At 44.4% G+C, this 244,417-nt stretch overlaps 4 protein-coding genes across 5 annotated transcripts; all 4 read left to right on the top strand.

Annotated features, from left to right (window-relative positions):
- The first annotated feature begins 15,973 nt into the window (after positions 1 to 15,973).
- Positions 15,974 to 43,135, top strand: TSPAN15 (tetraspanin 15). Its single transcript, XM_088477041.1, has 8 exons — positions 15,974 to 16,710; positions 30,300 to 30,485; positions 30,591 to 30,665; positions 31,059 to 31,154; positions 32,505 to 32,621; positions 38,898 to 38,945; positions 39,958 to 40,074; positions 40,177 to 43,135. Exons 1-8 carry the CDS (start codon positions 16,624 to 16,626, stop codon positions 40,345 to 40,347), a joined length of 897 nt encoding a protein of 298 aa, XP_088333167.1. The 5' UTR covers positions 15,974 to 16,623; the 3' UTR covers positions 40,348 to 43,135.
- Positions 43,136 to 54,697: 11,562 nt separating this feature from the next.
- On the top strand, positions 54,698 to 62,223 carry EIF3K (eukaryotic translation initiation factor 3 subunit K). The gene is made up of 8 exons (XM_088477173.1): positions 54,698 to 54,805; positions 56,078 to 56,176; positions 56,661 to 56,781; positions 58,222 to 58,296; positions 58,822 to 58,888; positions 59,137 to 59,214; positions 60,034 to 60,159; positions 62,114 to 62,223. The coding sequence occupies exons 1-8, from the start codon at positions 54,747 to 54,749 to the stop codon at positions 62,143 to 62,145; spliced, it is 657 nt and encodes a 218-aa protein (XP_088333299.1). The 5' UTR covers positions 54,698 to 54,746; the 3' UTR covers positions 62,146 to 62,223.
- Positions 62,224 to 71,515: 9,292 nt separating this feature from the next.
- LOC148518721 (CAP-Gly domain-containing linker protein 3) lies at positions 71,516 to 172,719 on the top strand. Of its 2 annotated transcripts, none has more exons than XM_088477040.1 (14): positions 71,516 to 71,708; positions 151,562 to 151,701; positions 151,846 to 151,985; positions 155,496 to 155,589; positions 157,338 to 157,499; positions 157,795 to 157,913; positions 158,184 to 158,420; positions 158,621 to 158,756; positions 160,412 to 160,540; positions 160,765 to 160,899; positions 163,853 to 163,976; positions 164,295 to 164,359; positions 167,544 to 167,616; positions 171,990 to 172,719. In XM_088477040.1, the coding sequence occupies exons 2-14, from the start codon at positions 151,566 to 151,568 to the stop codon at positions 172,042 to 172,044; spliced, it is 1,605 nt and encodes a 534-aa protein (XP_088333166.1). In that variant the 5' UTR covers positions 71,516 to 71,708; positions 151,562 to 151,565; the 3' UTR covers positions 172,045 to 172,719. The 2 variants fall into 2 exon arrangements, with proteins under 2 accessions (XP_088333166.1, XP_088333165.1); XM_088477039.1 differs by having other exon boundaries at positions 160,762 to 160,899.
- A 48,008-nt stretch (positions 172,720 to 220,727) lies between these two features.
- Positions 220,728 to 233,546, top strand: LOC148518720 (putative RNA/DNA demethylase ALKBH6). The gene is made up of 6 exons (XM_088477172.1): positions 220,728 to 220,831; positions 228,627 to 228,695; positions 230,426 to 230,486; positions 231,605 to 231,756; positions 232,276 to 232,392; positions 232,868 to 233,546. Exons 1-6 carry the CDS (start codon positions 220,781 to 220,783, stop codon positions 233,132 to 233,134), a joined length of 717 nt encoding a protein of 238 aa, XP_088333298.1. The 5' UTR covers positions 220,728 to 220,780; the 3' UTR covers positions 233,135 to 233,546.
- Positions 233,547 to 244,417: the final 10,871 nt, after the last annotated feature.

Genomic DNA, 244,417 nt, shown 5'->3' with positions numbered 1-244,417 from the left:
TATCGTTCAGTGTGGGCTCAATGTCCACTGCACTATATAATGAACGATAACGATATTGTTCAATTGTTCATTATATCGTGTAGTGGATAAGTGGCATTACACAGAGATTGGATAAGAGGATTCTTAGATACAGTAGTTTATACAAGTATAATTGTGAAAAAATTACCTTTGGGAGAATTAGATCCAATTAGGAGCGAATTACTTGCAGCATGAGTCACAGTACCGCCGGACTCGCACATTTTTGTTTGCAGACCCATAGGGTTGCGAGGAAAAATGTGCGAATTCTGTGCGAGATCGGGCCGCGAGGGGGGAAAATTGAGTTGTGTTCGCCGGCATTTCTTTGCTGTTGCAATGGCAACTCACCCCCTTTGCACCTATTGGTCGAGCCCCTAATGTCTTAATTAATATTGGTTCCTGAATCCAGTCTTCTGTTTCACAGATAAGGGTTTAGAAAAGTGTCCTAGTAATAGATCAGTCATTATTATCTTTTATTAATTACAGTAAATCTAAGGTAATAGTAGATACAGTTTATGTAAAGGGTTGGAGATTGTTACAGTAGAAGAAGCCTCTGTTTATAAGGGGTTGGGAATCAATTGGGTTTAGCCTAAAAAGTAATTTGGGATGAACTATTTCTGGTGGAGTTTTTGTGGGTAGTAAAGGATTGTTTATTAGGGTGGGCCAAAAAAGAGTGAAGGGAAATGTGGACTAGTGACATTTCTGTGTGGGAAACAGAACATAAATAGTTTAGGACACAGGTTCTCAAACTCGGTCCTCAGGACCCCCAAACAGTGCATGTTTTGCAGGTCTCCTCACATAATTACTAGTGAAATAATTAGCTACACCTGTTGATCTTTTAAAACATGTCAGTGAGCAATGAATACACCTGTGCACCTTCTGGGTGACCTGGAAAAAGTGAACTGTGTGGGGTCCTGAGGACCGAGTTTGAGAACCACTGGTTTAGGAGAAGAACATCCTTATAGGAAATTATCAAGGTACACGTAATCCAATAATATAAGGGTCCATTCATTATGTTAATTATCAGGGGCTAGGTGGCAGCGGTGGATACAAAGGGGTCTAGTCACTAAAGGCCCCCATACACCAGCAATCGATTGTGGCAATTCTGCAATTTGCAGATGATTGTGTATAAAAATCTGCAATGTATGGACTTCACAGATCGCAGATTGCAACCAAAAAGTGATTGGAATTGTTTAATCAGGTCATTCAACATGTTGGATTTAACAGATTGATTTGGGGCTGTAGATTGCTAGTGTATGGAGATGATCAGCAGATTTGCAGACCGTTACTAGTAAAATGATGGAGCCTTTCAAGATTGGTAGATCTGTGTTTGCTGAAAATGATCTGCATATCACTGAAATAATCTGTAATGTACACAGATCTGCCAATCTTGAAAGGCTCCATCATTTTACTAGTAACAGTCTGCAAATCTGCTGATCATGTCCATACACTAGCAATCTACAGCCCCAATCCATCTGTGACATCCAACATGTTGGACAATCTGATTTAACAATTCCAATCACTTTTTGGTTGCAATCTGCGATCTGTGAAGCCCATACATTGCAGATTTTTATACACAATCATCTGCAAATTGCAGAATTGCCACCATCGATTGCTGATGTATGGGGGCCTTAAAGCCTTGGATGGAGGTAAAAAGGATGGAGATAACTTACCAACCAATCAGTTGCTAACTGTCACCTACAGGATGTGTTTGAAAAATGATAGTTAGGAGCTAATTCGTTGGTACTTTATATCCGTCCACTTTATCTCTCTCTAAAGCTTAGTACAAAATCACTGGAGCAATCAACTGCACTACGCCCCCCTGCAGCTCCCAGCTGGCTGTCCCCAACCGAAGGGGCCAGCCCGCATGTCGGCAGGTCTGCATAGGTTCAGTTAAGGACTAAGCTCGTGCTGCTAACGCTGTATAAATTTTCAGATGACTCTTGGAGTTTAGGTTTTAAAGCTGCCTGTTTCCTAGTAATGTAAAAAAATGAGTGTCATTAAAATAATTAATTACTGCATACGTCCTGAATTCTGACAGTAAATTATCTGCTCTTTTTTTCATATTAAAATTAGAGTGACCTAATTAGAAATAGGGGTGGCATTTGTGCCTCAGGGTGTGCCCTGTATGTATCAGCGGGTGTGGTCTAATTTGTTCAGAGTTTCCATATAGGAATGATGTTAGGTTTTCTAGTGTATGGAACAGATGAAGCGAAGTACTGTAGAACCCCCCTTCAGTATTCTTTTTATGCAGGATAACGAATGGATATTCCAGGGTCTTATCCAAAAACACTTGTCTGTAGTGCAAGATGAACGTGTGCGTAGTTACTACTATAGCACTGGTGGCGCTAAAGGTCCAAAGGGAAAATTCAAAGACCGTAGAAAAAAAAAGAAGAATTGGGGTTTTGGGGTGCAAACTTGCGGAAACCCCCCTAAACCCTTTTTACACCCCCTTGACGCTAATTGCATCAAAAAACGCTAAAACCCCCCACAAAAGACACCAAAAATAGCACAAAAAGTGGGCGAAAAAATAAATAGAAGTGGGGGTACAAAATAAAAAACTAGCAAAATAGCCTTTGGGGGGGTCTGGAAGTATGGGGGAGGTGTATTTTGGATTGCAGGTGTTTGCTGAAGGTGCGTTTTTGGCGCTTTTTAAAGCTTTACTTTAGCAACTTAAAAATATGCTTGCACCCATTATCATGTACCCCAAATTTGATGGGACTACTTATTTTCCCCAAAAAAACATGCTAAATGCTATTCTTCACCCCTGTCCCAAAGACGCTAAATAGCGCCTATTGAGACCATTCAAAGACCCCAAATACCTTCAGCAGGGCTAATCGGGGGTACCCATAGTGAATCCCCATGTCAGAGCATCTTTTGGGGGGTGTCAGGCTGATTTCCCCAAAAACAACAGCAATTTTCGCCTGTTTGCGTTTCGCCGGGTCCTGTTTTTGCCGATTTGGATTTGAATGCGGGGATACACAGGGATGCGCGCGATAAGTTTTCGCCGGCAAAACCTCCGATGACGGCGAAAAGTCCGGCAATAGACTTTTCACTTGTAATCGAATACAGGCCTGAGTAGCACACAGATGCGTCCGAGGGTGTGCTAATGCGGCGGCCGATTTCCACACAACTGAGCTGCTGACTTGCAGTTTCCTGAGGCGGTGTATTTCCCGCTCTGTGGGCCTGATTTAGAGGCGGACGCTGCTGCGCCTGCCCATCTGTTGTCAAAGTTGTGGGTGCAATAATATGCAAATGCTGGTATCAGCCTTCCACTTCTGCAGTAATGTGCACCTGAATGTGCCAGCCCTGAGACGCCTACTTTCAGTGCCCGTACACGCTGTAACCACCTCCCATTCACCGCCCAGTAACACCCATCGTTTTGCCTCTCGATTACTGATACCATCGGTCCCGTATGCAATAACTCCTTTGTTGCATACACGCAGGATAGCGCATGTGCCGTAGGTATTATCAGAATATTTTGCACATACGCAGTAGCAAATAATCGCTCAACTATATGAACATCCGCATTGCGCGTGGTTTGCGTGCGCCTCTAAATTAGGCCCATCAGTGCACCATTATGACAGTAGCAGTTTTTCCACTTTAAAATGGCCTCCTGTGTGAGCAGCTGTGCGTCACTTTACCACTTTCCGCAACAAGCCCAAGTTGGCTGCGCCACACACTGTTACCTCCCAGGAAGGCCTACGAAAATTCGCAGACCCTTTGTTCAATTTTTGGCAGTATTTGGAGAGGGGATGCAATCTTGGGGCAGTGGGCCTGATTCAGACCCACTCGCTAAGCTGCGGACGCACACTTTGGGCAATTGTCGCCCGTATGCGTCATAATATGCATGCGCGAACCAGTCATTGCGTCCCTCACTCGTGCACTCATGGTACACAGACTGGACGCTGCTTTGAGTGTCAGATAGCGCCATTTGTGGGTGGAAACGGGAAGGTGCTTGTGAATGGGGTAGTGGTGCTGCGAACACAGGCGTGTCTGGCCTTCAAACGGCGTCTTATGGGTGTGCATAATTAGCAAAGTAGCGTCAGTGTACACGTCACTTGCTTGTATTTCAGCCCGGAGTGATCGCAGTGCTTGCGGCAGAGTATAGTCAACCTCAAGCGCTTCGATCTCATCCGATGGTGCTCGATGTACCAATGATTTCATGTACTTACTGGAGATGACGTGCGCAAGTGGGCGCCTTATGAATGGCTGGTGGGCGTCTGCATACACAAAGTGATCGCACGCCAAGACATAGTGGGTGTGCTGATGCCTTGCCGTGCGATTTCCTGCCTCGCTGGGTGTGCGCTGAATCTGCATAGGCAGGGTGCGAGCGAACGCATCTAGCGATTGGGTCTGAATGAGCTCCAGTATTTGAAGAAGAGAGATGGTGGAGCAGTATTTGGAGATTGGAGCAGTGTTGAGACAGTGGGCCATATTTAAAACCGCTCGCTAGATGCGATCGCTCGCACGATGTGTAGGCAGTGCTATCCCACAGCAATGCATTAGCACGCCCAGTATTTCTTAGAGAGCGATCACCCACCAGCCTGTTTTAAGACGCCCACTTGTGCACGTCATGTCCAGGAAATGTACGCAACCATCGGTGCTTCGGGTAACATCGGATGCTATCGCAGCGCTTGAGGGTGACCATACCCTGCCGCAAGCACTGTGAGCACTTCAGTGTAAAAACAAGCCAGATGACGTGTACTATGATGCTGTGTTTTAATTATGCACACCTCTAACACGCCATAGAGATGCTCAGGCACGCCTGCATTTGCACCTCCTCTCCCCCGTTTTTAATGGCCAGCCCCTGTTACCACCTACAAACAGCTTCCCCTGTCACTCACTCTGCTTGGCTGTCTATGCGCAGCGAGCAAATGCATTGTGAACTTTCACTAAGGTATGCGCACGCGCACCGCGATGCATGCGCACAATGCATACACACTGCATACCATAGGCAGCAGCGAGAGTATACATCTTAGCGAGCGGGTCTGAATGAAGCCCTGTATGTGAAGCGGGAGCAGTGTTGTGGCAGTATTTGGAGGAGAGAGCAGTGTTGGGGCAGTATTTGGAGATAGTGTTGGGGCAGTTTGTGGAGTGGTAGCAATGTAGGGACAGTGGGCCTGATGCAGAGCCGGACGCTCTAAACGAGCGCTCGCTCTGAATCAGGGCATTTTATTTTTGGTTCGGCCTCCTGGCCGCTCACATAGCTGTGGGTGACCCTCCATTTACTGCTCCAACATTGCTCCCCCTCCAATTACTGCTCCAGCAGTAATTGGAGGGGGAGCAATGTTGGAGCAGTAAATGGAGGGGGAGCAATGTTGGAGCAGTAAATGGAGGGGGAGAAATGTTGGAGCAGTAATTGGAGGGGGAGCAATGTTGGAGCAGTAAATGGAGGGGGAGCAATGTTGCAGCAGTAAATGGAGGGAGAGCAATGTTGGTGCAGTAAATGGATGGGGAGCAATGTTGGAGCAGTAATTGGAGGGGGTGCAATGTTGGAGCAGTAAATGGAGGGGGAGCAATGTTGGAACAGTAAATGGAGAATGGGAGCAATGTTGGAGCAGTAAATGGAGAGGGGGAGCAATGTTGGAGCAGTAAATGGAGAGGGGGAGCAATGTTGGAGCAGTAATTGGAGGGGGAGCAATGTTGGAGCAGTAAATGAAGGGGGAGCAATGTTGGAGCAGTAAATGGAGGGGGAGCAATGTTGGAGCAGTAAATGGAGGGGGAGCAATGTTGCAGCAGTAAATGGAGGGGGAGCAATGTTGGAGCAGTAAATGGAGGGGGGGCAATGTTGGAGCAGTAAATGGAGGGGGAGCAATGTTGGAGCAGTAAATGGAGGGGGAGCAATGTTGGAGCAGTAAATGGAGGAGGAGCAATGTTGGAGCAGTAAATGGAGGGGGAGCAATGTTGGAGAAGTAAATGGAGAGGGGAGCAATGTTGGAGCAGTAAATGGAGGGGAGCACTGTTGGAGCAGTAAATGGAGGGGGAGAAATGTTGGAGCAGTAAATGGAGAGGGGGAGCAATGTTGGAGCAGTAAATGGAGAGGGGGAGCAATGTTGGAACAGTAAATGGAGAGGGGGAGCAATGTTGGAGCAGTAAATGGAGGGGGAGCAATGTTGCAGCAGTAAATGGAGGGAGAGCAATGTTGGTGCAGTAAATGGATGGGGAGCAATGTTGGAGCAGTAATTGGAGGGGGAGCAATGTTGGAGCAGTAAATGGAGGGGGAGCAATGTTGGAACAGTAAATGGAGAATGGGAGCAATGTTGGAGCAGTAAATGGAGAGGGGGAGCAATGTTGGAGCAGTAAATGGAGAGGGGGAGCAATGTTGGAGCAGTAATTGGAGGGGGAGCAATGTTGGAGCAGTAAATGAAGGGGGAGCAATGTTGGAGCAGTAAATGGAGGGGGAGCAATGTTGGAGCAGTAAATGGAGGGGGAGCAATGTTGCAGCAGTAAATGGAGGGGGAGCAATGTTGGAGCAGTAAATGGAGGGGGGGCAATGTTGGAGCAGTAAATGGAGGGGGAGCAATGTTGGAGCAGTAAATGGAGGGGGAGCAATGTTGGAGCAGTAAATGGAGGAGGAGCAATGTTGGAGCAGTAAATGGAGGGGGAGCAATGTTGGAGAAGTAAATGGAGAGGGGAGCAATGTTGGAGCAGTAAATGGAGGGGAGCAATGTTGGAGCAGTAAATGGAGGGGGAGAAATGTTGGAGCAGTAAATGGAGAGGGGGAGCAATGTTGGAGCAGTAAATGGAGAGGGGGAGCAATGTTGGAACAGTAAATGGAGAGGGGGAGCAATGTTGGAGCAGTAAATGGAGGGGGAGCAATGTTGCAGCAGTAAATGGAGGGAGAGCAATGTTGGTGCAGTAAATGGATGGGGAGCAATGTTGGAGCAGTAATTGGAGGGGGAGCAATGTTGGAGCAGTAAATGGAGGGGGAGCAATGTTGGAACAGTAAATGGAGAATGGGAGCAATGTTGGAGCAGTAAATGGAGAGGGGGAGCAATGTTGGAGCAGTAAATGGAGAGGGGGAGCAATGTTGGAGCAGTAATTGGAGGGGGAGCAATGTTGGAGCAGTAAATGAAGGGGGAGCAATGTTGGAGCAGTAAATGGAGGGGGAGCAATGTTGGAGCAGTAAATGGAGGGGGAGCAATGTTGCAGCAGTAAATGGAGGGGGAGCAATGTTGGAGCAGTAAATGGAGGGGGAGCAATGTTGGAGCAGTAAATGGAGGGGGAGCAATGTTGGAGCAATAATTGGAGGGAGCAATGTTGGAGCAGTAAATGGAGGGGGAGCAATGTTGGAGCAGTAAATGGAGGAGCAATGTTGGAGCAGTAAATGGAGAGGGGGAGCAATGTTGGAGCAGTAAATGAAGGGGGTGCAATGTTGGAGCAGTAAATGGAGGGGGAGAAATGTTGGAGGAGTAAATGGAGAGGGGGAGCAATGTTGGAACAGTAAATGGAGAGGGGGAGCAATGTTGGAGCAGTAAATGGAGAGGGGGAGCAATGTTGGAGCAGTAATTGGAGGGGGAGCAATGTTGGAGCAGTAAATGAAGGGGGAACAATGTTGGAGCAGTAAATGGAGGGGGAGCAATGTTGGAGCAGTAAATGGAGGGGGAGAAATGTTGGAGCAGTAATTGGAGAGGGGGAGCAATGTTGGAGCAGTAAATGGAGGGGGAGCAATGTTGGAGCAGTAAATGGAGGGGGAGCAATGTTGGAGCAGTAAATGGAGAGGGGGAGCAATGATGAAGCAGTAAATGGAGGGGAAGCAATGTTGGAGCAGTAAATGGAGAGGGGGAGCAATGTTGGAGCAGTAAATGGAGAGGGGGAGCAATGTTGGAGCAGTAAATGGAGAGGGGGAGCAATGTTGGAGCAGTAAATGGAGAGGGGGAGCAATGTTGGAGCAGTAATTGGAGGGGGAGCAATGTTGGAGCAGTAAATGGAGAGGGGGAGCAATGTTGGAGCAGTAAATGGGGGAGCAATGTTGGAGCAGTAAATGGAGAGAGGGAGCAATGTTGGAGCAGTAAATGGAGGGGGAGCAATGTTGGAGCAGTAAATGGAGAGGGGGAGCAATGTTGGAGCAGTAAATGGAGAGGGGGAGCAATGTTGAAGCAGTAAATGGAGGGGGAGCAATGTTGGAGCAGTAAATGGAGAGAGGGAGCAATGTTGAAGCAGGAAATGGAGGGGGAGCAATGTTGGAGCAGTAAATGGATGGGGGAGCAATGCTGGTGCAGTAATTGGAGGGGGAGCAATGTTGGAGCAGTAATTGGAGGGGGAGCAATGTTGAAGCAGTAAATGGAGGGGGAGCAATGTTGGAGCAGTAATTGGAGGGGGAGCAATGTTGGAGCAGTAAATGGAGGGGGAGAAATGTTGGAGCAGTAATTGGAGAGGGGGAGCAATGTTGGAGCAGTAATTGGAGGGGGAGCAATGTTGGAGCAGTAAATGGAGAGGGGGAGCAATGTTGGAGCAGTAAATGGAGGAGCAATGTTGGAGCAGTAAATGGAGAGGGGGAGCAATGTTGGAGCAGTAAATGAAGGGGGTGCAATGTTGGAGCAGTAAATGGAGGGGGAGAAATGTTGGAGCAGTAATTGGAGAGGGGGAGCAATGTTGGAGCAGCAAATTGAGAAGGAGCAATGTTGCAGCAGTAAATGGAGGGGGAGCAATGTTGGAGCAGTAAATGGAGGGGGAGCAATGTTGGAGCAGTAAATGGAGAGGGGGAGCAATGTTGGAGCAGTAAATGGAGAGGGGGAGCAATGTTGGAGCAGTAAATGGAGAGGGGGAGCAATGTTGGAGCAGTAATTGGAGGGGGAGCAATGTTGGAGCAGTAAATGGAGAGGGGGAGCAATGTTGGAGCAGTAAATGGGGGAGCAATGTTGGAGCAGTAAATGGAGAGAGGGAGCAATGTTGGAGCAGTAAATGGAGGGGGAGCAATGTTGGAGCAGTAAATGGAGAGGGGGAGCAATGTTGGAGCAGTAAATGGAGAGGGGGAGCAATGTTGAAGCAGTAAATGGAGGGGGAGCAATGTTGGAGCAGTAAATGGAGAGAGGGAGCAATGTTGAAGCAGGAAATGGAGGGGGAGCAATGTTGGAGCAGTAAATGGAGAGGGGGAGCAATGTTGGAGCAGTAAATGGATGGGGGAGCAATGCTGGTGCAGTAATTGGAGGGGGAGCAATGTTGGAGCAGTAAATGGAGAGGGGGAGCAATGTTGGAGCAGTAAATGGAGAGGGGGAGCAATGTTGGAGCAGTAAATGGAGAGGGGGAGCAATGTTGGAGCAGTAAATGGAGAGGGGGAGCAATGTTGGAGCAGTAATTGGAGGGGGAGCAATGTTGGAGCAGTAAATGGAGAGGGGGAGCAATGTTGGAGCAGTAAATGGGGGAGCAATGTTGGAGCAGTAAATGGAGAGAGGGAGCAATGTTGGAGCAGTAAATGGAGGGGGAGCAATGTTGGAGCAGTAAATGGAGAGGGGGAGCAATGTTGGAGCAGTAAATGGAGAGGGGGAGCAATGTTGAAGCAGTAAATGGAGGGGGAGCAATGTTGGAGCAGTAAATGGAGAGAGGGAGCAATGTTGAAGCAGGAAATGGAGGGGGAGCAATGTTGGAGCAGTAAATGGATGGGGGAGCAATGCTGGTGCAGTAATTGGAGGGGGAGCAATGTTGGAGCAGTAATTGGAGGGGGAGCAATGTTGAAGCAGTAAATGGAGGGGGAGCAATGTTGGAGCAGTAATTGGAGGGGGAGCAATGTTGGAGCAGTAAATGGAGGGGGAGAAATGTTGGAGCAGTAATTGGAGAGGGGGAGCAATGTTGGAGCAGTAATTGGAGGGGGAGCAATGTTGGAGCAGTAAATGGAGAGGGGGAGCAATGTTGGAGCAGTAAATGGAGGAGCAATGTTGGAGCAGTAAATGGAGAGGGGGAGCAATGTTGGAGCAGTAAATGAAGGGGGTGCAATGTTGGAGCAGTAAATGGAGGGGGAGAAATGTTGGAGCAGTAATTGGAGAGGGGGAGCAATGTTGGAGCAGCAAATTGAGAAGGAGCAATGTTGCAGCAGTAAATGGAGGGGGAGCAATGTTGGAGCAGTAAATGGAGGGGGAGCAATGTTGGAGCAGTAAATGGAGAGGGGGAGCAATGTTGGAGCAGTAAATGGAGAGGGGGAGCAATGTTGGAGCAGTAAATGGAGAGGGGGAGCAATGTTGGAGCAGTAATTGGAGGGGGAGCAATGTTGGAGCAGTAAATGGAGAGGGGGAGCAATGTTGGAGCAGTAAATGGGGGAGCAATGTTGGAGCAGTAAATGGAGAGAGGGAGCAATGTTGGAGCAGTAAATGGAGGGGGAGCAATGTTGGAGCAGTAAATGGAGAGGGGGAGCAATGTTGGAGCAGTAAATGGAGAGGGGGAGCAATGTTGAAGCAGTAAATGGAGGGGGAGCAATGTTGGAGCAGTAAATGGAGAGAGGGAGCAATGTTGAAGCAGGAAATGGAGGGGGAGCAATGTTGGAGCAGTAAATGGAGAGGGGGAGCAATGTTGGAGCAGTAAATGGATGGGGGAGCAATGCTGGTGCAGTAATTGGAGGGGGAGCAATGTTGGAGCAGTAATTGGAGGGGGAGCAATGTTGGAGCAGTAATTGGAGGGGGAGCAATGTTGGAGCAGTAAATGGAGGGGGAGCAATGTTGGAGCAGTAAATGGAGGGGGAGCAAAGTTGGAGAAGTAATTGGAGGAGGAGCAATGTTGGAGCAGTAAATGGAGGGGGAGCAATGTTGGAGCAGTAATTGGAGGGGGAGCAATGTTGGAGCAGTAAATGGAGGGGGAGCAATGTTGGAGCAGTAAATGGAGGGTGAGCAATGTTGGAGCAGTAAATGGACGGGGAGCAATGTTGGAGCAGTAATTGGAGGGGGAGCAATGTTGGAGCAGTAAATGGAGGGGAAGTAGTAACTTGGGACAGTATTTGGAGATTGGAGCAATGTTGGGACAGTAGGCCTGATTCAGAGCTGGACGCTCTGACCAGAGCGCTCGCTCTGAATCAGGACCCTCCTACCTAAAAATGGAGCGGCCTCCTGGCCGCTCACATAGCTGTGGGTGACCACCCACAGCTTATGCGAGCGGCCAAAAAGATGGTCGCGATGGTCAAGACCATCGCGACCATCGGGCTTGCAACGAGACCCTGCGGTAGGGTCTCGCTGCCGCAATCCCAGGAGTGCTTTTGGCTCTATCAGTGGGGCCGGCTCCAGACGGAAGGCGTTCCCATGGGAACGCCTCCCTCTGGGCAGCAACGCCCCCGGCACACCCACCAAAGGGGGCGTGCTGTCACTCACCATCGACAGCACGCCCCCTTTGGTGCGAGACCCATAGCAACAGCTTGGCTGTCGCTATGCGGGTCTCGCGCATGCGAACGACGGAGCTCCCTCTGTCGTGCGCATGCGCATTAGGGCACCATCGACCCGCTGCGCTCGCGAGCGGGTCTGAATCAGGCCCAGTATTTGGAGATTGGAGCAGTGTTGGGACAGTAGTTGGATGGGGTCAGAGTGGTAGGGCAGTAGGTAGAGGGGGTGAAGTATTATGGCAGTATTTCGAGGGGCGAACAATGTTGGAACAGTAATTGGAGGAGGAGCACTGTGGGGACAGTATTTACAGATTGGAGCAGTGTTGGGACAGTATGTGAAGTGGGTGAAGTGTTAGGGCAGAATTTGGTGGTGGGAGCAATTTCTGATAGCAAGCCTGGGTACACAAATTCAATACAATAAAATGCGACAGAGGACTGAGGGCCTGATTCACTACCGATCGCAGTTGCTAATTTGCACGCAAACAACCGATTGTTGCGTACTGTGCATGCGTATGCATCACAGTGCGTGCGCGCGACCTGGCCACTGCAACCTGGAACAATCTGGCTATGGAGACCCTTCGCAGAGTGATTGACAGAATGTGCCATTTGTGGCTGGTGACGGGGGGTAATCGGTCGAACACAGGCGTGCCAGTGCATAAATTAGCCAGTGCGATACCAGACGCGGCCTGGGGCCTCATAGCGTGTGCAGAAGTTAGCAATTCCCGAGTGAGGTCTGACCTGCAGTCTTGCACAAAAGTATATAATCAGTAGCGGCTCCAGGCACGGGCAAGCCGCTCCGTCGCCCGGAGCGCTACTGTTTCCGGAGGGCGCAGGAAACGCCCACCTCCCTCCCAGCGCTATAATACATATCTAAGCTCAGGGGGAGGGAGTGGAGGAGGGAAGGGGCGGCAACACAGGACGGCGCTGTGCGCAGCACAGCCTAGCGCCGGCCCTGTATATAATATTTATTATTTATATTCAGGGTTGTGCAGTCCAGGAATCTTTCCTATATACTCCATTTAATGTGCTTTATTGCACATATGAGGGAAAGGAGACGCCCTCAGTCTGGATTAGCACCCTTCCTTATTGTATTATTCCTTAAACCTTATTGGTTTAAAAGCATGGAGTCTGGTAATGTATATGCACACTGGTATTGGGCACAAATCTAGGTAAGTCCTACAGGTTATATATTGTAGTGCAACTTTGGTTAATTTTTGGGGTGTGGGTCCCCCTGGATTGCTTTGGTTGATCTGTTTCAGGGCACCACAATATAACACATTTTTCTTTTATAACACCTTTTTATTTTCATTCTTTATATGTGGCAGTGGCTGCTCTTAACTATCTCTTTTACACTGCACTTTTCTTACTATGGCGGTGCCCTGGGACAGCTTAGCTGGGCCTGTTTGGGGGAGTCCTGCGCTCTGGATTTGAACCTATTATGTTAGCAACCTACCCTAAAGAGGTTACCTGGATATGGTGGGTAGGCCCATAACCTTGGTCATGATTATGCTAAAAACCTCTATTGATTGCAAAATTTTATTGCATTTATATTTTATCAATAATTTGGAGTTGTGCACCTGAGATTTGTCTGTTTCTGTGCCTGCAATGAGTCTCATCAGGTAGCACCTCCCAGTATATATATAGTCAGGTTGTGCAGTCCAGAAATCTTTCCCAGATTTGCTACAAACACTGCACCCCAATTTTTGGTCATCCTGCCAGGGAACAATTCTGGTGGTCTATTTTAAACTGTGAAAAAAATGAAAACTCATGGCCAAACCATTGCAGTTGGTGCCTCCTTGCTGGTGGCCAGAGCACAAGCTCTACCTGCTCTGCTCTAATCATGCTACATCCCTGATGACAGAAGCATGTCATACCCTGGCTAGAACAGTGTGGTCGTACTTAACATGCATGTGGCTGGTGGCCATGCACGTGCATGTCTACAGACTGCAGGAGTACCAAATACCTAGGGTTGTACCAGTTTAGGGGGCAATGTGGCATCTACCGATCTCTCCTGTGCATCCTCATCTCTTGTCTAATTCCCATGTCTCTCTTCTGATAAACCCCTTGTCTGTCTCTTATCTTGCTTGTCTCTTGACCGTATCCCCCATAACACCTAACATACCTCAAATCTGTATGTTCTTGGGACTGCAGGTGGTGTCTCAATACTTCATGGAAGTATCCTATATGTTTAACACCAAAGCAGGATATATATGCAACAGGGCCAAGGATGGCTGCCTGTTTCAGGAGAGGGCAGCCAGCTCGGCACAGGGGTGGGGGGGGAGGGGGCATGACACAATTTTGTGGGCGGGACAGGGGGCATGGTCGTGCGATTGTGTCATCACGGCCCCACCCTCGCTACACAATGCGAAGATTACCGGCATTGTGTAGCCAGGGGCGGGGCCACGATTAAGCGATACAGCTCCCCCGAGCAGCCACTTAAACAGGGGGTGAGCGGATGTCGGTGGGCAGGTTGCGCTGGCCGGGAGACTTGCCCGCTCTCTCGGGGGCGGGCGGAAGCGACACCCGATTTTTGGGGGGCTCCGGACCACTTCGGGAGGGTAGACACGTATGGGACAAGGACAACCCTAGCACCTTATGAATTAAGGAAAAAACATCTAACCAGTAAGTACGTAAAAGGGGGAATGGCCAAATAACATGATAAACATGGCCCACCTCACCACAATTATGTTAGCAATACTTGGAGCATGAAGGCCAATAAGAATACAGCCCATCAGGTGTAAGGTGGTTCAGGCAGCGTGACATTCGTAAATAGGTAGAATAAACCAGCTCCCATTCAGAATCAGAGATGGAATGCCCCAGATCCCTCTCTCACCTCAACAGTGATTTATCAGAGGGGCATAACCCTATTAGAAATGTATTGCAGGTTTATTTGTGGACATGCTCTAGGGGCGTGCAGGTGCACGCTAAGAATGATGACTTGTTGGAAATTAGCCACATATATGCAGTCTATGCAATAACTCCTGTGTATCTTGTGGACAGAAATGTGGTTGCTATTTATTTATGGTAGTGTTCATTCTAGCACCCTGCACCTGTCACAACACCTGCAGTTCCTCTTTCCTACCTAGGGTGTCACTCTCTGCTCTGGTGCTTCTTAATGCAACAAACTGAATCTCAAAAGAGTGTGTTAGAAGCACCAGTGCAGAGGGCGACACCCCAGGCAGGGAAGAGGAACTGCACAGGTTGTGTCAGGTGCAGGGTGCTAGAATGAATACTATTATATTTATTTATTTATTTTACGAGAATGTTATATACTTCCATTTTACTTTTAACTCTCCATCGGTCCCCGTGTGTAAAATGGAGAGGTGCTACTGTGTGCACTTCCACCTAGGTAAGAGGGAATCATGTAACATGGATTTCCCTGAAAGATAGAAGGATTATCTTAAATGAATTGCTGAAAAGGTGGGTACACACTAGGCAATATATTGCTCGATCATGCCATCCATAACCGATCGCAATGACCATCTATAGTGTGTATTCCCAAATCTACCCAATTGGGTAATGGGCTAATGGGTGGTCGTATTGTCCCAAATGATTTTTTGCAAATCACATGGGACGATGCCATGGATGATGCAGTGTTGTTGCATTAAGCATGTATCAATATATTTAATCGCCGTGCGGCGGCTGGTGTAGTGTGCATGGCGATGTGATAAATCGTTGTATCGCCCCATTGTTCAGGGGTGTACCCATCTTAACTAGGGATGTGCAGGCTCGGATTAGTTCGGATTTTCCCGCCAAATTCTGATTTTTCCCGCCAACAGTCGGATCTCAGAAAGAGGCAAAACGGCATCTTTCAGGAACAAACATCATCTTTCATGGACTTGATGTTTGTCTATGAAAGATGACGTTTATCCGGAGCGAGAGTTTCTCTCTCGCCCCGGGGCTTGCGCAGTGCGGCTGCTGCACGTGCGCAGGGCCACCCATCGACCCGGTTGCGAGCACATCGATGCTTGCGACCGGGTCTGAAAGACCCCCTTAGTCACCGCAGCTTACGCCATTCGAAGATGGTGTAATCCGCTGTAGCCTATGGGTTACACATTGCAATACTAGACATCCATAGGAACCTTCTCCAGGCAATGGCCACCGCGCATGTGTGGTTCGTAATTTCACTCCCAGCACTTTGCAGGGACGGGTTCCTTTAGTACATTCGGGTGCTATGATCGTATCCTGCAATGTGATCATGGGCGCTAATATCGCTGCCAGATGGCATTGCAAATGCGATCATTAATAAATGGGCCCCTTGGAGAGAGATCAAGTCTAGAGAGATAAAGTACCAACCAATCAGCTCCTAACTGTAATTTTTCAAAACACAGCCGGTAAAGTGACAGTTATGAGCTGATTGGTTGGTACTTTATCGCTCTCCAAAGCTTGATACCCCTATGCCAGGTGTGTGAAAGTAGCAATGGGTACAATTTACAATTTGTTTTAATTAAAAATATTCCCATATTTCCCTATCTAAAGGCCATAAAATAAAATGTGTATTACGGTTATTATACAACCAAATAAAAGCCCTATTTCTTTTTCTTTTTGCCACAAAACTTAGGTTCTTTCCGTGAAGTTGATGCAAACTCTCTGCGGTCACCGAGGGGTTAAGCTAAATCTCCAGGATAAGATAGGAGTCAGCAGCAGTGAGAGGCTGTGGGTTATTATGTGGTGACACACACAGGGAGGAGGCCCAGTCACCAGCCCAATCACATGCCACTGCCAGCCCACCAGCTCCAGGGCAGCAAGACCCTCACTGACCCAGAGAAATATCACCCATTGCACTGAGCTGATGGGGAACTGGTTTTACTGGTTCCAAAACCTACAAGATCCTACACACACACACATATATAATATATATATAATCACAGAACACCCAGCTGATCCTCACACACTGGATAAATAACAACCACAGCTCCTGTCCTGTTGCTTCCACATGAATAACAACGCCAGCTTCCTGTGACACCACAGCTGCCCCTCGCTGCAAGTCACACTACACCATGTCATATTACACAGCATCCACCCACTGCTAAACACTGGGTATAGCTAAATAAACAGCCTGGCTCCACCTCCCTCTAAGCAATCCAGCACACCCTTGTTAATGCTATCTCTCCTACACGCACGCTGTAGTATGTTCTAGTGTACAAAGTGCTGTACACAAGAATGTTGGACAGAGGAACTTACCTGTGCTGAACAGAGGCTCCGCACTCACCTGTTTGCACGGATGCTCTGCGCTCACCTGTGCTGCACTAAGGCTCCGCGCTGACCTCACCTGTGCTACAAGAAGGTCGCACCTATCCGTTGTCATGGCTTCCGAAGAGGTTCGATACTGTTCCAGATTTCCATATCTGTGCTTGAAATTTACGCTCATCGCATACAGCACCATATTCTGGGTAAGATGCCCCTCTGGGGACCTGGGTGGGGTTGGTTGATGCTGGTGGTGTTTACATTTTGGGAGTAATTTCCATTGATGTGAGTAGTGGATTCACATCCTCACATTAAATGATGGCTGGGCTTCCGCCATGGAAACTTTGGATGCGATGGTAACTAGCCACCACATTAAAAGTATAAAAAAAAAAAACATGTTTGCCCGTATGCAATAGTGGCCATCGGCCGTTCTCAAAAAACAGCAGAATTCAGCTGCATTTAAAGATTAGATGACCAGCGCTTCCACACCAATCGATGGCGACTGCCATCGGAAAGCTGCCATCAAATGGTAAAAATACTACCATCACACAGCGATGTCTATCCCTATTTTAAAGATCCTGCCATTTCCTACACTAGACTGACCGGCTGTGTAAATGTAAATCCTGTATGCTTCATTGTGGGATAGCATTGGACCTTATAAAGTGACCGGTTACTCTGTTTATTCTGGAATCTGCCATGTCATGTGTAAGGGGGAAGGTTATTACTTTATAGGATTATATATGTCATACATACTGTACTACAGGTTAACCGCAAACAAAAAAAAATTGATGAAACCAGACAGACCAGTTCAGGGGGATCCCATAGGTGGCTGTGTGATTACTAGAGGAAAGGTGTGTTTCACCTTAGACAGTTTGTATACTGTACATGAAATCTGATATTTGTGTAAATCTCGCTGTAGAATATTTATAACAAAGACTTCCTCCTCTTCTGAGACACCGTTCTACCAACTGACTACTCCTTTAATGAATGGGAAACTGTCCTGGCACTCTTCCTATTCCTGCCGTGCTCCAGAATATTACTTTTTGACCCTCCCTTATCACTGCCTGTCCCAGCAAGGTGTGTCTTATTATCAGCTACTGCTTAATTACACACAACACACCTACAGGAAAATGGTCTATAACTTGTCTCATGCTCTCAGACACACAACAATGATAGATTTTCATATACTGCTATTTTGTGACCAGGGCAGTTACTGCTATAATGCACTAGACCAGTGGTTCTCAAATTCGGTCCTCAGTATCCCACACAGGTCACGTTTTCCAGGTCACCCAGCAGGTGCACAGGTGCATTCATTACACACTAACACATTTTAAAAGATCGCCTGGTGGAGCTAATTATTTCAGTTGTGATTTCTGTGAGGAGACCTGGAAAACATGCACTGTTAGGGGTCCTGGAGACCGATTTTGAGAACCTGTTCACTAGACCAGAGGTTCCCAAAGTCCACCATTACAGTCCAGGTTTTAAGGAAATCCATGCTTGAGCACAGGTGATTAGTACCTCAGTTAATTTCATTGAACAATCTGGACTCACACATTGATATCCTTAAAACCTGGACTGTAATGGCGGAATTTGGGAAACTCTGCACTAGACCATGTTTCCCAAATATAATTATCAGGGCACCCTAACATAGGCTTACCATCAGTGGCGTAACTAGGGCAGGGCAAGCGGGGTGCGTGCCCTGGGCGCCGTTGGACCGGCGGCACGGGGGGGGCGCCGCCGGCCACGGTACCGGCCCGCCCTAGTTAGCCAGTGTAGCGCCGACCGCAATGAGTGCAGTCAGCGCTACACATTTACACAGGACCAGCGCTAGGCTTCCAGCGCCGGTCCTGTGCTGCACGCCTGAGCCCGTTCCCTCCCCCTGAGCGCTTGCCCAATAGCGCCAGGAGGCGGGCTCAGGCTGTGCATAACACACGCATCGCCGCCAGCGCTGGCGGCGATGCGTGTGTTAAACAGCAGCCAATGAGAGTGAGATAGACTCTCATTGACTGCTGCAGCACCCACTGGCTACTACTGGGGGGACCTCTACTGGGGGAGGGGTGGCTACTACTGGGGGGACCTCTACTGGGGGAGGGGTGGCTACTACTGGGGGCACCTCTACTGGGGGAGGGGTGGCTACTACTGGGGGCGTCATTGGGAGGACCTACTCTACTGGGGACTACTACTTGGGGGGGAACTACCACTGGGGGCATTATAAAAGGGGCCTACTACTAGAGGCACTGCACTCGGGGGACCACTACTGGGGGCAATAATAGGAAGGGCCACTACAAGGGGCACTGGATAGGGGGGATCACTACAGGGTGCCTGCATAAGGGGACCACTACTGGGAAAACTGCATGGGGGGGGACTACTGCTGGGGGCACTATATAAAGGGCACTGCATGGGGGGGGACTACTACTGGGGGCACCATATAAAGGGCACTGCATAAGGGGATACCGCTACTGGGCGCACTGCATTGTGGGGACTGCTACTGGGGGCACTGCATAAGGGGGAACACTACGTGGGGCACTGCATTTGGGGGGCCACTACTGGGGGTACTGAGTAAGGGCAACTAATTGGGGGCTGTATAAGGGGGACCACTACTGGGGATACTGTATAAGGGACACTACTATGGACCTGCATAAGAGGGACCACAACTGCATACTGGGGGTACTGTATAAGGGGTACTACTGGGGTTAAGGTGCATATGGATAGGAATGTTCAGCATGAAAATAAAGGGGTGTGTCATGTTGACACGCCCCATTTTTAAGTGACCCTGTCCATTTTTTTCCGCGCAGATCTTAGGATGTTGGTGGGGGGGGGGCTCCATTTTCAAATTTGCCCTGGGCTCCAAATACCCTAGTTACACCACTGCTTACCATACTATCCTTTTAAAGCAGGACACTCCTGAATTACTCAGGTTCTGTGGCTGATTAAAAACAGGTGAAATGCAGATTTGAAGTCAGCCAGCCACAAAACCTGTGTAATTCATGAGTGTCCCAGTTTAAAGGGACAGTATGGTAAGCCTACCCTAACAGTACATGTTTTCCAAGTCTCCTTACATAATTGCAAGTGAAATGAGTACCACCTGTATGTCACCTAAACTGTGTCAGATAATAATATATACACCTGTGCTCGAGCACGGAGATATTGAAGACATATACTGTTAGGGGTCCCTGAGGGCTGAATTTAGGAAACGCTACGCCAGACTTAATACGACCTGTGGCTGTTCAGCTGTTGTGGAACAACAAGTCCCAGCATAACCTGTCAGTTTGAGATGCCGAGGCATGTTTAGATGTGTGGTTCCACAACAGCTAGACAGCTATCGGTTGCCTAAGCGACGTACCTCTTGTAGTACAGCTTCTGATGGAACTAGCCAAGGCGTCATGTGATTTTATACAGCAGTGTTTCCCAACAACAGCCCTCAGGGACCCCTAACGGTGCATGTTTTCCAGTTGGGGCACATTTATTATTGGCTGACACATTTTTAAATATCTACAGGTGGTGCAAATTTTTTTTTTTTACTGAGGATATCTGTAAAACATGCACTGTTAAGCTTCCCTGAGGACTGAAGTTGAGAAACACTGATATACAGGCATGAGGTGACTTCTAGTATGGGGTGTGTGTGTGTGTGTTACTCCTTATATTGCATAAGAATAATTCCTAAAGAACAATGACACCAGAACTTGACAATTATGAGCAAGATATTACAATACACAATGTGCATTATGCAAATGATATTGCATGTGTATTATATCAGTATATTCTATAGATGTAACACGTCTCGTTACGTGTTTGGGCACGACACAGGTACATATGTTTTTTCTATAGAACAGAGTTGGGGGCAGGGGTTTAGTCAGGTCTAGGCTTGTACAGGTCTAGCTGACATTCTTTCACATAATGATATAGAATGCAGATATAGCGTTATACTGCATTACAGTCACATACAGTGTATTTTTTCTGTTATTGATTCTCTATGTAAAGTTTAAAAACATTTATTTACATTTAATACGTATTCTGCAGCGATTTACAGAGAATATTTGGTAAATGACATCAGTACCTGCCCCAGTGGAGCTTACAATCTGTGGGCCTGATTCAGAGCTGAACGCTCTGACCAGAGCGCTCGCTCTGAATCAGGGCCCTCCTACCTTTTTTTGGAGCGTCCTCATGGACGCTCGCATAGCTGTGGGTTAACACCCACAGCTATAGCGAGCGTCCAAGATGATGGTCTTGACCATCGCGACCATCGGGCTTGCGACGGAGACCCTGCGGTAGGGTCTCGCTGCCGCAAGCCCTGGAGTGATTTTGGCTCTATCAGAGCCAAAATCACTCTCACTGACATCACTAGTGATGTCAGTGGGGCCGGCTTGAGACGGTAGGCGTTCCCATGGAAACGCCTCCATCTGGCAGGCACGCCCCCAGCACGCCCACCAAAGGGGACGTGCTGTCAATCAACATCGACAGCACGCCCCCTTTGGTGCAAGACCCGGAGCGATGGAGAGCCCGTCGCTCGCCAGGTCTCGCGCATGCGCACAACGGAGCTCCCTCCGTCGTGCGCATGCGCAGTGGGGGAACATCGATCCACTTGCGAGCGTACTGCCGCTCACGAGCGGGTTTGAATGACCCCCTGTATTCCCTACCACATACTCGCACACACACTAGGGTTAGCTTTGTTGGGAGCCAATTAGCCTGCCAGTATATTTATTGATTGTGGGAGAAAATCCAGGCAATCACAGGGAAAACATACAAACTCCACACCGGGCCGTGGGGGGGATCGAAGAACCTCGGTGGTCTGAGACAGTAATGCTAACCATTACACCAACCTTGCTGCTAACATTTTAAATAGCTTCCTGGGGCACTTTGCTGTTGATGGTTTATGCACATCCCGCACATTCTGGTCTTGGAGGACCATACAACACTACAATTGATTCTAATTTACATTTTGCTCTTTACATAATCTTCAGTGTCTATTAACTTATACATTTCAAAATATGACTGAGGGGCCTATTCATCATTACTAAAAATTCTCTGGAGGTAATTAGGTTTAGAACTCGCATGGAGTTCTCCGATAATTAGGTAGGAATTCATTATTCCTCCTCTCCATAAGTATCTATTCCGAAGAGCTGTCTCCCAGCTCCTTCAACTCTGCCCCCCAGCGGCGTGTCCTGTTCCCACCCCCGCTGCCCGCTCCATCCACTCGCCTGCGTGAACACCCCCGGGTGGTTCTGCCCAGCTGTTATTTACTGTGCCCCAGCCGCTTGCGTGGACCCCGGGGACTGTCACTTGCGGTTAATTGAAGAGGTACCTACAAGTGTCACCGGGGAACAGAGGGGAGACGCTTCCCAGCAGCAGCATGCAGCAGGGTGAACACACAGCCGGCGGAGGGAGCGACGAAGGGAGCCGGAGGAAGACCTGCAGGTAAGTATAACTATATGCTGCTGCTACACAAGCTGCCGTATAAGTGGCTGCTTGTGAAGCCTTACAGGGGCTGTACGCCATCTGAAGATGGCGTACAATAACACCATCAAATTCCGAAAATACATAGCAGAGCAGAGAGTGAAACCCCGGGCAGGAAAGAGGAACTGCATGGATTGGGACAAGGGCAGGGTGCTGGAATAAACACTATGATATTAAATGGCAAAAATTTTATCTAACACGCACTGGAAAAGGGAAATGCTATTGAACAGGTGGTCAAAATTGGAAAATGGGGACGTTTCCAAGGACAATTTTTTTTCTTATAAAAAGGCTCCTACACACTAGACGATTTTGTTAACAACAATTTGTCCGATTCCGAAACATCAGAACGACAAATCGTTGAAATCGTCCAGTGTGCAATGCATGCACTACATCGTGTAGTGCGCGCTACCGTGTGGTTATCAGCCTGATCTTTTGTACTTACAGTCCAATCATGCGATGCGGCCGACGATCCCATGCAGCGCTATTCCTAGTGTGTATGGACCTCCGATATGTCGGCCCGTCGGCAGGAAGGGTCGTGCGTCGCATCGCTGGGTACACACGTCATTTAGTGGGTTCCCAGCTAAAATCTGGAACTGTACCTAAATAACATAAGGGGCATTTCTCAATTTTGTATATCGCTTATGGCCTGAATTTATTTGCATGTTCCTTTTTTATTAATAGTGGGGCACTGCCTGGAGCATGCTTAGGCGGGCGTGTGCTCGGAGCTTCCAAAGGACACTCCAGGCAGCAGCTCTACCAACTGCAGGCTGTCATTTCAGGCCGGCCCCAGGACCTTGCTCTCTGGACGACGGTTCCGCTTGCACACCAGTGCGGTCAAACAGAGGCGCCACCCCATAGAGAGCCAACCCCCTTCCAACATCCCGATTTCAGCGGGACAGCACTGTCCTGCTGTTCCACTCGTGGGCTGAAGTGTCTCGCGGTTGGTCAAATTGGGAGGGTGAGCATCCCCACCCCTGCAGCTGTGCGGCGGTGCTGAACCCCGGAGTAGCTGAATGGATGCTGCGTGCATGCGCGCGTCATCCATTCAGTGCCAGGAGAGGGCTGGGGGAAGCCCAGCTAGTGATGGAGTGCTGGGCTCTCCCCCAGCCTGACGCTACATGGGAGGCGTGCCATGAGGGCACGCCCACAAATAACGTCACTTAGGGGGCGTGGCCTATGGTAATTAGGCCACGTCCCCATAAGCGCTTTACACCGAGCAGGCACAGGGTGCGGCTACCCCTGGAGCTGGCCCTATCATAACTACATTCCCGCTGAACATATACATGGGCTAAATTCAATGGGAACATATTTAAATATTGTGAATGAGCATGTCTGTGAAGCATGGAGACATATGGTCATATGGTAAAATTATTGCAATGCCGTTAAGTTCTCTAGCTACACTTTAGTTGTTACTACAGAGTGTGAGTGAATCACATACTGATGACAACTTATTAGTGTATGGTATAAGATATGATGGAGGTATGGTAGTTGAATCGATGCCCAGAGCATGAGCAGTCACAGAAATCCCCCAAAATGTATTTATAGAGTAAATAGTCCGTGACCAGCACTCACATCACCTGTTAGATCACATCAGTATAAAGTCCACAAAGTGCAAATTACAAAAGATGGTAGCAGCAGCGTCTTAATGCAGGGATGTAACTGGGTATTGTAAAGTCCCATAGCTAAGGTTTGTAAGGGCCCCTATATACCACCCAATGGGGAAAAATGTATATAACACATAACTTTGATTAGGAAGATGGGCCCCCCTCAGCTCTGGGCCCCATAGTAGCTTCACCCCTTGCACCTATGGTAGTTATGCCCATGTCTTGATGCAATATGCAACCAGTAACAGATTAATCTATAAAATTCAAGTTAACGCATCAGTCCTACATAGGTTTTTCGTTTTATTTGAATAGCTCATTAAGTATATTTTTAAGCATGCATTTGATAGCTAAGAAGAATTACTATCTTCCTACAAATCATTATCTCCTTTTCAAAATCGCTCTGGAAGGAAAACTAGTATGGCCGCCGGACACATGATCGCTGCTCTATGGATGTCAGGTGATGAGGGGGGAGAAGGGAAACTATGTTGCAGTGATAACAGAAATCTGAGGGGAATTCCAACTTGCTACAGTATATATCACTATCAGTATGCATCACTGTGATTGCCATGGTAACCGCATAACTTTGGACAGTTTGCAGAATTACCAAACATTAATAGCTGTCTGAAGAAACAAACTAAGGAAAACCCCTATTCTTTTCCATGGGAATGCTGCTTTTTTTTAATAAAAAAACAAACAAACAAGGGAGCGCTTATGATGGTGTAGTATTAAGAGCCACAAGTGTCTGTGATAAAGTAAAAGCAAAATAAAACTGCATGCTTGTTCAAGTAGAGTAAAGGCTAATCTATAATCTGCTAATGCCAATGCTAACGTGTCACTGAGGGTTTCCCTGGGGATGAACCAGTTCGTGGGAGTAATCCATCCAGCATATAATATCCTAGGATACAAAAAAAGGCCAGACAGGCCATCTGTTTTCAGTATTTAAATGACAGTTACTTAAAACAGGGGTAGATTTACTAAGCCTCAGAGAGAGAGAAAATGGAGAAAGATAAGTCCCAGCCAATCAGCTCCTAACTGTCAGTTTACAGGCTGTGTTTGAAACCAATCAGCTCCTAGTCCTAACTGTCATCTTTCAAACACAGACTGTAAACTGACAGTTAGGAGCTGATTGGTTGGCACTTTGGCCCAGATTTATCAACGAGTGATATTCTTGTTATCACTCATTACTAATCTTAAATGGTGGTCCAGCAAATCGGCGCCTGACTGTCATATTTCAATGACATGACAGTTAGGATCTGGTTGGAGCACCATTTAACATTAGTAATGAGTGATAACAAGAATATCACTCGTTGATAAATCTGGTCCTTTGAGGGTTTCTTTACTAAGCCTTGGATGGAGATGAAGTGAATGGAGAGAAAGTCCCAACCAATCGGCTCCTGTCATTTTATCAAACACAGCCTGTGACATGGCAGTTAGGGAGCTGATTGGTTGGGACCAGGGGTGGATTGGCATGGAACACCAGCCTCGGATATTTCTGGAAGCGTCTCTAATGGGGGCAAGTGTGTTGAGGGGGTCGGTCTGTGGAGGGGGGGCCTGGAGGGGCTTTTGTAAGACACTGAGGAGGGCAGGGCTGGCAACAGAAATCTTGGTGAATAATACTTTTTCTGCCCCCCAATCCCTCTGCAATAGGTACTGGCCAGTCAGTTTGAAAGTCTATTCTTAACTACATGGTGGTTTCTTTGCAACAGGGAACCTCTGAAGAATTTGAGCCTCACGGGGCAGCGTCTTCAACCGGTATTCACTATTCAAGAACACATTGTCTAGAAGATGCCTGTTTATGTAGAAATATAACTAATGTCATCATCATAACCTATAGTAGCAGAAGTTTTTGTGTAGGGCAAAATTAATTTCCCTGATCAAACAATTTCTTTGTCTCCAGATGCCCTACATCTCTCCATTCCCAGGCTCCCCTGTGGTTCTCCAGCCTCCCTCTGTCTCTCCATATCCAGGACCCCTTGTCTCTCTCCAAAACCCAGTATGTCTCTCCAGGACCCCCTGTGTCTCTCCATCCCCAGGACCCCCTGTGTCTCTCCATCCCCAGGACCCCCAGTGTCTCTCCATCCCCAGGACCCCAGCCCCAGTGTGTCTCAGCCTCATTCCCCCATCCTCAGTGTGTCTCTCTGTCCCATTCTTCCCAGCCCCAGTGTGTCTCTCTGTCCCATTCTTCCCAGCCCCAGTGTGTGTCTCTGTCCCATTCTTCCCAGCCCCAGTGTGTCTCTCTGTCCCATTCCCCCAGCGCCAGTGTGTATCTCTCAGAGCTGTAACAATGGCTCGCGCCACCCTGTGCAGGCCACGGAACTATGAATACCGAGTATTACAGCAATGCCGGAACGGCGGGTGTTAGGGTAGGCAATGTGCATGGTGAAGCACCTTAGGGATGCTCCAGGCAGCACTGCTGTATAGATTCTGGCTGTAGGGTGCCATTCCAGACACCCTGCTAGCCAGATACAGTGAGCGGCGGTGCCGTCCACAGGGCTCTACACTCAGTGGTGACTGATAGGCTCATAGGCTCTACAAAGGCTTGTGGGAGGAGCTGCTGCGGCTGGTCATGCGCAGCAGCTCCCCCATCTGCCTTTTTTTTTTTTTTTTTACCATTAGTAAGTTATACTACTACTAGACTACACTACTACTGTAAAGCTGCCCGATTGGAACTGAGCTCTGATCGAAGCAGCGGGTGGGTAAGTGGAGGGCGGCGCCGGCCATAGTAGGGACCGGCCAAGCGGGAACTGGCCCAGCATCCTGGTGGCCCAATCTGCCCCTGGTTGGGACTTTATCCCCGTTCACTTTATCACCATCCAAGGCGTAGTAAATAGACCCCATAGATCTGAGAGGGGCATGTCCAAACTGAAATCTATGTAGATTGCTGTGCAGAATTAAATTTGTGGGCTACATGCAAAAGCAGCCAGTATTTACCCTGCATGCAAAATAATAAATGTATATGCACCCCTTGCAACATGGTTTGTCCAGGTGCAAAGTTACTTGCTTTTCTTATGCTGGGAACACACTGGCAGATATATTAGCCGATCAACAGATCTGCCAATATATTGCGTGCCCATTGGCCAGTGTGTACCAGCGATATGTCTGTGAACGATGTTGTTCACGGACATATCTCATCGGATGTGTACACCTGTAGCCGCAGGGGAGGGATTGTGACACACCCATGGCCAGCAGGACCCGCACCCCTCCAACACACACAACACAGGTGATGGTTGTTCAGTGTGTATAAACATCCATCACCTGCAGATATATCTGCTAGGTGTGTACAGGGCTGTAGAGAGAGCCGCCAGGTAAAGAGGGGGCGTGGCTTAATCACGGGAGGCGTGGCCACACCCCCTTGAAAAAAAAATACTGTTGCAGCGCCACTCTGAGCCCCTCAGCCCGGCGCAAAGGTAGGAGGGGGAGCGATCAGTGTGATCGCTCCCCCCCTCAGGCATAGGCATAGGAGATTGCTGTGGCTGCTGCTTAGTAGCCGCGAGCAATCTCCCATTGCATCCAGGCACACGCTGTGTGCTGGGCTGCTGCACAGGGAGGGGGGGCGGCGCCGGGCCCCTCTGGAAGCCCGGGCCCGGGTAAACTGCACCTGCCCCCCCCCCTCTCGGCGCCCCTGGGTGTGTACCCAGCACTGAGTTTTGCCTAGACAATTGAAGTCTTTGCACCATCAGAGTACAGAGATCACCGATGAACAGCTATCACTGAGCCCCGAACTAGGCTTGTAATCGTAGATTATTTTACTTTTGCTACATTAGTGACGTGTATCCTCTATTTGGTTTGGTGTGATTAACAGCTCCTGGGCAATATATATTCAGATTTAAATTCCCTATAGTCTCAGTTAGTTTTAATGGTTCATTAATTTTTAGAATTGTATGTTTTTTGTTTTTTTATGAATTATGTTAAATTGCTGATTAATGATCAGTTACGGAATAAATATTTGTTTAAATGAAATCGATTATCTGATTATTCTGCCAGAGTGATTTGTTTTGATCACTTTATGATATTTATTTTTGTGGATAGAATTGTTCTCCGGTCTATCGCTGGTCTCTTATTGATCTGTTTCTGCTTCTTTAGCGGGTTTAGCAATTCTTCCCTCACTGACCAGCCCGGCTCTGGTTACTACCCTGTATCTTGTTTACAGTACAGCAGTGTATGTATAGCATCTAAGGGGCTTTCTTTTTCTAATACACAAATCGCACTGCACCGGAAAACTTGTTTAAAGTGTGACTCCATAACTTCCTCAATACACAATCTTTTAGTTTGTGCTGCAATTCAGTCTGCATTTAATCACATTAGGTGCTTGAGTTGTAGAGGGTTCGCTGTCACATAGGTTTAAGTGTGGCACAGTCACGTGGGATACAAAGAGGAGATTGCTCACGACCCCAGGGCTTAGCACGTATTGATATGTGGATATGTATACAATAAGTTGGGTACACACTAGGTCGACGGGTCTGCCATTTGGCCAACCCGCCGACCTATCTGATGATTGGTAATGCAGACATACTTGCCAATCATCTGTCTGATGTGTCGAGCCTGACGTCACAACTGGGCAGGCATTTCGGTTTGCCCGCCCAGTTGAGCTGTCACTCACCGACTGGTCCCTGCATGTGTACGTGCGAATGGCAGGTCCATCACTATTTCATTGCTACATTATAATTCATTTATAATAATCCCATAAACAACTTATATTTAACTTCTAATTCTTCGCTCTCTCTCGCTCTCTTGCTCTCTTTCGCTCTCACTCGTTCTCTTAAGATGTGAAAGACCTAAAATATTATTTTTCTAACTTTCATATAATTCATTAATACTTCTTAATATATATTTAGCCTCAATGTATGTTTTTGTATATTAAATATTATAATTCTATAATTTCTTTATAGCTGCTGGTTTCAAGAACTATATAGATAATGAATGTGTAATTAAATATAATTGTTCTTAATGCATAGATATAATAAAAATAACCTTCTAGATGCAGACACTTATTTCAGCTTTATCAGTGCTTAGAGCAGTGGTTACCAAATGTTTTTGAATCACGACGCCCTTGTGTAACAGCATTGTCTTTACGGCACCCCTAAGCCAAAAGTTTGTTATTGAGAAATTCAGAATAAAATGTAGTAAAGTGAAGTAAATTGTGCTTACCTTAGGGTCAGTTATGTGGTGGTGGACTAGTTTGTGCTTCTGTTTGTCCACATATTTACATTACTGTACATTGACCATAAATAATTTTATTCGGTACTTGACCACCAACCTGAGGCACCCCTGCAAGTATCCCAAGGCACCCCAGGGAGCCACAGCGCACAGTTTAAGTACCACTGGCTTAGAGCTTGACATAATGTTTTTCCCATTATCAATTGAAACAAAGTTAGTCATTATATTTATAATAAACCTGCTGTTTACATGGCTGAACTTTTAAAAATATGACTAGAATTGCAGAAAATCTGGTGCTTTAAAACAAGCACTAATGAAATGGTCAGTGTAACAATGTTAATGAAACGCGTCTGTCTTCTCAGTATGGTATCAACTGCTGTTTGTTTAATTGTGCTCACATGCTGTGTTCTGTTCTGTACACTCCCTGGTAATCTGTCAGCGGTGATACAAAAGTCCCAAAGGTACAGTAGCTTCTGAAGACTCCAGTAGCGGGGGAGTGGAAGACCAGCAGTCTAGATGCTCATCTGCAGGTATGTCAGAGCCTTGCAGGAACTGAGGAGTGGTTACATGTGAGAAAAACAATGTCCTTCAGAGGATATTACCAAGGTTTCTGAAGCATTTGTATTACGCCCAGCTCTGAGATATAACATTAGTATACGAAACATCGCTACAATCAAACAGCAGTTGTTTCCATACTGAGAAGTCTGACACATTTTGTTAACAATGTTTTAGGGACATATGTATCAAAGCTTGATTTGAGATATAGATCACCAACCAATCGGCTTTAAACTATCATTTCTTAAACACAGCCTGCAAAATGTAAGTTAGAAGCTGATTGGTTGGTGATATATATCTTACCATTTTATCTCACATCAAGCTTTGATACATATGCCCCTTAGCTACAGTACATTTGTTACACTAACCGTTAGTAGCTTCTTCTCTCCAGACTTTAGGCGGAATACTGTTATTGATATTTTTATTATTTTTTTATTCTCTTTCATTGAATCTGTCAGCTGGAATTGTTATTTATCATATGCACATTTGTTTTTCTTTATTGTATTAACTCCTTTGCCAATATAAACTTTCAATTTTTCAAGAGTTTATGTAGTCATTAAACACTCCATTTGCGCTCCCTTCTTGTACTGTTTTATACATCGGGCTACCTGCACCCCAATATTGGGTAGCAGCATTTGGTTTTGTCTAAATCTGTTATTTTGTTTTAGACGCATCTGTTTTATTCCTTACTTCCGATTAAAGCTGTCCTATGTGGTGTGTTGAGACTTCTGGGTTTATGACCCGGGAGTCCTTCTGCACATGTGGGGGACCTTTGGAAAGATCCTATTGGATCCCTCTTGTGGAAGTGCGACGCTATCTATAGATGCTGCTGCCTATCGCGTCCAAGCTCTGGAAAGTTTTGCGTACCGGAGCTTGGTGCATATGAGGAATGAGGCCAAACCTCCAAAAACTGCAATTTCGGCAGTTGCCCCCATATTTAGTGTTGCAACCCACCCTCAGTGTATACACTGTGTGTAGCCAGAAGGTGTCTGTCTGCTCCAACATCTTCCTTCTCTCCTACCCAGCTGATCGGTGCTATTGTCTTGACTGTTGGGATATATGCTGAAGTGGAGAGGCAGAAATACAAGACTCTACATGGTGCCTTCCTCGCTCCTGCCATCATCCTCATCCTCCTGGGAGTGATCATGTTTGTAGTGTCCTTCATTGGAGTCCTGGCCTCGCTCCGAGATAATCTGTGCCTGCTGCAGGTGGTAAGTGTCTCTACTTTCTGACCATGCTTCCCACAGTTACTTGTTGTTCTAGGTTCCGGCTGCTGTGCTGTTCTTTCATCTCACCTTCTTGTTGTATTTCTGCAGTTCATGTACACACTGGGAGTCTGCCTTTTACTGGAACTCACAGGCGGGATAATCGCTCTGATTTTTAGAAACCAGGTGAGACCTTTGTAATCCCTTCCAATGCCATGTAACATGGAGTTTCTGCATGGCTGGCCAATGGTCTCTTCTAGCACCTTGCCAGCTGTGCCTACTGGTCTAGCGACTGTGCCAGATGGCCATCCGATCATGCCAGCTGTGCCTGCTGGCCAGCCAACCTTGCAGCTGTGTGTGCTGTCTAGACTTATATATTATTTTTAAATAAGATCCTTATATTTATGACTTGACGGTTATGGTAGCGCTGGGCTCATTCACTTGGCTTAAGTTTTCCGCTGACAACTTGTGGTCCCCCCCCTCCCCCGATATGCTCTCTGTATGTAAAAAGATGGATAAGCCCTAATACCCTCATCCATCCTGCTGATCAATTATAACGCCTGTCTCTTCCATTACTAGACCATGGATTTCCTGAACAACAATATTCGCCGTGGAATAAAGAATTATTATGATGATCTCGACTTCAAAAATATCATGGATTTTGTGCAGAAACAGGTGAAAGCTGGCAAATGATACTGCGTTACTATGATGTCTGGTAGCACTGACGTACTGTACCTGCACTTACATGTCTTAAGGATAGAATACTAGTGTGATACAATGTGAAGCATCTACCGTTTGGTAACGTTCCCAAATACACAGAGCAACCTCTCCATACAATAATAGCAATTCAATATGATAATAGACTTGTTCCTTCTGAATTCTAGGAAGCCTACTAACATAATATAACAAAGTGCTTTTCCACAAAAACCCTGACTATCCGACATATCTTAAATTGGGACAATGTGCAGCATATAGACACTTGTGAATATATTATAGTTAGGATTTATTATGTTTTTTTTGTTTGTTTTCATGGAATTTTGTTTTTTTGCACTTTGTTATTAAAGTTTAAAGGGCAAAGTCTATCAATAAAAAAAGAAAAATTAAAGTGGTGGTTCCGTTTTCGGAATGCTTTAATGTATTGGCCTGTACAAGCTTACTGGCAACTTTAAATAAAATGCTCTGCTTTACATTTCTACCGCGTTGCGTTTAGCAAAGTTTATATACATTTACACAAAGTTAGTAATTTTTCTTGCCTTGTTATAAAACATAAAGCTGCTCTATGAATAACAGAGCATTCAGGGGGCGATTCAAACCCGGACGCTAGGCTGCGTTCATTCATAGTTGGGCGATTTTTGCTTTCTGCGTATGCATGGCATTGGGCGTGCGATCGGGAGGCGATTGCTCTCTTGCGTACTTCCAGAGCGCTAGTTTGAGTGACAGAACGGGGCGTCTGTGGGTGGTGGCTGGGGCAGGTCTGTGTAAACGGGGTGTGCTTGCACTAGCGCAGGCGTGCCTGGGCATTTTTGCACCAATTTAAGGGCGTGCTTAATTAACTCGCAGCGTTAGCAGTCAGCATATACGTCACTGAGCTGTTTCACACACAGTGGTGATCGCAGTGCTTGCAGCAGCCTAGGGTCTACCTCAAGCACTGCCTGCTGCTTCGATGTCGTTCGATGGTACCAATGTTTTTCATTCACTTCCTGGAGATGACGTCTGAAAGTGGGCGTCCTTACTCCAGGCTGGTGGGTGTCTAACTTCATCTGGTGAAAGCTCATAAAGACATAGGAGGCATCCTAATGTCTAAGCGTGCGATCGCCGCATTTGCATTTATTCTTTCCTTAAGCCTAGCGTCCGGGTCTGCATCGGGCCCTCAATGCGAAGCTCTTGGGCGGTATGTCCTATCTTAGGGCAATGGAAGTGAACAGCCTTGCTTAGTCATTTTAATACATGTATAAAAAGCACACAATGATCCTAATAACAACTTGCATTGGTCGCCTACTGATATGAAATGTGTTTTGCTTTCAGTTCAAGTGCTGTGGGGGAGCAGAGTACATGGACTGGGAAGAGAACGTGTATCACTCTTGCACGGCCCCCGGGCCACTGGCATGCGGCGTTCCCTACACCTGCTGTATGAGCAACAAGGTAATAGCACCATAGTCTGTGTAACGTCATGTGCACTCTGGGCAGGGGTTTTATCTAGGGATCCAAGCGCCCCTGGCAATGTAATGTACTGGCGCCCCCTACCCCCCTTATGCAGTGCCCCCAGTAGTAATCCCCCAGTAGTAATTCCCCCTATACTGCATTACCTCCAGTAATAGCCCCCCCTATACAGTGCCCCCAGTAGTAATCCCCCCTATGCTGCATTGCCCCCAGTAGTAGTCCTCCCTATACAGTGCCCCCAGTAGTAGCCCCCCTATACAGTGCCCCTAGTAGTAATCCCCCCTATGCTGCATTGCCCCCAGTAGTAGTCCCCCCTATACAGTGCCTCCAGTAGTAGTCCCCCCTATACAGTGCCCCCAGTAATAGTACCCAGTAGTAGTCCCCCCTATACAGTTCCCCCAGTAATAGTACCCAGTAGTAGTTCCCCCTATACAGTGCCCCCAGTAATAGTACCCAGTATTAGTCCCCCCTATACAGTGCCCCCAGTAGTAGTCACCCCTGTACAGTGCCCCCAGTAATAGTACCCGGTAGTAGTGCCCCCCTATACATTGCCCCCAGTAGTAGCCCCCCCTATACAGTGACCCCAATAGTAGTCCCCTATACAGTGCCCCCAGTTGTAGACCCCCCAATACAGTGCCCCCAGTAGTGGCCACCCCCCCCACCTAAATTGCTCCCAGTAGTGGCCACCCCTATACAGTGCTCCCAGTAGTGGCCACCCCCATAAATTGCCTACAGTAGCGCCCCCCCCCATAAAGTGCCCCCAGTAGCGGACACCCCCTATTTCAGTGCGCCCCGCCCCCCCCCCCCCCTCCTGTGCCAGGCTTGCACACACACAAAGCACAAAAAAAAAATTCAGCTTACCTGGTCCCCGCTCCTGACGCGACCGCCGCAGTCCGAGTCCCGGCCCGCTCTTCTCCTGCATGGGAGAGACGTCATGACGTATGACGTCTCTCCCATCACATGCTGCGGGGGGAGCCGGTACACGGAGCTCATTAGTGAGCTCCAGCCGGCTCCCTCCGCGGACGACGCAGCAGCAAATGAGAGTCTGTCTGACTCTCATTAGCTGGCTGCTATTACTAACACACAGCTGCCGCTGGCGGCTGTCTGTTTGTAAACTGTGTAGGCATACCTCCCAACATTTGACACCATGAAGGAGGGACAAGTCCTTCGGCGTGCGCCCGAAAAGGGGAAAAAGGGGGCGTGGTTTATGGGAAAAGGGGTGGCGCCTATGTAAAATGGGGCGGAGCCTTTCAGGTTCCCAAATTTTCGTCACTTTGGGGGCGTGCCCAGCACTCTCCTTACAGCAGTCCGTACACATGAGAACAGATGCCGTGCGCATGCGCACGGCATCTGTTCTCCTGTACACCCGCTGCAGCGGTTTGTGCTCTCCCCAACTTCCCCCCCCACCGTAGGACACTGCTGCCCGCGGGTGGAACAGCGGAACAGTCCCAGAAAAACGGGACTGTCCCGCTGGATGCGGGACAGTTGAGAGGTATGATATATATAAACATGAACATCCTTCATCTATATTTTTATTAATTTCCAATAGCCTCTTCCTTTTAAATATATGGCTTTACCCTTTTACACTAACAATTATTTAGCCAGATCTGTAATAAAAACTAAAACTAGTAATACCTGCAATCTCTATCTAAAATGCCAGGTGAGCCCGGGAGGTTACTGCATGGTATTTACAGCCAGCCCCAGGAAAGCAGAGAAGAAAACTCTGCCACTTGCAGTCAGGGAACAGTTGGGGGGTGTGGCCGAGCAGAGCGTCTCCTGCATTGATAGGTCCCCCACAGTGTTCCCTCCAATTGACATCACAGCTCTGCTGCTTGCTGACTGTGGTTGGGAGGGCGGGTGTGGCCCAGCGGAATGCCCCTGCGTCATCATGCTGATGGGCGTGCCCAGCCCTGTCGGAGCTGCCAGACTGCCACAGCATGATCTAATGCAGCCGAGTGTGGTGCGCGCACAGCGCAGCAAACTCACCGCTGTGTGCGCTGATAAGCACAGCAGCGGTGATAGATCTCCCTCCAGCCAGCCCTCAGGAAAGCAGAGAAGAAAACTCTGCCACTTTCAGTCAGGCAACGATTGGGGGGCGTGGTAAAGCGGAGCGTCTCCTGCAGGTCCCGCACAGTGTTCACCCCCCTCTGATTGACATCACAACTCTGCTGTGTGCTGTCAGTGGTTGGGAGGGTGGGCGTGCCCTAGTGGAATGTCCCTGCTTCATCACGCTGATGGGCGTGCCCAGCCCTTTCGGAGCTGCCAGACCGCCCACAGCATCTAATGCAGCCGGGTGTGGTGTGCGCACAGTGCGGCAAACTCACCGCTGTGTGGGCTGATAAGCACAGCAGCGGTGACAGAAATCTCCCTCCCGACCTCCCCCCGCCTGTGGGACACTGCAGCCCGCGGGTGGGACAGCAGGACAGCTCCCAAAAAACGGGACTGTCCCGCGAAAATCGGGACAGTTGGGAGGTATGTGTAGGGCAGACCGCTCTCACTACGATCTGCCCTACACTTGTGGGGCCCGGGGGACTTGTGCACCCCTTGGCTACTGGTGGCACTACCAGGCGGCGCCCCCACTTTGGTCGGCGCCCCTGGTGAGTGCCATCCTGGCCAATGGGTAGATACGCCCCTGACTCTGGGGCTGATCTGTTTTATGAACAGATCTTGCACCTGTAACCCTGGTTAAGGGTTAAATAACATACTATATTAAAAAGTACATATATGAGTTAAATATATATGTACTGCAGTCACAGTTCTTGAGGTAAAATGTATGTGTGTGTCATGTATTTATAATGGAGTATTGTAGTTCATGATATGTATATATATATATACATATTTAATGTATTTGCATATAACTTTATGTGGTACTTTTTTCTATCTCTGTGGTGAGGATGTGCACAGTGTATGAGATGCACATGCACAGGAGAAGTGGGCGGAGTGATATGGCTGGGAGTGGTTAGGTTCCTGTCAGGAAAAGAGGGGCAGGGACAGAGAAACATATAAAAGGAACTGACAGCAGAGTGGGAGTCAGTCTGCTGATCCCTCCCTCCAGTGCCTGCGCTCCTGTGACCCGGGCAGCCAGTGAGCGGCTATATGCTGCCGGGCGCAGGGGGGCAGAGCCGGAGATGGAGCCCAGCCGGAGCTGGGGAAGAAGGTGGGACAGTGGCACCCACCCTGTCTACCTGATGATGCCAGAGAGGCGGTGTCACGGGAGGTGGACCTGGCAGCGTGAGTGGAAGTGGCTAGGAGCCGTGCAGGAAGTCCCGGCGTCAGCCACCACGTCAGCGGGGAGGCAGATCCGGAAGTTCCGGCTACTGTCCAGTGACAGGAGGGCTGCCTGCTTGGTGGCAGGTTATGACAGAGCCTGCCACCAAGGGGAGAGAGAGACAAAGCAGCAGCGGTGGTCCCGGCAGCAGAGCAGTGCAGAGGGCCCGTTGGTGAGCAGAGGCTGTAAGTGGGCGAAGCTGCAGCACATCCCCATAGCTTAGAGGCTGTATCCCAGGAGGAGGGGTGCATCTACAGTGGGGGAGGTGGAGCGGCAATGGCTGTATCCGGTGGTCAGCGGTAGTTCCCTGCAGGACAGCCCAGCAGCAGTAATACAGTGGTGGGCTGCAGTTAGCAGAAAGAGGCCAGGGGTTTCTCTGCAGATGGGAAGGTCACTGAGTGACAAGTTAGCAGTGGCAGCAGCGCCCTGGCTAACAGTGAGTACATATATGCTCTGCACTCACCTAGTATCTAGCTGACCGGCCCTCAAGAGAAGGTGGGTAGTTGCCTTATAAGGAAAGTGCTGGGGGAGAAAGTAGACTTTACTGTTACCGTCTGACAGGGCTGTGGACATTCCCTATTGTAGCCCTACTTTAACTACCCCACTGCAGAACATTACAAAGCCAACACTAGAAGTGGCTGAAGTGTGAACGATCCCCACATTAGCCAGACTAGTCCTCTACTATTCTGACTGAGGTTACCCTGCGTTCACAGTGAAAGCAGTGGGCAGTTGCAGCTTAATGTATGATGAACTGATAGGAGACAGGATACCCCACATCCAGCATCTTCTCCAGCCTCTCCCACAACAGTGCACCCTGTCATGCATACATGGTGACTGCTTACTCTGGTAACCTGTGATCTAGAGTAATAAAACAGCAGTGGTACTGTGAACTATTTTTTCAGCAATTCTTTATTCACACATACAGTGAAGTACTGTGTATTGGAGACCTGTTAACCTCTTTAGGGTTAATCTGCATATACATAACATATTACAAATGCAGCCAGCCATCATCAGACTGTGAGCTACATCTGGCCCCTGCACTAAGGGCTATTGAATAGACTAGCTCAAGGAGGATACATAACAACAGAGAGGCTCATAGAGCTATGGAAACATTACAGGGGAATATTACTAGCTCAACTGAAGACTTATATGTAACGTTATTTATATTCTATAATATAGGTTTAAATGGTATAGGTTTTATTCACACGTGAAGCTATGCGACAATAATATGGGATTGATATAGGACAGGGTCAGGATATTTAATGTCTAATGGAGTGAGTTTAATTTAACAGAACTTTAGATTAGATTTTAGGAGTTCATCACTTTGGGATTGGTATACTTCCTCTTCTGATGCAATATCGGTTTTAACAAGAAGTAAAACATATGTGTTGGTGATGGGTATTAATTGTAAGTGCCAAGTAATGTGACTCTATATGCTCCTTTTAAGTATCTGTTAAAGTATGTGACATTAGTAGTGTATTAATAGTTACTGTGATGCTTATCTGTGTAAAATGTTTATGGGATTACACTATTATAATTGTGTTATGTGAAGAAATATTTAAAACAATTGTACATGCTATTATTTCATAAAAATGAGTTAACACTGTTACATTTGTGTAGTTACTTACCTGAAGATTTGACACAAGGATCCAAGAAGAAGAAAAACAGGTCTACCTAAGTTTTACACTGTGATATCCTGTGACATATAATATGGTTTGAATAGCTCCCTATTAAACCATGGATATTAGTTATAACATTTAAGGGGGTTTCTCAAGTAGGCCCATAATGACTATTAATACTTGGGCGGAGGCACTGACAATGTGGATATACACCACTTAGAGGAATGCTAAGGGTGGATACATTAGGAGTAACAAAGGTGTTAGTAACCTGGTGTCCCTTTATAGAGGTAAAGGGGGGTTACACACCTTTAGCACTGCACATGTTCCACAGCTGGGCGCACACATCCCCGGGTGAGTCCTGCGCAATTCGGTCTCTTCTTCACTTGCAGATCAACCTGGATAACTGGGAGGCAACAGGGCATCCACATGTAGACGTATACAGAGATCCGTCTGTTTTCAGGTGGATCTCCCGCACGAAGGATAGAGCTGGTCCATCAGGGTATACAGTCGGGAAGCCGGCGGACCTAATCCTGACAGATGGCGTCCCGACTGCTTAATCCCAGCGATGGTTAAATGACAGGCATCTAGATCTAGATGCCTGTCATTTTACCGAGCGCGGAGAGCCGCTGGGGGGGGGGGGGGAGGGTTAGGTTAGGGGCTCCCAGGGGGGACTTAGGGTTAAGCACCCCCTGGGAGGTTAGGGTTAGGCTAGGGTGAGGGAGGGTTAGGCACCCCCGGGGGACTTATGTTTAGGCGGCGTGGGAGGGGCGAATAGGGTTAGGCACTGGGGGGGAAGGTTAGGGTTAGGCACCCCTAAGGGAGGGTTAGGGGGTAGAATAGGTTAGTGAATACTTACCTGGGGACGATCTGGATTTTCATCCTTCTCGGGCTGCCGCTGTCGGGATTTGAACACCGGGCATGGGTCCGGTGGTAAACCATACTGATTCTGTCCATGAGTGCACAGATACCAGGACGGTGGTGTGATATGATACAGTACATTACATTACATTACAATTCTACGAGTCACAATCCTTTTTGATGTCATTATTTCTAATTGGGTTAAATTCCAGCTCCTTTATACGACATTATGCTGCAATATGAAATATACATTTTGCCTCTTGGGTGTTTTGAGATTCATGCAAAGTACAAATATTAACAACCCAACAAATGCCCACACATTAGGCCTCCATATCGGTCCATTTTATCCTAACTTTGGGCAGACTGGAGCAAATATAGGCTGTAAGTTTTATTTGACCTCAGGCTTTTTATGCTGCTTATTGTCTATTTGTGCAGGTGTTTTCCATCTTATTATTTTCATAGGTTAAAAACAAAACATGTATTCTAAAAATCCTGAATCTTTGTGTTTTGCAGACTGATGTGATGAACACGCTCTGTGGATACCAAGCCATGAAGTATGATGTATGTATTTGATGGAGACCTTCATCTGCTCTATAAGGCCAATTATTAGCTGTGGCATCTCTGTAGTAGTATCACTTGTATAAACTTTATTGACAACTTTTCCTCAGAAAAATTAAACTGGAGTTCTAATATACTGCAACCAAGTACTTTATGGATACAGATTTCTGTATATTGGATATTATGCAGATTATCTGTTTTTTGTGTGTATGTCATTCTGAGTGTCCCATGTGTGTGATATGGGTCAGGTGATTGACACAGAGCCATATACAAAGACACTTTGGGCTAAATGTATTAGCCAGCGAGCCGACACCGCTTGGGGGAATACATAGGAGTATGCCCATATTTTTAAAGCAGCAAGCATGTTAAAGGCTAAACCAGCTTAGTTTAGCCTTTAACATGCTTACCGTTTTAAAAATACGGGCATACTCTCATGTATTCCCGCAGTGGGGCCGGCTTGATGGCTATTACATTTAGCCCTTTATGTTTGTAGTACTAGTAAATGGACCCAGCATATGTTGGGTCACGTCTGTCCTCTCCTGCAGGATGTCTGTCCCGTCCCTGTCACCAGTAATAAAGGCCATTGGGGAGGTGGAGCGCACGTGCATGTTGGACATGACAGCCATCCAGAATTATTTTACAGATTTTATTAAATTGTGTTAAAAAAAAAAAAAAATTAAAGCTAAAAGATATGTAACCTTAACAAGTTACCTAAAACTTTAGGGGACTAGGTGGTCCCCGGCCATTCAGTTACATTTACCATACTGCTACTTCTAAGTTTCAACTTCAACTGCTGGCTGCTATAATGATATTACCCATGAATTAGACAGGTTTTGTTTGCTTCTAGGGAGAGATATGAAAGCTTTCTTTTGTTTATCTCTCATTGTTTGAGTGAATAATTTTTTCTGTCACTGTCTTCTCTCGCTTTCTCTCTGTGACACATCGCTCTGTTTTGTCTTGGACACTGCTGTCTCTTTATCGCTCTGAAAAACTGATCTCCCTCTTCTGTCCCCAGAGGGTTGCCGCTCAGAAGTTTATCCATGTCCGAGGCTGTACAAATGCGGTGATTATATGGTTCTTGGATAATTACACCATCATGGCTGTTGCACTACTGGGAATCCTCCTCCCTCAGGTGAGACTTGAGATGGATCTTGTAAAATTAACCGATATTATACCACTACACTGTATGTGTTTTATGTTGTGATTCATTGGTTTGTCTTCCTTTTCCTGCTAGTTCCTTGGTGTTCTCCTCTCTCTTCTCTACGTCTCCCGAGTAGAAGACGTCATCAGTGAGTGGAAGAGTTCAGCTGATGTCCTCTTGGAGGGAGAGACCACCAGACCCGAGATAGAGTTTTCTTCTGTGGGCTGCTGTAGGTGCTACCCAGGGGAGGAATCGTCAGCCTGAAGGCCATCACATCAAGTGACACACTAACCACCACTAAGCATTAACTGTGGAGCTTGTCTGGGATATTTCATACGGTTTCGAGTCATACAGGTCTAGGTTGACTTTCTGAACAGGTCATGGAGTTGCGAGGTTTTCGCATGTCTAAAAATGACATTTCCCAGGATGTGTCTTGTGGGTGACCGGCGATAATCGGAGAACTGTATTGTGCCTGGTGACTGTTCCACATGGAACATCACTGTATTGGTTCTCGGAGACGCTGTAAAATAATTAGTCCAATGGGCATCGGAACACAGGATTTATTTTTTAACTGGACTTCAAAGCAAATTCATCTCAGTTGTGTAAGGCAAGGAAACACTTTTGTGAATATGCTGAACCTACTAATATGGTTTCAGGGAGACTGTCCCCAGATCATGTGGTAGTGTCATGTTGTACTCATCATAAACCACTATCTGCAATAATCTTCTGGTTTTGGAAAAAGGAGATCGTCGATACTTGAATACAGGCAAAGCCAGATCTCTTGCTAACGGCAAGCATGCACTGACAAAATGGAGGCTTAACTCATTTTTATAACCACTCTCCAAACCGCAGCTACAGGACCTGCATCACCAATCAGACCTTCTGAGACTGAGCATGTGTGTTTTATTCATGCAACACTTTCTATTTATATCCTGAATTCCCAGCACTAAATAATAAGACATGACTTGATCCAGGGAAAGAGGCATGTATGTTAGCCGGTCCTCAAGTAGCATATAGACCTATTGTGTGAGAAGCTTGTACGCTGGTACTGGAACCACAGATCTCTTCATGAATCTTGTTGTAGGTAGAAGGAACCTCGTTGTATTTTGCCTCACTTGCATGGAACAGGTTTACATAAGCGGCCACAGAGACCTCCTATATAACTTTGTGACTAGATTAGCTGGTCTGTACTCAGGTGTAAAGTGCCAATAACCGTTTTGTAATGAGCACCCTGCCACAGGATTAAGGTGACCATTTTGTGGGCTGAGCCAATATATACATGCTATTTATCAATTTACGAAGAACTAGTGACATTACTAGTACGTATTGTTCCCGGTGTATTGGTAGGACTGCAGTTTCACTGAAGATTGGTACAGCCCTCAAGAAGACTGTCTCAGCTATGGCAGCAGTCCCTAATGCACAAATGAGTTCCACACTTATGAATGCAAGCCCACAAAATGGCTACCACCACTGTCCAGTGTATATATGTGCTCTTTAAGTAGAGAGGCTGTCCTCTCCATTTGTGTGTAACTGTAAACCATTATTTTTCTCTTTATTGTGCCTTTTAGTGTTTACCCACTTTAACCACGACTAGTGTTTAAAATGAAACCAAAAACAAACTACAGCTTCATACTGCATTATGTGACAGGAGTGCTAAAAAGTCTCCTTCCTGAATGAGAGTTGTTCTGTGACTTTGTTTTAAGCGTCAAAGTCACTGCAAACAAGGTTTAGTTCAGATGGTTTGAGATACTAAACAAACCCAGTTCTAGTAATGGAACCTGTGTCTGCAATAAGTAACACAATGCAGGAGGGGTGGGCAACAACGCGAGCTATAGTGACTTCACTGTAGTGAAATTCCTCACAGAAGAGTACACTGTGTTTATGGATAAATCTAGCACTGAACATCTTCTGTTTAAACTGCACCTGTCAGCTACACATGAAGGCAGCCATTTTGTTGTCTATCAATTTACTAGGAGGCAGAAATAAGTCATGGCCATGAAACAAGATACTAGTTTCTAGTGACTTGATAAGGGTGCACCAGTGCCGGAGGAGGGCGGTTTTGTATCCTGTGACAGGCCCCCGACCACAAAACATGTGACGTCACATCGAGGGGCTGGGCCACTGGCACCAGGAAGTACAGCACTGCCTGGAGTGTCCTTAGAATGCTACCACCGACTGTACAGGCTGCAGGGTGCATGCCCGGTGAGTCCTTTGGACGGCCAGCAGCTCTATAGCAGCGCTGCAGGCTGCTGCTCCAGGCACCCGGCAAACCAACTGCAGATGCCATGGGGCAGTAATGGGCCGCCCCTGTGGCCGTCCACTCCTGGTGACTACACAGCTAGTACACCCCTAGTTACGGCCCTGGGGAGCACTCTGGGGAATACAGTTTGAGCCCACAAAATGAAGCCAGGCACTGTGGGTAGGGGGCAGGTGTACTTTACCACTGCATCTTGGCTTTAAAAGCTAAACTGTGTGTAGAAAGGCCTTTGTTACTGGCACTCTGCAAGGGTTATATATTTGAAGCAATAGATACCAGATTTTTTATGCGCTAATGAAAATGGGTCAGAAAAAAACTCCCAAAATACTTGTTTGAAGTTGCGCTGATGTGTGGAATAATCACCCCAATGTAAAGTAAGAAGGGAACGTCTGCATGACTGCACAACACTCTGAGATACTGGCATTTTACTAAGCACCTCTGCATCCTATTGTACCCCACGCATACCGAATGGGGAAAAGCGGGTGTCTTATGTTACCTCTAGCAGGATATAATAGGGTGACATTGCACATTCCTGGGGAATACTTACTGGCCTGTAGTACAGGGAAGGGTGATGCTGGGGATGTCTGTTGCCATGGTATTGCTTCCTATCCCAGTCCACCATCTCATGTACAGTTTTTGCACTAAACTAGACCAGTGACTCTGCAACTGGAAAAATATATTTTGTTTTTGTAAATAAAGTTTAATGAGCTTTAACATTGATGGATATATTTTGACTATAAACAAAACTGTTTGGATTGTGATTCCTATTAATAAATCTTATGTATGGCCTACTAATACTGACTGGTTTAATGTGTTATGTCAAAGCAATAGATGGCTTAAATGTAATTTTTTTTTAAACAGCATAGATACAGTATATCACAGTAAAAGAGAAGATAGGCTTGTAACAATTAAACTGGTTGTTTAAACTTTTAGGTTTACACTCCAATGCTGGGTACACACTAGAATGATGGATCGGTCAGCGATTTGGTAAGCTATACACATTTACCAATCGGCCGCTCGATGTGTCTGGGCGACATCACAACTGGGCGGGCATTTAAATTTGCCCGCCAAGTTGTCATGTCAGTGTCGGTGGTCCCTACAGCCAATGTACGGGTGGTTGGCCGGTACACACAGCCAGATGCACCGATATATCATTCAGAAATATCTGCATTAGCTGTCCTCCAGGGCCGACCTGATATGTCTGTGAATGACACCCGCCGATGATCAGGGCCGGCTCCAGGGCTCGGAGCACCCTGTGCCGGCTCTTTACAGTGCACCCCAACAGCGATCGAAAATAGGGATGTGACCTAATTACCATAGGCCACGCCCCCTATGTGACATTATTTGGAGCACGCCTCCAAATAACGTCAGGCTGGGGGGAGCCTCACTAGCTACGCTTTCCCCAGCCCTCTCCCGTCACTGAATGGATGCCGCATGTGTGCAGCATCCATTCAGACTCCGGGGTCCGGTGGTGGGAGTCTCCTACCTCCCAATTTGACCACCCACGGGACACTTCGGTCCACAGGTGGAACAGCGGGACAGAAATCGGGATGTTGGGGAGGGGTGCGCTCTATAAGGGTGGCGCCCCTGTTCTACCACACTGGTCGAACACCCCTAGAGCCGGCCCTGACGATAATGAGCGGTATAAATTGCAATGCAATTGACCGATATATCGACAACTGCGTACCCAGCTTTAAACAGATTAGGGACTAGCTGCCAATTACCTACATTAGATTAAACTGTAGCAGGGCAGTTCTCTGTATACATTGATTTTTCAGCTACATAATGATGGGAATAAAAATATTTAATTGTAAACACCCAGTGAATTCCTTTCACTGTGCGCCATAGTTATGGTTGTCGCAGGCTTCGATATCAGTACGCTGATTTTATGATCACCAATGGTAAAATAAACTATGTATAAACTTCCTGGAAGCAAATGTTTCTATTTAGCCATGGGAGTCCCCAAATGTAATCACCCACATCAAGTTACAGAGTGATGAACACAGTATATGGTATGTCAATTATAAGGTAACACAGTGAATAGTAGGGATGGCCATCAACCATTGATTAGTTCAAAACATTGATGGTGACCACCTGATGTTAACTATTTTTGCCATCGATGGCTTAGTGGGAGCCGGTATTTTTTTTTTCTTCCTTGACAAGTTGGTGCTAAGCCCTGGCCCCAATTTGATTGGCCCATGTCCCACCATGCTCCCAGCAGCGGTGACCATCGAGGGGGTGCAAACCATCGATGGTTCGCCATAGATGGTTTTTGTGACATTGGTGAGGCCCATCACCAATGGGCCCGTCGATGGACACCCCACCAATGGCCATCTCTAGTGAATAGGGCTTGTGTCTGTGCTGATATTAGAATTTGTACCCTAAGGGTGCACTGGCAGTATAAAAATGTTGGTTATCATAAAATCAATATTCGGATACCAAAGCCTGCTTTTACAGGATACTGCTGTTATGTTATTACTATACTTTATACAGGCTGAGTCTCCCATATCCAAATATTCAAAAATACAGATTTTTTTTTTAGCATGACTGAGATAACAAAACCTTTGCTTTTTGATGGTTCAATGCACACAAACTTTGTTTAAGGCACAAAATTATTATAAACATTGTATAAAATAACCTTCAGGCTTTGTGTATAAGGTGTATATGAAACATAAATGAATTTCATGTATGTACAAAAACTTTGTTTGAGCCACATGATTGAAAATATTGTATAAAACTACCTGCAGGCTGTGTGTATAAGGTGTATATTATACATGAATGCATTCTGTGTTTAGATCTGGGTCCCATTCCCAAGATGTCTCATTATGGTATGCAAATATTCCAAATTCCTCAATATTCCGATATCCAAAATACCCCTGGTCCCAAGCAATTTAGATATGGGAGTTCCAACCTGTAACAGATCAGATATATAAAGGCAATCAAGATCACATCGCACACAGCCTACAACCTACATTGGTATACAGTAATTTGAGTATTTTTATCCAAGTTTCTTACTTTTGAACACTTTCCCTAGTTAATTTGACCTTTTTGCTGGTTTTAGTGATGTAGTATGTAAAAGATGCATGTTATTGTCTCCAATTACTCTATTTCCTAGTATACTACATATAGACAAATTTGATAACATCCAGCTTACAGCCCTTTTGTTGTATTACGGAGTTGGTCTTCTGCATGTATGGGATCCCCTTGTCTTGGGGGGAGCTGATCTCTCCTTGAGCAATGATAAGTCTTTATACAGGGCATGTTACTGCTCAGTTACTGTAAGATTAGCTTTAGGGGCCCATTTATCAAAGTGCATTTGAGGTAAATTCCCCGAAAACACCTGTTTTCGGGGGTTTACCTCAAATACTAACTATCCCCCGAATGTATGAAGGAGGGACCGCAGCAGGTATCGGAGATACCTGCTACGATCCCTCCATTGCCGCCGCCAGCCCAGTTTCTATGGGGGATGCGATGCTGCCAAATGTATCAATATCGGGAATGCGAAGCATTCCCGATATTGACCCCAGCAGCTAACGCTATCTGAAGATAGCGTTAGCCACTGTGTCCTATGGGCACTCACCGCATTTCAGCCGGCGGAGGGATCTTCCAGATCCCTCCGCCGGCAATGGGCGCCGCTCATGTGCAGTCCTCGGGACTGCACATGCGCAGCAGCCCGAAATGCGCTCCGGCCACATCGCAGGGAAGGGTTCTTTTCAGAGCCCGTCTCCCTGCATGTGCCGGGTCATACATTCGACTGGTATGATCGCATTTTGCAATGCGATCATGGGCGGTACTGCATGCCCTGATCGCATTGCAAAATGCGATCCTTAATAAATGGGCCCCTTAGAGTCAATGAACAAACCTGATGGTTTGTGTACATCTCTGGCGGGGGGGGGGGGGGGGGCTGCGCATGTGCCAAACAGGTCCTGTTAGATCTCTTGCAGTGCTTCCAAAGCAGCAGTGTGACTGACAGGTTCCGCCTGTTTGTGGGCAAGGATGGGGCGGCTACGGGACGTGTTGCTCCCGTTTTGTAGGCACGCCAGGCCCAGAGTCTTCCAACGCAGGTTTCATGGCCCTAAATGAGTAGTTCCATTGCCCATTCTGAGTGAGCTTCCTCAGATGGGCGATGACTGCTGCAGTCATCACGACAGGCGATCTCATGCTGCGACTTTGGCCGACGGTGGTGAATAAAGCAATTTAAGGTACAAGATGAACTGGATTTCTTCCTTAGCCATTTCTGGCATGATGGGAAGCTGTGGTGATGGGGAGTCTGACAGAAATTTGAGTCTGGTAAGTATGCAGCCACCTTATTTTGAATTCACAATAAATTAAAAATATTAATAATCATTTTATTTAAATAGCCCTTTTCTCCAGTAATACTCAATACTCTTTACATATGCATAAAATACAGAAACCATGAACATAATGCAAAAGTTTAGATTTGCAGAAAATACACAAATCATGATGAACATCATTACGAGATGAAGTAGCCCAGGCAAGGCAGCCATCTTAGGTGCACTACAGACAGGGGCGGATTGGGAATTGAAAGTGGCCCTGGAAAATTCCGAAAAAGAGGCCCCACGTGCGCGCGCCACCGGCACGCGCCAAAATATGGGTGTGGCCTCACGGAAAGGGGTGTGGCCTCACATGATATGCCATGCCCGCAAGCCACTCCCTGCCATTTTCGTCATGCTGGGGGCATACTCACCGCTCGAGGAGCTGATGTGCATGCCCACAGCCCCTCTTTCAAGTGAATAAACACAGCAGGTGAATGAGCATTTTCTTACCTATATGATTTCTCTGCAATGGGGAACCTCTGAAGAAATTGATCCTGGACAGGCCGTGTCTTAAGTCGGTAGTCACTATTCATGCAGGAGATCACATGGTCTGGAAACCACCTGTTTGTGGAGCAATAAAGCCAATGTCACCATCATGCAACAGTAGTTCAACTAGATAATACTTAAGGGCCTATTCATCATCACTTAATTTCTACAAAAGCAAGTGAAAATTAACATGTTCACCTGCAATTGTAGAAATTAAGTTATCAGGCCATTCATCAAGAAGGTACAGCAGGAGATATCAGGCCATCCTCTTGCGGAATGGCCCGCTGACCCCATACAATAGTATGGCGACAGAATTTATCAAGCTCCGAAAATGCAATCATTTCGGAGCTTGACTGCAGGGAAACAGGTCCGGGTTGTGAAGAGGGGTCCTTTTGGATCCCTCCCCCCCCTGTCCGGCTCCTTCTGCCGGATGTCAGGGCTCTTGTGCGCACGCGTGACATGTAGGTCACTCATGTGCACTTGTCTCACTGCTCCGAAAGGAGCAGTGAAACACTTCGGGGAGACAGCTGATTTTTGGATCAGCTGTCTCCGTGCCGGAGCAATGATGAATTGCTCTGGCGCTCGCAGCGAGATGGAATGTTAATTATCCGGGTCCATTCGGACCCTGATAATTAACATAATGAATAGGCCCCGTAGTAACAGAAGTTTTTGGGCAGGACAAATGTGAGTTTCCCTTTCAAACAAATTAATATTAATAAAATACATTTGTTAATTTGGTACCATTTGCATCAGTGATATGGTTTCATTTGAATTGTTGTCTTACTGAAGATTACTGTCCGTCCCTCAGTCTTTTCTTCTAATAATACCAGCAGTCCTATCGTCCTCTGTGTGTCTCCTGCACAATCGCCTTGGTGTCTCCAGCCACATCCCCCCTGTGTGTCTCTAGTCTATAGTGTCAGCCTCCCTCCCCCTCTGTGTGTTTCTAGTCTATAGCGTCAGCCCTCCCCTCTGTGTGTTTCTAGTTTATAGTGTCAGCCCCCCCCTCTGTGTGTTTCTAGTCTATAGCGTCAGCCCTCCCCTCTGTGTGTTTCTAGTTTATAGTGTCAGCTCGCCATCTGTGGATCTCCATAATCTCAGCCCATCCCTCCCTGTGTGTTTTCCTCACTTACCTGAATTTTCTCTTCCTCCTAATGGTGGTTGAAGGCTCCTCACTGACAGCCTCTCTAATTAAGCGCGCTCAGCGCTGACGTCACACGTGCAGAGTAGGGGAATAACATGATCCCAGTCCCTGCCCTCCCAGGTAGCAGCCCCCTTACACAGTGTCCCCAAGTAGCAGCCCCCTTATACAGTGTCCCCAAGTAGCAGCCCCTTATACAGTGTCCCCAGGTAGCAGCCCCCTTTATACAGTGCCCCCAGGTAGCAGCTGACAGGCAGCAGCACACAATAAGTGGGCGGGACTTTTGGAAATTGGGCATGTGTGTATGGGGGCGGGGGGGGTGATCGCCCTTATCGCCCCCCCCTTTGGATCCACCGTTACTGACGCCGCTGTCACCCGCAGCCCCATTGCCCGCCCCTGCTGCAGCTACAAAGATTGTCTCCTCTCCGCTCTGCACTCTCTCCCCAGGCTGTGAAATTAAACTTTACACTTCACAGCCTGGGGAGGAAAGAGTGGAGAAGAGACGATCAGGCTAACAGATTGCCTGCGCGGCCCCCCCACCTCCGCTGCAGCTTACCGGCTCCCTCCCTTGATGTCCCGCCACTGGTCGTGGGTCCACGCCACCTTCCTCCTCTCTTGTATCTTCCGCGGCGTGTGACGCCGACAGTTGGGCGGGTTAATAGGGTGCCGCTGGCCTCTCTTCTCGCGCGAGGCAGGGGCCAGACAAAGCTGACAGGCAGCTGGGAGCCTGTGAAAGCCCGGCGGCGGGTGACATAAATAAGGGGGCGGGGCCTCACAGAAAAGCGGCCCCGCAACCATTCGGCCCACCGGGATTCTTCCTGCCAAAAATACCTGCCAATCCGCCCCCGACTACAGAGAATTAATTATACTGGATGGGATTGGCAATGCCTGGAAGAGATGAACCATAATATGGGGGGGGGGGGGGTCTTTCACAAGACTCTGGCTGTTCTCTAGCCCCAGAATACTTTTCTGCAGTTCCACAAGTGGACCAGGGGCCACTTACATGACCATCTCCAATTTTGATAAAATGGAGAGATATGGAAAGCAGATAGTGCATTGAGATAGACGTACTGTACTAACATGAGTGAGGATAAATAATAGAATTATAGACAATGTTATGCAACAATTGGTAGAATTATAAGATGAAGTTGCAGGAGGGTGGAATGGAGGAGCAGTAACGTAGAGGGGATGTAGTGTTTGAGAGGTTATAGATTGGTCCAAAAACAGTCCCCAGTTCAAAATGCAGTTTCAACTCTTCATCCTTTAAATGAGGTGTAAAATGCAGTTTCAACTCTTCATCCTTTAAATGAGGTGTAAAATGCAGGCTTCAAAATTGCAGGCCAAAGCCAGGGTAAAAAATTGAAGGAGAATAGTGGCCAATAGAATCAAAAGCTGCAGAAAGGCCAAAATAGGAGGGAATTTGTTACACAATCCTTAGCATACGCGCACGCAGGGGGGGTTTCTGAGTACCTAGAAAACCCCCCTGCCTATTGCTCCATCTACCTGCACCCCCCCCCCTTCCAACTGCCGCCGGAGGCTCCATTTGCCGGGCGCCCACTGAGATTTTGTTACCAGCGGGCACCCGGCTCCTTACCCGCAGCATCAGCAGGAGGCTGGAGCTCACTCCTCACTCAGTGAGCACTATTGGACAGATGTCATGATGTCTCTCCCATAGATCCGAGGAGCGGTCGCAGGAGCGGGGCTTAAGGTAAGTATTGTGTTTGTATTTTTATTTTTTATAGGGGCACTACCACTGGGAGCATTACTAATGGGGGCATTACTACTATAGGGTACAATACTACTGGGGGCATTAATAATGGGGGCATTACTAATGGGGGCATTACTACTATAGGGTACAATACTACTGGGGGCATTAATAATGGGGGCATTACTACTATAGGGTACAATACTATTGGGGGCACTACTATAGGGTACATTACTACTGGGGGCACTACTAATGGGGCATTACCACTCTGGGTACTACTAATGGGGGCATTACTACAGGGGGCACTACTAATGGGTGCATTACTACTGGGGTCATTACTATTGGGGCACTACTACAGGGTGCATTACTAATGGGGACATTACTACTTGGGGCACTACTAATGGGTGCATTGCATAGTGGGCACTGATACAGTGAGCACTGCATAGGGGGCACCACTACCGGGGGTATTGTGTAAGGGGCACAACTGGCACTGCTGTGAGCATTGTATAAGGGGCACTACTACTGTGGGCATTGTATAAGGGGCACTTCTACTGTGGGCATTGTGTGTAAGGGGCACTAATGTGGGCATTGTTAAAAAGGGCACTACTGTGTGTCATAACATGAATAAGGGACTACTGTGTGGCGTAAATTGCACTGGTAGTTTACATTTTCTTCATACATACTGTTACACATTGTGCAAAGCGGTTTTATGCCCAGATGCCTTGTTATATTATTTATTGTTATTTATATTAAAACACTAGAAGTACACAATAAAGTGTATGTTGCAGGCTTATTCTGGTTAGACTTTTTTGTCATTGTTTCAGTAACCAATTATTTGGAAACCCCCTTTCAAAATCCTGCGTTCGCCACTGCTTAGGTTTAGCAGAGATACTTAAGATGGGAATCCACTATACAATTTTCTGTCAGATATCTGTCCAATCTGGCTGGTTGGAACGAAAACCTGGTAATGTATGGGAGGAAATGACAATCGTCCATTTGCTCACAAACACTGGAAAATAGCCAAAAATGGTCGTTCAGACAAATTGGTGAAACTGAAAACACAAATTTAACCAATTTGAACAATTTTTTTGTCCTTTTTTCAGAATTTAAAACCACATGATCGACTGTCATTTGCTCCCATACTACCAGGTTTTCATTTCAACCAGCCAGATTGGACAGATATCTGACAGAAAATTGTATAGTGGATGCCCAGCTTTATTACAATCCAGTTTGTCTACAATAGGCTTCTGTGAAAATGGGTTGAAATATGCTGAAGCATTGGGTATCAACAAATTGTTCCAGCCATTTAATGGTTATAGGCTGATAAGAGGCAGGGCGAAAACTCTTCAAACAAAATGGGTCAAGGCCCTATTAAGGCTCGGTGCAATCAATGAATTCTAGAAAAAAAGAGGCAACAACACTAGTAGTTGTGGAACAAATAGTTGGGGAAAGGAGCAGGGGCTAGATTTACTAATTGGTAGCTTGCTCCATGGCATGTTTCACCTCACAACTTAAAGTGCCACTAATATTAAGTGCAAAGAACTGAGTGTTTTGCATTTAAGACCAGTGGCGCTTTAGATCAGAAATGGGAGAAGTTTGTATTCGTAACTGTATGTAACACTGTGTAAAATATCTGTTTTGCAGATTAAAATAAAATGTCATAAATTGGAGGAAGTAGATTGTGTTTGTGGCTTCCTCCACGGTTCCCTAACAGGACTGGCGGTAAGCCATAGTTGGGGAATGATCCAGAGGGAGCAACAAAATTATAAATGGTTGAAGAAACAAGAAACAACCCTCCATAATAGGATCAGAAGAAGGATCTAGCTGAGAGATTAGCTTGTATTTTTCACTACATTATTAATCAACGGTTTCACACACTTTTGTTAACTTATTAGAGTCATCATGACCTATGAATTCATGACATTTTACATGGTTTGATTTTGATCCCTCCCACACATGCTCGTCTACTCTCATGGAATGTCTGGGAGACTCCCAATTTCAGGGAGCTCTCCCAGTAGAGTATATCAACCACATCGGAACCCGCTCCTATTTCTAGTAATGTGGGCATGATCCATGAATTATTATTATTATAAAGGATAATGACTGTTACAGACAAGTTACGTGAAGTATTATCAAAGATATATTAGGATTAAGGGGTCTATGTACTAAGCAGTGATAAGTGACAGAGTGAAAAGTGATAAGTGCCAGCCAATCAGCTCCCAACTGTAATTTTTCAAACACAGCCTGTGAGATGACAGTTGGAAGCTGATTGGCTGGCACTTACCACAGACTTATCACTTTTCACTCTGTCACTTATCACTGCTTAGTACATAGACCCCTAAGGGTATTTGGTCATAGAACAACCGTCACGATTTCTGTGTTCCGACCTGCCCAAGAGTTTGGAGACATGACCCATTTAGGCTGCTTTGTATAACAGAACAGCGGCCAATGGGTGCCACAAGTACCTGCCACTCATGTATGTGGCATAAAAGGGGTGATAGGAAGGGGACAAGAGGGAGGGCGGTGGCTGTGGCCATGCCCCCTATCTGACACAGATACTCCCCCACTGCTATATGGCCACTCCCCAAGTCCCGATCAGCTTCCCTAACAATGTTGGCAGGAATTAATTTAGTATGTATCATTACAGCTTTGTTCTACCTTTATAGTCTATCTGACATGCAGACCAGTAGCCGGGAGCAGTGGTCCAGAACATCTCACTACCCGCATGTGAGGTGTCACTCATTGCATCACACAACAATCTCTGGGGGAGCAGCTAGGTGGGTCCCTCCTCTTTGCAAGTTGTTGCTGGAGCTTTTGATGCTTTGCATATTGACCATTCGTGAATATTGCCACAAGCGGCGCAATCTCTCCAATTAACCACATATGTGGGTGTCCAAATTTGACTGATCTTGGAAAACCCAATGGATTATTGGTCATTGCCTGAACATGATTAGAGTGATTTTTCCAGGATTAGTGCAGTTACTGTCAGTCTAAGGGGCATATGTACTACAAATTGTGGAAGTGCCTCCATTTTTTCCAGCGTACACAGCAGTGGAATTTTTTTTTACATCATTATCCCCGCTATGTACTAAATGTAACTTGCAGGGACAGTGGTAGCGATAACCGATGTTCCTGCGCATTACATCCCTGGGGTATTGGAGGAGTCTTTCACTTTTTTGAAAGACTCCTACTGGGAAAGGAAACTGACACTGCGCATGCATACAGTGTCAGTAATACCCCTTTTCCACTAGTATGCTGGGTCGCACCCAGGATGATGTTAATGCGCCCATCCCAGGAGCGACCCGGCTGAGACCCGTCAGACAGGTGGCCCGTCCTGGCACTAATGCCGGGTTGATGACGCCATCGGCATCACGTGATGAGCCGGCACTTTGAGATGATCTTGTCAATCCGGGTTACCCGTTCACACTGCTTCACGAGCGGGGTTGAACCTGCGTCCAACCCTGCTCGTGACCAGTGTTGAAATGCAGGGTCACTCAACCCGGCTTATTTCAACCCTGACCTTTCATAAAGCAAAATGACCTGGGTTGCTGCGCGCTCACATGTAAATAAAACGGGTTATTGCTGGCAGTGGTAAAGAGGTATTACTGGAGAGGGATCCATAGACATAAAGTGGTTTACACCATCTGAGGAACCAAATGAGTTGGGTACATAGGGGGTCAGACCATAGTCCCCATTCTTTAATAATAATACTGTGGTCAACAGTGGTTGTTAGCCTGTTGCAGGGGATTTGCTGCTGTTACATAGCCAGGATACATAACATTATGCAGAAACTGCAGTTTATTTATAATCTTATGAAAACCCTGGTTGATAATTAGGCTCCTAAAACTGTAAAATCACATTGATAGAAGTAATTGTATAGGAGCGTACACACTAGACGATATGCTCCCTGAGCGATATCGTCTAGTGTGTCCCTGGCAGGTTGGCCTGCATGTTATCGTCAGGTTGGCCTGCATGTTTGCTCGATGAACGACAATGACGAACGACCTGCGGGAACGCGCATCGTCGTTATCGTTCATCGTTTTGGTGTTAAAAAATGGACGATATAGTGAACGACTGAACGATAACGATATCGTTCAGTCGTCCACTTTATCGCCCAGTGTGTACGCACCTTATGGAGCATACACAGTCAGATTTGTCAGATGAACGATTGAACGATCTGAATGATTTGATGAACAATTTGACCAACGATTTGAACTATGAACGATTTTTGACTGCATTAAAATGAATGTAATCGTCCAAATCTGACAGCAAACACATCAGATGTCAGATATCGTTATCTGACCATTGGGAACGCGCATCGTTCAGACATGTCAGATTTTCCTTCAGATATGAACGATTTTTTTTAATCGTTATTGTTCAGATCTGAATAAAAATGTGACCGTGTATATGCACCATAACTATTAACCCTTATAAGGCCAAGGAACAGATCATACACGGCCCCCTTATTTGCAGATGTCGCTGCTAACAGACTTAAATGATCAGTGATGGGAAATTTATTCCCGTCATATTAGTGCACTCATCATATTGTTCGGATTTTAGAGAAATAATAATTTAAAAAAAAAAAAACCATGAAGATGCGCATGCGCAATGATTTGCTGCCGCACACGTGACTGCAGTGTGGGCGGAAGAGGCCATCTCCAGCGCTGGGAAGCCGGGCACGGGAACAGGAAGTCACTGCCCGGTTCCTGATCCGCTCTTTCTCTCCTATCCGTAAGCAACATGGCCTCGTTTGAGCAGATGAGAGCAAATGTGGGGACGTTACTTCGGGGTATAGACAGGTGAGGGCCCTCTATATGGCGCTGTGTGTATATTCATAGTACACAGTAGGTGCTCAGAACGTGATGGGGGTCAGCTTTATAGCCAAGTCCTGATAATCACATTATCTTTACTCTTCAGTTCCCCACTGCCCTCCCTGCAGCCCCCACTGCCCTCCCTGCAGCCCCCACTGTCCTCCCTTCAGCCCCTACCAGACTTATTTCCCACATTTTCCAGAAATCATACTAACCCATATGTCCTCCATATCATTTCTCTCCTAATTTCCCCCCATCCAGCTCCTCCTTATTATCCTCCCTCTCCTCAGGATCTCCCTATCCTCCCTCTCCCCAGGATCTCCCTATCCTCCCTGCGTTGCCGTCCCTACTAACCCCCCACCATCCCTGCGTATAAAGCTCCACTTTATGGTACTGACCCAATTCACCAGTTCCCTGGCCAAACATACACACACTGTAGTCACACACCACTAATCCTGTCGTCTCTGTGCTTTATATCTGATATTGTCCTCTGCGGCTGAGTAGCAGATTCTCACCGCCACCCATACTGTCCTATATAATCTGTTCTCCCAGTTTCATGTAGGCAGTGGCACATCTGCTTAGACCAGCGTGGCACGGCTTCGATATATGGGTGTATGTATCGGAAGAGATATGTGTTTCATCACTAACTGTTAACATAGGCAATAAGCCCCCCCCCCCCTCCCCCAGCTGTTGTAGAACTACACATTCCAACATTCCCTGCCACAGGTTTGCTATTTGGCCTGGCTAAGACTGTTAGCATGGTGGGATTTGTAGTCAAACATCAGCTGAAGGGCTGTTTATTGTCCACCCAAATGTGTCATCCAAAAAAGCATCATGCTGTCTCCATTGTGCTTTGACAGTATTATGTAATCTTTCAGACAGCCATAGTGTTTAATAGTCTTGTGATGCAGGATTTGTTTTTTTGATAGTCTGTCACTATTTTATTATACACTACTAACATGTAAGCAGGGCCCTCTCTTGCCCTGTTATATTGTCCCATCCGTCTCTTCCACCGGGTCTTCTGAATTCCCTGTATGATGCATGTTTGTTACTGTTTGCATCTTATGTACAGTATTGTGCTTTATTTCTTGCTATTCTTGCATTATGCTTCTGTTATGAATTTTGCCTGTTGGTTTCCTGTGTCTTTCTATGCTCTATTTCCCCAATGTACAGAGTTACGGACTGTGCTGGCACAATATAAATAAACATTATTAATAATTATGTGGGTAGCCGTTATTAATCGACTTCTTTCTTCGATAGGTACAATCCCGAAAATTTGGCAACTCTAGAACGCTACGTGGAGACCCAGGCTAAGGAAAACGCTTATGATCTGGAAGCCAATCTGGCTGTGCTAAAACTGTACGTGTCTTTTACAGGTCGCAAACTGTTTCACAGTGTTCTAAAATGTTTTTTTATTTACAAAAGCCAAGAAATGTCAGTTTTCCTCAGTGTTCATATAGAAATACACAAAAATAAGATTTTATTATTTCTTATGAAACAGTTTAAAACAAACGAGAAAGTATTGTACATTTGTACCAGAGCCCTTCACAGAATTACTTGGTTATAAAATCAGGTTTATAAGAGAAGGCGGCAACCAACGTTGTTTGGTGTTGGGCCACAAAGCAGATACTAGAAGGGCAGACTGGGATTTGTAGTGCTGCAACACTTGTAAAGCAATAGGTTTCCTATCCTTTTTTTATAGTTGTGAGATTATGTGCCTTTAAAAGGTGTGTCCAGCCTTGCTTAGCAATAGGAGTTGGTTTCCCAGTGGTGGGGATGTATTTCTGTATGAAAGTACTGTAATGTGGAAAGGAATTCTGTGTGACTCTGGCTTTGCTTGCAGCTATCAGTTCAACCCAGCCTTCTTCCAGACTACAGTCACCGCCCAGATCCTCCTCAAAGCCTTGACCAACCTGCCGCACACAGATTTCACGCTCTGCAAGTGTATGATTGACCAGACTCATGTATCCTTTCATTATCGCCACACATGGGATGTATGGTCCACTGGTTATTAACCCACTTTTTCCCTTCATAACCAGACTCATTTCAGGCATCTTGCTGTGTGTTTGTTAAACCCAGAATAACATTTTTTGTTTTGTGGGGTTTCATATAACATATAGATAGTATCTGTAAATAAATCACCTTTTTATTTTATTAAGGTTATATAGCAAAATACAAAATCATACTCTTTAAGTTAGCACCATGATGATTTCTCCTTACAATTTGTGACCTAGAACATAACATTTTGCAGAGTTGGCAGTTACTTGCAGGATAATCCAGACAGTCAGTCCCAGTGTGATAAACCCCCACCAGACCTTTTAGTTACAGGATAATCTAGACAGTCAGCCCGGGTGTGATAAGCCCCACGAGACCTGTAAATTGCAGGATAATCCAGACAGTCCGCCTGTGTGATAAATCCTGCGAGACCTGTAAATTGCAGGATAATCCAGACAGTCAACCCGTGTGATAAACCCCACGAGACCTGTTAGTTACAGAATAATCCAGACAGTGAACCCGTGTGATAAACCCCACGAGACCTGTTAGTTGCAGGATAATCCAGACAGCCCGTGTGATAAACCCCATGAGACCTGTTAGTTACAGAATAATCCAGACAGTGAACCCGTGTGATAAACCCCACGAGACCTGTTAGTTGCAGGATAATCCAGACAGTCAACCTGGGTGTGATAAACCCCATGAGACCTGTTAGTTGCAGGATAATCCATACAGTCAGCCCGTGTGATAAGGCCCCACCAGACCTTTTAGTTGCAGGATAATCCAGACAGTCAACCTGGGTGTGATAAACCCCACGAGACCTGTTAGTTGCAGGATAATCCATACAGTCAGCCTGGGGGTGATAAACCCCACGAGACCTGTTAGTTGCAGGATAATCCATACAGTCAGCCTGGGGGTGATAAACCCCACAAGACCTGTTAGTTGCAGGGTAATCCAGACAGTCAGCCCGGGTGTGATAAACCCCCACGAGACCTGTTAGTTTGACCTGACCACCGAGTACATTAGCAGCCCTTTCTCACGGAGGGATTCACTTTTCTGTGTCTTCCAATAGTGAACTCCACTTTAAGAACCCGATCATGGTGCTAGTTGTGGGTCTTAATATAAAAATATTTCACTGATTTGACGTTTTTCGTTAGTGACAGGAAGTCTGTTGTCCAATGGAAAATTCCCCTACAGTCTCCGCTTTATCGCTCTGACCTTTGGAACATATCATCTATGTGTGTGTAATTATCAGCTCTCTTATAACTGAATGAAGAATGGCCAAGCTAGAAATGTTCCTCTGCGGTGATGCTTGGAACAGATATTTAGAACTGGTTGTGCTGCTGCTGCTGTATCTCTGGTGCATCTGGACTTTTTCCTCCCCTATGTTTCCTTAACGTCTTCACTGTCAGCAAGAGGAGCGTCCAATAAGACAGATCCTGTATCTGGGGGACCTCCTGGAGACCTGTCACTTCCAGTCCTTCTGGGTAAGTGTCCTCCTTAGATACAGTTCATGAGATTCCCGTACACTGGTCGGAGCAGACTGGACATGGCGTGCATGAAACCCCTCCTGTGAGAACAAGTTATTTAATGCTAGGTTCTCTGTACCCTGAGAATTGCAGAGAACAAAGCTGAAAGCTTGATGGGCTGACTATGCGGTCCTAGCCACTTATGTTTTAATAAATGTATATTTGTAGACGACAAAACATGAACTTTTAGGGGTCAGTTCAATTACATGTGAATTAAGATTGCATGTTCCAGAGTGAGGTGCAATGCGCTCATCTCCTGTACAGACCATAGCCTAACATCTGTAGTGTGGGATTTACATACTGTCCCAATGATGCATCGTCCTTACATTGCATCTAATTAAGTTGCCCCTTTAGAGTGAAATACAGTTGATGCCTGAAAGCTGATGAGATGATTTCCGTCCAATCTTTTATCTCAATCTCCCCCTCGCTCCGACATTGTAATAACCCTTCACTCCCATCATGTTTTTTTTCCTTTCTTACCAGCAAGCACTGGATGAGAATCTAGATCTACTTGATGGTATTGCCGGCTTTGAGGACTCTGTCAGGAAATGTAAGTATGCTATTTGGACTTGGCCAACCCAGGGGATTCCTGTTTGAGATGCTGTAGTTTCATGTACAATATGTGCATACTGACTGCAGTGCTTACTGTAATACTGTAAGGTTTCACTTGGCAATTTCTGCAGTTGGGAAATCAAACTCTCGGGACTTTGATACTCTTGTGGAGAGACGGCCGTTACCTACACTGGCTCTAGAATCCTGCTAGTGTCCAATGAGTGTCTGATTCTGTCTCCATTCCAGTTATCTGCCATGTCGTAGGAATCACCTACCAGCACATAGACCGGTGGCTTTTGGCTGAGATGCTTGGAGACCTGTCTGGTACGTAGATAAAAAGTGTCCATAATTGAGCTAAAATGCTAACTGATTTGAATGAAAGAGAAGGGATTTGAAATGTGTGCTGCCTCTCCTGACGTGGTTCTGTCTGTCCATTGATGGGATATATTGCATTGGGGACATAAGGTATTGGATATTTATGTTCTCTGCAGTTATGAGGTAGTTTAGTGACCAATCATAATGCCTTTTATCTACTCCTTCAACTTTAAACAGGTATATAATATAGATGTTTATTTCAGAATGCCGTATAGCCTTTACATTTAGTGACTGCTGGTGTGGTGATTTCTTATTTAGGGTCTACTATGGGCTCTGTTTACTAAGCCACGGAGACAAAGTACCAACCAATCAGCTCCTTTCAGTTTACAAGCTGTGTTTCAAAAATGTCAAGAAGTGATTGGTTGGTACTTTTATCTCCGTGGACGTTATCTCTCTCCAAGGCTTAGTACATAGGCGCCTCAGTGTAGGAGAGGAAGAGATCTGATTTCCTCTAACACAATTAGGTTGTGTAACCTTGATCTGAGAGCAGCTCGTGTTTATTAAGATGCACCTAATATATTCCCTGTGAAATAGACACATTGCCAGAATGTGAAAGTTCATCTCGTCATGGCGGTGGGAGGAGCCATCTAACCATGAAATGCTAACCATGATTTTAGTTAATTTTTCCAGTTCATCTTCAGCAGTGCATTTTATATCTGTACGTAGCAGGGTACGATGGTTCTTGTATAAGCCATAGAAATGTCCAGACATGAACCTCCCGTACACTGCTAGTTACCTAATGTCTGTGTATCATTCCCTCTCTCCCAGAACCCCAGCTCAGGGTCTGGTTGAGCAAATATGGCTGGACGGAAGCTGATAATGGCAAGATCTTCATCTGTAACCAGGAGGAGAACATCAAACCCAAAAACATTGTGGAAAAGATTGACTTTGACAGTGAGTTCAGTAGGATCAGCCACAGACTACGTTTCCTATTTATTTTGAAGGCTAAATATTGATTTTATTCCTTTTTTTTTTTTTCCTCCTCTGGGTTTAGCCCATAGGTTAGATACACTCTACTGCAGTGTGTATCTAAGAAGTACAAAATGGATCGTAGATTCTCAGCCCTGTATTGTCAGTTGGACAACATCAACTGTGCGAACTAAAGCAAATAGATTATCTAGCCAATGGTTAGGCTTACAATAGAGGCTATATTTGCACATTTAAACCTCCTCCTCCTAAAAAGTCCACAGGGGTGTGCCTACTCTTTATGTACACATACTATAATAACCGGAAAGGGCACCAGAACAAAGACCTAGCTTTCCATTCTGATGATACCGCAGTGCCAGCAGTGTGTTCGGTAGAGGAGGGAGAAGACTGTTTGTACTCTGTGTTTGGGCCTGTATAATATCTGCTACATTTTGTAAATGGGTTTTGATTTCAATTCCTGAGGTTCCACTGCTTATGGCCTGCTAAATTATTTTAGCCTTTATTTATAAAGTGCTGACATAATACACAGTGCTGTACATTGAGGGGATCATAATACAAATTGCATAAAAGACCAGGTATAGATGGTCCTGGCCATATGGGCTTACAATCTAACAGATGTGATGTACACTTGCTGCAATGTTAGACTTCACTTAATAGACATGCTTAAACTGAAAGGTAAACATCCTGTACGTCTAGGTCATGGTCACCTGGGGCGCTCGGGTTAGGATCCCCCCCCACTGTCATTGCTTCTGTCATAAATTAAAGCACAAGTGCAAACCGCATCTGAAAGCATGTGTATAAATGTGAGTCCATTAAGTGCTTGATGTGTGGTTCTCCTCAGCTGTCATGTACAGTACTGGCTGCATTCACATACATGTTCCTATTCGTCCAAATCAGGGTTGCATAAAATTGTATTTAAAAAAAAATCAAAAACGGATTTATTTGATTTAAATAGGATTTTTTATTTAAATTTTTTTTATGTAAATGTTTTAAAATTGAAAACGTTTACTTAGGATTTTTTTATATAAATTTTTTTTTTAAGTAAACGTTTTCAATTTTAAAACATTTACATAAAAAATAATTGAAATAAAAAATCCTATTTAAATCAAATCTTTTTTTTTTTTTTAAATCCGATTTTTATGCAACCCTGGACTCCAAAATGTAAGCATTACAGAACTTTTCCTGTTTCTCTCAACAGTCCATTTTTACAATGGGGTTTTCAGCATGTGCACTACATGTAGAAGCTCCATTTAAAAAGAATAGGAAAGTTATGGGAATTAATACAAAAAATAAAATAAAAAATGGCATTTTATAGGAAATGTAACCAATAACACATGAGACAGAAAGCTCCATAAAGAATGATTTGAACTGATTGGGACATCACGGGTGCCATTCACAGGAAGCACTATGGATTGGTTGACCTCCCTGCTTTGTCTGCACATTAATGGAGATTCATTTGAATATGTAATTAATAATGCTGTGATGTTCCATTCCTGCCAATGGCCTATTGATTAAAGCTTGGTTTCTAGAAGTAGAGAATAATCCATTGAAATGAATGGGAAAATACAGCATTAAATTGTGTAATCGCCTTGTGAGTTGGTAAACGATGCTGTCCCATAGAGAGAAATGGACATTTTCAATACAACACAGAAGGGTTCAAAGCCGTATGAATCCCAATTTATTTTCACCTGCGGTTGCCTGATTTTCATGTGCGTCAAAAAGACAGTGTTTAAATGCCAGTTGGATATTATCTCATGCAGTGGGTGCGTAATAATGTTTGTGCTCTAGAAATGATAAAGTATGGTACCACTCTGATGTTCTGTCTGACTATATATTCTGTGCTTGTTGATATGAAAGTAAAAGCAGATATCTTGCACACCCCCAGAGGCTCTACTTATACATTTATCTCCCCTTTCCCCAGGTGTCTCTGGAATTATGGCAACTTCCCAATGACTCTCTACCGGAACAAAATAAACTTTATTTTATGTACAGAAGTGACGCTACAGCTGACTAATAAATGTAGTAAATGGGTCCAGACTTGTGTGTTTCTTTTTAAACCTGCATGGAGATCATTTCACAGCTCAAGTTGATGGGTGTAAGACCTTCTAACATAAAACCAATATTCTCTGCATAACCGCACTTGCTATAGGGAAAAGCATATACTGTTTTTATTTTTGTTGTCTATCATACTGGCAATGAGCGATGCAGACCAGCTGAACGAATGGGGCGTGAGATTCTCCCTGTCGCATGTGCAGCGCCATTTTCTAGGATCTGTAGATGTGCACCCTATGACATAGCTCCCCAGTCGGTTGTGATGTGATCGGAATGTTCACGCATGAGAATAGTGATACAATGTGCTTGGAGGTGAGATGAGAGGATTATGGCACAAGCAAATGCACTCTAGCCAAGCTAAACTCTGCAGCCACACTTAGGGGCCTATTTATCAAATAATTGCAAGTTATTCCCCGAAAACAGATGTTTTTTTTTTAGTTGCTTCCTGCAAATATTAAATATCCCCTGAATGTACCATGGAGAGATCGCAGCATATGTATCCGATATCTGCTTCGGCCCCGGTTTCCGTCAGCAGCCACTATGGTTTCTATGGGGGCTGCAAAGCTGTCACATTCTGAAGAATGGCCCCACTAGGATAACGCTGTCTCCAGATGGTGTTGTCCTATAGTAGCTATGGGTGACTAATGCACAAATTTTTAAGGAGTGGGTGCCACCGGCTTCCCGTCTGTCGCCCTGCTGGTGACGCATTCCCCGGGGACTTGAACCAGAAATCAGTGTTGATATGTTACACTATGAGACTGCTTCCCGCTCTGGCTCTTGTGGGGATTCCGTCTCCTGGCGAGAGATTGTTGGTAAACTTGCGTGAAGATATTAATTTTCACTTTGCGAATTTACGGGGGAAATTTTCACATCTGTAATGAAAATGCAGATTGTGATAAATATGCCGTTTATAAACCGGAAACAGTCCTGCAACATATAGATATTGTAAAATCCGCTTAATTACATTACGTCCTGTTTATATTGTTCATCTGCTCCCTTTATCACAGCTGTTATCAGAGGTGCAATACAAAACTAGAAGATACACTGTATAGATTGGGGTATCTTGTATGTGCGCTGAGATGTCCATCTCTGAGTGCTCTATCTGCACAGCAAGGAGAATCAGGACATGGGGCAGATGTATTATCGTGCCGGTATAACTCTTCCTGTTTCGTCTCTTTACCGAGCAGGAAGCACTAACAATGAGATGTAAGAACATCTCATCTGCCGGAGTGGGGGAGTAAAAACTCCCCCGATCCCCGGCTGAGCACACAGCGCATCAGTCTGGGCAAGCACGAGATTCCGCATGCAGTCCCAGAGCCGGCAGCCGCCACCGCAGCAAGGACAGTGCTGTCCCTGCTGTGTGGTAGAGCAACGCCAGCTGTCGATAGCTGCCGCTGACGGAACTGTCAGGCGAACTTGCTGTTCATACATAGTGCCACTGTCACTTACCACTCAGCCCCCCAATAATACATTCGGGAGAAGCGGTATCCGCGCACCGCTGCGGCGGTTCGTACATCTACCTTACTATGCCGCCTTTATTATCCCTGCTTTTCTGCTTCTGTAAGTCATGAGTAGATTCCATAGTGAATGAAGTTTAAAGGTGGTATGATATATTACTCAAGGATAGATTTACTAAAGCTTCTGAATATGAAAATTAGAGGTGTTGCCGATAGCAACCAATCAAATTTTTAGCTATGATTTCTCTATTGCATCCGAGAAAATGATGGCACATCTGATTGGCTGGTGTGAGCAACTCCTCCCTCGTCTGTTTTAGAAGCTTTAGTAAATCTACTCCATAGGACAGAGGTTCCCAAACACGGTCCTCAAGGCACCCTAAGGTTTTAGAGATATCCATGGTTGAGCACAGGTGGTTAAATTAAATTGACTGAGGCCCTGATTCAGAGCCGGATGCTCTGAAAGAGCGCTCGCTCTGAATCAGGGCGTTTTTATTTTTGGTGACCACCCACAGCTATTGCGAGCGGCCTTGTGTTAGGGTCTCGTGGCCGCAAGCCCCAGAGAGATTTCGGCTCTAACAGAGCCGGAATCTCTCCACTGACATCACTTGTGATGTCAGTGGGGCCGCCCCCAAACGACAGGCATTCTCATGGGAACGCCTCCGTTTGGGCAGCCACCCCCCCCCCCCCCCGGCCCGCCCACCAAAGGGGGCATGCTGTCACTCAACATCGACAGCTCGCCCCCTTTGTTGCGAGACACGGAGTGCCCGTCGCTATCTGGGTCGTGCGCATGTGCTCTGGGCCACCATCGACCCGGTTGCGATCGCTCAGAGCTTGCGAACGGGTCTGAATCAGGCACTAATTACGTCACCTGTGCAAAAACAAGGGATATCTCTAAAACCTGAACTGTTGGGGTGCCTTGAGGGCCGTGTTTGGGAACCTCTGCCATAGACTGATTAATGCCCCCAAATCTGAAATAGCTTAACATAAGCTTTGTTTGGGTGAACAATAACTTTTGAATCAAGAAATCTATCGATAGGCTACACACTTACAGGGTGCTCCTTGCTTTACTTTGAGGACATTTTGATAGTATTTTTTTTCGCTTTCGATCATCATATAATAATATAACACAAAGACGTGGCCCACAACCCCCAGAGGTAGTATAGAAGCGTCGCGCAAATAAGGTACCGAAAAGATAGGTTGTCGGAGAGTCAATCCAAGTGTTACAAACATGGGCCGTGTATCAGGGACTCCAGTGTGTAAGTGGCAGAAAATATAAAAAAATGAGTTTTACCTAAATGTGTTAAGAAGGGTGTAGAGGGGGAGGGAAACCGGCTGAGACCAGGACCCCCACCACTTCGCTTATTGGAAGGCAAGAAACGCGTGCAACCAACAGCTAATACGGACTCGTTCTAGTTAGGATCTTGGTGTTACAGATTTACATGCTCTAATGTGAATGGTGGCTATTTACACTGGGCTGAAGGATAATTTGCTAAAACAAAGGCTTTGTACTGTATGTTAGTTCCATCTAAATGTTTAACATCTACTTATGAATGATTTTGCTCAAAACGCTTAAATACGTAGTAAACTTATATTAAGAAAACAGTATAAGACAAAGATAGCAAATACAAGAATATTTTTTTTAAATATCTGTATCAAGCTATATTACAGTTTTCATGCCATCTTATTTGGCAAAAGTCTGGAAATGTAATTTTGTGAATTAATGACAGGTTGTTGCAGATTTGAATAAATTCACTGAGTAAATGATGCTCATTGAAGAATGGGACCAATGGCAGGTCTTGAAAAGAAAGTAAACTGGGCTTACAGGCCATAGGACAGTCACTGCGTCAGCATTGTGCTTGGGGAAATCGCCTCTGTACGCTACTGGGACCACAGGGAAACCATCGATGATTTCACACACAGATGGGCAGCCCTGTTCTAGTAGTTCCTGGGCAATTAGCCAATCAGATTAGGGAATGGGGCTTTGCAGATCACACCGAGGGCAGAGTTATGCCCAAGCGCCACAGATTATATGAAAAACAAAAAAACATTGTGGGCCATCGATGGTGGTTGACCTCTATTAACCTTGCGGTTCCTACCATAGTCTTCAATGGTGCTTTCCCTCCATTGAAGTCTATGGGGGAAAGTGTGAGACAGACTGACCGCTCACAGCCAATCAGCGGGCAGCTCCTACGGAGGCGCCCATCAATTGGCTGGGGGCTCCACCAGTGACAGGACTCACATGGTTCCCGGTTATTCGCGCGGAGAAAGGGTATGTGTAAACACCCTTTCTCCTGTCCAACCTGGTTTCGGGTGCCGTTTTTTTGTTTTTAATACCGTGGATGCCTACTTGGACCGAAGAGGATGTGATGTACGCTAGGAATAGGTGAGTATTGATTTTTTTTTTCTTTTTTACAGGTGTCGTGGATTCTACTGGACAAGGTGAAAAGAATGGCTACAAGGATTATAGGTGAGTATGCATGAATGTGAGTGTGCATGTATGCTTTAATAAAACTTTACATTTACGGTGTTTGTGTTGTTATTTTAATATTTATTTTGCAGGTGAACTACAGGTACCAGCGGGCCCTTAATGCACCGCATGCTGGTACTTGTGGTCCTCCAAGTACCAGCATGCGGGGGAGGCTTGCAGAGACCTCTAGTTCTCCAGCAAAAGACAATATAATTAAATCTATTTTTGCACACACTTTTATACACAATCGACCCGGCACCCTCAGGCCAGGGGTGCCGGGGATAGCTCTGGGCTATCAGTTCAGGCCTGGAGAAGATGACCCTCTTTATTGGGGGGACCCCACCTCCCCACTGACTAGCCGTCAGGTGTAATGCTTTGGCCGGGGGACCTGGTGAAAGGGTCCCCCGGGTGTGGCATTACACCCCGCTAAAAATAGTCCGGTAATGGTTATGGAAGATACAGGGGACCCCTACTCATTTTGTCCCCCGGAATTTCCACAACCAGGACCGGCTCAGCAGAGCCTTGTACTGGTTCTTAAAATAAAGGGGAACCCTACGCATTTTGTCCCCTGCATTTTAAGAACCAGGACAGGCTCAACAGAGCCCGGGGTGAGTTAAACACTCGCACTCTATTACATTGCCTGACGTATGCTCACAATGGCAAAACATCTGGATGCGTGTTTTGCCATTGTAAGTTGTGGGGGTGTGAGAAACGTGAGTTTGCATGTTCTCACACCCTATTACATAGTGTGAGTTCTGAAAATGTGCAGGTATAGCTCTATACTCGCTCATTTTCCAAACTTGCACCCGATTCCATCTCGCCCAATATGTCCATAAGTCTCGATTATGAAGCACACAGGATATGCATTGCAAAACTCCTTGGTTTTCTGCCTGCGAGCCTAGTGTACATTAACGTGCACACCTACTGTCTGCTCTTACAGACCCCTCCACTAAGTAGAAATGTGCTGAATAGAGGTCTGAAGAGGCGACCTGCAGTGAGTAGCACCACATGAAAGTCCAGCCAACTCCTGCTATATCTCCAGCCCTTTATAAAAATAAAATAATTTTACTCCTAAAAAACCCAGCAGTCTATTAAAAGTACAGAATGAGACCTAATCCCCAGCAGTCCAGAGCTAATGCATAAATGAAATCCTTTTATTGAGTCATAATGGCAACTTACCCTTCCCCCAGTTCCCCTACCCTCGTTCATCAAAGAACTTTAAAAATTTGCACTCAAAATTAAATTTAACTACTGCTTTAATAGTGCTGTGTCTATTCTGTAAATTCCATGGAATAGTTTAAAAACACCTATTTTGTAATGCAAACTTCTGCTCCTCTGCGAAAGTGGCCATTTTGCTATGCAAGTCTATATGTTACGGGCGGGCAGGAACCAAGGAGCACTTACTCAGCACCACGGTAGAACATTTTGTGCTGTTGCTTGTCTAATTGTGCATTATACAGATTATGGAAAGGGTGTTTGGACGTTTGCTTAGCGTAACACATTTCAATTTGTACTGCGAATGTCCAGAGATAAAAGTACGCGTCTACCTGTGGGGAGATATGGTACTTGCACCTCCTGCTTGGAGAGACCTAATGCAGTAAGAGACCTAATGCAGTAAGGGTGTGTTTGCGTCATTGTGAACTGAGGGGGTGATTCAGCTGCGGACGTATTTGCTATTACAGCTGCGATAGCACCTATATGGTAATGCAGCAGAAGGCGTCCTGCCTCCTGCATGCCCCATCAGCCGACTAAGTGACCATAGGGGGGGGGGTCATACAGGCCGACTACCATGGATGAGTAAAAGAGGCCATCGGTATGTAATACTGGCTGTCTGCATGCCTGCTGTCAGAATACCTACAGTGGCATCCTGATGGTTGGTATCCCGACAGGGGTTAGGTAAGTATACCTACCCCCTAACCCTCCCTTCTTGTAGCCTAACCCTCCCTGTTAGTGCCTAAACCTAACCCCCTCCTTAGTGCCTAACCCCCCCCCCAGTGGTGCCTAACCCTGTCACTGCGTCCACAGCTGCATCACTCCCTGAGACACACCCACAAGTAGACGCATATATATGCCTGATAACAGTTATATCGCAAGTGCCTGAGGGTTGGTGCAAATACACACTGATAACCATAATGTCGGTCGCCAGGGCTAGATAGTCGTTATTGATTGTCGATGATCTCTGCAGTGATTGGTGCTTTCTTCATTCCATTCATTATTACACCAGAAGAAAGATTACGGGGTATATTTACTAAAGTGCGGGTTTTTAGAAGTGGAGGTGTTGTCCATAGCAATCAATCAGATTCTACTTAACATTTATCTAGCACCTTGTAGAAGATAATAGCTAGAATCTGATTGGTTGCTGTGGGCAACAGCTCCGCTTCTAAAAACCCGCACTATACCCTTATGATTAATTTGTAATCGGTTGTGATTTGCTGGTCCCAGCGTGATTTTGGCAAGATACACTGTCTTCAAGGCACCCTAACAGTCCAGGTTTAAGGGATATCCATGGTTGAACACATACAGTTAAATCAATTGACTGAGGTACTAATTAAGGGCGAGATTCGGAGTTGTACGCTGTCAGCACTGCAGCTGCCTCTTTGTACGCAGCGGCTGCGCTATAATATGCTAATGCCGTAGACGCCTCCTGATGGCTTCTGTGATCTGCTGCTGTGTCTGAGGACACGGCATCGGATTACTCTGCGTGAACATCGGTCAACAAGTAAACCTCCAGGTGTGCCAGTGGCTGATCGTCCCTTTTGAGCTACATGTTACTTGCTCCGCTATGCTCTGCATATAGGGGAGGGAAGGAGGATGGGAGTGAACACTATTGGGGCATATATGTATAATGGGGTTGGTGAGATAAAGTTTTATTATATAAATATATTGATCTATTTCCAAGGAGGTTGAAATTGATAATAACTAAAGAATCTGATCTGATAAACCCGTCCCCAGAGTGCTGCTAAACTCTCCCATGGTGGAATTTTTCTTAATAAAATACTTTTAAATATATTTTTAAAACAATGGCCCTCATTCAGAGCCGTACGCTCTGAGCAGAGCGCACGCTCTGAATGAGGGCCGGGCTCCATTTTCATGGAGCGTCCTCCTGGACGCTCGTATAGCTGTGGGTCACCACCCACAGGCTATACGAGCGTGCTTTGTGATGGCCGCGATGGTCGAGACCATCGCGACCATCGAATTTGCGAGCCGGAGCCTGCGGTTGAGGTTTTCAACCGCAAGCTCCGGAGTGATTTTGGCTCTATCAGAGCCAAAATCACTCCCACTGACATCACTAGTGATGTCAGTGGGCCAGCTTCTGACGGGAGGCGTTCCCGTGGGAACGCCCCCGTCAGGGAGGCACGCCCCCGGCACGCCCACCAAAGGGGGCGTGCTGTCAATCAACATTGACAGCACGCCCCCTTTGATCGGACACAACGAGCGAAGGACTTTCCTTCGCTCGTCGCGTCTGGCGCATGCGCACGACGGAGCTCCCTCCGTCGTGCGCATGCTCAGTGCATAACATCGACCCACTTGCGAGCGGACAGCCGCTCGCGAGTGGGTCTGAATCAGGCCCAATGTTTTTAGGTAAATTCTTTCATGAAAATTTTTTTTACAATTTCTGATGAATTTTTGGAGTGGTTAAATACAAAGATCCTCCTTATGTCTTCCTCTATAAGAAAATAAAAATAAATTGGGAATCTGCTTTTCTTACGCAGACCGAATGCAACTATTAATTACATATGGCAAGTAGCAGCAGCCACCCTATAGTAATCCTAATATCAGTGGGAGGTATCATACTCAGCCAATCAAAAGTGGCTGTCAGTCGTCATTATCACCGCCATCAGTGCGCATTTTGCATCAGGGGTTGAGCACCAGCAAGATATAAACTCCTGACACATAAGTGGCTCTTTTGTGGTCTGCATGAGCTGCACTTGCATGAACGCACCCTTACGGTAGTCAGCCTACGCTGCCACGCTCCATTACGCCTTTCTGAGCGTTGAGTCATAAACTCAATCTGCTTAAGAATGTTTGAACCCGAGTTCAAAGTTTGATACTTATACTTAGGGATGGCCATCGAACATCGATGGTTTGCCTTTTGTAGCTGAGAACCGATGGTTTAGAGCAGGGATGGGGAACCTCAGTCCCGGGGGCCATATAAGGCCCGCGGAGTCATTGATCTGGCTCTCTGATCTCTTCTCTGTTAGCCTCATCTGGCTAGCAGGGTGCCTAGAATGGCACCCTGCAGCCAGAATCTATGCAGCAGTGCCACCTGGAGCGTCCTTAGGACGCTTCAGATGGTCACACCGCTGCCCTTACAGCTCCCTGGAGCATCCTCAAGATGCTTCGGGCATTGCTGTAATCACCAGCGATTTTGGCCCCGTCCTGTGTGACGTCACATGGAGGGAGCGTGGCCTGCATCGGGCCCGCAAATAATGTTATACATATCAAAATGGCCCTCGGCAGAAAAAAGGTTCCCCACCCCTGGTTTAAATGCAGCATTTTTTTATATTATTTTTTACTTGGAGCATGGAATGAAGCTTAACGCAACTCGCTTATTGCCATCCCTTCTTATATCCAGCCTGGACTTGGTGCAAATGATGCTACAGGAAACAGGTAAATGTATGCTTCTGTACAACAACCCTGCAGAATCGCCAGATGCGTCAGCTCTCGTACTGACCTTTGCCTGTGTGAGAACGCGCCATTTCACCAATTCAGTCACAAGTGTAGATGCAACTGAAATGCATACTGTGCTACATCACTCATACTTAATGTACATCACTCATACTTAATGTACATCACTCATAATAATGTACATTTGGAATACGGAGCGTGTGCAGTGCGTAAACGCAAAATCCACTCCACGAACAGGCATATGTATAACTCTGACCCTCCCCTATGTCTTGATGGGGGGAGATGCACTAATTACAGTCAGGAGCTGACTGGTTGGTACTTTATGTCTCTCCAAGGCTTAGTACATCTACTCCACTATGTGCAAACTCAGATTTGAAAGAGGTTGTGCTTTCTTTCTCTCTCTGCCTCACGCAGGTCTCTAGTGACGGCTATAAGTATCTCTTGCTCTCTCTTATCCCTTCTCGTTTTTATGTTAATGTCAATCTCTTCTCTCTTTATTGTAGGAATGTATTACTTAGTATTGTATTCACACCTCTCATTATGCAGATGTCTTTAAGATCTCTTTATGCTTTATGTAGGTGTCTCTATTGCTTGCTGTCTCCTAGCTGTCCACTCTCCTGCTTCTGTTTCCCCCTGCACCCTCCTCCCATGTCTGCCTCCCTCTCTCCACCCTCCCTTCTCTCCTCCCTCTCATTATCTGCACAGTTCCTCAGCATCCCAGTGACGCAGGAATGAAAGGAGAAAACATCACACGAGAAGGAGCAGCATCAGGACCCTAATCCGGCCACAACGATCAGAGAATAGAGGACCCAGCATCAGGACACGAAGCCTCTCTCACAGAGCATTATCTGGGGAGCTGCATCAGGTGAATCAGGACCAAGGACAGCATCCTTTATCAGACCAAGGCCTGGGTGAGTCTGCTTCCTACCTGCTGGAGACTATCCAGGATATGAATCCTGTGCACATACACAGGTCTACAGCAATCTTTATATGTAGGGTATACTGCATACATACTATGATATATCTATCTATCTATCTATCTATCTATCTATCTATCTATCTATCTATCATCTCACTATCTCTATAGATATGTCTATCTATCTATCTATCTATCTATCTATCTATCTATTATCTATCTATCTATTATCTCACTATCTATCTATCTATCTATCTATCTATCTATCTATCTATCTATCTACTGTCTGTCTGTCTATCTATTATCTATCTATCTATCTATATATCTATTAGCTCACTATCTATCTATTATCTATCTATCTATCTATCTATCTATCTATCTATCTATCTATCTATCTATCATCTCACTATCTATCTCTATAGATATGTCTATCTATCTATCTATCTATCTATTATCTCACTATCTATCTATCTATCTATCTATCTATCTATCTATCTATTTGTCTGTCTGTCTATCTATTATCTGTCTATCTATCTATATATCTATTAGCTCACTATCTATTATCTATCTATCTATCTATCTATCTATCTATCTATCATCTCACTATCTATCTATCTATCTATCTATCTATCTATCTATCTATCTATCTATCTATCTATCTATCTATCCACATCACATATTTATCAGAGGTGTGCATGTTTATATAAAGATAGATGTATACATTGTCAGACAGGGATATTAATATCACACACACATGTATATGTACACACACGCACACACTCACCGTAATAGAGTAAAAGGTATAGACGGTTATGCAGACAGATGAGATGCACAGAGATTTATAGACCTAAATGATTACAGAGGGGAATAGAGAGGGGCACTTATACACAGGGTTAGGTATATATTGTAGTAACCACAGATAGGAAGCTATACACCGAGATGACTATGTATGCTGAGGGGTAGGTACACAGAGGGAAAGACATATGTAGGTATACACTGGCAAGGACAGGTAAGTATGTATTATTGTATTATGTTTACAGAGAGGGAATATAGATAGTCAGGTATGAAGGGGTATATTACAGAGGGGTCTATATAGATAGGTGGTATACAAGGGTATTATATCTAGGGGAAATTTAGATGGGTATGTAGGTGTATTATATAGACAAGGGGGGATATAGATAGTCAGGTATGCAGGGATATATTACAGAGGGGGTATATCTAGGGGAAATATAGATGGGTATGTCGGTGTATTATATAGAGAGGGGGGATGTATATAGATAGGTGGTATACAAGGTTATTATATCTATGGGAAATATAGATCGGTATGTAGGTGTATTATATAGAGAGGGGGGATATAGATAGTCAGGTATGCAGGGGTATATAGATAGGTGGTATACAAGGGTATTATATCTAGGGGAAATATAGATGGGTATGTCAGTGTATTATATAGAAAGGGAGGATATAGATAGTCAGGTATGCAGGGGTATATTACAGAGGGGGGTATATAGATCGGTGGTATACAAGGGTATTATATCTAGGGGAAAAAAAGATGGGTATGTAGGTGTATTATATAGAGAGGGGGAAATATAGATAGGTATATAGGTGTATTATATAGAGAGGGGGATATAGTCAGGTATAAAGGGGTATATTACAGGAGGGGGTATATAGATAGGTGGTATACAAGGGTATTGAATCTAGGGAATTTATAGTGGGTATGTAGGTGTATTATATAGAGAGGGAATATAGATAGTCAGGTATGCAGGGGTATTATACAGAGAGGGGTATAGATTGGTAGATATGCAGGGATATTATACAGAAGGGGAATATAGATTGGTAGATATGCAGGGGTATTATACAGAAGGGGAATGTAGATTGGTAGATATGCAGGGGTATTATACAGAAGGGGAATGTAGATTGGTAGATATGCAGGGATATACAGAGGGGGAATATAGATAGGTAGATGTGTAGGGGAATAATATAGAGGGGGAATACAGATAGGTATGCAGGGGAAGTATTCAAAGGGCAATATAGATAGACATACAAGGAATATTATATAGAAGGGGAATATAGATAGGTAGATATCCAAAGGTATTATACAGAAGGGGAATATAGATATTATACAAAAGGGGAATATAGATTGGTAGATGTGCAGGGGTATTATACTGAGAAGGAATATAGATAGGCAGATATGCAGGGGTATTATACAGAGGGGGAATATAGATAGGTAGAAGTGCAGGGATATACAGAGGGGGAATATAGATAGGTAGATGTGTAGGGGAATAATATAGAGGGGGAATACAGATAGGTATGCAGGGGAAGTATACAAAGGGCAATATAGATAGACATACAAGGAATATTATATAGAAGGGGAATATAGATAGGTAGATATGCAGGGGTATTATACAGAGGGGGTATAGATTGTTAGATATGCAGGGATATTATACAGAAGGAGAATATAGATAGGTAGATATGCAGGGGTATTATACAGAGGGGGTATAGATTGGTAGATATGCAGGGATATTATACAGAAGGGGAATATAGATAGGTAGATATGCAGGGGTATTATATAGAGGGGGGTATAGATTAGTAGATATGCAGGGATATTATACAGAAGGGGAATATAGATAGGTAGATATGCAGGGGTATTATATAGAGGGGGTATAGATTGGTAGATATGCAGGGATATTATGCAGAAGGGGAATATAGATAGGTAGATATGCAGGGATATTATACAGATGGGAAATATAGATAGTTAGATATGCAGTGGTATTATATAGAGGGGGGTATAGATTAGTAGATATGCAGGGGTATTATACAGGGGGAATATAGCTAGGTAGATATGCAGGGGTATTATACAGGGGGGAATATAGATAGGTAGATATGCATGGGTATTATATAGAGGGGGGTATAGATTAGTAGATATGCAGGGGTATTATACAGGGGGGAATATAGATAGGTAGATGTGCAGGGATATTATACAGAGGGAGAATATAGCTAGGTAGATATGCAGGGGTATTATATAGGGGAGAATATAGATAGGTAGATATTCAGGGCTATTATACAGGGGGGAATATAGATAGGTAGATATGCAGGGGTATTATACAGAGGGGAATATAGATAGGTAGATGTGCAGGGATATTATACAGAAGGGGAATATAGATAGGTAGATGTGCAGGTGTATTATACAGAGGGGGAATATAGATAGGTAGATGTGCAGGGGTATTATACAGAGGGGGGTATAGATTGGTAGATGTGCAGGGGTATTATACGGAGGGGGTATAGATTGGTAGATATCCAGGGGTATTATACAGAGGGAGAATATAGATAGGTAGATGTGCAGGGATATTATACAGATGGGGAATATACATAGGTAGATATGCAGGGGTATTATACAGGGGGGAATATAGATAGGTAGATGTGCAGGGGGTATTATACAGAGGGAGAATATAGCTAGGTAGATATGCAGGGGTATTATAAAGGGGAGCATATAGATAGGTAGATATGCAGTGGTATTATACAGAGGGGGTATAGATTGGTAGATATGCAGGGATATTATACAGATGGGGAATATAGATAGGTAGATATGCAGGGGTATTATACAGGGGGGAATATAGATAGGTAGATGTGCAGGGATATTATACAGAGGGAGAATATAGCTAGGTAGATATGCAGGGGTATTATATAGGGGAGAATATAGATAGGTAGATATGCAGCGGTATTATACAGAGGGGGGTATAGATTGGTAGATATGCAGGGATATTATACAGATGAGGAATATAGATAGGTAGATATGCAGGGCTATTATACAGGGCGGAATATAGATAGGTAGATATGCAGGGATATTATACAGATGGGGAATATAGATAGGTAGATATGCAGGGGTATTATACAGGGGGGAATATAGATAGGTAGATGTGCAGGGATATTATACAGAGGGAGAATATAGCTAGGTAGATATGCAGGGGTATTATATAGGGGAGAATCTAGATAGGTAGATATGCAGTGGTATTATACAGAGGGGGGTATAGATTGGTAGATATGCAGGGATATTATACAGATGGGGAATATAGATAGGTAGATATGCAGGGCTATTATACAGGGCGGAATATAGATAGGTAGATATGCAGGGATATTATACAGAAGGGGAATATAGACAGGTAGATATGCAGGGGTATTATACAGAGGGTGGTATAGATTGGTAGATATGCAGGGATATTATACAGATGGGGAATATAGATAGGTAGATATACAGGGCGGAATATAGATAGGTAGATATGCAGGGGTATTATACAGAGGGGGAATATAGATAGGTAGATGTGCAGAGATATTATACAGAGGGGGAATATAGATAGGTAGATGTGTAGGGGAATAATATAGAGGGGGAATACAGATAGGTATGCAGGGGAAATATATAAAAGGGGATATAGATAGACATACAAGCGATATTATATAGAAGGGAAATATAGATATGCATGGGAATTATACAGAGGGGGTATAGATTAGTAGATATGCAGGGGTATTATACAGAGGGGGAATATAGATAGGTAGATATGCAAGGGTATTATACAGAGGGGTGTATAGATTGGTAGATATGCAGGGATATTATGCAGAAGGGGAATATAGATAGGTAGATTATACAGGGGGGAATATAGATAGGTAGATATGCAGGGGTATTATATAGAGGGGGGAATAGATTGGTAGATATGCAGGGATATTATACAGAAGGGGAATATAGATAGGTAGATATGCATGAGTATTATATAGAGGGGGTATAGATTGGTAGATATGCAGGGATATTATGCAGAAGGGGAATATAGATAGGTAGATATGCAGGGATATTATACAATTGGGGAATATAGATAGGTAGATATGCAGGGGTATTATACAGGGGGGAATATAGATAGGTAGATGTGCAGGGGTATTAAACAGAGGGGGAATATAGATAGGTAGATGTGCAGGGATATTATACAGATGGGGAATATAGATAGGTAGATATGCAGGGGTATTATACAGGGGGGAATATAGATGGGTAGATGTGCAGGGATATTATACAGAGGGAGAATATAGCTAGGTAGATATGCAGGGGTATTATATAGGGGAGAATATAGATAGGTAGATATGCAGCGGTATTATACAGAGGGGGGTATAGATTGGTAGATATGCAGGGATATTATACAGATGGGGAATATAGATAGGTAGATATTCAGGGCTATTAAACAGGGGGGAATATAGATAGGTAGATATGCAGGGGTATTATACAGAGGGGAATATAGATAGGTAGATGTGCAGGGATATTATACAGAAGGGGAATATAGATAGGTAGATGTGCAGGTGTATTATACAGAGGGGGAATATAGATAGGTAGATGTGCAGGGGTATTATACAGAGGGGGGTATAGATTGGTAGATGTGCAGGGGTATTATACGGAGGGGGTATAGATTGGTAGATATCCAGGGGTATTATACAGAGGGAGAATATAGATAGGTAGATGTGCAGGGATATTATACAGATGGGGAATATACATAGGTAGATATGCAGGGGTATTATACAGGGGGGAATATAGATTGGTAGATGTGCAGGGGGTATTATACAGAGGGAGAATATAGCTAGGTAGATATGCAGGGGTATTATATAGAGGAGCATATAGATAGGTAGATATGCAGTGGTATTATACAGAGGGGGTACAGATTGGTAGATATGCAGGGATATTATACAGATGGGGAATATAGATAGGTAGATATGCAGGGGTATTATACAGGGGGGAATATAGATAGGTAGATGTGCAGGGATATTATACAGAGGGAGAATATAGCTAGGTAGATATGCAGGGGTATTATATAGGGGAGAATATAGATAGGTAGATATGCAGCGGTATTATACAGAGGGGGGTATAGATTGGTAGATATGCAGGGATATTATACAGATGAGGAATATAGATAGGTAGATATGCAGGGCTATTATACATGGCGGAATATAGATAGGTAGATATGCAGGGATATTATACAGATGGGGAATATAGATAGGTAGATATGCAGGGGTATTATACAGGGGGGAATATAGATAGGTAGATGTGCAGGGATATTATACAGAGGGAGAATATAGCTAGGTAGATATGCAGGGGTATTATATAGGGGAGAATCTAGATAGGTAGATATGCAGTGGTATTATACAGAGGGGGGTATAGATTGGTAGATATGCAGGGATATTATACAGATGGGGAATATAGATAGGTAGATATGCAGGGCTATTATACAGGGCGGAATATAGATAGGTAGATATGCAGGGATATTATACAGAAGGGGAATATAGACAGGTAGATATGCAGGGGTATTATACAGAGGGTGGTATAAATTGGTAGATATGCAGGGATATTATACAGAGGGGGAATATAGATAGGTAGATATACAGGGCGGAATATAGATAGGTAGATATGCAGGGGTATTATACAGAGGGGGAATATAGATAGGTAGATGTGCAGAGATATTATACAGAGGGGGAATATAGATAGGTAGATGTGTAGGGGAATAATATAGAGGGGGAATACAGATAGGTATGCAGGGGAAATATATAAAAGGGGATATAGATAGACATACAAGCGATATTATATAGAAGGGAAATATAGATATGCAAGGGTATTATACAGAGGGGGGTATAGATTGGTAGATATGCAGGGATATTATGCAGAAGGGGAATATAGATAGGTAGATTATACAGGGGGGAATATAGATAGGTAGATATGCAGGGGTATTATACAGAGGGGGTATAGATTGTTAGATATGCAGGGATATTATACAGAAGGGGAATATAGATAGGTAGATATGCAGGGGTATTATACAGAGGGGGTATAGATTGGTAGATATGCAGGGATATTATACAGAAGGGGAATATAGATAGGTAGATATGCAGGGGTATTATATAGAGGGGGGTATAGATTGGTAGATATGCAGGGATAATATACAGAAGGGGAATATAGATAGGTAGATATGCATGAGTATTATATAGAAGGGGTATAGATTGGTAGATATGCAGGGATATTATGCAGAAGGGGAATATAGATAGGTAGATATGCAGGGATATTATACAATTGGGGAATATAGATGGTAGATATGCAGGGGTATTAAACAGGGGGGAATATAGATAGGTAGATGTGCAGGGGTATTAAACAGAGGGCAATATAGATAGGTAGATGTGCAGGGATATTATACAGATGGGGAATATAGATAGGTAGATATGCAGGGGTATTATACAGGGGGGAATATAGCTAGGTAGATATGCAGAGGTATTATACAGAGGGAGAATATAGATAGGTAGATATGCAGCTGTATTATACAGAGGGGGGTATAGATTGGTAGATATGCAGGGATATTATACAGATGGGGAATATAGATAGGTAGATATGCAGGGCTATTATACAGGGGGGGATATAGATAGGTAGATATGCAGGGGTATTGTACAGAGGGGGAATATAGATAGTTAGATGTGCAGGGATATTATACAGAGGGGGGTATAGATTGATAGATATGCACGGATATTATACAGATAGGGGATATAGATAGGTAGATATACAGGGGTATTATACAGAGGGGGAATATAGATAAGTAGATATGCAGGGGTATTATACAGAGGGGGAATATAGATAGGTAGATGTGTAGGGGAATAATATATAGGGGGAATACAGATAGGTATGCAGGGGTAATATATAAAGGTGGATATAGATAGACATACAAGCGATATTATATAGAAGGGGAATATAGATATGCATGGGAATTATACAGAGTGGGTATAGATTAGTAAATATGCAGGGGTATTATACAGAGGGGGAATATAGGTAGGTAGATATGCAGGGGTATTATACAGGGGGGGTATAGATTCGTAGATATGAAGGGATATTATACAGAAGGGGAATATACAGTAGATAGGTAGATATGCAGGGGTATTATACAGGGGGGAATATAGATAGGTAGATATGCAGGGGTATTATACAGAGGGGGTATACATTGGTAGCTATGCAGGGATATTATACAGAAGGGGAATATAGATAGGTAGATATGCAGGGGTACTATATAGAGGGGGGTATTGATTGGTAGATATGCAGGGATATTATACAGAAGGGGAATATAGATAGGTAGATATGCAGGGGTATTATACAGAGGGGGTATAGATTGGTAGATATGAAGGTATATTATACAGAAGGGGAATATAGATAGGTAGATATGCAGGGGCATTATACAGGGGGGAATATAGATAGGTAGATATGCAGGGGTATTATACAGAGGGGGCATAGATTGGTAGATATGCAGGGATATTATACAGAAGGGGAATATAGATAGGTAGATATGCAGGGGTATTATATAGAGGGGGGTATTGATTGGTAGATATGCAGGGATATCATACAGAAGGGGAATATAGATATGTAGATATGCAGGGGTATTATACAGAGGGGGTATAGATTGGTAGATATGTAGGGATATTATACAGAAGGGGAATATAGATTGGCAGATATGCAGGGGTATTATATAGAGGGGAATATAGATAGGTAGATGTGCAGAGATATTATACAGAAGGGGAATTTAGATAGGTAGATATGCAGGGATATTATACAGAAGGGGAATATAGATAGGTAGATATGCAGGGGAATTATACAGAGGGGGGTATAGATTGGTAGATATGCAGGGGTATTGTACAGGGGTGAATATAGATAGGTAGATATGCAGGGTATTATACAGGGGGGAATATAGATAGGTAGATATGCAGCAGTATTATACAGAGGGGGAATATAGATAGGTAGATATGCAGGGGTATTATACAGAAGGGGAATTTAGATAGGTAGATATGCAGGGATATTATACAGAAGGGGAATATAGATAGGTAGATATGCAGGGGTATTATACAGAAGGGGAATTTAGATAGGTAGATATGCAGGGATATTATACAGAAGGGGAATATAGATAGGTAGATATGCAGGGGAATTATACAGAGGGGGGTATAGATTGGTAGATAGGCAGGGGTATTGTACAGGGGTGAATATAGATAGGTAGATATGCAGGGTATTATACAGAGGGGGAATATAGATAGGTAGATATGCAGGGGTATTATACACAGGGGGAATATAGATAGGTAGATATGCAGGGGTATTATACAGGGGGGAATATAGATAGGTAGATGTGCAGGGATATTATACAGAGGGAGAATATAGCTAGGTAGATATGCAGGTGTATTATATAGGGGGAGAATACAGATAGGTAGATATGTAGCGGTATTATACAGAGGGGGGGATAGATTGGTAGATATGCAGGGATATTATACAGATGGGGCATATAGATAGGTAGATATGCAGGGCTATTATACAGGGGGAATATAGATAAGTAGATATGCAGGTGTATTATACAGAGGGGGAATATGGATAGGTTGATGTGCAGAGATATTATACAGAGGGGGAATATAGATAGGTAGATGTGTAGGGGAATAATATATAGGGGGAATACAGATAGGTATGCAGGGGAAATATATATAGGGGTATTTAGATAGACATACAAGCGATATTATATAGAAGGGGAATATAGATATGCATGGGAATTATACAGGGGGGGTATAGATTGGTAGATATGCAGGAGTATTATACAGAGGGGGAATATAGATAGGTAGATATGCAGGGGTATTATACAGAGGGGGCTATAGATTGGTAGATATGCAGGGATATTATACAGAGGGGGAATATAGATAGGTAGATATGCAGGGGTATTATACAGGGGGGGATATAGATAGGTAGATATGCAGGGGTATTATACAGAGGGGGTATAGATTGTTAGATATGCAGGGATATTATACAGAAGGGGAATATAGGTAGGTAGATATGCAGGGGTATTATACAGGGGGGAATATAGATAGGTAGATGTGCAGGGGGTATTATACAGAGGGAGAATATAGCTTTGTAGATATGCAGGGGTATTATATAGGGGAGCATATAGATAGGTAGATATGCAGTGGTATTATATAGAGGGGGTATAGATTGGTAGATATGCAGGGGTATTATACAGGGGGGAATATAGATAGGTAGATGTGCAGGGATATTATACAGAGGGAGAATATAGCTAGGTAGATATGCAGGGGTATTATATAGGGGAGAATATAGATAGGTAGATATGCAGCGGTATTATACAGAGGGGGGTATAGATTGGTAGATATGCAGGGATATTATACAGATGAGGAATATAGATAGGTAGATATGCAGGGCTATTATACAGGGCGGAATATAGATAGGTAGATATGCAGGGATATTATACAGATGGGGAATATAGATAGGTAGATATGCAGGATTATTATACAGGGGGGAATATAGATAGGTAGATGTGCAGGGATATTATACAGAGGGAGAATATAGCTAGGTAGATATGCAGGGGTATTATATAGGGGAGAATCTAGATAGGTAGATATGCAGGGGTATTATATAGAGGGGGGTATAGATTGGTAGATATGCAGGGATATTATACAGAAGGGGAATATAGATAGGTAGATATGCAGGGCTATTATACAGGGCGGAATATAGATAGGTAGATATGCAGGGATATTATACAGAAGGGGAATATAGACAGGTAGATATGCAGGGGTATTATACAGAGGGTGGTATAGATTGGTAGATATGCAGGGATATTATACAGATGGGGAATATAGATAGGTAGATATACAGGGCGGAATATAGATAGGTAGATATGCAGGGGTATTATACAGAGGGGGAATATAGATAGGTAGATGTGCAGAGATATTATACAGAGGGGGAATATAGATAGGTAGATGTGTAGGGGAATAATATAGAGGGGGAATACAGATAGGTATGCAGGGGAAATATATAAAAGGGGATATAGATAGACATACAAGCGATATTATATAGAAGGGAAATATAGATATGCATGGGAATTATACAGAGGGGGTATAGATTAGTAGATATGCAGGGGTATTATACAGAGGGGGAATATAGATAGGTAGATATGCAAGGGTATTATACAGAGGGGGGTATAGATTGGTAGATATGCAGGGATATTATGCAGAAGGGGAATATAGATAGGTAGATTATACAGGGGGGAATATAGATAGGTAGATATGCAGGGGTATTATACAGAGGGGGTATAGATTGTTAGATATGCAGGGATATTATACAGAAGGGGAATATAGATAGGTAGATATGCAGGGGTATTATACAGAGGGGGTATAGATTGGTAGATATGCAGGGATATTATACAGAAGGGGAATATAGATAGGTAGATATGCAGGGGTATTATATAGAGGGGGGGTATAGATTGGTAGATATGCAGGGATATTATACAGAAGGGGAATATAGATAGGTAGATATGCATGAGTATTATATAGAGGGGGTATAGATTGGTAGATATGCAAGGATATTATGCAGAAGGGGAATATAGATAGGTAGATATGCAGGGATATTATACAATTGGGGAATATAGATAGGTAGATATGCAGGGGTATTATACAGGGGGGAATATAGATAGGTAGATGTGCAGGGGTATTAAACAGAGGGGGAATATAGATAGGTAGATGTGCAGGGATATTATACAGATGGGGAATATAGATAGGTAGATATGCAGGGGTATTATACAGGGGGGAATATAGATGGGTAGATGTGCAGGGATATTATACAGAGGGAGAATATAGCTAGGTAGATATGCAGAGGTATTATATAGGGGAGAATATAGATAGGTAGATATGCAGCTGTATTATACAGAGGGGGGTATAGATTGGTAGATATGCAGGGATATTATACAGATGGGGAATATAGATAGGTAGATATGCAGGGCTATTATACAGGGGGGGATATAGATAGGTAGATATGCAGGGGTATTGTACAGAGGGGGAATATAGATTGGTAGATGTGCAGGGATATTATACAGATGGGGGTATAGATTGGTCGATATGCACGGATATTATACAGATAGGGGATATAGATAGGTAGATATACAGGGGTATTATACAGAGGGGGAATATAGATAAGTAGATATGCAGGGGTATTATACAGAGGGGGAATATAGATAGGTAGATGTGTAGGGGAATAATATATAGGGGGAATACAGATAGGTATGCAGGGGAAATATATAAAGGGGGATATAGATAGACATACAAGCGATATTATATAGAAGGGGAATATAGATATGCATGGGAATTATACAGAGTGGGTATAGATTAGTAAATATGCAGGGGTATTATACAGAGGGGGAATATAGGTAGGTAGATATGCAGGGGTATTATACAGAGGGGGTATAGATTCGTAAATATGAAGGGATATTATACAGAAGGGGAATATACAGTAGATAGGTAGATATGCAGGGGTATTATACAGGGGGGAATATAGATAGGTAGATATGCAGGGGTATTATACAGAGGGGGTATACATTGGTAGCTATGCAGGGATATTATACAGAAGGGGAATATAGATAGGTAGATATGCAGGGGTATTATACAGAGGGGGTATAGATTGGTAGATATGAAGGTATATTATACAGAAGGGGAATATAGATAGGTAGATATGCAGGGATATTATACAGAAGGGGAATATAGATAGGTAGATATGCAGGGGTATTATATAGAGGGGGGTATTGATTGGTAGATATGCAGGGATATCATACAGAAGGGGAATATAGATATGTAGATATGCAGGGGTATTATACAGAGGGGGAATATAGATAGGTAGATGTGCAGAGATATTATACAGAAGGGGAATTTAGATAGGTAGATATGCAGGGATATTATACAGAAGGGGAATATAGATAGGTAGATATGCAGGGGAATTATACAGAGGGGGGTATAGATTGGTAGATATGCAGGGGTATTGTACAGGGGTGAATATAGATAGGTAGATATGCAGGGTATTATACAGGGGGGAATATAGATAGGTAGATATGCAGCAGTATTATACAGAGGGGGAATATAGATAGGTAGATATGCAGGCGTATTATACAGAAGGGGAATTTAGATAGGTAGATATGCAGGGATATTATACAGAAGGGGAATATAGATAGGTAGATATGCAGGGTATTATACAGAAGGGGAATTTAGATAGGTAGATATGCAGGGATATTATACAGAAGGGGAATATAGATAGGTAGATATGCAGGGGAATTATACAGAGGGGGGTATAGATTGGTAGATATGCAGGGGTATTGTACAGGGGTGAATATAGATAGGTAGATATGCAGGGTATTATACACAGGGGGAATATAGATAGGTAGATATGCAGGGGTATTATACACAGGGGGAATATAGATAGGTAGATATGCAGGGGTATTATACAGGGGGGGAATATAGATAGGTAGATGTGCAGGGATATTATACAGAGGGAGAATATAGCTAGGTAGATATGCAGGGGTATTATATAGGGGGAGAATACAGATAGGTAGATATGTAGCGGTATTATACAGAGGGGGGGATAGATTGGTAGATATGCAGGGATATTATACAGATGGGGCATATAGATAGGTAGATATGCAGGGCTATTATACAGGGGGAATATAGATAAGTAGATATGCAGGTGTATTATACAGAGGGGGAATATGGATAGGTAGATGTGCAGAGATATTATACAGAGGGGGAATATAGATAGGTAGATGTGTAGGGGAATAATATATAGGGGGAATACAGATAGTTATGCAGGGGAAATATATATAGGGGTATTTAGATAGACATACAAGCGATATTATATAGAAGGGGAATATAGATATGCATGGGAATTATACAGGGGGGGTATAGATTGGTAGATATGCAGGGGTATTATACAGAGGGGGAATATAGATAGGTAGATATGCAGGGGTATTATACAGAGGGGGCTATAGATTGGTAGATATGCAGGGATATTATACAGAGGGGGAATATAGATAGGTAGATATGCAGGAGTATTATACAGGGGGGGATATAGATAGGTAGATATGCAGGGGTATTATACAGAGGGGGTATAGATTGTTAGATATGCAGGGATATTATACAGAAGGGGAATATAGGTAGGTAGATATGCAGGGGTATTATACAGGGGGAGAATATAGATAGGTAGATATGCAGGAGTATTATACAGAGGGGGTATGGATTGGTAGATATGCAAGGGTATTATACAGAGGGGGGTTCAGATAGGTAGATATGGAAGGGTATTATACAGAGGAGGGTATAGAGCTGGGGGCGGGGCAACACCATGGGCAGTAAGCTGCACAGAAAGAAAGCTAATAGAGGCATGCCTCTGAGTATGTGATGGGGGGCGTGCCTTGAGCACTGATGGACACCTTGGATGTGTCATGTGACCAGGAAGTGCACTGCAGTGTTTAGAGATCAGAGATCAGTCAGCAGCAGCAAGAGAAGACACAGTGATGCAGGTAGGAGAATCAATGGACGCTTAAACTTAGTATACTGAGGGGAGAGTTACAGCGAGTAGGGAGTGAGACAGGCTCCCAGCACTCAGACCCATCTCCAAGTGTGCCTCCCCAGCCATTGACCTCACCACATGTCACTGCTACAGACCAGTATATACAGTAGGAGTAGAAGAAGTTATGCCCATTCTACTTGTGCACTTTTTTTGGAATTGAGGTATACCCCTTTAAATAATAAAGACACAGGCCCTGATTCAGAGCCGGACGCTCTGACCAGAGCGCTCGCTCTGAATCAGGGCCCTCCTCCATTAAAATGGAGCGTCCTCCTGGATGCTCATATAGCTGTGGGTCACCACCCACAGCATATACGAGCGTTCAAAAAGATGGTCGCGATGGTATTGACCATCACGACCATCGGACTTGCGACGGAAACCCTGCGGTAGGGTTTCCCAGCCACAAGCCCTGGAGTGATTTTGGCTTTATCAGAGCCAAAATCACTCCCACTGACATCACTAGTGATGTCAGTGGGGCCGGCTTCAGACGGTAGGCGTTCCCATGGGAACGCCTCCGTCTGGCAGGCACGCCCCCGGCACGCCCACCAAAGGGGGCGTGCTGTCAGTCACCATCGACAGCACGCCCCCTTTGGTGCGAGACCCGGAGCGACAGCTTGGCTGTCGCAGTCCGGGTCTCGCGCATGCGCACGACGGAGCTCCCTCCGTTGTGCGCATGCGCAGTGGAGACCATCGACCCACTTGCGAGCGTACTGCCGCTTGCGAGTGAGTCTGAATGACCCCCACAGTCACTAGATATAGTAAACAAAGAAATAATCTTCCGGTATATGTCCAGCAGAGTAGGAGAGTTATTAGCCGTTTCATGAGGTGCCATATGGCTCCTGCTGGCAAGAAGCTCCGGACGTAGTGGTGCAGGAAGATGGCGAAACCGTGGTGGCAAAGATTCTCCAATAAAGTATGCTGGTCCAGAGATGGTAAGAGTCCACAGTGGGTGTCTTGTTCAAAGTGTCAGTGCAAGGGCCCAATGTGTATCAATGTGAAAGTACCCTCATCTTCCTCAGAGTATTACACAGAGGGAAATACAGATAGGTAGATATGCAGAGTATTACAAAGAGGGAAATACAGATAGGTACATAGGATATGCAGAGTATTACACAGAGGGAAATACAGATAGGTAGATATGCAGAGTATTACACAGAGGAAAATACAGATAGGTAGATATGCAGAGTATTACACAGAGGGAGATACAGATAGGTAGATATGCAGAGCATTACACAGAGGGAAATACAGATAGGTAGATATGCAGAGTATTACACAGAGGGAAATACAGATAGGTAGATATGCAGAGTATTACACAGAGGGAAATACAGATAGGTAGATATGCAGAGCATTACACAGAGGGAAATACAGATAGGTAGATAGGATATGCAGAGTATTACTCAGAGGGAAATAAAGATAAGTAAATATGCAGAGTATTACACAGAGGGAAATACAGATAGGTAGATATGCAGAGTATTACACAGAGGGAAATACAGATAGGTAGATATGCAGAGTATTACACAGAGGGAAATACAGATAGGTAGATATGCAGAGCATTACACAGAGGGAAATACAGATAGGTAGATATGCAGAGCATTACACAGAGGGAAATATAGATAGATAGGTAGATAGGATATGCAGAGTATTACACAGAGGGAAATAAAGATAAGTAAATATGCAGAGTATTACACAGAGGGAAATACAGATAGGTAGATATGCAGAGTATTACACAGAGGGAAATACAGATAGGTAGATATGCAGAGCATTACACAGAGGGAGATACAGATAGGTAGATATGCAGAGCATTACACAGAGGGAAATACAGATAGGTAGATAGGATATGCAGATTATTACACAGAGAGAAATACAGATAGGTAGATATGCAGAGCATTACACAGAGGGAAATACAGATAGGTAGATATGCAGAGCATTACACAGAGGGAAATACAGATAGGTAGATATGCAGAGCATTACACAGAGGGAAATACAGATAGGTAGATATGCAGAGTATTACACAGAGGAAAATACAGATATGTAGATATGCAGAGTATTACACAGAGGGAAATACAGATAGGTAGATATGCAGAGTATTACACAGAGGGAAATACAGATAGGTAGATATGCAGAGCATTACACAGAGGGAAATACAGATAGGTAGATAGGATATGCAGAGTATTACACAGAGAGAAATAAAGATAAGTAAATATGCAGAGTATTACACAGAGGGAAATACAGATAGGTAGATATGCAGAGTATTACACAGAGGGAAATACAGATAGGTAGATATGCAGAGTATTACACATTGGGAAATACAGATAGGTAGATATGCAGAGTATTACACAGAGGGAGATACAGATAGGTAGATATGCAGAGCATTACACAGAGGGAAATACAGATAGGTAGATATGCAGAGTATTACACAGAGGGAGATACAGATAGGTAGATATGCAGAGCATTACACAGAGGGAAATACAGATAGGTAGATAGTATATGCAGAGTATTACACAGAGGGAAATACAGATAGGTAGATATGCAGAGTATTACACAGAGGGAAATACAGATAGGTAGATATGCAGAGCATTACACAGAGGGAAATACAGATAGGTAGATATGCAGAGCATTACACAGAGGGAAATACAGATAGGTAGATAAGCAGAGTATTATACAGAGGGAAATACAGATAGGTAGATAGGATATGCAGAGTATTACACAGAGGGAAATACAGATAGGTAGATATGCAGAGCATTACACAGAGGGAAATACAGATAGGTAGATAAGCAGAGTATTACACAGAGGGAGATACAGATAGGTAGATATGCAGAGCATTACACAGAGGGAAATACAGATAGGTAGATATGCAGAGTATTACACAGAGGGAAATACAGATAGGTAGATATGCAGAGTATTACACAGAGGAAAATACAGATAGGTAGATATGCAGAGTATTACACAGATAGAAATACAGATAGGTAGATATGCAGAGTATTACACAGAGGAAAATACAGATAGGTAGATATGCAGAGTATTACACAGAGGGAAATACAGATAGGTAGATAGGATATGCAGAATATTACACAGAGGGAACCACAGATAGGTAGATAGGATATGCAGAGCATTACACAGAGGGAAATACAGATAGGTACATAGGATATGCAGAGTATTACACAGAGGGAAATACAGATAGGTAGATATGCAGAGTATTACACAGAGGGAAATACAGATAGGTAGATATGCAGAGTATTACACAGAGGGAAATACAGCTAGGTACATAGGATATGCAGAGTATTACACAGAGGGAAATACAGATAGGTAGATATGCAGAGTATTACACAGAGGGAAATACAGATAGGTAGATATGCAGAGTATTACACAGAGGGAAATACAGATAGGTACATAGGATATGCAGAGTATTACACAGAGGGAAATACAGATAGGTAGATATGCAGAGCATTACACAGAGGGAAATACAGATAGGTAGATATGTAGAGTATTACACAGAGGGAAATACAGATAGGTAGATATGCAGAGTATTACACAGAGGGAAATACAGATAGGTAGATATACAGAGTATTACACAGAGGGAAATACAGATAGGTAGATATGCAGAGTATTACACAGAGGGAAATACAGATAGGTAGATATGCAGAGTATTACACAGACGGAAATACAGATAGGTAGATAGGATATGCAGAGCATTACACAGAGGGAAATACAGATAGGTAGATATGCAGAGTATTACACAGAGGAAAATACAGATAGGTAGATATGCAGAGCATTACACAGAGGAAAATACAGATAGGTAGATATGCAGAGCATTACACAGAGGGAAATACAGATAGGTAGATAGGATATGCAGAGTATTACACAGAGGGAAATACAGATAGGTAGATATGCAGAGTATTACACAGAGGAAAATACAGATAGGTAGATATGCAGAGTATTACACAGAGGGAAATACAGATAGGTAGACATGCAGAGTATTACACAGAGGGAAATACAGATAGGTAGATAGGATATGCAGAGTATTACACAGAGGGAAATACAGATAGGTAGACATGCAGAGTATTACACAGAGGGAAATACAGATAGGTAGATAGGATATGCAGAGTATTACACAGAGGAAAATACATATAGGTAGATAGGATATGCAGAGCATTACACAGAGGGAAATACATATAGGTAGATAGGATATGCAGAGCATTACACAGAGGGAAATACAGATAGGTAGATATGCAGAGCATTACACAGAGGGAAACACGGATAGGTAGATATGCAGAGCATTACACAGAGGGAAATACAGATAGGTAGATATGCAGAGCATTACACAGAGGGAAATACAGATAGGTAGATATGCAGAGTATTACACAGAGGAAAATACAGATAGATAGATAGGATATGCAGAGTATTACACAGAGGGAAATACAGATAGGTAGATATGCAGAGTATTACACAGAGGGAAATACAGATAGGTAGATATGCAGAGTATTACACAGAGGGAAATACAGACAGGTACATAGGATATGCAGAGTATTACACAGAGGGAAATACAGATAGGTAGATATGCAGAGCATTACACAGAGGGAAATACAGATAGGTAGATATGTAGAGTATTACACAGAGGGAAATACAGATAGGTAGATATGCAGAGTATTACACAGAGGGAAATACAGATAGGTAGATATGCAGAGTATTACACAGAGGGAAATACAGATAGGTAGATATGCAGAGTATTACACAGAGGGAAATACAGATAGGTAGATAGGATATGCAGAGTATTACACAGAGGGAAATACAGATAGGTAGATATGCAGAGTATTACACAGAGGAAAATACAGATAGGTAGATATGCAGAGCATTACACAGAGGAAAATACAGATAGGTAGATATGCAGAGCATTACACAGAGGGAAATACAGATAGGTAGATAGGATATGCAGAGTATTACACAGAGGGAAATACAGATAGGTAGATATGCAGAGTATTACACAGAGGAAAATACAGATAGGTAGATATGCAGAGTATTACACAGAGGGAAATACAGATAGGTAGACATGCAGAGTACTACACAGAGGTAAATACAGATAGGTAGATAGGATATGCAGAGTATTACACAGAGGGAAATACAGATAGGTAGACATGCAGAGTATTACACAGAGGGAAATACAGATAGGTAGATAGGATATGCAGAGTATTACACAGAGGAAAATACATATAGGTAGATAGGATATGCAGAGCATTACACAGAGGGAAATACATATAGGTAGATAGGATATGCAGAGCATTACACAGAGGGAAATACAGATAGGTAAAAATGCAGAGCATTACACAGAGGGAAACACGGATAGGTAGATATGCACAGCATTACACAGAGGGAAATACAGATAGGTAGATATGCAGAGCATTACACAGAGGGAAATACAGATAGGTAGATATGCAGAGTATTACACAGAGGGAAATACAGATAGGTAGATAGGATATGCAGAGTATTACACAGAGGGAAATACAGATAGGTAGATAGGATATGCAGAGTATTACACAGAGGGAAATACAGATAGGTAGATAGGAAATGCAGAGCATTACACTGAGGGAAATACAGATAGGTAGATATGCAGAGTATTACACAGAGGGAAATACAGATAGGTAGATATGCAGAGCATTACACTGAGGGAAATACAGATAGGTAGATATGCAGAGTATTACACAGAGGGAAATGCAGATAGGTAGATATGCAGAGCATTACACTGAGGGAAATACAGATAGGTAGATATGCAGAGTATTACACAGAGGGAAATACAGATAGGTAGATATGCAGAGCATTACACAGAGGGAAATACAGATAGGTAGATATGCAGAGTATTACACAGAGGGAGATACAGATAGGTAGATATGCAGAGCATTACACAGAGGGAAATACATATAGGTAGATATGCAGAGCATTACACAGAGGGAAATACAGATAGGTAGATATGCAGAGTATTACACAGAGGGAAATACAGATAGGTAGATATGCAGAGCATTACACAGAGGGAAATACAGATAGGTAGATAGGATATGCAGAGTATTACACAGAGGAAAATACAGATAGGTAGATATGCAGAGCATTACACAGAGGGAAATACAGATAGGTAGATATGCAGAGCATTATACAGAGGGAAATACAGATAGGTAGATAGGATATGCAGAGTATTACACAGAGGGAAATACAGATAGGTAGATAGGATATGCAGAGTATTATACAGAGGGAAATACAGATAGGTAGATAGGATATGCAGAGCATTACACTGAGGGAAATACAGATAGGTAGATATGCAGAGTATTACACAGAGGGAAATACAGATAGGTAGAGATGCAGAGTATTACACAGAGGGAAATACAGATAGGTAGATATGCAGAGTGTTCCACATAGGGAAATACAGATAGGTAGATATGCTGAGTATTACACAGAGGGAGATACAGATAGGTAGATATGCAGAGCATTATACAGAGGGAAATACAGATAGCTAGATAGGATATGCAGAGCATTACACAGAGGGAAATACAGATAGGTAGATAGGATATGCAGAGCATTACACTGAGGGAAATACAGATAGGTAGATATGCAGAGCATTACATAGAGGGAAATACAGATAGGTAGATATGCAGAGTATTACACAGAGGGAAATACAGATAGGTAGATATGCAGAGTATTACACAGAGGGAAATACAGATAAGTAGATATGCAGAGTATTACACATTGGGAAATACAGATAGGTAGATATGCATAGTATTACACAGAGGGAGATACAGATAGGTAGATATGCAGAGCATTACACAGAGGGAAATACAGATAGGTAGATATGCAGAGTATTACACAGAGGGAGATACAGATAGGTAGATATGCAGAGCATTACACAGAGGGAAATACAGATAGGTAGATAGGATATGCAGAGCATTACACAGAGGGAAATGTAGATAGGTATGCAGAGCATTACACTGAGGGAAATACAGATAGGTAGATATGCAGAGCATTACACAGAGGGAAATACAGATAGGTAGATATGCATAGTATTACACAGAGGGAAATACAGATAGGTAGATATGCAGAGCATTACACAGAGGAAAATACAGATAGGTAGATATGCAGAGTATTACACAGAGGGAAATACAGATAGGTAGATATGCAGAGTATTACACAGAGGGAAATACAGATAGGTAGATATGCAGAGCATTACACAGAGGGAAATACAGATAGGTAGATAGGATATGCAGAGTATTACTCAGAGGGAAATAAAGATAAGTAAATATGCAGAGTATTACACAGAGGGAAATACAGATAGGTAGATATGCAGAGTATTACACAGAGGGAAATACAGATAGGTAGATATGCAGAGTATTACACAGAGGGAAATACAGATAGGTAGATATGCAGAGCATTACACAGAGGGAAATACAGATAGGTAGATATGCAGAGCATTACACAGAGGGAAATATAGATAGATAGGTAGATAGGATATGCAGAGTATTACACAGAGGGAAATAAAGATAAGTAAATATGCAGAGTATTACACAGAGGGAAATACAGATAGGTAGATATGCAGAGTATTACACAGAGGGAAATACAGATAGGTAGATATGCAGAGCATTACACAGAGGGAGATACAGATAGGTAGATATGCAGAGCATTACACAGAGGGAAATACAGATAGGTAGATAGGATATGCAGATTATTACACAGAGAGAAATACAGATAGGTAGATATGCAGAGCATTACACAGAGGGAAATACAGATAGGTAGATATGCAGATCATTACACAGAGGGAAATACAGATAGGTAGATATGCAGAGCATTACACAGAGGGAAATACAGATAGGTAGATATGCAGAGTATTACACAGAGGAAAATACAGATAGGTAGATATGCAGAGTATTACACAGAGGGAAATACAGATAGGTAGATATGCAGAGTATTACACAGAGGGAAATACAGATAGGTAGATATGCAGAGCATTACACAGAGGGAAATACAGATAGGTAGATAGGATATGCAGAGTATTACTCAGAGAGAAATAAAGATAAGTAAATATGCAGAGTATTACACAGAGGGAAATACAGATAGGTAGATATGCAGAGTATTACACAGAGGGAGATACAGACAGGTAGATATGCAGAGCATTACACAGAGGGAAATACAGATAGGTAGATAGGATATGCAGATTATTACACAGAGGGAAATACAGATAGGTAGATATGCAGAGCATTACACAGAGGGAAATACAGATAGGTAGATATGCAGAGTATTACACAGAGGGAAATACAGATAGGTAGATATGCAGAGCATTACACAGAGGGAAATACAGATAGTTAGATATGCAGAGTATTACACAGAGGAAAATACAGATAGGTAGATATGCAGAGTATTACACAGAGGGAAATACAGATAGGTAGATATGCAGAGTATTACACAGAGGGAAATACAGATAGGTAGATATGCAGAGCATTACACAGAGGGAAATACAGATAGGTAGATATGCAGAGCATTACACAGAGGGAAATACAGATAGGTAGATAGGATATGCAGAGTATTACACAGAGGGAAATAAAGATAAGTAAATATGCAGGGTATTACACAGAGGGAAATACAGATAGGTAGATATGCAGAGTATTACACAGAGGGAAATACAGATAGGTAGATATGCAGAGCATTACATAGAGGGAAATACAGATAGGTAGATATGCAGAGCATTACACAGAGGGAAATACAGATAGGTAGATAGGATATGCAGAGTATTACACAGAGGGAAATAAAGATAAGTAAATATGCAGAGTATTACACAGAGGGAAATACAGATAGGTAGATATGCAGAGCATTACACAGAGGGAAATACAGATAGGTAGATATGCAGAGCATTACACAGAGGGACATACAGATAGGTAGATAGGATATGCAGACTATTACACAGAGGGAAATAGAGATAGGTAGATATGCAGAGCATTACACAGAGGGAAATACAGATAGGTGGATATGCAGAGTATTACACAGAGGGAAATACAGATAGGTAGATATGCAGAGTATTACACAGAGGGAAATACAGATAGGTAGATGGGATATGCAGAGCATTACACAGAGGGAAATACAGATAGGTAGATATGCAGAGTATTACACAGAGGGAGATACAGACAGGTAGATATGCAGAGTATTACACAGAGGGAGATACAGACAGGTAGATATGCAGAGCATTATACAGAGGGAAATACAGATAGGTAGATAGGATATGCAGATTATTACACAGAGGGAAATACAGATAGGTAGATATGCAGAGCATTACACAGAGGGAAATACAGATAGGTAGATATGCAGAGTATTACACAGAGGGAAATACAGATAGGTAGATATGCAGAGCATTACACAGAGGGAAATACAGATAGTTAGATATGCAGAGTATTACACAGAGGAAAATACAGATAGGTAGATATGCAGAGTATTACACAGAGGGAAATACAGATAGGTAGATATATGCAGAGTATTACACAGAGGGAAATACAGATAGGTAGATATGCAGAGCATTACACAGAGGGAAATACAGATAGGTAGATATGCAGAGCATTACACAGAGGGAAATACAGATAGGTAGATAGGATATGCAGAGTATTACACAGAGGGAAATAAAGATAAGTAAATATGCAGAGTATTACACAGAGGGAAATACAGATAGGTAGATATGCAGAGTATTACACAGAGGGAAATACAGATAGGTAGATATGCAGAGCATTACACAGAGGGAAATACAGATAGGTAGATAGGATATGCAGAGTATTACACAGAGGGAAATAAAGATAAGTAAATATGCAGAGTATTACACAGAGGGAAATACAGATAGGTAGATATGCAGAGCATTACACAGAGGGAAATACAGATAGGTAGATATGCAGAGCATTACACAGAGGGACATACAGATAGGTAGATAGGATATGCAGACTATTACACAGAGGGAAATAGAGATAGGTAGATATGCAGAGCATTACACAGAGGGAAATACAGATAGGTGGATATGCAGAGTATTACACAGAGGGAAATACAGATAGGTAGATATGCAGAGTATTACACAGAGGGAAATACAGATAGGTAGATGGGATATGCAGAGCATTACACAGAGGGAAATACAGATAGGTAGATATGCAGAGTATTACACCTAGGGAAATACAGATAGGTAGATATGCAGAGTATTACACAGAGGGAAATACAGATAGGTAGATATGCAGAGCATTACACAGAGGGAAATACAGATAGGTAGATAGAATATGCAGAGCATTACACAGAGGGAAATACAGATAGGTAGATGGGATATGCAGAGTATTACACAGAGGGAAATAAAGATAGGTAGATATGCAGAGCATTACATAGAGGGAAATACAGATAGGTAGATATGTAGAGTATTACACAGAGGGAAATACAGATAGGTAGATATGCAGAGCATTACACAGAGGGAAATACAGATCGGTAGATATGCAGAGCATTACACAGAGGGAAATACAGAAAGTTAGATAGGATAAGCAGAGTGTTACACAGAGGGAAAATATGAGATATGGTAAGAACTTACCCTTGTTATCTCTATTTCTACGAAGTCCATAGGGTTCCACAGGATACCTTGGGGTATAGGTGTGACGTCAGTCACAGGGCACCAAAGAGTTAAGCTTTCAGCCTCCCAGGATGCACTAGGTCCCCCTCCTATACCCCGCCCCCGGGCCAAGGCACCTCAGTTAGTTACCAAGCCATAGGCCGGAGGAGGAGAAGGAAGAGAGAGAACAAAGATCTGGACACATACAAGAATCACATTCTCACCAGAGGGAGACGGAAAACCGGTGACCAGAGCAAAGCCCATCTGCAGCACAGGTGCGACAGGGCGGGAGTCCTGTGGAACCCTATGGACTTCGTAGAAATAGAGATAACAAGGGTAAGTTCTTACCATATCTCATATTTTCTACTTCAGGGTCCATAGGGTATCCACATGATACCTTGGGGATGTCCCAAAGCAGTATCCTTTAAGGGTGGGGACGCTCCTGTGCAGAAAGGAGAATCCGCCGCCCGAAGGAAGCATCCTGAGAGGCGAAGGTGTCAAACCTGTAATACCTCACGAAGGTATGGACAGAAGACCACGTAGCAGCCTTGCAGATCTGAACTGCCGAGGCACCACGTCGAGCTGCCCACGAAGGACCCACAGACCTAGTGGAATGAGCCTTCAGAGAAGGAGGGACCGGTAGGCCTTCATGAAGATAAGCTTCAGAAATAGCCATACGGATCCAGGCTGCCAAAGTTTGCTTTGAAGCAGGCCAACCCTTTTTACGGAAGCCATAGAGGACAAACAAAGCGTCCGACTTCCTAAACGAAGAAGTGCGGTCAACATAAGTCCTTAAGGCCCGCACAACATCCAAAGAGGCCTCACCCACGGAAAGACCCGGTGAGTTAAAGGCCGGAACAACTATTTCCTCGTTAACATGAAACTGGGAAACAACTTTGGGAAGAAACTCGGGCCGAGTGCGGAGCACTGCCCTGTTCCCATAAAAAACCAAGAAAGGGGGTCTACAAGAAAGAGCCCCTAACTCAGAAACACGTCTGGCCGAAGCAATGGCCAGAAGGAAAACAGTCTTAGCTGTTAGCCATTTAAGATCCACTGAGCCCAGTGGTTCAAACGGCGGTCCTTGGAGAGCCCTCAGGACCACAGCCAAATCCCAAGGCGCCACAGGTGGAACAAAGGGCGGCTGAATGCGGAGAACACCCTGCATAAAGGTGCGCACATCCGGGATTGTAGCAATCCTACGGTGAAACCAGACAGATAGGGCCGAAACCTGTACCTTCAAAGAAGCAAGGCGAAGCCCATGATCTAGTCCCGCTTGCAGGAAGGCGAGAATCCGAGACAGACGAAACTCCCGCGGTGCATAACCTCTCGGTCGACACCACTGGAAGAACGTATGCCACACGCGATGGTATATCCTCGCGGAAGACAGTTTCCGAGCTCGTAACATGGTACACACCACAGAGCTGGAAAACCCCCGGGACCTCAGCATGGCCGTCTCAACAGCCACGCCGTCAAAGACAGCCGAGTCAGGTCCGGGTGAAGGCAAGGACCCTGAGACAGAAGGTCCGGTCGTAGCGGCAACCGCAGAGGAATGTCCACGGACAGACCCTGAAGGTCTGAGAACCAGTGCCGTCTGGGCCACGCGGGAGCTATCAACAGGAGCGTCCCTCCTTCCTGTTTGAATTTCCGGATTACCCGTGGAAGAAGGGAGACCGGAGGGAACAGGTATGCGAACCGGAACGTCCACCGGACAGACAGAGCATCCACCAGAGACGCCCCTTCGTCTCTTGTGCGAGACCCGTACACCGGCAACTTGTTGTTGTGCCGGGACGCCATGAGGTCGATTTCTGGAAGACCCCACCTGTCCACCAGTAGTTGAAAAACGTCCGGGTGCAGGGACCATTCCCCCGGATGAACGTCCTGGCGACTTAGAAAGTCCGCCTCCCAATTTAGCACTCCCGGGATGAAGACCGCTGATATGGCCGGAAGATTGCGCTCCGCCCAAACCAGGATCCGAGAGACCTCTACGAGAGCCGCCCGACTGCGAGTTCCTCCTTGCCTGTTTATGTAGGCCACGGTGGTAGCGTTGTCCGACTGGACCTGCACCGGGCGACCCTGGAGAAACCGCTGTGCCTGCTGGAGAGCATTGAAGACCGCACGGAGTTCCAAGATATTTATTGGAAGTTCCGCTTCTGTCGGCGTCCACCTGCCCTGGAACAAGTGTGGACCCGAAACTGCTCCCCAGCCCCGAAGACTGGCGTCCGTTGTCAACAGGACCCAATTTGGAACCCAGAACGGACGTCCCTTGTTGAGGTGGGTCGTCTGTAACCACCACGCAAGGGACAGGCGAACCTCCTGGGTGAGCACAATCGTCTGGGACTTCAAAGACTGAGTCAACCCGTTCCACTTGGACAGGATCAGGTGCTGCAGAGGTCTGGAGTGAAACTGGGCGTATTCCACCATGTCGAACACCGACACCATGGAGCCCAGTAACCTCATCGCCGAGTGTAAGGACACCCGGCGGCTGTGCAGGCAACTGCGCACCCTTGACTGTAAAGCAGAGATCTTGTCCTCCGTCACGAAGATCCTTTGCTGTCCCGAGTCCAATAAGGCTCCAAGATGCAGAATCCTCCGAGACGGGATTAGAGTGGACTTCTGCCAGTTGATTAGCCAGCCGTGCCGTTGCAGCAGTGCAATGGTCAGGTCCAAGTGGCGTAACAGGAGCTCTGGAGATCCTGCCACCAATAACAGGTCGTCCAAATACGGCAACATGCGGACTCCCTGCAGCCGCAGAGAAGCCGCCATGACCGCCATCACCTTGGTGAAAACACGTGGTGCTGTTGCCAGGCCAAAAGGTAACGCCCGAAACTGGAAGTGGTCGCTGCGGATTGCAAACCTGAGGAACTGTTGATGGCGCCAAAGAATAGGGACATGCAGGTAAGCGTCCTGTATGTCCAATGACACCAAGTAGTCCCCAGGTTCCAGCGCCAGAATGATGGACCGTAGGGTCTCCATCCGAAACTTCGGGACCCGCAAAGACTTGTTGAGTGCTTTGAGGTTGAGAATCGGACGATATGACCCATTGGGTTTCTGTACCAAAAATAGATTTGAATAGAAACCCTGGCCCCTCTGGGAGAATGGAACCGCCACTATAACTCCAGCCTGGAGCATAGTGTGCAATACCTTCCGCAGCTCCGTAGCCTTGTTCCGGTCTGATGGGAGACCCGTGGTGAAGAAGCGAGCCGGGGGTCTGTGCCGGAAGGAGAGGGCGTATCCGTGGGAAACCACCTCCAGAACCCAAGTGTCTGTCGTAGTGGTCGACCAACACTGGGCGAACTGTAGCAGGCGGCCTCCCACCCTGGGATCCCCCAAAGGGAGGCCCGGACCGTCAGGCCGCAGGCTTGTCATCTGGCTTGGGGGCCGGACGTCTGGTACTCCATGCCTGCTTCCGGGGCTTGACCGATTTCTTAGGGCCAGCCTGTCGAGGAAACGACTGTGGTTTGGGCCTGCCCTGGGCCCTAGATGACCGAAAGGACGATGGTCCCGAACCAGAAGGAGCAGCGGCCGACGGGAGACAAGCAGATTTGGCTGCCACCAGCGTGGCCACAATCTTATCCAGATCCGGACCGAAGAGAACTTCTCCGGTAAACGGTAACGCTTCCAGACCTTTCTTGGAATCTGCGTCCGCCTTCCAGGATCGCAGCCACAAGGTGCGACGAGCAGCTACCGCTGCTGAAGAAATTCTAGACACCAGAGTACTAATGTCTAGAGCCGCCTCGTTGATGTAGGTGGCCGAATCATGGAGATTGCCAATCAACTCCGCCTGATCGGCCGGACAGTCGGATTAAAAAGAAGCCTCTAATGAATCCGCCCAGCGCTCCATCGCTCTGGCAACCCAGCAAATGGCCATAGCCGGCCGTGCTGCCCCCCCTGCAAGGGAATAAGCGGACTTCAGGCAGATTTCTACCTTGCAGTCCGTAGCATCCTTAAGGGAGGACATGGATGGCATCGGCAATGTGGCACTACGGACAAGACGGGTCACGTGAGAATCCACCTGTGGAGGGGATTCCCACTTAGCAAAATAATTATCCGCGAACGGTTAAGCCACCGCCAGGCGTCTCTGCGGCTGGTATCTTTTGCCAGGTTGTTTCCACGCCTCCTCTAAATGGTCCACCAACTGACCCGAAAGAGGAAAGACTGTGGCATCGCCCTTCACATCTTTGAAAAAGGCATACTTAGATTTAGCCGCTGGGGGAACTTCGTCCTCAATCACCAAGGCTGTGCGGACCGCCCGAATAAGTCCAGGAATATATACTTTGGACTTAGCATCAGCGTCCTTAGTATGGAGAGGTTCCTGATCGTAAGGATCAAGAATCTCCCCATCATCAGACGTCCCTTCGTCATCCTCATAAGGAGCGGACAGAGACGCCACCGGCCTTTTATGAGGCCGCATCACAGACTCCCCTTGCAACACATCCGACAAGTGCTGTACAGAACTCGTCAGGGAGTTAACCCACGCTGGCTCCTGAGAACCCGGGAGCGGGGAAATAGGGAGACTGTGGGGTACCACCAATTGTCGTGGGAACCCCTGCATGGGTGACGACACCACAGACTGCTGGGACAAACCCATCGGAGTAAACGCGGGCTGCGGAGCTAACTGGCCCACTAAAGCTGTTAACGCCTGAGCGAAACAAGCCCAGGGCGGCTCCTGTACCGGTGCTGTAACCGTAATAGGCCGCGCCATGGACAAACACTGCCGGCAAAGGCCCTCCGCGCTACCCTCCCCCTCCGCTAACGGTACTTTGCACGTGGTACACTGTAGCCGGAGGGGAAAATCACTTTCAGACATGATGGCACCACGTATGTGACCTCTCTCACCAATTAAGTATTAAATAGGCGAGAGACCACCCTGCAGCACCGCACCGCAAGGGCTTTAGCAGAAGAACAGGGACAGTAATAAAGCTGACAGTTTAGAGAAGAAAAGTTACAGGCAGCAGCGCTAGCACAGTCACATACAATGCAGAGAAATAACAATTCCTGCACTAACAGCGCTGATCACTCAACTACACAGACACAGGGCCTGGTAGGACACAGCGCTGCATACACAGACCTGACCACAGCGGAGGAGAGGTATGCGGGGGGACCCAGACCACGATGCTTCCGTCCAGCGCTTCCAGCAGCGTTCACCATGCGTTCTGGAGAAGATGGCCGCCGAGGAGCAGAGAGGAGGCTGGCCTGGGGGAGGAGCGCTGCCACAGGACCAGTCGGCAGCATGCAGAGAGGGCTGTGTGCAGCGGGGGAGGCGCCGGCTGTGAGACAGGGAAGGCGCGCTCCCCTGGCATGCATTTAACCCCTGGGACGCCGCAGCGCTACCGCTCTGCTGCGGTCCGCTGTCCCAGGGGGTAGTGGAAGCGCAGGTTGGTCGCCTGGCTCCACGCTGCAGCCAGTCCCCAGGGAGCCCCCTGCCTGGGGACTTAGGACCATGTGATCAGCGGGGACCCACCGCGGGACCCCGCTGCTTACCTCTGTCCCCCTTGAATCCGGCCATGGTCCGGAGCATCTGGGGTCACCGCTAGCTGTGACCCCAGACGCCCACCAGCATCCCCGGATCAGTACCGGCGTTCTGGTACCGGCGGGGTGTAGGGAAGACAGCATGGACGTCAGGACTGACTGTCCATGCTGTTCATCCAGATGTGCAGCCACAGCTGCATGAAGAATAAGCTTCAGGGGCTCTTCTAGCCCCCACTCCAACAGGTGCACCCGACTCCGGCCGGGCACCAAACTAAACTGGGGTGCCTTGGCCCGGGGGCGGGGTATAGGAGGGGGACCTAGTGCATCCTGGGAGGCTGAAAGCTTAACTCTTTGGTGCCCTGCGACTGACGTCACACCTATACCCCAAGGTATCCTGTGGAACCCTATGGACCCTGAAGTAGAAATACAGATAGGTAGGATATGCAGAGCATTACACAGAGGAAATACAGATAGGTAGATATGTAGAGTATTACACAGAGGGAAATACAGATAGGTAGATATGCAGAGCATTACACAGAGGGAAATACAGATAGGTAGATATGCAGAGCATTACACAGAGGGAAATACAGATAGGTAGATAGGATATGCAGAGTATTACACAGAGGGAAATACAGATAGGTAGATAGGATATGCAGAGTATTACACAGAGGAAAATACAGATAGGTAGATATGTAGAGTATTACACAGAGGGAAATACAGATAGGTAGATAGGATATGCATAGTATTACACAGAGGGAAATACAGATAGGTAGATAGTATATGCAGAGTATTACACAGAGGGAAATACAGATAGGTAGATAGGATATGCAGAGCATTACACAGAGGGAAATACAGATAGGTAGATGGGATATGCAGAGTATTACACAGAGGGAAATAAAGATAGGTAGATATGCAGAGCATTACACAGAAGGAAATACAGATAGGTAGATAGGATATGCAGAGTATTACACAGAGGGAAATACAGATAGGTAGATATGTAGAGTATTACACAGAGGGAAATACAGATAGGTAGATATGCAGAGTATTACACAGAGGGAAATACAGATAGGTAGATAGGATATGCAGAGCATTACACAGAGGAAAATACAGATAGGTAGATATGCAGAGCATTACACAGAGGGAAATACAGATAGGTAGATAGGATATGCAGAGCATTACACAGAGGGAAATACAGATAGGTAGATGGGATATGCAGAGCATTACACTGAGGGAAATACAGATAGGTAGATATGCAGAGCATTACACAGAGGGAAATACAGATAGGTAGATATGCAGAGTATTACACAGAGGGAAATACAGATAGGTAGATATGCAGAGTATTACACAGAGGGAAATACAGATAGGTAGATAGGATATGCAGAGCATTACACAGAGGGAAATACAGATAGGTAGATATGCAGAGTATTACACAGAGGAAAATACAGATAGGTAGATAAGCAGAGCATTACACAGAGGAAAATACAGATAGGTAGATATGCAGAGCATTACACAGAGGGAAATACAGATAGGTAGATAGGATATGCAGAGTATTACACAGAGGGAAATACAGATAGGTAGATATGCAGAGTATTACACAGAGGAAAATACAGATAGGTAGATATGCAGAGTATTACACAGAGGGAAATACAGATAGGTAGACATGCAGAGTATTACACAGAGGGAAATACAGATAGGTAGATAGGATATGCAGAGTATTACACAGAGGGAAATACAGATAGGTAGACATGCAGAGTATTACACAGAGGGAAATACAGATAGGTAGATAGGATATGCAGAGTATTACACAGGGAAATACATATAGGTAGATAGGATATGCAGAGCATTACACAGAGGGAAATACATATAGGTAGATAGGATATGCAGAGCATTACACAGAGGGAAATACAGATAGGTAGATATGCAGAGCATTACACAGAGGGAAATACAGATAGGTAGATATGCAGAGCATTACACAGAGGGAAATACAGATAGGTAGATATGCAGAGTATTACACAGAGGGAAATACAGATAGGTAGATAGGATATGCAGAGTATTACACAGAGGGAAATACAGATAGGTAGATAGGATATGCAGAGTATTACACAGAGGGAAATACAGATAGGTAGATAGGATATGCAGAGCATTACACTGAGGGAAATACAGATAGGTAGATATGCAGAGTATTACACAGAGGGAAAAACAGATAGGTAGATATGCAGAGCATTACACTGAGGGAAATACAGATAGGTAGATATGCAGAGTATTACACAGAGGGAAATACAGATAGGTAGATATGCAGAGCATTACACTGAGGGAAATACAGATAGGTAGATATGCAGAGTATTACACAGAGGGAGATACAGATAGGTAGATATGCAGAGCATTACACAGAGGGAAATACAGTTAGGTAGATATGCAGAGTATTACACAGAGGGAGATACAGATAGGAAGATATGCAGAGCATTACACAGAGGGAAATACAGATAGGTAGATATGCAGAGCATTACACAGAGGGTAATACAGATAGGTAGATATGCAGAGTATTACACAGAGGGAAATACAGATAGGTAGATATGCAGAGCATTACACAGAGGGAAATACAGATAGGTAGATAGGATATGCAGAGTATTACACAGAGGAAAATACAGATAGGTAGATATGCAGAGCATTACACAGAGGGAAATACAGATAGGTAGATATGCAGAGCATTATACAGAGGGAAATACAGATAGGTAGATAGGATATGCAAAGTATTACACAGAGGGAAATACAGATAGGTAGATAGGATATGCAGAGTATTATACAGAGGGAAATACAGATAGGTAGATAGGATATGCAGAGCATTACACTGAGGGAAATAGATAGGTAGATATGCAGAGTATTACACAGAGGGAAATACAGATAGGTAGATATGCAGAGTATTACACAGAGGGAAATACAGATAGGTAGATATGTAGAGTGTTACACATAGGGAAATACAGATAGGTAGATATGCAGAGTATTACACAGAGGGAGATACAGATAGGTAGATATGCAGAGCATTACACAGAGGGAAATACAGATAGGTAGATAAGATATGCAGAGCATTACACAGAGGGAAATACAGATAGGTAGATAGGATATGCAGAGCATTACACTGAGGGAAATATAGATAGGTAGATATGCAGAGCATTACACAGAGGGAAATACAGATAGGTAGATATGCAGAGTATTACACAGAGGGAAATACAGATAGGTAGATATGCAGAGTATTACACATTGGGAAATACAGATAGGTAGATATGCAGAGCATTACACAGAGGGAAATACAGATAGGTAGATATGCAGAGTATTACACAGAGGGATATACAGATAGGTAGATATGCAGAGCATTACACAGAGGGAAATACAGATAGGTAGATAGGATATGCAGAGCATTACACTGAGGGAAATACAGATAGGTAGATATGCAGAGCATTACACAGAGGGAAATACAAATAGGTAGATATGCAGAGTATTACACAGAGGGAAATACAGATAGGTAGATATGCAGAGCATTACACAGAGGAAAATACAGATAGATACATATGCAGAGCATTACACAGAGGATAATACAGATAGGTAGATATGCAGAGTATTACACAGAGGGAAATACAGATAGGTAGATATGCAGAGCATTACACAGAGGGAAATACAGATAGGTAGATATGCAGAGCATTACACAGAGGGAAATACAGATAGGTAGATATGCAGAGCATTACACAGAGGGAAATACAGATAGGTAGATAGGATATGCAGAGTATTACACAGAGGGAAATAAAGATAAGTAAATATGCAGAGTATTACACAGAGGGAAATACAGATAGGTAGATATGCAGAGTATTACACAGAGGGAAATACAGATAGGTAGATATGCAGAGTATTACACAGAGGGAAATACAGATAGGTAGATATGCAGAGCATTACACAGAGGGAAATACAGATAGGTAGATATGCAGAGCATTACACAGAGGGAAATATAGATAGGTAGATAGGATATGCAGAGTATTACACAGAGGGAAATAAAGATAAGTAAATATGCAGAGTATTACACAGAGGGAAATACAGATAGGTAGATATGCAGAGTATTACACAGAGGGAAATACAGATAGGTAGATATGCAGAGCATTACACAGAGGGAGATACAGATAGGTAGATAGGAAATGCAGATTATTACACAGAGGGAAATACAGATAGGTAGATATGCAGAGCATTACACAGAGGGAAATACAGATAGGTAGATATGCAGAGTATTACACAGAGGGAAATACAGATAGGTAGATATGCAGAGCATTACACAGAGGGAAATACAGATAGGTAGATATGGAGAGTATTACACAGAGGAAAATACAGATAGGTAGATATGCAGAGTATTACACAGAGGGAAATACAGATAGGTAGATATGCAGAGTATTACACAGAGGGAAATACAGATAGGTAGATATGCAGAGCATTACACAGAGGGAAATACAGATAGGTAGATATGCAGAGCATTACACAGAGGGAAATACAGATAGGTAGATAGGATATGCAGAGTATTACACAGAGGGAAATAAAGATAAGTAAATATGCAGTGTATTACACAGAGGGAAATACAGATAGGTAGATATGCAGAGTATTACACAGAGGGAAATACAGATAGGTAGATATGCAGAGTATTACACAGAGGGAAATACAGATAGGTAGATATGCAGAGCATTACACAGAGGGAAATACAGATAGGTAGATATGCAGAGTATTACACAGAGGGAGATACAGATAGGTAGATATGCAGAGCATTACACAGAGGGAAATACAGATAGGTAGATAGGATATGCAGAGCATTACACTGAGGGAAATACAGATAGGTAGATATGCAGAGCAGTACACAGAGGGAAATACAGATAGGTAGATATGCAGAGTATTACACAGAGGGAAATACAGATAGGTAGATATGCAGAGCATTACACAGAGTGAAATACAGATAGGTAGATATGCAGAGTATTACACAGAGAAAAATACAGATAGGTAGATATGCAGAGTATTACACAGAGGGAAATACAGATAGGTAGATATGCAGAGCATTACACAGAGGGAAATACAGATAGGTAGATAATATCTACCTATCTGTATTTCCCTCTGTGTAATGCTCTGCATATCTACCTATCTGTATTTCCCTCTGTGTAATACTCTGCATATCTACCTATCTGTATTTCCCTCTGTGTAATGCTCTGCATATCTACCTATCTGTATTTCCCTCTGTGTAATGCTCTGCATATCTACCTATCTGTATTTCCCTCTGTGTAATACTCTGCATATCTACCTCTCTGTATTTCCCTCTGTGTAATACTCTGCATATTTACTTATCTTTATTTCCCTCTGTGTAATACTCTGCATATCCTATCTACCTATCTGTATTTCCCTCTGTGTAATGCTCTGCATATCTACCTATCTGTATTTCCCTCTGTGTAATGCTCTGCATATCTACTAGATATGCAGAGCATTACACAGAGGGAAATACAGATAGGTAGATATGCAGAGCATTACACAGAGGGAAATACAGATAGGTAGATAGGATATGCAGAGTATTACACAGAGGGAAATAAAGATAAGTAAATATGCAGAGTATTACACAGAGGGAAATACAGAGAGGTAGATATGCAGAGTATTACACAGAGGGAAATACAGATAGGTAGATATGCAGAGCATTACACAGAGGGAAATACAGATAGGTAGATATGCAGACTTTGCAGAGTATTACACAGAGGGAAATACAGATAGGTAGATATGCAGAGCATTACACAGAGGGAAATACAGATAGGTAGATGGGATATGCAGAGCATTACACAGAGGGAAATACAGATAGGTAGATATGCAGAGTATTACACCTAGGGAAATACAGATAGGTAGATATGCAGAGTATTACACAGAGGGAAATACAGATAGGTAGATATGCAGAGCATTACACAGAGGGAAATACAGATAGGTAGATAGAATATGCAGAGCATTACACAGAGGGAAATACAGATAGGTAGATGGGATATGCAGAGTATTACACAGAGGGAAATAAAGATAGGTAGATATGCAGAGCATTACACAGAGGGAAATACAGATAGGTAGATATGTAGAGTATTACACAGAGGGAAATACAGATAGGTAGTTATGCAGAGCATTACACAGAGGGAAATACAGATAGGTAGATATGCAGAGCATTACACAGAGGGAAATACAGATAGGTAGATATGATATGCAGAGTATTACACAGAGGGAAATACAGATAGGTAGGATATGCAGAGCATTACACAGAGGAAAATACAGATAGGTAGATATGTAGAGTATTACACAGAGGGAAATACAGATAGGTAGATATGCAGAGCATTACACAGAGGGAAATACAGATAGGTAGATATGCAGAGCATTACACAGAGGGAAATACAGATAGGTAGATAGGATATGCAGAGCATTACACAGAGGGAAATACAGATAGGTAGATAGGATATGCAGAGTATTACACAGAGGGAAATTCAGATAGGTAGATAGGATATGCAGAGTATTACACAGAGGGAAATACAGATAGGTAGATAGGATATGCAGAGTATTACACAGAGGGAAATACAGACAGGTAGATAGGATATGCAGAGCATTACACAGAGGAAAATACAGATAGGTAGATATGTAGAGTATTACACAGAGGGAAATATAGATAGGTAGATAGGATATGCAGAGTATTACACAGAGGGAAATACAGATAGGTAGATAGGATATGCAGAGTATTACACAGAGGGAAATACAGATAGGTAGATAGGATATGCAGAGAATTACACAGAGGGAAATACAGATAGGTAGATGGGATATGCAGAGTATTACACAGAGGGAAATAAAGATAGGTAGATATGCAGAGCATTACACAGAGGGAAATACAGATAGGTAGATAGGATATGCAGAGCATTACACAGAGGAAAATACAGATAGATAGATATGCAGAGCATTACACAGAGGGAAATACAGATAGGTAGATAGGATATGCAGAGTATTACACAGAGGGAAATACAGATAGGTAGATATGTAGAGTATTACATAGAGGGAAATACAGATAGGTAGATATGCAGAGTATTACACAGAGGGAAATACAGATAGGTAGATAGGATATGCAGAGTATTACACAGAGGGAAATACAGATAGGTAGATATGCAGAGCATTACACAGAGGGAAATACAGATAGGTAGATAGGATATGCAGAGTATTACACCGAGGGAAATACAGATAGGTAGATAGGATATGCAGAGTATTACACAGAGGGAAATACAGACAGGTAGATAGGATATGCAGAGCATTACACAGAGGAAAATACAGATAGGTAGATATGCAGAGTATTACACAGAGGGAAATACAGATAGGTAGATAGGATATGCAGTGTATTACACAGAGGGAAAAACAGATAGGTAGATAGGATATGCAGTGTATTACACAGAGGGAAATACAGATAGGTAGATATGCAGAATATTACACAGAGGAAAATACAGATAGGTAGATATGCAGAGTATTACACAGAAGTAAATACAGATAGGTAGATAGGATATGCAGAGTATTACACAGAGGGAAATACAGATAGGCAGATATGCAGAGCATTGCACAGAGGGAAATACAGATAGGTAGATAGGATATGCAGAGTATTACAGAGAGGGAAATACAGATAGGTAGATATGCAGAGCATTACATAGAGGGAAATACAGATAGGTAGATATGCAGAATATTTCGCAGAGGGAAATACAGATAGGTAGATATGCAGAACATTACACAGAGGGAAATACAGATAGGTAGATATGCAGAGTATTACACCTAGGGAAATACAGATAGGTAGATATGCAGAGTATTACACCTAGGGAAATACAGATAGGTAGATATGCAGAGTATTACACAGAGAGAAATACAGATAGGTAGATATGCAGAGCATTACACATAGGGAAATACAGATAGGTAGATATGCAGAACATTTCACAGAGGGAAATACAGATAGGTAGATAGGATATGCAGAGCATTACACAGAGGGAAATACAGGGCCTGATTTAGAGATGGATACAATGTCGATGATGTATGAAGTGGAGTGATTTTTTTGCGAGTGTGCATGAGTCTATGCCACACTGTGCACGTGCAGCGATTGGTTTGCGATATCGCACTCATATATGATTTATTCTCAAAGTGACTTGTCAGCGTATGGGGGAGATAACGGGGTGGCCAGGACTGTTTTCTGGGCATGCCAAAGTCAGCCACTGCGAGTTCACGCGCAACTGGAGAGCTCTCGCCATCTTAGGAGAGCCGTAAACTTATTCCGAAGTTCGATGGTCGACCGATGTGTGTCCGATGTTTCTGCCTTTGTACGTCAGTGGCAGATGTGAGATGCCGGCAGTGGGCGGCTTTATGCATAAGACAGCATATATTTTCGCAATTGCTCAACGTGCGAAAAGCGCATCTCTGAATCAGGCCCACAGATAGCTAAGTATGCAGGGGTATTATCGGGTGGAAATACAGATAGGTACATAGGCAGAGGTATAACACATAAGGAAATACAGACTGGTGGTTACAGTATGACTTGGATATTATGCAGATGGGCCCTAATACACACTGTAGTACACAGGAGGAGGTTTATGAATCCGGTAACATGTCTGTGTGTGAATTATAGACCACAAGAGTCAACTTGATTTATTAACATGTACTTTCTAAATTACCTCCACTCCAAACCTCCCCATCCAGATCTATATACATTAGCTGTAGTCACCCCTCCCTCTGTGTATCCCCTAACTCCGTATGACTCCTGCCCCCTCTCTCTAATTCCCTCTTGTTCCCTTATCTCTCCTCTCATTATTTTCTCTCCCGCTTTTCCTTATTCCCTCTTTATCTGATTCCCGTCCCTTCTGCCACCTGCTCTCTCATTTACCCATAGTCTTATTATTTCTGTTATATCGTCTCTTTCCAAATAACCTCCCACTGTTCTCCGTCTTCCGCTCCCTGGGCCTATGCCGATGTTTGCGCAGTCGAGTGATTATTTGCTACTGCACATGCAAGAAAAGTCCTGTAAAAACACTGATGCTGTTGACTGTATGCAGAGACTGCTGTTGCATATGAAGTCGCCGGCAAGAGAACTGGGTGTGCTATGGGGGTCTCACGGTCATGTCAGGGAATGTGGCTGCTTTCCCAAAGGGAGAGCTGCAGCTGCAGAAGCTGCATGTTTACAGCATACTTAGAAGGATTCACTGCGCCCGCCATGGGCTGGTGCAAGGGTCATTGGTGAATGTGATGATGCGCCAATGGTGCAGTGTTCATAACCTCTGGCGGAGTTGCTCTGTCTATAGGCATTGAAAGTGAGTGTCAGGGTTTGCATTGTCCAAAGCATGCTAGAACATAACGGGTAAGCTGAAACTAGCATTTGCATATTACCGCCGCTGCGGCTCCACAAAAAGTCGCAACCACGGCTGAAATAGCCTCCAACTCTGAATCAGGCCCTCTGCCTACCCATTTCCTGTGTATTTCTCCATTTCCTGGGTATTGCCTCTGTGCTGACCTCCCTGTCTGTGTCTCCTGTTCTCCATCATCCCCTCTCTCCATCTCCTGTGTATTGCTGTGCCTCTGCCTCTGTACTGGCCTTCCTGTCTCTGTCTCCTGTTCTCCATCATCCCTCCCTCTCTCTGTCTCCATCTCCTGTGTATTGATGTGCCTCTGCCTATGTACTGGCCTCCCTGTCTGTGTCTCCTGTTCTCCATCATCCCCCCCTCTCTCTGTCTCCATCTCCTGTGTATTGCTGTGCCTCTGCCTATGTACTGGCCTCCCTGTCTGTGTCTCCTGTTCTCCATCATCCCCCCCTCTCTCTGTCTCTCCATCTCCTGTGTATTGCTGTGTCCCTGCCTCTGTAGTGGCCTTCCTGTCTGTGTCTCCTGTTCTCCATCATCCTCTCTCTCTGTCTCTCCGTCTCCTGTGTATTGCTGTGCCTCTGCCTCTGTGCTGACCTCCCTGTCTGTGTCTCCTGTTCTCCATCATCCCCTCTCTCCATCTCCTGTGTATTGCTGTGCCTCTGCCTCTGTGCTGACCTCCCTGTCTGTGTCTCCTGTTCTCCAAAATCCCCTCTCTCCATCTCCTGTGTATTGCTGTGCCTCTGCCTCTGTACTGGCCTTCCTGTCTCTGTCTCCTGTTCTCCATCATCCCCCCTATCTCTGTCTCCATATCCTGTGTATTGCTGTGCCTCTGCCTATGTACTGGCCTCCCTGTCTGTGTCTCCTGTTCTCCATAATCCCCCCCTCTCTCTGTCTCCATCTCCTGTGTATTGCTGTGCCTCTGCCTATGTACTGGCCTCCCTGTCTGTGTCTCCTGTTCTCCATCATCCCCCCCTCTCTCTGTCTCCATCTCCTGTGTATTGCTGTGCCTCTGCCTATGTACTGGCCTCCCTGTCTGTGTCTCCTGTTCTCCATCATCCTCTCTCTCTGTCTCTCCATCGCCTGTGTATTGCTGTGCCTCTGCCTCTGTACTGGCCTCCCTGTCTGTGTCTCCTGTTCTCCATCATCCTCTCTCTGTCTCTCCATCTCCTGTGTATTGCTGTGTCCCTGCCTCTGTGTTGGCCTCCCTGTCCATGTCTCCTGTTCTCCATCATCCCTTCTCTCTGTCTCTCCATCTCCTGTGTATTGCTGTGCCCCTGCCTCTGTACTGGCCTCCCTGTCTGTGTCTCCTGTTCTCCATCATCTCTTCTCTCTCTCTCCATCTCCTGTGTATTGCTGTGCTCTGTGCTGGCCTCCATGTCTCCTGTCTCCATCATCCCCCCTCTCTCTCTCTCTTCCCATCTCATGTGTATTGATGTGCCTCTGCCTCTGTACTAGCCTCCCTGTCTGTGTCTCCTGTTCTCCATCATCCCTTCTCTCTCTCTCCATCTCCTGTGTATTGCTGTGTCCCTGCCTCTGTGCTGGCCTCCCTGTCCGTGTCTCCTGTTCTCCATCCTCCTCTCTCTCCATCTCCTGTGTATTGCTGTGCCTCTGTACTGGCCTCCCTGTCTGTGTCTCCTGTCCTCCATCATTCATTCATTCTCTCTCTCCATCTCCTGTGTATTGCTGTGCCTCCCTCTCCTCCCCTCCCTGTACTGGCCTCCATGTCTGTGTCTCCTGTTCTACATCACCCCATCTCTCTCTATCTCTCCATCTCCTGTGTATTGCTGTGCCTCTCTCGGCCTCTGTAGTGGCCTCCCTGTCTTTGTCTCCGGTTCTCCATCCTCATCCTCTTGCTGTCTCCCATCTACTGTGTATTGCTGTGTCCCTGCCTCTGTGCTGGCCTCCATGTCTCCTGTCTCCATCATCCCCTCTCTCTCTCCCCATCTCCTGTGTATTGATGTGCCTCTGCCTCTGTACTGGCCTCCCTGTCTGTGTCTCCTGTTCTTCATCAGCCTCTCTCTCTCCCCATCTCCTGTGTATTGCTGTGCCTCTCTCGGTCTCTGTAGTGGCCTCCCTGTCTGTGTCTCCTGTTCTCCATCATTCCCTCTCTCTCTTAGTGTCTCCATCTCCTGTGTATTGCTGTGCCTCTGCCTCTGTGCTGGCCTCCCTGTCTGTGTCTCCTGTTCTCCATCATCCCCTCTCTCCATCTCTCCGTCTCTTGTGTATTGCTGTGTATTGCTGGCCTCTCTGTCTGTGTCTCCTGTTCTCCATCATCTCCTCTCTCTCTCTCTCTCTCTCTCTCTCTCTCTCTCTCTCTCTCTCTCTCTCCACCTCCTGTGTATTGCTGTGCCTCTGCCTCTGTGCTGGCCTCCTCCCTGTCTGTGTCTCCTGTTCTTCATCAGCCTCTCTCTCTCTCCATCTCCTGTGTATTGCTGTGCCTCTCTCGGCCTCTGTAGTGGCCTCCCTGTCTGTGTCTCTTGTTCTCCATCATCCCCTCTCTCTCTCTCCCCATCTCCTGTGTATTGCTGTGCCTCTGCCTCTGTGCTGGCCCCCCTGTCTGTTTCTCCTGTTCTCCATCATCTCCTCTCTCTATCTCTCCACCTCCTATGTATTGCTGTGCCTCGGCCTCTCTGCTGGCCTCTCTGTGTTTCCTGTTTTCCATGTAATTCTCTCAATCCCTCCATTCTACAGCTCACCCGCAGCCTATTTCTCTCTTATTCTGCATCCTCACTTCATGTTTTCCGTGTTCCTGATTCCCGCTACTGGGTTTTACTTGTTATCATCAAGTTCTGCTTTTTGCTCATCTGTCCCATTCCAAAGCGTCTGACATCAGAAACATCCCATGCACCCATTTTAATCTTTCTTTCTACAGTGCTCCTTCTGTGTCCCTGGCCTCCCCTACCAGCCCTGGACTGCTGCCAGCATTCTCAAAAGAGAATATAATGGCCCCTGGCTGGTAGCCCAGCTCGGTCCCACCTCTGAGACCCTAGAGTAGAGCTTTGTCTGTCTGATAAAATTACCATCTGCAAATCACATTGATTGTGTTACTAGCTGCAGCATTGTATGTGGGTACATTCTTGTAACTGCACTGGTTTGTTGTACTACAGTATATACAGTAGGTTTATATTTATTGTCATAATACTGGTTTGTACTGGGGTTGTAGGACTGGTTGACAGAGGGCCTTTTTGTTATAATGCTGGTCTGTACTTGTATTATAAAACTGATCCACAGAGTGCCTTCTTATAATCATACTGGTTTGTACTGGGATTGTATGACTGTTCCACAGAGTGCCTTTCTGTAATCATAATGGTCTGTACTGGGATTGTATGATCGCTCCACAGAGTTCTTTATTGTAATGTTACTGGTGTGTACTAGGTTAGTATGACTGATCCACAGAGTATCAAGTTATAATAATCATACTGGTGTGTACTGGGATATTTACACTGATCCACAGAGTGGCTTCTTATGACCATACTGGTCTGTACTGGGATTGTATGACTGATCCACAGAGTGTCTTCTTATGACAATACTAGTATGTAATGGGATTGTATGTCTGATCTACACAGTGACTTCCTATGACCATACTGGTCTGCTCTGGGGTTGTATGACTGATCCACAGAGGACCTTATTGTAATCATAATGGTCTGTACTGGAATTGTATGACTGTTTCACACAGTGCATTTTTGTAATTATAATGGTCTGTACTGGGATTGTATGACAGTTTCACAGAGTGCATTTTTGTAATTATAATGGTCTGTACTGGGATTGTATGACTGTTTCAGAGAGTGCATTTTTGTAATTATAATGGTCTGTACTGGGATTGTATGACTGTTTCACAGAGTGTATTTTTGTGATCATAATGGTCTGTACTGAGATTGTATGATTAATCCACAGAGTGCCTTATTGTAATGTTACTGGTCTGTATTTGGATTGTATGATTAATCCACAGCGTGCCTTATTGTAATGTTACTGGTCTGTATTTGGATTGTATGATTAATCCACAGCGTGCCTTATTAAAATCATACTGGTCTGTACTGGGATTGTACAGACGTGTCCTGCTATATCTTTGCCGCACTGCGATCGCACCATGCATACCTCTGGAGGCGTGTGTGCGATCGCAGTGCGCATATCTGCTCGTGGGCGCACGCCTCACTGCGCATGCAGCAAATATGTACTGCAGCAGAACACATCTGTATGACTGAACCACAGAGTGCCTTCTTATAATCATTCTGGTCTGCATTGGGATTGTATGACTGATCTACAGAGTGCCTTACTATTTTCATTCTGGTCTACATTGGGGTTGAATAACTGATCTACAGAGTGCCTTCTTATGACCACACTAGTCTGTACTGGTATTGTGTAAATGATCCACAGAGTGCCTTCTTATGACCACACTGGTCTGTACTGGAATTGTATGACTGTTTCACAGAGTGCATTTTTGTAATCATAATGGTCTGTACTGGGATTGTATGATTAATCCACAGAGTGCCTTATTGTAATGTTACTGGTCTGTATTTGGATTGTAAGATTAATCCACAGAGTGCCTTCTTAAAATCATACTGGTTTGTATTGGGATTGTATGACTGATCCACAGAGTGCCTTCTTATAACCATACTGGTCTACATTGGGGTTGAATGACTGATCTACAGAGTGCCTTCTTATGACCATACTAGTCTGTACTGGTATTGTGTAAATGATCCACAGAGTGCCTTCTTATGACCACACTGGTATGTACTGGGATTGTATGGCTGATCCACAGAGTGACTTCTTATGACCATACTGGTCTGTACTGGAATTGTATAGCTAAATCACAGAGTTCCTTCTTATGACCACACTGGTACAGTATGTTTAGGGATTGTATGACTGACCAACCGAGTGCCTTCTTATGCCCATACTGTTCTGTACTGGGACTATGACTGATCTACAGAATGCTGTTTTATGACCACACTGGTCTGTACTGGGTTTGTATGATTGATCCATAAAATGCCTTCTTTTTACCATACTGGTCTGTACTGGGATTGTATGACTGATCCACAGAGTGCCTTCTTATAATCATACTGGTTTGTACTGGGACTGTATGATTGATCCACAGAGTGCCTTATTGAATGTTACTGGTCTGTACTAGAATTGTATGATATATCCACAGAGTACTGTTTGTTTATAATCAAACCAGTCTGTACTGGGATTGTATTTCTAATCCGCAGAGTGCCTTCTTATGATCATTCTGGACTGTAGTGGGATTGTATGACTGATCCACAGAGTGTCTGCTTATAATCTTAATGGTCTGTGCTGGAATTGTATGACTGTTTCTTAGAGTGCGTTTTTGTAATCATAATGGTCTGTACTGGGATTGTATGATTGATCCACAGAGTGCCTTCTTAAAATCATATTGGTCTATATTGGGATTGTATGACTGATCCAGAGACTGTCTTCTTTTGACCATACTGGTGTGTACTGGGATTGTAGGACTGACACACAGAGTGACTTCTTAAAATCATACTGGTCTGTATGGGGATTGTATGACTGACCCACAGAGTGCCTTCTTATAATCATACTGGTGTGTACTGGGACTGTATGATTGATCCACAGAGTACCTTATTGCAGGTTACTGGTCTGAACTGGGATTGTATGACATGTCCACAGAGTACTTTTTTTTATATTCAAACAGTCTGTACTGGGATTGAATGACTGATCCGTAGAGCACCTTCTTATGATCATACTGGACTGTAGTAGAATTGTATGACTGATCCACAGCGTGCCTTCTTGTAATCATAATAGTCTATACTGGAAGTGTATGATTGATCCACAGAATGCCTTATTGTAATGATACTTGTCTGTACTGGAATTGTATGACTGTTTCACAGAGTGCATTTTTGTAATCATAATGGTCTGTACTGGGATTGTATGACTGTTTCACAGAGTGCATTTTTGTAATCATAATTGTCTGTACTGAGATTGTATGATTGATCCACAGAGTGCTTTATTGTAATGTAATTGTAGCGCAGCAAAGATGTAGCATGACACATCTGTATGATTGATCCTCAGAGTGCCTTTTTAAAATCATACTGGTCTGTATTGGGATTGTATGACTGATCCACAGAGTGCCTTCTTATAATCATTCTGGTCTGTTTTGGGATTGTATGACTTATCCACAGAGTGCCTTCTTATGATCATACTGGACTGTAGTGGGATTGTATGACTGATCCACAGAGTGCATTTTTGTAATCATAATGCTCTGTACTATGTTTGTATGATTAATCCACAGAGTGCATTATTGTAATGTTAGTGGTCTGTATTTGGATTGTAAGATTAATCCACAGAGTGCCTTCTTAAAATCATACTAGTTTGTATTAGGTTTGTATGAGTGATCCACAGAGTGCCTTCTTATGACCATACTAGTCTGTACTGGTATTGTGTAAAAGATCCACGGAGTGCCTTCTTATGACCACACTGGTATGTACTGGGATTGTATGGCTGATCCACAGAGTGACTTCTTATGACTGGTCTGTACTGGAATTGTATAACTAAATCACAGAGTTCCTTCTTATGACCACACTGGTACAGTATGTTTAGGGATTGTATGACTGACCAACCGAGTGCCTTCTTATGCCCTTACTGTTCTGTACTGGGACTATGGGCCTGATTCAGAGCTGAACGCTCTGACCAGAGCGCTCGCTCTGAATCAGTGCCCTCCTACCTGAAAATGAGTATAGCTGTAGGTGACCACCCACAGCATATGCGAGCGGCCAAAAAGATGGTCGTGATGGTCTTTGACCATCGCGACCATCGGGCTTGCGACGAGACCCTGCGGTAGGGTCTCGCTTCCGCAAGCCCAGGAGTGATTTTGGCTCTATCAGAGCCAAAATCACTCCCACTGACATCATTACTGATGTCAGTGGGGCCGGCTTCAGAGGGTAGGCGTTCCCATGGGAACGCCTCCGTCTGGCAGCCACGTCCCCGGCACGCCCACCAAAGGGGGCGTGCTGTCAGTCACCATCGACAGCACGCCCCCTTTGGTGCAAGACCCGGAGCGACAGCTTGGCTGTCGCAGTCCAGGTCTCACGCATGCGCACGTCAGAACTCCCTCCGTCGTGCGCATGCGCATTGGGGTAACATCGACCCGCTAGCGAGCGACCTTCGCTCGCGAGCGGGTCTGAATGACCCCCTATGACTGATCCACAGAATGCTGTTTTATGACCACACTGGTCTGTACTGGGTTTGTATGACTGATCCATAAAATGCCTTCTTTTGACCATACTGGTCTGTACTGGGATTGTATGACTGATCCACAGAGTGCCTTCTTATAATCATACTGGTTTGTACTGGGACTGCATGATTGATCCACAGAGTGCCTTATTGCCTGTTACTGGTCTGTACTAGAATTGTATGATATATCCACAGAGTACTTTTTGTTTATAATCAAACCAGTCTTTACTGGGATTGTATTTCTAATCCGCAGAGTGCCTTCTTATGATCATACTGGACTGTAGTGGGATTGTATGACTGATCCACAGAGTGTCTGCTTATAATCTTAATGGTCTGTGCTTGAATTGTATGACTGTTTCACAGAGTGCATTTTTGTAATCTTAATGGTCTGTACTGGGTTTGTATGATTGATCCACAGAGTGTCTGCTTATAATCTTAATGGTCTGTGCTTGAATTGTATGACTGTTTCACAGAGTGCATTTTTGTAATCTTAATGGTCTGTACTGGGTTTGTATGATTGATCCACAGAGTGCCTTCTTAAAATCATATTGGTCTATATTGGGATTGTATGACTGATCCAGAGACTGCCTTCTTTTGACCATACTAGTCTGTATGGGGATTGTATGACTGATCCACAGAGTGCCTTCTTATAATCATACTGGTGTGTACTGGGACTGTATGATTGATCCACAGAGTACCTTATTGCAGGTTACTGGTCTGAACTGGGATTGTATGACATGTCCACAGAGTACTTTTTTATATTCAAACCAGTCTGTACTGGGATTGAATGACTGATCCGTAGAGCACCTTCTTATGATCATACTGGACTGTAGTAGAATTGTATGACTGATCCACAGCGTGCCTTCTTGTAATCATAATAGTCTATACTGGAAGTGTATGATTGATCCACAGAATGCCTTATTGTAATGATTCTTGTCTGTACTGGAATTGTATGACTGTTTCACAGAGTGCATTTTTGTAATCATAATGGTCTGTACTGGGATTGTATGATTGATCCACAGAGTGCCTTCTTATAATCATTCTGGTCTGCATTGGGATTGTATGACTTATCCACAGAGTGCCTTCTTATGATCATAATGGTCTGTACTGGAATTGTATGACTGTTTCACAGAGTGCATTTTTGTAATCATAATGGTCTGTACTGGGATTGTATGATTAATCCACAGAGTGCCTTATTGTAATGTTACAGGTCTGTATTTGGATTGTAAGATTAATCCACAGAGTGCCTTCTTAAAATCATACTGGTTTGTATTGGGATTGTATAACTGATCCACAGACTGCCTTCTTATTACCATACTGGTCTACATTGGGGTTGAATGACTGATCTACAGAGTGCCTTCTTATGACCATACTAGTCTGTACTGGTATTGTTTAAATGATCCACAGAGTGCCTTCTTATGACCACACTGGTATGTACTGGGATTGTATGCCTGATCCACAGAGTGACTTCTTATGACCATACTGGTCTGTACTGGAATTGTATAGCTAAATCACAGAGTTCCTTCTTATGACCACACTGGTACAGTATGTTTAGGGATTGTATGACTGACCAACCGAGTGCCTTCTTATGCCCATACTGTTCTGTACTGGGACTATGACTGATCCACAGAAAGCTGTTTTATGACCACACTGGTCTGTACTGGGTTTGTATGATTGATCCATAAAATGCCTTCTTTTGACCATACTGGTCTGTACTGGGATTGTATGACTGATCCACAGAGTGCCTGCTTATAATCTTAACGGTCTGTGCTGGAATTGTATGACTGTTTCACAGAGTGTATTTTTGTAATCTTAATGGTCTGTACTGGGTTTGTATGATTGATCCACAGAGTTCCTTCTTAAAATCATATTGGTCTGTATTGGGATTGTATGACTGATCCAGAGACTGCCTTCTTTTGACCATACTGGTGTGTACTGGGATTGTAGGACGGATACACAGAGTGACTTCTTAAAATCATACTGGTCTGTATGGGGAAGGATTGTATGACTGATCCACAGAGTGCCTTCTTATAATCATACTGGTGTGTACTGGGACTGTATGATTGATCCACAGAGTACCTTATTGCAGGTTACTGGTCTGAACTGGGATTGTATGACATGTCCACAGAGTACTTTTTAATATTCATACCAGTCTGTACTGGGATTGAATGACTGATCCGTAGAACACCTTCTTATGATCATACTGGACTGTAGTAGAATTGTATGATTGATCCACAGCGTGCCTTCTTGTAATCATAATAGTCTATACTGGAAGTGTATGATTGATCCACAGAATGCCTTATTGTACTGATACTTGTCTGTACTGGAATTGTATGACTGTTTCACTGAGTGCATTTTTGTAATCATAATGGTCTGTATTGAGATTGTATGATTGATCCACAGAGTGCCTTCTTATAATCATTCTGGTCTGCATTGGGATTGTATGACTTATCCACAGAGTGCCTTCTTATGATCATAATGGTCTGTACTGGAATTGTATGACTGTTTCACAGAGTACATTTTTGTAATCATAATGGTCTGTACTGGGATTGTATGATTAATCCACAGAGTGCCTTATTGTAATGTTACTGGTCTGTATTTGGATTGTAAGATTAATCCACAGAGTGCCTTCTTAAAATCATACTGGTTTGTTTTGGGATTGTATGACTGATCCACAGAGTGCCTTCTTATAACCATACTGGTCTACATTGGGGTTGAATGACTGATCTACAGAGTGCCTTCTTATGACCATACTAGTCTGTACTGGTATAGTGTAAATGATCCACAGAGTGCCTTCTTATGACCACACTGGTATGTACTGGGATTGTATGGCTGATCCACAGAGTGACTTCTTATGACCATACTGGTCTGTACTGGAATTGTATAGCTAAATCACAGAGTTCCTTCTTATGACCACACTGGTACAGTATGTTTAGGGATTGTATGACTGACCAACCGAGTGCCTTCTTATGCCCATACTGTTCTGTACTGGGACTATGACTGATCCACAGAAAGCTGTTTTATGACCACACTGGTCTGTACTGGGTTTGTATGATTGATCCATAAAATGCCTTCTTTTGACCATACTGGTCTGTACTGCGATTGTATGACTGATCCACAGAGCGCCTTCTTATAATCATACTGGTTTGTAGTGGGACTGCATGATTGATCCACAGAGTGCCTTATTGCATGTTACGGGTCTGTACTACAATTGTATGATATATCCACAGAGTACTTTTTGTTTATAATCAAACCAGTCTGTACTGGGATTGTATTTCTAATCCGCAGAGTGCCTTCTTATGATCATACTGGACTGTAGTGGGATTGTATGACTGATCCACAGAGTGCCTGCTTAATCTTAATGGTCTGTGCTGGAATTGTATGACTGTTTCACAGAGTGCATTTTTGTAATCATAATGGTCTGTATTGGAATTGTATGACTGATCCAGAGACTGCCTTCTTTTGACCATACAGGTGTGTACTGGGATTGTAGGACTGACACACAGAGTGACTTCTTAAAATCATACTGGTCTGTATTGGAATTGTATGACTGATCCAGAGACTGCCTTCTTTTGACCATACTGGTGTGTACTGGGATTGTAGGACTGACACACAGAGTGTCTTCTTAAAATCATATTGGTCTGTATTGGAATTGTATGACTGATCCAGAGACTGCCTTCTTTTGACCATACTGGTGTGTACTGGTATTGTAGGACTGACACACAGAGTGACTTCTTAAAATCATACTGGTCTGTATGGGGATTGTATGACTGATCCACAGAGTGCCTTCTTATAATCATACTGGTGTGTACTGGGACTGTATGATTGATCCACAGAGTACCTTATTGCAGGTTACTGGTCTGAACTGGGATTGTATGACATGTGCACAGAGTACTTTTTTTATATTCAAACCAGTCTGTACTGGGATTGAATGACTGATCCGTAGAGCACCTTCTTATGATCATACTGGACTGTAGTAGAATTGTATGACTGATCCACAGCGTGCCTTCTTGTAATCATAATAGTCTATAATGGAAGTGTATGATTGATCCACAGAATGCCTTATTGTAATGATACTTGTCTGTACTGGAATTGCATGACTGTTTCACAGAGTGCATTTTTGTAATCATAATGGTCTGTACTGGGATTGTATGACTGTTTCACAGAGTGCATTCTTGTAATCATAATGGTCTGTACTGAGATTGTATGATTGATCCACAGAGTGCCTTATTGTAATGTAACTGTAACGCAGCAAAGATGTAGCATGACACATCTGTATGATTGATCCTCAGAGTGCCTTCTTAAAATCATACTGGTCTGTATTGGGATTGTATGACTTATCCACAGAGTGCCTTCTTATGATCATAATGGACTGTAGTGGGATTGTATGATTGATCCTCAGAGTGCCTTCTTATAATCATTCTGGTATGCATTGGGATTGTATGACTTATCCACAGAGTGCCTTCTTATGATCATACTAGTCTGTACTGGTATTGTGTAAATGATCCACAGAATGCCTTCTTATGACCATACTGGTCTGTACTGGAATTGTATAGCTAAATCACAGAGTTCCTTCTTATGACCACACTGGTACAGTATGTTTAGGGATTGTATGACTGACCAACCGAGTGCCTTCTTATGCCCATACTGTTCTGTACTGGGACTATGACTGATCCACAGAAAGCTGTTTTATGACCACACTGGTCTGTACTGGGTTTGTATGATTGATCCATAAAATGCCTTCTTTTTACCATACTGGTCTGTACTGGGATTGTATGACTGATCCACAGAGTGCCTTCTTATAATCATACTGGTTTGTACTGGGACTGTATGATTGATCCACAGAGTGCCTTATTGAATGTTACTGGTCTGTACTAGAATTGTATGATATATCCACAGAGTACTTTTTGTTTATAATCAAAGCAGTCTGTACTGGGATTGTATTTCTAATCCGCAGAGTGCCTTCTTATGATCATACTGGACTGTAGTAGAATTGTATGACTGATCCACAGAGTGCCTTCTTGTAATCATAATGGTCTGTGCTGGAAGTGTATGATTGATCCACAGAATGCCTTATTGTAATGATACTTGTCTGTACTGGAATTGTATGACTGTTTCACAGAGTGCATTTTTGTAATCATAATGGTCTGTACTGGGATTTTATGCCTGTTTCACAGAGTGCATTTTTGTAATCATAATTGTCTGTACTGAGATTGTATGATTGATCCACAGAGTGCCTTATTGTAATGTAATTGTAACGCAGCAAAGATGTAGCATGACACATCTGTATGATTGATCCTCAGAGTGCCTTCTTAAAATCATGCTGGTCTGTATTGGGATTGTATGACTTATCCACAGAGTGCCTTCTTATGATCATAATGGACTGTAGTGGGATTGTATGACTGATCCACAGAGTGCCTTCTTATAATCATAATGGTCTGTACTGGAATTGTATGACTGTTTCACAGAGTGCATTTTTGTAATCATAATGGTCTGTACTGTGATTGTATGATTAATTCACAGAGTGCCTTATTGTAATGTTACTGGTCTGTATTTGGATTGTAAAATTAATCCACAGCGTGCCTTCTTAAAATCATACTGGATTTTTATTGGGATTGTATGACTGATCCACAGAGTGCCTTCTCATAACCATACTAGTCTGTACTGCGATTGTATAGCTAAATCACAGAGTTCCTTGTTATAATCATAATGGTCTGTACTGGTATTGTATGACTGGTTCACAGAGTGCCTTCTTATAATTATACTGGTTTGTACTGGGACTGTATGATTGATCCACAGAGTGCCTTATTGCTTGTTACAGGTCTGTACTAGGATTGTATGATATATCCACAGAGTACTTTTTTTTATAATCAAACCAGTCTGTACTGGGATTGTATGACTGATCCGCAGAGTGCCTTCTTATGATCATACTGGACTGCAGTGGGATTGTATGACTGATCCACAGATTGCCTTCTTATAATCATACTGATGTGTACTGGGACTGTATTATTGATCCACAGAGTGCCTTATTGCATGTTACTGGTCTGAACTGGTATTGTATGACATATCCACAGAGTACTTTTTTTTTATAATCAACCCAGAGTGTACTGGGATTGAATGACTCATCCGCAGAGTGCCTTCTTATGATCATACTGGACTGTAGTGGGTTTGTATGACTGATCCACAGAGTGCCTTCTTGTAATCATAATGGTCCATACTGGGAGTGTATGATTGATCCACAGAATGCCTTAATGCAATGATACTTGTCTGTACTGGGATTGTATAACTGATCCACAGAGTGCCTTCTTATAATCATAATGGTCTGTACTGGTATTGTATGACTGGTTCACAGAGTGTCTTCTTATAATCATACTGGTCTGTATTGGGATTGTATGACTGATCCACAGAGTGCCTTCTTATAATCATATTGGTCTGTACTGGTATTGTTTGACTGGTTCACAGAGTGTCTTCTTATAATCATACTGGTCTGTATTGGGATTGTATGACTGATCCACAGAGTGACTTCTCATGACCATACTGGTCTGTACTGGGTTTGTATAACTGATCCATAGAGTGGTTTTTATAATCATACTGATTTGTACAGGGATTGTTTGACTTATCCACAGAGTCCCTTATTAAAATCATAGTGGTCTGCATTGGGATTGTATGACTGATCCACAGAGTGCCTTCTTAGAATCATATTGGTCTGTACTGGGATTGTATGACTGATCCACAGAGTGCCTTCTTAGAAATCATACAGGTCTCTATTGGGATTGTATGACTGTTCCAAAAGGTGCCTTCTTATAATCATACTGATCTGTACTTGGATTGTATGATTGATTCACAGAGTGCCTTATTGTTGTTACTGGTCTGATCTGGGATGGTATGATATGTCCACAGAGTACTTTTTTCTATAATCAACCCAGAGTGTACTGGGATTGAATGATTGATCCGCAGAGTGCCTTCTTATGATCATACTGGACTGTAGTGGGATTGTATGACTGATCCACAGAGTGCCTGCTTATAATCATAATGGTCTGTACTGGTATTGTATGACTGGTTCATACAGTGTCTTCTTATAATCATACTGGTCTGTACTGGGATTGTATGATTGATCCACAGAGTGCCTTGTTAAAAATCAAATTGGTCTGTATTGTGATTGTATGACTGATATAAAAGGTGCCTTATTATGTCCACACTGATCTGTACTTGGATTGCATGATTGATCCACAGAGTGCCTTATTGTAATGTTACTGGTTTACAGATTGGGATTGTATGATTTTTCCACAGATTGCCTTCTTAAAATCATACTTGTCTGTATTGAGATTGTATGACAGATCCACAGAGTGCCTTATTGTAATGTGACTGGTCTGTATTAGGATTGTATGACTGATCCACAGAGTACCAAGTTCTTATAATTCTTATAATCATACTAGTCTGTATTGGGATTGTATGACTGACCCACAGAGTGACTTCTCATGACCATAGTGGTTTGTACTGGGTTTGTATGTCTGATCCACAGAGTGCATTTTTATAATCATACTGATTTGTACAGGGTTTGTTTGACTTGTCCACAGAGTGCCTTATTAAAATCATAGTGGTCTGCATTGGGATTGTATGACTGATCCACAGAGTGCCTTCTTATAATCATACACGTCTCTATTGGGAGTGTATGACTGATCCACAGACTGCCTTATTGCAATTTTACTGGTCTGTACTGGGATTGTATGACTGATCCGCAGAGTGGCTTCTTATGAACATACTGGTCTTTACTGGGATTGAATGACTGATCCACTGGGTGCCTTATTGTACCATAATCATAATGGTCCATACTGGAATTGTATGATTGATTCACAGAGTGCCTTATTGTAATGATGTTTGTATTGGTATTGTATAACTGATCCACAGAGTGCCTTCTTATGATTATACTGGCCTATACTGGTATTGTATGACTGGTTCACAGAATCATAAAGTCTGTACTGGGATTGTATGATTTATCCACAGAGTGCCTTATTGTAATATTACTGATCTGTATTGGTATTGTATGATTAATCCACAGAGTGCCTAATTCTTATAAGGGAATAGGTATGTTATACCGCGGACCTAACTACAGCTGATGAAGTACAGAAGGCCGGCAGATGGAGATCCCGACAGGGTAAGTATTAACCCTATCCCTTTCATTATACTGGTCTGGATTGGGATTGTATGCCTGATCCACATAGTGCCTTCTCATAATCAAAAAGGTCCATAGTGGGATTGTATGATTGATCCACAGAGTGCCTTATTGTAATGAAACTTGTCTGTACTGGTATTGTATAACTGATCCATAGAGTGCCTTCTTAATTATAATCACAATGTTCTGTCCTGGTATTGTATGACTGGCTGACAGAATCATAAGGTCCGTACTGGATTGTATGATTCATCCACAGAGTGCCTTACTGTAATGCTACTGTTCTGTACTAGGATTGCATGATTTATCCACAGAGTGCCTTATTGTAATGTTACTGGTCTGTATTGGGATTGTATGATTTATCCACAGAGTGCCTTCTTATAATCATACTGGTCTGTACTGGGATTTAACGATTGATCCACAGAGCGCCTTGTTAAAATCATACTGTTCTGTATAGGGATTGTATAACTGATCCACAGAGTGCCTTATTTTGATGTGACTGGTCCGTACTGGGATTGTATGACTAATCCACAGAGTGCCTTCTTAAAATCATACTGGTCTGTATTGGGATTTAATGATTGATCCACAGAGTGCCTTCTTAAAATCATACTGGTCTTTATTAGGATTGTATGACTGATCCACAGAGTACCAAGTTCTTATTATTCTTATAAGCATACTGGAGTGTACTGGGATTGTATGAATGATCCGCCGAGTGCCTTTTTATGACCATACTGTACTAGAGTGCCTTCTTATATACTGGTCTGTATTGGGATTGTATTATTGATCCACAGAGTGCCTTATTGTAATGTTACAGGTCTGTATTGGGGTTGTATGATTTATCCACAGAGTGCCTTATTGTAATGAAACTTGTCTGTACTGGTATTGTATAACTGATCCATAGAGTGCCTTCTTAATTATAATCACAATGTTCTGTCCTGGTATTGTATGACTGGCTGACAGAATCATAAGGTCCGTACTGGATTGTATGATTCATCCACAGAGTGCCTTACTGTAATGCTACTGTTCTGTACTAGGATTGCATGATTTATCCACAGAGTGCCTTATTGTAATGTTACTGGTCTGTATTGGGATTGTATGATTTATCCACAGAGTGCCTTCTTATAATCATACTGGTCTGTACTGGGATTTAACGATTGATCCACAGAGCGCCTTGTTAAAATCATACTGTTCTGTATAGGGATTGTATAACTGATCCACAGAGTGCCTTATTTTGATGTGACTGGTCCGTACTGGGATTGTATGACTAATCCACAGAGTGCCTTCTTAAAATCATACTGGTCTGTATTGGGATTTAATGATTGATCCACAGAGTGCCTTCTTAAAATCATACTGGTCTTTATTAGGATTGTATGACTGATCCACAGAGTACCAAGTTCTTATTATTCTTATAAGCATACTGGAGTGTACTGGGATTGTATGAATGATCCGCCGAGTGCCTTTTTATGACCATACTGTACTAGAGTGCCTTCTTATATACTGGTCTGTATTGGGATTGTATTATTGATCCACAGAGTGCCTTATTGTAATGTTACAGGTCTGTATTGGGGTTGTATGATTTATCCACAGACTACCAAGTTCTTATAATTCTTATAAGCATACTGGAGTGTACTGGGATTGTATGACTGATCCACAGAGTGCCTTATTGTAATGTTACTGGTCTGTGTTGGGATTGTATGACTGATCCACAGATTACCAACTTCTTATAATTCTTATTATCATACTGGAGTGCATTAGCCTTCTTTTGACCATACTAGTCTTTACTGCGTTTGTATGGCTGATCCACAGAGCGCCTTGTTAAAATCATACTGAGTGCCTTATTGTGATGTTACTGTTCTTAATTGAATGTATGATTTATCCACAGAGTGCCTTCTTATAATCATACTGCTCTATACTGGGATTGAATGATTGATCCACAGAGTGCCTTGTTAAAATCATACTGGTCTGTATTGGTATTGTATGATTTAGCCACAGAGTGCCTTATTGTAATGTGACTGGTCTGTATTGGAATTGTATGACTGATCCACAGAGTTCCAAGTTCTTATAATTCTTATAAGCATACTGGAGTGTACTGGGATTGTATGACTGATCCACTGAGTGTCTTTTGATGACCATACTGGTCTGTAGTGGGATTGTATGATTGATCCACAGAGTACCTAATTCCTATAATTCTTATAAGGGAATCAGTATGTTATTCCGTCAGATCTAAGTACAGCGGATGCAGTATCGATGCCGGAAGGCCGGCATATGGAGATCCCGACAAGGTAAGTATTAACCCTATCCCTACCCCTCTTCCCCCCTAACCCTCTCTTAGTGGTGCCTAACCCTAACCTTCCCCCCTAGTGCCTAAGCCTAACCTCCTCCCAGGGGTGCCTAAACCTAACCCCCCTCCCTGTACCCTAAACCTAACCCTCCTGGGGGGTGCCTATGCCTAACCTCCGCTCGTGGTGCCTGGCGCTAACCCCCCCTTCTATCCTAACCCTAAGTCCCGCCGGGAGTCCCTACACCCCCCTTGACCCCCCCCGGGCGTCGGGAGTTTGGCGTGGTGCTAATGATAGGCGCCAGTATTTAGATGCCTATCATTAGTCCCATGCCGGGCTGTCACTGTCAGGAAGCCGACGGCCAGCATTTCGACTGCCGGCTTCCTGACTACATCCCCTTATAATTATACTGAGTGTACTAGGATTGTATGACTGATCCATAGAGTGCCTTCTTATGACCGTACTGGTCTTTACTGGGATTGTATGACTGATCCACAGAGTGCCTATTTATAATCATACTGATTTGTACAGAGATTGTATGATTATCAACAGAGTGCCTTATTGTAATGTGACTGGTCTGTATTGGGATTGTATGACTGATCCACAGAGTACCAAGTTCTTATAATTCTTATAATTATACTGGAGTGTTCTGGGATTGTATGACTGATCCACCGAGTGCCTTTTTATGACCATACTGGTCTGTACTGTAATTGTATGATTGATCCACAGAGTGCCTTGTTAAAATCATATTGGTATGTATTGGGATTGTATGACTGATCTACAGAGTGCCTTCTTAAAATCATACAGGTCTGTATTGGGATTGTATGACTGATCCACAGAGTACCAAGTTCTTATAATTCTTATAAGCATACTGGAGTATACTGGGATTGTATGCCTGATCCACCGAGTGCCTTTTTATGATCATACTGGTCTGTACTGTAATTGTATGATTGATCCACAGAGTGCCTTTTTAAAATCATACTGGTCTGTATTGTGATTGTATGACTGATCCACAGAGTGCCTTCTTGTATGACCATACTGGTCTGTACTGTAATTGTATGATTGATCCACAGAGTGCCTCGTTAAAATCATACTGGTCTGTATTGGGATTGTATGATTTATCCACAGAGTGCCTTCTTAAAATTATACTGATCTGTATTGGTATTGTATGACTGATCCACAGAGTGCCTTATTGTAATGTGACTGGTCTGTATTGGGATTGTATGACTGATCCACAGAGTACCAAGTTCTTATCATTCTTATAAGCATACTGGAGTGTACTGGGATTGTATGACTGATCCACCGAGTGCCTTTTTATGACCATACTGGTCTGTACTGTAATTGTATGATTGATCCACAGAGTGCCTTGTTAAAATCATATTGATATGTATTGGGATTGTATGACTGATCTACAGAGTGCCTTCTTAAAATCATACAGGTCTCTATTGGGATTGTATGACTAATCCACAGAGTGCCTTCTTATATTCATACTGGTCTGTACTGGGATTGTATGATTGATCCACAGACTGCCTTTTGCAATCTTACTGGTCTCTACAGGGATTGTATGATTTTTTGTTTATAATCAAAACAGGCTGTACTGGTATTGTATGACTGATCCATAGAGTTGCTTATTATGATCATACTGGTTTGTACTGGGATTGTGTGACTGATCCACAGAGTGCCTTCTTGTACAGTAATCATAATGGTCCTTACTGGGATTGTATGATTGATTCACAGAGTGCCTTATTGAAATTGTCTGTACTGGTATTGTATAAGTAGAGTGCCTTCTTATAATCATAATGGTCTGTACTGTTATTGTATGACTAGTTCACGGAATCATAACTACTGTACTGGGGTTGTATGATTGATCCACAGAGTGCCTTCTTATAACCATACTGGACTGTACTGGGATTGTATGACTTATCCACCGAGTGCCTTCTTATAAGCATACTGTGTATTGGAGGAACCCTGCTGTATACCTTGATTGATATGTGCTTTATTCACCACCTTCATGTGAGTGTATTGGAATATTAAAAACAATCCATTTATTTTTTGGGTTGCACTATGTTTTTTTCTCTCTCTTTTTTGAATGGCATTATCTAAGGCGGAAATACATAGTGTAAAGAGGAGATATACGTTCTGACATCTTGAATTTCCATTTATATATCAAGTTGAAGTCTGGATGTTTACACCAATTGGACTCTGAATACCCTAACAAGGTTGTTTTGTTTCTGTGTACCTTACACAGGTCATACCCATGGATCCCAGTTCTTAGCCATTCCGAAAAAATATCTCCACACAGCCTCTCCCTCCAGCTACCACCCTATTTCTCCTTCCCAGTGGTGTATTTATAACGAGTGCTGGTTGTGCGGTGCACATGGGTACATGTTGGCAGCAGGTATGGGGGGAAGGGGATCTGCTGCAATTTGGGGGGGGGGTCTGCTGCATACAGGACCCACCATTTATTAACCGTTGCTTCCAAATTACTTAAATGATTTGTGTACAACCAGCTATCTCAGTTTTCTGTACTGGGGTGATATGACTGATTCATGGAGTATATTTTTGTAACATACTGGTATGAACTGGGATTTTATGACAGTTACATTTCCTTGTAATGGTCTGAACAAAGATTGAATGAATACTCCAAAGAGTGCCTTATTGTAATGATTCTGATCTGTATTGGTATTATAAAACTGATCCATAGAGTGCCTTATTATTATGATACTGGTCTGTACAGGGATTAAATGACTGATTCATAGAGTGCCTTAATAATTTGTTACGATAATGGTCAGTACAGGGAATATATGACTGATCCATGGAGTGCCGTATTGTTATAATACTGTCTGGATTATATGATTGGTTGAAAGAATGTCTTATTGTAATTATATTAATGACTATTTTCCACAATGCTTACTGTACTGGAAAAGTGTCTCATTGGAATCATATAGGACTGAATTGGGATTGAAGATCTGATCCACAGATTGCCTTATTGTATGATAATGGTTTGTACTGAGATTATGGGGTCTATTTACTAAGCAGTGTTAGGAGACAGAGTGAAAAGTGATAAAGTGCCAGCCAATCAGCTCCCAACTGTAATTTTTCAAACACAGCCTGTGAGATGGCAACTAGGAGCCGATTGGCTGGCACCTTATCACTTTTCACTCTGTCTCCTAACACTGCTTAGTAAATAGACCATATGAGTGATCCACAAAGTGTTGTTATGTAATTGGTCTGAACTAGCACATCATGACTGGTGGACAAAGTGTCTTAAGGTAATTAAATTGATCTGAACTGGGATTGAATGATCGGTCCATAGAGTGCATTATTGTATGTTAGTGCTCTGTACTGAGATTTAATGACTGATCCATAGTGCCTTATTGTAATTATACAGTACTGGTATTGGATGATCGGTCCATAGAGTGCATTATTGTATGTTAGTGCTCTGTACTGAGATTTAATGACTGATCCACAGTGCCTTATTGTAATTATACAGTATTGTACTGGTATTGGATGATCGGTCCATAGAGTGCATTATTGTATGTTAGCGCTCTCTACTGAGATTTAATGACTGATCCACAGTGCCTTATTGTAATTATACAGTATTGTACTGGTATTGGATGATCGGTCCATAGAGTGCATTATTGTATGTTAGTGCTCTCTACTAAGACTGTATGACTGATCCACAGTGCCTTATTGTAATTATACAGTACTGGTATTGGATGATCGCTCCATAGAGTGCATTATTGTATGTTAGCGCTCTGTACTGAGATTTAATGACAGATCCACAGTGCCTTATTGTAATTATACAGTATTGTACTGGTATTGGATGATCGGGCCATAGAGTGCATTATTGTATGTTAGTGCTCTCTACTGAAATTTTGCGATGAATCCAGACAGTGCCTTACTGTAATGATAGTAATGCCTTACATAGATTGTAAGCTCCACTGGGGCAGGGACTGATATGAATGGACAAATATTCTCTGTAAAGCGCTGTTGAATATGTGTGCGCTATATAAATAACTGGTGATAATAATAATAAAAAAAATAGTGGGACTATAGCTTAAAATATCACTTCACTTCTTACTGATCGCTGGGACAGACTTTTATCAGAGGCTGCGTCTAGGCCACTTCTAACTTTGGACCATATCTACATCTACTACCTGAATCTTCTGTTTCTACCTCAATTTCGACTCTAGAATAAATTTCAGGAAAATGTCAGATATTCTTTTACATTCCTTTTAGTTTAACTGTAAACCCCATAGAGAGTGAGTGAGAACCTGAGTACTGAACCCTTCATGTGGGACAGAGGAGTCAGTGAGAGCCCTTTGAGTAGCAGTTAGAGTTTAAAGTGCAGCCAAACCCGGTGCTGTCAGCTTTACTTGCCAGCGAGCCCAGAGGAACATGTGATTAGAGACTGTACACCGATGAGTACCAAATGGGGCAGGAGTCAGGACACTGAGAGTGTAAGGGGCCTATTCATCATCACTTCATTTATACAAAAGCAGGTGAAAAATTAAATTTTCACCTAATTTTGTATAATTTAAGTGTCAGGGTTATTCATCATTCATGTAATGCAGGAGATATCACAGATATCTCCTGGTTACAATTGTGCATCAATAATTTCCACAGTCCCCATACTATAGTGCTATACAGTCCCCATACTATAGTACTATACAGTCCCCATACTATAGTACTATACAGTCCCCATACTATAGTACTATACAGTCCCCATACTATAGTGCTATACAGTCCCCATACTATAGTACTATACAGTCCCCATACTATAGTACTATACAGTCCCCATACTATAGTACTATACAGTCTTCATACTATAGTATGGGGATGTAGAAATTATGAAATTCATCAAGTTCTGAAAAAGCATTTTTTTTCGGAAATTGACAGTGATGCTGAACGCCACTCTGAGATGGCGTACAGCATCCGATACATCAGAGGAATCTGAAAAGATCCATCCCTGCTGTGTCCACTTACCTTCCTGATGCTCCCTCCCAGCTACCAGAGCAGTCCTTCTGTGAGCCGGGGCCAGGAGAGGGCACAGCAGCAGCGGTCAGCGGTGACGGGTGTCCTACAACGGGCAGCTGGCGTGACAGGGGCAGGCCAAGTTTCCGGCGTAGCTTAGCCGAGTAGCTCCTCCCGCACAGCAGCGGCGACGTGCAGCAGGTCTCAGCAAAAGGGGAGCCACACAGTCTCCGGCGGCCGCGGCGGGTTGACCTACGGTAGCCACAGCGGGGGACTTAGTGCATCTAGTAGGTCTCAGCGGGAGGGTGTAGCCGGCAGCTTTACAAGGGGGAGGGGGTGACAGATGCCAGCAGGGTTAATTGGAGTCTCTCTTCGCAGCCTGTTTTCAAGCTCGAAGACAGGCAGTGAAAACTGAAAAGGGACAAGAGAAAAGTCTCTCGCTTCCGAAAAAAATAAAAACTTTCGGAAGATATAGTTTAGGGCAGGAGGCATGATGAATGCCTCCTAAACTGTGTTTGAACTCGTAGCGAGTTCAAACCATGTTTTGATAAATATATTCTGTAGTGAGCTACAATTGTTTGAAGTAGAGAGATCCTCATAGCTTGAGGCTGCAAAGAGAAAGGGAGAACAACAACCACAATTAGAGAGAGTGTCAGCTCAGGACCGTGCAGCAACTACAAATTCAATAACATTGATTATTAAGCTCATCAGAGAGATGGACTGTCGTCCTGTCATTTGTCAACTATAAATGTTCTGCATTACCAAGCCGGCCAATACCATGTACAGTGTGTCAGCTCAGCACATCAGTTCCTGGTTACTAAACCTGCCTGTGCAGGGAATCCTGTGTGTGTGACTATTAACCAAGATATCCTGGGAAGGAGATGATTGAGGTAGACCTGGTTGGTGAGGATGAGGTTCCACAGTGATAAGTGTCTATGGGGGAGATATAGGGGTCTGTTTACTAAGCATTGTTAGGAGACAGAGTGAAAAGTGTTAAGGTGCCAGCCAATCAGCTCCTAACTGCCATCTCACAGGCTGTGTTTGAAAAATGACAGTTGGGAGCTGATTGGCTGGCACCTTATCACTTTTTACTCTGTCTCCTAACACCGCATAGAGAGATAAAGTGGAGAAATTTCCCAATGCAACCAATCAGCTTCTGACTGTCATTTATCCATACTTACCAGTGCTAGTACGCAAGTGTGAACTTGGGTTCTTGCATGCGCACAAAGGAGCTGACCAGGCTATTCACAATCCCAGACTTCCTTCGCATAGGAAAGATTGGGGGCCCAGGATAATGAATAGACAAACCCCTTAATGACACTTGTCTGTGTGACTGATCCACAGACTGCTGTTAAAGCACTGGACCATATTTATACCTTACCGATCGTTCATTTCTTCATGTTCTTTTTATTTTTATGTGAAACCAGCAAGTCCTTCTATATTTGTAGTTTGAACATTATTGCACCGTATACAGAATGCTAATTCAGCCACCCTAAGGATGTAATGTACAATATACATGACACATAACTTCTCAGTTAAAGCATATTTAGCATAGAATCAGCAAATTCCTTGAAGTAATATGAATAATTATCTTCTTCGTGTAAGTTTCCAATAGAATAGTTAGTATAAAGAGTGCATCTCTCTGACAGGGAGATTTGTAGCTGTACATTAAGTTAAAAGGGTAAGATTTAAGATATACAGTAAGGGCCTATTTATCATTCAATATAAATACATATGCTCCATAGAGCCTTATATACAGGGCCGGATTAAGGGCAGGGCGACAGGGGCGGTCGTCCAGGGGCCCCCGCACATAGGGGGCCCCCACACACTGTCCCCGACCCCTGGCCACATGCCCGGCGAAAAGGTTGATCGCGATCTACTGGAAGCTTGCGGAGCTCCCGCCTGTAGATCGCGATCAACTAAGGTAAGTGGGAACATTGGCCTCTGAATACTGATCGCTTCAGAGGCCATCGTTCCCAGTGATGCATTGCGCGGGTGAGGTCATGACATCACCCGCGCACTGCAGAGGAGAGGAGCCTGCGCACCTCTACTGGATCCAGTTAGATCCAGCAGACAGCGGCAGCAGCAGTAGCAGTGATGGCGGGACTCGGGAGCCGTGACAGCGTGGAGCGAAGACAGGTAAGTTTTTTTAACAGGGGTGTGGGAGGGGAGGGAGAGCTACTGGGGGCACTACTTTATGGGGCACATCTACAGGGGGCATTTAAGAAGAGGCACAACTACTGGGGGCATTGCAAGGGGCACAACTACTGGGGGTATTTAAGAAGAGGCACAACTACTAGGGGCATTGCAAGGGGCACAACTACTGGGGGTATTTAAGAAGAGGCACAACTACTGGGGGCATTGCAAGGGGCACAACTACTGGGGGCATTTAAGAAGAGGCACAACTACTAGGGGCATTGCAAGGGGCACAACTACTGGGGGTATTTAAGAAGAGGCACAACTACTGGGGGCATTGCAAGGGGCACAACTACTGGGGGCATTTAAGAAGAGGCACAACTAAAGGGGGCATTGGAAGGGGCACAACTACTTGGGGTATTTAAGAAGAGGCACAACTACTGGGGGCATAGCAGGGGGCACAACTACTGGAAGCATTGGAGTAGGTGCTCAACTACAAAGATATCAACTATAAAAGAAGGGGCACAAATACTGGGGGCATTGGAGGAAAGGCACAAATACTTGGGGCATTGCAGAAGGGGCACAATTACTGGGGGCATTAAAGAAGGAGCACCACTATAGGGGGCATTGAAGGGACACAACTACAGGGGGCATTGCAGAAGGGGCACAACTACAGGGGGCAGGGGCACAACTACAGGGGGCATTGGACATCAGGCAGATAGACCGGTGTGTGTGTGTATATATATATACATATATATATATATATATATAAATATATATATATATTATATTTGTTTATATATATAACATTGATGGAGGCCCCCACACGTTTGTTGCCCAGGGGCCCCCACAGACCTTAACACGGCCCTGCTTATATATGTGTGTAATCATGAGTGGTTCAAATATCTAAGGCCAGCAAATTATTTTAACCCCCTCCTTTCTAAATGCACTGTTTTGATTTTGATTATATTAGAGCCTACAGAATATTTTTTTACCATATATTTTCCATGTCCACGACGTACAGTAATCCCCTGGCTACTTTCAGCCATCTAAAAACACGAGAGATGTAATATCCTGCACAGGATCTTAGCCGTAATATAACAGAAACATATTATGTAACCAGCAATCTAATACTATCTATTAGATATACATTTCTTTAAAATGATATATTGCCCTGGAGGTGCTCCCTGGAATCGAAATATCTAGTATTCCAAATTAACAATAATTGGTTCCACCAATTATCAGCAAGATATTCCTTTGTGGGGCACTCTTTTATAGATCTGTATATGTAGATGGATAATTAATTCATACTAAAATATAGCTTTTATTGTTTTTCCTTTAAACTAATGGGGTTATGTAGGCTCTGACATAGAGAGTACTGACAGAGCCCCCTTAAACAATCCTATTCAAATCATGTAACTTAAAAAGGAACATATCACATATTTAAGAAAAAAATATTTAAAAATCAATTGTGTGGTGACTATGCTTGATTGATTCAATACGTCTCTTAATGAGTATAATTAGCAGGTTTGGCACAAGAAATAGTTAAAACACGCTTGGTCATCTGATGCAGTAAATATATGTTCATAAATAGGGCTATTTATATAATTGATAATGTGTCTGCATAACTCCCTGTACATCAAAGAAGTTTCTAAGGTTTATATACCTCAATGGTGCTTCAAACATACTCTATTGTGTAATTGGTCACACAACAGATTACAGGATTAAGTATATAAATAATTCGCTGCTCTAGAACCCCTCGCAGTCCCATCAGCAAAAATATGATGGATGCACAGGGAGTCACACAGAAATACAATGTTGTAGTGCTCTTGGGGTAGTGTAAATATTAACAAGAATCTAAATACAATGTTGCAATCTACCCCACTTTCAGCCATCCACTAGCATTTCTGTCCATTTATTTGTTCATCAAACAAACTTTGATCTATGTAGTCACAGCCATTACCATATGTCACTAAGATATTGCTATTTGATTTTAAAATGAAAACATACTACATTTGTTAATGTACTCATATATTCGTAGATTTTCTATTATGTACCTTATTGTGATGTTACTGGTCTGTACTCTAATATGACTGATCCATAGAGTGCCTTATTATTGTAATGTAACTGGTCTGTACTATGATTGTATGACTGATCCACAGAGTGCCTTATTGTAATTATACTGGTCTGTACTGGAATTGTATGACTGATCCACAGAGTCATTATTGTCATTATACTGGTCTGTACTAGAATTGTATGACTGATCCACAGAGTGCCTTATTGTCATTATACTGGTCTGTACTAGAATTGTATGACTGATCCACAGAGTGCCTTATTGTCATTATACTGGTCTGTACTAGAATTGTATGACTGATCCACAGAGTGCCTTATTGTAATGTTACTGGTCTGTACTGTGATTGTATGACTGATCCAGAGAGTGCCTTATTGTCATTATACTGGTCTGTACTGTAATTGTATGACTAATCCAGAGAGTGCCTTATTGTCATTATATTGGTCTGTACTGTGATTGTATGACTAATCCAGAGAGTGCCTTATTGTAATGACACTGGTCTGTACTGTGATTGTATGACTAGTCCACAGAGTGCCTTATTGTAATGACACTGGTCTGTACTGTGATTGTATGACTAATCCAGAGAGTGTCTTATTGTAATGACACTGGTCTGTACTGGGATTGCATAAATGATCCAGAGTACCTTATTATATGATAATGGTCTGTACTAAGATTGTGTGACTGGTCCTCAGAGTGCCTTATTGTAAAGATATAGGGCGTGATGTACTAAAAGGAAAATGCAGCCAAAATCCGAAAAATGACGTGTTTGGAATTTGGATACATTTCCCATATGTACCAAGCTCTGGAATCCAATACATTTCGGAGCTTGGACCCGGCGGGCAAAGCTATCTTTAAATGGCGTTGCCCAATAGAAGCCCATGGGCTTCTCTTTGCATTCTGCACTGAGAGGGATCCAATCCTCCCCACAAGCATACCCAGCCCCAGGTTCTGTAGAGCCTGTTCTGGTAATTAAAATACAAGGGAAAAATGTGTAGGGGTCCCCTGTATTTTAAGAACCAGAACTAGGCTCTGCTGAGCCTGTCCTGGTTCATAAAATACAGGGGGAAAAATGAGTAGGGGTCCCCTGTATTTTCCATAACCGGCACTGGACTCTTTCTAGCGGGGTGTAATGCCACAGCCAGGGGAACCCTTTCAGCTGGTCAAATCATTACACATGACCGCTAGGAGATCCCTGAGGAGGTAGGGACCCCCCCCCCAATAAAGGGGTCCTCTCCAGGGCACTCCAGGCCTGGGCTGATAGCCCTGGGATATCACCGGCATTGGATTGATTGTGTTAAAGTGTAGTGTACAAAATAGATTTAATAATACCAGCAAGCCTCTCCCGCATGCTGCTAATTGGAGAACCACAAGTACCAGCATGTGGGGCATTAAAGGCCCGCTGGTACATGTAGTTCACCTGAAAAATAAATATTAAAATAACCACAAGACACACACCGTGAAAGTAAAGTTTTATTAAAGCATACATACACACTCACATTCACACTCACATTCACTCATACTCATCTATAATCCCTGTAGCCATTCACAGAGTGCCTTTTTGTAATGACACTGGTCTGTACCGGGATTGTGTCACTGATACACAGAGTGCCTTATTATAATGATACTGTTCTGTACTGGGAATGTGTGACTGGTCCACAGAGTGCCTTATTTGTACTGGTCTGTACTGGGATTATATGACTGATCTACAGAGTGTCTTATTGTAATGATACTGGTCTGTTCTGGGTTTGTATGACTAATTTACAGAGTGCCTTATTGCATGATAAAGCTCTGTACTGATTATATGACTGGTCCACAGAGTACCTTACTACAAAGATACTGTCTGTACTGGGATTGTGTGACTGACACACAGAGTGCCGTATTGTAATGATACTGGTCAGAACTGGATTTGTATGACTGATCCAGAGTGCCTTATTGTATGATAAGGGTCTGTACTGATTGTATGACTAGTCCACAGAGTGCCTTATTGCAATGATACTGATCTGTACTGGGATTGTAAGACTGATCCACAGAGTGCCTTATTGTAATGATACTGATCTGTACTTGAATTGTATGACTGATCTACAGAGTGCCTTATACTCGTCTGTACTGGTATTGATCAACAGAGTACTATGTTGTAATGCTACTGGTCTGTACTGGTATTGTATTACTGGACCACAGAGTGCCTTATTAGAATGATACTGTTCTGTACTAGTATTTTATGACTGATCCACAGAGTGCCTTATTGTAATAATACTGGTCTGTACTGGGATTGATCAACAGAGTGCTGTGTTGTAAAGCTACTAGTCTGTACTGATATTTATTATAGATCTACAGAGTGCCTAATAATAATAATAATAATAATAATAATAATAATAATAATAATACTGGTATGTACAGGGTTTGTATTACAGATCTATGGAGTGTTGTACTGTAATGCTGCTGGTCTGTACTGGGATTGTATGTCTGATCCACAGTGTGTTATTGTTATTACAGTATGCATATAACAGCACTGTTTTGCTCACATGTGTACATGATATGGAGCAGAAGAGGAATGAGAGAAGTTCTGAGAGTGGAAACAACAATGAGTGGGAAATGAGAGATGAATCGAGAAAGAGAGATGCAGTAATGAAGCAGTGAGAATTACGGCAGATCAGTGCTAACTTCAAGATAGGGAAAGCTTAGAGTTCAGTTGAACCTGAACAAGGGACGGACTGAGGCTCTAAATCAGCTCTAACATTTAACTCTGTGCACGTGCCAAAGGCGCGCGTTCACTTAAAAGGGGGCTTGGCCTTGCCTCACAGGGGTGTGGTTACATCTCATGTGGGCATGCAGCGAGTCACGGGGCCTGGTTTCATAGTGCGCCCCCGTCTTTCAGTATCCCGGCCAAGCAGAGCGCCGGGAGGTGGAGCTGCCGGGCCAGGCTTTTCAGACCAGAAGTGCCAGATGTCCAAGTTGGAATGCATGACCTGTAGTCCGAAAAGGAGCAATGAAGTCGCTCGCGGGGACAGCTGATATCGCATCATCTGTCACCACGCTGGAGCATGATGAATTGCTCCGGTATCCGCGGCGAGTTAGAATGTTAATTATCGGGGTCCATTCGAACCCCGATAATTAACATAATGAATAGGCCCCTAAGCCGGTTATGGACAGAAATGTAGAAGTATACATAATTACAACAAAGTTACATAATTAAGTAGAGAAGGCCATAAGAGAGAGGTAATGAAAGCTTACATTCTAGAGTAGGGGTGGGCAATAAGCGGCCCTCCAGCTGTTGTTGAACTACACATCCCAGCATGCCTTGCAACAGTTTTAGCATGTTCTAATAGCAAAACTGTGGCAGGGCATGCTAGGATGTGTAGTTCTACAACAGCTGGGGGGAACGTTTATTGCCCACCCCTGTTCCAGAGGGAACGTGGTCGGACAACATTTTTTTGGTCTCATTTGTTTGATTTGGTTCTCTTTATCTACTTTTAAGACATGTGTGAAAACTAAGGTAGTTTTAGGCCAAATTTCAGCAGAAATCTAGAAACTTCTGAAGGGTTCACAAACTTGTATTGAAAGCAAAGATTCTGGCAGTGTTAATAAAAATGATTTTAAAACCATTAATCTTAAATTTTAAATATACAATTCCGATTTGTGCTCGTATTCAATTAGCCGTGAAAAGTCGGAATCCGCTAAAAAGTATCGCCGATTGCGACTTTTCGCCAAGCGGAAACTTATCTCTGTATTCAATTGCAAATATTTTTTGCGTATGCGAAAACACAATGCAGTGTAATAGGCTAAAAAGATTCGCCTCTGAACAGGTGGAGAAAAAGTGCAAAAGCGCTATTTTGGGGTGCAAAGGTGGGGAAACCACTCAGCACCCTTGGGACAGCCCCTCAAAGGATGACTGCTTTAAAAAAAAAAAAGTGAGGAACACCCCAAAAAAGCACTTTGAAAATAGGGACGAAAAAGTGCAAAGTTGGGGTACAAATTTAAAAACTAGCAAAATAGAGTTTTGGGTGGTCTGCAAGTATGGGGGAGGTGTTATTTTGATTGCAGGTGCTTGCTTCAGGTGCGTTTTTAAGGTTTTTTTTTAAACTTAACTTTAGCGACTTTGAACCATGCTTGCACCCATTTTCAAGTACCCCAAATTTGACAGAACTACTTATTTTCACCACAAAAACAGCTTAATGCTATTCTTCACCACTTATGCAAAGACGCTAATTAGAACAAATTGACATATCCCAAATAGCTTTATTAGGGCTATTTGGGGGCATGTACATTAATCCCCAATGTTAGTGCATCTTTTAGGGGGTGTCAGGCTGATTTCCCCAATTTTGATAGCACTTTTCACTTGGTTTGCATTCGCCGGGTTGCTTCTTCACGTCTTTTGGAATTGAATACAGCGAATAGCGGGGGCGCGTACGGAAAATTTTCACGGCCAAATCACGTCATGTTGGCAAAAACTACGGCAACTAGTACGAAACTAATTGAATACGGCCCTAAGGCCTGTATTCAGCTGTGATTTGCGAAAAAGTATCGCCGATTACGACTTTTCGCCAGACAGAAACTTATCTTCGTATTCAATTGCAAACACTTTTCGCGTACGCGAAAACGCAATGCAATGTAATAGGCAAAAAAGATTCGCCTCTGAATATGTGGAGAAAAAAGTTCCAAATTGTTATTTTGGGGAGCAAAGGTGGGGAAACCACTCAGCACCCTTGGGACAACCCCCCAAAGGATAACTGCGTAAAAAAACAATCTAAAAAAAAGTGATGACACCCCAAAAAAAACACTTTGAAAATTGGGGCGAAAAAGTACAAAGTGGGGATACAAACTTAAAAACTAGCGAAATAGAAAAAAAAACTAGCAAAATAGAGTTTTGAGGGGTCTGCAAGTATGGGTGTGGTGTTTTTTTGATTGCAGGTGTTTGCTTAAGGTGCGTTTTTTATAACTTCACTTTAGTGACTTTTAAATATGCTTGCACCCATTTCCAAGTACCCCAAATTTGACAGGACTCCTTATTTTCTCCAAAACAAAAATGATTAATGCTATTCTTCAGCACTTGTGCAAATAAGCTTACAGTATAATTAGGGCTAATCGGCCACTACTACATTGATCCCCAATGTTTCTGCATTTTTTGGGGGGGGGGTTCAGGCTGATTTTGAAACTGACACAATTTTTTGCCTGTTCTGACTTCGCGTCTCTCTGTTTACGCGACTTTTGGAATTCAATACGGCGAATCACGGGTACGCACGCGATAAGTTACCGTGGCTAAAATATGCGATGTAGGCGAAAAGTCCGGCAGGCAAAACTTATTGCGTACGCGAAACTCATTGAATACGGGCCTAAATATCTAATTAAATAATATATGGCATTTGGTACCGGTTTAAAAAAATTAAGTGTTCTCAAAATTTAAAATTAGAGGACTTCCACTTTGAGTCACTCCATTACTCGGAAGTCACAGTGCTGTAATTCGTCTCACCTCGCCAGGATCTAGGTGATCGTTGTTCATTTGGCGCTATCTGACTGTGGGCCTGATTCAGACCCGGTCGCAAGCGCTGTGCGCTTGCAACCGGGTCGATGGTGGGCCAGTGCGCATACGCATGACGGAGCCAGCTCCGTCGTGCACATGCGCGAGACCCGGATAGCGACAGGCACTCTGTCGCCCCGGGTCTCTCAACAAAGGGGGCGAGCTGTCCATGTTGAGTGACAGCTCGCCCCCTTTGGTGGGCGGGCCGGGGGGGTGGCTGCCCAAACGGAGGCGTTCCCATGAGAACGCCTGTCGTTTGGGGGCGGCCTCACTGACATAACAAGTGATGTCAGTGGAGGGCTTCCAGCTCTGTTAGAGCCGAAAGCTCTCTGGGGCTTGCGGCCATGAGACCTTACCACAAGGGTCTCGTCGCACGCCCGATGGTCGCGATGGTCTTGACCATCGTGACCATCATCATGGCCGCTCGCTGTAGCTGTGGGTGGTCACCCACAGCTATGCGAGCGGCCAGGAGGCCGATCTAAAAAAAAAACAAAACCCGGCCCTGATTCAGAGCGAATCAGACCCTGTGATCCAGCAGAAAATGATTTTATTTGCAGACAATATTTTTACATGAATAAGTCATATATCAGCCCACCTGCAAGTGTGCCAGGTTCTTAGTCTGAAGTGACCAACGAGCTCCCCTGAGAACCCAACACTGTTTCAAAATAAGTAATCGAGGAACTTAGTAATTCTGGAATTATTTTCTGAAAATCTATTTAATTATAAAATATAAATAAATCTATTTTTCTATACAGGTTTATTTACTTTAACCTAAACAACCAATTCTTGCTAAATTCCTATCACATGTGTTAGGTGCTCAATAAGCAGCCCCCCCCCTCACCCCATGCATCTCCCAGTAAGAGGGGTAATGCAATTCAGGGCATTGAATAATAATACTGTCCTGCACTGGATTGTATGACTGGTCCATAGTTTGCCTTATTGTAATGATACTGAAACTCAGGGCCGCCATCAGACATTTTGGGGCCTGGGACGGACCCAATAGGCAGGGCCTCCCAGACAGAGCCTCACAGCAACCCCCCTCCCCCCTCCACCCACTGAGGGGCCCGCCCAGCCACTACTTCCCCCTGCCAAATTTACAATCACTGACAGACTTGGCCCCGGGGGTCTGCTCCTACCAGTGGGCAGCCGCGGCCGCCCGCGCCCACTACTATATTCCCCCCTTACCTCTCACTGACAGGCTCGGCTGGGGGTCCGCAGCAGCCCGCGCCCACTGCTATGTCCTCTAACTATCTCTCCAGTCGCCCACCGCTGTTGCCGTGTATATGGCTGGCTGTGGGAGGCAGGCAGAGAAGATGCTCCCGGTTGCTCGATTGTGTTATAGGCTAGCAGCACAGAGCAGGCTGGGAGCATCTTCTCTGCCTGCCTCCCACAGCCATATACACGGCAGCAGCTGCGGGCTATTGTAGAGATAGTTAGAGGACATAGCAGTGGGGGCGGGCAGCTGCAGACCCCCAGCCGAGCCTGTCAGTGAATGTAAGTTTGGCAGATGGTAAGTAGCGGACAGGCGGAGCGGGAGGGCCCCCAGAGTGTCCGGACCAAGGACTCCAGGCCTGGCAGTCCCCCCCTGATGGCGGCCCTGCTGATACTGGACTGTACTGGGATTGTATGACTGATCCATAAAGTGCCTTATTGTTATGTTACTGGTCTGTACCCGGATTGTAGTGGTGCATACACACGGTCAGATTTGCAGACCGATGAACGATTGAACGATTTTCACAACGATTTGAACAATTTCATCAATGATGAATGATTGAACGATTTCTGACAGTATTAAAATTAATGAAATCATCAAAATCTGACTGCAAACACAGTCGATGTCAGAGATCGATATCTGACATGCAGGAACGCGCATCGTTCATCGATGCATGCCCTACATGTCAGAGATATGAACGATTAAATGATTTTTACAATCGTTATCATTCATATCTGAAACAAAATCTGACCATGTGTATGCAGCATAACAGTGATCCATAGACCATACTTACCAACTCTCCCTCATTGTCAGGGAGACTCCCTGTAATAGCAGCAATCTCCCTGTCTCCCTAAAAAGTATAGCAATCTCCCTGATTGCACCTTACCCCTATATGTAGCTGTTATATTAAAAAAACAGAGATATATACATTCAAATGGGATCATTAGTATAATTTCCCTGCATTGGGTATAAGGCACAATGGCCCTCATTCAGAGCCACTCGCTAGCGGCAGTACGCTCGTTCCGAGCGATGTTCGCACATCTGCGGATGCGTACGGTTCGTTATACGCATGCGCGAACCAGTCAGTGCGGCCGAAATTCATGTGCTCGCAATATAGCGAATGTCTGCTATTTTGAGTGACAGGAGGAGGCGTATGTGGGTGGTAACAGGGGAAGGTGCTTGAAAATGGGGAGTGGAGATCCGAACGCAGGCGTGCTTAAAGGTCAAAACGGGCGTATTATGGGTGTGCATAATTAATACAGCAGCGTCATTGACCACGTCACTGGGTTATTTTATAGCCAGAACTGCTCGCAAGTTTGTGGTAGCAAAAACCAACCACAAGAATAGCGAGCAGTTCATACGCTGGTCGATGTACTCGATTAATCTAATAAATAGCGGACATGACGTATGATGCGTGCGGGCAGGGGGCGTTTTTAACAAATAAACGAGCGTATGTTTTGCTCGCTCATTCAAACTTAGAGGTGTGAACAGACTGCAATTTGCGAACTGATCATTTGAATAGCCACCCCTTGTTTTTGAACGAGCGAGCGCAAATAGCGAACGGCTCTGAATCAGGCCCTATGATCCCTATGGCTACATGTATTTGCTGAGAAGTATCAGTGTGTTTTCATCAACAAGTAGATCTTACTAACTGCTTTGGGGCTTGTTTACATTTGAATGTAAATCAATTTTATGACACGCCTCTCAGATGTAGCAGCACACGCCCACTTTACCGTGCCCTCATAGGTATTGCTTTCACTATCTGCCTGAAATGCTTTTTCAAAAGTAGGCACGTATGCCATAGAGTGCCTTAGTGTAATTTTACTGGACTGTACTGGGATGATATGACTGATTCATAGATTGCTTTATTGTAATGATGCTGATTTGTATTGGGATTATAAAACTGATTCATAGGGGTAAATTTACTAAGAAGAATCGAGTCTGATGGAGTTTTTATTTTTTTTTTCAACTCGATCTGCATCGCCGAAACTCAGGTGATTTTAGGCTTCTGAAACTCTCAAATTTACTAAGAAGTGAGTTTAGCTGAGATCGAGTTGGCCGATGGTGAAGCAGATCGAGATTTCTCACCCGAGTTGCAAGTTTTCATGAGATTTCACACCCGAGTTTGCAGTGTCTTCTCTTAGCAAAACTCTATCGAACAAGCATCCTGCACATATCAGTGAGATATGTAAAGGCCTCTTGTGTGTTGTACCTGTAAAAAAAAGGGTTAATTAAAAAAAAAGAAAAAGGCACAAAAACAAACCAGCGCCCGGACCAAACACTTACATTAGCGATGTATGCATGTGACCACATACACCGCTAACCGGCTCCTGACTGACCGACCAGCCCACTGTCAGGAGTCGGAGCCAATCAGTGGGCGCTCTACAGTTAGTGGCCGCTGATTGGCTGCCGGCTCCTGACAGTTCACACGTGTGCTGAGCAGTCAGGAGCCAGTTAGCGGTGGATGCGGTCACACACATACATCGCTAATGTAAGTGTATGGTCCAGGTGCCGGTTTGTTTTTTCGCCAAGACCCGGGGATGCTATGGAGAGTGGTGCCAGGATGGAGTTGAGTATAGGATCTTTTTCACAGGTACTGCCTTTGGATTTCTACTTGGCAAAGGGGGGACTGATCGTCGGGCAGCAGGTAAGTATGTGTGAGTGGGGTAGGTGTATGTAACAATGTGATACTTTCTACAGCGTTTGTGTTGTGTTTTTTTAACTATTTTTTTTACAGCGGGGGTAAGGGTGCAGGCCGCGTGGTGGCACTTGTAGTTCCAAGTGCCAAAGGGCAGGCATGCTAGCACCTGTAGTTCCACGGTACAAAATAATAGTTTCTTACTATTTACACTACTATTACCCTCCGACCCTCCCCGTACCCACAGCCCAGGGGTGCGGGGAAGAGCCCGGGGCTTCAAACGAATCCTGGGGTGCTTGGGAGAGTGGGACCCCTTTGTTGGGGGGGTCCCCACCTTCCCTGAGATATCCGGCTTGGGCTGACCGGCTTGGGGTGTTAATGCTTCGGCAAGGGAGACCTGGTGATAGAGTCCCGGGCTGTGGCATTACACCCGGCCGGATTTGAGTCCGGTGCTGGTTTTAAAAATAGGGGGACCCATACACAATTTTTTTCCTCCTATTTTTAAAACCAGGACAGGCTCAGCAGCCCAGTGCTGGTTCCTAAAATATGAGGTAACCCTACTCGTTATTTTCCCCGTATTTTTAAGAACCAGGACTGGCTGAGCAGCCTGGGGTTGTTTTATGCTTTTTTTTTTGCGGGGGGGGGGGTCCCTACATCATCATCTTTAGATAGTGTTTCCGTGAAGAAACATACACAAATCACACTGATCTGTGTATGATTCTGCCAAACTCGCAGATCATGGGGTGGTCTATTTGAAACTTCAATTTAGCTGCGAGTTTGCTACAATTACACCCGAGACTGAAATCTCATTTATTAGTAAATTCCCGAGTTGTATCTTTTTCATGAAAAGTACTTCCGAGTTTGGCCGATGGTGAGTTTATTCGAGTTTGCAATCTCACCCGAGTTTTTCAGTGAAAAGAGAGAAATCTCACCCGAGGTTGTCTTTAGTAAATTTGCGACTTGAAAACAATGCCTAAACTCACCCGAAATTGCTATCTCGACCAAACTCGATTGTTAGTAAATTTACCCCATAGAGAGCCTTATTGTTATGCTACTCGACTGTACTGTTATAATATGAATAATTCATAGACTTAAATTTACTAAAGTGAGAGTTTTTAGAAGTGGAGATGTTGCCCATAGCAACCAATCAGATTCTACTTAACATTTATCTATCACCTTCTAAACTCTGGTTGCTATGGGCAACATCTCCACTTCTAAAAACTCTCACTTTAGTAAATTCACCCCTTATTGTTATGATACTGGACTGTACTGGGATTATAAAACTGATCCATAGAGTGCCTTATTATTATGATACTGGTCTGTACTGGGATTTTATAACTAATCCATAGAGTGCTTTATTGTTATTATATTGGACTGTACTAGGATTATAAAACTGATACATAGGGGCCTATTCATCATCAGAGGCTGTATGGTCTCCGATGATGAAGTATTGAACTTGCTGCGAGGGATACTTAAGTATCCAACTCGCAGCGGGGAAAACGTGACACCGGAGCAATTCTCCGGTGCGGGGACAGCTACTCCGAAAATCAGCTGTCCCCTCGGTTAGTATCACAACTACTTCTGTAGCTGCGTTACCTCCTCCCCGCCGTGGAGGTAGTGAGGAGGCGGCGGAGGGATCCACTCGGATTGGCGGTTAAGATACCGCCGCCCGAAATGCCGCCCATCGGAATCCCGATGCTGGAAGCTCGACCAGGGACTAAAGATAGGCGTCTAAATCCCGACGCCTATGTATAGCCCCACGTTGAAATCCCGACGCCCAGCATCCGATCGAAGGTAAGCCGGGGCTTTCTAGCTGTTAGGGGGGGGGGGGTTAGGTTTAGGCACCCCTGGGGGTATTTAAGGTTAGGCACCATTGGGGGGAAGGTTAGGGGGCGGGAAGGGGGGGGTTTAGGCACCACTGGGGGAGGAAGGGTTAGGCACACTTTGGGAAGGTTAGGGTTAGGCACCACTAAGGGAGGGTTAGGGTTGGGGGAGGAGAGGGGAGGGTTAGGGTACTTACCAGCCCTAGTCGGGATCTTCACTGTTCAGGCTTCCAGCATTGGTATTTGGTCTGCCGGGAATAGATCTGGCGGCATTACATAAAACCGATTCCCTTATTGTTATTATACTGGTCTGTACTGGGATTATAAATATGATCCATAGAGTGCCTTATTGTTACGATACTGGTCAATACTGGGATTATAAAACTGATCCATAGAGTGCGTTATTGTTACGATACTGGTCAATACTGAGATTATATGACTGATCCATAGAGTGCATTATTGTTACAGTACTGGTCTGTACTGGGATTATATGACTGATCGATAAAGTGCCTTACTGTAATGATACTGGACTGTACCAGGATTGTAACACTGATCTATAGAGTGCCTTATTGTAATTATACTGTACTGTACTGGAATTGCATGACTAATCTATAGAGTGCGTTATTGTAATGATACTGATTTGTATTGGGACTATAAAACAGATCCATAGAGTGCCTTATTGTAATTATACTGTACTGTACTGGGATTGCATGACTGATCTATAGAGTGCATTATTGTAATGATACTGATTTGTATTGGGACTATAAAACAGATCCATAGAGTGCCTTATTGTAATTATACTGTACTGTACTGGGATTGCATGACTGATCTATAGAGTGCGTTATTGTAATGATACTGATTTGTATTGGGACTATAAAACAGATCCATAGAGTGCCTTTTTGTAATTATACTGTACTGTACTGGGATTGCATGACTGATCTATAGAGTGCGTTATTGTAATGATACTGATTTGTATTGGGACTATAAAACAGATCCATAGAGTGCCTTATTGTAATTATACTGTACTGTACTGGGATTGCATGACTGATCTATAGAGTGCCTTAGTGTAACGATACTGATTTGTATTGGGACTATAAAACAGATCCATAGAGTGCCTTATTGTAATTATACTGTACTGGGATTGCATGACTGATCTATAGAGTGCCTTAGTGTAACGATACTGATTTGTATTGGGACTATAAAACAGATCCATAGAGTGCCTTATTGTTATGGTACTGGTCTGTACTTGGATTTTATGACTGAACCATAGGGTGCTAGATACAGGGGCCGTGGTTGAGTGGGGTTGCTGCCCACAGGGCTCTGCTCTCTGTACGACAGCACCTCTCACACACCCCTAGTTATGGCAATGCTGGTCTGTACTGGAATTATATGACTGATACAGCGATTGCTTTGATGTAATGAGACTAGTTTGTACGGGGATTACAAAACTGATCCATAGAATTTATTTTAGTACTAATTCATTAACATTTATTTATATAGTGCTAGCACATTCTGATGCACTTTACAATTGGAAAGAAAACAGTACTAAAATTGGGTAATAACAGGCAGACAAAGAATAAAATTACTTATTGTTATAGTGTTAGTCCGTGCTGGGATTGATACTGGTCTGTACTGGGATCACATGATCCATAGAGCACCCATTAATAATGTTACTGGTCTTCACAGTGATTAAAAGACTGAACCATAGAATGATTTGTAATGATATTATTCTGTGCTGGGATTGATACTGGACTGTACGGGGATCACATGATCCATAGAGTGTCCCACAGTAATGGTACTGGTCCGCACAGGGATTATATGACTGGACCACAGAGTGGCTTACTGCACTGAGGTGGGCCTTTGATGGTAAGTGCTCCCGGGTGTTGTTCTCAATGATCTCCATTATGACTTAATGTTTTCTTCCATTTTATTGGTTAAAACAGAATTATGACCAGGGAGGATCCTCCAGTTTGTGCCCCGGAGGAGAACCAGCGACCCCATGAGTTCCAAAGTCCCATTCTAGAGAAACGGAAAAGGCCAGTGGTTCACCCCTCAGCCCCGGCTCCGCTTCCTAAGGATTATGGTAAAATCATGTGAAACACATGAGAGCAATTCTGTCTGCTGTCAATATCACTGACGGCTATGTCAGAAAGAGCCTGTTGCTTAGTGACCATGTACAGCTATTAACCCCTTTCTCTTTCTCCTCTACCCTCCTATCCCACCACAGCATTCACGTTCTTCGACCCCAATGACCCCGCGTGCCAGGAAATCTTATTTGATCCCCAAACTAGTGTTCCTGAATTGTTTGCTATCATCCGACAATGGGTCCCACAAGTCCAGCACAAGATCGATGTTATCGGCAGTGAGGTAGGTTCTGTATTATTATTGGCTAATACTGGGTGTTGATAAAGCCCTCTCTTATTTAGCGGTAGTTAGTACATTGAGCAGACTTGTATAATAATTCAGGACCTCATTCAGAGTCGGTCGTTGCAGCCGCACGGTCGTACGCCACCGATGTTCGCTAAACTGCGCATGCGTAAAGTTCGCAATGTGCGCAAACTAGCCGCTACGATCAGAAATTTCTCTCTCCTTGAACACAGCCAGGTCGGTAGTTTGAGTGACAGGATGAGGCGTTTGTGGGTGGTAACAGGGGAGGGTGCTTGAAAACGGGGGGCGTGGAGATCCGAACAAAGGCGTGCCTAATTATGCGAACGGCGTTTTATGGGAGTGCATAATTAACAAAGTAGTGTCATGGCGCACGTGACATCGGAGGTTTGTACACTGTCCTGATCGTAGTGCTTAAGAGAGGGTATGGTTAACCTTAAGCTCTACGACCAGTTCCGATGGTTACCGATGGTCTCGATTAATCTATATATGGCCGGAGATGACGTGTAATGTGTACGAAAAGAGGCGTATTTTTTGTCTTACGGCCGCATCCTGCCCTTGGTCGGCCAGCTAACAATCCGATCTTAAGGACGCAACTTGCGAGTGCATCATTTGCATATCCGGCCCCTTTTCCCTTACGACCGTGCGGCCGCAACGACCGACTCTGAATGAGGTCCTCAGTCCTTTATGTGTAAGAGAGGTGTAGTGCCTGCTGCCATGCAGGTATACTTTCGTACTTACCTGGCGTCACACCCTCTCACCTTCCGGCCGTATGGGTAACAGACGGTCCTGGTATGCCAAACTAAACACGGACACGATGGATGAAGGAGATGATGTGAGAGCCGTCCTTCCTCAAAGCAGACCGAACCGCCTTACCAGACCGAGAACCGCTCCAAACAAGGAATTGGGTTTTAAGTGAGGATCATCACTGGCACTTTTGGCCTCAGATCCCGAGTTTCACTTGTGGGTACTTGCGCACCAGGTGAAGACTCGACCTTGCACCAGAGTGTAAGGCCCACTGTCCGCCCAGAAGGAAAGAAAGACAGGAAGAGACAAACAGACAGTGAGAGACAGTACACACAGAGATGTTTCTCACCGTGTCCACTTTTGTTTCTCGTCTGCTCACTCGCCTACAAGTCGCTGTAAGGAGGTAACCAAACACCACAGCAGTGCAGGGCCTAAACCTAAATTAAGAGTGTCACACCACTACACTTACTACAACAACATCACCCTCAACCTACTGTGTATATAGTGCAGCACAACATTTAACAATAAACAGTTCTAACATTTGCCCTGCACGGAGCAACAACTGCAATGACAGACGGTAATTACACAAGAGCAAACCACGGTACTGTCTCTTTGAGTGTAATCTGCCTACCTGCCTAACTACAGCTGGCCAGCTCCTCTGCTAGCTGATAGAGGAAACACGCCAATAGGTGGAAGCCCGAAAATCCTCCACGGAGGCAGTGATAATGGCTAAGTGTGGGAAACTGGACCGCTTCTCCATACAAGAGATACAACCAGAGGGCGGGAGCCGCAGAGCTTACGATCCACATCTGATATAGATATATTTATGCAGGGGCCCACCTATCCAATTATAATTTTAGTGACCTGGGCCTACTGACCATTCACTGAAAATGGCCCCGCCGCGGGCCATTTGCCCGTCGTTTGCGCATGTGCAGTACAGGGAAAATGGCCACCGTGGCCATTTTCCCAGTGACCTGTGCATACTCTATAGACTCTGGGTGCACTCTAGTGCCCATAGTCTATAACTCTGGCGCTGGGCGCGCACAGCTCAGTGCGCTGATGGCCGCCGGACAGAGAGGAGGGGGTCCGTGTCGGAGACTGCACACGGGCCCCCTCCTCTCTACAAATGCCCCTGGTCTTACAGGTGGCTCAGGCTATTTGCCTGCCTTCCTCAGGCAACAGAGAAGGGACTTGGAGCTATAGCCCAGAGTCCCCTTTATTAATGATGCCTCAGGCCTACCTAATAGTGGGCACACACAATGACCTGGGCCTAATGCTCAGTTCACTAACAACCTGAAGGGGGCCTTTTTTATCAATATGTCCTAGTGCCCTCCTGTATGTCCACAGGCCTAAGTCCTGTCTGATGGCCACGGGCCTAGTGCTCTCCTACAAATTGCACAATCAGTGCCCTGGGCCTAATGCCCAAAACACTGTAACATGTGCACGGGCATAATGCCTTTATCAATAGCACAGGCCTGAGGCCTGACTTACCCCCAGGGGCCTAGTTCCTGACACCTGGTGGTCTAGGAAGAGGTTAATAAATAGGCCTAACGGGGGCCTACCTGTGTGGTGGGAGAGGCTGTGGGGGGAGCTTTGTTAGCTCGTTTACATTCCACCCCCGCAGTCCTTTCCGGTCCTCAGCCACATTCTTCTGCTGCTGGCCCGTCCTGGCTAGCATCACCGCCTCTTCCTCCAGCCAGCGCCGCTGATCTTCCTTCTTGATTGTGGCGTCGTCTGGCCTCTTTCACAGCAGCCAGAGCTCTTGCCGTGGTGCTCCTCTGCTCTTCTTCAGGAGGTCTTCTTTCCTCCCTCTCTGCCGCTGGACTGACTGCTCCCTCTCTGCGGCATCTAATATAAGATGCCGCAAGTGGGCGGAGCTCTGACATGGCTTGCCATGATTGGTTTGCTGCAGCTGCCTACTATTAGCTGTTGGACCATGAGTTGTGATTGGCTCATGGCCAGCACCAAACGCCCGCAGCTTCCTCTATTTGACCGGTGCTGGGAACAGATACTCCGTCCAGCGCCAGATTCCTGCCGCCTCCGCTTTCCTGACGCTGGGAGCAGAAACAGCGTCCCAGCGCCGGCTGGCGATGTGTCCCGCTGACGACACATCACCTGCCGCTACAGCTGTGCCGGTGCTGGGATCAGACACTTGATCCCAAAACAACCTTCCACATATGTACAGGGACATATGGGACAGGCAGGATTCTGAGTTGCACGCAACTACGAAGGTGATCAAAGTGAGCGATTCTTAGCAAACTGCATAGCGGACTTCGTGCGCATCTTTATGTATGTGTGTGAGCGATCCTGGGTCTGACGCATCTTGCAGCTGGATGCGGGGCCATAAAGAGCGTGGACAAGCCCAGGTACTGAGGTTGTGCATGGCCAAATAGTGGAGGCACAGCCATGCCCCTTAAAAATTTGCAGCATTGCAAAGCAACAGACAGATCTGGGAGAGGGGGGTAGGGGGGGAAGAGTTTGGAATGGCCGATCAGTGTAATAGCTCCCTCCCGCAGATCATGCAGGCAGAGAGAGACAGCAGCCTTCCTGGACCCTCCGCAGCCTGGCACACACCAGGGCTGACAGGTAAGAAGTGCTTCGGGGGTGGGGTGTTGATATAAGCTGTATTTTGGGGTTCAGGTAAAAATAGACGATGATCACATGCATATGAGCTATTAGCCAAACACTTATGTTGACGTTTTATTGGTGGAAATATTATTCTAGTGACCTCCGTTTCTCTGACAGATCTTGAAAAGGGGCGGTCACGTGAATGACAGGGATGGACTTACAGACATGACCTTATTACACTACGCGTGCAAAGCTGGAGCACATGGCGTGGGTAATGTATCAGCCATCCCTGTACTCTGTCCTGTATATTAGGAATGTGGTATGTTATGTATAAGTCTATTCTTCACTGTGCTGCAGGTGCAAAGCCCCCTGTTATATAAAAGGGTATTCTGTAATATATTATCTGCAGTAAAGAACCAAAGCAGGTTTAACCACTTGCCTGGCGTGGTCCCCTCAGATGCCACCACACCGGACTGGGCTTTCCCTGTCATGGTCACATCTGATGCGACCAGTCAGAAATGCCCACTAGGCGGCTGCGGGAAGCTAATGTTCCCGCAGCCGCCTGTATCAGAGGGACCTGCTGGTCCCTCTGCATCCTTGGATTCCCCTCCAGTGTGTCCCGATCACTGCTGACCACATCCCGGCACGGCTACAGGCAGCATGTCTTTAATGGAAGCAGCAGCTGCGGCTCCTGCTGTTGTGACCCGATCACTGTATCCGGCAGTGATCGGGCTGCCTGCGCGGACCCCCTCCCAGCGCGGCTGCTCTGCTGTGTCCCGGGCCCGGAAAGCCAGTGGCACCCCCACCCCCTTTTCCCCTGGCGTGGCTTTGACTCTAATAGAAACAGCAGCTGCGGGTCCTGGTAGCTGTGGCTGCTGCTCTGTCCCCGGGCCGGGGAGCTGGCGGCACTATTAACCTCTCCTTCCCCAGCGTGGCTGCATGCCTGCGACAACTACAGAAGAAGCAGCTGCGGCAGCTAATGCATTGTCCCTGGGCCGCGCAGCCAGCAGCCCCCCCTCTCCGACCCCTGGCCAGGCTACCCACCCAGTGCACTGTCCCCGGCCCCTCCTTCCGTCTACAACTCCACCTCTGTCTGTCCCAGGGGTGTGGGAGAGTCCAGTGGCGTCCGCAAGGGGCTCCGGCGCTGTGGAGAAGTAGCCGGTGAGAGAATGGCTGCACAGCCACTCCCACACCAGCAGTCATTGGACAGTGACGTTATGACATCAGGTCACGTCTTGATGTTACGGCACATCCGAAATATTCCGTTTTTTTATAAGAATTTCGGACATGGGAGATCCGAACTGTATATGTATATATGTATGCGTGTATATATATATATATATATGTAAATATTATTTTTCTTTTCTTGTACAATTTTGTGTATATTTTTTTATTTATTTTTAACATTGATGTTATGTCATTTTATTTTTTATCATGGTGGTCCTGTATCGATCAAGACTCGATACAGGGCCTCCGATTAGGTATGGCATATTATACAGTATACTAGGGATGGCCACCACCATCGATGGTTTGCAAACCATCGATAGTCTATGACAAGTGCTTTTGCCATCGCTGACAGGCACCGTTGCTGCACCAACGATGGCAGCCCCCCAACCGATGTTAAGGAAACATTGGTGGCTGTGGTCTCAAACAATTGATGGTTTCTACTGAGGATTGAACCCATCAGCCATCAATGGTACAGCTGTCAACGGCCATCATTACAGTATACCATAAAAATTGCTATTTTTATGGTATACGGTGTTAAAAAAAAATTTTTTTTTTTTTTTTTTTTTCAGAAAATCTTGTTGGATAAGTTTTAAAAAGATATTCTTGACCTAATTCAGTCATGAGAAAACCTGACAATTTCTGAGCGGTTTTTGGAAAAAATATTAGCCAGTTAAGTGTTTAAAAAAAAATTTGTAAAAATTGGATATGAAAACATTGAAAGTTTTTAGAACGCTAAGGTCCCTTGTTCAGACAACACATGGTCACTCATGCTGCTATAATCTGCGCTCTCAGGAGACCCTGCGGCTGCTCTCCGCCTGACCAATCAGCTTCTCCTGCTGGGTGCAGATGTTACCCTGCGCAGTCGCTGGACCAACATGAACGCCCTGCACTACGCCGCCTATTTTGATGTCCCTGAACTTTTACGCATCTTACTCAAAGCATCAAAACCTAAAGGTAAGAAAATGGTGCAAGTTACTGTATGTGAGGTAGGCACAGGATTATCATGGGAAGGTGCATAGAGCTATAGGAAAACTTTTGGGAGTAACAGGAGGATTTATTGGGAATAGCATTATTACATTGATATTTGTAGAAGAGAAGCGGGAGTATTATTCTGCATGGGATGATGCAAGGAGTCATACTACCGAGATGCTAAATATGATAGATGGAGGAGAGGTGAGAACTTTTAAGGCCTTACAATTAGATACAGGGAACAATTACTTTTTGCCCACATCTTTTCTCTTCTTGCTAGTGCTAAATTCCACCTGCAGTGATTTCAACCATGGTACTGCTCTGCATATTGCTGCATCTAATCTCTGCTTGGGAGCTGTCAAATGTCTGCTGGAACACGGAGCCAACCCATCTGTCAGGGTGAGACACCTCTATCAAATGTCCCCTTTTCTCTGTCCCCCATGCTGCTACTGTACAAGCATTGGTTGAATCGTGAGAAACAGGCTCACAAATGACAGGACTCAGGATAGTCCTCAATTATTATATGGTGCAGTCATCTCAGCATCTCCTGGAATCAAATGGCGGCAGCGAGGGAGCATTCAGCTTGCCCCTTCCGCAGGACACAGACCTGTGAGTGTTGGTGCTCATAGTGAAGAAGACTTGACTCTACCCACTATTTTCCCTTTACAGAACAGTAAGAACCAGGCCCCAGCGGACGTGGTTCCTGATCCCATGGATATGGGTCTAGACAAGGCCGAGTCGGCCATGATTGCTAAGGAACTGAAGCAGCTGCTACAAGATTCCGTCCCCTTGACTTGCAACCTGCCCAAGGTCACACTGCCAAACTATGACAACATCCCCGGCAACTTGATGCTGGCATCGTTGGGGTTGCGGCTAGGTGACCGGGTACTGCTGGACGCAGAAAAGGTACGGAGCACAGCGCTTAACGTATCACACTAAATAGGCAACTGCTATAATATAGTATTACATGTCAGCTTAGATTTCCTGTTAATATGAGGATGAGGAGTAATCAGACATCCTCCGTTGTGATAAGTTTTCCACAATGGAAACACGTAGTAATAATCAACTCACATCTATATCCGTTTTTTTGTTGTTTTTTTCTGTAGCCTGGCACACTACGCTTCTGTGGCACCACCGAATTTGCCAGTGGGCAGTGGGTGGGAGTGGAGCTGGATGAGCCAGAAGGGAAGAATGATGGCAGCGTGGGAGGTATCCACTACTTTATCTGTCCCCCCAAACATGGTGAGTAATATCAAATCCTGGATGTGTGACTACTTCCAGGGCAATATTCTGCCTTTTGTGTATGAGAAGTCTTTAGCCGAATATGTACAGAGGGGACCACAGTTACAGTATCTCCCAGTTACTCCGGGGACCTTGTCCGTATGGTGTAGTAATCCAAAATGTTGCATTTTTTGATAGGTAGAACAGGGCAGATCACGGGTGTTAAAAATGCAGGCTAGGTGCCGACGTGCACGGGATGTAATTATGAGACCAGCGGCCACGATGCCGCCGGTCTCAATACCTACATCGAAATCCCGACCAGGGACTTAAGATAGGCGTTGAAATACTGCCCATCTTAATCCCGATGACGGAACGCTGAAGAACTCCAGCCCGAACAAGTTAAATCCGGGGCGCCCTTAGAATAGCGGGGTTAGGGAGCATAGCGGGGTTAGGTTTTGGGGGGGAGGTTACGATTTAGACATCCCTAGGAGGGAAGTTTAGGCACCCCTAGGGGGGAAGGTTACGCTCCCCCGGGGGGAGGTTAGGGTTAGGCACTAGGGGGGGAGGTTAGGGTTAGGCACCACTAAGGGAGGTTTAGGGGGGAGAGGGGTAGGGATAGGGTATTTACCTGCCCTGTCGGGATCTTCTCCCTTCGGGCTGCCGGTGTCGGCCGCCGTGACTTCATACCCATTCCGATGTGCACATCATTATACACTTGTATGCGAAAACTAATTTAGTTTTATGGGAAGAGATAATGTGAATCGGGGCTGTAGAGATCGCATCCTGGTTTTCAGGTGACTGCACAGCTTTTTCTGCCAGTGATACATTTTACCACACGCTTGTAGGTCGACTAAACAAGACCTCGGCCTGTTCATTTAGTGGTTGTTCACCGTATGAACCCTCCAGACGCGCTTTACATGACAGTGAATTTATAATGATATAAAAGAGAAGTCAAACATAGCAGAAAGGCATCATTGAGGCTTAGCCAATCAAAACACTTGAAATGAATGGGTGGGTTATCCCAATGTGCTAGGTAGGCTGCATTGTGACGGGATATTGTTACTCTTACGTGGAGCCCTGCAGGTCCTGCAAATGTTTTTTATTTTTTTAACAGATAGTTGAAACACTTTTTTATTGGGGTGTGACTGGACTTTGATTGCTTAAGATACGCACCAGAGGACCTCCCACGCGTTTCAGGATAAAAAAAAAATATTTGGTTTTCACAAGAGTATATGCTAGTAGCTATGGTCCAGGGTCAAGCCCAACCAGCTGCCGTCCCTGTCTCACCCAACCCTACCAGTTTGCTCTCTGCCACTCCCTCCCACTCTCTGCCCATCTCCCGTCCCTCTCTCCTGGCACACGCAGTGGAAGCTGGGGTGTGCACCATGCACAGTAGGTGTGATGTGCACGTGCCACAGCCACGATTAGTTCATCACGCAAATGTATGTGATGACCAAATTTTAATCAGGCTCCACAATATATATCTAGATATGCATGTATGTATATGTATGTATATGTATATATATATATATATATATATATATATATATATACCACCTCTGGAGCCACCACTGTGTGTGTGAATATATATATATATATATATATATATTTGTCATTCCAATGCACTGTGTTCCAATGTCCACCTTCTCTATGACCTTACTTGCTTTCATTTCTAGGAATATTTGCTTCTGTGTCCAAGATCAGTAAAGCTCCAGATCAGACCCCATCCTCTGTTACTTCCACCCCAAAGACTCCACGTATGGACTTCTCCAGAGTCACCGGCAAGGGCAGGAAGGAGAAAAAAGGTGTGCTTTCATTTTGTTACAGCCCTGGCAATACAAATCTAATCTTCTGTAATAAACTTCATGATACAGGCATTATACTTAAAAAAAAATAATAATAATTTGAGAACCTTTAAGAGTAAAGCCAGCCTGGGGTCTAGCTGCTAGCATTGTAACATTTTCCAACATTATGCTGTACTATTGGTGGCTGACAGTTCAGTCTTTCTGATTTATGTGGTCACTAGCAGCGATAAAAAAGAAGTCTATCAGTGTGGGCAGCCTGGACAGAGAGGGGCTGAACATCGACCTGGGGGACCAAGTGCTCGTGGCTGGGCAGAAACAAGGGGTGGTACGGTTCTATGGCAAGACAGACTTTGCTCCAGGTAAGTTTCATATTGTAAGAGCATAAGGTGGGGATAACGCCTGGGTATTAAAATATATCTGAGCAGGGGCTAGTAATTAGGAGTATTATGTGGATTAATAGGATGAGTTATAGGGAGAGATTATAAAGAGTAAAAGGAGGAGTTATACAGAGATGTCATATGGAGTAATAGGAGGAGTTATAAGGAGAGGTAATATGGTGGGGTAGGAGGAGTTAGATGTAATAGTAGAAGTTAGATGTAATATGGAGTAATAGGAGGAGTTATAAGGAGAGGTAATATGGTGGGGTAGGAGGAGTTAGATGTAATAGTAGAAGTTAGATGTAATATGGAGTAATATGAGGAGTTCGATATAAAATGAAGTAAAAGGAGGAGTTATAAGTAGAGGTGTTATATAGTAATAGTAGGAATTATAAGGAGAGGTAATATGGAGTAATAGGACGAGTTAGAAGTAATATGGAGTAATAGGAGAAGTTACAAGGAGAGGTAATAGGAGGAGTTAGATGTTATGGCGTAATAGGGGGTGTTATAAGGAAAGGTAATATGGAATAGGAGGAGTTAGATGTATTATGAAGTAACAGGCAGAGTTATAAGGAGAAGTAATATGGAGTAATATGAGGAATTAGATGTAATATGGAGTAATAGGAGGAGTTAGATGTAATATGAAGTAACAGGAGGAGTTATAAGAAGAGGTAATATGGAGTAATAGGAGGTGTTAAATGTAATATGGAGTATTAGGAGCAGTTATATATTATATGGAGTCATAGGAGGAGTTATAAGGATAGGTAATATTGAGTAATAGGAGGAGTTACATTTAATATGGAGTAACATGAGAAGTTAAAAGGAGAGGTAATATGGAGTGATAGGAGAAGTTATAAGGAGGGGTAATATGGAGTAATAGGATCAGTTAGAGGTCATATGGATTAATAGGAGGAGTTAGATGTAATATGGAGTAATAGGAGGAGTTATAGGGAGAGGTAATATGGAGTAATAGGAGGAGTTATAAGGAGAGGTAATATGGAGTAATGGGAGGTGTTAAATGTAATATGGAGTATTAGGAGCAGTTATATGGAGCCATAGGAGGAGTTATAAGGATAGGTAATATGGAGTAATAAGAAGAGTTAGATTTAATATGGATTAACATTAGAAGTTATAAGGAGAGGTAATATGGAGTGATAGGAGAAGTAATAGGGAGAGGTAATATGGAGTAATAGGAGGAGTTATAAGGAGGGGTAATATGGATTAAGAGGAGGAGTTAGATGTAATATGGAGTAATAGGAGGAGTTATAGGGAGAGGTAATAGGAGGAGTTAGATTTAATATGGAGTAACATGAGAAGTTATAAAGAGAGGTAATATGGAGTGATAGGAGAAGTTATAGGGAGAGGTAATATGGACTAATAGGAGAAGTTATAAGGAGGGGTAATATGGATTAATAGGAGGAGTTAGATGTAATATGGAGTTATAGGGAGAGGTAATATAGAGTAATAGGAGGAGTTATAAGGAGAGGTAATATGGAGTAATGGGAGGAGTTAGATGTAATAGGAGGAATTAGATGTAATATGGAGTAATATGTGTAGTTATAAAGAGAGGTAATAAGGAATAATGGGAGGAGTTAGATGTTCTATGAAATAATAAGAGTAGTTACATGGCGAATAAGAGGAGTTAGATATAATATGGAGTAATAGGAGCAGTTAGATGTAATATGGAGTTATAGGAGTTATATATAATATGAAGAAATAGGAAGAGTTATAAGGAGAGGTAATAGGAGCAGTTATATGTAATATGAAGTAATAGTAGGAGTTATAAGCAGAGGTAATAAAAGGAGTTATAAGCAGAGGTAATAGGAGGAGTGTGATGTAATATGGAGTAATAGGAGCAGTTAGATGTAATATGGAGTAATATCAGTTATATGTAATATGAAGTAATAGGATGAGTTATAAGGAGAGGTAATAAGAGCAGTTATATGTAATATGAAGTAATAGTAGGAGTTATAAGCAGAGGTAATAGGAGGCGTTTGATGTAATATGGAGTAATAGGAAGTTAGATGTTATATGGAGCAATAGGAAGAGATAAGGGAAGAGGACATGTATTGTAAAACAGGATAAGTTTGGGAAGACATGGGGTGATAGAAGCTATAGAGTAATAAAATAAGTTTTCAGAGGCTACGCACAGTAACCGGATATGTTATAGGGAGACAGGACAGGCTTTGTGGACAAATAGGATAAGTTATACTAATTAGTAGTAGGGGTTATATAGAGGAATATAATAAGCAATGACATGGAGTTACTGGTTTAGTAGTATATAGTGTGGCAGTATCACCAGAGATGGCGCTAGTGAGCAGCAGATTCTGTGTGTGGCAGGAGAGATCCGCCCACACAGAATACAAAAACATTCTGGGAGATTGTGTAAGGGCTGCCCAGTGGATTCAGTCCAGGGAGGACTGAGGCAGAACAGTCAGACAGAGCTCATTGTGCCAGGAAGACGTTGGGGGCCAGGAGGCCTGAGCCTAGACCTGTGAGATACAGGGAAGGCCATCAAACTCTGGGACTGAGCTATGGTACCTGCAAGGAAGCAGGCCAGACTATGAGGCTGTGGCAGCCAGCCAACTAAAGACCAGGCCGGAGCATGTGTTAACTTGCAGGGAGCAGGGCTAAGCTGACTTTGGACTTTTATTTGCAGACTAGCTGCACTTTAATAGTGAGGGTTCAAGAAGTGAGCTAGTGCCCTAAACAAGGGCTAGGTTGTTTATTGTTTTTCTGTTTCCTGATTTCACATTATGGAAGTAAAGCACCATTTATGTTTATTTAACTGGAATGCTATGTGTGGACTCTAATTCTACACCTACTCTCTGCACCACAGACCCCAGTCTACCAAGCTAATTAACCCCAAGCTATCACAATAGCTATATGGTCTCCTCTGCATTGTTCTTATTTGATAACCTTTTATATTGCTCAGGATACTGGTTTGGAATTGAACTTGAAAAACCCACAGGAAAACATGACGGTTCGGTGTTCGGTGTCCGGTATTTCACCTGCTCCCCAAAATATGGAGTATTTGCTCCACCCTCCAGGGTTCAGAGGTGAGATTTACTTTGTACAGTTATACAGAACAACATTTAGTCCAATGACTCTTACACTAAAGAGCATCACCACAGGGGACTGACATTAATTACTAAGAAGTCTGATAAAAAAAGAATTATAGAGTGATATTCCATCCATTTACTATAGGTGGAAGGGGTGCAGCTGTTATGGGGCCCAGAGCTGAGGGGGTCAATCTTCCTTGTAACTTGTGTTATATACATTTTTTACTATTGGGTAGTACATATGGGCCCTTGCAGACTTTTGCTATGGGGACTTTAAATACCTAGTTACACTCCTCTGTATTCCTTCTGTTCCAGGCTCGGTGGTCCAAAAGACCCACAAGTGGACAGCACTGGCGTGAAAAAGGTGCATCAAGTTACTAGTAGGTATACAGTTTTTGAATCTCTAGTATGTTGTTTGTACAACAAGTGTCTGTGAGTATACAGGAAGGAGGACAACATGGGCTGGGCAGGGTGAGAAGATGGCAAGGAGTAAGGGAGGACACAGAGGTTTATAAAAATTGTGGATTAGACCAGTGGCTGATCTTACCCAGGTGCTGCATGAGCTACCCACCCCTCCACCCTCCTCCCAGTAAAATGTGTTACCCGCAGTACTGCCTGGCATTGGCTTCCCAGTGGAAGTGCTTTTTGCTAATCACATGCCGGACAGGCAGTCCCAGCGGCATAGGCGCCGACAGGGAGGGGGCAAGGGGTCGGCCCAACCCCCCAAACATTTAAGAGGCACCAGTCAGAGGAGCGGCGGCCGCGGAAGGTCAGGGGCTGTGCATTATAAGAATAGGCTGCACGGCCCCTGCACTACGCGGAGATGGAGGTGTAATGTGCGGTGCAGTGGCCGTGCCACCTATTCCTCCTTGGTGGTCCCACCCTCATCTGTGGTACCACCTCTGCCTCCCCGGTGGTCCTGTCCCCCTCCTCTTCTATGGCACCCGTCTCACCTCCTCCATCCCGTGATACCACTTCTGTAACAGAAGGCCCTGGACTAGGTAAGTTGGAAAAGGGGGGGGGGGAGGGTAAGGGGAGCACCAATATTAAATTCCATCTTGCCCCCCCCAACCTAAAAACGTTGTCATGTCCCTGCCCAGGGGAAAGTGTTTTCTCCCCCCCCATACAAGGTAGGAGCTGCCGCTGATTAGGATGCCATTTGATACAAATGGGGACAGAGGAAAGATTACAAAACATGGGACAAGATGAAGAATGGTAGAAGTTGGACAAGAAAGAGGACAGTAGAGGTAGAAGGGAAAGAATAGTGAATTGAGGTAAAAGGTAAGAACATAGAGATTGAATGGAAAGACTGATTACAAGAGTACTTCCAGAGTACAATGCTATGTTGTCTTATGTAGTGTAGAACATGTGCTGTTTATATGTAAAAAAAGGATATATACACCCATCATCCATAACAATAAAATCACTGACAGGATTAGTGAATAACATTGATTATTTCATTACAATGGCATCTGTCAAGGGGTAGGATATACTGTATTAAGCAGCAAGTGAACAGTCAGTTCTTGAAGTTGGAAGCTGGAAAATTGGGCAAGTGTAAGGATCTGAGTGACTTTGACAAGGGCCACATTGTGATGGCTAGACGACTGGGTCAGAGCATCTCCAAAACGGCAGGTTTTATGGGTTATTCCCGGTACGAAGTGGTTAGGACCTACCAAAAGTGGTCCAAGGAAAGACAATCCGCGAAACAGCGACAGGGTCGCGGGTGCCAGGCGCACATTGATGCGAGTTGGAGGCGAAGGCTAGCTTGTCTGGTCCTATCCCACAGATTGGGGAAAAAGTTAATGCTGGCTATGACAGAAAGGGGTCAGAACACACTGTGCATCACAGTTTGCAGCATAATGGGGCTGCGCAGCTCCAGACTTATCAGAGTGCCCATGCTGAGCCCTGTTCACTGGCAAAAGCGCCTTCAATGGGCATTTGATCGTCAGAACTGACCAATAGAAGGAGGTGGCCTGGACTGATGAATCTCGTGTTCTTTTACATCATGTGGACGGCCAAGTGGGCATGTGTTTACCTGGGGAAGAGATGGCACCAGGATTGGAAAGAAGGCAAGCCGGCAGAGGCAGTGTGATGCTCTGGCCAATGTTCTTCTGGGAAACTTGGGGTCCTGATATATGACATATGTGGATGTTACTTTGACACGTATCACCTACTTAAACATTGCTGCAGGCCAAGTACACCCCTTCATGGCAACGTTATTCCCTGATGGCAGTGGCCTCTTTCAGTAGGATAATATACCCGGCCACACTGCAAACATTGTTCATGAATGGTTTGAGGAACATGATAAAGAGTTTAAGGTGATGACTTGGCCTCCACATTCCCCAGATCTCAATCTGATTGAGGGTATGCGGTTGATAGCTCTACAGTAAAAAGGTCGACAATGTCCAGGTAGACACCAGATGTTAGACAGTCAATAGGTTGACACACTAAAGGTTGACAGGGTCAAAAGGTTGACATGAAAAAGGTAGACACAAAAATGGTCAACACATTTTTTTTTAGTTTTTGTTAGGGTTAGGTGTAGGCACTTACCGGGGGATTAGGGTTAGGCACTTACCTCGACGGTTAGGCACCAGGAGGGAGGGTTAGGCACTTACTGGAGGGTTAGGGTTAGGCACTAGAAGGGACGGTTATAGTCAGGCTCCTACCCCGACGGTTAGGGTTAGGCACCAGGAGGGAGGGTTAGGGTGAAGATTAGAGTTAGAAAACGAAAAAAAACATGTGTTGACCATTTTTGTGTCTACCTTTGTCATGTTGACCTTTTGACACTGTCGACCATTTGTACATGTCGACCTTCTTACATGACGACCTTTAGTGTGTCGACCTTTTGTCCCTGTTGACCTTTTGTTAATGTCGACCTATTGACTGACTAACATCTGGTGTCTACCTAGACATTATCGACCTTTTTACTGTAGATCTATTAATCCAAAACCCTGATCGAGCATCTGTGGGATGTGCTGGCCTGGAAACAAAAGTCTGAGCCATGGAGGCCCCAACTCGCAACTTACAGGATCTGCTGCTAATGCCTTGGTGCCAGATACCACAGGACACCTACTGTAGGGTATATTTACTAAAGTGCGGGTTTTTAGAAGTGGAGATATTGCCCATAGCAACCAATCAGATTCTACTTAACATTTATCTAGCACCTTCTAGAATATAATAACTATGGACAACATCCCCATTTCTAAAAACTCACACTTTAGTAACTATACCCCCTACAGAGGTCTTGTGGAGTCCATGCCTCGAAGGGTCAAGGTTGTTTTTGAGGCATGATGGGTCCTAGACAATGTGAGGAAGGTGGTGTTAATGTTATGAGTGATCGGTGTAGAATGTTATGTATTTATAGACTGAAAGTATCCATTGGAAAATACAGTTGTTTCCATATGAAACTACTGTACATACAAAAGTGTCAATTCCATTCAATAAAATGAATGTACTGTATACATGGACACTAATACACACATTGCATGTAAGCAATAATGTACTTTATATGTGTATGTTATACTATGTGCTGCATTTAACCTCAAAATCCTTTTTTACACTTAGTGACACAACCAAAGCGTAACTTCAACACCGTACGGACACCGAAAGAGATGGCATCGGAAAATTCTATCTCCAGGTATCACTCCACCAATAAAACATTATATATAAACAGCTAGCCAATATAGGGCCTAATTCAGAGGTGCCCGCAATGCGGATGTTCACGTAGTTGAATGATTGGCATGCGCCAAATATTCTGATAACCCTCATGGCGCAGGCTTTACCCTGAGTATACGCACAAAGGCGCTGTTACGTATACGAGAGTATGTTTCAGACACCGAGAGGCAAAGTGGTGGGCGTTCCAGGTTGGTGACTGGGAGGCGGCCTGAAGTGAACGCAAAAAAATTAGTCATGTGGGCGTTTTAAGTGTGTCGTGGGCGTATCAGTGAAAGTACCTGTGTTCCCAGACGCAGAGGCCATTTTCAGATGGAGAAACTGCACCTGCCACAAGGGTCGATTATGCATGCAATGGTGCGCCGATGTTGGATTGTGCATAACCACCAGCGGTGTTACAGCATGCGTAGCCACTGAAAGTGGCGTCTCAGGGCTTGCCCATTCCTGCGTACACTAGTACACAAGGGGATGGATGAAAGTAACTAGCATTTGTTTATTACCACTGCCACAACTCCAACAAAATAGGCAGCTGCGGCCGTGACTGTCTACACATCTGAATGAGGCCCATAGTGTCATGACTTATTGTAGGGTATATAGTGACATACAGCTGCCACCTTGCACAAGTCTTTCAATAACGTATTTCTGTTTAATTCTGTAAGGAATGTTGAAAATCAGAATACCTTTCAAATAACAACGTGATTTGCAGATCAGTGTTAATAGAGTTTATGATGCCATGTGGTTAAATACTGTGGGGGAGATGTATCAAACCTTGGAGAGAGAAAAAGTGGCGGCTCCACAGGTGTCGGCTGCAGTGCAGTCCAAAATTGAATAGGGGAGCCACACCAACTACCAGTTAGTCCCGCGCATCTATGTTTGGCAGCAGTTGGAGTGGCAGTTGGTGTGGTTCCCCTATTTGAATTTTGGCCTGCGCTACAGCCCCACCTCTGGAGCTGCCACTGCTCCTAACTGCCATTTTACAGGCGGTGTTTGAAAAATGACAGTTAGATGCTGATTGGTTGGTGCTCTCTCCACTTTATCTCTCTCCAAGTTTTGATAAACCTCCTCCTGTGTTGTTTCTCTGCAACATTAATCCTTAATTGGGACCCAGAGAGGATCTCAAGGACCCCATACATCAGAGATTGATTGCAGCAATCGTGCAATTTGCAATCGATTGTGTATAAAAAAACTTCCCTTTTTCAATCGATTGCAGATTGCAGAGTTGCCACAATCGATTGAAAAAGGGAAAGATTTTTATACACAATGGATTGCAAATTGCACGATTGCTGCAATCAATCTCTGATGTATGGGGGCCTTTAGTCAGGACAGCGATGACTAATCCGCTATTGCTGCTTGCCAATAAATAATAAATGTAATACATGACTCAGAGGTTGGTTGTACAAACTTTGATCAATTTCTTTGCAAATTAATTTGTTGAAGATTGTCTGCAACTTCCTTTCAAACATAGGCCCGTATTCAATTTGAGGCGAAAAGTCTGGATCCGCGATACATTTTCGCCGATGACGTCATTTTCGCCTGTTTTGAGTTTCCTCCGTATTTAATTTGGAAGACTTTTCGCCTAGGCGGAAAGTCAATGCAATATAATAGGCAAAAAAGTTTCGCCTATGAATAGCAGGCGGAAAAAGGTGCAGAATTGCGGTTTTGGGATACAACATTGTGGGAACCCACGTGCAGCCTTAAGACAGTCCCCTAAAGGTAAACTGCGTCAAAAAAAGTTTAAAAATATTCGGGACCCCCCCCCAAAAAAATTATGTTTAATTTTGGGGGTAAAAAAAAAAAAATAGGCGAACAAAATGCCAAACTATCTAAATTAATTCAGGTCGGGTCCCCACGTATGCTGCAGGTGTTTTCTTCATTGCGGGGACAAGCGGCAGGTGCAATTTTTCAGATTTTTAAAAATAACTTTAGGGACTTAAAAAAATACTTACCCCCATTTTCATGTACCTCAAATATGATAGGAATAGTTATTTTTCCCCCCAAAAAAATCTAAATGCCATTCTTTACCACTTCTTCATAGCCGCAAAATTGCACCTTGCGCGGCTATTACAAAGCCCGACTTCCTTCAGCAGGCAAAAATGGGGGTGCCCATAGTGATCCCCCATGTCTGGACATCTTTAGGGTGGTACCAGGCATATTTCTCAAAAATTCCCGTTTTTTTTCGTTAATGGGGTGAAGGGTCATTTTAAAAAAACAGGGATCATTTTTCAATTACCTATAGCAGGTGAAAAAAAAGTGCAGATTTGGGGTTTAGAGGTGCAGGCTTAAAAAAAATAGCCTGCCCCCTTAAAATGAAATGTGCAAAAAAAAAATGTAAAAAAAAAAAATCGGGACACCCCCCCAAAAAATGTCAAAATTTTGGGGTGAAAAAAAAAAAAACTAGGGAAACAAAATGCCAAACTAACGAAATTAATTCTGGTGGGGTCCCCAAGTATGTGGCAGGTGTTTTTTTCATTGCGCAGAGTTGCGTCAGCTGTATTTTTGAAGAATTTTTAAGATTACCTTTAGGGACTTAAAAATATACTTACCTCCAGTTTCATGTATCCCAAATTTGATGGGACCACATTTAAAAACGAAAAAAAAAAACCTAAGTGCTCTTTTGCATCACTTCTTAATGTTGGGAAAAATAACCACCTGCTGCATCTATTGAAAAAGCTGACTTTCTTCTGCAGGCAAAAACGGGGGTACCCATAGTGATCCCCGAGATCTGGACATCTTTAGGGGGGGTCCTACAATTATTTCCCAAAAATTCCTGTATTTTTTCGCCGATCCAAGTTTCGCCTGTTCCCAATTTCGCCTACTTTGGAATTGAATACGGGGAATAGCGGGCACGCGCGTGATACTTTCCCGCCTGGAAAACAGGCGAAGGAGGCGAAAAGTCCAGCAGGCGAAAAGTCTGGACTTTTTGCCTCAAATTGAATACGGGTCATAGAGTGGTTTATGTAATTGGTTCCGAGATGACATAACCGGTGTGATTTTGGCGATTTGGCCACTAAATTTAAATTGCAAATCGGTTATTAGGCTGGTTTTGCCAAATAACTGATTGCCGCTTTAAATTGAGAGACAAACTAGACAAAATCCAGCTAGTCACTTAATCTCAGAACCTATTACAAAACCCCCTTAGTTGTTACAAAACACCCTTTGCACGTACTGTATTCATGTAAATGGTCGAAAAAGATAACAATTTCCAAATGATCTTATTATCATGTGGTGGCTTTGTCTTAAAAAAGCAATACATAAACCAATCTAAGGGCCTGATTCAGAGGCGTCGCTATTTGCGATCGCTCGCTCTGAATCAGGGCGGATTTAAAAAAAAAAAAAAAATCGGCCTCCAGGCCACTCACATAGCTGTGGGTGACCATCCACAGCTTTTGCGAGCGGCCTGGCGATGGTCGCGATTATCGCGACCATCGGGCTTGCGACGAGACCCTTGTGGTTGGGTCTCGGTTCCCGCAAGCCTGAGTGAACTTCCTGCTCTAATAGAGCATGGAGTTCACTACTGACATCACGTATGATGTCAGTAGGGCCGCCCACAAACGGCAGGCGTTCCTTGTCCAGCCACCCCCCCTCCCCGCTTACAAAACGGGGCGAGCTTTTCGATCAACATTGACAGTCGCCCCGTTTTGTAGCGAGCCCCGGAGCGAATGAAGTTCTCACTCGCTCCAGGGCTCGTGCACGCGCATTGCGCACGCCGTGCGTGCGCACTGGCCGACCATCGACCCGCTTGCGAGCGCTCTGCGCTCGCGAGCGGGTCTGAATCAGACCCTAAATCCAATAATGCAGACCAGTTCCAAAAATCATTAAAGAAACAGAAGAACAAATGAATGGCTGTAATAACCCTCTTTGGATTGGTAAGAGAACAGTTTATAATGCAGCTTTCAGCGCTATTGGCAAACTTGTGCCCCAATTCTCTTTTCTGACCATGGGGTTACAAGTACTAAGCCTTGTAGAGCCTGTCACTTTACAGGCTGTGTTTGAAAAATGACAGGAGCTGATTGGTTGGTACTTTATCGCTATACACTTTATCGCTCTTCAAGGCTTAGTACATCTCCTCCCATATCAGGAACACATTTAGGTGGTTGTGAAAACTGAAAGTATAAATGTATTATTCCATTTCCTAATGATACTGTCTATTAAAGGCTGATACAGGGACACGTGGAAAAGCCATATCATATAAAACAAGAAAACATTGATCCCTGATGTAAACTTGTCGACTATGGGATGAGCACTTGTATTGTGCACGCTCTCTCTGCCATGTTCTCTCCCAATTAGTGTGTGCTCTCTCTGTGTCATCCAATCACTGCTATCTCTTTTCTTCCTCAGGTTGCTGTTTTGCTGTTGGTTTCCCTGGCTGCTCCGGGCTGAGATGCAATCTTAACCCTCTCTTCCACCAGCCCTGCAACTTCTAAACCCTGTCATTTGGAGCCACAGACTGCCTCCTCCTTCTGTCTGTGTCCCGACTCCCCCAGTGCCTTGTCCAATGTTCCTCTGATACAGAGGCCCCTCTGTGTGTCACTGTCCCATTCAGTGCAGAAGATGTCCCGGAGGAGGGGGTGAGGACATTCCTGCTTCATCCTGGTGAAAGTTCTTACTCGCTTCTCCGTCAGAACCTGCTACTGGGCACCACCAGTACCATCTGACCCTTCTCTAACTGCCATTTATTCCCTGTTAAGTTACAAGGAACTACACCCACAAAATTATGCTCCTGACGCTCCACAGCATCGATCATATCCCTACCGATAGCCACTTCCGCTAATTATTTGAGAGAACCATCTACTCATTCTCATTGGTCCACCTAGCCCCAACTAGATCATATAAGGCCTGGCCAAACTAGTTTGTTGTATTGCCTGGCTCTACTATGATAAACAACATGCGTCAACCTGAACAATCATGTGGACGTGTTGAGAACAATGTCCAAGGTTTTCTAAGGGTATAGTTATTTCTTTTTCCAGTTAGAACGGAAAATAAAGGCGCATATCCGCTACACGATAAATTGGCCGATTTGAAAAATAACGATATCGTTCATCGTCCGCAATATCGTGCAGTGGATATGGCGTTAACGACTAGCGATGCGCGCACCCGCTGGTCGTCGTCGGCATCTTTCATTGCCCGTACTTGCAACGATATTGTCAGGTACTGCAAGTACGAGGGAGGGTGACGTCCCTAACCGATATATCGTTCCGGGTGGGTGCTCATTGTCGTTAATGACATTGAACACATCACTGCCGGGGAAACACTAGACAATATCGCTGATGGAGAATATCGTCTAGTGGATATCCGCCTTAAGACCGGGGTTGAAAAAGAATTATAGGAAGACATTAGATCATTGATATTACTCGATACATCCTCTTCACATGGTAAAGGCAGCCATTTTGCGAGCTGAACCAATATGCCTGAGCATGCTGACTATTGATTTACTAAGAACTAGTGACATCACTGAGGCAAGGAACGGTCCACTCTATTTGTAGGAACTCTTAAGCAAACAATTAGTTGGACATGTAACAGTCCATTCCCTATAGTTAGTCACTTACCAGTACTGAGCCTGACCTCTTGTATCATTATTTCCGGGGAAGGTGTGAAAAATGTGAAATGTATAGATAGACCTGGAAATTCAGATTTTGGGCCTGATTCTGACTTAGCAGAGTTGGTGCACAGTAAATGCCAGTACTAATGATGGCGGCTGCGGACCTAAAAACTGTGGGCAGGCCCTCATCTATGCTGATGGATAATCAGCCCAGGTGAGGGGATACTTGCATCAGATAGCAAGCAAGCCGCAGTGGCCAGGCGGAAAAGCGATCGCAGATGCAGCTGACTCAGAATCAGGTCCTTTGCCTCTAAATAACAGGTTTGATTTCCACAATTGGTATGTACTACAGTTCTCCCTTCTGTAAACTCCCACGTCTCTAAAGAGCTCCCTTACCATGCAGGCACTGGCCTTTCACTGACTGAGAAACCATACCATGCCAACATGTGATTGTATAAGGATAAATGGAATTCCTAATGGATGATGTGGGAAAATAAGTCACAGACTCGCATGTCAAATGAATGTAATTTTGCTCTTTCTCTATCCTCATCTCTGTAATCGGTGATGTCTCAATCAATCTCTATCATCCTGATTCTAGTTTGTGACGTTTCGCTCAGGCTCTGTCCTGTGGCCTGTGGTCTGTGACATCTCACTCTATCGCAGTTATCTTGTCTTTGGTGTTTAACATCTCAGTGTATTTCTGTTATCTTATCTTATCTTTGCTCTGCAGTGTCTCAGCCTGTCACCTTTATACCATCTCTAGTAACCTGTGATGTCCATATATTTCTCTGTTATTTCATTTCTAGAGGCCTAATCGCCATACGATAAATGGCCCGGTAACTATGCGGAAACGCTAGTTTGAGCATATTTAATTTTAAGTTACCGGGGCTATTCATCATCAGGGGTCTGATAGGACCCCCTGATATTAAGCAAACTCCGAAAAAGTTAAAGTTTTCGGAGTTTGCTTCCGAGAACAAGTGCCATCTTCAGACAGCGCTTGTTCTCAGATCCCTGCTCCTTCCTATGGGAAGGAGTTCTGGGGATGCGAAGAGGGATCTGAGCAGATCCCTCTGCCACCTGCTCTCTACCTCCCCAGCGGCTCTGCGCATGCGCGACCCGAGGTCATGCATGCGTAGCCGGGATAACGGGGAGCAGGTAAGTAACGCAGCTACTTCTGTAGCTGCGATACTAACCATGGGGACAACTGCTTTTCGGAGCAGCTGTCCCTGCACCTGAGCAATGATGAATTGCTCCGGTGTCAGCCTTCCTCCGCTTCGAGTTGGCTATTTAAGTTTCCCTCGCAGCATGTTCAATACTTCATCATCGGAAGCCAAACGGCCTCCGATGATGAATAAGCCCCCTAGTGTGTTATGTCTCAGTATCTCTCTGTTCCGTCTCTAGACTGTGATGTCTTGGTATCTATTTTTTTGTCTCTAGCCGTGTATGTCTGTCTGTTCTGCTCATCCTGTTTCTACTCACTGTTGTATCAATCGCTTACCACTGTGCTGTTTCTAGTCTGATATGTCTTCATAATTATTATCTGTTTTGTGATTTATGCCTCTCTTCCTATGATTCTGTCCCCGACCTGTGATCTCTCTCTCTCATCCTGTATACAATGGGATATAGCCATCTCTGTAACCTTCCTGTCCATAGTCTGTGATGTCTCAGATTCTAACACTCTTTCTCTATTATCTCCCTATTATCAATGTCCCAATCCTTTCTTTACTCTGTGACTCTAGTCTCTAGTCTGTCATGTCACATTATATCTCCATCATTACATTTTGAAATCTCACTGTCATCCTGTGCCTAGTCAGTGAATATTTTTATTCATATCATCTTCTGTCTGGTCTATTCTCTGATGTTCCCATTATCCTGTGTATTCTCTGTGATGTTCCTATTATCCTGTGCCTTCTCTGTGATGTTCCAAGTATCCTGTGTCTTCTCTGTGATGTTCCTGTTATCCTGTCTTCTCTGTGATGTTCCTGTTCTCTGTGATGTTCCTATTATCTTATCTTGTGTCTTCTCTGTGATGTTTCTATCATCCTGTGTCTTCTCTTTGATATTCTTGTTATCCTGTGTCTTCTCTGTGATGTTCCTGTTATCCTGTGTCTTCTCTGTGATCTTCCCATCATCATGTACCTACTCTGTAATGTTCCTGTTATCCTGTGTCTTCTCTGTGATGTTCCTGTCATCCTGTGTCTTTCCTGGAGATGTTCCTGTTATCCTGTGTCTTCTCTGTGATGTTCCTGTCATCCTGTGTCTTCCCTGTGATGTTCCTGTTATCCTGTGTCTTCTCTGTGATGTTCCTATCATCCTGTGTCTTCTCTGTGATATTCCTGTTATCCTGTGTCTTTTCTGTGATGTTCCTGTTATCCTGTCTTCTCTGTGATCTTCCCATCATCATGTACCTACTCTGTGATGTTCCAATCATCCTGTATCTCCTCTGTAATGTTCCTACCATCCTGTGTCTTTTCTGTGATGTTCCTACCATCTTGTGTCTTCTCTGTGATCTTCCCATCATCCTGTGCCTACTCTGTGATGTTCCAATCATCCTGTTTCTTCTCTTTGATGTTCCTACCATCCTGTGTCTTCTCTGTGATGTTCCTACCATCCTGTGTCTACTCTGTGATGTTCCTACCATCTTGTGTCTTCTCTGTGATCTTCCTATCATTATGTGCCTACTCTGTGATGTTCCCATCACCCTGTATCTTCTCTGTGATGATCTTATCAGTCTGTGTTTCTCTGAGATGTTCCTGTTATCTTGTGTCTACTCTGAGATGTACCTATAATCCCATGTCTACTCTGAGATGTTCCTATCATTATGTGCCTACTCTGTGATGTTCCCATCACCCTGTATCTTCTCTGTGATGATCTTATCAGTCTGTGTTTCTCTGAGATGTTCCTGTTATCTTGTGTCTACTCTGAGATGTACCTATAATCCCATGTCTACTCTGAGATGTTCCCATCATCCTGGGTCTTTCTGTGATGTTCCTATCACCCTGTGTCTACTCAGAGATATTCCCATTATCCTGGGACTTCTCTAATATGTTCCTATCATCCTGAGTCTACTGAGATGTTGCTATCATCCTGTGCCTACTCTGTGATGTTCCTATCATCCTGTGTCTACTCTGTGATGTCTCTATTATTCTGTGCCTACTCTGTGATGTTCCTATCATCCTGTGTCTACTCTGTGATGTCTCTATTATTCTGTGCCTACTCTGTGATGTTCCAATCACCCTGTGTATTCTCCTTGATGTTTCTATCATCCTGTGTCTACTCTGTGATGTTCCTATCATCCTGTGTCTACTCTATGATGTCTCTATTATTCTGTGCCTACTCTGTAATGTTCCAATCACCCTGTGTATTCTCTGTGATGTTTCTATCATCCTGTGCCTACTCTGTGATGTTCCTGTTATTAGGAATCTACTCTGAGATGTTCATATCATCCTGTGCCTTCTCTGTGATGTTCCTATCATCTTGTGTCTGCACACAGATTTTCCTATCATCCTGTTGCTAGTCTGTGATGTTCAATCTATACTAATCTCCCTGTGTTCAGTTCATGATGTTCCTATTATGTTTAGTCTGTAATTTCCATGTTTCATCGTGCCTAGTATGTGATGATACTGTCACATCCTATCTTCTGCTATCTAGTTTTTGATGTCTCAATCTCATCCTATAATCCTACCTCTAGCCTGTGATATCTCAGTATCTTCCTATCATATTGCCTCTAGCTTGTGATAGCTCCATATATTGCTATCATCCTGTCTCTAGTCTGTGATAGCTCTGTATCTTCCTATCATTCTGGCTCTAGTCTGTGATACTCAGTATCTTCCTATCATTCTGGCTCTAGTCTGTGATACTCAGTATCTTCCTATTATTCTGGCTCTAGTCTGTAATACTCAGTATCTTCCTATCATTCTGGCTCTAGTCTGTGATAGCTCTGTATCTTCCTATTATCCTGCTTCTAATCTGAGATAGCTCAGTATCTTCATATCATACTATATCTAGTGTATGATAGCTCAGTGACTTACTATCATCATGGTCCTAGTCTGTGATAGTTTGGTATCTTCCTATCACCCCACCTCTAGTCTGTGATAGCTCAGTAACTTACTATCAACCTGCCCCTAGCCTGTGATAGCTCATCTCAGTATCTTGCTATCATCCTGTCTATAGTCTGTGATAGCTAAATATCTTCCTCTCATCCTATATCTAGTGTGTGATAGCTCAGTAATGTTCTATCATCCAGCCTCTAGACTGTGATAGCTCAGCTCGGTATCTTCCTATCATCCTGTCTCTAGTCTTCCTATCATCTTTTTTTCCAGTTTATACTTTTGTGTCTGAGTTGCAATAACTCTGTCACCCTTTTTGGTGAGTTGGGGCAGTGCCCTGAATCCTGTGCAGTGTGTGTTGTTGCCCACTGGACTGGCCTAGAAGACCCTGTCACCCCGTGAATCACTAACTGGTCACTGCATGCAGCCCTTTCCTCTGTACATAGACTGGGGTATTCCGTGTGCTGTGAGTAATGAGTATCTCTGTACATTGTGCTAAGTATTAGTTAGCACACCCCACCTTGGGTTCAATGGGCTATTCGGAATGCAGGGAGGATCTTACACAGTCTATAGAGCATATATGCAGATGGCAACATATATAGACATGCAATATAGGGTTACGTACGAAATATAAGGACCTACATAGTGTACACAGTACATACACTGTAGTAGTGATCTCTATAGTTATATATATATTCTTACAGTTAGAGTGACTACCTGTGTACATATATATATATATATATATATATATATATATATATGTGGAGGTAAATAGGACACCTTTGTGAGGAAGTGTTTTATTATATGACCCCCCAAGGCAGACGTCACTAATTCTCTCAAATAGCAGATCTCACCTATTCTCCTTGAAACCTATTCTGGGGCCCGTTCCTGTAACCCTGCGTAAAATTTTTGTGATCTGCCTGTAACTTGTGGTTTTACTAACCCTGTATATGGGACACGTGGATGTATGTCAGATAATAAGATAATAAACTGATTTAAATATTGATCTTTGTCACAAGTCTTTATTGTACTTACTACTGCTTAATGTTTTATTATTTTTTTTTCTCCCACTGTTTTAAATCACTAAAAGTGAAACATGAAATTTGAGCAGAGTTGGCCACAGTTTTGCACACAACCGTAGTTCCGTGTAACCTGATCCTCCTCTCCACTCCCTTTCACACAGCTAAGCTACTCTGCCCAGATCTTCAGGGCATGTTCTTATATCGTCTGATGCAGCTGAAAAAAAAAGGTCAGCCTGCAGTCACTAAGGTCCTGAATTCGAGTCACACACACAAAAGCGCACACCGCAGCGTCTACTGGCAGCCGCCCGACTGTGACTTTATACAAACTCCGCTACAAACTCCTTCCCTTGTGTACATCGGTGCAGCCAAATGTGCAAGGGGTGAGACGCCCACTTTTAACAGCCGTGCACGGTGTAATACCGATTTAGTGCTTCCTTATACGCTATCATCGAAAGCTGCACCAGCCGCTATGGCAGATGCAGCTTCTACGCCTGACAATGGCCCCCTATGCCGCACCTTCCCTTATATGCCTGTGACAAACCCAATGAACTGGCCATTTTTGCATACACCTCCCAGTCTGGTAGCGTTGAGTCTCGATCACTACAGGCGCCGTGCGAGTCTTTGCCCCTCTAAATCAGACCCTAAAGCTTCTGTGAAATAAGTGCTTCTGCCCCGTGTATGAATCTACAAATCAAGGCGGTAATATATGTATGGCAAGCATGTCAGTCACACTTTGCTCAGTTACAGAAGCACACTCCTTAACTTAGCAACCTCATGAAAATGGGTGAATTAGTCCCTAATGAACATTTTTGGTTAAGAATAGCCATTTATATTATCCAGCTCAGTAATAACAGGAAAGGGGGTGGTTCCGCAATAGACATTTGTAAGTGAAAATTGTTAAGACCTACTATATTGGGCATCAAAACTATATGATATATATATATTTTTTTTTAAATCTTTTTTATTCGAGTTTTTCAAAGATATAAGACATACAGCAAATAAAAGAGAAACATATAGCAAGTTACAGTTACTATAGGGTTTACATAGCTGCTTGAGATATTGCTTAAAAGCCACAACAATAATAACATTGTATAATATAATATCCTATTGTTGCTAAGCGTCTGTTTCGAATAAACATAAACATAGTGCCACAAAGGGATAAAAGGTGTAAGCTAAGACAGATAATATTTGGACTCCTTGTTGGCATGTATCATCTTACATTCCGATGTATGAAGAAAAAGGAGTAACAATATTCTGAAGTAATTGATTAGGATACCCAGGATAGTAAAGCAACATATAGACAAATACAGAAAGGGGTAAGAAAGAACACGGGGGAAGATAGGGGAATTAATATTATATTAATAAAGATGGCTTGACGTGAGGCCTGAGAATTTCCACAATTGTGACCTTACAATGAAGAATAATCACATATAAAATGCTCTACAGATTGTTGATATTGTTGAGGTTGTTAGGGGGCTATCGAAAGTTGTCGGTGGAGAAACCACTCTTGTCTCAAAAATTTTATAGATTTGTGTTTGAGTAGATTGTTCCAATTTATCAATATAGAGACCCCATTTTTTTATAAAAGGCCACAGCCCCTCTTTCTATATGTGGTTGTGTGGATTTCCTATCGAAATACATAAATTGGAGAAGTTTTACCTTAACTTCAGCGAGAGAGGGAGAGGATCTGGAAATCCAATGTGTCAATATGATCTTTTTCGATATCGTCACTATCATAGTAATAATAGGAATATGGGGGGTAGTGGAGGGGGTTATGTTCCTGTTGGTGAGGTCGACACATAGACAGGCCAGAGGGTCAGGTGAAAACCGAGTGGATAATAACTCATTAATAAAGGCTATCACTTTGTTCCAGAAACGTTTAATTTTCCGGCATGTCCAGAAACAGTGAAAGAAAGATGCGAGTGTACATTGACATTTAGGGCATTCTCCTGTAAGGTGTGGGGAGAAATGGGAGCGTTGTGCCAGAGAGGTATATGCTCTTTGTATAGTACGCAAATGTACTTCTTGTAGGTACGAGGAGTTAAGGATTTTCATCGTCGAGTCATAGTGGTCAAACAATTGGTCTGAAGACAATAGATCTGGGAGGTCTTTCTGCCATTGTTTGATCGTTCTGTCCCCACCAGAATTCGCGAAGCTGTTAACTAGAGGGAGGTATATAAATTTAATGCGACATGTGAGTTTTTCGCATAGGCTTATGGTGGATTGTAATAAGTCAGTATTTGTGAAATATCTGCGTTTAACATATTGTACCAATGAAAGGTAGTGTCTCACTTGTAAATACATATAGAAGTGTGACTGAGGTATGTTGTATTTCTCCCTAATGTCTGAAAATTGATATATTTGTCCTCCTGGATCAAATACTTGGGATGAGCTTGTTCGGCCCTTTTCTCTCCAGAGTGAGAAGTAATTATTGGACAGGGAGGGAGGGAAGGCCGGGTTGCCCCATAGAGGAATATATGCAGAGTAGAGTGGGTCTCGTTTAAATTTCTTGTTTAGAGAGATCCATGTATAGTAAATGTCACAAAATAGTATATTTTGAAGGATGTTAGAGGGAATTTGCGAGGGTTTTGAGTGGAGTAAGGCTCCTGGGGACAGAGGATAATAAAGAGCCTCATCTAATTGAATATCAGTGAATGTATTCTTTCCTAAGATCCAGTCTATCGCATATCTAGCTAGCACGGAGATAGAATAGGACGCAAAATCTGGGACTCCCAATCCCCCCTTCCTCTGGGAGTTTTGAGTTTAGTCATAGCTATTTTTGGTTTTCTCCCACGCCACATAAACTTATTCAAGGCCCGAGCGTAGACATAAAACGTCTGTTTTTTTCAGGGAAATTGGTAACATCCTCATTAGGTAGAACATTTTTGGAAAGATAATGCTTTTGAGTACCGCCACCCTGCCTAGGAGTGAAAGAGGGAGTAATCTCCAATTATTTAACATCCCCAGTACCCTAGAAATCATGGGAGAGAAATTTTCTTCATAAAGCTTAGAGAGATTGGCTGTAATCTGGATCCCCAGGTAAGTGAGTTTATTAGGAGCCATTTTGAATATGGATAGAGGGGGGCAAAGACTATTCGTGTCGTTAGGTTGGTTAAGGTATAATAATTCAGATTTAGAAATATTAATACGGTATCCTGCGATTTTACTAAAGGAGTCTATCCGTTTTAGGATTTCTGGAATAGATGATAGAGGGTTTGAGACGAAGAGAAGCATGTCATCTGCAAATAGGGTGTCATTTCAGAGTGACATTTGAGATTTTGATACCTGTAACGGAAGGTGAAGCCCTAAGAGCTATCTCCAATGGCTCTAATGCTATAGCGAATAAAAGTGGTGAGAGAGGACACCCCTGCCTTGTCCCTTTCTGAATGAAAATAGAAGGGGATGTAAAACCATTACAAATAATTTGTGTTTGGGGTTTATAATATAGAATTTTTAGTGTGTTTATGAAAGGTTCGGGGAATCCAAAGATGGAAAGTGTCTTGAACAAATGATCCCATTCGATTAGATTGAACGCCTTTTCGGCATCTAGGGAAAGGATTGCATTCGATTGTGTATGTTGGTTCGAGGTGGATGCGTATATAGCTGAGATTACTCTTCTGATGTTAACTTCCGAGTGCCTTCCCCATATAAAGCCAGTTTGGTCTGTATGAATTATGGAGCTCATTCAGAGTCGGTCGTGAGCGCTGAGCGCTCACGACCAACTCGATGTTGCCCCACAGCGCATGCACACGACGGAGCCATCATTAGGGGTCTCGTCGTAGACGGGGCGAGCTGTCGATGTTGAGTGACAGCTCGTCCCGTTTTCTGGGTGGGCCGGGGGCGTGCCTGGCCAAACGGAGGCGTTCCAGTAGGATTGCTTGCCGTTTGGGGGCGGCCCCACTGACATTATCAGTGATGTCAGTGGGGAGCTTCCTGCTCGATCAGAGCAGGAAGCTCCCTGGGGCTTAAGGTTGACGAGACCCTACCTTAGGGTCTCGTCGTAAGCCCCGATGGTCGTGATGGTCTTGACCATCGCGACCATCACCCTTGTCGGTCGTTAGAGCTGTGGGTGTTAACCCACAGCCTAACGACCGTCATGGAGGCGGCCGTTCAGGATGCAAGCGGCCGCCCTGTTTCAGAACGACCGCTTGCATCCTACGACCGCCTCTGAATGAGGCCCTATATGTGGGAGAATAACTTTAACCCGGTCCGCAAGAATTTTCGTTAATAATTTATAATCCAGATTTAGAAGGTATATCGGGCGGTAAGAACCCGGGAGAGAAAGATCTTTTCCAGGTTTTGGAAGAACTTTTAGGGTGGCAGATTTGAAATGTGGAGCAGGGAGTTTAGTACCAGTATTAGTGAATCGCCTATGTGGGGTAACAATATTTTATAAAAATCTCCGCTATACCCATATGGGCCTGGAGCTTTGTCGCTTTTGAGGTGTTGGACAGTGTGTTGTATTTCCTCTAATGTTATTGGAGCCATAAGGGTTTGTGACATGTCTGTAGTGATTTGAGGACAAGGCAGGGAGTCCCAGAAATCAGGAGGGATAGGAGCATCGGAGGAAGTTGTTTGATTACTGGATGTGGTGGAAGAGTAGAGATTGGTATAAAAGGAGTGTAGTATTTCTGCTATTTCTTTGTTAGATGTTGTGAGAGAGCCTTTATCATTTATGAGTGGTTGTACCACTGCAGGAGGACGGGATCCTTTGAGTAGGTTAGTGAGGAGTTTCCCCGTCTTGTTACCAAATTTATGGTATCGGTAATTTACAGAAAAAAGATATTTTTCCCCCATGCCCCCCAAAAATTTGTCAAAGTGAGTCTTGGCCAAGACATAAAATTGTTTAGTTTGAGGGGAGGGGTTGGATTTATATTGTTGGAATGTTGTTGTGAGGTCTGACTGGTATTTCTAATATTGCGTGGCATATTTTTTGTTTATATCTGCAACATATGAGATTATTGCACCTCTTATGACAGCTTTTGCCGTCATCCAGAACAAAAGTGGGTCGTTCTCAAGGTGTAGGATATTGTCATTTTTGTATTCCTCCCACACGGTATCCAGCCTTTGTCTGAATCTAATAGATTTTGCTAAGTAGGATGGAAATTTCCAGGATTTTGAGGACCCAGATGACTCAGGGATATGTAGGATGGCCGTTATCAGAGCATGGTCAGAGACCGAGATAGCTTCTATTTGGGAGTCTGTGATATTAGGAAACAGTACCTGTGACATGAAAATGTAGTCTATCCTAGATAGGGTATGGTGTGCCGCAGATAAGTAGGTATATTCCCTATCGATCGGGTGTAGGGCTCTCCAGACATTTATAGTTTGAAGATGTTGTGTTATAGAGGCAATGCCCAGTTTGGGTAAGGGAGGGGGGCGATGTATGTGTTGGGATTATCTAGGATTTCAGAAGAAACTAAATTGAAATCTCTGCATAGGATTAAAGAGATCTGGAGGAGAGGGGATAAATGAGCTAATAGTTTTTGAAAAAATACTTTGGAATATTGGTTTGGGGCATAGACACTAGAGAGAATATATGCACAACCTCTGATCTTAATATGCATAGTCACAAATGTACCATGTGGATCTGTGTGGGTTTGTATAATTTCTACAGGGATGTGGCGTTTTATTAAAATAGCCACTTCTCTGGCTTTGGAATTAAAAGAGCTGGACCCTAGAACCTTCCAATTAAGTATGTTCAGCTTCGCGACTTCCTCGGGGACTAAGTGAGTTTCCTGTAGGCAGACCATATCTACATTTTATGCAAATAAAGAAGTATTTTCCTTCGCTTTGCCGGGGAATTGAAACCCCCTACATTTAAGGAACCAATCTTGAGGTCAGTCATAGTATAGTAGTGAAATTAATAATGTCATAGGCCAATCATCCTTCAAGAAAAAGATAATATACCAATAAGGGGAGGAGGGGAACGGTAAGAGGGGAGGGTAGAAAGGGAGGTCAAAGGGGAGACAAGACAAAAGGAGCAAAAACATATTATAAAAATGAATATGGTATTGACAATGTTTTACGGGTTGTACCCCGTACTTCCGGAAGATAAGACTTTATAGAAATAATTAACAGGCAATAACTGCGATACAAATTGCCTGTGTGTGTGAGGTCCGGTTCCATCACAACCACCAGGATTTTAACGGATAATATTTAACATATAGCACCAACCAGTGCTTAACCAAGAATTATGGAATCATAATTCTAACTTTACAAATGAATTAGCCACAACATATTATTATAAATTATTAGACACAGAATTTTGAGACATCTGCTCTTATAAGATTTAAAATGCAAAAATTTGTACAGTAGGTAGTTTAAGGAGGAAGATAGACATATCACAATACCGCAATTGGTATTAAGTTAAGAATATAGACAGTATTATATAAGAACCTTGTGGGTTAAATGGTATAATGAGCCTTAGCCTGTAGGAGAGTCACCAATATCGGTATCTGCAGCTTGGGATAATTCCTCTAAATACCCTGATGCGTCAGCTGGGGTATTAAAATCGATATGTGAAGCTCCATCATATATCCGAAAGCGAGCAGGATACAATAAGCTGAATTTGCGGCCTTCTGAGATTAGCTTTGAGCAAATAGGCTAAAACGCTTTCCTGGCCTTTTGTTAGTTCCACAGAATAGTCTTGAAAGACATATAATTTGTGGCCTTCCCATGTCAGGTTTTTGATACAGCGAGAAGCTGACCAGAATGCTGCCTTATGCAAGTAGTTAAGGCACTTGAAGAGGGTGACTCTAGGGCGTGGTTTGCTCGGAGAAGGAGGGGGCCCCACCCTATGGACTCTTTCAATGACTAAGTCACTACATTCTTGAGTGATCCCCAATAAGGATGGTAATGTGTTATGCACAAAGTGTGCCAGGGAGGCTCCTTTCACGGATTCAGGTAACCCCACTAGGCGTATATTGTTTCTATGGGCACGGTTTTCCATGTCATCTAATTTATTATGGATTTGGTGATTTTCTGAGGTGAGCTTCTGCACAGATTGCTTCATTATCTCAACCTCATGAACTGTTGCTCCCATCTGATTTTCTGCCTGTGTAACTCTGTTTATTAAGCGCTCAGCTTGTGTTAGTAGCGGGGCCATAGCCGATTGTATAGCCTCCACAACATCCCCATATGTGACAGGGGAGTCTAGTGGGCGGCTTACCTGGGGCGCTGTTGAGATGTCAGACTCCACTATTGTTTTTTTGGAGCTGGGAGAGGCAGGATCGGGACCCGCGGTCGGCGCCATATTGCCAGACGCGCGCCTTTTCTCCTGGTGGTTCTGCTGCTGCGGCGTCTGGGAGGCAGCGAGGATATAGCGGTCCATTCTGTGCAGCGGGAGGTAGGCAGTGATGCGGGTGGCTGATGGAGGCAAATAATTGCCTTTAATAGGTGTATCCCGGTGGTCGGAGACGGAGCCCGAATCGGAGGCTTCCTCACTCCATCAGACCGGAAGCAGAAGTCAAAACTATATGATATTTATTATAATTATTAGGTAGTTGGTGCTCCCATGAGTCGAATATCAGCTCAGTAATACACAACCAGTGATGATATGGTGTACAAATCCCCTTGCAACCCACTCTAAATCAGGCCCGGTTTAGGATAAGGCCCTGCATGGCAGTGTTAATGAGAGCACGAGCAGATCAAGGTGACATGAATAACCCTGGTATGTCTGACATGAAAATGAGACAAACTGCACAGAGTGGGGGCAGAGAGATGGGACAGCGCAGAGGCAGCCGCCAGTGGGCAGCACAATAACGTTTTTTTAGCCTATAGACGCAGCGGCGTGACGTCATGACGTCTCGCCCCTGGACAATGAAGAGAAAGGAGCTGAGCAACAAGCAACAATAGCAGGAGATAAGTGTGGGCTGGGCTGCTCTGGGGAGAGAGGGGATGATGCTGAGATTCACAGAGGGGGAGGCTGAGGGACACAGGGGAAGGCTGACTGACACAGAGGGGGAGGCTGAGAGACAGAAGGGGAGGTTGATTTGACACAGAGGAGGAGGCTGAGAGACAGAAGGGGAGGCTGAGATACATACACAGAGAGGGAGGCTGAGAGACAGGGTAAGGGGGAGGCTGAGGGACACATGAGAGGGGGTTGAGGCTGAGAGATACAGGGTGCTTGAGGCTGGAAAGACAGGAGGCCGGAGTGATGGGGAAGGAAGCTGCAGAGACGGGCAGAAGGCTGTACAAACGGGGTATTAATCTGGTTGAACCTCTCTTGTATGATGATGACATTGGTTATATTCCTACACATATAGGCATCTTCTGGACCATGTGATCTCCCACATGAATAGTGAATACTGACTAAAGACACAGGGCGGGATGCATCAAGGTGAGAAATGCGGTCAAACCCTGAAACTGCGGGTTTGACCGCATTTCTCATATGTACCAAGCCCTGGAATGCGATGCACTCCGGGGGGCGAGATGCACTTACATCTTGCAGCACTTACCGCTTGACAGCCGCCTCCCTGCTGATCGCAAATGCACTAATATATGTGATCAGTAGCACAAAGGACAGCTCTTCCGATCTGCCCGGCGCCGTGGACTTCGGAAGTTTATGACCCGGGAGTCCATCTGCGCATGCACAGAGTGACGCAATGGTTGCGGGGCATGCTGGTATCCCTCATAGCAGCGCAAAGCGGTAGAAGCCCATAGGTTTCTATAGGGTAATGCCAGCAATAGCTGGCGTTACCCACTGCATTGGAGACCCGGCGGCCACCCCTTAGTGCATACGGAAAATGCGGTAAAACCATGGAAACAGGGTTTTCACCGCATTTTTCGTTTAAAGCATCCCGCCCCAGGTCTTGGATGCGATGGGTAACACGTTACCCATAGAAGCTTTTGGGCTTCTTTCCACCGAGTGCTGTGAGAGGGATCCAATCAGATCCCTCCCAGCACCCCCATGGTATGCGCAGAAGGATGCTGGAGGGGCTCCTGGGGTCATAGACCCGGAAGTCCCTCCATCACAAAGGGCCGCTCTTACCGAGAGAGCGGTCCTTTGCAGTGATCGTCATGCATGCCGGCGTTACCAATGCCGGCATGCATGTGAAGACCGGTGGGATGCGTCATGTATCCCGCCCATTGTCTTCCCAGTGATGATCAGTTTCTTACAGAGAAACCACCATATAGGTAAGGTGTATTTTGAACGGAATGAAGAGGAATGCTCTGAGTGATGAGAAATGGGCGGGGTGTCATAATGACACGCCCATTTTTTTTACACATACAGTACCACTAAGACCACTGAATGTAGTCATCATGTAGAGCAGAGGTTCTCAAACTCAGTCCTCAGGACCCCACACAGGTCACGTTTTCCAGGTCACCCAGCAGCTGCACAGGTGTAGTCATTACTCACTGACACATTTTAAAAGATCCACAGGAGGAGCTAATTATTTCACTTGTGATTCTGCAAGGAGACCTGGAAAACATGCACTGTTTGGGGTCCTGAGGACCTAGTTTGAGAACCTGTGATGTAGACAATCACAATGTCGACAGTCAAACCTTTACACAGTTAAAATGTTGACACCTGTAAATGTCACAAAATCAATATATGAAATGTTGACACAGTTAAAATGTCGACAATAGGATATTTTAGAATTAGGCTTGAGTGTCGAAATAACCACTGTTGATAAAACAGACTAAGGGGTATATTAACTAAAGTGTGTGGAGATGTTGCCCATAGCAACCAAACAGATTCCAGCTATTATATTCTAGTAGGTGCTAGATAAATGTTAAGTAGAATCTGATCTCCACTTCTAAAAAAAACCCCTAAAACCAGAAAATAGTCAAAGACAACACAAAAGAGACCACTTCTCCCAGCAGTTTTTTCTTCCTGGGAATATATAGAGAGTTGGCCACTCTGCAGCCATATTAATGTGAATATCCTACAATACATCCATGGCAAAATAAACATAGAGCCATTTAAAAATATCTTCAAATAATATGTCAGGCATCCGATTGTTATACAGCAAGCATAACTCAGTGGTCTGCTTCCAACCATATGCATTGTGACAAACCACTACCAGGGGCACCGAGAGGGAGGGGGGGAGTGAGTACTAATTAGTTGGGCCCGGGCTTGCTGGAGGGGGCCGGCAGGGGGCAGCCACAGCAGTCTCCTATGACTGTGGGGGGAGCGATCACGCTGATCGTGCCCCCCATTGGTTATGCGCCGGGCTGAGGGGTCTCAGAGCGTCCGCCATGCCAGCACACAGCGCAAAACGTTTTTTTTTTTACCTAAGGGGGCGTGGCCACGCATCCCTCGATTAGGCCACAGATCCTTTTACCCGGGCCGGCACGGCTCTTGGTGGGCCTGACCACTACTGTGTCCTCACCAAGGTCCTATTGTTGTACTCAAGCTCCACTACCTAGGGAGCTACTTGGCCTAAGGAGACTCCTAACCTAATGGGATGCATAACCTAAAGATATTCATTACCTAAGGCAGAGGTTCCCAAAGTCCGCCATTACAGTCAACGGTTTAGGGATATAGAAGCTTGAGTCCAGATGGTTAAATTAAATGGATTGAGGTACTAATTAAGTCACCTGTGCTCAAGCATGGATATCCCTAAAACGTGGACTGTAATGGCGGACTTTGGGAACCTCTGACCTAAGGGGATGCAAACCTAAGGAAATTCATTGCGCAAGAGGACATATAAATAAGGATATTCATAAACTAAAGGGTGACAATCTCTTCTACGATTATCTGCAGACAGGTAAGGATTTATCACAAACTATATAGTAGATGGAGTAATTCATTTGTTACATTTTAGTTATATAATATTTAGCTAGTTATATATTGTAATTAAGAGAGATAATTATCTTTAAAAAAAATATATATATATATATATATTAGGGGTGTGCACCGGCCACTTTTCGTGTTTTGTGTTTTGGTTTTGGATCTGGATCTTTCTTCGTGTTTTGGATCTGGATTGGTTTTGCCAAAACCACCCTTCCGTGTTTTGGGTTCTGGGTTTTGTGTTTTGGATCTGTATTTTTTTGAAAAAAAGCATAAAAACAGCTAAAATCACAGAATTTGTAGGTTTTTCTGCTCCTATGCTATTATTAACCTCAATAACCTTAATTTCCACTCATTTCCAGTCTATTCTGAATACCTCACACCTCACAATAGTGTTTTTATGTCCAAAAGGTTGCACCGAGGTAGCTGGATGACTATGCTAAGCGACACGAGTGGGCGGCACAAACACGTGACCCATCTAGGCGTGAAACTGCAGTGGCAGACAGGATGGCATTGAAAAACTAGGCCCCAAACTGTACATAATGCAAAGAAAAAAAAGAGGTGCAAGATGGAATTGTCCTTGGGCCCTCCCACCCACCCTTATGTTGTATAAACAGGACATGCACACTTTAACAAACCAATCATTTCAGCGCCAGGGTCTGCCACACAACTGTGGCTGAAATGATTGGTTCGTTTGGGCCCCCACAAAACAAGCTGGCAATTAATCTGTCCCTGCACAAACTGGCTCTACGGAGGCAAGAAGTCGTCCTCATCCTCCTCATCCACAGATTCCTCACCCTCTTCAGTGTTATGTACATCCTCATCCTCACAGAGTATTAATTCGTCCCTGCTGGAACCACAGGTCCCTCTGTACGTTCTGGAGGCTGGTCTCCCTGGAAGAGTTGATCATTCATTTTATGAACATCATCTTCTCCACATTTTGTGGAAGCAACCTCCTACGCCTTTCGCTAACAAGGTTCCCGGCTGCACTAAACACTCTTTCGGAGTACACACTGGAGGGGGGGCAACTCAGGTAAAATAGAGCCAGTTTGTACAGGGACCTCCAAATTGCTTCTTTTTCCTGCCAGTACAGGTACGGACTGTCTGACATGCCTACTTGGATGCTGTCACCGATGTAATCCTTTAACAGACAGACGCACGCTTGTCGCTGCTGCTTTGAGGATTCAAGTGCGGCTACAGCCCACACAATTCACAAAGACAGAAAAAAAAAAAGAATATTTTTATTGTTTGTGGAGCACACTTTGAGGGTTACACCACCCTCTAACAGACAAACGCACGCTTGTCGCTGCTGCTTTGAGGATGCAAGTGCGGCTACAGCCCACACATTTCACAAAGACCGAAAAAAAAGAACAATATTTTAATTGTTTGTGTAGCACACTTTGAGGGTGTCACCACCCTTTAACAGACAGACGCACGCTTGTCGCTGCTGCTTTAAGGATGCAGGTGCGGCTACAGCCCACACAATTCACAAAGACAGAAAAAAGAAGAATATTTTTATTGTTTGTGTAGCACACTTTGAGGGTGTCACCACCCTTTAACAGACAGACGCACGCTTGTCGCTGCTGCTTTGAGGATGCAAGTGCGGCTACATCGCACACAAGTCACAAACACATTAAAAAAATAGTTTTTTATTTTTTGGAGCACTTTGAGAGTTACACCACCCTTTAACAGACAGACGCACGCTTGTCGCTGCTGCTTTAAGGATGCAGGTGCGGCTACAGCCCACACATTTCACAAAGACCGAAAAAAAAGAACAATATTTTAATTGTTTGTGTAGAACACTTTGAGGGTGTCACCACCCTTTAACAGACAGACGCACGCTTGTCGCTGCTGCTTTAAGGATGCAGGTGCGGCTACAGCCCACACAATTCACATAGACAGATAAAAGAAGAAGAATATTTTTATTGTTTGTGTAGCACACTTTGAGGGTGTCACCACCCTTTAACAGACAGACGCACGCTTGTCGCTGCTGCTTTAAGGATGCAGGTGCGGCTACAGCCCACACATTTCACAAAGACCGAAAAAAAAAGAACAATATTTTAATTGTTTGTGTAGCACACTTTGAGGGTGTCACCACCCTTTAACAGACAGACGCACGCTTGTCGCAGCTGCTTTAAGGATGCAGGTGCGGCTACAGCCCACACAATTCACAAAGACAGAAAAAAGAACAATATTTTAATTGTTTGTGTAGCACACTTTGAGGGTGTCACCACCCTTTAACAGACAGACGCACGCTTGTCGCTGCTGCTTTAAGGATGCAGGTGCGGCTACAGCCCACACAATTCACAAAGACAGAAAAAAGAAGAATATTTTTATTGTTTGTGTAGCACACTTTGAGGGTGTCACCACCCTTTAACAGACAGACGCACGCTTGTCGCTGCTGCTTTGAGGATGCAAGTGCGGCTACATCGCACACAAGTCACAAACACATTAAAAAAATAGTTTTTTATTTTTTGGAGCACTTCGTGAGTTACACCACCCTTTAACAGACAGACGCACGCTTGTCGCTGCTGCTTTAAGGATGCAGGTGCGGCTACAGCCCACACAATTCACAAAGACAGAAAAAAGAAGAAGAATATTTTTATTGTTTGTGGAGCACACTTTGAGGGTGTCACCACCCTTTAACAGACAGACGCACGCTTGTCGCTGCTGCTTTGAGGATGCAAGTGTGGCTACATCGCACACAAGTCACAAACACATTAAAAAAATAGTTTTTTATTTTTTGGAGCACTTTGAGAGTTACACCACCCTTTAACAGACAGACGCACGCTTGTCGCTGCTGCTTTAAGGATGCAGGTGCGGCTACAGCCCACACATTTCACAAAGACCGAAAAAAAAAGAAGAATATTTTTATTGTTTGTGTAGCACACTTTGAGGGTGTCACCACCCTTTAACAGACAGACGCACGCTTGTCGCTGCTGCTTTAAGGATGCAGGTGCGGCTACAGCCCACACATTTCACAAAGACAGAAAAAAAAAGAACAATATTTTAATTGTTTGTGTAGCACACTTTGAGGGTGTCACCACCCTTTAACAGACAGACGCACGCTTGTCGCTGCTGCTTTGAGGATGCAGGTGGAATCTAGACGGGATTTGGAACCGAGGACACACTACCTCCATCAATTGTCTAAATCCCACTGCACTAATGTCGGATACCGGACGCACGTCTAACACCAACATAGCAGTCAAGGCCTCAGTTATACGTTTTGCTTCAGGATGACTGCTGTCGTACTTCATCCTCATCGCTAGGGACTGTTGGAGGGTCAATTGTTTAGTAAAAGTAGTGATGTTCCTACTTCCTCTCTGGGATGATGAACAACTCCCAGCAGCAGCAACAGCACTAGTAGGAAGTGGTTCTTGATCTTTCCCTATTTTATTTTTATCAGAGAAAGATTGGTCCTCCATTTATGTTATATTGATATATATACGTGCGGCTAAAGCGCACACAAACACAGAAAATATTTTTTTATTTTTGCTGGAGAGTAGTGCACTTTGTGGGTTACACCACCCTTTAAGAAATGAGCCAGCCGGCTCTTTACTTATGGGACACAGGCGCACGCTTGGCGCTGCTCCTTTGTTGATGCACGTGCAGCCACAGTGCACACAAGTCACAAACACAGAAAATATATATTTTTTTGGTTTGGAGTGTACTTTGGGGGTTACAGAACCCTTTAACGGTCAAGCCAGCCGGCCCTTTACTTATGACACAGGCGCACGCTTGGCACTACTTTGTTGATGCACGTGCGGCTACTGCGCACACAATTCACAAACACAGAAAATAATTATTTTTTTGGTTTGGACTGGAGTGTACTTTCGGGGGTTACAGCACCCTTTAACGGTCAAGCCAGCCGGCCCTTTACTTATGACACAGGCGCACACTTGGCACTACTTTGTTGATGCACGTGCGGCTACTGCGCACACAATTCACAAACACAGAAAATAATTTTTTTTCGGTTTGGACTGGAGTGTACTTTGGGGGTTACAGCACCCTTTAACGGTCAAGCCAGCCGGCCCTTTACTTATGACACAGGCGCACGCTTGGCACTACTTTGTTGATGCACGTGCGGCTACTGCGCACACAATTCACAAACACAGAAAATAATTTTTTTTTTGGTTTGGACTGGAGTGTACTTTCGGGGGTTACAGCACCCTTTAACGGTCAAGCCAGCCGGCCCTTTACTTATGACACAGACGCACGCTTGGCACTACTTTGTTGATGCACGTGCGGCTACTGCGCACACAATTCACAAACACAGAAAATAAATTTTTTTTTGGTTTGGACTGGAGTGTACTTTGGGGGTTACAGCACCCTTTAACGGTCAAGCCAGCTGGCCCTTTACTTATGACACAGGCGCACGCTTGGCACTACTTTGTTGATGCACATGCGGCTACTGCGCACACAATTCACAAACACAGAAAATATTTTTTTTTTTGGTTTGGACTGGAGTGTACTTTGGGGGTTACAGCACCCTTTAACGGTCAAGCCAGCCGGCCCTTTACTTATGACACAGACGCACGGTTGGCACTACTTTGTTGATGCACGTGCGGCTACTGCGCACACAATTCACAAACACAGAAAATAATTTTTTTTTTGGTTTGGACTGGAGTGTACTTTCGGGGGTTACAGCACCCTTAACGGTCAAGCCAGCCGGCCCTTTACTTATGACACAGGCGCACGCTTGGCACTACTTTGTTGATGCACGTGCGGCTACTGCGCACACAATTCACAAACACAGAAAATAATTTTTTTTTTGGTTTGGACTGGAGTGTACTTTCGGGGGTTACAGCACCCTTAACGGTCAAGCCAGCCGGCCCTTTACTTATGACACAGGCGCACGCTTGGCACTACTTTGTTGATGCACGTGCGGCTACTGCGCACACAATTCACAAACACAGAAAATAATTTTTTTTTTGGATTGGACTGGAGTGTACTTTCGGGGGTTACAGCACCCTTAACGGTCAAGCCAGCCGGCCCTTTACTTATGACACAGGCGCACGCTTGGCACTACTTTGTTGATGCACGTGCGGCTACTGCGCACACAATTCACAAACACAGAAAATAATTTTTTTTTGGTTTGGACTGGAGTGTACTTTCGGGGGTTACAGCACCCTTTAACGGTCAAGCCAGCCGGCCCTTTACTTATGACACAGGCGCACGCTTGGCACTACTTTGTTGATGCACGTGCGGCTACTGCGCACACAATTCACAAACACAGAAAATATATTATTTTTTTAGCACTTGGGGGGAGCACCCCTGATGGACAGAGCACCCCCTGGACAACACTACAGCACCTCTTTAGGACTGGGACACTGCACAGGACTTTGGAGTGGACACAGCCCCTATGGAGAACTGACTGCACAACACAGTCCAGCCAGCCCCTATGGACTTTGAAGTAGTGGACACAGCCCCTATTAACAACAGCAGCACAGCACAACACAGCCAGCCCCTATGGACTTTGAAGTAGTGGACAACAGCAGCACTACACTACACTACACTACACAGCCCTAACTCCCACCCTCCCTCTTCACTGTCCACAGCCGAGTGAGAAAATGGCGCCGACGTGGGTACCTTATATAGGATCCAAAACCCGCGAGACTCGGAAGGCGGGATGATGACGTTTTGCCTCGATTTCAGATCCGAGTCAGGCGGGAAAAGTCGAGCCTGATTCGGATCGGACTCGGATCGGGGGGGCTCGGGGGGGTTCGGATTTCAGAAATCCGAACCCGCTCACCCCTAATATATATATATATATATATATGCATAGCAACGTGTCCAACCAGTGCAAATTCTGTTTTTGTTTCACAATGCGACTATTCATGAGCAAATATCACCTGGTGTCTATGGATTAGCAGGACAATAAGATGGCGCCTGCGGAGGGCACAAGAGCTTTAGTCATCTGATAGTAGGATTTGGTTGAATTTGGGCAGGTGGAGGTATTATTTGCTGATTGCAGTCAACTCAAGAGCCTCTTATTGCGCCCTCATACAAAATAGATAGTTTTGCATTGTGAACAAAGGCCCTCATTCAGAGCCGGACGCTATTTGCGGTCGTTCGTTTAAAAACAAGGGGTGGCTATTTAAATGATCCGTACGCACATTGCAGTGTGTTCACACCTCTAAGTCTGAACGAACGAGCAAAACATACGCTCGTTTATTTGTTAAAAACGCCCCCTGGCCGCACGCATCCTACGTCATGTCCGCTATTTATTAGATTAATCGAGTACATCGACCAGCGTATGAACTGCTCGCTATTCTTGTGGTTGGTGTTTGCTACCACAAATTTGCGTGCAGTTCTGGCTATAAAATAACCCAGTGACGTGGTCAATGACGCTGCTGTTTTAAATATACACACCCATAAAACGCCCGTTTTGACCTTTAAGCACGCCTGCGTTCGGATCTCCACTCCCCATTTTCAAGCACCTTCCCCTGTTACCACCCACATACGCCTCATTCTGTCACTCAAAATAGCAGGCACTCGCTATATAGCGTACAAAGGATTTTCGGCCGCACTGACTGGTTCGCGCATGCGTACTAAAAAGCATACGCATGCGCAGATGTGCAAACATCGCTCGGAACGAGCGTACTGCCGCTAACGAGCGGCTCTGAATGAGGGCCAAAGGGCCTTATTGTGAGTCGGGCGCAATATGCTTTTCAACTGTGCATGTGTCTTAATCCCTCAAAAGTTGCACAAGAAGTCACAGACGTGACTACGGCAAATCACTCAGAAACAGGCCCGAAAATGTTAAAATAATTTTCCAGGGGTGCAGTGGCAAACACAGGATTTCCAGAGGGGGGTCTCCAAATACTTAATTATAGAGCGAGTGTGGCCTGTCACTGAAGAGGGCAGAATTAGTACTTAACAGCTTTAATAAGCGTCATACAAAGTATATTGTGTGTATTAATTCCAGCATATACAGGACCAGCGATCACAGTAAGCCATTAGATTAGACAGTATGGCCATCCTGCCTGAGCTGAATGTATTTATTTTAGATGTGGGCACCATTCCAGACTATTGGAGCAAGTCAGGAGCCTGGAGGAGCAGAAGAACCTAGCACTGCCCTGGACATACATGTACATATTGGGCTCTATAGCAGTGCATGTTGTCCAGATCTTCTAGATGGTGCACAGGTTATTTATTACTGACTGATGCATGTTAAAAGATCCATAGGTGGTACTAATTATTTCATTTGTGATACTGAGAAGAACATGCAGCACTTGTAACAATCTATTATATTGCTATTTCTATTGTGGTCATGGTGTGGGCTGGGGAGTGGGGTTTCCAGGCAGATGGAAACCCCCCCCCCTGCGTTTGCCTATGCGGTGGAGAGTTTGTACTGTATTTTGGGAGTTGTCCTTGATTTGACACTCTGTATTTGCACTCTAATACCAAGAGTGTATTTCTGACTATCATACTAGAAGCTGGATACTTTTATTGCATAATAGAATCAGACAACCTAGGTTTTCATTGCTGCTATATTTAAATGCATCATTATATTCTTCTGCATTTGTACTTTATTCTCTGTAATAGAAGGATTCCACCTTATGAGAATAATTGGATATATTGTTTTACATGTTAAAATAGTTTTTATCATAAAAACATTTTATCTATCAAGTTCATTAATTCCTCTCTGTTTCGTTAATGGTTAACTACCTCTTTGAGATTAAATCAGTCAGATAACATCTATTGATTCACATAAGAATATATGTCAATCGATGCTGATAATTGATGCATCAACACAACAGTGGTTCCCAAACGTTTTTGAATCACGGCGCCCTAGAATATCAGCAATATTTTCACGGCACCCCTAAGCCAAAAGTTTGTAATTGAGAAATTCAGAACAAAATGTAGTACAGTGAAGTAAATTGTGCTTACTTGTCATCCATAGGCTCAGTTATGTGGTGGTGGTGGACAGGTTTGCACTTCTGTTTGTCCACATATTTACATTACATTGACCATACATAATTAGATTTGGTGCTGAACCACCAACTGGAGGCACCCCTTCAGGTGTCCCGAGGCACCTGAAGGGGTGCCACGGTGCACAGTTTGGGAACCACTGCAATAGTGAATATCCCATTGAGATGAGTTACTCAATCGGAACATTATAACTCACGATAAATTATGAAATGCTTAATGGAAACATTACTGTGAACAGAAACATCTATGCAAGAGATACATTGTTTCCAGCATACAGCAGGCATGTGAGAAAGTCTAATAGTAATTGTATGATCTTCTCACCTATCTCAACCAGATAAGAGTGAATTGAGCAGGACCTAATTCTGAGTATTCATTATAGCCCATTAGAAAGAAACAATATGTATAGCACTTAAATCTGCAATATTTTGTCAGCACAGTCGGGGTACAAGCTCCGAGCGGCTTGGATTATTTTATTCAGTCATTTTCCTTCTTTATTACACACTGTGCTACACTTGTGAGGATATTCGGGGAACTAAACACCATCTCAGGATGGCGAACAGTTTCACCTTCAAATTTCGAAAATAAAACATTTTCGGGACTTGATGAATCACACAATTTCTGCATCTCCATACTTAAGTATGGGAAGTGTGGAAATTATCGTGGCAGGTCTGTAATAGGCAGATATGAGTGATATATCCTGTGTTTCATCGTTGATGAATAAATGCGATAAAGGGATGAAAAACTGTAAACAAGGCACGATGAGTGTTGATGAATATGGCCCTTGAAGAGAATGGATTGTGGAATTTTTATCATTACACAATGACACTGTAAGGGATAAATGTGGAAATATAGTTTTCTAACATGAATTGTGATTTTTATAAACCTAGATGTGTGTTAACAGGGGCGCCAAAGGGGGGGGTACTAATTACCTGGGTCAGGGCTTGCTGGAGGGGCCCGACGCTTTCCCCCAGAATTGGTATGATTTACCCATGCCCGGCGGTTGGAATCTCAATAGCGGCATCCCGGCAGAGGAAGAAATTCCGATCGTCAAAGGTAAGTATATATACTACCCTATTCCTATCCCCTAACCCCCCCTTAGGGGTGCCTAACCCTAACCTTCCCCCCCAGTGCCTAACCCTAATCCCCCCTCTAAGTGCCTAAACCTAACCCCCCCTTCCCCGCCGCCTAAACCTAAGTCCCCTGGGGGTGCCTAACGCTAACCTCCCTTCGCCTAACCCTAAGTCCCCCCCAGGAACCTTAAACCTAACCCTCCCCCCCCGCAGCTATTCATGCTTGGCGCCCGGCGTCCCTTTGATCGGGATGCCAGGCGTCGGGCTCCCGGCGTATGTCTAATGACAGGCGTCAGGATATCGCCGACGCCTGTCTTTAGACCCTTGCCGGGATATGACAGTCGGGAAGCCGGCTGTCGGGATTAGGTCCGCCGGCTTACCGACTGCATACCCTTTCCCCCTCCCTCTTACCTTACAGCAGCCCAGCACACGCTGCTGTGTGCTGGGCTGCAGTAGGAGACTGCTCGTGGCTGCTGCCATGCCTCCCGCGATTAGGCCATGCCTCTTTCCCCCGGATCTGGCACGACTCTCAGCACCCCTGCCTGTTAATACCTATTCTTTTTTACTACTACTATGTTTGGTAATAATGGAAAAGTGCTGCAGAGTTTACTGACGCTATGTAAATAAATGCTGATAATAATAAATGCATACAAACTATAAAACAAAACAGCATTTCTAAACAAAGTGGCTGATTCAGAAGTGGACGCTGAAGGCACGGCCGCTGCGTCTTTGCACATTATAATTATGTAATTATGCAAAATCCGCAAGAGGAGTCTTAAATATAAAGACGCCCACTGCCAGCTTCTGTGATCCGATGGCTGCTAGGGATATGTGTAAATGTTAGACGGGGAGGCAGTGCCTCACCTGCCATACACTTTTTACTCCAGAGTTTTGACTATAAAAATTATTAGAATAATACAAACAAGATATTTATAATAATTTCTTAACATTTTTCTTATAATTTTTATAGTCAAAACTCTACAGTAAAAAGTTTATGGCGGATGAGGCACTGCCTCCCCTTGCCTTCTTTTTTTTTTTTTTTTGGAGTAGACCTATGACAGGAAAGGCTCTGCCTCACCTGCCTAACCTGACTACACACCACTGGCAGACACCCCCCTCCCCACCCTCCCCCGTTTTCTGGAAAGCTGTCTGTCGTCACCCCCTAAATGCCAGCGGCATGTCAATCATGCTGTGGCTTTGGGGCACTGCAAGCGACATTGCAGGACCATATCTGCACATGCGCAGTGCGGCTCCTGCGCCAGCGCAGGTCTGCAAACATCGGCAGACTACGTGAAAATCGATTTAGCGCCCAGCTCCATAATGATATGTTACAGCAGCAATACTACGTAGGAGGTTTTTGAGTCATTTTACTTAACTATCTTCTTGCAAATCATGATGTCCCTTACAGCACCTCTCTCGAGGGCAACCAAATATGGCCAACACTGGGTGACAGCTCTCCATATGTCAAGTGAAGAGTGGGAAGAGGGTGGGGGACTGAAGACAGAGTGAAAACAGAGCTCAAAGAGGATTTCCAAAGACTCCTCTTCTCACTACATAATATGACTGTGGTTGCCATGGTATACATATAACAGTGTGGAAAAACTAAGGAATTGTAAGTCATTAATACTAGTCTGTAGAAACAAACCAATGACAAATGGTAAATATCAATATTCTTCTCATAGCCTGACACAGTGATTTATTTGGAAAAACACACTAAATTTTATTATTGGATTTCCGCTTTACTGAAATTCAGTAACCTTCTCATAATGGCCATCATACAGAAGGTATAGATAACAGGCGCTCCTACATTCATTTCTAAAGTATATGTAGTCTTCATATAAAAGGCCCGATTTGGAAATGTACGCAAACCCGATAATTTACCTCTATCCAGGAGCCATTCTGCGCATGTACTGAACGTGTCCTGTAAGATCGCTCGCAGTGTCCTCAAAGCCGCATCATAATTGTCATGCTGCCGCAGTTAGGGGCGGTGACATTTTGTAGGCGTGCTGGGGCCAGGGTCCTCGGCTTCCAACGCAGATTTCCTGGCCTCGGCTGAGCAGTTCCATTGCCCATTCTGAGTATGATGAAGCTTACTCTGATGGGCGATGACTGCGGCCATGGCAACCGATGGTGATCTGATGCTGTGTCTTTGGATGCAGCACTGGGATCTGCGATGCTGGCAGGAGGCGTATTTTGTCATCAGGCGCCTCCTGCTGCATTAGCCTATGTAAGCTTCACTGCTGGGTCCAAAGACGCAGCAGAGATGATAACAGCGTCCATCTCTGAATCAGGCCCATAGGCACAGGCTGCACCATAAGTAGCACTTTAGTGGGTTTACTTTTTTTTATACTTCCATGCTGGGTATTGTAGTGTTCCAAGGTCCACCTGCATGTGACTTGCTTAGATACTCAGCCGCTGGGGCACCGTGTCCCTGCAAGATGTTTTAAAAGGTTTGTAAATAGGAATTTCTGATATATGTTTTTATATTTGCAGCCAGACTTCTATACATGCTGCATTTATAGCAACCTCAGTCAGCAGCTCTTTTTGTAATGTTGTCTAGTATGGACTGAAATGGCAATATTCAGCTGTGTGCTAAGTTGTACACATCTATCACACAGCATTGCCCCTATCACTTGCTTTCAGAGCCGCCATTATCAGTCCTCCCTTGCACCAAACCAACCCTATCAAGAGATGCATCTGAAAACAGGCGCATTTACATGTACACCAGAGGTTCCCAAACGCGGTCCTCAAGGCACCTTAACAGCCCAGGGGCGGGATGCATCAATGGGGGAAATGCGACCAAACTCCGAACATGCGGGTTTGACTGCATTTCTCATATGCACCAAGGCCCGGACTGTGATGCACTCAGGGGCTTGCTTGTGGTGGGTAATGCCATCTCCCTGATGGTGTTACCCTGTAGAAGCCTATGGGCTGCTATCGGGAGAGTGCTGTGAGAGGGATCGGATCCCACACAGCACCCCGGAGGCAGGTGCTTCCTTCCGCGCATGTGCAGAAGGGCACCACAGGGGCTTCTGGGTCATAGACCCGGAGGTTTCTCCATCGCAAATGGATGCTCTTACCGAGAGAGCAGTCCTTTGCAGTGTTCTTCATGCCTACCGGCTTTGCTAACTCCAGCATGCATGCAAAGGGTGGCGGGATACATTGCACCCCATCCCAGGTTTTAAGGATTTCCATGCTTGACGACAGGCCACTTAATTAGTACCTCAGTCAATTTGATTTAACCACCTGTGCTCAACCATGGATATCTCTACAACCTGAACTGTTGGGGAGCCTTGAAGATCGCATTTGGAAACCTCTGGTGTACGCAAAATTCTTCAACATCCTATATTTTTTTTTTTTTTTTTTTTACATGATATACAAACCTGGAGGCATGATTCAGATTTGCAGACATCAAAGCAGAAGAGTAGAAGATTTTTTTTTTGAAAGGTTACACTCATAGGGCCCAGGAATCTGTAATTTTATTATAAAAAATATTTTTGGTAATTACCGGCAATATCACAGATATCTCCTGAATTATGCTATTGTTACATAGCCCTATACATACTTAAAATCATGTGCCCCTTATGCTCCTGACCCCCTCCCCCTTCATCTGGTTTCGGCAGACAGATGTAGTTGTGTCAATTGCTGGAATCTATAACACAGGTATATTTTAAAGCGATAATAAACCGAAAAATATGAATAATCCATACATTTTCCCTCTGAATTCGCATGGACTGGATGTCACAGTTTAGTAATGTTACAGATATACAGAATTCTATCACATGAAATAATTTGGTCACTGATTGTTGTTGTTCCATGAAAACCAATAGGGTTTACGTTTTATTGTTAGAGCAAGCAAGAATATTGCTCAGCATTGTGCTGGAGACACGGTGTGCATGTGCTTCAGCCGTAGTCTCAGGGGGTCATTCAGACCCGCTCGCGAGGGAAGGTCGCTCGCAAGTGGGTCGATGTTGGGTGAATGCGCACGATGGAGGGAGCTCCGTCGTGCGCATGCGCGAGACCCGGCGAGCGACGAGAAATACGTTGCTCGGGGTCTCGCACCAAAGGGGGCGTGCTGTAGATGGTGAGTGACAGCACACCCACTTTGGTGGGCGTGCCGGGGGCGTGGCTGCCAGACGGAGGCATTCCCATGGGAACGCCTATCGTCTGAGTCCGGCCCCACTGACATCAGTAATGATGTCAGTGGGAGTGATTTTGGCTCTGATAGAGCCAAAATCACTCCTGGACTTGCGGAAGCGAGACCCTACCACAGGGTCTCGTCGCAAGCCCGATGGTCGCGATAGTCTTTGACCATCGCGACCATCATCATGGACGCTCGCATAAGCTGTGGGTGGTAACCCACAGCTATGCGAGCATCCAAAAGGCCACTCCACATTTAAATAGGACGGCCCTGATTCAGAGCGAGCGCTCTGGTCAGAGCGTTCAGCTCTGAATCAGGCCCTCAGTGCGCTCTATGCTGCAGTTTAAATGACAAGCTGCAGGCATTTGTAGACGAAGAAGGGGAACATTTCTCAAAACGGAGGAGTGTCCAGATACAAAGTTACTTGCTCTTTTTTGCTTTGCTCCCAATTCACAATCAGCTCCATTATATGATTATTCTACCCTATGCATTTGTAAACTATTCTGTAACTACCTAATGTTTAATGTACTTTTGGTTTTTGGTTGTCCGGCACTACGAAACAGTTGTGGCGCCATATAAATTGAAGAGTGTAATAATATTACATAATTTTTGAACTGTAAAATTGTCTGATAATGATCAGATTAAAAAAACAACATGGCTGGCATGTTGTTTGACATGTTCTGCCTGTCTTCTTTAATATGCCCACTAGATGGAGCTAAAATATCCAAACAATCGGAAAGAATGGTAAAAATGAATTGCATGCACAGGTAATACTAAGACCATATAAAGTGGTGGTTGGTGTCACTAGGGTGGGGCACGTGCCCTGGATGACAAGTTTTGGGGCTGACATTTTTATGGTTAAAAAAGCGCAAAAATTCAACTTCTCATTTGTGACAATCACATTTATAACACTCCGTGTGTATGTGTCGGTATTCTGTGATTGTAGGACAGAGTCAGGGGATGGTGTGCTGCCGAGAGAGGCAACAGCATTGGGTGAAAGGGAGGAGTTGGCTGAAGAATGAAGTTTAGAATACGTAGGGTTGCATGATGTGTCAGCAACGTAGGAAAGGTCACAATGGAGAGAATGTGGCCTTGTGTCGTGGAACCTAACCTAATGAACAAAATATTTGCAGCTACTGTACTACTTATGTATCAGAATGCACCATGTTTAAAGCCATTATGCAACTTCACTTGCCTTGTATTACAACCACCAGCAGATCCTAGATATATCCTCGTTTAGCACCTAGTCCTAGGTGTCCTTTCGTTATGACTAAAGGACACTAGCTGCCGCTGTCTAATGGTGCTGCCTTCATAGATCAGAGCGCTACCTTGGAGATTTCCTCCACAGTGTGATCCATGTATGAAACTCTGGGGGAGATGTATGAAGGGGCGATAGGGGGCAAAACGGTAACGGCACATGTTAAGTGCTGCAGTTACCGCTTCGCTTCCCTGTGTGTAGTAGTGCGGGGAAGTGAGTAAAATGACAGGTGAGCTAGGCGCTCATGTCATTACCGGCATTCCTATCTTCAAGATAGGGCGCTGATGTGTCGCTGCCTCACGGTCACAGCACTGTCCCTGGCTGGCGGTTCCAACAGCGAGGGATTGTGCATACAAAAGGAGAAAAACATTTTTTTTTTAATTCACATGAGCTTCAGGTCAGGTGCCGTCTGGAAGTTTCTGACCAGCTCATGTGCAGACTCACTGCAAGCGCCGGTCAGAAGCCGAAAAGGGGAATGTGCAAATCGCCAGCCAGGTGATTTAGCACTCTCCCCTCTTCGGCAAAAGCGGAGATGATACATGCGGGCAGTGTCTGGACCTGCTTCACCGCGTAAAATAGGCGAGGCAGGTCCAGGCATTTAACGGCCGTTAGCCGCCACATGATACATCTCCCCCTCTGTGTAGCGCACTTTGCAGATAAACTTACTGGGGTAGATGTATGAAAGCGGCACGTTAAGTGCCGCTATAACACTTCCTGCTTCGCCTCTTTACCGAGGTGAAGCAGGAAGCACTACCGATGAGATGTAAGAAAATCTCATCGGCCGGAGAGGGGGAGCGATAACTCCTCCCTCTGGCACTACCCTCTAGAGACAGCAGCGCATCAGCCTAGTGGTGATGCGCTGTGTTTCTGTCCCGGATGGCTCCACTGAGCATGCGCGGGATCTCGCAAGTATCGCAAGATCCCCGCGTGGAGCCCTGGAGCCGGCAGCCACCGCAGCAGGGACAGCGCTGTCCCTGCTGTGGGGAAAGGCTAGCGCCAGGCTGTAGCTGTCGATAACGACAGCTACAGCCGGCCTAATGGTCATGCGGTATGACCGTTAGCAGCGCCGAGCGGCAGGGCCATGTACTATCTTTTAGATAGTAGGAGCGCCGATAACGACAGGGGCGCATAGCGCATAGGTTTGGTTTAGGGCACCCGGGGGGACTTAGGCTTAGGCACCACCCCGGGAGGGTTAGGCTAGGGGGAGGGAGGGTTAGGCACCCCCTGGGGGACTTAGGTTTAGGCAGCTGGGAAGGGGGGGTTAGGCACTTAGAGGGGGGATTAGGGTTAGGCACTTGGGGGGGAGGTTAGGGTTAGGCACCCCTAAGGAGGGTTAGGTTAGTCAATACTTACCTATTGACGATCGGGATTTCCAGCGCTGTCGGGCTTCCGCTGCTGGGAACACTGCTTTGGTTGGCCAGGCGCTGCCGGGAATCGAACCGATTCCCTGCATAGACCCTCTTACGATTGAATGTATATGCTAAATTGATGGTGAGTCCTATGGTGTGTCTAAACACGCACCAAGCGGTTATTAAGCATCTGAAGAGGCTCAAAGTGGGCATCTTAGTCCTTAGCACATGTGTGTACACGGCTGTACACCAGGGAAGGGCTTGTAGCGCCATTTGCATAAAGTCGCAGTAGTAATACTGGCAAAAAGCGGACTCTGCTGCAGCAGCCGACTCAAAAACAGGCCCAATGAGTTAATGCTGTATGTATATATGTATGTATAATGAGAATATAAATGACTTTGATTTGTGTAATGGATAGCATTCTATATGTGTACGGTCTTATACTGTGTGCAGTGCAATAATAATATGTATTGAAGGGGGTCTAAAAATGCTCAAGTAAGTTGCATTAAGGCAATGATCAGTGGTAACGTCATACTGGAGACTACGGTACCCTACTCTCTGCCTAGACACCAGTCGTCAGACTGCACTTAGAACAACTTGTCTTGCATCGCGATGTTCCTGGAATTGTATTCACATTTTGGCAACTATCCTTCCAATGTCTCAGATGTCGATGGTCTGTGGTGTCTTTCAGCTCAGCGTTCCATTCCATCCAGTCTCGAGACCATAGTTCTAATTCTTCAGTTGTTCAAAACTCTGAAGTGCACAGACGACGCTATCGCTGTGTTTTAGGAAGAGCTGAGGGATAATTTCACTTGTGAAACCAGCGCTTTCCATCAAATGCACTCGACACACTCAGGCCTTTCAAAAAAATTTAACAGAATATGATCTGTTTAATATATGGAGGGCAAAACACCTGACGGTACGGGATTATACCTTTTATTCACATGTCCACAGGTCATATTCTAGAACTGATTTAGCCCTGACAGATAAGTGGACTTTGCAACAGGTCCGAAAGGGGGCTATACTCCCTATGACATGGTCTGACCATGCACCTCTTAGTTTGGAGTGGGTTTTGGGGTCACCTTGTATGGTGCCTAGACCTTGGTGGTTGGGAGCATATCTTCTGTCTGATTTGGACATCAAACAGGCCCTTTCCTGGGTATACAATCGGGAAGCTGGCTGCCGGAATCCCGACAGCCGGCTTCCCGACTGCTTTATCCCGGCGTGGGATAAATGACCGGCATCTATATCTAGACGCCTGTCATTTCCCCGACGCCGGGAGACCGGTGCCTGGACAGCCGCAGGGGGGGAGGGTTAGGTTTAGGGCACTCGGGGGAAACTTAGGGTCAGGCACCCACCCGGGAGGGTTAGGCACCCCCGAGGGGGACAGGGTTAGGCACCCCCCGGGGGACTTAGCTTTAGGCAGCGGAGAAGGGGGAGGGTTAGGGTTAGGCACTTAGAGGGGGCAGGTTAGGGTTAGGGGGTTAGGTTAGTTTATACTTACCTTTAGCGACGATCAGGATTTCCAGCGCTGTCGGGCTTCCGCTGCCGGCAACTCTGCTTTTGTTGGCCAGGCGCTGCCAGGAATCGAACCGCCGGCCATGCAGCCGGAGGTATTTCATACCGATTCCCTTTCCCGTACCCTTTCTATGTATATGGAAACTAATAAACCAACAGATACCTCTGTTTTTAATTATTGGTGTACTTTAAAAGCAGTAGTACGAAGGACAGCTATTCAATCGGATGCGTGTATTAAAAAGGTTAATTTACAATGACATGTTGCATTGGAAGCCCGTATAAATGATTTAGAGGAGCGACATAAACGTTCCCCTTCCAATGCTACTATTTTTAAGTATCTGCTTAGGGCCAGGGATGAATGGAACAGTTTCACTTTATGTGAGATGCATAGAAATTTATTTAGGTTGAGACAAAAGTTTTACGTTCAGGGTGACAGAGCAGGCAGAATGCTGGCGCGGAAACTAAGGGGGAAACTTGCCAAAGAGAGAATTTGCACGATTTTTAATAAAGTTGGTGCGAAAGTGTTGGATCCTCTAGATATAGCCAATGCCTTTGCTGAGTACTACTCGCAACTTTACAATTTATCTGGTGATCGGCAAGTTTATCAACCTAAGACAGCTGAGATTGCTAAATTCTTGGATGCTATTAATCTCCCATCATTACAGGAGGATTCAATTCAATCCCTTAGCAATCCATGGTCGGAAGAAGAAATAGTTGCTGCTATAGAATCCTTACCGTTAGATAAAGCTCCCGGCCCAGATGGCTATATCAATGCTTTTTATAAAACTTTCAAGGAGGAATTGGCTCCAGTTCTTATGTTACTGTATAACGAAACCTCAGACAGAGGATGTTTCCCAAAAGAGATGCTGGAGGCACAAATTGTAGCACTTAACTCCCCCCTCCGGCGCTACCCGCAAGAGACCACAGCGCATCAGCCTAGTGCTGATGCGCTGTGTCTCTGTCCCGGCCGGCTCCACTGAGCATGCGCGGGATCTCGCAAGTATCGCGAGGTCCCCGCGTGCAGCCTGGAGCAGGGACAGCGCTGTACCTGCTGTGGGGATAGGCTAGCGCCAGGCTGCAGCTGTCGATAACGACAGCTACAACCGGCCGAACGGTCATGCGGTATGACCGTTCGTACATGGCCCTGCCACTCGGCGCTGCTATCTTGTAGATAGCAGCGCTGATAATGACAGGGGCACATAGCGCCTCTGTCATTTACCACCCAGACCCCCAATTATACATCGGGGAGAAGCGATATCAGCTCACATAACGTGCGCTGATACCACTTCTAGGCTTCATACATATACCCCATTGTGTCTTACCAACACTGAATCTTCATTGGTGTCCTTCCATAAAACATTGGAGAAATACTCCAGAATGTCCTATTATAAACTAAATACGGCCAAAACAGAAGCACTCACGATAAACTTTTCTCCTGAGCTTTTGACTAAACTCAAAGGGGTTTATAACTACGCATGGCAAGATAAGAGTCTTACATATTTGGGGGTTCAGATTCCAAAGAGGGGGGCTGATATTGTAACATGCAATTACCTCCCCCTCTTGACTAAATGTTCACTTTTGACAGCTGACTGGATGTTACAAGAAGTTTCATTGCTGCCTTAAAAATGGTTCTGTTATCTAAGTTATTTCGTACAATTCCTAAGTTACTCCCCTTGTCGCTGTTATCTAAGTTTAATGGGATTTTTATAAAATATGTTTGGAAGTCCAAAAAACCTAGATTGTCTAGACATATTATGGCCCTCATCCAGAGGCGCTCGCAAAATGCGAGCGGTCGCTCTGAATGTGGGCGGCCGCTTGTGCTTTGAAGTGCGGCCTCCTGGTCGTTAGCTAAGCTGTGGGTTACCACCCACAGCTTTATCGACCGACCAGATTGATGGTCGCGATGGTCAAGACCATCGCGACCATCGGGCTTCCGACGGAACCCTCGTTTCAACAGTGATGTCAGTGGGGAGCTTCCTGCTCGATCATATAGTGGCCTCATGGGGAAGGGCCAGGGAAGAGATAGGGGAGGCCAGGAGGTGCTGGGGATAAAAGAAGAGGAAGCTACAAGTGAGAAAGATAATAAACAGGAAAATTGACAGGCCCAAACAGCGCCCCCTGCCCTGTGGTGCCCTGTGCCATGGCACTGGTCACACTACCCTGCAACCAAACATATATTTATTCTCCTTCTATACTCAAACAACCCTCAGATCAACAAATCAGCATTGCTATGACCCCACTAAACACCTTTTCTTACTGCCAACTGGCTGCACCTCATGTATTAAACATCTAATTTTATACAGGCTGTAAGAAATATATTTGCCGACTTCAAAGTGCTTCTCTTCAGGAGGAACCCACCGAGGAGATGCAGCTGATCTCTTTTGGGCTGGACAGGATGGGGCGTGGCTCTCACGTCAAGTGTTGATTATAATAACATGGTACCTAGAGGGTTACTTTAGAAGATATAGCACTGCATGGCCAGCTGTGGATTGAAATGTTTATTTTTGGTTGCGCTGCATAATTAGCAGGGCTACGCAGCATTGAAACTGTCTGGCCAACCCTTCCCATATAATGCATTTTGTGTTACTTTCATTACAGCTCTTGGCAGGATGGCAACACTCACTTATACAAACAGGCAGCATTTTGATGATGTCGCAGGGGATATATTTAGCGCTGCTTTTGGATGCATGAACTCGGTGACTGATAGGAGGTGCAGCTTATTGCCATTATCTTTGCACACGGCGCTGTGATGTTATTGTAGGTCAGTTTACTCCTACTGGGCACTAAGATTTACAGAAGCTCCCAGATACAATTTTTTCTTGGTCAAATTGTTAGAGAGCAATGTGCTCCGGCACTAGGACCCGGAGTTAACAGGAGGTTCAACCTCCGATTCGATGACAGGTGTAAGACCCTGATTACATGCAATTACCACTGTTGTGACCACAGCTGAGTTATGACTGTGTACCGATGTTACCACCTTTGTATTTCCACTGTTGCCAATAAAGCCTTACATCCACTTTTCGCATCCGCTGTGTCCCTATTGGGGTCACTCCAAGGTTCCACCAATAGGTCATATCAATAGAAATATCACTGTTATCGAAAGGTGGATGGTCCTATAAGTTTGCTGCAGTGTTCCAACAAAAGATCCTGCCATGCAATAAGGCAATAGGGGCTAATTCTGAGTTGTACAAATCTCGACTCGTGGACGCAGACGCCGAGGTTTTTGCTTAGAGCGCATTCGCAGAAGCAATTACACACCTTTATGTATGTCCGTAAAGAACATGGACCCGGATTTGTCTTTCTGTGAAATAGGGAGATTTGAGAAGTGAACTGGGACTTGACAGTGCAACCACTTGTAACCACCCTGACATATGGGAGCGTGGCGCCAGGTTTCAAACCTCCATACGGGTAAGGGAAGCCTGTCTCTGAGGTATTTCTGGCATCTAGCACAGGGCTGGTGCAAGTGCAGATATTAATGATGACAATTACGGCGGCCGGCATAAAATCAATGGACGGCACAGGTTTCTGCTTGCACACGCACGAGCCCCCATTATTAGTTGAACAGATGTTATATTAGTGTAAGGCATACACACCCGGAAGGGTAGGCATTTCTCCGGCATTCTGCCCACCTCCTAGTGAACTGGGCAGAATGAGAATTCCTGTGGCGATCGCGGGTTTCCATGTAGGGGGCAAAGCTTAATGACGTGATTCTACATGAATCACGTAATTTGGCCCCACCCTCTATATAAATTTTAGCCAATCGCGGCAATTTTACCACGAGGGGTGGCGTTTAATGCTGCGAATTGTCAGGCCCCGCCCCCATCACCACCCTCCTGCTTCTCTTACCCGGGCTTCTCCCGTGATGAGATATTAAAAGGTAGGCAAAGTATGGTGTAACTTAGTAAATCTGCAGGCACTTTGCGTGCATCTGACAATCAGCCCCATAGAGTCACGATTCTACAGCAAACAGGAACGCACCTGGGGAGTCTTCACATCAGCATATATTCACCAAGCAAATCACAGGTTACTCTCTCCCCCTGTAGTATTCATAGCTTGGAACAACAAAAAAGATAACAACTTTAACATACATGGTACTCAATAACATACATGGTACTCAATAACATACATGGTACACAATAACATGCATGGTACACAATAACATACATGGTACTCAATAACATACATGGTACACAATAACATATATGGTACTCAATAACATACATGGTACACAATAATATGCATGGTACACAATATCATACATGGTACTCAATAACATATATGGTACTCAATAACATATGGTACACAATAACATGCATGGTACACAATATCATACATGGTACACAATAACATACATGGTACTCAATAACATACATGGTACACAATAACATCCATGGTACACAATAATATGCATGGTACACAATATCATACATGGTACACAGTAACATACATGGTACTCAATAACATACATGGTACACAATAACATACATGGTACTCAATAACATATGGTACACAATAATATGCATGGTACACAATATCATATATGGTACACAATAACATACATGGTACACAATAACATACATGGTACACAATAACATACATGGTACTCAATAACATCCATGGTACACAATAATATGCATGGTACACAATATCATACATGGTACACAATAACATACATGGTACTCAATAACATACACGGTAGACATTAGCCTACATGATACACAATAACATACACGGTAGACATTAGCCTACATGGTACACAATAACATACATGGTACACAATAACATACATGGTACACAATAATATGCATGGTACACAATATCATACATGGTACACAATAACATACATGGTACACAATAATATGCATGGTACTCAATAACAAGCATGGTACACAATAACATGCATGGTACACAATATCATACATGGTACTCAATAACATACATGGTACTCAATAACATGCATGGTACACAATAACATACATAGTACTCAATAACATGCATGGTACACATTAGCCTACATGGTACACAATAACATGCATGGTAATCAATAACATCCATGGTACTCAATAACATGCATGGTACACAATAACGTATATAGTACACAATAACATACACGGTAGACATTAGCCTACATGGTACACAATAACATACACGGTACACAATAACATGCATGGTACACAATAACATACATGGTACACAATAACATACTCGGTACACAATAACATACACGGTACACAATAACATACACGGTACACAATAACATACATGGTACACAATAACATACTCGGTACACAATAACATACACGGTACATAATAACATACACAGTACACAATAACATACACGGTACACAATAACATACACGGTACAGAATAACATACACAGTACACAATAACATACACGGTACACAATAACATACATAGTACACAATAACATACACGGTACATAATAACATACACAGTACACAATAACATACACGGTACACAATAACATACACGGTACACAATAACATACATAGTACACAATAACACACACGGTACACAATAACATACACGGTACACAATAACATACATGGTACACAATAACATACATAGTACACGATAACACACACGGTACACAATAACATACATAGTACACAATAACATACACGGTACACAATAACATACATAGTACACAATAACACACACGGTACACAATAACATACATAGTACACAATAACATACATTATACACAATAAGACTGTGGTGAGAAAATGGTTCCCTTACCGCAGCACATTCCATTCTTCTTGGTAATTACACAAGTTTCATGTCAGGAGCTGAGACCTAACCATCTTGAATATAATAGACCCATTCTCTCTTTCCCACACATAGGATCATGTATCTGACAAAGTACAATCCCTTAGGCAGCTACATCATTTTTTTTTAAATAAAAACAAGATAATGTTATTTTTACTCTTACAGAAATGTCAGGGCTGGCGGGACGCGGTAAACCCTTTAAATGCTGCAGGAAGGCGTCACGTCTCTCCATCTGCACCAATTCCTCTTCATTCTTGTTGGGTTTCCACCTCTGGCACTTAGAGGAGGTATTAGGGTTAGGCACTTGGGGGGGATGTTAGGGTTAGACACCCCTAAGGGAGGGTTAGGGGGTAGAATTAGGTTAGCGATACTTATCTTAGGGATGATCGGGATCTTCACCCTTGCCGGGCTGCCGCTGTCGGGATTTGATGGTAATAACTACTACACCCTTGCGCCAACCCTGGGTAGTGGAGCCATGGAGAACCCCGCACTGGCCATGATTAAGTCCTACCTCTACATTTTGAGTTCTCCAGATTAAAGACAAATCTGAATGCACGGCTTTATTAATGAGAAGATACCAGTGCTCACTCCATACTTGCCTACTTTTGAAAACTAGTTTCAGGGAGATTGTAGGTGGTAGCAGAATGTCCCATGCGCCACGCCGCTGGGGGTGTGTCATAACCCCGCCCAAAGGACGTGTCTAGCTCCACTTGTGGGTGTGTCTATTATCACTGCATTTTATTGACCACTCTGTTAGCTCCCCAAAACATTTACTACCTGTCACTCTAACATTGTATATTAGTTCCCTGTGTATGCTAAGGATACTGCCTTTGAACCTCTATATACCTGCCTATACCTTCTAATATCCTGCCTATAAACCTCTAAGGATGACGCTAATTTGCGTACGTAGTCATACAGTAAATAAAGACTCCAGACCTAGAACCTGTGGTTCCAAAGCACAAAGTATTATTCATGTAAAAGTACAGCAGTTACACGCTATGATCCTCATATAATGTTAGCGCAAAGAGATTATACAGACCCAAGTACAATTATACATACGCAGCGCTCTCTGGTCCAGATGTTAGGCATCAGCAGGAAACCCCTCGTCAATCAGCATTCAGCACGAAGACTAGGAACCCAGGGTCAGAGCACACATATTTATACCCCCCAGGAATAAACAACACAATAGAGAAGTTTGGGCCTGATTCAGAGCCGTTCGCTATTTGCGGTCGTTCGTTCAAAAACAAGGGGTGGCTATTCAAATGATCCGTTCGCAAATTGCAGTCTGTTCACACCTCTAAGTCTGAACGAGCGAGCACAAAACATACGCTCGTTTATTTGTTAAAAACGCCCCCTGGCCGCTCGCACCATACGTCATGTCCGCTATTTATTAGATTAATCGAGTACATCGACCAGCGTATGAACTGCTCGCTATTCTTGTGGTTGGTTTTTTCAACCGCTATTTTGCGAGCAGTTCTGGCTATAAAATAACCCAGTGACGTGGTCAATGACGTTGCTGTATTAATTATGCACACCCATAAAACGCCCGTTTTGACCTTTAAGCACGCCTGCGTTCGGATCTCCACTCCCCGTTTTCAAGCACCTTCCCCTGTTACCACCCACATACGCCTCATTCTGTCACTCAAAATAGCAGGATTCGCTATATTGCGAGCACATGAATTTCGGCCGCACTGACTGGTTCGCGCATGCGTATAACGATCCGTACGCATGCGCAGATGTGCGAACATCGCTCGGAACGAGCGTACTGCCGCTAGCGAGTGGCTCTGAATGAGGGCCTTTGTTGCTAATACCATTGGTCCTAAAGGAGAGGGCATATGTTACAAGGAATTTAACAGGTTGGTTCAAATAGACACAGTCCAGCCTCTAACAACTGGAGGTCTCTGGTTTCCAGCCTCATGCAAATCCTAACAGTTGTTCATATAATGTACATTTTGTTGCTTGAAGTCTCTGCGGTCCATAAGTTGAGAATGCCTGTTGCGATCTCTCCATCGATATTACCGGAATACTGTTGAGAGAGTACGCATCAGCACAATACCAAACATTACTTATCACGTATAAAATCTTAGTTACGAAATAATCTTTATTTCATAGCAATTATAGTAAATGTGCATACTTGAATCTTATACCTTAAAGTTTATGGAACCTTGTATGTGAATATGTAATGTGTGAGTATGTGGGGTTTGATGTAAAGACGCTAGTTAACTTGGGGCAGATGCGTGTGCATGGAGCTAATATTCAGCGTTTTCATACAGGGTCTCCTGCATTCGCTAATATGCGACTAGTTAACAGCGCAATTGTGCGTATTAATGTGTGTATAAGAACACCTAAAAGTGTGGATCGCTGAGCATTATAGTTCCATGACTTGCTCATGCCCCAGCAGCCCCCACCCTTTTCAGGCTCCAAAATACTGGTCTTTGTTCTCCCAGGGCCTGTGTAGATGCAAATTAGCACAGCTACAAGACCCAAACCTCAGATAACACTCTTGGCTTTGAAGGTATTTTATTGTAGGAAGCCTGCTAATGTAAAGTGCTACAAACGACCCTCTTGCTGTATTCGAGCAGGGCCACCTGGAGTGAGAGCAGACGTTATGTCCATGAAGCTTGTCTACACAGGCTAGTTGTCACGAGGCCATTTGCTCTGTTTAGCTAATGCAATCCAATTTTGACTTACTTACTGTACAGCCATTTCTGAAATATATCCTTTAGGGGAATTATAATAATATACACACTTTATCCAGAGCACCCAAACTACGTAAAGTCATGAAATGGGCTTTTGATGAATCGCCGTAACTTATGGCGATGGTCACAGATGCAATCGCATGATGCTAATAGTAATATCGCCACATGTACTAAAGCGCCAGTTTATCTAAAATGGCGCTTAGGCGGCCATTCGCAAAATGGCGTCTTGCGATCTCATTTCCAAGATGGCGTCTTGCGGCCAGTCGCAAGATGGCGTAGCTGCGATCCAATTTTAAACTGATCTTGTCTCAGCCAATTATCCAGCTTCGACAGTGCAGACTCGCAATACAAAAGCGCAATGGCAAATTGCTCTATCTTTGTAAATAGAGCTATTGCGTCCATCTCTGAAACAGACACAATGTTCCCAGAGCAGGGAGTACCAGCAATATGGAAGGTTGTGGGCAATGTGAGGTCAAATTTATTTGAAAATCATATTGGACCTTGTGCTCCCACCTAATACAGATATATACACATTATTTATGCCACATTGTGAACTTGTGAGGCTGCTGTAGGACAAGGTAAACTGTAAGACAATACTAAATTTTCACAGACCAACATAACTAAATAAATGCTGACAGGAGAAAGGGAAGGAAGTGCTGAGTGTCACATACATTACCTGCCCCCAGAGAGGGCACTTACTGACAGCCATGGAATGGATGGCTGTCACTGAGTACCCTTTCAAAGTGCAGTTAATGCCTGTGACACTCAGCACCCAGCCACCATGGATGTACCCATGGCACAGTTCCCACTACTAGTTTATTTTATCATTTCCAGCTATCCTTAATTGTTAACTCGGTACCACTGTGCTGGGGGTGAAGACACCAGCTCTGCCACCTCTGCTGGGAATGCCGCGTCACGTGCTGATCTGAGGCCGCGCTCCCCGCTGATCTGATGCAGCGTCACCTGCTGATGCCGCCCGCTAGTCATCCTGACCCTAATCGCACACTGATAGGCTGCCATCGCTACCCATAAACCCGCGCCACGGTGGCCGGCCCGTAGGTACCATCACATCATTACTCATGACGTCTTCAGCACAGGCCCCCCCCCGGGTACCTCCGGACTCGCGCAGTAATAAATTGGGAGGGTAGGCAACTATGGCTCACTCATTGGAATAATGTATTAAAGCTATGGTTCAAATTAGTTATCAGGGAGAGGTGTACTACAACTGCGTGATATAACCCACGTTTGTAACAATTTACAGGGTCACTTTATGACTGAGCAAGGTAATGTTAAGCAAATAAGGTGCAAACACAATGGGGTAGATGTATTATAGCGGCACTTAACGTGTCGCTATAACTCTTCCCGATTCGCCTCTTTACCGAGGCGAAGCAGGAAGCACTACCGATGAGATGTATAAACATCTCATCGGCCGGAGAGGGGGAGCGTTAACTCCCTCCTCCGGCGCTACCCGGTAGAGACAGCAGCGCATCAGCCTAGTGCTGATGCGCTGTGTGTCAGTCCCGGCCGGCTCCAGTGAGCATGCGCGGGATCCCCGCGTGCAGCCTGGAGCCGGCAGCCGCCGCAGCAGGGACAGCGCTGTACCTGCTGTGGGTATAGGCTAGCGCCAGGCTGTAGCTGTCGATAACGACAGCTACAGCCGGACGAACGGTCATGCGGTATGACCGTTCATTCATGGCCCAGGCTATCGGCATAGCGCCCCTGTCATTTACCGCCCAGACCCCCGATGATACATTGGGGAGAAGCGGTATCAGCGTACATAACGTGCGCTGATACCGTTTCTGGGCGTCATACATCTTCCCCAATCTTCCCCAATGTATCCTACCCATGGGCTGGAGCACTATTGATTGCCCTGGGCTGGCTGGATAGAACTGATCATAGCCTATGTGGGCGCTCCATTCACTATTACAGCCTTGGTCCTACAGGAATCCAATAGGGCCTGTGCTGTTATAGTCAATGATGTGGCCACAACCAAGTCTACGAGCCCAGCCATTACTAGTTTCTATTTCAGAGGCAGGCTCCTGTAGGCAGTAGTCTTATACTATGACCCTGAAGCCCTAAAGCACTGGGGACATCAGAAGACAGAAGAGACATAAAGAAAGATTAGAGATTATGGGCCTGATTCAGAGCCGTTCGCTATTTGTGGTCGTTCGTTCAAAAACAAGGGGTGGCTATTCAAATGATCCGTTCGCAAATTGCAGTCTGTTCCCACCTCTAAGTCTGAACGAGCGAGCAAAACATACGCTCGTTTATTTGATAAAAACGCCCCCTGGCCGCACGCACCATACGTCATGTCCGCTATTTATTAGATTAATCGAGTACATCGTACAGCGTATGAACTGCTCGCTATTCTTGTGGTTGGTGTTTTCAACCGCTATTTTGCGAGCAGTTCTGAGTTAAAAAAAACCAAGTGACGTGGTCAATGACGCTGCTGTATTAAATATGCACACCCTTAAAACGCCCGTTTTGACCTTTAAGCACGCCTGCGTTCGGATCTCCACTCCCCGTTTTCAAGCACCTTCCCCAGTTACCACCCACATACGCCTCATTCTGTCACTCAAAATAGCAGGCACTCGCTATATAGCGTACCAACGATTTTCGGCCGCACTGACTGGTTCGCGCATGCGTACTAAAAACCGTACGCATGCGCAGATGTGCGAACATCGCTCGGAACGAGCGTACTGCCGCTAGCGAGTGGCTCTGAATGAGGGCCTATATTCATTTATCTAGGAAAGTGCAGGTACAATATTTTTATTACTATTATGATATAGAATTTATTTTATTTTTTAGGATTAAAAAATAAAACTACTTCAGTTACAGAATATATAAATATAGTTACTACAGGTTGAGTCTCCCATGTCCAAGTGTTCCGAAATACGGAATTTGCTTTAGCATGACTGAGATAGTGACATCTTTGCTTTCTGATGGTTCAGTGTACACAAACTTTGCTTAAGGCCCCAAATTATTACAAATATTGTATAAAATGACATTCAGGCTGTGTGTTTATGGTGTATATAAAACATAAATGGATTCTGTTTACATTTGGGTCCCATTCTCAAGATATCTCATTATGGTATATTCCAAAATACAGAAAAATATGTTATCTAAAAAAACCCTGTTCCCAAGCATTTTGGATATAGGAGACTCAACCAGTACTGTATATAACTTTTATATAATGTAGTTTTCTGGATTTTAAATGCAAATTAAGGCCCTCATTCAGAGCCGTACGCTCTGAATGAGGGCCGGCCTCCATGAAAATGGAGCGTCCTTCTGGACGCTCGTATAGCTGTGGGTCACCACCCACAGGCTATACGAGCGTGCAGTTTGATGGCCGCGATGGTCGAGACCATCGCGACCATCGAATTTGCGAGACGGAGCCTGCGGTTGAGGTTTTCAACCGCAAGCTCCGGAGTGATTTTGGCTCTATCAGAGCCAAAATCACTCCCACTGACATCACTAGTGATGTCAGTGGGCCGGCTTCTGACGGGAGGCGTTCCCGTGGGAACGCCCCCGTCAGGGAGGCACGCCCCCGGCACGCCTACCAAAGGGGGCGTGCTGTCAATCAACATTGACAGCACGCCCCCTTTGATCGGACACAACGAGCGAAGGACTTTCCGTCGCTCGTCGCGTCTGGCGCATGCGCACGACGGAGCTCCCTCCGTCGTGCGCATGCTCAGTCCAGAACATCGACCCACTTGCGAGCGGACAGCCGCTCGCGAGTGGGTCTGAATCAGGCCCTAAATTTTTTATTTGAATCAAGTTTATTTATTTTGGTACTTGTACATTTACATTTTTAATATTAACATACACACACATACACTATGGACCTATGCAGCGGGCACAAATCTAAACCAGACTTGCCAACATTTATCTCCCTCCTTCCGATAAGGAGCTGTCGGGCTTACACGGCGGGGGAGCGTGACGCTGTCAAAGGGGGCGGGGCCCGGCAGCTGATGCATCATTGGGGACAGAGCATGGGGGCGTGAGAGCACGATCGCATCATCATGGTTCCGCCCACTCTTCACAATGTCGAGATTAATGGCATTGTGCAGCAGGGGGCAGAGCCACGATGACGCGATTCAGCGCAAATTGCGTCACCGACCCCCCCCTGCTGCTGGGGTTTATACTTTTAACTGCGGGGGGGGGGTCGGACACATCGCCAGGGGCCGGGAGGCTTTCCTGCCTTTCCGGGAAGAATTCGGACGAATCGGTAGGGTAGGCAAGTATGATCTAAACACTTGGGCAGGGGCGTATTTAGAGAGGAGGGGCCCTTGTTCACTCACCGCCCGGGGCTCCCCCCTCTCTCTCCAGCAGCTGCGGCGCACGTGCAGGACAATGGGAAAATGGCTGACGATTTCCTTACTGCGCATACGCTTGACACCGGGAAAATGGCTTGTCGATTTCCTTACTACGCATTATAGATACGCCCCTGCACGTGGGGGTATATTTACTAAAGTGCAGGTTTTTAGAAGTGGAGCTGTTGCCCATAGCAACGAATCAGATTCTGGCTATCTAGAAAATGCTAGATAAATGATAAATAGGATCTGATGGGCAACATCTCCACTTCTAGAAACCTGCACTTTAGTAACTTTACCCCGTAGCTTTATAAATCTCTGTCACAAGATGTATGTGATTATACGAGAATCATTGTCACTTCTTACTTCCTAGCTTGTAATGTGCACTGATTTATCTGTGCCCAGCCCCAGCCACACTCCTGGTATCACCATAATACCCGCCCCCTCTGCTCAACATAATCTCATTGGTGCAGCGCGAAGAGTCTATCCTCAGCTCTGATTGGTACCATCATGTGTCACTCGGATAGGCAGCTGCTACCCCGGAAGTGCTGGTCCATGTGAGAGCTGCTGATAGCAGGATTGCAGATTGGGAATGAGCTGTGGTTGCAGTGAGTGTCTGTCTTAATGTAACCTTCATTGTACATGGCACTGTGCTTCTTATACATGTTATGTGCATCTGCTGTATACTGGCACATTGCTTACATATGTAATGCTACTGTCTATTACTATAGAGGGAATGGATAATATCCAGGAGCACTTTGCTAATGTCAAATAGTGCATGCCCTGGACTAGGGGTGGGTAATTACTCGCCCCCCCCCCCCCCCCAGGTATAGTAGAACTACACATCCCAGCATGCCTTACCACAATTTGCTATTTGTCCATGCTAAAACTTGCAAGGCATGCTGGGATTTGTAGTTTAACAACAGCTGGAGGGCCGCTAATTACCCACCCCTGCATCTGGACACATTATTGCCTGTGATGAGGTTGAGGGCACTCTGTTTAGACTTGTTACATTAAATATAGAAAACAGCTAGTATTGTTGCAACCCTCTGTCTGAAATACAGTAGTTCTGAATGTGGATTTATTAATGGGGGGGAGGGAGATGTACTAAGATCTGGAAAGTGATAAACGACCAGCCATTCAGCTCCTAACTGTCATGTTACAGGCTGTGTTTGAAAATGATAGGAGCTGGTTGGTTGGTAGTTTGTCACTCTTCCAACTTATCACTTCCCAGAGCTTAGTACACCTGCCCCTGGGCGAAGGCATGACAGTCAGATGCTTGGATGCACCCACATGCATGGCTATGTGGTTGCCTGGCTATCAGATTGGACATGGACGCCCTGCAATCCAGTTGCTTAATTTGAGCTGTTATATTATTTTATATTTCTTGAGGAGGTGCCAATGTAGCAATGGGCCTGAAATGGCTAATTTAGCCAGCATAGCCTGTGGCATATTGTCCCGCTTGGCAGGCTGGCAAGTTACTTGAAAGTTACTTTTTTTTTTTTACTACAGGGGTTGATTGATATGTGTCCTGATGGTGAAACGGCACAATAGATTACATAGCCAGGTTAGTCAGTGACTACTCTGCATATACTTCTCCCTGTTTAAAATACAGTTTTTATTTTTTTTTTCAGTCTATTTTCAGGGTGCACCTATATCTAATCTGAAGTGTTTCCTGTAAATCTGCGTCCTTACGGAGACTGGGGAGATGCAAGCCGGCATCACTGCAGCTGACCTGGACAGCTTCCTAATAGATAAGGTACAAATGCATTCCCCGTCCGCCAGCAAACAAGATTTCTATATAAAACTGTTATCCTCTCTCGCTCCAATCCACACGGCTGCCACTGTGAGCGATGCACCAGGGGCTGACTAAAGCTGCACACACGTGATTGGACAGATGTCACAGTTCACTGGGTAGGACGCTCATGCCATCCTAATTGTACAAAATTGTCACGTGCTGCTGTCTACAGCTACACTCAGTTACCTGGACTGATTTCTCTGTAGGTTATGCACACAGCACGTTTTAGCGGCGTTCTTTTCAGACAGACGCTTTTGGGAGATAGGTTACTATGGGCTATTGTGCAGTCGCCCTATTAGTTCTCATTTAGGGATACTTGCTAATATCAGTCACAGATGAAAACCACACCGTGAAATCCAGCCCAAGGCTCGTTAGGCAAAGCTGTTTCTGTTATGGGTGGGGCAACAAAAATAGGAGATTGCCAGCCTGCTGGGGTGGAACCCTTAAAACTTCAATGGTCACATTATAATAGATCAGGGCCCTTAATACAGGCACAATCTTCAAACAAAGGTGTTTTATTAAAATAAATCGCAAAACCCTGTTTACCACTTTTTTTTTATTTTATTAAATATAAATCAAGATAAAATCTTTGTCCTCGATCCATCCATAGTTCAATGGGACATTACATTCTTTTCCACTTCCATTTTATTATTATTTTATTAACAGTTTCTTATATAGTGCAACATATTCCGTTGCGCTTTACAATTGGAGCATTGAAAGAACAAAACTGGGTAATAACAGACCGATATATAGGTAGGAAGGCCCTGCTCGTAAGATTACGATCTGCCGCAGTCCGATGAAACCTAGAATAACCCCCACACTAGTGCCCCCCGCCATTAGATGATCAGAGCATAAGAAAAGCTACATTAATTAGAGAACACTGGGGGTAAAAACTTCTTTTTTTTTTTTTTTTTCTTTTTATAACACTTAAATCCCACACAATGAGCCTGATTGAGATGTGTACACTAATGCAATCGCAGCTACTATCCCGTGCGCAGAAGTTGGGTGAAAATATGCTAATACTACAGCCGCCCACCAGCGGACTTGCAGATCCAAGCCACTGCGTGCAAATACGCAGCGGTAATCGCAGATCCTTCGATAATCGACTATCTGCGTAACCCTATTATCATGAAGAATGGCCGTGGTAGCTGAAACGCTGACGTCATATTTTCTGCATACGGGATCGGAGATGTAGTGAGTTACACGCCCTGAAAACGGTCACATTTTTTCCGACACTCCCCACAAAGCTGCCCCTGCCCGTCAATCACTAGTGAATACATCCTCACTGCAACCATAGTCCCATTTGATTGCAAATCAATCGTCACGTGTGCGCATTGTGGATAAGACACATGCGCAGTCCGTGATAATCGTTCATGCGTAAATATCAGTATTGCGTCCTCATCTGAATCAGGCTCGATGAACTTGGTTTTGACAAAATGTAATTGTTTCACAGGCTGATCGATTAATCACTGTTTTTGTGTGATTTATGGCGATTTTATTTGATTTAGAACTATTGAATAAAAAAGAGAGGATCTTCAGTACAGTCTAAGGATGCTCGTCACTGTCTCTAGCATCGATGGTCGCTGGTTTTAAACCATCGCAGAAAACCATCAATGGTTGAGCCCTCAATGACTGAGTTCTGCGCATGTACAGACCTACACCATCAGGACACTGATGTTCCTTAACATCAGGCAACCGCAGCTGGAAGGCATTGCATCGAGGCCCACCATCGAAAGCAAAAACACTTTAAAATCAGAAATATTTTTGTTTGTAAAAACCTGTTCTAGCGGCAGCATATTTGGGATATTTTCGTGAGTGTAGTCAGCTGTACATTTTTAACGTTCCATCAGAGCAGTGTGTTACTCAGGCCCAGAATTTGGGTGTGATGCTGTGCAGGGTAGAGCAGGCCGATGCATGTTCCGGTGCCTTTTAGCTACTATATAGGGCCTGATATAGAGATGGACGCAATGCCGGAGGTTTCGCAAATGGCTGATGTTTTCATTATCGCGCCTGCGCCAGAGTTGCATGGCGCATGCGTGCTGATGAATTACCGTTGTCGTTTGCAGTGAGGATTTATTTGCAAAGCGATTGACAGGCAAGGACCAATTGTGGGCAGCAATTGGGGCTTGTCTGTCTACGACTGCAATGCTATACGCAGTTACAAAGGCTCCTGCGTCTCGGTCCCGATGGCCGTTCTGCAGGATCACAGGGTTACTCAGAGCTTCGATAATCAACTGATCTGCGCCTGATGCTGGCTCTTTCTATGCAATTGGTTCGGATTTGTTTACAGTACAAAGATGCAGTCGCGACCGATTTTGCGTCCATCTCTGAATTGGGCCCATAGATTGGGTTCTGGCTATGGGAACGTAGGTGTGTACACTGGGATGTAGTCGGCATCTTGGCGTGCAGGTTGCCGACGGGCTAAATACCGGCGCCGAAATCCCGACAGGTCGTGATCCCGGCACCAGAATCTTGACCGCCGGCATCCCGAAGGTAAGTATCGGGGTGTTATGGGGAGGTTAGGGTTAGGCAGTAGAGGGAGGGTCAGGGTTAGGCACTGGGTAGGGAGTGTTAGGATTAGGGTGCGGGGAGGGGGAGGTTAGGGTTAGGCACCAAGGAGGGTTAGGGTAGGGTTTAGAAAAATACTTGCCTATCTTCCCTATGGGTGTCGGGATTCTGGCTGTCGGGATTCTGGCTGTCGGGATTCTGGCCATTCATACCCAACCCGTGTGCAGTGCTGATGTGATCCACCAATAGTATTGAGGCTTGCCTTTACAGCTCTTATACGTGGTGCTTGTATGGGTAAGTACAAGGACTTTGTCTCCTTTTCACAATTACCCCTTTTTAATCAGTCCTGCCTTATTAAGAAATCACTCTGCCAGCCGTCCAGAGGTTATGCACACACTGGCGTTTGCAATGCAATTTTTTAATGTATGTTAAAGCACAAGTGAAAACACATATAAACTAAAGCCGGGTACACATTAGACGACATGCAAACAAGTCGATGTTGCTCATGATTTCCCTGGAACTCCCGGACCAACGATATTGTGCGTACACACTGAGCGATTGTACAAACTTTATACATGAGTTGTCCAATACTACCAAATTTGTTGGTTTTCTGACTAATTTAAATGCTGGGCAGGAGTTTCAGGCGGGGTGGGCAGGACTTAGAGAAAAAATTAGGTGCATTACATTGGTGGGCAGCAGTATATAGCATTGGTGGGCAGCAGTGAAATGGGTGGCGTACATTGCCTGGCGTGGGCAACAGTGGTGAGCAGCACCATACAACATTGGTAAGCAGCACTGTATACATACCAAAACACGCCGATTAATTGATGGAAAACCTCTCGTCACGTCACTGCTACCAGCGATCTCGGGCCAGAAAATGGAGGATGGAAGTGTCCAGGAAGTACCTCTGCTGACGCCCACACCAGCCAGGTCGTGAAGACCTATCATTTGTCGTTGGTGGTGTAAACACTGCACGATTTGATCCTAGCCGTGAGCGACATTTACGAAATTGAGTGGCATGTACAGACGACAGAGGATGTTGCTAGCGAGCCACAGGAGCACGCATCGCTAGCAATATAGTACGTACACACTGAACGATCTTAAAGAATTTGTTTTAACGATTTGTCGGAAATTTGTTTAATTTGTCGTCTAGTGTGTACCCGGCATAAATGGCATTTATATAATTTTATATTAAAATGCATTTTTTTTGCCATCAATAACTTTTATTAAAGATCCCCAAAGAGATTGGGGGGGTGGAGGGAGTGGTACAGAAACGGTAAAAGGAAAAAACGGATATGTGTCACATGAGCTGATAGGGATATGTTAGCTTATGCTATTTTCTTTGCTGATATCTTTATCTAAGGAGACAAATGGAATGTGGAGTGGGAGAAGGTTCAGGTATCTCATTAAGACAAGGCATCAAAGTAAGATCATTGGAACCAGGGAACCGGGAATGGGCGGCCCCAGTACCAGGTCACATTCTCATGCCTGGAGAACCACCTGACTATAGGGGATGATGCAGAGGTGGACTTTAAGATGTCAAAAGTCGTGATTCTTCCAAAATTGAGCAATAGAAGCATTGGTGGCAATTAAAATGTTTCCCAAGACTAACTATCATATTTTGGGAAAATGCAGCCCTCCTGTTGTTGTGGAACTACACATCTCAGCATCTCCTGCCACAGTTTTAGCATTCCCTAATAGCAAATCTCGGCTGGGCATGCTGGGATGTGTAGTTCCACATCAACTGGAGACCCTGCTTCAGAGATTAAAAGACTAACTTCCCTCCAGGGGTGCATAATACAAAGACAAATTTAGCTAACATAAAACATGTCCCCGGCAAGACTTAGATTGTTGAGACCACATTTTGTGGAGTTCAATAGGGATAAGACACATCCTTTGCAATAATTTAGTTTACGTTTGATGATCTGACCGCAGGGGCAACCAGTTTGCGCTGTTATGATTGGTCCTGGAGAAACGGGTACCAAAAAGTGGTCCCTTCTCTTCCCCAGTGATCCGGGATGAAATCGCAGCCGGAGGCTACTGTAAAGAGGGTATATAATCCTTTGTTCAAGCCAACCAGTTGTAGAAAGTTAATCAAAGGTGTCTCATTGCATTTGCAGTGCTCTACTGATGAGAGGAATGTATGTTAGACGTGCACTGGGATCGTACACAAAGCGTTCTGTGACATGTACTGCAGAGCAGCACTAGCTAACACAAAAGGCTAAATTTCAGTTGATATAAAGTGCTTACCGTGCATATGTACGTTCTCATTTAACCTGAAATTCAATTGGGAAAGGCTTATCCCAGCAGTAATTCTGGCTGGTAATGCCTGGTGTGGCAACTAAGCATTTGGGGCTCTTAAAATGTGTCAAATGGCTGATTTTTTTTTTTTTTTTTTTTACTAAAAGCGCAAAACTTATAGAACGCAAGTGTTTTTCAGCAATTTTTTGACTGTTGACCAAAGTGCTGGGCGTGATCGGAAAAAGTGTTGTTTGGGTCACTTCACTTTTCACGCATTTCAGCTCTCACCTCCCGGGGGGTGCGAGCTGAAGCACCGGCCAGTGATCGCGCCCAACAGGAGCAACGATTGAATAACTCTGTCGGGTGTGAAGGGGGGCTCAAACAATTGAATTCCGCCCAATGTGTCAAAAAACACCTGTAACTCCCAGCTGCAAGCTTAAAAACACCTGTCCCATCAATACAGCCCCCCCATATACCTGTCCCACATCATTAACATATTTTTCTGCAATTTGTAGAATATCACCCCAAAAATGACATGTCCTCATTGGCCAAATTATGATAATTAGAAAATTCAGAGGGGGGAATTCAATTGGTGTCTTAAGTAACGGGCGTCTATTGGAGCAATCTAATTGTTTGTCTGATAGACGCCCGTTAGCTGCTGCCGAGGCATTTTTTCCTCGCAGCCTCCTGAGGTGCGAGAATGTTGTGTGCAAAGTCCATAGTTTGGACGCCCCAAACCAGGGGGTTGGACGGGTTTAGCCGTTTTGAGCGTCTAAACCTGGTGCTTTTGGGCGCGTCAAACACTAATGGGTGTTTATCGGAGAAACAATTGAATTGCTCTAATAGACGCCCAAAAAAACAATTGAATTCACCCCAGAGTGTCTTAATTATCATTAGAGGCGTAATAGGGGGACAAGGGTTGTCCCAGGGGTTCTGAACCAAGTCTAGACATTTATACTTTAAATAGATATCTATACTTCACCTGCTATGGGACGGTGAACAAAAATTTTGCGTTAATTCATTAATGTGCTCGTCTAAATGAATAGCAAACAATTTGCGCCCCGGCCTCACTATCTCTGTAATCGGGTCAACGCGGCTAATTGAATTTGACCCAAAAAGAAGAAGTGATTTCATTTAATACAATGATTTATGTTTTCGCATCCATTTACATGTACTTAATGTGCTTAAAAACAAATCTTAAATGCAGAATATTAACGGCACATACATAGCCTGAAAGGTTAATAGGCGAGCGCCTATACAGTTCTATCAAAGCGCTTACAGGTGGTCCAAGTCTTCCATGCGAAGAAATGATATCCAATTCCCATTCTGGTGTCCCCATTGGGAGAACCCTGTATTCGCTGTATGTGTTGGGCGCAGGAATGGTTTAGAACTTGTCTGCTTTGAACATGTTGTATTGTTAAAATTCAGCTTTTTGTATCCAAATTTGACAGTTCTGTGTTTACTTAGAATGATTATATATAATAGTTTTTCAATTGTGGGTGCAACCAGATAGTAAATCACTGACTTAGAAGTTACATGGCATTATTTTATTTATCTCATTGTTCCCTCTTTGCCTGGCAAATTTTGTATTTCTACCTTCTCTAATGCTGGGTACACACTGGCATTGATCAATTGATCGGCCAATATATCTGGTGACCGTCGGCCAATGTGTACCAGCGATATGTCTGAGCGACGTCATTCACAGACATACCGCGTTGGCTGTGCCGCACAGCCAATGGCAGATATATCTGTCCATCGTGCTGTGTGTACAGGTGGTCAGCCAATCGCCCGTACACTTGCAGCGGGACTCGCGGACAGAAGGAAAACGATGGTTGATCAGTGTGTATGAACAACCATCATCTGCAAAGATATCTGCTAGGTGTTTACCCAGCTTAAGATATAAGGAGCAACCTGGTTATTACGCACTGTCCATGTAATTATAATACACAATGCTAACCATGTATACACTGGTCTATGTCTCACCATTGTCAGGGAGATGGGTCTGTAGGTGTGATTATTTATGTACCAATAGTTACAGATAACAGAGTGCATGGTGATGGGGGTGAGAGGCTATGAATGGGACTTCTTGAGAATTTACAGGAATACTGTATGAGGGTATTTGGAATTATTTGCTAAACATTTACAGGAACATATCTGTCCATCGGCTGGTGTGTACGGGCGGTCGGCAGCCGCGAGGAGGGGGGCGGGACACGCCCTTGACCCAGCCGCCTGTTCCCGCCGCCAGGACCCGAGGGCACAAGCAGATGATGGCTTTTCAGTGTGTATGAACGCCCAGCATCTGCAGATATCTGTCAGGTGTGTACCCACCTTAAGAGACCACCAGGGACGTTTTGTCAACATTCTACTAATATCAACATTTCATCAGTGTCGACGTTGTCAATGCCGACATTATGAATGTTGATAAATATACCACACATATGTACTCTGGGAGAAGAAACCCAGGTCTGCCTCAAACACACCTGAGCGTTCACCCTGCATGTTTTATCGAGTTCTCTTTTTGCCACACCTTCCTTCCGTGTCCCCGGGCCAGTGGCTGGTCACCATTTTTGAATTTTGCACTTGCAGGGTAAAGGAGCTCAGCTAGCTTTGTAGAAAACAGCTGTGTGAAGTCATTTTCCCTCATTGTAGCTGTCCAACCCTGGGAGCCAGCGCTCATGTGGCCCATCCTCTCTACAGGAGGACCTGAATGACTTCAGCCTCCTTTTTATGTTTTTTATTTTTTCTTAATTTATACATTTTGTTTTGGCATGTGGGTGATCTCTGACCATGCACCCCAGGCTATCTGAAAATAAAATAACAAATGAGTACTTGGTAAACATTTCTAGACTGATTGGAGTACTTCCTAGAGGTAAGAGGTTGTTTGATAGCATTTACACGCATTGCGGGATTTGTGGTACACTTCTACCAGCATAAGTGGTTACTTGTCTTCCTAGTAATAAGCCCATGGATGAAGGTTCTCATTACTGTCACCTCTCTCTCCTCCCAGGCTCCCCGTGCTGCATATTACATCCCTGACTATATCACTGTGACTGAGGAAGAGTACTTGCTGCGTCAGGTATGATGTCATCAGCCTAAGCGCTGGTCTCGCACACCGAGAGATTAATAAAGCTTTAACTGTGCATTATTATTGTATTGGTCTTTATAGAACAAAAGTACAGCCTGTACTGTCTATCTAACAAATCTTGTTTGTGACTTTGGGATTACACCCCCCAGGGCAGTAGAGATGGAACAAGGTTCTCCCAGACAATCGCCATGCTCCGGCACTTGTCCAATTTACATAATGTTTTATGTCGGTGCAGTATGGCTGGAGGCAGCTGTGGGATCGCACCCTCTTGTCTAAACCTGCTCCATCTGTAGATTATTTAAAAAAATATAAAAATTAGGCTTCGGACTAATTTTTCGCACACTTTTTAGGACATTGATGGAATGTGATGCACAAGAGAAAAGTACTGTCACCCTTACACCCATAGCAAACATTTTTGTAGTAGTGACAAGAAAATTAAAGTAAACATTGGTTACTATGGGCAACAGCACCTTTTTTTTGTGCACTGACTTTTATAAACATCTCTAATTATAGCTCTTACTAATGACACAAGTCAGGCACAGACTATTATTTCACTAATAACCAGTGACCTTAGTGAGGGACGTCATAGCCAGTGTGCATTCTGGTCCCTGGTGAATGTATGGGTAGAATGCTTTTGATTTTTGACTATTAGCTCAGCCCACACCCAGCAGAATCATGTTGTGTGGCCTCAATGATGTCACTGGTTACTAGCAAATGGAAAGGCTGCTTAACGAGTCTGCCCACAAAATGGCTGCCTCACTCTGTGGGCCTGATTCAGAGCCGGACGCTCTGACAGAGCGCTCGCTCTGAATCAGTGCCCTCCCTCTCTTTTTTTAGAGCGGCCTCCTGGCCGCTCGCATAGCTGTGGGTGACCACCCACAGCTATAGCGAGCGGCCAAAAAGATGGTCGTGATGGTCAAGACCATCGCGACCATCAGGCTTGCGACGAGACCCTTGTGGTAGGGTCTCGTCTGCCGCAAGCCCTGGAGTGCTTTTGGCTCTATCAGAGCCAAAAGCACTCCCGCTGACATCACTTGTGATGTCAGTGGGGCCGGCCCCAAACGGTAGGCGTTCCCATGGAAACTCCTCCGTCTGGCCAGCCACGCCCCCAGCACTGTCACTCACCATCGACAGCACGCCCCCTTTGTAGCGAGACCCATAGCGACGGCTTGCCCGTCGCTATCCGGGTCACGCGCATGCGCACGACGGAGCCGGGTCCGGCATGCGCACTGGCCCAACATCGACCCGCTTGCGAGCGCTCATCGCTCGCGAGCAGGTCTGAAACAGGCCCTGTGTCCACTTTTAATATTGAGTTGAACTTTTTTTTGTGATTATTTTGTGAATATGGAGTCCCCTTTACGAACATGGTGCAGGAAAAACTGTTGGCGCATAAGGCTGATTATGAACATGTGTGAGGCTTCTTATGTGTAGTGATATTATGTGCATTCAACGTACGCTGTTATAATTACTGTGTAATGCCAACATATTCAGCAGCGTTGTACAATCAGAGAATGTTTATTCGCTCACATCCTTGTGCCAGTGGAGCTTACAATCTAATTTCCCGATCACAGACTCAAAATTGCCATGTACTGATTCCCCTCTGATAACAACCTGGTCAGAATCCCCAGCACGTCAATGCCACACCATGCCCACACTATGGTCTGACAAGAGAACTACACAGAATACAAGGTCCTTGAACGCTGTACCCTCCTCTCCTATAGGTTTACAACGCTCCAAAGCCCAAATGGACTCAGCTGTCCGGGAGGAAGTTACAGAACTGGGGTTAGTAATATATCTTCCTGGCTGTAATACTCAGGCACACGCTACCTGTATTTCGGTGCCTCGCTACATATGTTATCGTTATAAAATTGTGCATCTGTATTCGGAATTGCCAGCTGTATTCCATACATTCTATATAGGATCATCCTGCAGAACAGAATTTATCATGGAAACGAGAAATAAGATAAAACCCTAAAAACATATTCTAGTAACCGATAGGTGGTGACAGGTAATTGCATTGTTAATTTATAGAGAAGTGCAGTACTAGTGTGGAGCATCTGTATGCTGATGAATGTAAAATCTACTTTTGTTTAGGTATGAGAGTTCTGCTTGGTTATAAGAACTGTGCGTGGGTCGTCCTCCCTCTGCTCTTTTCTGCCCCAATAGTTCTGCCACATTTTAAACTGGATTCCACTGTAAATATACTCATTCTAAATGTTTATCTGAACATAGGAATTACATGTGCTTAATAATAAGTTGCAGTTAGCACGGGAGTAACAGCGTAGGACATGGAACTCCTGCATTCTTCTCGTGGGCAGTAATGGGGTATCTATATTGGAGCAGTTGGTGTTGAAGTGGCATGTAGAGAGGAGCACATAAATGTATATAGCAGCACAGACAGAGGCATGGCAGGGGCAAAGCTCTACTGGGCTATGTGAGCCAGTACCTGGCACTAGTTGAGTCACTTGGTATATAGGTGAGGGCACAGATCATGCATAAAATCAGAACATGTACCTGGGTTTTTTATGTCACAATGAAACCTCATATGTGACGTAAAGATTTCTCCTGCCATAACTTCCATTTCGTTCTCACTATAAGGTGCCATATGAGGCAAATGGAACCGATTACTACATTCATCTGGGTTTAGCTGGAGCATGAATTATAGGCATTAATATTGTTAGTGAATACTTTTGAGTGGTTAAAAATGGTCTCCTGGAGTATTGTGACAATGGGAGCCCAGCACTAGTTGCAGGTGGATTGATCGGCTGGGTTGCCACTGAATAGTTCAATATACGTTGTATATGTTTATGTATTGTGTGCAGCACAGTTTATGGAGGTAAAGGCAGCACAAATTATAAAGTGCCCATTGTCCCACTAACCTTCTTGTTTCCCCATTGCAGGGGGTCTCCCTCACCCCCGGGGCATGGTGCCTGAGAGGCTTCCCCCCTGGCTACTGACCTACACAAACAAGATTTCCTCACTGGGCGTGTTTGGAGGGAACAGTGCAAATCACGTGCTGGTGAACGAATACAAGTCTGGCGAGGGGATAATGGTGAGTGCGCACTGAGTAAACATAGATTTTACAGTGAGTATATAGTGGTGCTCCATATTGATGTATAAGAGAGTATTAGTGTGTGTAGATTGTATATAATGGTGGTACACCGAGATGTATAGAGAGTGTTAGTGTGTGTAGAACTATAGTACAGTGAGTATATAATGGTAGTACACAGAGATGTATAGAGTATTAGTGTGTGTAGATTGTACAGTGAGTATATAATGGTAGTACACAGATGTATACAGAGTGCGTTAGTGTGTGTAGAATGTACAGTGAGTATATAATGGTGGTACACAGAGATGTATAGAGAGTGTGTTAGTGTGTGTAGAAATGTAGTGCAGTGAGTATATAATAGTAGTACACAGAGATGTATAGAGAGTATTAATGTGTGTAGATTGTACAGTGAGTATATAATGGTGCTACACAGATGTGCAGAGTGTGTGTTAGTCAGTATATGGCAGATATTGCACAGTGCCCTCCTATGTGTTGCCTCATTGCTCAGCACCTGTCTTACAGCCTCATGAAGATGGGCCCTTGTACTATCCTACTGTCACCACCATCAGCTTGGGGTCACACACAGTGCTAGACTTCTATCTACCGCTCAGTCAAGGCTTATCCGAAGAGGACGACCAGGTAAATGTCTTAAAAGTTTCAAACCATCAAAGCTTTTCCTCATGTTGACCAAGAACCCTGGTCATGCTATTCTCACAGGACAAACCTCCCTTCCTGTCCCAGATCCTACCAGGGAGAACCCTGTTGTCTCAGGAGAGTAATATACCCTACTGGAAAATTGCCCACATAGTCATGTGTGCTGCCACAGAGGGCTTGTATTGTATCACTATATATTGGTTTGTAGGGCTGGGGAAATTAGAAAGTTCCAGTTACTACCCCAGCCCTTTCTCTTGAGATAGCAGGGGTGTCATATATCCCAGATAGATAGATGGTGTTCCTTTATGCTGGCAGGCCACTGATCAGTGTGTAGTGTGAGCCCTAGAAGTACATGACATCACACTTGGACTGATAGGTGTCATCTTTTGACCTGATCTATGTGCATGCTCAACAATGCTCTCCTGTAATGTATAGTGTGCAGGTATGTTCTGTGTTTTAGGTCTCTAAGACAGAGGAGCAGCGCCATGTACTCTCCCTCCTGCTGGAGCCACGCAGCCTTCTCGTTCTGCGTGAGGACTTGTATGAAAATTACCTCCACGGAATTCATCCACTGACCCAGGACACACTAAGCCACAGGGTGGCCAATCTGGAAAGGTGCATGGCACACGCAGAGGAGACACTGCCGAGGAGGACACGAGTCTCACTAACCATACGATTTGTCCCCAAAGTTCTCAAAACTGCTCTGTTTCTAGGGAAGAGCAAATAAGAGAGGTGTGCCTCTATACTATCTCAAGAGATGGACTCTATTATCATTATCCTTATTATTTCCTTTTTCTGAATGTCAATTCAGCTCAGTTTAATCAGAAAATAATTAAGATGTTGCTGACTTTACATTGCCATAATTCTATGAAAGTTCATGTAAATTTGCTGAACTATGGGCAGTTAAATGTTACAGCTGGCCTCTACCTCTCTACATATGTTGCTATCGGACAAGAAGAGCAAAACTCTTTCGTTCTAGAACTTTTTTGCCCTGTCTCTGGTTACATGACCACATAGAACTGTCCACTTTTCAGTGACGTGGTCGTGGTAACTTCAAGTCAGCGAAGCTGGGATTGCAGAACTGTCCTGTGTAACATCACTTTTACTTATGTACAATAAATTTGTATTGATGGCTCATACTTCAGAAGAAAGGTGCGCCGATCTGCATCCTGCCACGTCTCACTCTGCGAGATAACAAAATTAAATCTAATATTAGAATAACTGTGAAATCAATAGGACAGACTGGTAGCACAGCATGAGGACAGAAGTTCAATGATAAAATACTGCATGAATCACTGCACACCTGTCCAAGGGCCTGATTTAGAGACTGATGTTAATGCGATCGCAACTGCATTTTCGTATGCAACGCAGCTGCAAAAATATACAAATGTTGGCAAAGATCACCTTAGCGTAAAGACGCCCACTTACGTAGGTATGCGACGACGCATACCTACGTAAACATCGGTAACATCGAAGCACATCGGCAGCCATCTCACCCTTGCAGTAGGTCTGACCTGCCGCAGCCTTGGGTGCTATTCCGACGCGCAGAGCTGCGTAGGCAATCGCAGTGGCTGATTTATGCACACCCATGTAACTGCTTTTAAACGGACAGTCACACCTGCGTTTTTGTGACCACTCCCCATTACTAGCCCCCAAACGCTGGCAGTCTGTCACTCACTTGGTGATGGATTCCTTTGTGCGTGGGTAGTCGCAGTGCGATCACAGTGCACGCGCAGTGCGGAGAATACACACGTGGCAAACAATCGCTCGATCTGCGTGAAAATTGCATGAGCGTCCTCTTAAATATCAAAGTAGATGTCCTATAAATAACGTAGAGATTATTGCAGTCCCCTGACAAGTAGGTGCATTGCTTGGCCTTGGACTCCCAGTAGAGGTGGCTAAACCCAGATGGGAGTAACAGGTATTACATTCTCTACACTTGTAAGCAGCTCCTAAATGCTGGGAAAATCACCATATGGAGAAGAGGATCACATACTGGAGTCAGAATAGTTTCTTATGAACATCAGCGTATTGTGTCCTTATGTATGTTTTACAGTCCCAGTACACTTCCTCATTTAGGATCATCTTACAAACCTGTTTACTGCCTGAAACCTTATTGTGTGGGAGTCACTGCACCCAGCGCTCACTCTCTAGCACTGACCTCTAGAGAAATATATTTGGTGCTCTGTGCAGGGCATAGAAACGTGCTGGCTCCTTGGCTCTGTAACAAGTCGTGTATTCGGTTACAGCACCCCAGTCAGTGCTGAACCCTGAGCGAGGCGCCAGTGGATGGTACAAGTATAAGCTTGCACTTGCTGCGGTTGCACTTGGGAAATGCTGCCTGTACCCAAGGGGTTAAAAGTTCTGTGTTTTGTACAAGCTGCGGTCTGAGAGCAGCAGAGTAGTGTGTGAGAGACCTGAGGCTGTCTCTTACCTGGGGTCAGGTAACCTGATTCTGTACCTGTGGGCGTATCTGTCTCTGTTCCTCCCTGTGGGTGAGACGGCATTTGTAATGTCAACAGGACCGTCCCCTGGAAGCATCTCATGCTGAGGATCCCCACAGGACACAGCTTATAAGGTAGGGGTAACTGTTGGACTGTGAATCTGCTGTAACACCTGTAATAGAGGAAATTAACCTGTGTGCAGTGTGTTTAATCTAGCGCAATTAGTGTAATAATGTCTCTTTATAGATCAGTGGTGAGATCTCAGCATTCCGTTCTATACACCAGATCTCCAGGCCACAGAGAGGTAGTGATATCACTATATACATCACTGGTAATATCTCACCTACAGTATAGTGATCAGATCTATACACCAGATCTCCAGGACACAGAGAGGTAGTGATATCACTGTATACATCACTGCTAACATCTCACCTACAGTATAGTGATCAGATCTATACACTAGATCACCAGGACACAGAGAGGTAGTGATATCACTGTATACATCACTGCTAACATCTCATCTACAGTATAGTGATCAGATCTATACACCAGATCTCCAGGATACAGAGAGGTAGTGATATCACTATATACATCACTGGTAACATCTCACCTAGAGTATAGTGATCAGATCTATACACCAGATCTCCAGGACACAGAGAGGTAGTGATATCACTATATACATCACTGGTAATATCTCACCTACAGTATAGTGATCAGATCTATACACTAGATCACCAGGACACAGAGAGGTAGTGATATCACTATATACATCACTGGTAATATCTCACCTACAGTATAGTGATCAGATCTATACACCAGATCTCCAGGACACAGAGAGATAGTGATATCACTATATACATCACTGGTAACATCTCACCTACAGTATAGTGATCAGTCCTATACACCAGATCTCCAGGACACAGAGAAGTAGTGATATCACTGTATACATCACTGGTAACATCTCACCTACAGTATAGTGATCAGTCCTATACACCAGATCACCAGGACACAGAGCGGTAGTGACATCACTGTATACATCACTGGTAACGCCTCACCTAGAGTATAGTGATAATGTGTCCCCATGGTTACAGCTCTGAGACGCAGAATGGATTTGGACAGGTGGAGATGACTCTGCAGGGCTGCCGAAGTTTTCATTGTGTGATGCGCAGGCTGGGTTATCACCTCTGTGCAAAAAAATAGAGATAGATGCATAAAGTGCAGACAGTGGGCCTCATGATGCAGAACTAAACGCAAGTTGACCATATGCGCACATAAGAAGAATGTATATATTGCTCCATATGCAGAGCTTGAACCCATCTAGCAGTGCACTCCACCCCTTCATCATACCTCCACACCACATAGTCCCCCGGAAGAGTGGGTGCACCACCTGCGTCCCGTCCACTTCCTAGTGATGTGTGCAGGATGGGGAGAATAATACTGCGGATGGCCTGTACCTGGGGAGGGAGCGGGGTCATTGCGACGTGATTCTATGAGAATTGTCATTGTGCTCCCATCCCCTCTTCACTGCCCCACAATTCTATGCAGTGTGTCTCGGGGAGAAGACTACTGTATGTTTTAAATGATTGCCGCTTTAAATCTAGTGGCTATATTGCAAGTCACAGGCTATTACGCTTGGCCCATGATTTTTCTATTAATGTTCTCAGATGTGATGGAGATAATCAGTATTTTAAAAGACAAGAAAAGTTTCGGTAAACAAATAGGGGTCCTAAAGTGCTAACCAGCCAGACTTTGATGCTCATTCCCATTTCCTGCGGATGTTAGCACAGAGGTTTGTCTCGCTAGATAATAATCTGTGATGACTTGTATAATCATTTATAAACAGCTGCTTGTTTGTCTGTATGATGATTGATTGCCACACTAATTGTTTACGTGTGAATGATACCTGTCATTACACTGTCCCTTTGGGGTCTATTTACTAAGCAGTGCTAGGAGACAGAGTGAAAAGTGATAAGAAAGTGATAAGGTGCCAGGGAATCAGCTCCCAACTGTTATCTCACAGGCTGTGTTTGAAAAAATGACAGTTGGGAGCTGATTGGCTGGTACCTTATCACTTTTCACTCTGCCTCCTAACACTGCTTAGTAAATAGACCTTTATCTGCATTTAAAGATCTGACTGATAGAGCTGACAGAAGTGGTGATGTGTGTACATCCTGCGGCTCTCACTTCCCCCGTCTGGTGCAGCTGACACAGAATGCAAATATTTACCTGCACATTTACCTGTAGCTCCAATATCAAACAGTGATAGAAGCCCCGGCCAGCAGTACGCTGCGCACACAGGTGTATAATGTTCTGACACTCGGTGAGTCTGAGGCCCAGATACACATTGTTCATCCAATCTACGGGACTTGTGGTTATAACATTGGACCTTCAGTATTGTAAGTACATAATCATGACATGGGTGTGTCTGTGTGTGTGTGTATATATATATATATATTACACAAAGCAGGTAGTCTTAGCTTAGTTCTAGTAGTAAATAAACGTTAAGCATTATTTTGTGGACATTTAAAAAGGAAAAAAAAATTGGATTAATATTTTGAAATAAGCTTTGTGTGCCCTTTAGCCACAAGAATATAAAACATTGGTGGTTTGCAGTAATGGCATTAAAACCTCACCTTAGGTATAGCCATCTGTTAAGTGGTAAATGTTTTTGCTAGTTTAATAGACCACTGAGCCTAAAATAGAATTGGGTTTATTTATAGGAGCACTAGTAACCTGCACAAACCTGAATGTAAAAGTTTCCATACCTTGTCACGATGATTGACTTTCTGTTTGCTGTGCGAATGCAAATTTGTCTCCGTTATCAGTATGCTTTGGGTAAAGGTGTCTGACTGCTGTGTTTGTTATTGGCATTATTGATTGACGGGAAGTGCGCTGTATGTACTAATGGGTCTATTTACTAAGCCTTGGATGGAGAGAACGTAAACGGAGCCACTCCGCTCCTAACTGTCATTTTTCAAAGACCGCCTGTGACATGGCAGTTAGGAGCTGATTGGCTGAGACTTTTATCTTCGGTCACTTTATCTCCATCCAAGGCTTAGTAAATAGACCCCTAAAAAACAAATAAATACACTGTACAGTAAGTGATAAGACGCCCTGGATGTATGCTTCGCTTACTGTATATTCATATAGTACCAACAGGAGTGTGCAGCTGAGCTATTCGTTCAGGTAACATTCCAGCTATGACGTTACAGATCTTTTTTCTCCCTGCCACCATTGTGTCTTATATATTTACTATTCAACGTATAGTGTCTAATTATCCAGGTGTCATTGTATCATTTCAAAAACATACAACCTCTGTGTATATAACAGCATTCCACTGAACTGCCTGGCCCGATTGTATGCGTCGCCTCCGTTCCGGTCTTGTTTTCATGAAATGATGCCATGCTACTGTCTATATGGAGTCACGTTGCTCGTTTTGCCAGGGATCTGTGTAAGAAATTATAGACGTGTATGTATGGAGCCACGTTACTTATTTTGCTAAGAATTGTTTATTAAATGACTAATGTCTGACAAGGGCATATCTATCACTTTGTTTATCCTTGTGCACGGCCATGTGTAACCAGCACTGTGCTCTCTCATAGGAAATACAGCTGCCTGTCACCTCTGCACTAGTCGCTTTAAAAAAAATTATAATAATAATAATCCACATTAGCTTTATGTGCAGCACAGAAGTGCCTAATGTTTTACACCCTCATGCCGCTTTTACTTCGCCTGTCACTCTGGCTAGCAGAACTGCCAGGGGCTCACATTCAGAGGTAAGTTGTCCTGCGGAAGGGAGGTGGGTGTTTTGGGACAAGTTAGACATGAAACATACATTCCCTATATATTCCATTCACATCAGTGGCAAACGCAGGATTTCTAGAGGGGGGTTTCCAAATGCTTGAGTGTGGCCAGTCCATGAAGAGGGTATAATTATCACTTAACCAGCTTTAAAGTATATTGTGTGTCATAATTCCAGCATATACAGGACCAGCGATCACAGAAGCCATTATATGTGACAGTAGGGCCATCCTGCCTGAGCTGAATGGTTTTATTTTAGATGTGGTCACCATTCCAGAGTATTAGAGCAAGTCCGGGAGTCTGAGGGAGCAGCAGCAGAACCTAGCACTGCCCTGTACATATATGTACATATTGGGCTCTATAGCAGCACATTCCTAACAGTGAATGTTTTCCAGATATCCTATTTGATGCACAGGTTATTTATTACTGACTGATACATGTTAAAAGATCCACAGGTGGTGCTAATTATTTAGTTTGTGATACTGTGAAGAACATGCAGCACTAGTAAAATTCTATTAGTAGTTCTATTTTGGTCATGGTGTGGGCTTGGGAGGGGGGTTTCCAGGCAGACGGAACCCCCCCCCCCTACGTTTGCCTATGCACATGTTGGCTTCATGTCATGAGCAGTGACCACCCTATGCTGCTTTTTCTGTGTTGCCCACAGCTGCTATACTCTTGCGTGGAATAGATGCCATCTGTAGTGCCCTCTGAGCGCACTAAACACATTTGCCAACAGTCATGGCATTGATACAGCTGTGCTGCCCTAGGTAAATAATGTTTATTAAGGGGAAATTTATATCTACACTACTTTTTCAACTTTTGTCATGTTTGCAAAATATACTACTTTATTCAATCTTCAATACCAACCACCCTATCAACAGCGGAGACCCTTTCCCAACAGGCCATGTTTTGAGGATGTCTGTCTGTGGAATCAGGTGGGATCACCCAGCAATATAGATTAACTCGTCTGTGCATGACTAAGGAAATCCACAAAACATGACATGTTGGTGGAACTTGAGGGCTGCAGTTGAAGTGTTAGACCCTTTTTTCTGAATTGTCTGTGCTGTCTTTTCTCAGGTAGATGCGTTTATAACATTCAACTTTGGCCTCTGTGTTACACTTGGCCTTGCACACCCATTTGCAGTCTCTGACCTTTCTCCCTGCTCTCGAGAGAATATCCAGCTTTGGTTATAGTTCATGGACTTTATGTGCTTCTTCGGCTGCTTTTGTTCATTTATTGACTTCCCCTTCTGAAAGATAAGGTATGTCTTCCCAGGAAGTAGGCTCACGTATACTAATTGCACCTATTCTGTATGAGACGTACAGGTGGTTTTTCCCTTGTTGAATGTGTTACTTCGTCCTCTGTGGTGCTCTCAACCCCATGAGCTCAGATGTTTGTTCAGTAGTGTTGTACTGGTTGTCTCTTTAGCGTTGCAATTGTCCATCGTACCTAATGTGGGGAACACACCTGACCGACCCAGCAGCCGCTCGACTGTCCCGCCAACTGAGCAGCCCGATTTGGTGAGCATACATGCTTGCCAATCGGCCTGCCCAGTGGTGATGTCATTGTCAGCGGTTACTGATGCCAGGATTGGTTGGTCACCCGCAGACATCGGCAGATGCGCATGATATTTCTGCAAGATATATCGCATCTGCCGTGCTGCAGGACCGACGCGATATATCTGTGAATTACGTCGTCCACAGATATACAGTATATCGTGTGTACACTCCCGCAGATGCACTGAAAGATATATCGCTCGTCGATATGTTGTACAGTGTGTACCCAACATAAGTCTAGGATCATCACTTACGTCTTCAACAAAAGTCACAGTGTTGCTGTACATGGGTCTAGTAGCTGTAGCCTTTGGAATAGTCACTGTATTCAATAAGTAGCTGCCACCTTTCTGAGGAATAATATAATGCAAGTAAATGGCTCATTGCTGCCTCACCTCCATACTTTTCAGATTATCAGGAGTCTGTTAGTATAGTATGCATTAGATCAGTCAGGGTTCTGTTATTTCCAGCTCCCCCATTGTCCTCTGGTATTATGGAACTGATGTGTTGTGTTAAGAAAGTATCTCTCTTATATCCTGTAAATTCACCTCCATTGTGAGTAGATTTCTCTGAAACTTGTTACTGGTCATTGTTACAGAGTCCTGTCATTTGTTCAAATACTTTATCTTTGTTCTTCCTTAGATAACTGACTGTAATAATCTATTGAAGTCACTGTATCGGTCGCCTCCTGGTGTGGGTCATTTCAGCAGACCACACACTGTGTATGAGATCAAGTGATCTGATCTTATATTAGGAATTGTTATGCAACAATTGCAGCCCATGATTGCTGCACAAGCTGATACTATGAGACCCTTACTCAGGTGCCGCTGGTGCAGTTTCTGTTTGGCTTCTATGCGTCTCTGCCACAATTGAATGCAATTATTGTGCTGTGTTTGCTTAGTCTCACCTGTTCCTTTGTGGTTTTTATTTATTATAGTTATTTGCATAGCGCACACATATTACACACACCACAGAGAGCATATAGTCGTTCACATCAGTCCCTGTCCCAGTGGTACTAGCAATCTATAGTTAATTCCACACATACGCACTATGGTTGGTTAATTTTTGTCACAAGACAAATGTACCCGTGTGTGTGTGTGTGTGTGTATATATGTATATATATATATATATATAATTTGGATTGTGGGAGAAAACTGCAGTACCTGGAGGAAACCTAGGCACATTTGGGGAGGACATACAAACTCAACACATATAAAGCCTTGGTTGTAATCAAACTCCTGACCCCAGTGCTGTGAGACAGGTAAGCATTCCGCCATCATGCTGCCCATGAGACAATATACTTGTACAGATGCTCATCTGCTCTCTTTGGCTATCACCTTTCTTCCATTCAGGATAATACACTTGTCATCTTGGAGTTTGATGGTGAGACCTTTACTTGACATGTACCTTACAGACAAGAGTCCACATTCCAAGCCAGGGACATGCATCACATACATACATACATACTGTCAGCTTTTTCCAGTTTGGAGTGCATGTGTAGACCAGGTCCATTTCCTTCAGCTGTGATACTATTTATGATTAATTATCTGTTTATTATGAAGATCAAGTTCTGCAAGGAAGTTCTGTCACTTGTCCTGTGACGTGTTGCTCCAAATGTATATGCCAACTATGAGACCGGTGTATTTTGCTGAAAAGTTGTGCTCCACTGATTTATTTATGAATCATTGTATGTGGTTTTTGTTGACTGCTTAGAGCAGGCGTGGCCAATAAGCTCCCCCAACTGCTGTTTGACTACACTTCCCAGCATGCCCTGATAACACAATTTTGGTAGGGCATGCTGGGATGTTAGCTCCAAAGAAGCTGGAGAGCCGCTTATTGCCCACCCCAGGTTCAGAGCAGCAGAGAAAATGTATCTGATTTCCATATTAAACAATCTTCTGGTGTTCCTGTTTCGGGTGTGGTATGGTTCTTCAACAGTTGTCATGTTGGCAGTTCCAGCGGAGATGTCTCAGCAGCTGTGTTCTGGTGAGTATTCTACCGCGTATCCCTAATACTAAGCCCTACCCCCTAACCCTTCCCTTAGTGTCTTACCCCTCAATGTTGTCATGAGTTCCTTTTGACATTGGTGTTTATCTATAAGTCTGATCTTCAGAATGTCTAGTGTTGTTTCCTTGGTGTTAACCAGTACACTGTATGTGTCAGGTAGACTGCACAGAATTATGGCTACCGCATGGTTACACAATGTCTTCACCCTGTGAACAGAGTTGTGCTGCTGTACTAGTCTTTTCTTTATATTTTTCTACATGGTCTTACCTATGTCAAGTCTAATTTGGTATAGTTTCTTCAGCAGAAACAGCTTACGGCTTAATTTGGATCTTTCATGCAGCTTCTGTAATGCATTGCACATGCCTTTTCCAGCAGGGTCATTTATCTTGAGATACTGCTGGTCATCTTTAATTAATAAGCAAATGGTTGCTTGTATTAATGAAGAAAAAAAGGGAATTGAACAGCGCTAGTATCAAATAGGTGTACTGTAATAACTTCCATTCAAACAATTAATACATATATCATACTGAGTATAGATAAACAATCAGATAATACTTAATACTGATAAAGAAATAGATGGCTCTCCTATTCAGAAGTCTAATATGGCTTGGTTCAAAATGAATGTGTTTAATGATATAAAACCATAACTTAGAGTTAATGCATAAAAATCAAAACATAAAAATGAAAAGCGCAATAGTAATCAGATCTTGTAGATGGATCAGTTAACTCAGTCTAATTAGATCCATTGTCCATGAAACAATGATGAGGATAAAAATCACAATGAAAAAGTCACATAATCAAAAGCAGCATTCATATAGTGAAATGAAGTAAAATTTCAGGGCAATCCAAATGATTATCCAGCAAACAGTATGTTTTATTACCAGCCTTCAAAGGTAGTCCATTATGGGCTTGTTTCCTGTACAGCAAGCAGACCACACTGGTGGTGGCTAGAAAAAGATAGTGAAGTGATGCTGGTCCGGAACCTCCCGTACAAGCCTCCAATCCAGTGGGAAAATCCTGGGGTGCTAAACGCGTTTCGTTGTGGAAACCCCCCACAACTTTGTCAGTAGCTTGATGAATAGTGATTCCAATATGGGGTTTATATACCCTGATGCTGATTGCATCGAAGCATACAAGTACAGGTATGCATTGGATCATACACTATATATATATATATATATATATATATATATATATATATATATATAATGTATATGTGTGTGTTTTAATCTATGAATTAGTAAACATGTGTGTGTTTGTTTATATTTTTGTTTTATTTAACTATTTACATGGTTCTGAATGATTGCAAACTGGAAACAGCTGCAAGTATTGCAATCAGCATCAGGGTATATAAACCCCAGTTTGGAATCACTATTCATCAAGCTACTAACGAAGTTGTGGGGGGTTTCCACAACGAAACGCGTTTAGCGCCCCAGGATTTTCCCACTGGATTGGAGGCTTGTACGGGAGGTTTCGGACCAGCATCACTTCACTATCTTTTTCTAGCCACCGCCAGTGTGGTCCGCTTGCTGTACAGGAGACAAGCCCATAACGGACTACCTTTGAAGGCTGGTAATACAACATACTGTTTGCTGGATAATCATCCGGATTGCCCTGAAATTTTACTCCATTTCACTATATGAATGCTGCTTTTGATTACGTGACTTTTTCATTGTGATTTTTATCCTCATCATCATTGTTTCATGGACAATGGATCTAATTAGACTGAGTTAACTGATCCATCTACAAGATCTGATTACTATTGCGCTTTTCATTTTTATGCATTAACTCTGTTATGGTTTTATATCATTAAACACATTAGTTTTGAACCAAGCCGTATTAGACTTCTGAATAGGAGAGCCATCTATTTCTTTATCAGCATTACGTATTATCTGATTCTTTATCTATACTCCGTATGACATATGTATTGTTTGAGTGGAAGTTATTACAGTACACCTATTGATTTGATATTAGCGCTGTTCAATTCCCTTTTTTTCTTCATTATTATTTCCCAACTTGGAGTTGGACACACTCCTTTTGAATCAGCTGCTTTTGACAGCGCCTTTCCAGTCTCTCTTCTATTATCTTTATATGGTTGCTTGTGCCTGTTTATCTTTGTTAGTCCATTCTTGGTTATCATCCTTTCTTCTATAATAGTAACCCACTTAAAAGCCATCTCTGGATAATAGAGAAATATAAGGTTA

This window comes from Taudactylus pleione, unplaced genomic scaffold, assembly GCF_031769625.1.
Source record: "Taudactylus pleione unplaced genomic scaffold, aTauple2 ptg000199l, whole genome shotgun sequence".
NCBI classification, from domain to species: domain Eukaryota; kingdom Metazoa; phylum Chordata; class Amphibia; order Anura; family Myobatrachidae; genus Taudactylus; species Taudactylus pleione.
The sequence above is the reverse complement of the archived record's forward strand: the minus strand, read 5'-3'. Positions and strand labels throughout refer to the sequence as shown.

Coding starts and splice junctions, on each gene's coding strand:
- TSPAN15 (XM_088477041.1), top strand. CDS start 16,624: ATGGCTTCCGAAGAGGTTCGATACTGTTCCAGATTTCCATATCTGTGC. Junction 30,486..30,590: donor ATCTGTGCCTGCTGCAGGTG/GTAAGTGTCTCT, acceptor GTATTTCTGCAG/TTCATGTACACACTGGGAGT. Junction 32,622..38,897: donor CCTGCTGTATGAGCAACAAG/GTAATAGCACCA, acceptor TGTGTTTTGCAG/ACTGATGTGATGAACACGCT.
- EIF3K (XM_088477173.1), top strand. CDS start 54,747: ATGGCCTCGTTTGAGCAGATGAGAGCAAATGTGGGGACGTTACTTCGG. Junction 56,782..58,221: donor GTATGATTGACCAGACTCAT/GTATCCTTTCAT, acceptor CTTCACTGTCAG/CAAGAGGAGCGTCCAATAAG. Junction 58,889..59,136: donor TGAGGACTCTGTCAGGAAAT/GTAAGTATGCTA, acceptor TCTCCATTCCAG/TTATCTGCCATGTCGTAGGA.
- LOC148518721 (XM_088477039.1), top strand. CDS start 151,566: ATGACCAGGGAGGATCCTCCAGTTTGTGCCCCGGAGGAGAACCAGCGA. Junction 160,900..163,852: donor CAAGACAGACTTTGCTCCAG/GTAAGTTTCATA, acceptor TATATTGCTCAG/GATACTGGTTTGGAATTGAA. Junction 163,977..164,294: donor CCACCCTCCAGGGTTCAGAG/GTGAGATTTACT, acceptor CTTCTGTTCCAG/GCTCGGTGGTCCAAAAGACC.
- LOC148518720 (XM_088477172.1), top strand. CDS start 220,781: ATGCAAGCCGGCATCACTGCAGCTGACCTGGACAGCTTCCTAATAGAT. Junction 220,832..228,626: donor ACAGCTTCCTAATAGATAAG/GTACAAATGCAT, acceptor CTCTCCTCCCAG/GCTCCCCGTGCTGCATATTA. Junction 231,757..232,275: donor AGTCTGGCGAGGGGATAATG/GTGAGTGCGCAC, acceptor CCTGTCTTACAG/CCTCATGAAGATGGGCCCTT.